At 29.8% G+C, this 217,616-nt stretch overlaps 16 protein-coding genes, 5 long non-coding RNA genes and 1 other non-coding gene across 60 annotated transcripts; 8 read left to right on the top strand and 14 right to left on the bottom strand.

The window, feature by feature from the left end:
* Positions 1-12,682: 12,682 nt before the first annotated feature.
* Positions 12,683-12,755, bottom strand: Trnav-cac (transfer RNA valine (anticodon CAC)). Its single transcript has one exon. It is a non-coding gene; the product is annotated as a tRNA-Val (tRNA).
* A 561-nt stretch (positions 12,756-13,316) lies between these two features.
* Positions 13,317-18,107, top strand: LOC107996390 (uncharacterized). The gene is made up of 8 exons (XM_017054411.3): positions 13,317-13,708; positions 14,579-14,656; positions 14,754-14,802; positions 14,882-14,972; positions 15,033-15,161; positions 15,289-15,491; positions 15,579-17,798; positions 17,891-18,107. Exons 1-8 carry the CDS (start codon positions 13,556-13,558, stop codon positions 17,935-17,937), a joined length of 2,970 nt encoding a protein of 989 aa, XP_016909900.2. The 5' UTR covers positions 13,317-13,555; the 3' UTR covers positions 17,938-18,107.
* Positions 18,108-18,976: 869 nt separating this feature from the next.
* On the top strand, positions 18,977-20,942 carry LOC133666609 (uncharacterized). 2 transcript variants are annotated; one of them, XR_009830984.1, is made up of 2 exons: positions 18,977-19,457; positions 20,290-20,942. It is a non-coding gene; the product is annotated as an uncharacterized LOC133666609 (long non-coding RNA). The 2 variants fall into 2 exon arrangements; XR_009830985.1 differs by having other exon boundaries at positions 19,581-20,942.
* A 485-nt stretch (positions 20,943-21,427) lies between these two features.
* On the top strand, positions 21,428-36,911 carry LOC107996436 (paired mesoderm homeobox protein 2A-like). The gene is made up of 3 exons (XM_062078760.1): positions 21,428-22,592; positions 24,421-24,614; positions 34,229-36,911. Exons 1-3 carry the CDS (start codon positions 22,238-22,240, stop codon positions 34,631-34,633), a joined length of 954 nt encoding a protein of 317 aa, XP_061934744.1. The 5' UTR covers positions 21,428-22,237; the 3' UTR covers positions 34,634-36,911.
* Positions 36,588-54,218, bottom strand: LOC107996434 (muscle LIM protein 1). Of its 13 annotated transcripts, XM_062078754.1 has the most exons (10): positions 53,666-53,851; positions 52,114-52,185; positions 51,732-51,857; positions 49,887-50,049; positions 45,800-45,926; positions 42,133-42,229; positions 41,029-41,113; positions 39,399-39,695; positions 38,338-38,658; positions 36,588-38,031 (listed from the first exon to the last, which is right to left on the bottom strand). In XM_062078754.1, exons 3-10 carry the CDS (start codon positions 51,844-51,846, stop codon positions 37,755-37,757), a joined length of 1,482 nt encoding a protein of 493 aa, XP_061934738.1. In that variant the 5' UTR covers positions 51,847-51,857; positions 52,114-52,185; positions 53,666-53,851; the 3' UTR covers positions 36,588-37,754. The 13 variants fall into 13 exon arrangements, with proteins under 13 accessions (XP_061934738.1, XP_061934732.1, XP_061934735.1 ...); XM_062078748.1 differs by lacking the exons at positions 41,029-41,113; positions 42,133-42,229; positions 52,114-52,185; positions 53,666-53,851 and adding exons at positions 40,839-40,926; positions 42,836-42,932; positions 53,880-54,143; XM_062078751.1 differs by lacking the exons at positions 52,114-52,185; positions 53,666-53,851 and adding an exon at positions 53,880-54,143.
* A 12,597-nt stretch (positions 54,219-66,815) lies between these two features.
* Positions 66,816-68,927, bottom strand: LOC107996505 (muscle-specific protein 20). The gene is made up of 4 exons (XM_017054581.3): positions 68,407-68,927; positions 67,800-68,011; positions 67,536-67,656; positions 66,816-67,139 (listed from the first exon to the last, which is right to left on the bottom strand). The coding sequence occupies exons 1-4, from the start codon at positions 68,434-68,436 to the stop codon at positions 66,948-66,950; spliced, it is 555 nt and encodes a 184-aa protein (XP_016910070.1). The 5' UTR covers positions 68,437-68,927; the 3' UTR covers positions 66,816-66,947.
* Positions 68,928-71,143: 2,216 nt separating this feature from the next.
* Positions 71,144-74,661, top strand: LOC107996502 (brahma-associated protein of 60 kDa). 7 transcript variants are annotated; one of them, XM_017054574.3, is made up of 8 exons: positions 71,164-71,300; positions 71,402-71,601; positions 71,913-72,044; positions 72,108-72,283; positions 72,624-72,969; positions 73,043-73,240; positions 73,513-73,771; positions 73,856-74,661. In XM_017054574.3, the coding sequence occupies exons 3-8, from the start codon at positions 71,931-71,933 to the stop codon at positions 74,260-74,262; spliced, it is 1,500 nt and encodes a 499-aa protein (XP_016910063.1). In that variant the 5' UTR covers positions 71,164-71,300; positions 71,402-71,601; positions 71,913-71,930; the 3' UTR covers positions 74,263-74,661. The 7 variants fall into 7 exon arrangements, with proteins under 7 accessions (XP_016910066.1, XP_016910061.1, XP_016910063.1 ...); XM_062078747.1 differs by having other exon boundaries at positions 71,910-72,044; positions 72,639-72,969; XM_017054573.3 differs by having other exon boundaries at positions 71,910-72,044.
* A 1,925-nt stretch (positions 74,662-76,586) lies between these two features.
* Positions 76,587-80,321, bottom strand: LOC107992957 (protein phosphatase 1 regulatory subunit 14C). Of its 3 annotated transcripts, none has more exons than XM_017049097.3 (5): positions 80,089-80,321; positions 78,675-78,892; positions 78,504-78,593; positions 78,391-78,432; positions 76,587-78,105 (listed from the first exon to the last, which is right to left on the bottom strand). In XM_017049097.3, the coding sequence occupies exons 2-5, from the start codon at positions 78,882-78,884 to the stop codon at positions 78,064-78,066; spliced, it is 384 nt and encodes a 127-aa protein (XP_016904586.1). In that variant the 5' UTR covers positions 78,885-78,892; positions 80,089-80,321; the 3' UTR covers positions 76,587-78,063. The 3 variants fall into 3 exon arrangements, with proteins under 3 accessions (XP_016904586.1, XP_016904585.1, XP_016904583.1); XM_017049096.3 differs by having other exon boundaries at positions 80,095-80,321; XM_017049094.3 differs by having other exon boundaries at positions 78,675-78,888; positions 80,089-80,320.
* Positions 80,322-80,610: 289 nt separating this feature from the next.
* LOC107992958 (large ribosomal subunit protein eL31) lies at positions 80,611-81,782 on the bottom strand. 2 transcript variants are annotated; one of them, XM_017049098.3, is made up of 3 exons: positions 81,509-81,782; positions 80,911-81,137; positions 80,611-80,797 (listed from the first exon to the last, which is right to left on the bottom strand). In XM_017049098.3, exons 1-3 carry the CDS (start codon positions 81,656-81,658, stop codon positions 80,647-80,649), a joined length of 528 nt encoding a protein of 175 aa, XP_016904587.2. In that variant the 5' UTR covers positions 81,659-81,782; the 3' UTR covers positions 80,611-80,646. The 2 variants fall into 2 exon arrangements, with proteins under 2 accessions (XP_016904587.2, XP_016904588.1); XM_017049099.3 differs by having other exon boundaries at positions 81,447-81,538.
* A 313-nt stretch (positions 81,783-82,095) lies between these two features.
* On the top strand, positions 82,096-92,489 carry LOC107996379 (THO complex subunit 2). 3 transcript variants are annotated; one of them, XR_009830982.1, is made up of 29 exons: positions 82,096-82,272; positions 82,419-82,462; positions 83,006-83,097; positions 83,240-83,353; positions 83,451-83,566; positions 83,637-83,767; positions 83,852-84,231; positions 84,311-84,489; positions 84,583-85,175; positions 85,248-85,482; positions 87,902-88,019; positions 88,087-88,249; positions 88,342-88,523; positions 88,642-88,926; positions 89,043-89,155; positions 89,236-89,431; positions 89,516-89,644; positions 89,706-89,834; positions 89,939-90,196; positions 90,285-90,436; positions 90,509-90,638; positions 90,719-90,824; positions 90,996-91,030; positions 91,127-91,237; positions 91,315-91,375; positions 91,450-91,511; positions 91,955-92,027; positions 92,106-92,170; positions 92,299-92,489. XR_009830982.1 is itself a non-coding variant. In XM_062078744.1 (28 exons), exons 1-28 carry the CDS (start codon positions 82,208-82,210, stop codon positions 92,327-92,329), a joined length of 4,275 nt encoding a protein of 1,424 aa, XP_061934728.1. In that variant the 5' UTR covers positions 82,096-82,207; the 3' UTR covers positions 92,330-92,489. The 3 variants fall into 3 exon arrangements, 2 of the variants coding, with proteins under 2 accessions (XP_061934728.1, XP_061934729.1); XM_062078744.1 differs by lacking the exon at positions 91,955-92,027; XM_062078745.1 differs by lacking the exons at positions 92,106-92,170; positions 92,299-92,489 and having other exon boundaries at positions 91,955-92,041.
* On the bottom strand, positions 91,241-94,485 carry LOC107996378 (uncharacterized). Its single transcript, XM_028666031.2, has 4 exons — positions 94,349-94,485; positions 93,497-94,160; positions 93,280-93,410; positions 91,241-93,208 (listed from the first exon to the last, which is right to left on the bottom strand). Exons 1-4 carry the CDS (start codon positions 94,483-94,485, stop codon positions 92,746-92,748), a joined length of 1,395 nt encoding a protein of 464 aa, XP_028521832.2. The 3' UTR covers positions 91,241-92,745.
* Positions 94,486-94,575: 90 nt separating this feature from the next.
* On the bottom strand, positions 94,576-99,542 carry LOC107996506 (DNA repair protein complementing XP-C cells homolog). Its single transcript, XM_017054583.3, has 6 exons — positions 99,325-99,542; positions 97,561-99,263; positions 97,268-97,473; positions 96,918-97,182; positions 96,650-96,818; positions 94,576-96,184 (listed from the first exon to the last, which is right to left on the bottom strand). The coding sequence occupies exons 2-6, from the start codon at positions 99,250-99,252 to the stop codon at positions 95,841-95,843; spliced, it is 2,676 nt and encodes an 891-aa protein (XP_016910072.1). The 5' UTR covers positions 99,253-99,263; positions 99,325-99,542; the 3' UTR covers positions 94,576-95,840.
* A 468-nt stretch (positions 99,543-100,010) lies between these two features.
* LOC107996400 (uncharacterized) lies at positions 100,011-102,435 on the top strand. 2 transcript variants are annotated; one of them, XR_001765785.3, is made up of 8 exons: positions 100,011-100,157; positions 100,459-100,536; positions 100,830-100,881; positions 101,104-101,211; positions 101,407-101,484; positions 101,681-101,721; positions 101,910-101,970; positions 102,140-102,435. It is a non-coding gene; the product is annotated as an uncharacterized LOC107996400 (long non-coding RNA). The 2 variants fall into 2 exon arrangements; XR_009830980.1 differs by having other exon boundaries at positions 100,033-100,152.
* A 713-nt stretch (positions 102,436-103,148) lies between these two features.
* LOC107996501 (carbohydrate sulfotransferase 4) lies at positions 103,149-107,500 on the bottom strand. 3 transcript variants are annotated; one of them, XM_017054569.3, is made up of 8 exons: positions 107,337-107,500; positions 106,550-106,691; positions 105,828-105,875; positions 105,303-105,433; positions 104,985-105,220; positions 104,700-104,898; positions 104,448-104,627; positions 103,149-104,304 (listed from the first exon to the last, which is right to left on the bottom strand). In XM_017054569.3, exons 1-8 carry the CDS (start codon positions 107,345-107,347, stop codon positions 103,983-103,985), a joined length of 1,269 nt encoding a protein of 422 aa, XP_016910058.1. In that variant the 5' UTR covers positions 107,348-107,500; the 3' UTR covers positions 103,149-103,982. The 3 variants fall into 3 exon arrangements, with proteins under 3 accessions (XP_016910058.1, XP_016910059.1, XP_016910060.1); XM_017054570.3 differs by having other exon boundaries at positions 106,550-106,677; positions 107,337-107,497; XM_017054571.3 differs by lacking the exon at positions 107,337-107,500 and having other exon boundaries at positions 106,484-106,677.
* Positions 107,501-109,177: 1,677 nt separating this feature from the next.
* On the top strand, positions 109,178-156,933 carry LOC107996449 (beta-1,4-glucuronyltransferase 1). Of its 2 annotated transcripts, none has more exons than XM_017054496.3 (6): positions 109,178-110,354; positions 144,637-145,199; positions 149,798-150,175; positions 153,641-153,976; positions 155,073-155,315; positions 155,837-156,933. In XM_017054496.3, exons 2-6 carry the CDS (start codon positions 144,828-144,830, stop codon positions 156,032-156,034), a joined length of 1,527 nt encoding a protein of 508 aa, XP_016909985.1. In that variant the 5' UTR covers positions 109,178-110,354; positions 144,637-144,827; the 3' UTR covers positions 156,035-156,933. The 2 variants fall into 2 exon arrangements, with proteins under 2 accessions (XP_016909985.1, XP_028521850.1); XM_028666049.2 differs by lacking the exon at positions 109,178-110,354 and adding an exon at positions 126,748-126,903.
* Positions 115,654-126,523, bottom strand: LOC133666607 (uncharacterized). Its single transcript, XR_009830979.1, has 2 exons — positions 126,365-126,523; positions 115,654-126,291 (listed from the first exon to the last, which is right to left on the bottom strand). It is a non-coding gene; the product is annotated as an uncharacterized LOC133666607 (long non-coding RNA).
* On the bottom strand, positions 155,763-169,799 carry LOC107996448 (putative uncharacterized protein DDB_G0282133). Of its 5 annotated transcripts, none has more exons than XM_017054493.3 (8): positions 168,592-168,719; positions 167,537-168,113; positions 166,820-167,170; positions 166,518-166,738; positions 166,291-166,437; positions 164,800-166,160; positions 164,303-164,681; positions 155,763-156,094 (listed from the first exon to the last, which is right to left on the bottom strand). In XM_017054493.3, exons 2-7 carry the CDS (start codon positions 167,838-167,840, stop codon positions 164,309-164,311), a joined length of 2,757 nt encoding a protein of 918 aa, XP_016909982.1. In that variant the 5' UTR covers positions 167,841-168,113; positions 168,592-168,719; the 3' UTR covers positions 155,763-156,094; positions 164,303-164,308. The 5 variants fall into 5 exon arrangements, with proteins under 5 accessions (XP_016909982.1, XP_016909983.1, XP_028521849.1 ...); XM_017054494.3 differs by lacking the exon at positions 155,763-156,094 and adding an exon at positions 160,770-161,117; XM_028666048.2 differs by lacking the exon at positions 155,763-156,094 and having other exon boundaries at positions 161,299-164,681; positions 164,800-164,839; positions 164,957-166,160.
* Positions 169,800-170,238: 439 nt separating this feature from the next.
* On the top strand, positions 170,239-200,926 carry LOC107996446 (uncharacterized). Of its 4 annotated transcripts, none has more exons than XR_009830978.1 (4): positions 170,239-170,600; positions 183,307-189,323; positions 200,421-200,547; positions 200,656-200,926. It is a non-coding gene; the product is annotated as an uncharacterized LOC107996446 (long non-coding RNA). The 4 variants fall into 4 exon arrangements; XR_009830976.1 differs by lacking the exon at positions 170,239-170,600 and having other exon boundaries at positions 185,853-188,926; positions 189,006-189,323; XR_003697357.2 differs by lacking the exons at positions 170,239-170,600; positions 183,307-189,323 and adding an exon at positions 195,885-196,064.
* LOC107996377 (protein maelstrom 2) lies at positions 172,543-179,775 on the bottom strand. 2 transcript variants are annotated; one of them, XM_062078743.1, is made up of 11 exons: positions 179,605-179,775; positions 175,296-175,539; positions 174,741-174,942; positions 174,281-174,664; positions 174,045-174,208; positions 173,710-173,961; positions 173,487-173,618; positions 173,368-173,410; positions 173,226-173,288; positions 172,898-172,957; positions 172,543-172,808 (listed from the first exon to the last, which is right to left on the bottom strand). In XM_062078743.1, the coding sequence occupies exons 2-11, from the start codon at positions 175,416-175,418 to the stop codon at positions 172,795-172,797; spliced, it is 1,437 nt and encodes a 478-aa protein (XP_061934727.1). In that variant the 5' UTR covers positions 175,419-175,539; positions 179,605-179,775; the 3' UTR covers positions 172,543-172,794. The 2 variants fall into 2 exon arrangements, with proteins under 2 accessions (XP_061934727.1, XP_028521855.2); XM_028666054.2 differs by lacking the exon at positions 179,605-179,775 and having other exon boundaries at positions 172,780-172,957; positions 175,296-175,494.
* On the bottom strand, positions 181,963-195,793 carry LOC107996445 (facilitated trehalose transporter Tret1-like). Its single transcript, XM_017054490.3, has 5 exons — positions 194,767-195,793; positions 185,633-185,853; positions 184,545-184,958; positions 183,299-183,864; positions 181,963-182,626 (listed from the first exon to the last, which is right to left on the bottom strand). Exons 1-5 carry the CDS (start codon positions 194,796-194,798, stop codon positions 182,303-182,305), a joined length of 1,557 nt encoding a protein of 518 aa, XP_016909979.1. The 5' UTR covers positions 194,799-195,793; the 3' UTR covers positions 181,963-182,302.
* Positions 197,630-206,153, bottom strand: LOC107996444 (sterol regulatory element-binding protein cleavage-activating protein). 3 transcript variants are annotated; one of them, XM_017054486.2, is made up of 13 exons: positions 205,302-206,153; positions 204,657-204,828; positions 204,322-204,555; positions 204,078-204,258; positions 203,816-203,961; positions 202,647-203,742; positions 202,274-202,547; positions 201,125-202,188; positions 200,901-201,060; positions 200,642-200,825; positions 200,425-200,564; positions 200,142-200,353; positions 197,630-200,000 (listed from the first exon to the last, which is right to left on the bottom strand). In XM_017054486.2, the coding sequence occupies exons 2-13, from the start codon at positions 204,770-204,772 to the stop codon at positions 199,821-199,823; spliced, it is 3,987 nt and encodes a 1,328-aa protein (XP_016909975.1). In that variant the 5' UTR covers positions 204,773-204,828; positions 205,302-206,153; the 3' UTR covers positions 197,630-199,820. The 3 variants fall into 3 exon arrangements, with proteins under 3 accessions (XP_016909975.1, XP_016909976.1, XP_016909977.1); XM_017054487.3 differs by having other exon boundaries at positions 205,312-206,153; XM_017054488.3 differs by lacking the exon at positions 205,302-206,153 and adding an exon at positions 205,079-205,278.
* Positions 206,154-213,520: 7,367 nt separating this feature from the next.
* Positions 213,521-217,303, bottom strand: LOC133666606 (uncharacterized). The gene is made up of 3 exons (XR_009830975.1): positions 217,234-217,303; positions 215,090-216,284; positions 213,521-213,764 (listed from the first exon to the last, which is right to left on the bottom strand). It is a non-coding gene; the product is annotated as an uncharacterized LOC133666606 (long non-coding RNA).
* Positions 217,304-217,616: the final 313 nt, after the last annotated feature.

Here is a 217,616-nt window from a genome sequence, read left to right as displayed (position 1 = left end):
ATTCAAATTCACTTTTTCGTTCAAGGGGGATAAGTTTAACGGGGAGTCGATCGAAAGCAATTTTGGAAGCACGCCCATGTACTTCCCATCCAATGCCAAGTCAAGTCAAGGGGGTGTGTTCCGGACCTTCTGTTCTCACGAAATTAGGGCCTAGGTCGGGAATGTCACAGCTGCATCGCACACGGTTTGCATTCCGTTTCACCTTCTTTTATCTTTTATCTTGCATTAATTTCCACCTTGCGAGGGGGAGAAGTAAATAAACCCTCGAGGGATACGTACGAATATTCACGAAAATACAGTAATTCAATAGCAATTATCAAAATTCGAATAACTTTCAAATCGCATATTAAAAGACAATCGTATCAATTGCCTTCCCTCCAATCGTCTCAAAAACTCCTCTTTACCCAATTACCTCTTTATCAACCTCATCAACCCTCTGATTGCATTAACACGATCGTTGGCGCTGCTTCTAAAACCCTAATTAAATCACACTCCATCCGAGGGAAGAAAAAAAGAGAGGAAAAATTGGAAAAAAGAAATGCCAAGGTCCAATTGCTGTCGTCCTCGGCGTCGCTGGCCTCCCTGTGCGGAAGGGGTTGGTGAAGTCAGTCGGTCGGTCGAGCGTGGCGTCGCGACGCGTCCAGGAACGAAAGCGCGTCCGGGTCGGCGGTAGAAAGGGAAAGAGGAGCGGCAGCGAGGTAAAAGCGGCGGCAAGGCTGGCGACACAGTGGCACCGGTGCAGCGGCCGAAATTTTGACCCGTTTCCGGGGAGGATGGCCGCGGCTCGAGCGCGGTCAACACCTATACGGCCGCCCCGTTTATTGATCGGCCCGATGCAACCAAGCTGGGCCACAGCTGGCCGGGCTTACCAACCTCGTTCGTTGCAAGTTCGAGCCGTCGCCTCTCGAGCCGTCCAGCTATATACCTATCTATATGTTTACCACCCCATCGCGAGACCTATTTTCGACCGGCGTCGCGCCAATTATCGGGATCGACGATCGAGAGAGATTCCTCCTTTCGAGAGGAAGAAGGGAGAGAGAGTGAATGACGAGGAAACGGGGACAGGTGGGGAAATATATCGGACGGATCGATTCTCTCTCTCTCTTTCTCTGCTGATTTTCTCTATTCTTGGTGAAAGTTCCCCGGATTTTCTTTCGATCGAGGAATAATTTTTTTTTTACGAAGGTTGATTGTTGGTTTTTGAGGAGTGAGAAATTTCGTTTTTCTTTTTTTGAATAGTAAACGCGAATATTTTTGACGAATCGTTTCAGAAGATAAATCAAGAGACGAAATATTCTTTAAAGAATATTTATATATATATATCGGAGAATCGAAGCTGGTGAGAAAATCTGGATGCGAAATTTTGTTTAACGAATTTCTGTTAAATTTTTGAAAGGAAAATTACGAAAAATGGAATGTTTCTTTTATTCGAAATAGTAACGTTTGTGGCACGTTCTCGCTCGGTTGTAATAGAACGGTTGGGAAAAATAGGGGGAGGGGGGGAAAAAAATTTCAATGGAAGAGTTTTCCAGTAGCGTGGCGCGTTAGCGTCTGATTGTACATCTGTTTCTACTGCATGCCAGTAGGCCCTATTGTGAAGTAGAAAATAATCGACAATGGCAGACCTGGCTCGACAAGGAGGCACAGCCGCGTCTGACTCTGACGGAATGCCTCTACTTCGCGACTAAATTTAACCTTCCACCTGCAATATTTAATTTTTCGATTCGTTATCGACCGATTATACGCCAAATTTAATTACGTACGTTTATAGAAAATGGGACGAGTCGATCGGAGAAAAAAGAGAAGAGAAAAGAAAGGGAATAAAAATTATAAGAAGGAGAGATTCCGCAAAAATCGATTTATCCCTTCGAGTATGAAAGCCAAGGTTCGTTGTTTCAGGTTCACATTCGAACGAATAATATTACAACAAATATACACAACGATACATCTCTTTAACTTTTCTAAATTAACTTCCACGTATTTTTCCATTTTACCATTTTCGTGTCCCCTTTCACCCTTCACGCCCACGTATATTCCTTCAGGCTGTCGATCTACGCTCGCCAATAGTCAAAAATAAATAAATAGAATCGTCGAAGCGTACGATTCCCTTCGAGCTCGCGTAGCGTTTCAAAAAAAAAAGAAAGTAAAAAATCGATTCGAGTGGATTTTCGAACGGAGACGCTTTAAATATTCAGAGCTTGTGCACCTTGCGGGCACGTAGACAGTCGTACACGTATCGATTCAGTCCGATCTGTATGCGTACGGAGAGGAGAAGAGGTTTGTGCGGAGGCATCGCTCGATAACCACCCCTTTTTACCGCTTTGGCCTTTGCCACCCGACTTACCGATTTCCCTCGTCCTCGTTTGTCGTCGTTAAAAAGGATCGTCCTTGTAAAAATCCCCCTCTTCCCGCCAATTACGAAATTCCATCCGTCCTCGAGTCGTTAAAACCTCGACTTTTTTTTTTTTTACAAAAATATACACGTAATTCGGGCGCAGTTTTGTGTTCCCTTGTTGCAGAGGAACGCAACTCCCCTGACGACTGAAGGGAAATATTTAACTGCTATCCAGACGTAAGTTAATGTAAGCTTTATTTTTCCTTCTCGAGAATGATATATATATATTTTTGGCTCGTTTTCTCATTAGGCAGAATCACAGGTTTGGATTTTATCGACTTTCGAACGAATCGTTTATTGGGGGCGGTGTCGAATCTTCGTTTCTGGTTTCGATGAAAGTGGAATAAATAGAGAATCGATAAATTGATTAGTCCCTCGGGAGGGAAATTGTTAGAAATTTTCGTGGAAGAAATTTTATTTTGATTGGAAATTGTTTAAATGTATCTTCGAAAACGGAACAACGAAGTTATTCGATTCGATGGAGGGAACAGTTGAACTGCGGAATCAGTTCCCGGAGCATGGATTCGTGGAAATGCAGAGGCGAAAAAACAGAGGGGAGGAACAAACGGAAAGTAAAAATTCCATTGGCGATACGCGCCCGGTTTAATCACCTGAGCCAACAATGTTTGGCACTTTAGGGATCACTGAATATGTAATCTGTTGCGTTGCACGGTAACCCCTTTGCTGCACGAATTGTAACGTACAGTAGTGAGCAAAAGTTTGGAACCATGTTAAATGTTCCAATTCGAAAATTCAAACGTTCGAGAGAAGCGTGAAAATTTGTTTCTATCGTAAAATCGACGAGACCTGGCTCAAGTTTCTTGAACAGAAATCTGAGATCTGTGTTAATCTCTTCACTGGACACCTTGTTAAAAAGGGATTCGTAATTAGATAAACGTGTCTCTCATATTTTGATGGTAACTCTAAGCAAAGTAAGTTAGGTTCACAACTTGAGAATTACTTGACCCAAATTTAACTCTTAAATGAAATCTGAAGTCTGTCTTATTTTCTTCATTGGACACCTGAATCCCTTGTTAAAAGCTCTAAAGGTTTACTTAATAATTAAATTTGATTAGATTCACAAAACTTGAGAATCAAAACTTGACCCAAATTTAACTCTTAAACTGAAATCTACAATCTGCTTTAATTTCCTCATTGGTCTCTCATATTTTTAGATAGTGGCTCTACACAAATTAAGTTTGTTTCACAGAACTTGAGAATCATTTAAATTTAAATTTTAAACTGAAATCTGACGTCTATCTTAATTTCTTCGTTAGACTTATTCTTAAACAATCAATAATTAAATAAATTAAATATATCTTTTATTTAGATAATAATTTTCACGAAACTCGAGAATCACTCGACTTAAACTTAAACTGAAATCTGACTTAATTTCTTCATCAGACTTGTTCTTAAGGAATCAATAATTAAATAAAACAAACCTATCTCTTATATTTAAACATTAACTCTAATCGAATTAAGTTAGACCAGGTTAAGCTTCCATCCTCGTACGAATCATCCCACGCAAAACCTTTGATCCCATTCCAATCTTCCGCGAATTCCGCGCCTCTACGGATGATCTCATCCGACCTTGTGACCCCGTGACTGAGCCAACCACAGTTTCGCGATCTCCCAATTCCACGATCTCAACACCCATACCCGGATAAATACCCCCCTACACACGTGACACCTAACCTTAAAAAAAAGAAACTAAACTAAAAACCCTCCCCACTCCCAATCCGAATGAAACGCGAAATAATTCAAAGCCAATCAACTTTCTCTCTCACTCGTCAGGGTGGAAAAAAACGCGCGTGTACGTCGATCGATCGCACGGGTCGATACAGTCGCTTGTCGATAACGAGACCGGTCGGTAATACAGATCGCCTTCTCCCCTCCCTCGTGCATACACGTATACGCGCGAATCTGCATAGTAGCGCGGTTAAAGAACCGGATTATTACCAGCGATTCAACCCTGACATTTCGTAGGATGACGCCGATGCCTTGCACGTACGCAGTGCCCGTGTTGTGTCGTGATGGCTTCGTGTGCGTTGCTCGGCGAGCGCCTCGGCGGAGAAGAAAGGGGCCGAGGGACGGAAATAAACGAGGGGAGGTGATATAAGGCTAGGAGGGAGGGAGGCAGGAGGTTGTGGATCGCGCGGTTGTGGACAAACACCACCGATTAAGGACGAAACCGTTCGATGGATAACAGTTTCGTCGAGATGGAGGAATTTCGGCGTGGTTCCGTTCGCGAGGAGAGAATCGATCCGATTTCTTTCGGTCTGGGTCGAAAGTAGAATAATTTCTGGATTGTTTTTTTTTCTTCTAGAGGATTTTTGCAAGAATTTTAATAATAAATATTTGTTTATCAGGAATGACGATACGAGTATGGATTTCATCGATAATCGAGATAGAAATGGAAATTAAATTTTTAAGAAATATTTATCTATCTTCTCCCCCGGTGATGGTGAAAATGACCTTTCTATATATCTGATTTCTCCGTCCTCTCGCTCGATATTCATTCTTTTCCTTTCTTTCTTTTCGACAAGACGAGCGCGCTATAAAAAGACTGTTTACACGTAACCAACGGCAGAATCGTCTGTTCGTGCAACTATAAAAAGATTGACAGTAACTCGGCCGTCACGATGCAATTTACGTCAATATAAACGTGGTGTTCAATGATTCGAACTATTGTGGAAACAGGGTTGACGCAGGCGTTACCCTTTGTAAATATAGGAAATTTTAATTTTGTTTAAAATTAGATCGGCATCCTTGCGTTCGATCACTCCGCTCCCATATTTTCGTTCCATACCATTATGAAAATAAACCCCTCTGTGTGACTGAATTATTCACCCCCTTCCTCCTCTCGCGAGAAAAAGAAGAAGAGGAAGGAATCTTTCGTCCTCCGAATAAAGCGATGCAAAAATTATCCGTCGCTTAATAAAATAAAAGCGCGCTATTTTCGCCGGTTCGTCGACCACAATGGAAATAAATAAGTTATAACGAAATGATGAAACTTGGCGTCGCTTTTAAATAGAAATTCGACAAAATTCCTTCTCCCTTTTAACTTTTGCTAAACCCTGTTTAAAATTATATTTCCTCTTTCGTTACTAAACGTTATATTTTCAGATTGACTAATTCAATTACTTTATCAAATAAAGTCTAAAATAAAATTTTTACGTACCCAAAATCTTTCAATCGGATTCTCACAAATATATATATATATATATATATATAGAAGAATGAAGAAATTGTCACGAAATATAAATATTGTTTAAAAAAATTAAATTCGTTTATCGTATCCATCCATCGAATTGGTTATTTTCCAAATTAAACGGGACGACTAAACTTTTAACTTCAACTTTAAGTAAGCCGTACGACGACGGATCGACTCGTTTCGAAGGACGTCGATATTTCGACGTCAACTTGAACTTGAATCGCGCTGCTAGACACGGGGTCTATCTGACTCATTTCTTTCTCTCCTATCGCGGGATGACCTCGATAGGGATATTACAGCCTCTGTCTTTGGCAAAACTTCCTGATAACGAGCCAACGATAGAGGAGGAAGGATCGCGATAATCCCGCGAAATCGTGACACGATCACGGTCGAGCAATAAACGGGCCGAGAAAACTTTCGCACAGAGGAAGAGGGGAAAAAAAGAATGTTTCTCTTTTGAGTCACGCTCGACATTCTCTTTGTTCAGCTTGCGCTAATGAATCTTCTGCCTGTTGTTTCAGCCACAACCTGCACCGCCAAAAACGTTCTTTTCGTCTTTGTTACAGTTACAGCGGGGTTAATGGTGTACGATTGATCGTATTCCGTTTATTTTTTTTCTTTTTTTTTCTTAATTTTTCATCTATAATAAGACGATAAGATAATCCTCCTTTCACGCCTCCTTCGATCGTTGAGAATTGTTGAATTCTTGTAAAAAAGTTTCGAAATCTATTTTTAAGCAGTCGTTCGATCTCAACTTTTTTCTAATTTTCCAAAAAGTTTTTTATCGGAAGATTAAAGGTCTTTTTTTTCCTTTTCCCCTTTAAAAACATTCGAGGAATGATCATTAACGAGTCGATCAGTCGATAAGAAAAGGGAAATTAATTTCTCGAGATAATCCGATTTTAATTGAAAAATCTTTGCGAAGAAAAGAGGGGAAATTTAACCCAGTTTTTAAGCCCCGCATTTTTTATCAATCGGAAGCATCAAATGCGATTTCGTAACAATTTTTGAAACGATATCTGGAAAATCGCGTCTCGAAAAAGAAGGTCGAAGAGATGTTCGACGAGATGTTGACGGGAGAGCGTTTTGCACGGCGAGGTTAATAAAAAAGTATCCGGTCTCGGTCGGATTATTTCTGTCCGGCTAGCTCTCTCCACGGATTCTCGGGAGAGGGCGTAAAATCGAGTGCAAGAAACCCGAGGTCTCCCGATCGTTGACTCAGAAACACGATTTTCGCACGCGAAGCATTGTTTCCTGGTATTCGATTACGCGTCCGCTTATGCAAACAACAATCCCACTTCTATTATCGCGCCTCTGTTATTCGCGCACGTGATAAAAGTTCAAGGTGCCCGGATCTCTGGCGGCTGGCGCGCGTTCACGTTCTTGCATACCTTCATTTATTTATATTACTTTCCAAAACACCAATTGTTCCCTCTTCTTCGACAAATATCGTTGGCAAATATTATCCGCAAAATAGCAATTTTATATATTTGAATTAAAAGGATTATGGATTTTTCGAGCGAAAACAACGCTCCGCTTTTCCGTAATTTCTTCCTCCGCGAAGGTTAATCGCGTTTCGATCGATCTGTAAATCTCGTTTATACATGTTTTATTTAATTATGTCTGGGACTCGCCTCTGCACCTTCCCGACGAATTTTTTTCTCATTGGCAAAACAGGAGAGAAAAAAATTCAAAGCTCACGAGAACGAGTTTTATCGGGCATCGAAACGGCCGATCGATAAGACTTCCGGTCTACGTCACCGACTGTACGAGGAGGACAGAAGAAATACTTTTATATATACATATATATATATATATACCTAATTATTGCCATCGAGCCGTCCAGACTTTCGAGGGAAAACGATGTAAATAGAGACAGAGAACGAAGACGGAGAAACGTCGGTTTGAGTCGATCGAAGAAAGATGGTTCGCGAGCGCAACGTGCTCGAGGAGAGAGAAATGGTCTGAACGAAGAGAGAGAGAGAGAGAGAGCGCGCGGCGAGAGGAACGGAGAAGCGTGTAGAGCGGAAAGTTGCAATGCCGACCGCCGCAGCAGTTCAAGGCCTCCGGTTTCTCTCCTCTCACTCTCTCCCGCTCGCTCTTTCGCTCACCCGTCCCTGTTTGTTTCCTATATTCATTCTATTTTCTGCTCTCTCTCTCTCCCTCCCCTCCCCCTTCACCACGTCCCTTTTGATCCAGAGAATTTCGCATTTGCATCTCTCCTACCTAATCGTCATCTTCCTCCACTCGATATTTTATATATACATATATTCCCGGTGTAATGTAATACTTTTATTCGTCGCCGTTTCCCAGATAACCATTATTCCATTATTTACACGATTGATCAAAAATAGACACGTTGCTAAATTTTTGAAAACGAAAAGGAAATGTTTCTTCTCCTTGAAATTTCTACTTCGTTAAAATTCCTCCCGGCCGATCGCCGTAGAAGGGACATATTGTTAAACGAAACACCGATCATAAATTTATATCGGTTATTCGTTCTCCACACGATCGTGGTTCTACACGATGATTCTACGCGTTCGACTCTCACTTCGATCTTTCCGTTCCTGCACCGTTCGCAGCGCCATCGCTACTACTCCTTCGGGGCCTTCCTCTGATCCCACGGATTCCACGCCTCTCTCTGTCTTCCTCCGCTTCCTATTCCCTCCTTCTCCATCTTATCCACCAGCCTCTCTTGATCTGCTGCCCTCTTTGTCGTTACATTCATTCCTCTAACCTTTCGCTCGCTCCACCATCCACGTTATCGTATCACGCCTTTATTTCCTACTCCTCTGTTCCTGGTTCTATTACATGTATCCGTCTCTGTCCTCTACCAGACATACCCCACCCCTCCTCCTCTCCCTTCGCCCCTTACGTCGCCAGTAGTGAATTAAATTGTGCTGATTGATACATTCTCATCGCGGATACCGTTTCCTCCTTCCTCGCCGCTTTCCTGCGTTTATGCGAGTGGCATTGCGTTAACGCGCGATTCGAGAATTTCTTGGTTCTTAATCATTTCTCTCACCGTTTTTATTACGTCGATAAAAAACCTATTGGATTTTGCAATTGATATTATCGAACAATCTGTGTTCTTAAAATCTTGCTAAATGAATTTTAAAATGTAGTTATCGTTGAAAGGATTCTCTTTACAATTTTGGGGGAATCCCCTCTGAGTAAAATGTTTATTACGTAATAAACGGGGTACCACTAACGTGATATTCGTACATTAAATTAGATTCCTTGTTTGGTTCGTGAATAATAATTCGTTTAAATTCTATCTTACGTCTCTCTCTCTCTCTCTCTTCCCCACCTTGAAAAAGAAAGTTAGGATTCTTCAGGTTGTTTCTCGAAGACCTATAACCTCTAATGCTAAGAAGGAAAGGAAGTGACCATACGAGTCAGTGACTATAAATAGCCGATCCAGCCCTCCACTCCACGAAACAGTTCTATGGATCGTGAAAATATATAAATTAGCGGAAGAATTATATAAGAGATACATTAATTTTTGTTCGACCATTTGTCATAATCGATAGTTCGTATCGAAGTTCGATACGATCGATGAATGCAGAAAAATCGCAAAAAAAAGTTTCATTTTGTTTTTTTCGTTGAACACACAACAATTGAAGGAAAAAGTGAGGTTAGGATGAAGAAGGAAAGAATGAATCGATTTCACGTGAAAAGAAGAGAAGTTTTTTTAGCTCTGGATAATCTTGAATGTACGCAATTCATGGATCTGTGAGGTCGACTGCGTATAATGCAGTAGTTGACTGCACTATCGACCGTGTGCAACCGTTGCATCGCGTCGCGGCGTTGTGACGTCACAGTTACTAATGCCCGAGTTACATAAACCCCCATTGCATGCGTTGTTTCTTTCTATCTCTCTCTCTCTCTCTCTCTCTCTCTCTCTCTCTCTCTCTCTCTTCTCGCACTGCTTCTCTTTTTCTTCCTTCGCTTATCGTATCCTTTTCTATCTTTATTGAAGAATGTAAGTTTAAAATGTGTTTAACCCTTTCGCGTTCGATATTATATACACAACGTAGTGTCGTCTTTCAATAACATTGTATTTTCTTCGCGAAATAATTTGTCATAGATAATTCATAAAAAAAAAGAACAATTGAAAAGTCTAAGAGTCTGATAGATCTAATTGTCAAATGTCAAATTCATGAAATTTTATTTCCTAAATCATATTATATTCTTTTGTTCATTTATTTCGATAAAATGATATCAAATGAACATACGATTGAGATATTATTTTCGATTAAAATGAAATTCATATTTTGCGTTGAATCGTGTACAAAGAGCATTGTATATTTTAATAGTTTTTCAATAGTTAAAACTTATTTCTAACAAATTTTCCATCGAAATGAAAAAAATGTTATTTTTCAAATATTTTCTGTTTCCTGTACATATTTTTTAACGGTAAATGTCAATTTTACATAAAAATATAATTACTAGTAATTTGCTACATAAGCGAACGAAACAAGATGCAATAAATTTTCTTGGAAAAAGTCTACAAAGGTCAATAAAGAAATGCATTTATGTATTTTCTATAAAAATAATCAAGGAAAACAATGCACTTTTAAATGAACAATGCAATATTCATATTCAAAACTCAAAGTTTAATCTTTTTCCCTTTGGAATATTAAACACTTTGCTATTCTTAATTTATATTTTTCTCTTCATTTACTTATATGTATTCTGCCATATATCACTTAAAAAGACAATTTAAAATTGAAAATATTCATATTTCTAAAAAGGAATCTGGCATCTTAATCCTTCACATCATCGTCAAATAGAAAGCACTCCAAGAGTTAACCTCAAAATACAAGTTTTCCGTTTCAATTAATATAGTACAGTTTCAGCAATAAGACGTTCTCATTCATTAGGGTGAAACCGTGTCCTTTCTCGAGAATCTCTTTCAAAACCTCTTACCTCCAGCTACGGAGGATTCTTTTACGTTTCATAGAACATAGTTACCTCTTTCTCTGCCTCTAATTAGATATATAGATATACCGGTTCTAACAAATTTCCTCGAGCAACAATACGCCATCACGTCGAAATTCTCGCGTTGAAAATCGACCTTGCAATTAGTCAACTTCACAGCGATAGCCATCAACTTCTCGCGTTATGTGCTAATCAACAACACGGTTGATATATCGTGTGATTCTTTGCGGAATTTTGTTGTGGGAAGATTCTTACAGTGTGTATATATATATATATATATATATATACATATTTTTTCGTGCTAATTTTCATGAAGCATTGTTTCATACTTTCCTGATTGTTTGTAGAAATCGTATTGATTTTGTTATGCTTTCTAATTGCTTTGTTGTTATTGAATGAATTTCTTAAAAAAAATGTATTTAAAGTTTTTATTAAACATCACTACGAATTTGAATCTTTAAATTTTTAAAAAATTAATCGAAGATTTTATATGTAGATATATCTATATGCAAAATAAAAGTATAATACTTCTGCATATTTTTACGATCTGTTTTGTAACAATCATACCATTTTTTACTCTGTAAAATATCACCTTTTTTGTTTTAACAGCTGTTATCATACGTTTCTCTTATGATGTCATAAAGTTTTAACAAACATATAAAGAGTCGACAAATATATCAATTTCATAATAAAAATAGCGAAGCAATAAAAATGTTTTAATAGTAAAAAATGTTTGAGTAATAGAATATTTAAATAGTGAAACATTTGTACAATAAATTGTTCAAATATAATGAAAGTTCTAAAGTATTAAAATACAAGTATATTGACTCACTGATAAAGAAAGAACTACGAAGATTTTTTCATTAAATCGTTGATTTTGCCAAAAATACAGGATTCTGTAACAGAAAAATAAATCAATTACTATTAAAATTTATTTACAATTTTTATAGATAGTAAAATAACTGCAAGAAACAAAAGTAGAAGATAGAAAAATAGATTATACACATATGTACATTGTACTTGAAAAAGAAGTTTTGAGTAGGAAAGGTTAAATGTTACGACCTCATCAAAGTTGGTTATTTCGCGGTATAATTTGAGTTTCGATTCAAGACTGACTTGCAGGCCTCGTAAACTTCTACCGTAATTACGCGGCCAGGCGATAAAGTGAGACTTAAAATATACGATGGACCATGATAAACAGTTGCGCAGCACGAACTAGAAATGACCGATGGAAATAGTAATTTCTGTTGAAAGTTTCTTATTGATTAATTGAAAAAAAAATTTTTAATTGACGATTGATTAAAGAAAAAAATTCAAGGATAAAATTCTTTATATGAATACATCTAAGACTATAGGAATTCATAAGTATATATCATTCTATACACGACATAGAAAATAATATTTCAAATTAATTTAATGATATAAAGTAAATAAAATTATTTATTATTTATATAATAATATTTATTATTATATTATAACCTAATATATACAGTTATATCGATGTTCGTTTACATTGTTCGTTAAACTATTGATTTATTATTTATTAACCTAACTTTATATTCTAATATCATTTTCATTTAAATAATCGTGACTATACTAGGCATTATGATATAAATTAAAGAAGTCAAATAGAATACGTATAATTTAACAAACTTTCCAACTAATGTGGTTATAAAGAATATAACCTGTGCCATCTAGTGCATGAAAGTTGAAACTTTGTATAATTTGCGCTGTAGATATAAATGAACTTATCAACATATGGTAATTACAAAATTATTATAATAATTAATTTTCTATAATAAATAAAAATAATATTGATTATATTATATATACATAAAACGATTTCTTATTATAAAATTCTCATATCATGATATAATTCTTTGATTTTGTGAATATTTTAATCTTCAATTTAAATTAGTTAATTATCTTCATAGATAATATAAAAATATTATCCTTTATCGGTAAGGTAATTTTTTATGATTATCAAAATTTTATTAAATTTTTAACTTGTACAAGTAAAATATATTTTTTTTATATAATTAAAATTAAAAATAATATTTAAGAAATAATAAAGAAAATGAAAAAAATAAATAACAAAAAATTATAAATAAAAAAAGTAAATCACCACTTGTTTCCGCCCGGGATCGAACCGGGGACCTTGTGCGTGTGAAGCACACGTGATAACCACTACACTACGGAAACGTTGTTACATGGGTTTTTTAAAATTAATAATATAGTACAATAATATCTTTGAAGAAAATTTAAAATATTATAAAAAATGTAATTTTTTTATTTCTATTAATTCTGAAAATCAAATCGAATTAAAATTATTAATATGCAACAAGGTAAGAAAAATCGATAATTTAATTAATTTTAACCTATAAAAAATTAAATTTTTATAGATTTTGTTTCATTATAAAATATAAAGATTTTTCAAATTTACGAGATCGATAATTAAAATAATCTAAACACGATAAATCGGATTATATATTTATTTTATGGATAGATAAATATTGTATAAATATGTCTCTTTCTCTTTAAAATTTATAATATAAAACTTATAGGATACAATTTACTTGAACATGTTACTTGATATACATATGATTATTTGTTTATGGGACACTCTTTGATAAATATAATCTTTATCAGAATTCAATAAAACTAAGTCATATTATACAGAAAGATTCTATATATTAAAATACTGATTTTTAATATTATTTATGACATTCCCAACCATAAAATGGTCTTGCTTCAATAACTATTATTCATTAGCTTTTCTTAATATGATACAAAAAAGAATCATAAATGATCAGCGTTTCTAGGTCGATAACATTATATATCGGTCAATTATCGTATGTAGAACGAGACAAAGCACGTCGAACATCGTCATTGCACGTGATACTTGAGCCACCGTAAGAAGCGAGGTACGAAATGTAAACAAACATTCAGACGCTTGTCGATCTCGTTCGTACAAGACAATTAGTCTTCTTTCTTATTGTAAAATGGGGAAAGTAATATGTGATGTCGTAACCAGTGATACGTCTGGCGATGAACAAAGAAAAACTGTTCGAGAAAAGCAGAAAAACCGAACAAAGAAAAAGAAACGTAAAAGGGACTTGACAGATCTGCATCAGAAAATATTCAAATCAAAGAAGGTACTGACATACAAGTCTATGCTCACTATTATCAAATTTTAATCATAAAAATTGTATATTCTTTATTAAATATTTAATTTGTTATTATTTTTAATATAATATTATATTTAATATGGAAATGTATTTGGAGTTTTGGTTATGTCAAAGTTTGTCGAGATGTGTCACATTGATTTATTAATTATTTTAATATTTCTACACTAATTTTGATAATAAATAAATAATAACTAAAGATTTCGAAAGAAATTTTAAAATTTCGAGAAAGAATAATTAATATATATGAAAATAAATATATCTACAACCACTTAATGTCATACAATGGAATGAGAAAATAGGTTTTGCGCTAAAGCTAGGTGCGCATCTTTTGAGATGTATCGATAAATTAAACAAAATGAAAAAAGAAACAAAACAGAGTACAAAGTAGTGCTCTCTTTTCTATTTCTAATGATGGAATATAACGAAGAAATGTAAATGTAGAATTTTTTAATCTTATACGTTTAAGCATACCTTCATATTTCAAATTTGTATAATAAAAGAAATATATACATATATGTATATACATAATTTAAAAAAATTTTATTATATATTTTTTCGAATTGGAAAAATATTAAATTTTATTTTTAAGAGAATTTATTTTTAGTAGAATTCTACGTACTATATAAAGTAAATATTCTTGAAAATAGAATTCCTTAAATCATGATAATCTATGCTCCATTTTTCAGCAGAACTGGGTGGAATACAAATTTTGGCAGAGTAATTTCATTAAACTTTTGCATCATTTCGCGGACATTAGAGAAGAATATGTATACATAAAAAATTAATTTATTTTCATTTCCTCCATTTTATTCATTATTTGAAAAACATTTATTTCAGGATAAAAAAACGAAGATCGATGGAAAGTTAGGCACACGAAGTTCAAAAAGAATATCGAATAGAATTCTTCCGAAAGCTGTAAATATTATAAATCAGTATAGAATGAAAACAAAGAGAAAATATAATATAATTATTATTTCATATAATAATATCAAATTATAATTTTTTATTTTAGTTATCTGGTATATACAGAAATGGCGCAACAGGAAAAGAAATACGAAGATGTGAGTGTTATGTTAATAAAATTATTTTTTATTTTAATGATAAAAACAATTTATTTAACAATTTTATTATTATTTATAGCTCAAACAAAATTACCTTTGGATAATCTAAATAATGCTCGTTTGGAAGGAAATGTGCTCAAACTTTTAGATGGCTATGATTCAAAATCAGAGTAAGTAAAAAAAGTATACAAAATTTGTTGTATTCTATAGAATATTTTTTTAATTCACAGAGACATTGTTAAAAATAATACTAACGAAATTTCAAAAAACTTATTATTTGATTCTGCTATTAAAAATATTCTTCAACCAACTCCTGTTAGTAAACAAGATACAAGTCCTGTTTTGGGAAATATAGATGGGTAAATTGAAAACTTATATTCCATTTTAATATACAAACAACAATCAAAATCGTAATTATGAAAAGAAATTAACAAAAATTGACTTGTACGATAATTCAATGATAATTACAATATATATTTTATATAGAAAGAAAAGATACGATAAAGATGATTACATAAAAGATTTCAACATTTCTAACACCGAGTTTCTTCAAAAACAATTAGAAAAGAAGAAACCAGTTGATTCAAAAAATTTAGGCGACTCTGCTTTACGAAAATATGAAGAATTATGTATAGACATCTTTCTTGAAAATTTTGAAGAACCAAATTTTCCGGATCATCTTGGAACAGGTATTTGATTTTTCAAGTTTTTAATTTTTATAATTTACTCCGATTAATTTTTATTTTTCTATTTATTTTTTTTTTTAATCTTTTTAGATCCGTTAATAAAAGTAAAAAAAAAATTAAGAAATATTTATGCAGAATCATTTCGTAGTCAATTTTTACGGGATATGATTAAGCGTGGTAACATTTTAATTCAATGTGATACACCAAGTACTTCTAACGAAAATTTTCTTTCTTGGGATACTGTACGTTGCCCTCCTTCATATACCCACAATACAGATTTTATATCCAAGACTATAGAGAATACAAAGCGCCATATTAATTATAAAAGAAACCAAGAGATCGATTGTTTACAAGAAAGCCAAGATTCGCTTTTAATACCAGAAACAAATTTTAGTTTGAATAACGAAAGGAATGAAAATGTTCCGACCAAATTATTATTTGATATATCCTCATTAAATAATACAAATATAGGGATGAAAAATTTTCGTGAACCAGAAATGAATGAAGAAAGGAATAATTTAGTTAATGATGTCTCAACAGATGCAAGCAATCCTACCTCTTTAGAAGTAAATCATTCTACGGCTTCTATATATAGAAACAATAACGCTTTAAAATATACTGAGACAAATAAAATTAAAAGAATAAAGGAGAAAAATAAGCCTGTTTTATTTGCGCCATCTGAAATAGGACTTGAAAATAATTTTATTAATGAAAATAATTTGATGAAAGGGAAAAATCAGAATATGCAAACTGTGCATATTTTGAAGAATGAATTAAAAAGACATCAAGGAAAACAAAATTTAAAGATACTAAAACAAGTTAAAATGAAGAATTTAAAGAACAAACCCGCTATATTACGAAGATGCAACAACACTATCACAAATAATAACAATCGATTAAATTTATTCCAGGAATCAATAGCTAATATTAAAAAAGCACCTCGAGAAATGCTTTTCGATGTTGCATCAAAGCAAGAAATTCCATTTCCTTCGCAATCTGTAATGACAGAATTGAATGAAGATTCAAAAAAACTGCAAAGATCAAGTACATCGAATACTTTATTCGATACTGCAAAAATGAAGAATCTGAACGTAATAGATTCACCAAGTGTATGTGACAATGAAATATATTTTATGAAAAAATCTTGTTCACAACCAACGGAATCTAAACAACAATCACAGAATCTTCATGTAAATGATATTTTCGTGAATAAGAAAAATCCTCCGGTACAAAAAACGGTGATGTTTACAAAAAAAGACTCGCGAAATATAGGACAATGTTTATACGTGAATAATTTAATTGCTCGTGAAACGGCAGATAGTTCAAATGTCTGTATTATACGAAAGAATGTTCCATTGCAACATGAAAAATCAATAAAAAATACTTGCACTATGCAAGATTGCCAAAAAGTATCCAATTGTTACAGAACATTTCATTGCTCGCAGAATTCTGAAAATTCCAATTATAGTTGCCAAGAATTTAAAGAAGCACATGCACCGCAAATACACCAAAAACCAATGGTTTATGAAAAAATATTATTAAAAAAAATTCAGCAACAACCTAAATATGAAAATAATCAAAAATGTGATAATAATCAACATGTTTACTATGTAATGGTAGATCAATGTAAAGATTCAAACAATTTGCAAAAATGTTCCCATGATAATGTATCTCAAATTGAGAAACCTAGAACATTGCATAATGGGCGATTATGTCAGGAAGATATAACTGATGTCAGTATTCTCAAAGGTGTGCATAATTTAAAGATATTGCCTGTAGAAGAACAAGAATCACAAATAAAATTTATTGATAATCAATATATACAAAATGGAATAGAATTGGAACAACAACCAATTAAGTATTTGGCATTTGAAAATGATTCAAAAACACAAAAAGTTCCTATCTACAAACATGTTACTTCTGTCGATAATGTAGAAGTGACTAATTCAAATACTAATTATCGCGTAATATCGTGTCTTCAAGAACCAACTCAAAAAATTATTTTCGTGCCAACTTGCACGAAGCAAAATAAAGTTGTATATGTTGAACAACAAAATTTGGGTCATTCAAATGTTGCTTTTGAAGAACAGTGTTCGCATCCTAAAAAGATAATCCTATATCGACCGGAAATGCAACCTATTAACGATTCTTCAAATGTATGTGAAATTCATGTTCCAAAACAAAACGTGGTAGAAATAAGAAAAACTGAATGTGAGCCAATCGTAACTACTTTACATCATACCGACAAGGCTATAAAATCAAGACGAAATGTAGTAAATTGGGAAGAACTTCATTATCGACCAAACTATGGTAACTAACTAATAATATCAATTTTTTAACAAAAGATTTTTAGTTTTTAATAATTAATTATAATTACAAATCTTGTCCACTTTTTATTTCAGAACACAATGCTTGTGTAAAGAGTCAAGCAATATTCTATCAAAAGTAAAATTTAATTTTACTACATTTATCTAAATATATGTCAGATATTTTTTCATTATTACATATATCATTACAGTGAGATACGTAAAATTATTATTTATTACGTTTCACTTTAATGTTTGCTAACATTTATGAATTTTGTATGCGAGATAATAATAAAAGAAATGTTATTAATAATTAATATTTTTTCAAATAATTATTGTAAGTAATTAAATGCGCTTTTTTAGGTTTGTATATTTATAAGAACGCAATTTATATAAATAAGCAATAATTATCTTTGGAAGTTTATTTAAAACATATTTCGTTTTGATAGAATTGTAATTATTCGAAAATATAAAAAAGAAAATTTTGTAATTTTCATATGTTACGTAAAAATTGAATTTAATGTCAATTTTCCATTATGATTACAAATTACTTAAGTATTTGATACGAACGATTGCCTTGTATAATTTTTAATATTAAAATTGAATGTTGAATTATCTCTCTATGTTTAATTTTTCTAAAAATTAATATTCTACGTTAAGTATTCATTTTTCTAAAATTAGATTTATAAGAAATACACTACTTTAATTTATATTATTTGATATTTCTATAATATTGGAATATTATTTGGTATACAAAATATTAAAAACTTACCAAATATATTTAGTTATGTTATCAGCCCAATATTCTAAAAGTTATCACCATCACGATAAATTAATTTTCACAATAAATTAATACAAATAAATCACAAAAAAAACGATTTTTCACTATTTTTTTAATCCTTGTCTGTTCCTTCTTTTTGCAGTTTTCATATGTGTGTTCCCGCCAATTAAAAAATTTCAACGAATATGATGGAGCTACTATCTGCATTTGAAATTTATAATCGCACAAAAAAATTAAATTAAAAATTTAAATTAAATTATTCATAGTATATTAATAAATTAAATTGAAAATTTATAAATTGTCAATAATAATAATATCATTAATTAATAATAAATAAATCAAAATAGAAAATATAATTATTTTAGTAATTTCTAGTTTTATAATTCGATATGCCACCTGTTGGCAATTTATTGAAAAAGTGCAAATGGAAGTGATAGATGTACATTTACCATATCAATTATAAAAATATATCATATTTAATATATCATGCAACATCGTTATTATTGTGATTATTAAAATAAAAAACTGACAGGTGTTGTTCCATTGAATAAATATTTGATAAGTTCCATTTAAACGTTCTATTTAATATATATTCGTATGCGATTGTAAATATCGTAACATAACCAATCTATTCAAAAGACAAAATGAACATCACAATAGAGAAAATAACTGGATATGTAATATACGCGATAAACAGAATTAGCTCGTAATGACGTCGTATAAAAGTGGCAAAGGAATAATTGCAACCCATTTTAATCAGGTCGCAGTAACATTTTACAATAAGCTAACATAAATTATCATGTTAATATATTTTATGCTTCATTATACCGAAAATACAAGTTCGCTTCGTAACATTTATGTTTCAGTACAAATTGAATGAAGGTATGATATTGTTTTTTTGCAAAACGTTTTTTCGAGACTAACAAATATGAACTGATTTTTTTCGTAAAAGTGATAAAGTTGGTGTAAATCACAAAAAAATAACCGATTTTTTTTGAAACGTAGAAATATTAAATTATATTCCTATGGGTCTTCGATTCTATGGGATGCAAGCGCAGCAGGAGTGAAGGGCATCTGAGATCACTAATCAATATTTAATCAACTTTCCAGGAGAATATTATTCTCCCGACAAATCAAGGACATATGTATCAGACCGCTAAGGGGGGTTGACGTTCTCTCTCTATTGATATAAAAGACGAAACGCCGTTTATACGAGTGTGCGAGTGTTTACACGCGCATTCATGTTTACTGTATTCCCATTGACGTAGATATTAAATTCTTATCGTCAATGATAATTTTTTCATCACAAATGTTTTTTTTTCAGTAAATCAATCAATTACTTATTACTTTCTATTTATCCGCATAATATTTATATAATTATATGATAATAATTAAATATTAGTCAAATGAATATAAATATATATATATAAATAATAATAATGTAAATATTTAAATACTATCATCTATATTTGTTCTTTTAATTTGTTTTTAATTTTAAGAATTTAATTATTATAATTTAATAATTATAATAATTGAAAATATAAATTTTAATAATGTAGCGATGAAATGAAATTACATTTTTATATTTTAATCGTAACAATTTTATATTATTGCTATATTTCGATATCGTAATATTTTAAATATTTTTATACAAATTTTTTGCAAAATAATTTTCATAATTTTAATTATGATATTACAATTACATATGTTCCAGTTTCTACTTCTACTATTGCAACATAATAAAGTTGACAGAGAACTCTACGCCAATGGATAAATTCGTTCCTATGTATTCTTAGTATACATACTATGGGCGATTTGGTGTTGCGCGGCATACTATGTTCATGTATGTACCCAGGAAGAGAATTCCCTCGGGATGAGACTCGGGGAAGAGGGTCGAGTACCAGGACTGCTCATCGTGGCCCTTTCGTGAGAACAAGTGCGAAACAAGTGTCGCACAGGTTCCTAGCACCTATCTAAGGTCGGTCTCGTGTCATGTTTAGTCATGTAATTTCTGTATCTGCAGATAAATCATATTTCATGCTTTCGAGTTCCTTTATTTATGTATCCTGTATCCGTTTGATGTTTGACTATCTTGTGCAATAGATAAAAAAATGTAAAAATATATTAATTCCATGGGAAAATTATGAATATTTAAATTGTAATATTTTATAACGTGATATATAGAGCACAAATGAGATTACTTATTTTAAAATGATTAAAATATATAAATTCCAAAATTTAAATAAATATTTTTATATTTATAATTTTTAAGAATTCTTGTTTAAAAAAAAATATTATTTTTCTACATCAAATATATTTTAAAATATCTACATATTTTTAAAATGAAATATATGTTCATATTAATAAATTTGTCTGGATGATTTTTAAATAAATTAACCTAGTCTTTTATCCTCTTTCATTTTATCAGCCCACAAGAAATTTTCTTCCACCAATTCTTTCATTCTTCATTGGACACAATTCACAAGAATATACAGCTTGAATCAAAAAGTATCTCATCAAATTTAACTGATTTTCGCGTCAAGCATTCCATCATCCTCGTCCAAAGACTAACCCAGCATTAGCAATAGCATCCAAAAGACTAAGCAACACTCATTGTAAAGAGAGGCGCAAAAGGAATTAGGCGTAAACATACGGAAGATGGTTGGAGAAGCGTTGCTCCTGTGTCCAGCGGAAACGGCCTGCTCCGGAATCGATCGTAAAATCGAGACCAGGAGAGAGGGTCGGCATCATCGAATGATAGCGTTCATTCGAGCTGATGGCTGTTAGGGAGAGGTCGCCCGACGAAATGGGGGTGGCACACAGACGGGGATGAACACAGAAGCTTCGAGGGGCGGTGACTGTTCTCTCATCCAGTCCGGGGGTGGCACCAGGGATCGACGAATCAGCGCTTAGAGAGCGCAAGACAGTGACCAAACCCGTTTCACCGTAACCAACTGTGGACCACACCTCCGGCATGCACCCTCTCCGCCGGTTATTGAATTAAGCTTATCATTTGATTTTGAGGAGACCCACCAGTCGGTCGTCTCGGGCTCTCTTAAGCGGGCCGAAAAACTTCTTTCTATCCGCGGCTATAATCGCAATAATTTGATATCGCTGATCCGATTACGCGTCATAAGCCGCTATCGAGCAACCAGCTACCGCCCGCGTCCCTTAGCTCTTATCTACGAGCAAAGGAGAATTACGTGACGCTGCCACTGCTGCTTATTACACCCTGCCCTACGATTATCCGAGATTTCGTGGGAAGAAACGGAAAACGTCGTTGCTGGGGCCGGAAGGAAAAGCCGCGGCCAAGGCCCGGCCGGGGCCCTTAGCTTTTCCTTTTTTCTCGTGATTTCGACCTCGTTACGAACGAATTTATATATACACATACATATATCCAGATTCTTCGAATCGACATGTTCCAGTGAATGAAGAGTCTGTTAGTTCCGTTTTCACGATCCACATTATCAGCTGGAAAGATTCGGTTTATCGAATCGAGCGAGGAGTCAAGGATGGAAACGAGATAAGAAGTTTCGATGAACTGTCCAGGTGAACCATTTTGTGTCCTTCGTTTGAAAGTGCCCTTGATCCGCCTCTACCGCCTGTGACTTGAAGATCCGCCTCTGTTTCATCCGTACTCGCGGTGAATCTTCGGGTGAATCATGGATTATTCGTACTTGAATCAGGCGGCTGCCGCCGCGGCCGCCGGTTTCGAGGCCTCTAGCTGTGCTCTGGCCGCCAGTGAGATGCAATGTGGATACGGTGACTTGAGCTCATGCTCGCAAATGAGCCAGGCCGCCTATCGGTACACAGCCGCGAGGGCTGCTGGCTATCCGGGTAACGCGGGAACTACGAGTACAGGGAGCACCACGCCGCTGGGGGCCCATCACACCACCCACTCTCATGCCCACGCGCACCACGGGGCCCACACAACCCCCTGCTCGGTAATGGCCGCCAGATCTCAAGAGGTCCACCGGCACGCCGCTTCGATCTTTCCCTCGGCCATTAATTTGCAGAGTGAGTGCACTTAATTCGGTTGTTCGCTCTCGAAGAGATGGTGGGATATTTTATGAGACTTAATTTTTCACTTTTGTTTCTTTTTTTATTTTAGATATCAGATTCAGATATTGTATTCGAGATTTTTCTAATTTTTATTTAACCTTTTGCGACGGAATTCAGAGACGATTTGCATATTTACGTCATTCCTTGAGTAAGCGAATATTAAGTGGGAATATTCATTTGCTAATTAGTCGTTGGAAAAGAAAAATTTTCGTCACGTTTAGCACGTTACGTTCATTTCTTTCTTTCATATTCTTACGCCAATCTGCGATGATTCTTTGTTTTTACTGCGCGCAGTAAATATTATTTATGGTCTTTTTTTTATATTATCTGTCCATTTATGATATTCATTAGCAAATTAAATTACTTGCATGTTTATCGTTCGTTGTTCAAAAGCAAGAGAATTGAACGTATCTTATAAAAGACATGTATGTATATATATTTAGCTCCGCGGATCGTATAATTTTTATTTTATATCGGCCATAAAAGGAACGAGAAAAGTGAACAGTTTGTTACAACGATAAATATCAATTTGGATTTTATTATCCCTCATAAATCATTATATGAGCTCCTTATTAAAAGGATAAAAAATTAACGCAATGTCTTATTCAAACATTTAAAACTTTCATCACTTTCTTTATGCATAACTATTCAACGTTATCACAATCTGATTTTCTCTTTTATTAAAAGTAGTTATCAAATATTAATTAAGACTTAATTAACCTTAGTCAGGGAACATCTAATCAGCATTTCACAAATTCCGAAAAAGTCAGAAAATGTAATTCGAAACGACTTCCATCCGGAACGACGAATCCAATCAAATCTCCATCTCGTTGATCGTTGAACCACCATTCCTCGGACAAAAATCAAACGCTGTACATCGTTGAAACGATAGGAATTTACGGAAGGGCAATCAATTAGAGGCATAAGAAGACAGCAAGCGCGGGCGGAGCGAGGAAGGGGAAGTTATTCCGCAGAAAAAAGAGGGTGGTCCTTCTTTTCTCGGGGGATAGTTGCCATGCGATGGTTCGTCTCCACGCTCGAACCTACCACCGTGATATTTCCTCTGGAAACGACGACAAGATGGCACTGAAAATCAATGGATGTGTCTCGTGCTCTCTTTCCTTCTCTTCCTTTTTCGCATTCTTGCCCCTCTTTCTCACTCTTTCCTCGTCACTCCCTCATTTACTGGCTCGTTCCTCTTGCACCTAACTCCTCTCCGTCTCATCCCACGTCTCCTTCACCCCTAGCTCACTACTACCTCTTCCTCGTCCTCTCTCCCTTCACTCACTCATTGCTATGGTTACCTTGCTCGCTATCGCAGCCATTCTCACCTATATTCTATAATCTATAAGCTCCTTCCTTCTTGCAGGCATCAAACGTTTCAGAAACGTTCTATTCTCTAGCTCTCTAGGGCTAATTCGACCACACTGATTTTCTTCGTGTTTTATCAATCTTGACAACGTGTGGCTAACTTTAGAAACTGTTTTGTCGATTCTTTGAAGTTTACGCTTTGACTTTATTGATTAAGAGAAAATTTGCATAATTGATTTAGGAGGTAATATGGATGAAACTTTTATAGTATTTTTGTTTCTGTTATTTTTTTTCTGATCCTATTGACTAAAGATTCAAACTATGAAACCATGAAATCAATCATCAATATTGTTTAATTCTTATTAATATTTATTCCTCTAATTTAATCTTCAATTTATTATTTTGATACAATTCAGTACGATAAATTTTCACTTTCTATCTAAATTTCACTTCTTCCCTTTACAATTTTCAGGTGGATTAGGATATAAAGCCTATTCAGGGCACGATGGTTTGGCGGAGAAGAGGAAACAACGTCGGATACGAACAACTTTTACATCGGCTCAGCTTAAGGAATTGGAGCGTGCCTTCCAGGAGACTCATTATCCAGATATCTACACTAGAGAAGAAATCGCTATGAAGATAGATCTAACGGAAGCTAGAGTCCAGGTAAGTGATCTCTGTACAACGGCAAGATACAAAACTCCAAAAATCTAATCACCAAGTTCGATTCAACCTTCGATTCAACCATTACAAAGATTCGCAATCGAAGAAGAAATTACGAGAAATAGCATAGAATCTTCCCTTTTGTTCTTTTCTTAAATCCTTCTTTTGGGCTTCGCCTCAAAATGGAGGACTGGAAACGAAGATGCAATGGCGACGGTGGAGCGCAAAGTGTAATTGCATTACAAGCCCCCATTTTCGTTTTCACGGTTGTACACCGTGCAAGTTGATGGATTACACCGTCTAATGCACGTGACGGATTAACTTAAACTTCTTGCGTGCCGGAGATTCAAAGGGGAGTTGTCTTACTATGACGCGTAAATCGAACGCGCAAAATTTATCACCCAATCAACGTGTTTTACATTTCCGTCGGCTCACCCTCACGAGCTTTTATAGATAACCAATTCTCTTTCAACCCGCGACGCGTCCAATTCTTATTCCCTCTTCCTCATTTGCTACTTCGATCAGAGATTTCTGATCATCACGTTTTATCATCATAGTTTCCTCCATCATAGAATATGTATATTCTCGAAATATTCTTTACAATTATTAACCATACTCATTAATCTTCTTTCTTTCATCGTTCCTCTTATTTCAATAATTCGTAGCCTTGAACATTTTCCGGATTATTAAAATTTCCATTCCTCCCCGGGAATGATTCATCCAACCGTCTATTCCTAGAGAATTCCGTTCCCCGGATTATTCATTAATCTAATCCTACTGCGAATCCAAAGTAAATTTTCTCAGTAAATTTCAATCCAATCGGAAATCCTTCCCCCAAATGATTGGATGGATAGATTGACTTTTCATCCATCTTATCCTACCCTTCTCGCCGCTTCCTGTATATCGTACTTTACGCGAAATGTTTGATTTCGAAGCGAAAACGAACCTTCAAGATCTTGTATATCATAATAATAATAATAATAATAATCATACTTGCCAATTACTCGAACTACGTCGGCGAGAAATAATGGCAGTCTAGTTTATGCTGCAAGTGCACCGAACTTTCGTGCTCGGATTAAATTCATTACATCCATCGGGCAAGTGACGGCGATTACTCGGCGAGCGACGATCAGGCCGAGGATGTGAATGAATGAATCTCTCTTGCTTTATTAAGCGACGTAGATTAAATTTTGGAATAATTCAAAAAAGGTGGAGACGATCCGGAGCTTTTTATTTTGTTTAAAATATTCCTCGACAATTATTTTTTTACACGAAGGGGAACGACGAAAAAAATTGTTGTAAAATATTTACACGAATATTTAACGAAAACATTAGATTAATTTTATCGTATTCGCGTGTATTTTTACTCTTTTTTTTTTTGTTTATTGATATAATAATTTCGAAATGTTCTTTTTTTTCGAACAAATCTCACGTTTCGATATGGAAAATTACATTCGAATACGAAACACGGGTAATAATAATCGTAAAATTTCGTATCTCCCTAATTACGAAACGCGGCTTCGTTTCACTTTCGACACTTATTACCGACCGAGTAAATTCAATTTGGCCACCAACTTTATTGCGCGTGATGCTAATCATTGATGCCAGTGTGTAACATTTTGAGAGCGAAATCGCGTTACTATGGGGAAAATCCGATCGATCGAAACGACGAAAAATAATATATTTTTATAAAATTCACACTGTGAAAAATCATTGCTATCGTTCGCAATTACAATTACACTAATTATTCGAACGAGTAGAAGCATCTTACGATGTTTCCCAATTTTTATTAACAAAATTTTCACTCCATATCTTTTCGAGATATTATTTAAAAAGAATCGAATATACGCGAGTAAATATCCTCGGTTGGAAATCATGAGCACGAATGTATTATGCACACATGATAATTAAGTACGAAGTTACTATCAATTTTCTAGTAGTTTGCGGCGTCACGGGCCGACCGCCATTTCTAAAGAGGTTCTCCGTGACGGAGGGTAGTCAGGTCGAATCTTCCCTAATTCGTGCTCTTAGGCTCACCCCTGAGATGCCTCCAACTTTGTCCACTTATTCATTTATTAGCTTCTATTTATCTCTTCCTCCTCTTATCTTTTTCTCACACATCGCGTGTTGCAATTGAATAATCGCGCTTGAAACCTTTTCTTTGCTTTTCGTCAATATTAGCATCGATAATTAATTTTTCTTCTTATCCTTGGTAAACTTCGTTTCCAAACTTCTACCATAATTCTACCAAAAAAATCAATATCCGCTTGATTGAACATGTGAATTAAAAGTTAAAGGAAATCACCACAAGAAGGGAATATTCATTTCGAAGGACGAAGAAAGGGGCCATGTGCGGCGGATGTTGAAGAAAATGTTGAAGGGAAAAAAAGAGAGGAAGATTTAAAAAAGCTACCGAATCGCGCCACCCCTTGTCCAAGGGCAAAGCCACTTCATCATTCCCCATAAATCAACATCTTGGACGGAGGAGTTGATCTGCTCAATTCGGCAGCATTATGTATGCTCGCAGGTTGCCTAGAACGTTAATGGAGTTGTAATTCATACGGAATGACATGTGAGTCAGAGCTGTGAAACGTGTCGCCACGCGACACCCTCCACACCCTATCTGCCCATGGTGTCATCAATGGGATGTGGCGGATAGAATAGCGGGTGAACGAACTGGTGTCGGTCTGCTGAACCAACAATCATTGCTCCTGCGAGGCATGGGTAAGGGTCCTCGATTCAATTGAAAGAAATGGAACGATCTGCCGATTAATTCTGGTGGTGGATACATTTCCAATTACTCCTAGTGTTCGGTGGTGGCATGCCGCTGTTGCGAGGGAGAGAGGAAAATATAAGGAAACGATCACTTTGTACTTAGAAAGTCTTCTAATCTCAACTTTGATTAAATTTTTATTCCTATGTATCTTAAATACTGTCTTTTTTTCCAATAATAACAAAAGAGAGGAAAAATTTAGAGTAATTCGGAGACAGAGGGAGCCTTTGGGGGAGGCTTCGCCCGAAAATCAACATGAATTTCTTTTGTCCCTGTGGGACACGGTCGAGTCACAGGAAGCAGAAGGTCGGTTCTAAGAGGGTGATTGAGCGATAGTCTCCGACGAAGGGTCATCGTCGAGAAAAGACAGTGTATTAAAAAAAAAATGGAGGAGGAAAGCGTAAAAATTGGGAAAAGGCGGAGAGAAAAATAATAGAAAATACAAAGATCTCTTCAAGTAGTATATACAACTTCGTCTTCCATCCTACATCTTAAACAAATATCGATACATCGTTTGAAAAAGAAGAGGAAAAGAAGCAAAGCAATAATTCTTTCTCTTCCGATTCGCATCTCACTTTATCGAGCTTACTTTTTTCATCTACAATTTTAATCATTATTAAATTATTTACTTGCCACTTGTTGTTTCATCTCAGATTCCAAAAAAAGAAACGAAAGGCAAACGGACATTAACAAACACGTTTCCTAGGAGCGGAGAGAATAAAAAGAGGAAAAGAAAGGAAAATATATTCGACGTGGATAAGATGGATAATAAACGAACGGGAAGGAAAGATCAAAAACGCAACGACGAATAACACTTCCAACGGAAGGATCTCGGTTGGAAAGGCAAGGAGGGAGGATGGCTGGCATGGCATCGAGGGATGAAATGGGGAAAACATTGGAGCTCTGGCTCGGCTCGTAGGCCGACGAGGGTGGCTGATACACAAGGGGCCCATGGCAGGAGCGTGCCCTGGTAATTGCGAGCTCTATGTAGATCCACTTACGGTGATTAAAAACTGTCCTGCTGGGTATCATCTACGGAGAACGACGTTGGGTGTTGCTTGAACACCGGTGCACCACCCGATGTATTCCAACTTCTTCGACCCTGGCCTGCACGTTATCGTGCTGATAGCTCAGATTAACCTGGGTAATTGGCATTAAAAATGGCTTTAGCCGGAGAATCGGGAAAGAATTGTGATACTCCAGAGTCGGAACGATACTTGGAATTTTTACTTGGAGAAGATATGAAGCAACGTGCAATCTTTTATTGGAATTAAAGAGTATGGGTAATATTAGAAAAGATGTAATGCATGTGATACAGTGCGGCAGAGGAAGTTTAATCGATGGCAATTAATATTAATAATGATTTTGTACATCATAGAAATTTCTTATTCTATTTGATTGATCGTGTCATAAATTTTTTCCAAGAAATGTGCAAACTATATATTATAAATATCGTATACTAATTTTCCCAAATTTGTCATCGATTTTTAATGCTAGATTGAATGTATTAGACATCTCTAGAGTGGCTCGTTTTCTGTGAGTTCAAATTCATTTTGACCCTCTGGAAACGCCAACACATGAGTCTAAGTAAGATTGAAACACGGTTTTTATTGCTTGATTTTACATTATTAAATAAAATATATTATTTGGAATAAGTACACGACACTATTCACTTTAATAGTAGAATACAACAGGGATCGGCCGTCAGTGAACTGTCACGGTTGTGGTCAGACACGAAAGTGGATACGCAGTTAATGAGATCTGTCCATACCGATTTATTCATCAAGCCGAATGGCATCGGCCCGTCCAACGCATCTCTTAATCAAGATTTTGTCTGCAGAGTCATACATTTCCGTTCCGAAACTTATTTGGTTAATTGAAGAAGGTGATTCCTGGCGACTGAGAGTGTAGCAATCACCATCAAGTGTAATTTTATTCTTGCTTTCGAATCATTGCTTTGAACATCATGAGAAATATTATTTAATTTGGCCAAATTTTTAAAATTAATTGATATACTATGATATAGCGATATAGTATAATTCTGATCTTCTAAGCTTGCTATCTTATATTTTTCAAACTGATTCCAAAATTCTATTTAGAGTCTCATAGTAAAAAATAAATTTGTATTCTTCTGAGAATAGATAAATAGACGAGATAATTATTCTTCCTTTACTTAATTATGAGGTAAAAGATTATGTTTGAAGTAAGATATTTTTAAATTTCAGTTATCTTGCGAGATTCTGAATAAAATTTTAACTATGGCTTAACAGTTAGCAAGAAGGAAATTAACAAAAAAGAGGTGATTATCTCAAGTTATGGGATATTGTAGATGAGAAAATTGAGGATTCTAATTATGATTGAATAATTTTGTCAGAGAAACATGAAAATTGTAAGACATCCCTCTGATCTTTATTGTCAAAGCTTTGAAAGTGCTTTGACGTGTAACAATAATTTCATCTGACTTCTTACCATAATATTGATAGCAGTGCTTCGGGATATATCCTTATAACTCGTTTAATGTGACGCATCGAGAGAATCTTGGACGTGCTGTGAATCTTTCACAAGCTACTAACATCCTTCGCTGCTTAAGAGCGAATCCTTAAATCTAAAAGAGGAAGAGATCGCATCTTTCACGTTTCATGATACTCGGATGGCGAGATGTTAAAAATTGTTAAGCAATAATACGGTCGATGTTGAAATTGACCAGTTGGAAGATGAAAGAGTAAAATTTTTAAAATAAATAAACGTAATTGTTTTTTTTTCTACTCGTATAATTTCTTTTTTCATGTAAACGAAAAACTTTAGAAGAAGTTCACTTTTTGATTCTTTTCCTTTCCATAACTTTCACTTTATTCTTCGCCAAAGTTTTCAAAAATTCGAAAGATTCCTTAAACTCCAAGCGTTCCCCCCGAAAGACAGAGTGACAATTTCTCATATTTTAACACTATCGATTCGATATCTCGTTCCTGACTAAATCCTGAGATCATAAATTCTTTTTTTCTTTTTAACTTCCATTTTAATTTAATTCTTCTTTCCCTCGACGTATCTAGAAAACGTTGAAACGCGTTTATCTGTGAATTTACACACGTGTACTTAAAAATTTCAGCCAATTGCGATAGAAAAATGTCAAAAATCAGAATCCTATCCTAATCGCTCTCAATTTCGGGAAGGGATATTTTTGTTTTTCGGCTAAGAATTTCACGAGTAAACACGGATCAGCCCCCCAGGGCTGTTGCGAGATCCAAAAGGAGAGGAAATCTCTACGACTCACAAACGTGAGGGTTAATCGAACGAGCAAATACACCGCAAAATTGTTCCTATCGACACGGAATCCGTAATGATCCGTCTATAAGTTTCTTTATCAAACTGTTTACGTTACATTAGGTTGTAAAAATTTTTGTCCTTTCCTTTGAATCACGAATTTCAAATATGATATTTTTTTTTTAAACGATATGTTGTTTGGAAGAAGGAGAAACTTTAAAAAAAGTACAAATCTGTTTCCATTTATAAGTTTCAAAAGATCTCGAACGTTTTGAACGTTTCCCAGTTGCCAAGTTTTTAATTTGGATTCTTTTTCTTTCTTAAATTCTCATTTGTCTAATGCAAAAATTCTATTCAATTCATTTTGATAAATATAATAGCAATATAAACTTTGTCACTTGGTTATCTCTTATTATAAATTTGGAACGTTATGTCCAAGTGGACGAAGATAAATAAAATTCCCGCTCCAAGTATTTCAAAGAATGTTAATTATCAGTATTAAGTTTCTGATTAAGAAGAGGAAAATTAGTTCCTTGGATTCTGCATTTTCTTACGTTTATTATTGAGTACAATTGATAATCTTCAACACTAATTTCTTATCTTAAATCTTATATCTTAAAGGAAAAATTCCTTTAATGTATTCTCCAAACTTTTAAAAACAATTTCAATTATTTCTTTCAATTATGGAAAAATAATTAGAATTAATTCCTTTCAGGAGACAAAAGCCAAGAGAAAAAATAGAAAAATGTGAGCTGATAAAAGTTTCGAAAAATTTATACTCTTGTAATTGAAAATTTATAGAAAAAGGAAAATAGAAATAATTCTTTTTAGAAAAAGAATGAAAAAAAATTAAAAATTCGCATCGCGCGTTAGAGAAAGTACTTTTTTACTTCAATTATAGAAAAAAAAAAAGATTAAAAATAATCTCTGCCAAGAGAAAAATATGAAAATATGGGCTAATGAAAAGTTCAAAAAATTCGAAATTCATCCTTTTGATAATCGAAAAAAATTAATATAGAAAGAAAATAGAAATAATTCTTCCTAAGAGAAGAAAAATGAAAAAAAAATTAAAAAGTCACATCACGCTTTAGAGAACGTATTTTTCTCAATTATAGAAAAAAAAAAACAGATTAAAAGTAATTCCTGCCAAAAAATAAAAGCCAAGAGAAAAAAATATTCAAAAAATTCGATAATCGAAAAAAATTAGTATAGAAAGAAAATAGAAATAACTCTTCCTAAGAGAAGAAAAATAAAAAAAAAAATTAAAAATTCGCATCACGCGTTAGAGAAAGTACTTTTCTCGATTATAAAAAAAAAACAGATTAAAAGTAATTCCAAGAAATAAAGCCAAGAGAAAAAAATATGAAAAATTCAAAAAATTCATCCTCTTGATAATCGAAAAAAATTAGTATAGAAAGAAAATAGAAATAATTGTTTTTAAAAGAAGAAAAAAGAAAAAATTAAAAATTCGCATCACGCGTTAGAGAACGTACTTTTCTCAATTATAGAAAAAAAAACAGATTAAAAGTAATTCCTGCCAAAAAATAAAAGCCAAGAGAAAAAAATATTCAAAAAATTCGAAATTCATTCTCTTGATAATCGAAAAAAATTAATATAGAAAGAAAATAGAAATAATTCTTTCTAAAAGAAAACAAATGAAAAAGAAAAAATTCGCATCACGCGTTAGAGAACGTACTTTTCTCAATTATAGAAAAAAAAACAGATTAAAAGTAATTCCAAGAAATAAAAGCCAAGAGAAAAAAATATGAAAAGTTCAAAAAATTCATCCTCTTGATAATCGAAAAAAATTAGTATAGAAAGAAAATAGAAATAATTCTTCCTAAGAGAAGAAAAATGAAAAATTCGCATCACGCGTTAGAGAACGTACTTTTCTCGATATTATAGGAAAAAAAAACAGATTAAAAGTAATTCCTGCCAAGAAATAAGAGCGAAGAGAAAAAATTAGTATAGAAAGAAAATAGAAATAATTCTTCCCAAGAGAAGAAAAATGAAAAAAAGAAAAAATTAAAAATTCGCGTCACGCGTTGGAGAAAGTAATTTTCTCGATTATAGAAAAAGGGAAAAGGAATTGGAAATAATTTCTGGCAGGAAGTGAAGGGAAGCTCGGGAAGAATTTTGAGAAAAACAAGGGTGGGCTGATTGGCAATGGCGAGGAAAGGAAGCGGACAGGCAGCGGAGCGCGTGAAGCGAGGCTTAAATATTTATCCAAAACGAGGTGGACATCTGTCGGTGCGGCTCGTTGCATTTTATTTAGGCGTACCGTATTTATTTAACATTAACGCCGGCACGTAGTCTCCCTAATTCACGCCGGCGTCGTCGTCCGTTCGGCAAACAACGGCACACATGCTGCTACGGCCTCCTCGGGGTTCTGGTCCGTGGCCAAATACGAATTATTAGTGTTGTCACTGCCACGGTAGATGACGTAATTTTATTGCCTTCGCGATCGCCGAAACACCTCAGTGCCGAGGAAAAACTTTCGAGCTTCCTCGATATTAAAAGATAATCCGATAATTTAAAATTCGAACGTTCTCTTCGAATAATTAATCTCTCGTTTGATTCAACCAACCCTCCCCTTATTAAAAATTGTTATTGAAACTTTAATCTCGAATGCCACCTTTTTCGTTATCTTGCACGCAGATATCGAAAAAAAAGATATCCCAAACGTGCCACGTATTTATCATTGGAAATATGCTAACACTTCCAGGAGAAAGAAAGAATAGAGAGAGAGAGGCGAAATGAAAGGATCAGATTGGGATCAAAGGCGTGATAAAAATCATCGATCGATTAATCGATAGAAAGGGGAAGAAGATTCACGAGTTGAATTTCTGGAACGGCGGCCGTTCAATAGCAACAGCGGTGGCACTGGCAGCAGCCAGCAGCAGCTGATAAAAATCCAATAGCAGTGTTTGCCGTCCGGAAAGGGCAATCACGTTCATCATGGTGTCCCGCGCCCCTAACTCTCCGAATCCACCCCTTTCCCCCTCCTCCCCAGGATTCTACCACTCAGGAAAGCTGAGCGAAGCCGCCCCTGGAAAATCTAGGGGTGGGATCCACGTGCACACACGTCGAGGAGGAAGCGCGTGGAGAGGGGAGGGCAGAAAAAAGGGTGGGGGAAGGGAGGGAGGGTGGCTTTGCTGGTCAGATAAACGGTAAAGCAAATAAATCCGCTACTTTAACATGCAGGTCACCGCCGCTTTCCGTTTATTTTATTCGTTAAATATTTCATTTGGCCAACTAGAGCCAATTACGAGCGCGCTGCCCGCGCCGACGTTCCGCTCTGACGAGCCGGACGCAGACACGACGCGCTTTTCCGTCACTCATCCTCTCCTCCTCTTTGTCTTCCCCCTACTCTACCTTTTTTCCTCTCTCTCTCTTCCACCTCGATTACTCTATCAGCCGACAGAATTCGCCGATTCAAGGATACATACATACATATATATATACACATATATTTATATATTCGTGGACGAGTAGGAACAATAGTGAATAATAAAAGTACGACGCGTCGAAATTCACGAAAGAAACGTTCGCATTTCGTAAAATGATGGGGAAATGATTGCAGGTGTGGTTTCAAAATCGGCGCGCGAAATTCCGGAAGCAGGAGAGGCTGGCCCAGCAGAAATCGACGTCCCAGAGCGGGATAGGCGTGGACAGCGGGGCCTCCAGCCCCGTGGGTGGCAGCGTGAAGGCGGAGGGCCGTTCCCCGAGAAGTCCAGCCACGCCGCCTTCCACCACGAACGCCGTGATGTCCGCGAACGAGGTGAAACCGATCCCTAACCCGAACCTGGTGAGCGTGAAGCACGCCGTGAGCGACGCGTCCGCGGCGGAGGGAAACTCGCCGAACACGCAGCGGGGAAGCAACGGGGGCGGCGGGGCATGGGGCTCGTGTAGCCCCAGGCCTTTCTCGGCGGCGCTGCCGCCGTATCTGTTGGACCCGTTGCCCTTGAAAACTGCGAATCTCTACTAATCGTCCCGACGAGACCACCCACTCCATCCCAGCGAAATATATGTAAATATAGGGGAAGTCGCGACAAGTATTGGAATGGAAACTGTTGCGAATGCTGTTCAGCCTCTCCTTCCATCGTCGGGTCGTTTTTATCCCCTTCCTCTCGATCGGAAATTCTTCATTTTTTCCTTCTTTCTTTTTAGATATCTAACAGATTTATGTTTCCTTCTGTCTCCTATTTTTTTTGTTACTTTTCACTGCTTTATCCGCACTGAATTTGCGCCCGAATCGGGCAAGTTTCATTTTTATTCTTTCTTCTTCTTCTTCTTCTTTTTGGAAAGTGTGTTTTTTAATAATGTAACGTTTTAATAATGTAAATAATAATAATAACGATAATACTTTTTGTGAAAAAACGACCTCGATGGAAGATACTTTTATTCGAAAAAGATTCTCGCTGGAAAAACTGATGAGTGATACCGATATCTACGTACCGTCCTATATTTCTCATTGATTAGTCGACGAACGGATAGTATTTATGCCATGTATTAAATCGCACGCGAAGGCGTTAAATAAATAAATAAATAAATAAAAAGAAGGGAAAAACTTGTCCAGAAGAGAAGTTTCTCGAGGGAGAATCGGTCGATATTTTTCAAAATAAAAGGAGAAAAAGAAAAAAATTGGGTGCAAATCTGGCTTTGGGTCTTCTCGTTGTTCGAACGAACGTCTCGAGAGCAGCGGATAAAGAGAGAAAGAACTGAACAGCGTTTTTTTCCACATACAACAACAATTTGCCAAAATTGAAATTAAACGACACTTTAACGGAGGATATCGATGTGTACAGTTGTTGCTATAAATATAGAAAAATTAGTGTTTTACACCGTAAACTCATACTTACTTATCCATCGAACGGGAACAAGGATTCTTTTTTCCTTCAAAAAAAAAAAAAAAAAAAGTGACTGCAAGACGGATGAGAGAAGAGAAAAAGAACGAAAAAAGTAAAGAAAAGAAGAAGAAGAAGAAGAAGCGTATTTAAGAAGATGAGAGAGAGAGAGAGAGAGAGAGAGAAAACGAGAGCAAAGATGTAATTCCACCGTCGTGTGTGTCATTGGCCATTCCAATACCCATTACATTTACAGAATTATACATTAGTATAATAAGATTTATTAAGGTCCATTCGTAATAAGGATAATGTGTTATAGTCCGTGTCCCCCGACGATATCGAAGAAAATCGTGAGTGCTCGTGTAAGAAAAAGAGTGAGCGAGTGAGTGAGTGAGTGGTAGAAGTGAGTGAGAAGAAAGAGAGGCAAACCGTTCCCAATAGTCGAAGGAAAACTTATCGCTCCTCCGCCTGTTCGGTTAATCGCGAAAATTAATCCTTGAATCGAAGAGAAACGACGCACGTGAACCCTTGCCCTTGGTTTAATCTTTAAGTGCTCTTAAAGGGGGCTCGATAATCAACAGCCCCCCGGTCGGTTCACGGGGATCGTGAAAGAAATTATTTATTTTAAGAAGAAACATCTCGCAACAAATGTTCGATCCGCGTAGGATCGTCGAGTTGGTGGTGTTAATCCATCCATCTATCCACTTAAAGATTAAAAAAAAAAGAAAGAAATCGTGTCTCGTTCGCATCGGGGATCATCAATTTTTTAGAGGGGGAGGGAGATTCGAGGAACGCGTCGTTACTCTGTCGACCATCCAAACTATTTTTATATAGTGAACGCTTGTGGATAATAATAATAATAATTAATATTCCGTAGAATTGTCGATATAAGGATCATAAAGCAAACCGAGGCATCGGTCGAAACGATGACTTTTCTTTCGACGAGGTCTTCTCGATTAGACGCGCACAAATTGGAATGTCGAGACGACGAATGTATCCTCGCCGCTTCTCCACTTTGTATTTCCTTTTTTTCTTTTCCACGCGAAGGTCAAAGTCCCCTCCCCGAAGGCTCCCTCTACTTTCTTTAATTCTCTGTTATCATTATTGTAGTTATTATTATTTTCTTTTCCTTTTTTTTCGAAACATATTACATTTATTGAAAATAATCATTCTTTTTTTCTTTTTTTATTTATCTTTCGCATCTTCGTCCCTTGCTCTTCTTCGCTCGCCACTTCTTCTTGTTCGTCGTTTTAACACTACAATCGTTGCTCCTGATCGCAATCCAGGCAATATATACGGATTTGTATACTTTGTACTTTTCTTGTGTCAGCCTCGTGTATATCCTTCTCCCGAGGATAAAGGGGGCGGATCCTTTGCTGGCTTGCACGCTTTTATGAGAGATAAGATCGATGGATAAATTCTAAAGTTTCCCCGAATCAGTATTGGTCCCGAATTCCAAGTCCTTGGTTCGAAAAAAAAAGAAAGAAAGAAAGAACGAAAGAAAGAAAAAAAACAGGATGCCGACGGATGGAATATATATATAAATATATATATATATAGAATATATACATATATATATATATATTCTACCCCGTTCCCAGGGAGAAGGAAGCTTCCGCGGAGCTTCTCGATCTCGGATCGCAAATTTTCGCCTTATACAAAAGTAATAAAAGCTTGCTCGTTCACAGTTCGATTAATCGATTGCGTATCGCGTGGTCGTTTCGTGCGGCGCATCATCGAGGAGACGGAATCATCGACGAATGGAAAATCGCAGTGCGCGCGCGCAGTTCTTCGGTAAGAAGATCGAATCGAATTATATATATATATATATTTAAGCGATTAAAAAAACGTCGTTGAAACGAAAGAAAGAAACGAGAATTTTTCTTTGACTTTTTTCTTTTCTCTTTGCTTGTTTTCTTCCTTTTCTTTTTCTTTTCCTTCCCTTTCTTTTCTTTTCTCTTTGGTTTTCGGAGCAGCGTGAAATTTTTTCGCGAAAAATTAGTTTTTTCGAGGAGTCAGGCGTCTATACATATACATATTTCTATACATACGAATAAACGAAGGAATCCGCAATAGAGAAGATCAACAATGAATTTTATTAAGCGTTGCGAGCGAGTATATTATCCGCGATCGTTTATTCGCACGTATATATATTGGATATAATTATATTTATGTGTATATTTATATTTATATATATATATATATATGTATATATATATATGAGACTGGTTCGAGCTGGTGTTGAATATATCTCTGAACAAGTTAGGCCATCGTCAGGGTGCCCGCGCCCATGCCGAAGCCCACCCCCTTCGGCCCGAAATTCCGGTTGTAACATCCGCGACAATAAATGTCTCCGTCTGGGCCGTCGTTCAGATTCGTCGAGTCTAACGAGCGGTGGCACTCGGCGCAGCTGAAGCAACGCTTGTGCCACACGCGATTCTTCGAGATCATCTGCTCGGCAGCGTACACGGGGTAGCCGCAACGCGCGCACCCGTGCCCGTCGCTCCGCTTCTGCCCAACCTGAGGCTTTGCATCGATGCTGAAAAAAAAACGATTCGGCCATGTGAAAGTAGAAGAGGAGAGGAAATTGAATCGTCATGATTTTGATAGTCTGCTTTTTTTTCTTTTCCTTTTTTTCTTCCTTCGATTCATTCTCTGGCAACCAAAATTTTAATCTTAAACGAAAATAATAATACTTGTGAAACGAAGATGAGAAATTTTTAATTTTACGCGGGAAAAAAAGGAACGAATCGTAATGGTAGATTTTAAGAGATTCGAGAGAGTCCAACGAAATGGAAATGTACAAGTGGAGTGTGGGAGCCAATGAGGTATAATAAAAACTTACTAGGAGGGAGCGTGATCCCCATCGGTTGAAACGAGGGTCGGGGTATGTCCGAACCCGAATCCTTTGGGTCCGAAAAGCTTGCCGTAGCACGATCGGCAGTGAATCTCCTTGTCGGGTCCATCGCAGGCCAGCATAGAGTCGAGAGGTCGATGGCACTCGGCGCAGTTGAAGCATTTCTTGTGCCACATAGTCCCCTTGGCAAGCTGTTGTTCGGCGGCGAATACCATGCCACCGCAACGAGGGCAACCTTGACCGGCTGGCGCCTTGATTGCCGTCGTATCGGGATTGTAGAATGGTCGACTAGCCGAAATCTCTTCCTCCCTGAAACGGAAATAACTTTCTCTTTCAAAAGTCGATTCGAAAGTTTTTAAACACTAGCTTTTCCAAATGATTAAGATCCATCGAATCGCTATTTCGATTCTCGAGGAGTTAGTTTTTGCAGTTTATTCAATCGATGAATATATAATTATAGAAGAAACGATTGGAAAAATATATTGGGTTGTTTGGAAAGTAATTCCGTTTTTTCACACGAGTGTCGCTAGTGCTGCATACCGTTTATCCAGCCAACTTCACTCTACCGGTGTTATTATTCGAGAGTCGACATTTTATACGGTTTATCCATAAGAAAAATTCGTTCGATGCAGTTGGGTTTTTCGTGCGTGATGATGCGAGATCGAAAAAAGTATTTTCGGCATATTTCACTTTTTTATTACCGAAAAGGTAAGAATGCTGTTCAAGCGAGAAAAAGGTTACGCGAAATCTATGGAGAAGAAAGTGTATCAACGGTCCGCCAGTGTGAAAACTACTTTTCAAAATTTCGTTCCGACAACGTTAAAGACGCGCCGCGAATACCAATCGAATCCGACGAAGACTAAACAAAGACACCGACGAATAAAACTCGAGAAATCGCCACGAGATCGAATTCGACTGTTCGTGATTACGTGAAACGTTTCGTTGTCGTGAAAAAAGTGAAATTACTTTCTATGACGCCTAAAGGAGGTATAATGGGCCGAGAAGAATGTTGCAGCTTGCACGGAGGAGAGAAGAGGAGTTCTACTCACGTTAGACCATCGGTTTGTAAGAATCCCGAACCACATGCGAATCCGTATCCGTGCGGTCCCCATTTCTTTCCGTAGCAGGTTTTACAGTAGACGTCTTTGTCGGGCCCGTCGCAGGCGATGATCGAGTCGAGCGTTTTGCTGCAGTCGTGACACTTGTAGCACTTTCTGTGCCATTCGCGGCCCTTCGCGAGCACCTGTTCGGCGGCGAACACGACGCCGCCGCAACGTGGACAACCTTTGCCGGGCGGGGCTTTGATTATGGCGGTGTCGATCACGGTTGTACGAGGAGCTGCCTCGCTACGATTCAGAAAAATTCACAATTCCCTTGATCCGAAGGAGAAATTTATTTAATCGACGCCATCGAATCGCTCGAAATGAACGAATAAATTTAAAACGTTAAAATTTTTATCGAATTTTTATTTTTCTTTATTTCTCTCATCAAGAGAGATATAGATTCGATGGAATTCAAATTTATTCCCGTTCGAGCGACTCGTGGTTCGAAGTTTCTCGGGGATCACGATAAGAAAAACAACTCCATGCAAAGTGGAACCGGTCGATATTGATCGGCGATTAAAATTCAGAATTGCCGATGTAAAGCGTCCATCGAGAATTGAATTTTATCAATATCGTCGAGCACGAGATTTACTTAAAGGAAATTTTATATACATATATATATTTTTTTTTTTTGTAGTAAAATCAACTACTGCATTACGCGAAAAGGTGCATGCTTTTAGTGCACGATACTAATTAGAGGTGGGCGAGAGAAGTTGTTATTATGGCTTTTTAAGAATTAGTGTCAGTTACAATCAGAAGCGGTTTAGTCAGATTCAAAAAATAAGATAACTAACGAAGGTGAGTAATAGCGCAAAGCGTTAAAGCGTCGATTTATATATACGCCACGAAGACGTATGATGCGAACGTTCGTTCAATCTTTTCTTTCATTCTCGCGAAGGCCTGATTTCTTCAACTTTGAGCCGATCCTGAACCCCCCTTTGGAACAGCTCTGCGTTTCGAATTTCGATAAAAAAAATAGAGAAAAAAATCATTCCATCCGATTTTAAATTTCATTTCAACGATATCAACGATTTCCACGATATAATTTCATCGAATTATATATCGGACGATCGGTTTTTATTAAAATTTTTTTTTTTCTTTTCTTAAATGCAAGAGAACTCGTTAATCCTGTCAACTTGTAAAATTTCCCCAATGACATTAATTTAACGCAACAGTGCGTTGTTATCCCTCCAACAATTATTCGATATTTTGCAACTTGTGTATATCTTTTCTATTGGAAAATTCCGTTTGAGAATTAATCGGAAGAAAGTGGGAGAGCTCCCTGAGAAAATCAATTTGGATGGACAAACAGACACAAAGACACACACACGCACACACATAGAGAGAAATAGTGGCGAATAGTAGCATAACTAAGGGGACGCGTACCCCTCGTCCTCAATATCGCACTGCAGCCCGATCCACATAACCCCAGCGTGGCCAATACCTCGCGGACCGAATTTCTTCGGATAGCAAGCTGTTAAGCAGACAAGCGCATCGTATATAGTGAGAGTGTAGAAGCCGAGAGGCGGGATATATCTCGCGTGTTCCCGTCTCAGTCTCGGCTCTGAAAACCCACCCATTAGCGTAGCAGTCGCTTTGTAGGGCGCCACCACCCTGGCCGTACCCATAACCCTTCGGTCCGAATTTCTTTCCGTAGCATACTGCGGAGAACATTGGTTAAAGGTATCTGCTCTGTTCTTCAACCTAGTTGCCTACGTTCACGTTCCCAGGGATATATCCCATACTCGGATACGTTCTCCGTACTTTTTCTCCTTTTTTCTTTCTCATCGCGATTTACAAACCGATTTCTTGATTTTTTCTTTTCTCATTTTAACGCGAGAGAATTCTGAAAGAGGCGTAGAGGTATAGACATCTATCGATTTTTTGATTTTAACACGAGACTGAATTCTGAAAGGGGCATAAAGATATAGATGTCTATCGATTTTTTGATTTTTCTTTTAACACAAGAATTTTGAAAAGGGTATAGAGGTATAGATATCTATCGATTTTTTGATTTTTCTTTTCTGATTTTAACATGAGAGATACAGATATCTATGGATTTGATTTTTTTTCTGATTTTAACACGAGAGAATTCTGAAAGAGGCGTAGAGGTATAGATATCTATCGATTTTTTGATTTTAACACGAGACTGAATTCTGAAAGGGGCATAGAGATATAGATGTCTATCGATTTTTTGATTTTTCTTTTCTGATTTTAATATGAGAAATATAATAGATATCTATCGATTTTTTTATTTTTCTTTTCTGATTTTAATATGAGAAATATAGATATCTATCGATTTTTTGATTTTTCTTTTAACACGAGAATTTTGAAAAAGGTATAGAGATATAGATATCTATCGATTTTTTTATTTTAACACGAGACAATTCTGAAAGGGACATAGAGATATAGATGTCTATCGATTTAACGATCGATTTTTTGATTTTTTTTTTTTAACATGAGAATTCTGAAAGGGATAGGAGAGGTATAGATATCTATCGATTTTTTGATTTTTCTTTTCTGATTTTAAAATGAGAGATATAGATATCGATTTGATTTTTCTTTTCTGATTTTAACACGAGACAATTCTGAAAGGGACGGATAGATATGAATTAGATAGAGAGCGTCGTAGAACGTATCCACAGTATTTCGTATCTCTGGTCTGATGTAATGTCCTCACCTTTGCAATAGATGTCCTTATCAGGACCTTCGCAGCAGTTGACCGAGTCTAATCTCTTGGAGCAGTTGGCACATTTAAAGCATTCCTTGTGCCATTGCTACGTGGGACACAAAGGGACACAGTGGTGTTAGTCACCGAGAGGAACCGCGTTCCGATTCTCACGTTCTATTACTCATAGTTATTCCCAACATTTCCATTTTTCCGCACAATTTCTTCTTTCTTTCCAACTAATTTCAACAAATTCGGCTTGTTCTGCTCGCTCATACTTTTTTTTCAATAAAACGCCTCCCGAGTGATAGGTAATAGAACTTGGTCATTTGTGAGTCGAGGACGACAGCGACGATAATAGGGAGCAAAGTCATCGTAAGGTTCTAAGATGGTATCTTTCGTCCTTCTCTCTAGACTAGAAATCTAAGTGAAAGGCTAGAATCTAGCGAAACGAAACTGGAACTTATACCGTGTGACAATTTACGGAACACTTTGCGCCAATGTGTTTACCACGGATCTCTGAACCAATTAACGTAAAGGATCGTAACTAAGAAGGACAATGCGTTACAAAAGGATGGCCAAGAGGACAAGAGGATGACAGAAATTAATTTAGAATAGACACATATGGATGATGATCGAGAGAGAGAGGAAAAGAAGAAAAAAAAAAAAAGAAAAAGAGACGAGCAATAGAGTTTTGTTGGATTGCAAAAGATACCTCGACAATATATCTCGCGATCAGGACCATCGCAATGAAGCGTCGAGTCCAGAGACCGATGACAGGTTTTGCACTTGTAGCATTGCTTATGGTAAGCCTAATCACAAGAAGTAGGAATAACCATGATGATATCCCGCAATCGGTCGTGTATATCTTCTCGCTATGATCGATATTTATTAAAAAAAGGAAAAAAAAAAGAAAAAAAGAAAAAGAAACGTTGAAACCTTGGTACCGCGACACACAGATGTCTCTCAAGTTTGAATAAAATTTAATTGGTTCGAATAAAATTGAAGAGAGAATTGGTGATTTGTTGTTAATCGAGAGATTAACTTAAAGTTGAATTTTGGTGTGTCTCCAATTTGGCCGTCGTGTATCATGTGTTATGAGCCAGACGAGGAGGAGGACGAGCTTTCTTCCTGAAATTTTATCCTCGACGACAGAAGCTTCTAATTACAAGATTAATCAAACGAGTAAAATTTCAAGATAGATGAGGATTCGTGTAAGAGAATATATTCTATCCGCGCGATTTGTATCAATTTGTGGCTACTTGTAGCTACTTACTATAATTTTTCCTTCGTACAAATTATAATTGTAGAATGCAGTGATTCAAAATACAACAAATTTGGCGTTTTAAAAATATTTAGATTAAGAATTTTTCTAAACGACACCATATTAAACGATAGAGAAAAAAAGCAAACAAAAAATTTGATAATCGCGTTTCAAAAATATTTAGGTTAAGAATCTTTCTAAATTCACACTATATTCAAAGCTATAGAAGAGAGGATCCACACATGATTTAAATGATACAAAAATAAAAAACAAAAGAAATATGGCAATTAGAAATATTTAAATTAAGAATCTTTCTAAATTCACACCACATTTAAAGCTGTAGAAGAGAGGATTGATCCAAATATGGTCTAAATGATACAAAAATAAAAAACAAAAAAAGTTTGGCAATCAGAAATATTTAGATTAAGAATCTTTCTAAATTCACACCACAAAAATAAAAAATAAATAAAATATGATAATTAGAAATATTTAGATTAAGAATCTTTCTAAATTCACACCACATTTAAAGCTGTAAAAAAGAGAATTGACCCAAATATGATCTAAATGATACAAAAATAAAAAACAAAAAAAATCAGAAATATTTGGATTAAGAATCTTTCTAAATTCACACCACAAAAATAAAAAATAAATAAAATATGATAATTAGAAATATTTAGATTAAGAATCTTTCTAAATTCACATCATATTCAAAGCTATAAAAGAGAGGATTGATGCAAATATGGTGTAAATGATACAAAAATAAAAAACAAAAGAAATATGGCAATCAGAAATATTTAGATTAAGAATCTTTTTAAATTCACACCATATTCAAAGAGAGAGGATTGATCCAAATATGGTGTAAATGATACAAAAATAAAGAACAAAAGAAATATGGCAATTAGAAATATTTAGATTAAGAATCTTTTTAAATTCACACCATATTCAAAGCTGTAGAAGAGAGGATTGACAGTGGCCTAAAAGGGGCGATTAAGTGTTCATTCGGTGTCCGTATCGCTTGCTCCAAGTTATTTTCCAACGCATCGGGGATGGCCAGTTGGTGATCTGCCAAACCTGACGAAGACAGGAAAAGCTCTTGGGCCGTCACCAACGGCAACAAGCGTTGGCCAGCGTCGACTCATCCCCTTCTTCTTCTTCTCCTCTCTCTCTCTCTCTCTCTCTCTCTCTCTCTCTCTCTCTCTCTCGCTCTCTCTTCTTATTTTTTCCCTCATTGTTATGAAATTAAGCGTTTCGTCAGACGAAGAAGAAGATTACGGAGGCACGTCACGATTCGTGAGTATTTGGCACCATGTCAACCAGTGGCGATCCAGTCAATTTTAGCATCGAATAACAGCACAGCCCACCCTTCAGCATTCGATTACTTCATTTCCTTTTTTTTTTTCTTTCTTTCTTTCTTTCTTTCTTTCCGCTTTCTCTGGACAAGATAGTTCCAACTTTGTTTCGAAGAGAATCGACGCTTCTAGAAGGGGGACGGGGTAAGATTGGCCGGCGATTAATCTTTGTCGAGATTCGACAGAATTCGAATCGGGCGATTAATAATTTGGAATTTCGAACTTGACGAAATTTCTCTGTTTACGACTCCCCTCTTGGATTTGAATCACTTGGACTGCTCGAATAGAAATAAAGCGCGCGCTAAAAATACTCGTCGCTCCTCTTCCATCGGTTCCTTCCATCGGTGATATAATATTTGTCCTCGAAGATATCGAGCAATGTCGATGAGGGAGGAAAGTAGAGTAAGATCGTAGAGAGATGGTAAAGTCGCTTTTTCGCTAATTATTAATATATTTTTAAAATGCGAAATTGTAATTTTCAAAGTGTTTTCAAAATTTTCGAGAATGAAATCAATCAAATCGATTATTAAATCATCGAACTAGTTAATTGATTCATTAAGTAAAAATTTGAACGTCAAGGAAAACTTTTTGAAGTTATGTATAAATATACTTGATTCCATTTCCCTAATTTTGCAAATGAAATTTTTAAAATTTCCGAAAATGAGATCAATCAAATGGATATCAAGCTATCGAAGTAGTTAATTGATTCATTAAATAAATTTTTTGAACTGTGTGTAAATCATTTTCATAAAATATACTTGATCCCATTTCTCTAATTTTGCAAATGAAATTTCCAAAGTGTTTTCAAAATTCATTTTGAAGTAGAATAGTTATACGACTGGTCATTGATTAAATGTCACCACTCTTACTGTATCGTCCAATTGTACAATAATTGTGCAATGATAATCGTGTCTCGGGGAAGTTTGACTAAACTGAAACGAAGTGTAACTGTAATCGTAATTTTCCAAGAGTAATTCTCTTCCATTTCTCGACGAGTCGCGGTACCAAGGAACGACAGAGGTGTCTCGTTGAGCGAAAGGGACGAGCAATTTTAAGGGAAACTCACCCTTCCTCTGGCCAGCATCTGTTCGGCAGCGTACACGTATCCTCCGCATCGAGGACAACCCTCTCCTTCTGGCGCCTTCGCGATGGCTCTTGGTTCCAGAATGGCGTTCGATCCTCTCGCGAGTTCCCTAAAAACGTGCCCCTTGTAGACATCAGATCGTCACTTCACCCGTTTATAGTGATGAAAAAAAAGCTGTGATCCCCAATTGGCGTGCCAACGCCCCACAAGAATTCCAAGAATCAAATTCTTCACATATTTGGAATTAACTTCTTTCACAGCCGATTCTGTTTTTTTCTTTCTTTCGCCCTCTTTTTCCCGTCTTCCGTGAAATCAAGATTATCAAAGCGGCGGCGTGGATTTCATTAAAATCAAGGGGCTAAAGAAATGAGAAATAGAACCCGGTTTAGAAGTACTCGATTTGCAGCTGTCGTCGAATTTTCTTTCCTTTTATCTTTTTACTGCCTCTTCTCGAACTTGGCATAAAATTGGATTGAAAAATCGCGCGTTTATTATCAAGGTAAAACATCGATAAGATGAGAACAGGATAAAACAAGAGTCGTGAAGTCGATCGAGTAGTAAATTAAGATAGAATCCGTATTGATATCTTGCAATTTCAATTAATAAAACTCTACTTTGAAGCAGCTGCAAATGAGACGGTAAACGGCTGCGAAAATGTTAATTCGCCATAATAATAAGGGAGAGATGAGAATTAACAATCTCGAATTTCCTTTTTTTCCTTCTCGTTAGGTTGCTCGATGAGAGAGAGAGAGAGAGAGAGAAAGGGGTGGGGGGATATTGATCAGGGGCGTTGGAATACCAGGAGGTGGAGAACCACCAGAAACAGAAGCAGACAGTACAAGAAAACACCACTGCAAAACAGAAGAGGGAGGGATCGATCGGTGAAACGACAGAAACTCCGTTGGAACCACGGGCGCGGAAAGTTGAGACAACTTCGTTTCATACTTCCGGCTCGAGAACCGGTTCGAGGTTCGAAAACACGTGGTGGGTTTCCGTCGTCCACGGATCGACGAGACGAAACAAAACTCTAAACGTACTAAAAAATGATTCAATTCAGATCCAGAAACCAGACGAAAGAATAACAACCCGGGCGGTTAGAGTGTTAGGCACATGTTAGTTAATCGGTTAGTATCCCGTTTCCCTTTTGCAACCACGCAAGTGGCTTCCGCCGAGCCCCGAGAGGAGAGCCAAGAAGCGGATCGTGTGTAACAAGAAATCAAATATAAATAATAAATAAATACGTTTTATTCGGAAAAATAAAAGAAAAAGAAAGAACGAGTGAGGACAGAGCAAGAAAGAAAGAAAGAAAGAAAGAAAGAAAGAAAAGAAAGAAAGAAAAGAGAGAGAGGAGGGGAAATCGTGAAAAAATGGGAAGTAGATAACAGAAGAGGGATCGATTTTAAGAGAGAATTCGAATTTGAGAAAGAAAAAAAAAAAAAACGTTCAAAGATAAATAATAATAAACAACAGGTAGGAAACCGAAAAAGCGTTTTATCTACGGTACAGCACCCCTACACGTGTGTCTGTAAGCGAGCAATGTTGTATGTATATTGTGTGTGCGTGTGTGTAAAATCGCTGTTGTCTAAAAAGAAGCACCCATTGAGTTAAACGTGTTAGCAAGGGTTACGGAGTTATTGTGTGTCTCGAGAGATAGAGAGAGAGAGAAAAAATGAGTAAAGACTACTAGAGAGAGAGAGAGAGAGAGAGAGAGGCCGTGCAGGTGTGTTGCGTATATCGATAAATTGGCCGCGAGATTTGACAAAATTTATATATATATATATATATATATATATTTGGAAAATAAAAAATAATACGAAAAATAAAATAAAGAAGAAGAAGAAGAGAAAGAGTGACTAAGAAAAAAAAAAAGAAAAAAAAGAATATATATATACAAAAAGCGGTTGGTTTCTCGTGTGAGGCGGTAGAAGAGAAAAGGCAGAGAGAGTCAAGAAGAGAAATATAGATATAGAGAGAGAGAGGCGGAATCTGACTCGGTGCTCACCATTTTTTTCTTTTGTTACTCGCTAGTTCCCTTTATCACGAGGATTTCGAGCGCAGGCTCGTGATAAAGCGACAACATATATTGTTCAATCATGGGCCTCTGGTTGGCTCGCACTCGGCGGGGCTGGCGGGGGTAGTGGGGTGTTTTTTTGCTCTTTTTCGATATTTTTTTTTTTGCTGTTTTGTTTTCTTTTGCTTGGCTTTTTCAGTTGCTCGTTTGTTCGCTTTTTTTTATTTTTTTTTTTATTTCTCGTGTTGTTGTACTTTCTTTCGTTTCTTTCTTTAGAGAAGAAGATTAAAAAAAAAAGAAGATTGGAAAGGGGGGACTCGAAAGTGGTGGTTGAGAGAAGAGTTGGCTGAGGTTTTCTGGGTCGCTAAAATGTTAGAAAAAAAAGAAAAAAAAAAGAAAGAAAGAAAAAAGAAATTAAACGGCCTGGAATTCGCATGTATTCGTCCTTGAACCGGTTCATTGTTCTCCATTGTCGTCGAGGCCAGGTGAAAATTTTGAAATCGCTTTTCCACTAAGATGTTAAATATCTATCTTACACATATATATATATACATAGCACGTATATAAGTTAAGTAAGTAAGGTGTGTATGGGCATGTACAGTGGGTCAAAAATGTCTTTTGAGATATACATATATATATATAACGTGATATATAACCGACATGTAACACAACACAATTTTTTTTCCCCCCTCTCATCTGTACCATAGTAATTTCTCGAAAGAGTTATTTAACAATCACCGATCAACAAGATCACAAGAACATTTTTGTCCGACCGTCTATGCTCTCAAGAAAATAATCGCGAAGCAGTTGTGTGTCAATGAAGAAGACCAGATTCTTCTGTTTTTTTTTTTTTTTCTTTCCCTTTTTAAAGTCTTTTAATGGCACTTATTACAGATGGTACAAATGATTCTATAAACTAGCGTAACGTAATTGTAATAATCGCATAAAAGAAACGAGAAAGTTTAATATATATATATATATATATACACACATATATATATATATACGAAAACGACCGCTCTTAACCCAGTCGTTTCACAAAAGGGCAAAAGTGAAAAGAACAAAAGAAACAACAAAACGGAAAAAACAAATAAAAGGAAAAGAAAAAAGAGAGAGAGAGAGAACGAAAAAGTAAAATAAATCTAAAAACAAAGAGAACGAAAACAAAAAAAAAGAAAGAAAGTATATATGTATAATCAATAAAAAGAAACGGGTGAGAAGATAAGAGAAAACCAGAAAAACGTGGGTAGTTAAAACGTGACAAAAGAAAGAGAGAGAGAGAAGTCGACTAGATTAAAACACAGTTAATTAATCGATGATTATAACGTCGTCGTCGTCATCGTCGTCGTCGTCATAGCATCGCAATCACCATCATCATCACCATCAACATCATCATTATCATCACCATCATCATCGTAGTCGGTGCCGTAGATGGACGACGAAAGGATCGCATAAAGGGGTTAGGGGATCATTAGGGTAAAAATTGAAAGAGGGATTAGAAAAAAAAACTGGCCGAAGAAAAGGTGAACGAAACTAAAAAAAAGGAGACGGAGAAAAAGAGAGAGAGAAGGATTTAAAATCGGAGAAATGCCGAGTGGCGATAAGAAAAAAGAAAAGGAATAAATGGAAATTTATAAATAATAGGGGAGAGAGAAAAAATAAGAGGGGATTTTAATTTTACACAGTCGTGATGCTGTAATGCACGTGTACGCAGACGCATGCTCTCCGTCCTTGGGTTTCTTAGTAGGCTGCCTTAAGTGTGTTCGTGTGTCTTCCAATTCACCCCGATTTATCGTTACCGAGGAGGAGGAGCAATTGCTGTCGAATCATTGGGCTTGGTCAATGGTTGGTTGTTGGTCGGTCGATTTCATACAGTTTTTGTGATTTTTTTTTTTTTGTTTAATTAACAGCACGTATGGTTCTTTATAAATGATGATCATATACATAAACGACTGAGGGGAGAAACATATATATATATTTTTTTTTTTTTAGATTCGGGAATGGGAGGCGGGGGTGGGGGCAGAGAAGGGGAGGGAGACGACGGGCAGGTGCACTCACTCGCTACTCTTCAAATGTTCGCCCTGATCCATGGACAGGCAACCAGCGCCTCCACCGAAGCCGTATCCCTTAGGACCGAACTTGCGTCCATGGCACACTTTGCAAAAAAGCTCACCCTCGTGCTCGGTGCAGTTTGTCGAGTCGAGTAATTTGCCGCACAGACCTGGAACACACAGGAATAGTTTGGCTATTCCGCCATCCTTCTAGCTAGGCTTCTTTGTCACTGGATTTTTTATTTTTCGTCTCTTGCCATTAAAACCGGACGATCAAAAGTTTCAAAATTTTTGATTTTGACCTCGTTCAATTTTTATTATGATTCCAGTTTTCTATCATGCGAGATCTTAGGGAGGGGGGAAAAAAAAAAGAAAGAAAGAAAATTTCTTCGGCATCGAATTCGAAACTCATGTGCATTATCATTAATTTCGTTAATTTTTTTTCTTTTTCAAAAAATTGTTAACGAGAACGAACGAGGTCAAATGAGGTGGAGTTGAGAGAGAATGTGCGCTAAATTAATTTGTGGATATAAAAATTGTTCGAGATTCGGGAAGGAAATCAATCTTCCGATCTAAGAACGAATGTTTCCTTAAGTCTGGTTTACATTTCTGTCAGCGGTAATATTCCTTATTAGATTAGAAACTTGACAGGTAGAGGCTAGTAAATGAATTAATACAATTATACGAAGAGAGAATGCTTCACCTACTTTCTCGACCGGCTGCACTTTACATATTACATAACTAATTCTAGTTGAGAGTTAAATTTATCAAAATCTTGTGAAATTCGCACAAACACGTGTTCACACAATTTGTCACGTCATTTAAAATAGAAAAATATTTGTTCGATTCTTTCTTCCTTCTAATTTATTTTAACTTACTTTGACTTATTTAAAAAAAAAAAAAAGAATTCTTCCAATTATCATTATTCTCAAACTCTGTCCCCATAAAATCATTTCGTATAATTAATAATAATAAATATTCAAAAACATATTGGTCAAAATCAAAATCCATCATCTTTCGCAACATGACATGAGATAAAATTAATTTTAATAATAATATTTTAACGATTAAAAATTTTTCAAGCTCTCAAGGATTAATGAACGACACATGCGAGGACACGAAATCGTACAAGATGAATCCATTGAAAACGTCTTATTGCTCTTTTTTAAAAGAGAGACCAAAAAAAAAAAAAATATTCGAGGAATATTCGTGAATAAAGTATAACATCCGCGTTAATTTTCGATGCAGCATATTTCCGCTCAAAACCGCGGATGAATATTCAATGGAGTTCCTATTTCAAGTAGGATCACGAAGTACGGATTTTTGCCGGCGAGTTCGCGCGGGTCGTTGCACCCTCGACTTAACGTTGGGTGGCTCTATTTGATTTCTGGCTAGCATACAAAACTAATTAAGGCCAAGACAAACCATCCGGGACTGGCATAAAACTTATTTATAGGGATGGCTAAATTTAAAAACGGCTGATGGTGTTTTTTGCGCAATGGGGAATGCCGAGATCTCTGTGACGAATCAATTAATAAGATTCATCGTATCGTTCAAATCATATTCGAGTATCGATCGTTTAATTTTCCAAAGGATAATTTTCTTACGAAAATTTTACGTACGAGCTCGATAATCTTTTAATCGTTCTATCGAAATAAAAATATTTTTTTTTTCTTTTTTTGGAAACGAGAGATATTTCGAATAATTCTACGATTTAATTAGAAAAATGTTCGATCCAAATCAAAGTAAAAGTATAGTTTGAGAATGTTCGAAGTATTGAAATTATAAGATGGATAAAAACACGAAGCACGTGTTTCCGGGATGATATTTAATATTTCGAACGGGCGCTTACCACACTTGAAGCACATCTTGTGCCATTTGAGTCCTCCAGCAACACGTTCTTCTGCAGCGTACACGGATTTGCCGCATTTGGGACACTTGGGATGTTCTACTGGTTTAAAAGGCATTTTGTCTGTTACTGAAAAAAAAAAAAAAGAAGAAAAATCCTCGATTAGTTCGTAAATCGATATAAAATTTCAAAATATTAATCGTGTTTCTGGATTTTTGTTAAATTTATGGGGGAAAAAATAAAATAAAATATTCAATTACAAGGAAGAGCGAAGATAAAATGATGGCTTTAAATTGTTCTCGAAAATGGAGCGAAATTAAAAGTTTCGATGTTTTAACGATGATTTTACGATGCGTAAACAGTGAATAACTCAACCTCCAATTACCTAATCTTACACGAGGAAACGTAAACAGTTGCAGTCTCCACCCTACTACCGATAGACGAAGTCTATTTTTAACTACGGAATAATTTGAATCTTAAAGTTTCAGTGTTCAGTGACCAAAAAGAATAAAGAAAAAAACAACATCGAAGTGCAACGATGTCATCGTAAATAAAATAAATCCCAATTCTTCTTAGAAATGAAATCAAAAATAAAAGGATAATCATAAAAATTCCCCTAGAACTTCAATTATTATTACTATTCATAGAAAATTTTTATTATTAACGGTAATAAAAAAATTTCGTAGAAAGATAATCATAAAAATTGCAATTCCCCCTAGAAACTCATTAATAATTATTCATAGGGAATTTTTATTATTAGCGGTAATAAGATGATAATAAGATGACCCCGGAATAGAAATTATCCTCATAGATATTAAGGAGGCATGAAATTTTAAGGCGTCGTTCATCATCGATGAAGGATGAAATATTAAAAGAAGTTTGAAAAGCTTAAATTTAAAATTTCCAACCACGTGGCTTAATATAATCTGGAAGTAAACAACCAGTGCTAACGTAACGTTATAAATCCCTATTAAATATCATAGGGTAATATCGGAGGCAAAGTTGAGAGACGAGGTTGGTAAGAGATCAAAGTTTGGACTTTTGGAAGCGGGTCTAGTGGCAAGTATAGTGACCACGGTATTAGTAGAAATGCTAGAGAGACTACGAGAGAGCCGAAAGAGAGATGGAGGATTCTATATCCGTGCAGACGCAAGCCGGATCGCGAGGCCGTATTAGGGAAGGTGCTAGATTCTCCACAACGCGGTAGCCATTACCCCTACCCATTCGCTTCTTTCTAACCTATACTTTATTTCACCCATCGTGCAAGTAATCTTTCTTCCCTATACGTTTCTTTCTCTATATAAAATATAAACTCGATGAAATTAATTCTTTATTATTCGATCGATTTCTAATTGGAATCTTTTCGCAGTATTTGAATTAGAAAATATGATGAACCGATTGACGAAAAAATTAACAAAAATTAGGAGAAATATTTTTTTTTTTTTTTTACGAATTTATTATTGATCTCCTGATCGATGATTAATTTTCAGAGTGTTCCAACGAGTCATAAGCGAGGACGATGGTTCGGATGCGGTTGTTACATGGTCGTTACGTCACAACAGGCCGAGAAACGCCGTTGCCACCTTCTACATCCAAACGATCTCAAATTTCATCGCGTTTCAGTGAACCCACCACGCGTGTTTTAACTTTAACCGGGAGGGGGCCGCGTAACTCTATTCCGCAACACGCCTCTGACTAAATGCGGCCCTCCACCGCGACCAAGCTTCCTCTTGCTCTCTTAAAATCCTTCTCCACCAATCTCTGAAAATTATTATTATAAAGAAAAACTAGTCCATCCGTTCCCTGCTTCACTTCAAAATCTTCGAAATAACCAAGATCGATTTACGAGACATACGTGATCGATGGAATCAACGGGAAACAATATTTATAACCTCAAGCTCACGAGTTCTTTCAAAGAAAATAGAGAGGTTCACTACCGTTTAAATTCCCAAATCGCACCAAAAGCAATCGATTCGATCGACGTGGAAATCACTTTTCTCTATCTCCCTATCTATCTCTCTATCTCTCTCTCTCTCTCTCTCTCTCCTCGACACGTGGAGAAACCATGAAAAAGCAGTGGAGGAGAGCGGCAGTTCGGTACGTAATCTCCGGTTGGCCGCGGAACACTGATGTGCTTGTGCTACTACTCACCACCGGGTATCGGTCGAAGTCACGAGTGGAAAATCGGTAAACCTCGGGAAGGAAGGCAGGCGTGAAGATGAAAAAACACCGAGAAGCACTCTCTACACCGCACTAATACTGGATTCGAATGGCTGTTCTCGCGTCGTGGCCGTCCTAGTCATAGCCAGCCGTTTGCACACGGCACGTGTGCAACGGAACGTCAGTGCTGTTGACGACAACGTAGCGGTGGCAGAGGGAGTACTAGCCGCCTTCCATCTCTCTACTAGCGGGGGTGTTACACTATACTCGAGTATACCGAACGGCCGCTCGGATGGGTCCTCCTCTTGGTGACAACTGAATGGACAATATACGGGGAATAATCGGGGAAATAATTGTGAAAGGTTTCCTTCGATATTTTCATTACACTTTCGCTCTCTCTCTCTCTTTCTCGTTTTCATCGCCGGATTTTTCTTCCTGATTTTTCGGATCGTTGGAAATATTAGCTCTGCCAATAAATTTCAATGGAATCGAGGATGGTCGATCGAAATTTTATTCGAGAAATCGCGATATTATAATCGTTATTTCGGTATCTGAATCGGGAATTAAAGATGTAAGACGATGTTTCGACGTGGATATTTTTGTTGAAAAATTTTGGAAATTATTTCTGATCGAGATGTATACCTGTCTTTCTTGATAAATTTTAAACGAGGAAATAAAAAATGAGAGAGAAACGCCTTTTGAAAATTCGGAATTTTAACGTGGCCCTTTCTATCATCGAGTTTCAAAGAGGACTAGGAATCAAGATAGTCGAATTCTTTCCTTTAAAATTATTAAATTCGTAAATTATCAAATCTTGTTCCATAAATTTTTACCAATAAGAAGATTCAAATAGAAAATGCAAACGGTCTCGCAAATAAGATTACCTAGGATCTTTTGTCTATGAACCAGGCAACAAGTGCTCTCATCACGGAGAACATCATTTGAGGAAGACTCGAAAATTCATATCGCGTAGCACATAAAAGAATAAATGAAACGAGCAAATTATTCCTTTCTACAATGATTCAACCCGTAAGAAATAATTTCGCTTCCTATAGATAGATGGCTAGATGTATGAAAGATTGTGCAAACATTGAGATAACAATCGAAATGCTCTTTGGGAACGTAATATTTACGGCGGAAGAAAGAGAAGTATCAGGCAAGGGGACGTTAAAGAAATATACAATAAGACAGGCACAGTTTTGCAACGCGATAGTAACGAGCCGATTTTTAGAAAGAAACCGGAACGCAGCAAGAATAACCGTAAACGAACCGAGAGAGAGAGAGAGAGAGAGAGAAGGGAGCGAAAGGTGAAGCATTCGAGAAATTTCGTGGAAACCTGAGAACTCGATGCGTGAATTTTATTTCGCGTAATATGCAACGATGGAGGCCTTGCAAGTTCAACGATCATTTCTCGCACAGCATTCGATCGTTCTCTAAATATTGAATGTTTGTACATGGCGCAAACCTAACCTCCAACTTAATCAAACCGATCTATTTGTCGTAATTTTGTTGGAAAGTTCGGTTTATTTCGGTTGATGATCTGCCAGATTTATTAGAAATATGTATAAATTATACTTTTATATTTTCGCTCAGCCGAAAACCTAATCTGAATCGGGTTCAAATCAAATTTTCTAGTCTAACTTTAATCCCGTTTTTTCCCGACGGATTGTTTTCTTATGGATAATTTATTTTTTCACCAGTTTTCAACGAGAATTTGTTTCGAATTAAAGTTGAACGAATTTTAGAATACACGTGGAAGGATGGTAAAAGGCTGTCGATGGTGTCATGAATCACGCATCGTTACGATACTTCGGTATTCGTTTACATTGTGCTACACACAGGAAAATGTGTTTTCTGAGCGATGAACCAGCGTGAGATACACCGAAATAAATTTATTACTCATACATTTTGGACTAATTCCCGGATCTTAATGGCATTCGCGAACAACAGCAACGCGATACCATAATTTTTAGATTAACACCAGCCGGATTGGCAATTTCTCAATTCTCGATCAACAATTTTTCTGAAAACTCTCTCGTCCAAAAATGCACACTTTCTCCTGGCTCGACAATTTTCTATTCGTTAATTTAATTTAATCGATCAAAATTTTTACAGTAGGAAAATTTATTTCGAGAGAATTGAACGTTTGTCGTAACTATTTTTTTTTTTTTTTTTGTTAAAAAGTCGTCAAAATCCTTCTTCACTATTTCTGCTTTGTACACGTTGCTTTGACCTCCTTAAAATCATCTATGCATCTAACATTTGAGAGTTAAAAAAAACAAGATAATATCGTATCATAAAAATAAGCATCTAATAAAATTTAATAATAAATAGTGTATTAAACAATATTTTTATTAAATAATTAATCCTATGTAATCTATTCTTGGAACTTAATTCGCATACAAAACAAAAAGTATTCGAAAATATGAATTTTTATCAAATCAGATTCATCTATATCTAACCTAATACTCAAGAATTAAAAGACAAAGATGATATCATATCGTAAAAATAAAGATCTAATAACATTTAATAATAAACAATGTAACAAACATTTACATTACATAATTAATCCTGTGTAAATATGCTTGAAGCTTCACGTACAAACCAAAAAGTTCATGTTCAAAAATATAAACTTTTATCGAACTTGTGATAGAAACAAATAATTTTAAAATCGTTTCACATTCATCTAACCACACTTAAAAAAAAAAAAAAAAACAAAGATAACATCATAAAAATAAAGATCCCTCCAATATTTAAAAATAAATAACGTGATAAACAACATTCGCATTACACAATCCTGTAAACATAAGCTCAGAGCTTAATTCAAAAACTCACTGTCCAAAAATAGAAACTTTTATTAATAATTCCAAGAACCCGTTGCGCATCGTCATTCATCCACAGCCGAATGCTCGAAAGGGTTGAAGTCGGAAACGATCCCTTGGACAATCCCTGAAACGTTCCCATGAACGATATTCACGGGAGGATCACGAGGTGGAAGCAGGATTGTGCCACTTTTATCCCTGGGGTGGGGTCGTGGTTCGCAAGGATCGAATTCCGTTTTTCTTTTCGAAAAGCTGCTCGTTACCCCGAGCAACGGGTAGAGCCCGTGGCGCGCACACGCACGCGATTCGTTTGTGGGAACACACTCATCCGTTATTAATAGAATCTTGCTCAAATTTCTATTTTTAGAAGGGCTTATATGCGCGCACGTGGCTTTATGTAAAAAGCTCGCGGAGTATATGATCGCCGCGGTCACGCCCACGCAGCCAAGCACTCGGGAAGCCATTGTGCCTGGACTTGTCTCTGGCTACTTCGAGTGGTCTCCAGATTTTTCAAAACATTTTCGAAACGTACAATTGTTACGATCGTTGCAATCGTTGCACGCGTATTTTACAATATTTAGAATATTTTATGGAGATATATATATATGTATACTGGCTCTACGATCGATTTGGAATAGATTCACAGCTCATCGGAATAAAACATGATTCAAACATTGCATTAATCCGAATTGGTTATCCAATTTGCCGGATTATTATTATTTTTGGAATTTATGTCCGAAAAATTCTTTTACTCGAAACGTGAATTTCTTCGTTTTTCCACGACGAAGGAAAAATTTTTGGAAGAGGATATTGAGAGGGGAAAAAAGCGTGGGGTATTATGGTTATTCCTTATGAAACGTTAAACAATACCATTTTCCGTTTGCTATTTCAACAGGAGGACGATAAAAAATGTATGGATACGCGTGTATAATTGGAACGTTAGCCGGAGACACGTGACCCATCACCGTGGAGCGTTGTCTCGTTGATTGACAACGGAATTTGATTATGTTTCTGAGAATGGATGTCCGTTCAATCGTGTTAAAAATAGCGGAAGCTAGGGTAAAGAGGAAGTGCTCAAAAATTCATCGTATCGCGAAAAACTATAGTCTCTTTATGCATGCATTTAATTAAGAAGTGCAACGATCTCGTCGCCTTACCATTATACACGATTCAAGAAAAACGGAAAATGGATCTTCGAGGGAAAAATGTTAATTGAATAATCTAATGTGAGGTATAAATAACTTCCAAGTATCGGTGATTATTTTTTCCAATTTTTAATTTCACAATTTTTTCTTTTTGGAAAAATTACGAACTCCTCTTCATAACGATCTTCCTTTAATTATTTCTTAAACGAATAAGAAATCATCCTCGTGAAACTTCTTCGAATCTGTCATCCCATTAAAATCTGTCGAAAGGCAGAATAGAACTTTAACTCTTATCGGTGCTTAAAGCGAATCTCTTCGAGGCGATGAAATTCAACCGATAACAAAACATATTCTGCACGAGACCGAAGAAAGAAAGAGAGAGAGAGAGAGAGAAAGTCCTATTAGTGGCCATTAAATTGAACCAGCGCGGCGCATAATGCAGAAATTCTTGACTCGTTCCACTTGACCGTCTCTCTCCTTCACCCCTCCTTTCACAAGCTGAAATTATTTCCGTCCTGCTGCGGGTGTTACATGATCACGGAAGAGCTCTCTTCGAGCCATCCCTCGAAAATCATCGACTCGATACCGACTCCTCCTCCTCCCCCATTTCATAATTCCCCCCATTCCTCTTCCAATCTACCTTCATTTCTTCATAAAAATATTTCTTTTCGAAATACGTTCGAAGCGTTCTCTTGTTAAAGAATTTTTAAAAAAGAATTTAAAAAAAAAATTATACCGAATAATTATCCTCAAAAATATCACAACCTTTCATTTTTATCCCTTCATTTTTCACGATTCGTGAACATCAAAATTTTAAATTTATCTTTTACAAATTTTCGCAATTTCCACAATTTTTTTCTCATTCTCTGATCAAGAGTTAACTTTTTTTCTCTAAATGCCACCAAAAATTGTAGGATCGTTCGTCTCCTGTGAGATAAACCGCGCAAAAATACCGTGTGTTTACAAACACGAGGCGATAAATATAAAAAAAACGTAAGTCGAGCCTGTGTCTCTCTCTCTCTTTCTATAGACGTCGATATCCGATAACAAGTTCATGGAAATTTCGGGATGAATGAGTCGAATGTTTTCCAGGCACTTCCTCTTCGTCGCGCGGGAATGCGAAACTCAGGAAAGTAGATATAAGCGTAGAGGATGGCCTAGTTGCCATCGCGGCCATCCGAAATATTAGAATAAGCCCACGCGCGTAATACAATCCCGTTGGTAAGGTAACCAAATTTAGCATGTGACTTAGCAGACGCCCTCGAGACACTTGCACGCACGATGACTCAGAGCGAGCAGAAAAGAAAAAGAGGTGAAAAGGGTAGAACCACCTGAGGAGGGGGGGCGGAGAGCAACTGCGGAGCAAAAAAATTAACGATCCGTGTTTTATTGCGCAAGAACGTGTTTTCGTGTTATTTCAGTTCCGTGTGTTTCGAATTGTTGTAAGTTGGTAACACTGGCAACGAGAGAAAGTGAGGTTAATTCAGTTCGTACGTGTTAATTTAGCTCGAGATTTTTCATTGGTAAATTGTTAAAATTGATTTTATATTATATTTTATACTGTATGGATATTTTAGTTTGAGTCAATTGTAAATTGATCGTAAAATTGAGAAAATGGGAAAAAGTGAGGTTAATTCTCTCGTATGATTCGAACAAAAATTTTTAATAAATTTTTGAATCAGAAGTTGGTCAGAGTTTAAGATCTCCTACGATTGATCTTGATTTTGGACGTGTCAATTTGAGAATAAGGACAAGTCGTCTCAAATTCGATTTTATTTCAATTAGAAGTCCATTGTGTTTGGACTCCAGTCTAAGTTAGCCTCGTGCCGGGTCTAAGTTAAGCCTGCGTTTAATCTAGACTATCTTTTGCAATAGTCCTTGGTACGGTCGTGGTTAGGTCAGGGTTGGAGCGGAATTAGATGTAAATAAAGTCTAGCGGTGTAAATCTCGAGTACTTAGGCGTATTTTTTTGCAATAATCCTTGGTCCAGCCTAAACTTAGCCATAGCAATATTCATATTTAAACGAAGTTCAAGTATAAGTTAAATCCAATGGTTGCTTAATACACCTAATTAAATTGATTTCATTTGAAATAAATTGAAGGTTAGAATAAAATATTTAAATTAAAAGCAAGTTAACTTTAGAAGAACACGTCAAATTGAAATATTTATATTGGTACAAAAGATATTTTTGGTTCAAACTTATGTGCTGAACATTTTTTTAATTCTTATTTTTAAGTGCTTTTTCTTTTCCTACTTTCGTTGCCTATTTTTCTTTCTCTTTTATTTTTGCGACAATAAAAAATCTTGATATATTAGTTACTCCCAAGATGACTAATACCTTGTTTTGCGTAGTTTACATCATATCTATTTTTCATTTTAATAACATTTCAACTACGACAAAAATATTCATATATTCTTTCTTCTTTGTCTTAACGATAAATCCATTTGGGATTGTTTATCTGTAGAAATATATAGGGAAGTTATATCGCATATAAGTTTAAATAAACAAAACTTAAATATGATTAATTTTAAGTGAACGACCTACTTATAAAATATTGCATTTTGGCGCAAGCACAAAGATCTATCGAATTATTCTCGATCGAAAGAAATTAATTAACAGAATTTTCAGAAGGGTGTTGAAAATTTACTCTGCGCAGCAATTTGTTAAAAATTTAAGATAAAGACATCGTTCTTATTTCTTCTAACGTTATAATCGATTTTATCTACATCGAATTAATCTTTTAACGTTCCCTCAATATTAATTTTCCTAGATTTTTAGATCGGAAAATCGAGAATTTTCATTTTAGAGAGAGATTTGAAGTGGTTTGTCTAGGTTTGATTTATTTGGAATGGTTTACTCACGTTTGACTTAGTTTGGTCTAGATTAGTCAAATTTAAATTAAATTTATATTTAAAATAAGAATTTTCATTTCGATCAAGTTTGAATGAAGATTGCGTTTGAATAAGATTTAGGATTTTAAGTGTTGGATAAAATTTGAATTAGATTTCAACTTTAAAATAAAATTCGTATTAAATTCGAGATAAATCTGAATCAGAATCATAATTTCTATATAATTCTAAGAGTCTGTGAAGGCGTTATTCCTCGGTTGTTAAAAGTAGAATCGAGACACAATGACTGCTGACGAATTTCGCGTTTCGCAATCAGCTGAGTCATTAGCTGCATCTCGGATAAAACGAGATAGTTGGCGACAGAACTCATCTTCAACAACAGTTTCACTCGGATCCTAAACTCGATCCCACTTATCCTCGTTATTATACAATACCATTTATATTACATTGTATGCATATTTGTCTTATGCCAATTACGATTGAATACGAGATATCTAACGATTCTTGGAAACAATCCCTCTTCTGTCGAATTGTTTGGAATTATTAATAATCATTCACAATAAAAAAAAGAAAAGTTAAAAAGAGGAAATTTTAATTTTTCTACATCGTTAACGTCAAAGCTTAACGGTATGTGTAAAATATACCGTAAAGTTCCAAGTTGCAGTCCAATAAGAGAAAATTAATATCGTGCAAGAAGTTTGCAAGATCATAAGAATTTTGGTGCAGTTCACCGGAGTTAATTATTGCGAGATTTACGACGCAACTTCCAGTGGCGGGTTGCCTATCAATCTCGATGAAATATGCGGCCGACTCGCCATTGAATTTTGGCTGATCGAATTTATCGTCCTGGAAAATTTATGCGCAAAATCCATCCTGTCTGGCGAACCGCTTTGACAATTTTCGATAATAGCTCGCCTCTCTCGTGATACAATTTTCGGGAGAATGAAAAAGAAAGAGAAGAAAAGGGAAGGGAAGGAAGGGAAAGGAAATACGACTTCCTCCAAATCTCACGATTGTCATCAAAGAAAGCACTATTCTTACGTTTACGCGCTTACTCGTGTGTAGTTAAATATAGAGATTCATTATTCACCAGAAACCAGTCTGCCAATAATACTTGGACAATCTTCAATTTCAATTTCCAATGGCACACTCAGCATCCTAATTTTGATGCAATTTCGTGCACTTTGTTGCCGCCGTTATCGAACACCTGGCTTAATTAGTCTAACCATTGTTGGTCGGCCTTTACGATGCAACATTCGCTGCTGCGATTCGGTGTGCTCGCAGAATTAATCGTTTGGTTTAGCGTGTTAAATTTTTAATCCCGCCTGGTGGAATCGCGTTCTATTAAGTAATCCTATTGCGTGTCAAACAGATATTTTCTTCCGTTAGATGTATTAATCTTATTTAATACATTTATATTAAGTTTGATGAAATGAAAAAGAATTAGATGATAAAAAATAATACACTTTTAATACTTTTCGATCAAACGTACCAGTATTAACCGAGCTTCCGTTTCCTTTTCTTCCATTCAATCAAATATTCCGGAAAAAAACGAATCATTCAAAATCTATCTTATTGTTATTATCTCGATTGTGAACAATCGAAAAAATTCTCCATATATGGAACATTATGGAATGAGTATTTGAGAATTGTCAGACATTAGCCTAAAAGCACGATGTAGCAGAGTTAACCTATTTCGTCGACATAACCTCCATCCGTCTGTGACAAAGTTCCCTCCTGCCTCGAACCGATCGATTCCACGATCGAATTTCCACGCGAACAAGAGCCCGTGATCCGAATCTTCTCGCTCGTTAATCGCTCATTAACGCATTCGTTAAACGTGACAAAGCGGATGAGTCGGCCCTTGTCGCACGTGCGACAATTTATTTCGCGGCCGCGGATATTTCGGTGGCCAATAAAGTTTCCTCAATAATGATGATATCTGATAGGGATCCGATAATAGAAAGGTCGGCTAGAAGTTAGGCAGCCGGCCCAGTTTTTCGTGTATCCGTAACACGCACGAGCACGCTCACAGTGACAAATATTTTTCAAGGTAACCCAGTTGAAATATTCCACCACCACTCTCCTCGAGAGCGTAGCCGATTTAATAATTCCCCAGCCCGTTGCCAATCCCGAGAGCCTGCTTGCTTGTTACATTATGCGACATAATGACTCGATCGCGAACGAATTTTCCAAATCTGATCGAAATGAGTGACGAGATGAGAAACAAATTGTTGCTGGAACAATTTTTATTAAGAGAAACATTGGATTGGATTATTTTTAGAGAATGTAAGATGCCGTGGAATTTCTTGGAAATCTTTTACATTGCGGTAATTTGGCTAATAATGATAAAATGATAAATTGACAAGTGATAAATTGTAAATCACATATTTCTGTGTGATAAATAACGAGGAATGAGACAATTAATGCGCTAAAAATTTATTAGAATTTTTAATATTCGGTAGGATTGCTAATATTTATCTTTAGGAATCTAGGGATCCCTAGATTTTTCTTTTTCCCTTTTTGCGTTATTCTGTTAAAAATAAAGTATAAATCATTTTTATATTTTATAAAATTAAGATAAATTTCGAATGTTAAAAATTAATTCGTTTTTATTAATTTTTAATTTTCTCACTAGAAATGACAAATGTTCCTAATTAATTTAATTAATTTTCTAGAAATGTTAACGATATTTCAAATTTCATATTTATTAACATCGTTATTATTCATTAGGAAGAAAAATTAGTTTCGCGAGTTGATTTTCCAAGAAAGAGTATAGTTTAAATTCGAAGAAATTTCGAAAAACAAACCACTCCAAAAATTGGCCCACCGTTTCGACTGGTAAAATATGACATACGAGAAAATCTAGTGTCGTATGCAGTTTCTAAACAGCTCGCAATTGGCAAGAATTATACGTGCGATGTAACATGAGTTCAGAAATAATATACCATAGTTGAAAAATAAATATTACAATTTAACCCTTTATCCAAACATCATAAAGACGTATTAAAAATGCTTTAAAGATACCTCGTTTGTTTGTCTTGTAAACGAGATCTTTTAAACATATTTCTTATTTTAATCAATATCTCTCGGAAAATATCTCTTAAAAATTGTACGAATATCCTGGATAATCATTTTTAAATTATTAAATTAGTAAATTAAATCGTTAAATTATTAGCTAATCAAAAAATTCGAGAAACATTTTCAATCTTTTCCAGCATTGAAAATCAGTAAAATTTTTACTTTTCTATTATCGCACAGATCAAAATTTCTGGTTAAAAATAACCAGATTGCTATCATTGTTTACATTGTTAGCTCACTACAATATTTAAATGACGGCATATACGGCGTAATGCCAATGCCAAGATTTGTAAATTAGGAAATTTGGTGAGAGACGATTTGTCGAAATCTGATACGAAATCACTCAAATTAACTCTCCGTCTTGGAGAAACCGGAGGGAAAGGATTTTAAATTAAAACCTGGTGCCGGATGCTACGACTATGGCTGGCGCCATATCAAAAGGCACACTTGCTCCTCACGCCAAGTATGTAAGAAATGAGAACGACTACCTCGATCATGTCTATTCCTGAGTTTCTACCTGATCAACTTCATTTCATTTCACTTCACATTCACCAAGAGTAAAAGTTACCGAGTATACGAAATCTCATTTCTAGGTTAGTTGGCCATTTTTCATTCAGTAGCCTCTCGTACGCTTCACGTATATTATTTCAAGTATATGGGAATTATACTTGTACGTGATTCCAAGAAAATAAGATGGATTTCAAAGATGAAAGAAATATCACGAAGATGCTGTTTTAATCTGGAAACTGGAATTGTGCCATTTCTTTCTTTTTTTCTTCTTGAATTTTTAATTTCTAAATATTTTTTTTTCTTTAATTAAAGAATTAAATTTTTTATAAAAATATATGAAATCATTTTTTTCTTATTTTTTTATCTGAAAAAAAAGTTTTAAAATTAAAAATTTCTACAAGATTAAAACTTTCTTGATATCGTTTCAAATAATTATATATTTTTATTTTTTATATGAAAAAATATCTTTTACAATTTAGATATCAATATAAATATGGTTCTCGCAGTGCCATCTTCTTGTAATAGCGCATCAACTAAATTATGAAATGATATAATAAAACGCAGATGATAGTTTTGCAGTAATGCTATCCATCTTGTGGTGCCATCTTTTTTTACCTGACTGTGAACATTTTAAAAGATCAAATGATAATAAAGATTGTAATAAGTTCAATTAAAAATATTTATTTTTTTTAAATTAATAACTTAGTTTTATATTATAATTTTTATTATTTTATCGTGTTTGTCAACATTTTACACAAAAAATAATATAATATATTCAAATACATAATATATTTTAAATGTCCATTACCATATTTATCATCATAATTATAATAATTATAATAAAATTTATTTGTACAAAATTTATTTTCAATATCAAAATTAATTTATACAGAAATTAAACAATTTTACAATTTTTTTTTATGTATTATCAATATTAATAATATATTTTAACTATATCCAAAATATATCCAAAAATTGCACGTTAATGATAAAAAGTTAAGTTTCTTCTTGTTGAAGAATCCAAGATGGCTAATTCAATAAAAGAATATATTAATAACGATGGAATACATTTCTCCATCATTTTCTAAAATTATACGGCGTAGATCCACGCATCTGGAAGGAGCTAAAATAAATTTAGATCGACCTGTTACGATGAAGGCCGTGCCAAGCTCTCGAATCTCGTGGCAAATGTGTGTACAACAACGATACACAATGCTAATTACAATATCACTATTTTCGTGCCGCTGTAAACTCGGAAGCCAACACGTCTCGATCCGATTTAATTCATTTCCATCTGTTATTTGTCGTCAAACAAGCAATTTTCGCGATTTTGTTAGTAACAGTGGGTGTTTCATGATTAATTTGAATTATTTCATCTTATAATGTATAATTCGAATAAATATACAAATAAATCGAATTAAATATTTTTCTTTTACTTTTAAGTTAAAGATCTTTGAATCATTTAAATTAAAGATGAATTGTAAAAATTTTTTAATATTAAAAAAATTAATTTTTAAATTAAGTTTAAAAGTTAGGAACTCGAGAAATATTTCATAGAAAATTTCAAATTTTAAAATTTAAAAGTTGAACAATTTTAAATTTTCTCCAAACAATTTTGACAATTAAGATCAACAAAATTTTTTTAAGTTATAAATACAAAAAAATTGTTATATATATATATACATTAGGTAAATAAAACGTCAAACAGTACAATGAATTCATTCTCAGGATCGATGCGGATACACATGAAAGTCATTCAGAAGTTAAATGGCATCAAAGTAGAATTGCATTACGTTAAAATTTATTATAAATTCAATGACTGCATTGTATAAATTCCAACAACGTAATACGAAACTTTTAATAAATTTTCGTGTCTATTTACTAGAAAATCATGCGAGGAAAATTATAACAACATGCAATCTCGTTTATTTTTTTTCTTCAAAAAATAAAAATCTAAATTCTAAATCTTTCTGTAAACCACGATAACCTTCGAAAAGTCATATATTTTTATTCCTTTCGTTCTAATTATATCCTTTACGTCGTTACGATTTGCTAAAATTTTATCGTCTTTCCCAAAATTTTTCTCCCTTAGCTTCTCTCTCTCTCTCTCTCTCTCCTTTCCCTTTTTTTCTATTCTTTTCAACAATGTGACACTTTTTTATCAAATTTAATTCTCAATTAAACGCATCAGTGACAATCTAGAGATTCTTAGAAACAAAGTTGCTATTTTGAAAATTTGGAAATAACGAAAATTTCGAAAATACCTATCAAAATAAATCATACGATAAATTAAGAAAAGTGAGATCTGTATTTAGAGATCAAAAATACTACACGTGATGCTTCTACTAAACAATGTAATAAAATTATTACTAACCATCTGTTTTATTCACCATTTTGTCTCATATTTTTATCTAATCTTCTCGAAGAAACTGAGAAGAAAATTAAAAATATCCGACTTACTGGATTATACCGATGGACCTAATGGGTCAAGGATATCGTTGATTAAACCAATTCATTCTTAAATTATAAATATATGTTATATATATATATATATATTATTTAATTACAAAATACAAAATAAGTACAATATATATATACACGTACATACAAAATATAAATTTTTCTCGGATCTAAACCAGCCAATTAGGATTTACTTTCCTAGAAGAATCTTACGGGTGGCACCAATGCTTTGACCCGATTGGGTAGCACCTTTATTGGAACCGGCTTGTAGACCAATCACGGTTTGCCCAGCACGTAGTTGCTCCTCGGTGAATTCACGTTTGCATTCATCAGCTGGTTTAGGTCCTAGATAGGGTCCTTTCCATTCTGGGTGTTTATACGTCTATGGAAAAAAAGGAGAATTTCACATGAAACGAATGAACTTAGAAAAGTTATTAGTTACAAAAATAATACTAAAGAAATATTATTAGTGATAGTTTAAATTTAATATAAGAAAAAGCTTTCAATTTGAAAAACTAAAATTTGAATTGAAATTTGAAGCAATGCTGAATTTCATTCCATTCATGAAATATATTATTAATCCATTTATGGATTACTTCATTCATGTTAAATATTCAATGCTACTTTCTTATACGTTATACGTCTATTTCATTATATGTAACGACATTAATATCATTATATATCTATTATTCATGATGCTATAACTAATATGCACTGTAATTGATATTGCTCCATTTATATTTAATAATATATATAAATCAACTCTTATTTAACTTACCGTACGACCAAGAGCAAAGAGAGTCGTCACAACCTGTGCGATGTCTTTTTTCTCCCACAAGTCGACTGTTTGGAATACATCAACGTCAGATACGCCATAATCCTTTAAAGCTTTTTGGAACCTAATTCGAAATAGAATTTAAAAATCTTTTCCCAGATAATATAATCCATGAATAAATTTATCATAGCTGCAATATTATATTTTAAATATTTTTTTTTAATTTATACCATTATATTTTTAATTTATCATAAAACAAAATCTTACGCGTTGATGTTTTCCATCATTTTGAATTGGCCACCAGAGCTGTTTATCTTCGAGATCGATCCTGGGGAAATCTTGTTCATCAGATGACACAGCACTTGTCCATCCTTAATAACATCCTCGAACAGTTCACCAGGTGGGAATTTTTTGCCCAAAATAGACTCGATCCATTCTTGGGCTTCTTTTTCCTGTTCTGGATTGCGCTTTGCAGCGATCTATGAGAAAAATTAAAATGAAATAATAATTCTCATGAATAAAGATCATTGGTATATAAAAATTTATACAATTATTATATCATATATATGATATAAATTCTTTCCCTCGTGTAAAACTCGTTTAATACTCGCGTGAAACTTGTGTCCAAAGTTTTCAAATCCAAAAATTTTAAATGTCCAGAAAAAAAAGAAAATCCTCTTTGTAAAAACTTTAATAAATACGATTTTAATTTCAAATTGTCGCCGTAATGCCGTTAATAAAAGTCACAATAATTCACAAAGTGGAATTTGGAAAGCCATTCTGAGCGAGATTAAGTTGCAACGATCCCTGCGAACTGAACGATTCGTCCACGATTACTGATCGACGATGCACAAAGATCCTCGTGTTATCATACCTTGGCGCGCACTTGACGTTCGAGAGCCATCCTTGTATCCTGCGTAGTTTCTTGAAGAGGACTGAAGTGCTTGGTCCGAGGGCTGCTCCCTCTTATAGTCGTGAAAGATGGCGGGAATACGACCCACGCTCCGGAGGAAGGTGTCCAACACGGGTGGAGACCTCGTGTGTTTCGAAAAAGACCACGCTACATCCGTGTCCGTGTACGTGCTTTCCACGCTTTTCGACGATCTAATATTAGCGGCTTATTCACTTGGATAGTAGGATTTCCAAAATCGCGGCTGCCAAACTGCACCTCTACGATAAACACGGGAATCGTTCCACATGCAATGGGAATGGATGTGATCACATAGATTTAAGAAGAAATCCGTGAACAAGAGTGCAAGGGCATATTTAAACTCTAGAGAATTATCCTCAGGGATCATCAGATGTTCACTTTCAACACGGTGTTCACTTTTGCAAAGAATAGTTGTCAAAAGTCAAAAGTTTTACTTTTCGATAATTTTATTCCAAGAAATTTTCTAAGAAAGGATTGAAGAAGTACTCATCGTTAAAAGAAGAGATGTATATATGTGAGAGATATTAATATGATTTTGGAATTGAATGAAAATGAGATGAATCAAGTATCTGTGTGTGTGTGTATATATATATATATGGAAAATGATTATTTTGTACAGTTTATTCTGTACTTTGTTTCACATTTTCAATATGCAATGTGCAATAGTTTGTTTGATCCTTTTTGGTAGAAATATTGGTAATGACTTGAAAGGCTGACTAATTCTAGGCAAATTCTACTTCCGTTTTCTTGATTATACTGATTGTTCACTGACTTATTTCTTTCTTTTACTTTGAACGATCAATCATGTTATTTATTTAAGTATTGACTATGTTGAATTATATTTATAATAATAATAAAATCTAAATTTTGTAAATAAGTTTTAAAAAATTTTTTAAATGAGTTTTTTATCATTTTATCATTTTTAGTATTTTTAAAAAAATGACTAATTTTAAATTTAATTGTAGTAAAATAATATAAATAAAATATTGTATATGATAAGTAAAAAAAAATTTTTACAAATTATTAAAGATTTAAATTTAAAAAATTCTCAATATGATTTATTAGATAATCATATTATTTCTTAGATTCTTCATATACTATAAAATGAGTAAAGTATTTAAAAAGGAAAAAGAAATTTTAATTTACGCAAGATGTTGTGTTTTCTTTAAAACGTTTTTTCTTTAAATAACTAACCGTTATATAGGTCGAGTTATTATTGCGTTGATCTACTTTTTGAATTTATGTAGAGAGCCAACAAAAACCCGCCAAAATATAGATAATTTAAAATTTTTTATCGAAGATGGCGCTTTTATATAAAAATTTTAAAAAATTTTAAATCTAAAAAAAAATTCAATTTTTTTTATGTACAAAATATATATATTCTTGTTTGTAAGTTTGATTATTTATTATAAATTAAAGTAAATAAGAAATATCCGGAATATGATAAACACTTTATAGTTATTATTCATATATTTTAAAATCATTCTTTTCCTTTTAAAATACATATACATATGAAATTTAAATTAGATAATATTGATATTTCTTAATTGTAAAAAATTATGAAGAATCGTTTTTCATAATTAAAATTGAAGATCTTGTTAAAGATGTTAAATAATTTTATCAAAAAACAAAAATGAAGAATTGTGCAATCATAACTTTTATTTCGATGATATGAAAGATTATTCACTGGCGAAATCGTTAGCTAGTGACTCAGATTTAAATATAATCACGACATCCTGCGTATTTTCATTTCCTCTTTTTGCTGTCAATATACTTTTTATCGAATTCAATAATTTTTATTATTTCGAATATTTTTAAATCAAAAACTATAAAAGCTCGTTCATTTAGTAACATTATATATCAATATTATATCTGTTATTAGAAATTTTTGATAAAATATATCTATATAATGTGTATATAATCTATATAATCTGTATAATAATGTAAATATAATGATACGTTTAATACGTTAATCTGTTAAATAGGAAATTATTTTTATCTTTTCTAACGATTCGCAAGAAAAATAGATGAAATTAATTGTCAATATTTAATCTTTATATTTAATTTTGAATTTAAATATTTATACTTTAAATGTGAATCGTACAAAATAAAATCTTTACGCAATTTAGAATTAATTATTATTATATTTTTATGAGAATTCGTATGCGCGTAATATTCAAGGTATTCTATTATTAATATCTATTAATCATTTATTCAATGTTAAAAGGAATTCAAAGTGTTATTATATTATAGTAAAGAATTTTGAAAATTTATATCAATATCTGTGAAATTTATAACATGAATTTTTCAAAAAAACTTTTTATTATTCTATTGAAAAATATAAATAAAAGTTTAATAAATAATATTTAAAATATTTAAAAAAATATATTTTATTACTTTTTTAATGTTATGTTAAAGAAAATAATGTGTTATTAAAATTTCATTATTCGATTTATTAAAACATAATATCTATGTTATGATAAATTTTTATTAAATAATTAAATTTTTTGAATAAGAAATAAAGTGATAAAAATGGTTTTTAAAAATATTAATATAATATAGTTTTATTTTAGATTTATTTTTTCATAAAAATTTATTTCATATACCATTTTCATCGATTATTAATTATACTAAATCGATTCTTTTGTTTGATTAGACTCAATAATTTAAAATTACATTACACACTTCAGTTAACAGAAAAAGAATCCCTTCAAATGCAACAACAATGATGCCCTCTTAAGGATGAAATAGAAAACTTGTTTATCCATAATCTACCGCTTTTCGGCAACTTATATTATTACTTTACGTATCAGAAAGTGGATAGAAGCTTTAAAAACGTAGGTTATTTTTTCATTATTCACAGGATTTATTTTATATTCTTTTTTTCTCTATTTCTTTTTCCATATTTCAACTCACATGAAGCCATAAAATATTGCAGTTTGAAGCGTTCCAAGTAGAACTGTGTTGTGATAGAAAAATGCACTCGATTCTGATGGATGAAATCTGTCGAAAGTTCTAACAGTGTTTAATATTTACTCTCATCTTCTTATCATTTTGTGAATTTTATCATTAATTCATAATGTTATATTACTTATAAAATAACATAAATAATTGTGATCTAAGTAAGGTTATAATTAGGTACGCTTTTAAAGGTTATGTTTTTAATTTATCAAATGATTTGACAGAAAAGTTTCAATGTTTAAAAGATATTAATTTTTATTTCTTTGTAAAAATAAACGATTTTATGTACAATAATAAGATGTAAATAAATTTACTTTTTTAATAAACTATTGTACATTTTGATAGTACTCGTATGATTTTGTTATAATAATAAAATATGAATAATTTAATTTACATTATATTTATTTTGTATAACAATTATACTTATTAATCATAAACAATTTAAGAATACTTGTATATATAAAAAGTTTATTGATTTCAATCAGTAGGATAATCACCAAAGAAACATGGCACAAAGATTTCCTGTACCAAATACAGGGAATAATGGTCCTCCTCCACAAAGATATGCAGCATCATCTGTACCACCAAATCTTCGACAGTATTCTGGTCCAAATTTTCCTGTAAGTATTTAATAAATAAATTAAATTAAATAAAGTAAATTTATAAATCAATTCATTATGCAGATGCAACAGAGATCTGGATTTACTCCTCCTCCACAAATGGCCAATGCAGGACCTGGACCAGCTAGTATAATAAGAGCAAATCAACCTTATTCAAATATGCGTCAAGGACCTATGCCTACTCCACCAGTTGGGAAAAGAAGTGCAGATCAACGTATTCCTATGTCACAACAGAAACCGTAAGTGCATTAATAATGCATGATTTTATTAAATTTTGCATTTGTATTTATATTATTTTGCTCATTAACTCATTGCATTAAATTATTAATAAATGCATTGATTAATCATTTTTATTAAAAAATAATTCTTAATATTTATTATTTCATATTTCAAAAAACAATATGTCAATTGGTTAATTTGATTTTTTAATCATTGGATTATTAATTTTTTTTTGTCATTGAAATTGCAATATTTAAAAAAACCATTCACCAAATTCACCAGGAACTTCACTGCATTTCATAAGCTTCAAAATTGGTTTATTGATTTTTGAATCTATGATTTTTACACAAACTCATATAGGTATTTTTGGAACAGTGATTTTTCACATTCCACATCCAAGAAGAAGAAAAAGTTGGCAGATAAAATATTGCCACAAAAAGTGCGCGATTTAGTACCTGAATCTCAGGCTTACATGGATTTACTCGCATTTGAAAGAAAATTAGACGCGACTATAATGAGAAAACGACTCGATATACAAGAAGCTCTAAAACGTCCAATGAAACAAAAAAGAAAATTACGGATATTTATTTCTAATACATTTTATCCGGCAAAAGAAGCTGGTGAAGGCGAAGAAGGATCAGTTGCATCTTGGGAACTTAGAGTTGAAGGACGTCTTTTAGACGATACAAAAAATGATCCTAATAAGGTGAAAATTATTGTAAAAGAAGAAATAAACGATTGTTAAAAATGCAAAATATTAATATATATTTCAATTTTAGGTGAAAAGAAAGTTTTCTTCCTTTTTTAAAAGTTTAGTTATAGAATTAGATAGAGATCTATATGGGCCTGATAATCACTTAGTTGAATGGCATCGCACATTAACAACACAAGAAACAGATGGTTTTCAAGTAAAAAGACCTGGAGATAAAAATGTTCAATGCACTATTCTTTTACTTCTTGACTACCAACCTTTACAGGTAACTTTCTTTATATTTTTCTTTATATTTTTTTATTCATTCTTTATTTACTTGATTACTACTAATAAAACTTGCATAAAAACTTGAATGTACAAAATCAAAAAATAAATATCTGACCAAATTGAAATATTAAAAAAAACTTCTCAAAATACGAATATCATAATTTTTATAATTTAAAATGAAGATAAAAATTTTTTACATATTTCTAATATAATTAAATAAAATAAAAATGTAAATATGACTAAAATTTAAGAAAAATTTTTTGGTTGCAGTTTAAATTAGATCCTAGATTAGCACGGCTTTTAGGTGTACATACCCAAACGCGACCCGTTATCATATCCGCTCTTTGGCAATATATAAAGACACATAAACTTCAAGACAGCCATGAAAGGGAATTTATAAATTGTGATAAGTATTTAGAGCAAATATTTGCTTGTTCAAGGATGAAATTTGCCGAAATACCACAACGTTTAAATCCATTACTTCATCCGCCAGATCCAATCGTAATTAATCATGTTATCAGTGTTGAAGGTATTTATCAATAATAATTAATACATGCAGATATTTCATATTTTAAGATTTTTGTAATATACTTTTTATTGGGTTTTAAAATAGGTACAGAAACGAAGCAGACTGCGTGTTATGATATAGATGTAGAAGTTGATGATACATTAAAAACGCAAATGAATAACTTTTTACTTTCCACTGCAAGTCAACAGGAAATCCAGAGTCTCGATAATAAAATTCACGAAACGGTTGAAACAATTAACCAATTAAAAACAAATCGAGAATTTTTCTTAAGCTTCGTCAAAGATCCTCAACAATTTATCAATAAATGGATAATTTCGCAAACAAGGGATTTAAAAACTATGATAGATGTTGTTGGAAATCCAGAAGAAGAACGAAGAGCAGAATTTTATTATCAACCATGGGCACAGGAAGCCGTTTGTCGATATTTCTATACAAAAGTTCAACAGAAACGCGCGGAGTTAGAACAAGCGCTCGGTATTAGAAACTCATAGGTATTAGGAATTCGTAAGTATGAGAATTTAAAATATCAAATTCGAAACATCGCTATGTAAAGTATTTATATGAATCTTTTTCTTGTTCCAATTGCGAAACTGATCGATTAATGTGTCTTACGCTTGACTTAGTGTTAGTCTATGACGTTACAGTACGAATGATACCATACAAGTGGCATATTTTTACGAATGTTCAAAATAATGAAAAAAAAATGTATAGTAATAACTAAAGAAATAACTTCACGATTGCAGATTTATTTACACGAATGTATATCGATCTCGTATATGTTTATTCAAGTAATTTTCCCAGATGTTTTTTTCTATGAGAATATGTATTACGATCCGCTATGCGCACTATAATAAATTCTGTATAATATAATGAATAAATCTTTGATATAATTCGCTGAAATTATTTTAAATTAGACCTTATGTTAATTTTAAATAAATATTTTTATTATAATAATTTAATTATTGCATTTAAAATTTAATTTTGATTTTAATTTTCTAATGATTTAATTCAAAAATTAAAAAAAAATTTATTACATTTTTTTTTAAATTTTATAAGTTTTATTTGCCATTATAATACTTACCATGAACCAAAATATATAAAATTTTTATTTATAGAATTTGATTATTGATTAAAATAAAAGAAATACATTTTTTTATTATTCAATTCTTATTTTGTTTGTGCAAGTAAATACAATCTCTTACATAATCAGTACATGTCGATGCAAAATATTGTTTCTTCGTGGAAACGGCAATATCGCCAATTTAAAACGTAAAAAACACGAATTCTAAATATTCATTCTAAATATTTCATCTTTTTCATTTTTTTTCTTTTTTTTTATTTTTTTTATTTATTTTTTTTATTTTTTTACTTTTTTATTTATTTTTTTTATCATACCACGAATGCGGAAGAATTTTTAATTGGTGTAAAAGTGCTTTTCTTTTACTTAAGAGTATTATGAATTTTATGAATTTGATTCCATATTACAACATTAACATTCCAAACATTCACACGATGGGAAATTTCAGTACCATCTTATACGTATTTATTCTTTGCCTTTTTTTCTTTTTTTTTACGAAACATTAAGTATTTTTTATATATTTTTTTTTTTTTTTTTTTTGCCAAACTATTTGCCAAGAAAATAATCCTGAAATCGCATCATTTCAATTACACACAAATTCCTACGCTTTTCTTTTTTTAGATACATGAAGCCGGAACAATACATATGTAAGTATATGTTACGAAACATTTTTCACATGCCGACGAGTATTACACGTAAAGCATTTGATCACGTTTCTATTTTATCGTATAACGTAGAACAAAAAAACAAAAAAGTCGTGATACGACATTTCTTCTGATGATAAAATTTAAAAACTTCATAATCTTTTTTTTCATTTTCCTTTTTTATGTATCGATGTATCGATGCGATGAAGATAATTCTATCGAAGGTCGCATACAATGTTAAATCACAAGTGCACCAATTGATTGTATCGTTTCTAATACAATAAACTTTGATTAAATTTTGACATGTTCGTTCAACATAAAATCCATCGATAATATAGTATATCATATAATTTCTCGACCAAAATGAACGAGCACATCATAATTGCATTGTTACATCAGATCAAGGTTTATTGTATAATTTTACTTTTCTAATCTTAATTACACATTCACATATATTTCATCGTATAAAGTTTTAAATATATATAATTGGATGACAAGATTTTGTTTTCTCCTTCTCTTAAATAGATATTCATCTAAATTGTATGAAAGTTTTAAGGATAGGTAGAGAGATATTCTAAACACATTTTTCTATGATCATGATTTATAAAGATTACACTTTGCCGAACAATGAAATGGCAAATGAATCTTTATATACTCAAATATATTTCATAAAATAATCATGATCATTAGTCCTTGTTTGGATAAAATCATTCTTGTTCATCTTCTATATTTTCTTTTTTTTCTTCTTCTTCTTTAACTGGAGCTTAATAATACTAACGAATATCGTACGCTTCTCTTCGCAATATAAGATAAATATAATCTTCAAATATTTTATTTTTTTGTTTTTTTTTTTTTGAAGATATTTGAAGATATTTGAAGATATATCGTTAATATATTATGTAGGTATTGCTTTTTTTTATCCAATGTAAACACAAAATTCTCTGTTTAATAATTTCTCATTCAACATCCGATATTATGTATTCGATCTTCGATAATATATCCATCTTATCATTCTATGTGCCATTTATAATGATTCTATATGCATCTATATGCATATATATGTAAGAGGAAGGTAAATTTAATTTATGCAGTCTTTTATCTTTCTTTTTTTTATTTTTTTTTTTTTTTGTTTTAAGTAATAATGCAAGATACATCAGTGCAAGAGATCTTTCAAGTTTTCGGAAGTTTATTAAATTTATTAAATTTACTTCCTTCCTCTTTTATAACTATGGATACGTTTTACACAATAGCTCGTATGTTAAATGACCATCAATAAACCGTATAAATGTCACCTATAATTGCACTCTATTGTGACAATGAATTTTATTTTTATAAATTTCAATTTTTTTGTACTATCTATACATAATCACGCGTTTACAAATTATTTTATCCAAACGAGGCAAAATAAAGAATTTGTATTTATATACATCATCTATTTCCTTTTTTTTTCAAGACAATTGATTAAAGATTGATTAAATATTATTTAAACGAGTATAACACCTCTATAAATATAAATTTAAAATCTTGAAATTAATAACATGATTATATAAATAATAAAGTATTTAAAAAGATTATCGATACAATATTAGAATCTAAAAATTTTAATCTTTTTTATTTAGGAATGTTTATATTTTTTTTTAACGACTTAACAAAAACTTCTATCGAATTTTAATCAACTGTTATTCAAAAGGAAAAAAGAATCATAATAAAACTTACAATAGAATAAATTTTTACTTCATAATAATTTTCAATACTGATTCGGTTCTGGAGCAACGATAGGTGTCATTTCCACGTTTTAATTATTACTATGCCAGTGATAATATCATCTGAAACATACACGCTTTTATTATATTATCAAACAGATTTTCTTTTTTTTTTTTTTTTTTAATTAATATAAGCATTCGATGCGAAATTTTGCATATCTAATCTTCTTAAAATATCTTCTAAAATAAATAAAAAGTTGTAATAATTCATTACACTACAATATAAAAAAAATTGATTATTTTAACCTAATCATATTCTCAGTTGGGATAATTCAATAAACATAGGATATGCATAGAAATTATTTGGTATAGTTACAGTTTGGAAATATTTTGTTAGTTAATCATTCTTAATAACATAAATATTACTACGAACAATGGAGTATAGAATGCATACAAAACTAGAATGTAGAAGAATGTTTTCTACTATACATCACATTGGATGGATCGTACAGCAAGGCAGTTCCGTGTACTGTGAGGTTTATTACTTGATATGCGATGCGCACATAAATAACTAACAAAGTTAGCCGTTGTACTGAGATAAGTCAGATACTAATGCTTACGATTTCAATATGAAATAATATACGCTAGAATAAAAATGTGCAAAGTCATTTGATGGATTTTTTCTTTTTTTCTTTTCCTCATTAAATTCGATCCAAGTATAATAAAGTGGCATTTGAGTCGCGAGTTGTGCGCAACTCGTTAAGGCTTGAATATGTCTTTGACTCGTTCCAAATCTGAGCAAATTTATTAATGCTTCAAAAAAGTCCTTGCAAACACGTTAAGTGTTAAGAAGAACACAGAAGTTCTTCAAAGTGTTTTAGCTTTTTCAAGTAAATCATTAATGAATTTCTGAAACATATAAATAAATATATAAACTTTTGTTAGTGACAAGTACAAGTTTATGAGTAAAATTATAATTTTAAAATCATAAAAAATACACTATGATCAAGATTATTAATTCATTAAAAATATATGATGCTATTTTTAGATAGAATTAATGAAAACTAGTCACAAAGTCAATTTTAAGAAAATAATAAAAGTGAAGTATTAGTTTTAAGAAAAATAGTATTATAACAATATTAGTAACAAAGAGATTAAGATAGTTACAAAGTTTATTAAGATAGATTTACTTACATTTATATCATGTGGTGGTTTCTTTGTATCAACTAGTAATTCCTAATAGAAAACAAAATAATAAATAAGCAATTTATATTCTGATAATAATTATTTAACATATATTTACATACTTGCAAAAATCTTCGTCTATGTTCATCACTATCCATATCAAGAAGTTCATCTATATCAATTTCAACTTCTCGATTTTTACCACTTTCATTCTGCAAATTAAAAAAATGGTCATTATAATTATTTTTTAATATTGTGATTTTCAATTACAAGATGCATGAATTTTAACTTACAACTGATTCATATAATTTTTCTAACTCATCAAACAACCACATTTCAACTGCAAGTCTTTTACGAATAAGAGACATCTGATGAGATCCATACTTAGCTGTTAAAAATTTTTCCCTGCGTTCCTTTACTTCTCCTTTTTCAGTAAAAGCTACATGCAAATTTGCACGTGCTGGACTGCGTTCTGCTGTAAGTACTCCACCTCCTTCCATCATAAAACTACCTAATAATTTAAAAAAAAATATAGAAAAAATTATACAATAAAATAAAAAATTGAAAAAATAAAAATAAAAATTTTAAATTAAGAATAAAAAATTGCATATATCTTAATGTATGTATCTTTTTAAAAATTTATTTAAAACAATCCTTAAAAGTTTAATAGCATTCATGTATTTAATAGCATTATAAATATTTAATAAGAAATGTTAGATAGATAGTTAATAAAATAATTACAATATTAGAAGGAAAGGATAAAGGAAAAAGGAAAGTATGAAAGAAATGTATTGAAGTACATAGAGAGTATCTTTATATATGTATGTCCATCTAAATATCTTTATTATTTTGTGGCATATAATGCATATTTTACAAAAAAATAATTACATAAAATAAAACTCGAATACATTTTAATTTTATGAGAACAAAAATTGTATTAAAGAACAGATAAAAAGTAAACACAAATTTTTATATATTTTTTTTTATCTTTTGATTATTTTCTTTCTTTTTCTAATACAAAAAAAATAATTACAATTCACTGTATTAATAAATCGCATAAAAAGAATAAAACTGTTACAATAAAAATTGAATAATAAATGAGTAAAAGTAAAAAAAAATGTGAGAACAAGAAACTTTTTCTTAACGCATTCATATTTGTTCCCATGGAATTAATTATGTGCATGATTTATTTGACAAAAAATAATCGCCTAATCGATTAACAAATTGAATCAAATTAATGAAAACACATAATTATTGCGCATAAATCAATCATAAATATTATTTTTTCACTTAAGGATATGAAAAATCACACACATGCTAACCGTCTTTTGCATGCTACAATAAACAATGGGCTCCTGATTTTATTATCTCAAACGTTATTGAATGTAAATGCAACCTCGATGAAATACGACGCTTTGGCTATACAAATACTTAAGAAATATCGAAATAAAATTATGAATAAATTATTAATAGTCTGATAAAATGTGATACGATAAATTAAAATAAAAAAAAAAATTGTACCGACAATTGTGTAAATAAAGCGATAAGGCTAGATAGATTCGCGTTTGATATTTTAATAAATCAGCAAACTCATGTCAGCATAATATAAACAAAAACCAAACCTATATTATTCCATTATGAATACATGAATTAATAAAAAAATAATATTATTAGCGCATGTTTGTATAATCACTTGATATTACTTACACTCACTTCTTCTATCTCAGAATGTAAACTATTCGAATCGTAATACAGTATCGTAATGTCCGAATCCATACGAATAAACTTTCTTGAAGTTAGTCATAAGTGATATTATTTCTACACTAAGAGTTACCATATATCATACCATATAAAATATCCCTATTATATGACGAATTATAATTCGAATTAACTAGGGACATTTTGACATAGGAAATTTATTATTTAGAAGAATATCATAGAAATATTCCAATCAAAAATATTCCAATATTCCAATTAAAATTGTTTTAATAATTAAATCACATTGCTTTTTCATGTATATATATATATATATATATATATACACATGTGATATACATATATAAATTTAAAATAGCTTTAATTTAACAATGAATTATATCTCATTTTAATGTAAATTTACATTTTGCTTTATTTATAATGAAATTAAGCAATTAATAAACAATGAAAAATTTCTAAAATTATATCGAAATTAAATGGAAAAAAAAAATAAAAAAAATAGTAGTATACAAATAAATTGAGATAAATTATTTATTAATCAAAAATAAATCAATCTTGACTGGCATCAACATTTTCTGTTTGCAAACCCTTAAAGGAAGCAACTGGTATATAAGTAACAAGAGTATACAATTTGTTTGCAGAATCTTCATCATCATTTCTTCTTCTGCTTAATCGTACACGAACTCTAAATGGTACATTCCTAAAATTATAAAATATTATTTAAATTAATCATATTTAACATGTATAATTTAAATATTTAGTTTTAATTTAGAATTAATTAAAATTAATTAGAATTAAATATATAAAATTTACCTAATTCCTTTAGACCAAAGTTGTTTATTAAGTCGTGTATCAATTCTCACATCTGGAGTTCCCATTTGTTTTTCAGCGAATTTGCGAATTTCCTTAATAGCTCGTGGAGCACGCTTTTTAAATCCAACACCATGGAGACGTTTGTGGAGATTCACTGTATATTCACGAGTCACAACCTCGCTCATAGCACTTTTACCTTTTTTTTCCTTAGATTTAGCCATTTTATGCTAAAAACAAATATTTTTCAAACTTAAAATGTCACGATATGACATAACCAATCTCCAATAATAAAAAAAAAAAAAAGAATTTATAAAATAGAATTAAAAAAAAATATAGAATATATATATTATAAAACTAATATATCACAAAATATTAAGTTTTATAATTATTTAAATTATATTAGTATAGGAAAAGTAATAAACAAAATAGCATTGCATTTATATATTCTAATTATAAAATATGTTATATTATTAAGAATAATATTAAACGTGTATTATTATGTAGTAATTATTTGACGTAATTATATCAAAATTTACTTATTATTAAGAATACATAGATAGATGTTTCTTGATTTTATTTTAAATGAAACTGTCAGTACCTTTTCGTTTATACGCTTGAATGTAAAAGAACTATAGATCTTAGCGTTCCTAAACTCATCAGCTTGTGATAAATATTGATAAAATTTACTGAATAAAATATCCTTATAATTAAAACAAATTTGTTTCTTTTTTCTCTCATAATTTGTCATTAATATATTAAATATATAAATATACGTAAATATATAATATAAAAATTATTCATTTAATATTTTATAATCTTTTATATTCATATTTTTTTTTTACATGAAACCACTTAAAATGCATATATTAGCTAATCATGTTACATAAAATATAAATTTAATCTTTATATACAGTAAAAATCAATATTCTATAATTATATTTATATTCTATATATATTATCATAATACATACAACATTTTTATAAATGAAAAATATACAATACTTTATTAATTTTATATAAATAATTTATAAAATTTTTTATTCACATTTATTAATATATTATTAATTAAATATTTCTGTAAATGTACTATATTTTTATTAATAATTGTATTAATAATTAATTACGTAGCAAAAATTTTTAACAATAAAGATCTTATACTAGATATGTAATATGTGGCATAAGAAAGATCGCGCCACGATAGCTTCGAGGACGCTTGCAATGGTGGAAAATGGAGTCTATTAACCTGTGGTGTTGATACAATTGTTTTTAATCATAAAAAGCTTTTCATGGAATTAAAATGGCTGGTAAAGTGTGGAATTCAGAAATATGGAAAGCATGGGATAAACATGGAAAAAACGATTTGTAAGTGGTTAACGCGTTAACGTCCGAAGTGCGTTCGATTAATATTGAATTGATACTGCATACTCTGTGCAATTGATGGTTGCAACTTATCTCTCCTGTTTCTCGCTCTTCTGAAGAGTTAATTGTCAATTAACAACTGTTTGCAGCCTCAAGTTAATCAAGCACAAATTTAAGGAAGGCAACACTGCAGGTAAGGTTCTATGTTTTTCAATCTATTCTAACAGCTTGAGCTGTTTTAAGTCAGATACAACTTTGCGCACATTAAAATTTATTATTTTTACACTTATTTTATTAATGTTTTTTTCTTTTTTATAAAGTAACACATCCATAAGAATTGCTTTAATTTATTATTTCAAAAATATTTTTAAATATTTAATGTTTTTAAAACATGCTTAAATATCAATATTTTTGAATATTTTTTTATTTATATTTTATCATAGAAAATTTATTTCATAAAATAAATATAAATAAATAAATATAATATAAATTTATTTCTATAAAATATAATTTGTAATTTGCTATTTTGAGTTTTAATCATTTGTAATAAAAAAATATAATAAAAATGTAAATTAAAAAAAATCCTTGTTTTTTTATCAATATCTTATATTATTTAGATTTTTTATATGTAAATCAAGAATTATAAAGTATTATTTAATTTCTATAATAAAATGATTATTTTGTAATTTATTACATTATTTTCTAAATTTTTATATGATATTATTTTTATTTTTAGAATGGAGAAGAGGATTGTACGAATTAATATCAAATGGAATCCATGGGAACATAAAAAGGGACAATGTTGTTCAGACATTAGGTGAACTTACGGTAAGATAATCAGAAATAATATTAATTTAAAGTAATTTATATATTTATATTTTTAATTTTTTTTATATATTATTTATGATTCTTTTTTAAATAATAATTTTTAAACAAAAATTTTTATGATTTATAATTTATTTATCTACAGAATATTGATGGAGCAATACCATCTGCAATAGTGGATATATTCACATTAATAGATGCAGAGGCACATAATGAAGAAAGGAATAATTTTTATTATCTTGTAAAAGAATCAGAAAAGGTATCATTTATAAAATAGTAAAAATGATTAAATTACTTGCTACTTATTAAAATATTTTTAATGGCATAATTAATTTATGTCATTACTTTTTATATAGTTTCTCACAGATAGAATATTGAAGGAACGTTTAGAAATTGATACATTGCAAGATGTAGGAACATTAAAAAACAAGAATTTTCAAATTAAATTTATTAAAGTGAAAACGAAATTGTAGTATGTATATTTGTTTAAATATTTAATATATGGATTTGAATGCAAAATCTATATTCAACATTATTTACAGTTATAAACAACGGAAATTTAATTTATTTCGAGAAGAAAGTGAAGGATATTCTAAACTTATAGTGGAGTTGAATCAAGAACGTCCAGAAAGTGAAGTAGCATCAATATTGGAAATTGTTAAGTCTCTTATTGGTAAATTACTATATTTTGATATTCTATTTATGAATTTTATAAATTAATTGCATTAATAGAGACGGATATATATCATTTTTCTAGGATATTTTAATCTTGACCCTAATAGGGTACTTGATATTTTATTAGAAACTTTTGAGAATCGACCTCAAGATGATGCGCTTTTTATTCCTTTAATTCGTTCATACATGAGTGATCAGCAGGTACTCTGCGAAGTTTTAGGATTTAAATATTGTTCAACTGTCAATGCTACTCCATTTTCATTGCAAAAAGTCACTGCACTTATGTTGCAACATGGTGTTATTAAATTAGATGACATATTGCCATGGTTAGTGCCAGATGATAAAACTATTATCAAAGAGCATGAACAAGCAATGAAACAGGCTAAAGAATATGTTCGCAAATTAAGTGTAATTTCTACAAAGGATAAAGAAGACATACCAGAAGAAAAAGAAAATTCACAAGTATCTAAATAAGTGTAATTTTATTTCAATTATTTTTATTATTGATAAAGATTTTACTTATATCATTATTTCTTAAAAGGATAAATATACAAGTAATCAAAAATTCGGATTATGTGAAGCACTTCTAGAAATAGGAGCATGGGAAGTAGCACAAAACTTATTTAATCGATTACCAGAACACAGTCTCACTGATCAACGTCCTATTGCATTAGCACTGTGTAGAATGATTCAATCTCTTATTGAACCTGTTTATCGCAAGTAAATGCCATTTTATGTAATGTTATAAAATTCAAATAAATATAATTTAAGCATACTATTATTAAGTTCTGATACTAATCCATCATATTTCAGATATTGTATAATATCACCAAAATTACAAGGTAGAAGAATTCCACAATTAAAGAGTTTTCTTGCTCCAAAACCTATTGAAAATCTTGAAGAACTTCATGATCAATTATTACCAATGCTTATAGTTTTGGGTCCTAATTTGCATCATGATCCTGTTTTAATGTATAAAATTATGAGATTATGTCACACAGCTATTAAACAATGTGCATTAGATTCGAATAAGCTACCAATTGATAAAAATAATAATTTATATTATGATGTATTGACTATTCTTGATGTGGCATTATTGCCTTCTCTATCTTTTATGGATTGCAACTGTTGCGTTGCGGAAGAATTATGGAACATATTAAAATATTATCCATATCAAAATCGATATTGTTTATATGCCCGATGGAAAAATGATACACCTTTACAGCATGCTGCACTTTTAAGAAAAAGAGCAGATGCACAAAAGAAAATTAAATCTATTATGAAAAGAGTAAGCAAGGAAACCATAAAACCCGTAGGAAGATCAATAGGCAAACTCACACATTCTTCACCTGGTGTATTGTTCGATTATGTTCTTATACAAATCCAGTTGTATGATAATCTTATAGGTAAATAAAAAGTACAAATAATTTTTCATATTTATAGATTTCAAGATTTATTAAATTATTTTACTGTTATAGGACCTGTTGTAGATTCTTTAAAATATTTGACTAATATTTCTTACGATGTACTTGGTTACTGTCTAGTGGAAGCTTTAGCTGGTGCTGATAGAGACAGATTTAAACATGATGGTACCAGCATATCTCTTTGGCTTCAGTCTCTCGCTTCATTTTGTGGAGCCATATTTAAAAAATATAATATCGAACTTACTGGTTTGCTACAGTATGTAGCTAATCAACTTAAAGCACAAAAAAGGTACAATGTATATAAAAAACTAAATTTTTTTTTATTATATATTATTTTATTTTATTATATATATTATAATTATTCTTCATTAATTTTATATAATTTTTAATTTATTTTTATTATATACTTTATTGAATATTATATAATTAAATATATAATGTAAAGAAGTTTAAGAATTCTTAACTTAATGTATAATTTTAAAGCAAAGAAAATAATAATTATCATTTATATGATATTTTTAATTTCTTTCTGCTCGATCTACGTAATTAATTAATTAAAAATAATTATTTATTCTTTAAAAAAAAATTTTTTTCTTTTAATATGCTAAGTAAAAAAAAATAGTATTATATAATTATATTTTTTTATAATTTTAATATAAGTCATTAATTATACAAGTTTTTTCCAATAGTAACAGGAAATTTTTCTCAATGTATATTATATTTTAAAACTTGATATATTTAATATACTTAATTTACTTAAATACATTTATATTATTGTCACTTTTATATTATTTCTTCTTAAAATTTATACATCTAAACAAATAATACATTTTCTTAGCTAGAGATCTTTCATAAATATACTATGAATGTTATTACAATATGTGTGATTAATTAGATACAGTATTTAACACGGTAAAGAAGATATTAAAAAAGAAAATAGTAAAATAAATAATGAGATCCATATTTTGATCCACTGTATTTTTGTAATTTCAAAATAATTTTTACTTATGAATACATGAAAAAAAAATTGAATTATATAACAAATGTACTATGAAGACTTTTTAATTGCAGTGAACATACATACTGCTGTAATACAAGCAATACAAATATTCTGCTGTAATAGCTAAGGAAAACATCTAATATTGAATACATAAAACTTACAAACTTTTCATTGCAAAGGAATTTTGCCAATAATAATTCAAAATGTATGGCAATTATTGATTCTTTTAAATAATATTTTTGATTATAATTATGTTATACTATATTATATTATATTATATTATGTTATGTTATATATATATAAACATTGAATATATTTTTGTTTTTATATATTGAATACTTGAAATTTGATAAAAGTTCAAAGAAGATGAATATAAATTTGGTAACATGGAACAAATTTTATGGATTTTTTTGTGTTTCTGGATTAATGAAATTATTATCATTATTTTTATGAAGTACAAATTTAATATTTTAGGATATCAAGATGTAACTTTTTTTTTTTAAATGATTTCTTATTTGATATATATTTCATTTTACATATAAAAAAAACAGTTGAAATATAAAAAAAAATATAATAAAAATACAAAGCAAAAAGAAACAAGCAGAAATATTTAAATTAATATTAAATATTATTATTTGGAAATAAAAATAAACAAATATCAAATAAAAGAAGTATTATTTGTATTTGAATTATACCCAATAATTGAATTTGAAACTAATAAAAAAGATCTGTAAAGATCTGTATTGTAAAATTATTAATAATTATAAAATACTAACCATATGGAATAGTAATATTTTAAAAAAATATTCAATAAAAAATAATCCAAATAGAAGAAAACAAGAATTAAAAATTAAAATCAGATTTTTAAAAAAATATAATTTTGTAATGGTGAGAAATATTTTCACCAGTGCAGTGAAGGCCTAGAAGGACAAGGTAAATATTGAATATCTATTGAAAAATTTATTCCATTATTTATTTAAAAAATTTTATTATTAGCAAAATATATATTGGAAATATGTTTTAATATTTCTAATTTTTATTTTTCGTTTTAGATATTAAAATGTTTGTAAAAGAAAGAGATTAAAATTTTAATTAATGGACACAAGATTTCGGAAAATAGATTTAAAAGGAAACAGAAAGAAAATAAAAGGTGATAAAGGCTAATCAAATGTATGAATCTCTGCAATAAAAAGTATGAAACAAGAATTCTTTACAATAATTTCAAATAAGGAAACAGTGGAAATGTTTATTACAAAATATAATACTAGATATTTAAAAAAAAGAATAGAAAAAAAAATTAAATTAAACTATAATATTGTATAAATATCACACATTTAAAAAAATAACATTAAATTTGTTAAAGCACAAAAACAAAATTTAGATCTTATTACAATAATTTTAAGAATTTAAAAAAAAAATTATTTAATAATTTTTAGATAAATAAGTTCATTTATTATAATATAATATATTGTATTATATGGAAAACTTATGAAATTGAAATTAGGTGATATGATTTTAATTTTTCATTTTTTATATATTTTATATTAATTTTTGTTTTTAATATTATTTAAAAAGATTATTAGCAATTATTTTCATTTGAAAAGTATTTCCATAAATTTCGTATAATATGTATAAATATTTATAAATATATAGTACAAGTAATAAATTTGAAATAAAAAATTATTTTATTACTTATTTTTATTTTCAGTTTAGATTTATTAATTCTGAAAGAAATAGTACAAAAAATGGCGGGTATAGAAGCTGCTGAAGAGATGACATCAGATCAATTAGATGCTATGGCAGGAGGAGATTTATTAAAAAATGAGGTAATTTTATCTAACATATTTATATATACACATATATAAAGAACAATTATTTTATAAAAAATTTCAGGCTGGTTATTTTAGTCAAGTACGCAATACAAAAAAATCATCGCAACGATTAAAAGAAGCTCTCGCTGAACATGATCTCGCCGTAGCATTATGCCTTTTAATGGCACAGCAAAAACATTGTGTTGTTTATAGAGAAACGGATAAATCTCATCTTAAACTTGTTGGTAAATATTTTATAGTGATTTTTAAAATGTTTTTATTTCGTTAATATTTCAAATAAAAGTTTATTAAAATTTAATTTGATATAAAATCTTAGGAAAATTATATGATCAATGTCAAGATACATTAGTTCAATTCGGTACTTTTTTGGGATCTACTATGACGGTAGACGAATATGTGGAAAGATTACCTTCCATACATTCAATGCTTCAAGACAATCATATACATTCTGATGTAGCATTTTTTCTTGCAAGACCAATGTTTGCACATGCAATTAATGTAAGCATTTCTTTTTTAAATTTTAATTTTGATGAATTCAACTATAATCAATTAACTGCAAAAACAATTGTAATTATAGAATAGATAATTTACAATTAACTTTTTTTGTTATTTTTAGATTAAATATGATATTTTACGTAAAGCTGACCCAAATTATAAAAAAATGTCGACTACTATGAAACAAGCAAAATATGCAGAAGCTGCACAAGCAGTTATGGCACCTGTTGCTCAGTCAGTTAGACCTTTGCATCCACTTAAAGTATGGGAAGATATTTCGCCACAATTCCTTGTAACATTTTGGTCCTTATCTATGTATGATTTATATGTTCCTATCGAGAGTTATCAAAGGGAAATCAATAAATTGAAACAACTTGCAGCGCAAAGTGCTGATTCCAAAGATGTGGTATATTAATATTTTTCATTAGAAAACAATAATTTTTATAAATTGTTGATCCTAATATATTTTTTTTCTTTTTTTTCTTTTTCTTTTTCTTTTTTTTTTTTTTTTTTTTTTTTAAGAATGTTAGTAAGGGAAAGAAAGAACAGGAAAGATACACAACTTTAATTGAAAAACTACAAGATGAAAGGAGAAAGCAGGAAGAACATGTAGAAAAAGTATTTGCATATTTAAGGTAAAATTTGATTAATTCAATATTCATATTTTTTTATACATTTACATAACACTATTTTGTTGTTATCACCAATATATTAGACAAGAAAAAGATACATGGTTTTTATCACGAAGCGCAAAATCAGCAAAAAATGAAACAATAACGCAATTTTTACAATTGTGTCTATTTCCTCGATGTACATTTACAACCGTGGATGCCATGTATTGCGCCAAATTTGTCCACACTATACATTCTTTAAAGACTGCGAATTTTTCAACTCTTCTTTGCTATGACAGAGTAAGTAACAAATAATAAAAAATTGTTATTAAAAATTATGTGTTAAATAATATACTATTTATTATATAATATTTAATCTTACAGCTTTTCTGTGATATAACATATTCAGTTACCTCATGTACCGAAAACGAAGCAAATCGATATGGAAGATTTTTATGCGCCATGCTCGAAACAGTAATGAGATGGCATTCTGAAAAAGCCATATTTGATAAGGTATATTATTTATAATACTGAATAAATTTAGAACATTTTTATATATTTATTTTCATTTTAGGAATGTAGTAATTATCCGGGATTCGTAACAAAATTCCGTGTTAGTAATCAATTTTCTGAAGCAAATGATATGGTAGGGTTTGAAAATTATAGGCATGTGTGTCACAAATGGCATTATAAAATTACAAAGGTAATAATTTTATATTAATTTTTTTTTAAATTTCAAATTGATTTAATATTATAAATGCAATTAATAAAATTAATATATAATTAAAATAATATACAATTTTATAGGCGATTGTGGTTTGTTTGGATTCTAAGGATTATGTACAAATAAGAAATTCTTTGATAATATTAATAAAAATATTGCCACATTTTCCTGTTCTGGCTAAATTATCTCAAATTCTTGAACGAAAAGTAGAGAAAGTGAGAGAAGAAGAACGTGGACAACGTCAGGACTTACATGTACTGGCTACATCGTATAGTGGTCAATTAAAAGCTAAAACTCCAAATATGATTCGTGAAGCAGATTTTCATCATGTGGGAGATAAGGTATATTATTTATATATATTTGTCTTAATGATTTTTTTTTTTTTTTTTTTTTTATACCTGAAAAGCAATTTTTATATTTTACTAATAGACTGGAAAAACACAAGACACTTCAAATAGTGATGCTTCGGAAAAAATTGGGGATGGAATATCGAGTAAAGAAATTACAAATGGCGATACCAGGATAGAAAAAGAAAATAAAGATCAACGAGAAAAACGGAGTGCATCGAATCAGTTGCATCAGTAAGTTGCACATATTTAATTTTTTATTTAATAAATAATCAAAAATTTCTATTAAATTATTATTAAATGTAGTGACAGTTCCGAAAAAATTAGAAAAAAAGAAGAAAGTAAGGAAAATTCAGAAGGAAAAGATAAACATTTGAAAAAAGATGAAATTAAAGAAGACGATACGATAGATAAAAAAGATCGAAAATATTACAAAGTAATTATATATTATATAAATTATTATATATTATTTAGGTATTTAATAAATAAATTGTTATATTATTAATTTAATTTCAGGAAGAACATTATTATGGCAGTGGTGTAGATAATTTAGATCGTGATCTTTCTAGTGTATCAAATAGTAGTGCTAGTTCTGGACCAACACAAGATGGATCAGATAGAGGTTTGCATTAAGAAACTAATTTTTGTGGCATTGTAATTTAATATTCTTATAGTATTTTTTAGAGAAACTAAAATCGTATCAAAGAAACGGCACAGTATTAAAAAAAGATAGAAAGTGCATATATTAAACATATTTATTTTAAATTATAAAATTAATAATCTCTAATTTCAGATGCCAAAAGAAGAAAAGTTGAAAATGTACAAAAGGTAAAAATTATTCAATTTTTAATATATATATATATATACAGAAAATTTTTTTAATATATGTATATATATATAAAATCCAATTTTTAATGTTAATAGGAAGGAAGACGTTCTGAAGGAAGTCTTGATAAGAAGGAGCGTTCCAGTAAAGGCAAAATAAGAGATGAACAAAAAGAATTGCGTAGAGAAAAAAAATTCGCACGAAAAAGGGTATATTTCGAAAATTTAATATATTTTAGCAATTCTTAATATATATGATTTATAAAATTTTTTTCATGTTAACATAGGATAGAACAGATGAATCAGCAGTTACAACAGAACAAAAAAGAAGAAAAGATGACGAAAAAGGTACGAAATTTTTCTAATAATTTAAAGTATATTTTAAATTATTTTTTTTATATAAATAATAAAATTGCTTTCAGCAAAAGGAACACATCAAAATGGTGATATTCCCGAACATAGAGAAAAACACCATTACAACAAGGTTAGTAAATTTAATTGAAATTTTTTTATACATATATTAGGGTATAAAATGTTATATCTTTATTAATATTTTACATACATTAAAATAATTTCGAATATTTTATTCGAATAACATTTAAGTAAATTTTCTAAGGTATTTGTATATTGTTAGAATGGTCGTCTTAAATACAGTCTGGTACATATATTTTAATCATCAGTTATAAAATTAATTCTCATAAATATGTCATTATTTGTCTTTCCCATAAAAAAGATATTCCCGTAAAAAGTAAAAAAAAATCGCGTAATAATCCCATTAATTAATAAATTATTCAACAACACATTTTAAAAAAAAACACACTTTTGTTTCATAAATCCCATAACATTAATTTTACATTTTGTCCCAAACATTCTACCCATAAATTAACTTTTTAATCATTTTTCTAACACTATTCCTTGACCCCTTAGTTGATAAAGACGTCCGCTTCGAGTACATTGAAAAGACGAAATGGGAGACAATAGCAAAGACCAGAAAAACTAGGTGATACTATCAAATACCCAAACGCCAATTGCAGGATAGCATGACATTCAGAAGATTCATATGAGAATATATTTTCAGGAAAAGTCACCCTACACAAAGGAACGTACTCATGAACGAGAGGGGCGCGAAAGCCGGGACAAACAATATCCTTTTATAATACAAAAATTTAAGAAAATATTACAATAATTAACATAATATAATTGTAAATTATTAATAATTTTTATTCTCGATTATTTTAAACATACTATTTATGATCCTTAATTCTGAGTACTAGAAGAAGTTCGGATCCCAAACGAAGATGATGTACAACAATAGACAAAATTTGACTTAACATTTTATATACTACGTTTGGTGTTGCATGTAATTAAGGTAGAATTCAAATAATAAAGAAAAAAAGATAGTGAATAATTTGTATATTATATTAACGTCCAATTTTATAAAATAAACTATGTAACAAAAGCACTTTGGTACATGTTCTATTCAGTCTTAAATTTGTATATATAAAATTAAAATTTTATATAATTTATAATAGGAATTATCAATGATCTCAATAAAAATTCATTAATGCATTTGTTTCATTAATTCCCGATTCATTCGTATAAATTGAGAAAGATTAATACATAATTATTTTTATGTAAAAATATGAACATAAATATTGTATTATAAATTTCAATTGTTTGTTTTATTTTATTTCTATTAGATTATCATAAAATTTATATTATGGTGAATTATTGATAAAATTATAATAATATTGATCCGCTTTTAAACTTTCTTCTTCTAGACGTTTAAGCCTCAACTTTGCATCTTGAAGAATATCTTCTGTTGAACTACTCTCACTAATAATTGTATTTATATTAACAGTTTGTGTTGGAATTTCTATATTAGTTGATCTTAATAAACGTATTCCTTCTATTTGTCGAGACAACTGAAGAGCTCGTTGTGTTATCTGCTCTATTTTTAATTGTTGATCTTGAATAAGGGCATTTAATTCTTCCTTTTCTTTAGTAAGGATCTCAATTTTATGTTCTTGTTGCATATTGTTTACAAAATCCGTTTGTACTTCCATATTTTTTAAAAAATGATTAAATGATTCAATTTGAAGTTCTGTCTGTACTCCTTTTTGTTCGTGCGTTTTTTTCACATTTTGTTCTTTTTTTTTATTATTTTGCTCTTTGTGTAATCTATATAAAAAAATATATATATAATTATTTATAGAATTATTATAAAAACTTAATATAAAATATATGTATACCTATCTGTCTTTTGCAACAATAATCTTTCTTTCAATGCTAATTTCATTTCTCTTTGTAAAATTTGTTTTTCGTTAGTTTGTTTTTTTTCTTTCAATAATTTTTCTTTTAAACTTATATTATGCATGACATTCTATGAAATTAAAAAATTTATTGATTAAAAAAATAAATATTGTTTTATTTTCATTTATTTAATTATGAAATAAAAATTAGTATTACTTGAATTTGATGCAATTTTGTATTCAATGCTTCAAATTGTTGCTCAATAAATAATGTTTGTTGTTTTAATATCATTTCTTTTTCACGTAACTTGTTATTAACCATTTGTTTGTGCACATTTATTTTTTTTTTTAATGCAATTAATTTTTCTATATATAAACTATGAGCTTGCCAAGAGAATTCAGTTTGTGTAGATGCATTACAAAGAGATATTTTTTCTTTTATTGGTATATCATTATGTATATTATAAGAAAACATAGTTATACATTTTAATATGCATAAAAGAAGAGGCATATCATTTTCTATATAATGTGATATAACATATTGCCCTTTAGAATCACAAGGATTAATACCTAATGTTTCCAAAGCATGTAATATATAATCACTTTGTAATTTTTCATTATTATCCTCTTCATTGCCATCAGGTCTTTGAACTGTCTTATTAGAAAAATTAATTAACAGTGGTGCTTCACTAGCAAATACTGATAGAGTATATGCATAATTGTGATTAAATAAATATTCTGCTATTAGTAAATCATAAACGTACTGTTTTGCAGATTTCGGACCTTCACTTTTTAAAAAAATATCTTTATTTTTTAATGCATTTATTAAATTTTGACGAAGATGCGTTCTTACATTTGATATTACACCACATTTTTCAAACCTTGAAATATAAATTTAAATAATTAAAAAATTAATACATATATATTGAATATGATAAACATAAGTTTTAATAACAAAATAATAATAAAATTTTATTTTGAATATAAATACAAATATAAAATATAATTATTTACGAAACATAACCTTTACTTTTTTTATAATTTTACGATTTTATAAAAATATATTTACCATTTATACAATGTAGAATAATATTCTTGATCCATGTTAAATATATACACAATTTGAAGTAATTTTATTAAAAAGTTTTTTTTTAAATGTTTCACCTTTATTATTTGGTAAACAATATTATATATATATATATACATATATTATATATGTTATCAGAAGTAAGCAAAAAATGGCTGTGTAAAGAATTGATGATACATAAGGAGTAATAAAAAGGAAATGTGAAATAATTTTGTTTCATCTAGTATATATTTTATTTATAATAATAAATAAACTTTAATCAACTTTAATCAACATAATTTTCACGTTTGTTTTAACTTTTAAAATTGATTCTTTAAAGATTTCCCATAGATATATTAGCATATATATGGGATATCATGTATATATATATATATATACATATACTTATGTATAGCTTAACGAGACATTATCTTCTTTCTAACTACATTACAATATATTTTTGTATATATATTTTTATATATAGTAAAATTATATAATATCTGCTTTTAAAACTAAAAGTAAAATATGTAAAAATATAATATATAAATATACATTATTAGTAGGATAAAGTATATAAAAACACAATACATGAATATATTGCATATATTATTAATATATATTATAATATATATTATTATAATTATATTATATAATTAAAAAATAATTGCTTATATTCAATAGAAATATCTTGCATAATTTTAATATTAATTGCTAAATAATATATGATCATAATACGATACATATTATAAGAATAAAAAAATAGTATTTGAATAATTCAAATAACATACATTATATATTCTAAAATTCTCTTAATTTAAAAGATTATTTATAACAATAGAAATGTAAATAAATCTTATTCTAAATAATAAGAAATAAATAATAAAATATTTTTTAATAATATTATTAAAAAATTTCTTAGATCCAATATATTAACCTAAATAATACATGATAAATAATTTACTTAATAATAGTATTTTATAAATAATAAATTGTTATTTTTTTCATTTTATTTTTTGAATTTATAAAAAATATTAAACAAAAATATAAAGAAAATCTCAATTTTTTTTTAGTAATTCATTTATAAGTATACATTGTGTGCTACTTATGTAATTTAAATTCATTCAGATTAATATCATTTGTTTAATATCATGTTTAATATTATTTTCATTGAAAAAATTTTTAACAATTCAATTACAATAATTTTCTAATTATAAAATAAAAAATAACAATAAAAATTTTATTTCTTTTATGATAGTGATTTATTGCTAAGATAATACTAAATGAGATGAATACTTATAATAATAATGCTTTATTGTTGATAAAAAATTGATAGAAATAATTAATGAAGTAGAAAATATCACAGTGAGATATTATTTTAATGTTTTTCTATATACTATTTTTAATATTCTATTTATTCTTATTATTTTATTTTTTTTTTTTATTATAGAATATATTATAGAATATTTAAATGATTTTTTTACTCTTCAAGAGAGTATTAATTTTCTTTACGCCTATTTTCTTTTTGTTTTGTCTGTTTATTAGTTATTAATTTTTTTTCTTCTGAAAATTCATATTTTGCTGCTAGTCGTTCTCTTATGAACAAACCTTGAATTAATCTTTTCCAATTTCCATAAACTCGTTTGTCTTTCTTTTCTTTGGTTCGTTTAATTGCTTCAGCTTGTTCAACTTCCCAAGCTTCTCGCAATATATCTTCGTATTCAATGCAAACGATGTAACCTTCCATTGCAGGTGTTGCACCCATAGATCCAAAATTAAAACCTACTACAGCAGGTGCACAATCGATATTAAGTTTTCGAGCGATTCGATATAAACCTGGAACTAAATTATAATATACATTATATATATTATATATATATATGTTATATAATTTTAATTTTATTTAGTTATTTTTAACCTTTACATAAGACATATTAAAAATCATAAATAAGTTATTTTATAGTTTGTAACTATTATTATTATTATATTATATTATACTATTACTATTACTATTATATTAACTATGGTATATTCTATTAGTATATTCAGATATACTATATATTATAATATATATTCTATGAAAAAAAATGATTCTACAAACAAAAAACAAATTGAAAATTGAAAAAAGAATAGAATATCTAATATTTCGTTTTCAAGAAAATAAATTCTAAAGTTTTACATAGCATAATACAATGATTTAGATTTGATTAAATGATCAATTAATCAAAATTTAAAACAATCAATATTGACTATGGCAAATTATTTATAACTTTTATTATGGTTAATAATATAATTTTAAGAACTTACGATTTATATGAACAGTGCCTTTTGGAAGCATGGATGGTTGAAATAAATCTACATTTCCATATTCATTTCGAGGAACAATACCATCCTTAGCTATTGGAGGTTCATATTCCATAGTTTGCCATTTACCAAATAATTCTAATGGTGAGTTTTTAATTTTTGTTCCTGAAAGCTATAATTAAGTAATTTTAAATGTTTTATTTTTTATAAATATTCACAAATGACAATATTAATAAATATTCATAAATGACAATATTAAAATAATTATTACTTTATCATATTTTGGACGAGCTGTAACTATTTTATAAGGTTCTTGATCTGACTTTACAATTCTGCCTTTTCTATACCAAGTTTCTCTTGAATAAAGAGTATGTACACAATGACGAGAATAAATGGCACAACCTGTAGAAGTATATCCTAAAGGTACACAATCAGGAGGATATAATGCTTCAAATTTAAGTAAATGTTTTTGAATGATATACAATGGATGCCCTTTGCATTCACTAATTGTTTTAGGCAATGGTTGTTCTAATTCTCTGTAATATAAATAAAATTTTTCAGGATGAAAATTATAAAAGAATATAATATTTCTAATAAATAAGAATATTTAATTTTGAATACTTTTGTAATAGCATTTCATCTTCAGCTTTAGAAATAGCGGTATCCTTCTCTTTCCAATAAGACAAGGTTTTAAGCCACCATTTTTCATCAACTCGTTGTTTATATGTGACTGTAAGCCAATGTGGACAATAGCGTCTAGACACATCTTTTATTAAATTTTCAGAATTCCATGCAACTACATATAATACAGGCTTTGTTGTTTTTTTCTAAAATAAAATATTATCATTATCATGATATATTTGTAAATATATATATAAGTTAATATCATGTATATATTATTATAGATTATTTACATATATTTCAGTTATGCAATGAATTTTTTCATCCATTATATTTACACAAATCCAACTTTCTTCTGAATCTAAATATATTTCAGCCCAAATATCTTGTCTATTTCTTGTATTATTTATTTCTTCATCTTCACTGTCAGAAGATACTAATTTTTTATTTTTTTTAATATTCAAAGAACTTTGTGATGCTTTTTCCTTATTAGTATTATTTAAACTTTTTCTTGTTATACGTTTTATTTTTGGTTGAAATTCTGTTTCAGAATCTGTGGAACTTTCTTTTATATAATATTTTGATTTTGTGCCATCAGTTTTTGAAATCAAATCTGTAGATTTTATTTCTTTATCTTTTTCATTATCTTTAGAATTAATATGAATTTTACGAGATCTTAATTGTCTTAAATTGGATATATTTTTTTCATTTTCAACTGATTTTAATTCATCTTCCTTTTCTGTGATTTTAGAATTTAATTTTTGAATTAATTTATTTTTAATTTTGGAATCTTGATTAATATCAAATTTAGATTTTTTATTATTTTGCAATTTTGAATGTAAAATCTCAGCTGCCCTTTTTCTAGATTCTGCATTTCTATTTTTTTTTGCTTCTGGACTATTTTGAATTACATTTGTTCTTTCAGAAGATTCCTTTTTTTCCTTTTTTTTCTTTGAATTTTCTTGCTTGATTTTATTAGATATATTTTTTGATTTAATTTCTTCATTTTTTACATCAGATTTAAATAATGGGCTATTACTAAAAATTCGATGGGGAGGACAAAGAGAAATAACTAATCTGCAATTTAAACCTAAAGCTCTTAATGTAGCAATGTATAGTAATACTAATTCTTTATAATTAGAAATTTTCTTTTCCTTCACTATTTTTAATAAAGTTTCTTTATCAATTTTTTTATTAGCATTGCTTTCAACAGATTCAAATATAAATATACGTTTGAACCATTTTGTAAATTTTTCTAAGTATGATAGATCAATTCTATTATTTGGATAATTAGATTCAGAAATTAATGATAATACACCAGTAAGTATTTCAGGTAAATTTATTTGTTGATTCAAATAAAACCCATAAGCTAACCAACAAAGTAATCCTACTTTCTCTATCAATATCTGACTTTCTTTTAATCGTTTTCTCAAAATTGCTTTCAAATCTTGCTTACCTTTCTTTCTTTTGTTTATTATTAAATTAGTACTTGGTAAAGTAATCTTTACACCATCTTTTGGGATGGTATATTCATTAGAAGATTCTGCATCTTCTTCATTTTTTGCTATGTTTTCAATAGTATTTTTACAGGGTAAACTTACATTACTCTCACCTTGAAGCAAAAGTTCATTTATTTCATTTGATGATGTGATTTTTACTTCTTTTACTTTTTGTATCTCTTCATTTTTTTTTGTGAGATAATTTAAATGTGATTGTTCTTGTTCGCTATTTTTATTGTTGAGCTCAAGTTTTTGTGAATTTTCTAAATTTTTTAAAACTTGAGTGAATAGTTCAATATTATCCAAATGAGTGATATTCTCAAGTTCCTCGTTATCAGTACTTTCATTTTCAGTATCATCTTTATTTACAATTATCCCAACATTTGATTTCTTTTTTGTGAAGAAATTGGAATTTAAATTAATTTTATTTGGATCAATCAGATACTCATTACTACTATCAGAGTCATCTTCTGATAATCCATTCATTTCGAAAATTTCTTAAAATTAAAATTATAAATTAATATATAATATATCGATACATTGATGGACAAAACTTACGTCGCAATTTCACTTTATCATGTAGATTTAAATATTATGTATACAAATATATGTATTACAAATATTCTAAAAGTTTTTAAATTATGCTTTTACGATCACACATCATATATATCATATATGATAAATTTTTCTGTTTATTTAATAAACATGTAAGATTATTTAATAAAATAAAAATAAACTTATACATTTCACATTCATAAAACAAAGAGAGAGAGAGAGAGAGAAATATTTGGTATTTTTATTTTTATTTTTAATTAATTAAAATTATATACATTATTTTCAATCATTAAAATAAAAATTTTTTAAAAATCTTTTTATAAATTTTTTATTTATAAATTTTAATAAATATAAAGAATTAATATAGAATTAATAAGAATAAATTATAATTTAAGAATTACACAAAAATATAAAAATAAAATTAATAAAATTATAAAAATATTCTAAAAATTGAAATTTGCATAATTTTTTAATTAATGAATTCCGACAGTAATAACAGTTATATATTCTATTTTTTAAAATTTATAAAAAAATATTTAATTTTGTTATGTTCCAAAGTAAAGTTTAATTAAAAAGTTAATTTTTTAATTACTAGAAAGTATATCAATATTATAATATGATTTTTATCTTATTTAATATATTTTTTAAAAAAATAGATTAGTAAAATAAAGAAATTCATTTTTTAGTTTACAGCAATTCCTATAGAGGACAGGCTCGATGTAACGAATAATGAAAAGTCATTCTTGAATATAAGTAAACCAAGACCGTCTTTTATATAAGGTACATCAAAGGGGAATTATACTTTCATTTTGGGTTTCTACAAAGATAATGGTAAGGTAAGAGTATTTTATGTTTTATGTAATCCACATTCATCATATGCATCATTGAAAATATTTAAAAAAAAAATTTTTTTTATGCAACTGACATTCATATTAGATCATTTATTATTATATTTTTTTTAATTTGCCATTATATTTTCTGAATTTTTGTTTTATGTGATGATACATAAATAGTCTCGTTCGTATGATGTATTTCTTGATTATAACTTAGAAATACAAGTCTGAATTAATGAATTTTATTGATTTTTATTATTTAATTATATCAATTATTCGGAATTTGATTTATTTTTTTTTCTAGAATTAGCTTAAATCGTTAAAGTTAAAAACGTGCTTCGGGTGGCCTCTTGCAGATCAACATTTTATTTCAATTTTTATGGTGAGTATCGTTTTTTTATCATTATTTTCATTGTTTAGTTTGTGTTTAGTTTGTGTTAGGTTTTTTAATTTTCATTCAATATATTCTGTTTAAATTTTTTTTATTTTATTTCATTTATTATTTTCAATTTTTCAAATCTAAAATTCATCCGTATTTTTCATGATGTCATGTTACTGCCCCAGTCTGAATATTATATGAATGATTCAGTTTTCTGATAAAAATTAACAATTTTCTGTATAAATATATTTTATTGATCAATGTGTAAACTATTTATTCATTTCATATTCTAATAGGAAAGAATGGAAATCATAAGGTTTATTGCAGTAAAATCATTTAATAAATCTGGTAAGTTTTTATTGTTTTATAAATTTTTAATTTAGAGTGAAATATAAATTAAATTTCTATTTTTTTTTTTATATATATATTTCTAAATATGATGAATACATTAACTTCCCCAGTCAATCAGAAATATTATGTAGAAAATGTTAATCTGAATAAATTATATTATTTAATTTATAATTTTTAATATATAAATACATAATGATATGTGTGTATATTTCTTTTCAGAAACAAGAAAAGAAAATGGTTAAATAATTTAATTTTGATATAAAAAAAAATGTAAAATATTGAATGAAAAAAAGATATATAATAAATGAAGGAAAATATTTTAAACAGGTAATTTTAAGAATTTTATTTTATAATATATAAAAATATGTTAAAATGTTTTTATGATGAATAATTTAAAAAGTTATCCCTGTCTTACATAAAAACATGGTGATATTTTTTTTCTGATATAATTTTCAATATTATGACAAATTTAATAATATAGTAATGTATTATGTAATTAATTTGAATTATATTTTTTTACAGAAAAAATTAAATATGTTTATAAATAATAACTTTAATGTGGAACCATGAAGCTTTCTTTTTTTTTAAATAAATTGAAAAGTAAATAATTTTTATTATTATTAATTTCATATTTAAATTACAATAATTATTTTATGATGATTAATTTGACAAGCATATGACTGAATAGATTTGATGTCATTTATTTTTCTGATTATATCTTTTATAATTGAAATATAAAATTTATATAATATTTATTTATTAATTTAAAGAATTAATAATATATTTATTTTGTTAGTTTTTCAAAGTCGTGAATTATAACATCATTATTATTTGATGGTAAGTAAGTGTATAAAAATCCAATTTTTTATTAATATTTTAGTAGAAATTATGATGTTACATTATAATATACGCTAATATGAACATTATTAATATGTTTACAACTTGCCCTCACTGATCTTAAATTCTTAATTCAAATTATATAATTGGCATAAATTGATGTAAATAATAAAATTTCATTCTTTTAGATGTATAGATGTTGCATATATACTTTTGGAAATATAAGAAAAACATGTTTATGAGAAACAGGTATATTAAATAAATTTATTAAAAATCAAGTTCAATTATAATTATAATGATGTCTTCAATATACGCTATGAACTTTAATGATATAAATTTTTTCACTGAATTAAAAATGTACATAAGTTTTACATTATTTATTAGTATAAAATTTAATTTATATTAATTTTTATTTCAGAACAAAATATTAGAGGTGATCCCAATAAAAGTTTTTTATTTGGAATCTATACAAATTTATTTTTAAAATTATTGTATGATATGTTCTATATGATTAATTTTAAATATATAATTTTATAACTTAAGAATTTTAATTTTATTTCTATATATTAAATAAATTTTATTATTTTATTTTATTAATAATATATATATAATTATGTATTAAGCTTTTTTTTATTATATTGTATGTTTTTATTTCTTGCAGTATGTAAAAATGATATGATAAAAAGAAATAAATAAAAAGACCTATAAAAAAAACTCAATGAATCGTTATTTTTTGTTTTAAAATGTTAAAAAAAGTTGTATTAAATAAATAAAAAAAAGTTTTTATTAAAAAAAAAATAAAAATTGTAATATATTCAATATTTATATAAATCATATTTTAAGCGAAAATTTATTTTTAAGAATTAAATTTAAATAAAAAATTGTATAATCTTATAAAATAAAACAAAAATAATTTAGACTAGATTGTTTATTATAATATAATTATTAATAAACTGAAATTACATAATGCCAGTATTGTTATAAAATTTGTTACATACTAATAAAGTCATAATAAAAAATAAAAGTGAGAAAGTAGTGAGTAATATATTCAATGATCAGTATCGTAAAATTGGAAACTGTTAGGAATTAGAAGTAAATTTAATTGCATATATAATTATCATACAAATTGATATTGAATTTTTTTTTTGTATTTAACTAATACTAACACGCAATTTTTTCATAAATTCGTAAACAAATAATTATTGTTTAAACAGAATATTATATGAAAAAAAATATAATTAAAATATATGTTTATTAAACTGTTATAGTATTTGAATAAAAAAATATATAAGTAATAAAATAATTGATATATTTTAAAAATGATCTGAATAAAAATTTTTTATTAAATGTCTGAAATTTTTTATTTTAAGGCCGGTTTTTTGGAAACTATTCTTAAAAAAAGATGTTTTTGAAATAATATATAGAAAAATGGATATACCAATATTTAATGCTAATTATTTACAAATTTGTCTTACAAATTTAAAAATTTCTATTTTACACGCATTTTAAAAAACAATAAAATTAATATATAAAAAAATAATATTAATTGTGAATTAAAAATATATTGGTACAATATTGATCATTTTTGTGTTATCTATATTGCAAGTAAAAGTACTATATATATATTTTTAAAACAATTAAAAAATTTATATAATAAAACAATATTATATATTACGTACAATTTTGTTTCAATATCTGTAAAAAATAACACTTATGTAAATGCTTAATATCTTATGGTTTTTTTCAACATTTCAATGGAAAATTCTAATGCATTACAATTATATTCATTATATTAAGACCGCGATATTAATTTAAACTTGAATTCTAAAAAAGATTATTATTTATATTTATTATTTGCATTGATATGGATGTTTCCTTGTTGCATACCAAAGTCTTAGAAACTGCTCTTAATCCTAAAACTTTGGACTATAGTTCGAGGTCGATTTTATTCATTATGCAACAAACTCGAAGAGCACTTATGCACCTCTTATAAATTTTTTAAGGAACGAATTTTAGCATTGGTCTTACGAAGTTCAATAATTTGCTATTTTTTTCTTTTTTTACCAATCCAAAATGGATCAGCAAAATGAATTGATCATAAGAATTCAAAAGCGCTTGTCTAAGCAAGCTATCAGCACCTTTTCAATGTGAATGAGGGCACTTGTGATAATCTCAATATCTGTGCAGATAAGCTAATAATTATAACCATTCTACACAGTTACATTCAGATACTATACATTTATCGTACACTATGCCACATATCACAATTGCAATTGATAATCTGTGAGTGGATCGAAATCCTTTTGGTGGCTAGAATTCGATGCCATAATGTATCCCCATAATTGCATAGCTGGTGCACACACTCTTTGTATCTCATCAACTTCTTCAAAATCAAGATCTGTCCGCCAATGAAAGGGCGCCACTTTAGAATTTCGAAAAGTGCTTGAAACACCGCCGACATCATTTTTTGTATGAGTATCTAAAAATTTTTTTACATTTATATGGAAATCTAAACCATAGAAATTATACAGTTCCTTCACATGTCTGTAGGGATCTACAGATAAGTCTTCGTAACGTACTACCCTGTTAAATAAAAAAATAAATTATTTTAAAATTATTTAAATAATCGAAATTTTTATTTTAATTTTATTTTTATTTTAAAGAAATTTGTTTTTAAAATATGTCACATATTTTTGGAATATTGATTATAAAAGAAAGGCATATACCTGAAAGTATGTGGATACTTTTCTATAAGTTGTACAGCCGTACTAAAATCTGAAACCATATCTGCACATACTAATACAGGATCTGAGCAATCAGGATTAGTAGGACACCATTCTCGATGTTTTCTAGATTGCAAAATTCCTCTCGGGTCACGAACTAATAGAACTAAACGTATTCCTAAACTAAAAAAGATAATTTTTTTTGAAAGATAATTATATTTTAATATTTAATTAAGAAAAATAAACTATTCTTACTCTTCTTGTTGTAACAATTTTTCTGCAGCACGCAATCGTAAACGAACTATTTTCATCGACTGAAAGGGAAATAATTTGCAAAATTTAGAAACGAATCGTGGATCCCAACAAATTTTTTTGTGAATTTGACATTGTTTCCATAAATGCGTGTTATGATTGAAGACCCAAGGATGTGTTTTGCCATAATCTAAATATCGATCTGGAGGAAAAAAATATTAAAAAAAAAAAAAAAAAAAATGAAAAAATCTATTTTATTTGAATTCATATGTTAGAAAATGTACCAACCAAGATTATTAAAATCACACTTTAGTAATGCTTCAAGATTACTAAGTGCTTCATCAGCGAGTGGTGGGCCCCTAATCTGTACAATTCCAAAATCAAGTAGAGGTTCATAATGATAAAAATTTGCTGGATGTGCATTAACTACATCCCCAAGAAATGTACTTCCACTTCGCCAACTTGTTAAAATTACACTTCTCATAGGTCTTCCTCCTTTTTCTAATACTAAATCTTCCAATTTACTATAAGAATTATTGTGTGATTACAAACAAATTTTATATTTATATTAATGTTTTAATTATAAAATTTAATTATGTAACATACCTGACATTAACTCCATATTTTCCATTGGGATATTTATATCCTTCCATTTCTTTTTCGATTGCTTTTCTCTGTTGATCAACAACTTCTTGTATCTCAGAAAGAGTAACATTTTCAATAGATCTAAAGTATGCCTATAAATAGCACATATAATATATATATTTAGATTATATAAGATTCAATTTTATTTGTTTATATTTGATTTAAATATATATAATAAATAAAATATATTTTTATTCTCAATATCAAAATATCAAAATATATATAAATATGTCAATATTAATTTTTGTATTGTGAATGAAAAAATTATTTTTCACAAAAAATATTCACTTACCTATATATCAAATATAATAATTATAAAAAGAAAAGAAAATATTTTAAATTTTATAGTTTCATTTATTATCTTTGAAATCTTTCATTAAATGTTTTTTTAATTTATAGAAATCAGTTTATAATATTTATTGTATTGAATTGAAAATTGAAAATTGATAAAGTATATATAACTTTCATATGCATATTTTTGCTTACCGTTGCTGGATCTTGAATTTTGATGATACGTGGTCTTATTTCCACATCCTAAATTGAAAAAAATATTGATAATTTAATGAAAATATATAATATATTGTGAACATAATAATGCTGCTGATGTAACCAGGATAATATCTTTCTCCCTCTTTCATTATGTAGGTAATAAATTAGTTTTGAAAATATATGATGGTGCAAAATGATATATATTAATATAATATATATATATTATAAAAAATAAAGTAAAATTTATAAATAAAATTTTTTTTAGTAAAGAAAATTTATAAGTAATAATTTATAAGTAATTTTAATAAGTAAAATCAAAAAGAGATATTAAATTGTGCAAAATATATAAAACAAAAATAAACCACAAGAAAAAAGAAGCATTATTAATTACTTAAAATTTGTGTGTATGTTAAATATAATTGTTTTTGCTAATTTTTTATATAAGATTAGTATCAAATTACCCCAGTGATCAATTAAGCAGGATATTTCCAATGATCTTCAATAATTGCTATATCTAATGTTGTTTGAATTAAAGAGAGGATAGGAAAAGGTGAAAACAGGGAGAAAGAAATCTGGTAAGTGTTTGTAATGGTTTGACAGTTCATTGTTAGTGTACAAGTGGAAAAAAGTTAGGTGCAAAAGTTAGACTTTACCATCGGAAAGAGCGTGTTTGGCGTGACTCAATTTAGAGCAATCCCCACCTCCGATTTTTTACTGACCGATATCACCGGCTGAAGTCGATGCTCAAGGTAGCTGCTGTAGCGTTGATTAAATGCTAAGAAGAAGATGCAAAGGGACGCCAGGCCTACTAGACCATAGAAGCTCAGTCGTTTTGACATCTTTGGTCCTATATAATTAATACTAATAATCATAATATTATACTACTTAATAATAATTATTATTTTAATGTTATAATAAACATAAATTAATAATATAATATACATAATATATATCAGTTAAAATTTTCACATTAAAATGTTAGTATTTGTGTTATTATTTAAATATTACACTTGCTTATTAAATATATATATATTTATGTATATATATATTTTTATTTGTAATTAAATAAAATAAAAGAATTAAATTTGTAAATTAAGTAAAATATTTATTAAATAAAAAAAGTAATTATTTTAGCATAAGATTAGCAACAATAACAAAAAATAATAATATTTAAAATATTTTATATTTTTAAATATTTTATCTTTAAAATTAAATATTATTAAAAATTCATTAAAAATTTAATTTATTTGTATAATAAATAGATAATTAATTATCAAAATATTAATAAAATCACAAAATACTGTAATATAATAAAATATTGATTAAAATTTTGATAACAAAGATCAATTATTAAACATTCTTATCATGATATAAACATCCAACGTGGAATATCTCAAATAACAATTCCCGAAAAGAAGCGCCAGACATATTAATGATTTACAGTACAGAAAAGTACAGTATATAAGTGTTGCAAAAATTTTATCAAAACATTGACATTTATCTTACCTTGGGATCATACAATTCGTTGCATTTGGAGTTTTCAATCGTAAATAACGTGATTATCGAAAATCTCACGTTTTTTTTGACATTTTAAAATAGCGATAGAAAACACACAACCATCGCATAGCGCACATCGTGGGCCACTGACGCAGAAAGAATCGTACTGCGGCTAACATAGGATAATCACATGACGCGAGTTCATGTGTATGAGTGAATGAGATTTATCACATACACAATTATAAAGTATGAGCGCGATATACAAGAGATTGAGATATACACTCTACAACTTAACGATTATTACGACTATATTCACATTATAATTATATAGGAGATTATTAACGATCGATCTTAACATGAGTAAATTTAATAATTAAAAATTATTAATTATAAAATTACATTCTTTAGTTGGGTCAAAATATATTAATCATAAACATATTTGCTACATATATATACAGCAAAGTTGTTCATGATTGATTAAATTTATTCTAAGTTTTCATCAAATTAATGTAGCCCTAATAATGAAAATAAATAAAAAAAAATATTTAAAAAATTGGATAGTTCATATATATCTCAATACTGTGTTACTATTAGTTGTAATAATATTCAACTAATAATACATTATATTTTCATAATTAATGTATATGTTATTTATATAAACATTGTTTTTCAATAATTGAAATTCAAAATTCAAAAATTCAAAAAATCATTATATTAATGAACATTATTATATATATAATTTTATATTAAATATTTATTATCATATTTAACTGATTTATTAGAAAATCAATTGATCGATAATATATATTTTAGTGTCATTCTCATTATTCATTTCAAACTGGATCATTAATAATGATTGGAATTTAAAAAAAATGTAAAATTATAAATAAAAAAATAGAATAATATTTTATAGAAAATTTTGCAGATATAATATATAAAATACTACGTTATATATGATTACATTTATATGATAATACTATTATATTACTATTATATTAAGTTTTTGTTTCTTTGTATTCTATATAGTTAAAATTTGGACATATTAACTGAATGTTTTAAAAATATTTTTTATGAGATTACAAATAACAAAAGAATAAATTTGACAAACAAATTTTCGAAACATCATTTTTCAATAGAATATTTTAGAATATTTCAAATTTCATATTTCAAACTCACAATCATATATCAGGATATATTATATTTTGGGATATATTATTTTTATCTAAAAATATTGTAAAGCTTAATATAATTAAAGCTATTGTAAAGCTTAGAATATATTATCTTTTTTTATATTACATATTTTTGTTTTCAAAAAGAAATCATGAAAGTTTAAATGACATTCTATATTTATTACTATTGGCGTTACATGCCAAAAGACAAAGAGAATCTAATGAGAAAAACTAAAAAATCAATTTCAAAATGAACAAAGTATAAATAAGGAAAGCAAATGATAGAAAAATAGAGATAAGAATTGGCTATCAACGCCATCTCTTTAAAAATATTCAAAAGATTTGTATTTATTGTATTTGTTGATATTGTATTTTACTCTTATCTTATGAAGAAATATCTTTGATGCTTAAAAAATGATGTTTAAAAGAATTTATTAATTTATTCTTTTCGTCTATATTTCATATTATTTCATTTGCAGTATTTTAGAAATGGCACTAATTCTTTAATTTTTATCCTATCTTATTCTGTTCTTTTTATTATTTGTTCTTTTTATCTATACTTGCTCTTTAAATTTTATGCGCTTAAAAGAACTTCGATATTTGATTGATAATCAAAAGCGAGAAAAAATGCAAATGAATAACTTTTGGGACTTTCATAGGATTAATAATAAAATTTTTCTATTTTTTATTTTTTAAATCGTCTTTATAAATATAAATCTTCTATATTTGTTTTTATTGTATAAATTCTAATATATACAATTACAATATATAAAATATATACAATATACAATATACTAACAATATGTATAAATAAATTTAATTTTTTAATTTTAAATTTTAAATTTAATTTATATTTAAATCCATTTTTATAAAAGATATAATTTTATTATAAAAAAATATACATTTTATATAAAATTTTTTTATCGACAATCTTTCCTACAATCGATAAAGAAAATCATAATAAAAAAACTAATAACTTTTAATAATAATTTGAGTAAAAAAATAATCATTTTAAAAAATAAAATTACATCATAATTTAAAAAATAAAATTAAATTATTTATAGTTTTTTTATACAATATTATTGATCAATTACACGTTAATAATAATCAATAAATAATAATTTTTACGTATTTTCTTTAATGAAAAAACTATAATTAATTTATTTTATCAATAAATAATTTTCATTAAATATTCTATAAAACATCTTAACTTTTGTCAAAAATTCAGAAAAAAAATAAGAACTATCAGCGTTGATTCGTAGAATCATACCAGGCGTCGCCCCAACTGCATAGGTTGCATGATGTTGATGGGCCCAGCAAAGCAGTCGGATGCTGTTGCTTGAACAGTGCAGTTGTTGTTGGGGGGAGTTATTTCGATCGCACGTTTCTCGTCCCTTTCTCTTTGATCTGATGTCACACTCTTAGCTTAGATATTTTTTGAGTTGGAACGTTTATACCGGCTTCGCCATCGCAACATAACACATATGATTGCCTGTAACTGTTTGTCTCTATATGTTTCTCCCTTACGAAACGACTTAAACACTCTGCAGCATTGTATGACGTATTCTCGAAGTGGAGAGACTTCGTGATTAGCGAGCCGTGTTATCGAGTAAACGTGAATTAACACAAGTTTCGGTATACGAGTATACATCGTCTCCCGGTGAAAGAGACGTGGAAGTCGAGCATCGTGTGTCACAATGCACATCGTCCTGTACTTTTTGTGACTGAACGTGATCGGGATAATTCGTGGTGTAACTGCACACTAGGTTGGACTGCGTCGACAACAGGGCCGAAAAATTGTGCGCGACATTTTTGCTAACAACTCGGCACCGGAGATGTCATACTAAAAAGATTTACGGTGAGTCCGCTCTGCCTTTACGTTCTTCTCAATCTGGAATTTCAGCGGTGCATTGGTCAATACTGGTTTGACTGCTTTTTTTTTTTTTTACTCCGAATAGATGTTTTACTGAAAATCAGTTCGCCAAAAGCTAAATCATATATTTACGATAATTATAAGAGTATCCTATACGTATAGAGTATAATATGTTTATCTGTTTTCAACCTAAATTGTCTTTGTAATTTTAGTTATCTGGAAATTTTAATTACAAAAAGGTTCTGAAAGAATTTTTAAAACCCGTGTGTAAATACAGTTGAGTAACTGTTTCGAAGATTTTATAACTCGAATTTGAATTTATTATATTAACATATAACGAATAAATTAACGGCCTGTGCGAATTGAAATTCAATTTCAAAATTAATGATAAATTGTGATGAAAATTTTGACTATATTTATATTCTATTGAAATAAGAATTATAATTTTAAATTATAATTAAAAAAAAATTATAAAAATTGTAGAAGTTTTTATATTAAAAATTTTTTATATAAAAATTTATTTCTGCAACAATATTTGCAAAATTTTAAAACTCGTTACATTTCTCAAATAAAAGAGGTATAATACAACATAAATTCATACTTCCGCTTGATAGTATGAATGTTCAATTGTTAAGATATAACGGTTACCACGTAATTATTTGAAAGATTTAACACGCGTAAGAACGATTCCAATAACAATTGGCATTCAAAATTCAATTAATATCTAATTTTTTACAACAACAATTACTATTTTCGAAAGAAAAAGAATAAATAAATACATATTTTACAGTTAGGACAATTTTAACTTTGCAATACCATTGAAGTTATTTACAATACAATGCTTTTTTATTACTAATAAAATTTCTTAAGTTTGAGAAAAATATGAAAATAAATTATGAAAAAAATCACTATTTATATATATAATTTTTTTATTGAATTTTATGACAAAGTTTTAAAAAATTAAAAGTCTTTTCATTTTTAAACGAGATCAAAATTGAAAAAAGACTAAAGTTTAAAGTTAATTCTAATTCATAAAACACAGAAATGTAAGAGAAATTAAATTTTAATTTCCTTATACTAATTTAATTTTTCTTCAGTATATGTATGAAATAAAAAATAAAATCTAACAAAACACACGAAAGTACAATACAAAATTTTCCTTTCTATTTTTCTATCTGATTCCTTGATTTTCTTGTCAGAAGATTACTCGTTCGAAATTTAATTGCGTGTCTCCATCTTTTGGCAGTAGTCCAAATGATAAAAACGAAAACTACGGGGCCAGCGAGTGAATCGAGACTCGCAATGTGACGCAGGAGATACGACGTGATAGAAAATTTAATGCCGTAAAATTTCGGAACAATTGTATCAGACAGCGAATAAAACTGAAAACAATTAATAAAGATTTGATCAATCTTGTTTAAAATAGAATTGAAATTAATTTGTTTTGCGTTAAATTATGTTTTATCTGAATTAAGATTTTTTTTTGCAATAATAGTAAACAATTATCAATGACGTTTCTAACAAATATTTAGAGTGTTTTTTTTTCTTTTATCATTAAGTTAAATAAGAATAGAATTTTATGTACATATATAAATTTTTTTTATACGTAATACGTACAAAAGTAATTTAAAAGTGATATGATAAATAAATATATGATATTTGCACTTGATGCCAACAGGCTGCTATACAAAATATTGTACATATAAAATTAAATAGTTTCAATATTAACTTTAGAATTCGTTGATATTAATTAAATTAAATTTAAATTAAATTTGATGTTATTTAGTTTGTTGTTAAAAATTGTTCTATAAATTAAACAAATATAAAATAGTACTTACAGTACGTACAATAGTATTTAATTTTATATATATTGATTTAATTTAATTTTAAGTTAGGTTAAACCGAAGTAAAATTTATTAATTTTAAAATGAATCACTATAATTATAACAAAATTAAAATTTACATGGAATTTATGCAATATTCATCTTTTCAGCGATTTTTAAAATGCTTAAACTAATATAATCTTTGTTTCTAGAAAGGAATTAAACATTGTTATTGTTATTATTGCTACTATGATTATACTAGTGTCAACTTCGGTCATTGGTTAAGCGAAATGAAATTATTATTACTAAATTATTATTACTAGTTATTAATAGCCTATTGTTATACAGACGTAATATACGATCCCAAGAAATAAATTACCAACGAAAATGTCTATATTTGTTCGTTGCGTTGAAAACAAAGTACACGCTACAGGATAAGTTACATCATACTTTTACCGTCTCCTTTGTTCCGTCGGTTTATTCGAGTTGTTTCATTTTTCACGGCGGCGAGTAAGTTTAATAACCGGAATCATAGTAACTTTTACTCGAAATACGCGAGGAATGTTCGTGATTTAGGTAAAGGTAATTGTCCTCGACAGGCAATGCGCACAAAAGTCAGCCTCGTGAGAAGCATCAGTGAATGAACTGTAGAAAAATACTCGGTTGTTAGGCTTGCGTGCCGGCTGGTCGCTTTGTTGAATAAGTTCGGGGAGGCAAATGGGAGTATTATAATCGATAGAGAGCATACTCGTCCGTAATTCATCCACGCAGCGTGTATATTTGCGAAACGACTGTTTGAAAACGAACGCACAGAACTCAAATATACTTTTTATATAAATATGTATATATTTTTATGTCATTTGTTATCAAAAAAAATCAAGTGATTTCTTTTTATTTAATATTATTCACAAAATGGAAAATAAAAAAAATTGAAAGATAAATTTTACAACGCGGGAAAATAAAATTTTCGAGGAATTGCTCGTTATCGATTATTATACGGAAATTTGAATTTATAATGGAACAGAAATGACTAGAATACGGAATATTTTTTATAGGTTCGTCGAGTTACCGTTATTTGTATTTCGTTGATTGGCTTCCCTTGGTTTTTCCCTAGCCGGTTAAAATGACTCACCGTGATACGCAATGCCACAGCTGCTGATCAGTTATTGATATTCGCATCGTTGAATATTAGACTGCAGTAGGGTGAATTTTGCGACGAATTGATTAAGTCTAAAATATTTACGAGACCAATTCGTGATATCAGAATTTTCGTTCTTCAAAAAAAAAAAAAATGCATTCATTGCTTTTAAAGTTTCACTTTTAAAAAATAGAGCAACTATCTATCTATATCTTCATCTATTTCCTCAAACCTTGCAAAATTTTAATTAAGAATATAAAAATATCGCGGATTTCTTCCATCAATGAATGTTAACACGCAAATATGGTCAAGTAAAAAACACTTTAATTAATAATCGACTATATCTACTTCTAGAATTGTATATATAATTCTTGAATTTTCGTTTTAATTTTTTTTCTATCACAAGAAAAAATAATTGAAAAGAACATAATCAAAATTTGAAATAATATTTTTAATTCAATAACTTTTTTTTATAATTATAGCTTATATCTCAATTTTATTCAGAAATATTTGTAAAAATATTCAATAATAGAATATTCGATTCATCAGTTTCATAAATGAAAAAAAGATTCGAAATTAAATTTTTCGTTGCATTTTTGTACATGATGGATAAATACCATTAAAAATATATAGAATATTATGAATTTAACGAAATATTTTAGCTTCTTCGAGGAGACAAATTACTTGCGAGAGCCGCATTGCCAAGAACTATTAACCGATCATCTCCAGAAGCAAATAAAGTGTTGTAAATGTATAACGGAGCATAGTTTACGTAAAATGGCGTCCTCGTAAGAAGATTGTTTCCCGGTTAAAAAAGAGTTAAAATATCGCCGCACGGTGGATAGCTAACACCACGTGTGCGCCATACGGTGTCTGTAATACGACGCCATCGTTGTCTATGATACGTGAAATTGGGGCTAGAGTCGATCAATTACCACAAAAATGGACCGCTTCCAAGCTACTTTTCATAATTCTTTTGAAACGAGAGGAAATTTGAAATTTTATTGGAAAATCGTAATGGAAATGATCATTATATCCATTCCTTATTTATTGGATTTTTACACATTTAAAATCGGCACCAAAAATCGAAAATGATCCAGAATGGTCAATATCGATGCATCACCAAAAATCGAAAATAGTCCACAATGGTGAATATTGATACGATATCAAAAGTGATCTGCAATGTTGAATATTAATGGCACTAAAAATCGAAAATAGTCCACAATGGCGAATATCGATGCACCAAAAATCGAAAATGGTCCACAATGGTGAATATTGATACAATAAATAATTTGCAATACTGAATATTAATGTTATCAAAAATCGAAAATGGTCCCCAGTGATGAATATTGATATGGTATCAAAAATAATGCAATGCTGAATATTAATGGCACCAAAAATCGGAAATGCTCCACAATGATGAATATCGATGCACCACCAAAAATCGAAAATGATTCATAATGATGGATATCAATGCGGAATCAAAAAATTGAAAATGGTCCTCATTACATCGATGCAGCAGCAAATTGAAAACGATTCGTAATGGATATCGTTTTTTGATAAACATTTATAAAAACAACTTGTATAACTTTTCACGTTATAAATTATTCCTTCTTTTAATACGTTCATTTTGAAAAACGTTAATTATCAAATAGCCACAAATATACGTTTAATGAAAAATTTTGCATTACTTTGGTTAGCCAAGAGAATATATTTGATTATATTTGAATATATTTGAAAACAATTCTTAAAGAAAGTGAGAGAGAGAAAATTTGATAGAATTTCCTTGGGAATTCTTCGACAACAAATTTTCAGTAATTGTGAGAGTTTACAACATAACTGCGAATAAATTACTCGAATTTTGGACTAATCCTTGAATTAAAATAACAAGAGAGATTTAACGGAAGATATACAGCTGTTGACCTAATGTGATTGTTGAACATACTTTACATACACTTCAAGAATACTTGGAAATAAAATAGCATTAAAAATAGAAATTAAGGAATTTTTATTTTAATTTTTCTACTGAATCCAATATTTCAATTCTAATTTTTTCTAATAAAAAATTATCAAATAAATAAATTTTTCTCATTTTTCTCATCACACCTTAAAATTAACATTTTTAAATTGTAGATTGTTATTAAATCGAAGATTCCATGATAAAAGAGGACTTAAGCAGTGAGAAACAGTCGACGTGGATACATTTAGGAAAATTATCAGATAAAAATTATTATATATTTATCGTCTACTATAAATTTAAGACATTAAAACGGAAAGGATCGGAAAGATGAGGAAAAATGATAAAGCATTTTATCTTAAGTCCACTTAAGACGTTCAATTTAATAACGTTATATATCAACCGATCTTCTAAATATTAAAACGCAATAAAACGTCATATATAACATGAAAAAAAAACGCATCTGTAAGAAAAGATAACCGAATATTTTTAGTATTTTACGCGTTCGAGCTTCATCACGAATACCTCACAACTACATAATGGACAAATCCTTATTAATTGTCTCTCGATCGGCGCGTGATAAATTTCTGTCGAAAAATTATTACAACTATTGTCCCCCTGATCCACTATGATTCTTCGTCCAACTTGACCGCGAAGTTATTTATTATCCGTGCACGGCGCAAACCACGAGTCACAAAGAATTTCACACATCTTTATTCTCAACGGATTATTAAATATTTACCATAGTCGGTTATATACGCCACTGGTTGGTTAGCAGCGGCATGCATATTCCATCCGGAATGACGCAGAGGTCGACTAACATCCTCGAAACGACCTTGACGTCCAACACGTCGAGGGGGGAAACTAGAAACGGGGACGATCGTAAGGTGAAAGCTCGGCCTTCTATCTTACGTCGGCGCAAAGTTGAGCGCACGATAAACGCTCATTCAGCCTCAATTGTCCGTGGACAGTGTCTGCGGATCACGGTTGAAGAGAAAACAGTATTATCCTCGTGCTCGTAATTTTAACGCATGCGCATCCCCTTCAAGGATCATTAAATCGCCAGGATTTCACTTTTAAATAATAACAACGTAATTACGTAATAAAGTTATTACAGGCGTCGACGGCCGTGTATATATACGTGCAATTAATTTATTACCGTTTCTTTTTCGAATATTTTCTTATAGCTCTTGTTACAGTATTATACTTCTCAAGTTCGTTTCACGTATTATTCGTTCAAACGTATAATTTATGTTCGATCAGAAAGTTTTTATCAAGTTATTCCACTTTTAAATAGGTTGGAAAATAATTACGCCAGAAAATTACACTAATTCTACGACTATCAAAATCTATTTTATATACAATACAGATAAGAAGAATGATTAAGGATGCGTCGTTGAATGCAAAAGGTGTATGTAATATTAAACTTGTATGAATAAATTTTTAAAAAATCACTTTCTATTGCACCTAGGTGCATAAGCATCGATGAAACGATCGATTAACTCGTTTAAAAATCGTTGAAAGGATATATTCTCGTTAACATTCGTTCACGGGTGTTTGATCAAGGACGAGCGAAATACGGTACCCGAGATTCCCTGATTTCCCAATCTTTCTCGAATCACGGATTTCCTTTCCACAAGGATCAAAGAGTTTGCAAATTTTGCTCGCGATCGTACAATATAAATTTTCCAATAGGACGTTGATAATTCCACTTTTGAAATTCAAATCGATCGTATGAAGAAGAAAGTAGAGTAGCGGATGAATTCGATTTCGTTTCACTTCCTCGTCCAATTCGTTGTGTTATATACAGCAAACGAGATATTTGGAAACATCGTCTCGGGACGATGGTTTGTTATCGGGTCACCGAACGAGCGAGGCATCGAACGAGCATGGCATAGTTTCTCTTTGAAGCGCTTTTACTTATTGCTTTACGGTGAAGTGTGTCGCGGCGGGAAAGTGTGCTCAGGAATCCCAGAGAACCGTGAAAATGGGGAAAGTCGAGGAGATCTGAGCACTTTCTTCGACTTTAATGCCGGCCGTTGCATTCTGTTCCAGTAGTCGAAAGTAAAACCGGCCTGGCCTGTGTCAGTAGGTCGCAAGACTACTTACATAATCGTTACATCAGCCGGTGCAACGTACGAACAGATGTATTATGCGTATATTATCTCCTTGGGATCGGGATCACAGACGCATTATCTCGAGCGTCGAACGAGGGGAGGGGGAAAGAAAGGGAGGGAAGAAGGGAAAAAAAAGAGAGCGAAAAAGAGAGAGGGGAAGAGCGAAGAAAAAAAAATGAGTCGTGAAAGTGATCACGCGCCGCGACTTGGGAAACTTGTTGACTCTCCGAGTTCCTTCGAGCGAAGGAAGCGATTATTAAGGTTAAAGAAAAATTAAAAGTCGAGAAGCGTTCGATTTTACGATGTTTTGATAGGTGGACGTAGGCAGTGCTCGTGCCCTTTCCACCCTGAACCGTATCGTTATTAATTATAAGAGACATGGCGCGTTTCAGAGGGCAAGAGGTAGGAGGTGAGCGACCGGTCAAAGAGCCACTCCACGGTTGGGGTACCTAGGAAAGAGCGACACGAAGAGGGAGAGTCACGGCGTATAATCAATAAAGTCGGGAAGGAAAATAAAACGATGGATATTATGAAACGGTTAGCGGTGGATATATGTGACATATCATTTCCTGTTAATATAAATCGATTTGCCAATTTACACGTCACGTTACAAAAAAAAAAAACGTTTTTTTTTACCGTCGACGTACGAATGACGCGTGTACTATCGCTTTAATTAATATTGTACCGCTATTAAACATAATTCGATTCGTCACGTATTTTTATCGATTTTTTTTTTGTTCTCCTCCTCCTTTCTATCCCCCCCCCTTCCCTCTCCTTCGACTTTTCTTTTCAATCCTCGTTTCATCTTGCCTCTCGGTCTTTCTGGGACGTTCAAGTACTCTTTGGCAACTCGAGACGTAGCCTGGATCTCCCTGGATCTCCCTGTCTCTTCTTGTCTCTCCTTGTCTCTCCCTCGTGCTCCTCGCTTGCTCCTGATTCTTTCTCGTGCTAACTTGTCCGGTCTGCCTTGGACTTTCCATCTTTTTCCAATTTTCATTCTAATAGCCTTCTTTGTAGGTCGTGACCCACAGCTTGGAAACCGTTGCCTTATATTAGTTTCTAATCGTACGAATTTTCTTTTACTTAAAAAAAAAAAAAAGAAATCCTAGTTTTTTCTAATTGCTTTTTAAACGCGGATGGCATTAACTTTATCATTAACATCGTATTAAGTGTTAATGATGATAAAAACGAACGTCGAATATGTCGTAAGTTTCCAACGAATTTAGAAAATCAGATTTAATAATCATTTACTTTCATTTACTACGTTTGATGAAATTTTAAACGTTTATGAAACGTCTATAAAAAATTATCTATTTTCCTATCATACTTTGCACTTTCCTCAGAGAATCAATTATATCCACGCTACCTGTTGCACAAGTGCGATATTATAATTTATAACGAATTTATTGTTCGAACCGATGCAGACATTTGTACTTTTATTGCCAGCTTTTACGATAACACTTGAATAGAAATTTTCACATTCTTTTATATTTACAATTTCGCTATAATTATCCATTTACCGAATACAATTAATTTTATCATCAAAAATGAAATGACGTACGATATAAATAAATTCAAATACTTAAACTCGATTCAATAGCTAACCAAGTATAATTTGAAAATTATGGAAAGCCCTATCGAATATATTCTTTTTCTTTTAGCCCCATCGATCGACTTTGCCAAGCTGAAAAAAAAAAATAGCCAAACGTGGTCATGCATGAAAGTCTTTCGGCGTATAAGGTTGCATCCTATGCTCCAGATGACCCAAAGTGCACGCATGAATGCATCACAGTTCCCTGTATCCCGTGACCAGGGCAAGTTCCATCTGGTCCGCCGATTTCCAATAGATCTCTCTCTCTCTCTCTCTCTCTCTTTAATGCACGATTGAAGCCTCTGCGGCGATTTATTAAATTATTCGAGATTATATAAATCAGGCTAATGCCTACTGGCACATCTTCCACAGCTTACATAAGAAACACGTCCAATTGAAATCTGTCAGTGTTTGATCGAGATCCCTTCGAGGTGATTCATACGTGTCTAAATGAATTCGTTCGTCAGAATTGGCAATGGTGGGTAGAAATTTTTAGGAAAGATTACTATATGAAATATAATAGAATTCAAAATAACAACAGTCAGAAGAAAAATATGAAAAATATATATATATATATATGTATGTATATTAATCAATCTTCCATTATTTCTTTGAAAGAGAATAAAAGAAGTATTCTTAACGAAGCGAAATTCTTCTTCTCTTTATCCGAACCGTATTGCAAAGACCTTCGTGACTTCGGTTTTTTAATCTTTTATTTCGTTCACACGTTTGGACGTTTTGTTGGATATGATGTTGTTGGAGTGACGTGTGTTGAAAGAAGAAGAAGGATTGCTTTTTCTTTTTCTTCTTCTTTTTTTTCTTCTTTTTTTTTTAACCCGTGTTTTATTACCTTCTGCTCGACACTTTCAATTCATTGCATAAGAAATCGAAGGAGTATGCGAATAGTAATTCTTTGGCGGGATACGAAAATGCAATATTGAAATCCAAAATGGCTGTGCATATCGATGACGAGGTTCGCTTTCATTCGAACGCTCTTGTACGAAAGGAAAGCTTTAAAATATCTTTCAAACTTTTCTCAGAAGAGTTCGATCGTACGTGTCGATCTCCGATTGAACAGGAAATTAGATTGGCACGTCACCTGCCAATTGTCAATTAATAACACCTGTCAAATTGTTGCCGACTGTTTACACAAGATTAATTCAGTAGTCAAACCTTTCGTCGATTATGATCGAGATTCGTCGATGAATTATTTAAATGGATCGATCAAATGGACGAATTAATTTATATAATTAATAATATTTTTCATTTTCCAACATAAAGAAATGTATTCAGTTGGAAGCTCCATCGAGTCTTTGATCGAGATTTCTTCTCTCGAATTAATCCGTGGATCTAAATGGATCTTTTGTCGAATTAATTCGCTTTTTTTCTTTTTTTCGTAAAATTACCTTCGAGACGGCCTTCGATCGACGATTATTCCTTATAAGTTGAAAATAATTGAAACAGTCAAGGTAACAATAATAGTATTAATTTATGGATGAGATTAAAACGATCGATGAAATAATTGCAGAAGAGAATTTCTGTTGATTTCAATGATGGAATATTACCAACCTGTTCCGCGTGAATTATGCGGTATTTAAATTTGCATTGACAAAAAAAAAAGAAAAAAAACGTCAGGATATTGACTCGTAAAGCGTTTATAACTTCCTCGTGGCATTAAAAACAACTGCAAGAAATCGGCGAGATGTCTTCGAAATCCAAAGCTTCGAGTTTTTTTTTTAAAAAAGAAAAAACAAGTATAAATACCAATGCGTTAACCTCCGCTCAACTTCTCCCCCCTCCCTCTATATAATATAAATCCTCTTCTCAAGCCCGTTCCAAATGATCTGAAATGATACTGCCATGACGAGAACTGCAATAATGACAATCGTATTATCATCCCTTTATGCATTCATCATGCAGGGGATGATGAAGAAGATATTTGAAGATTTTTGAAGATAACAGGGAGGGAAGGAATCCGATTTCGAAAAATTCCTTCTTTATTACCAACCAATTCTTCTCTTATTCAAGCTAAATATCCTGGGAGCAATAATAGAAGAATAAAATTTCGTTCTAATTTCAAGAAAAACCGTGCTAACTGAAAAATACTGTTGGAAACTGTCGCAAGCCTATCGAAGCACCGGTGCATTCAAAGGAGAGTCACAGTTTCGACTTTATCTCTATCATGGTAAAACGAACGCCCGTGAAAGTAGATCCACCGGATCCGGGTTCTAGTTCAGTTTTCGAATTGCTCGATTTTCTCTCTCCCTCCCTCGTTCGACTATAAATTATTCAAGCGGCAGATACAGGCGGATACGTTCTTGCTTTATTAATCCGGGATGGAGTTTTTTCTTTCTTTTTTCTCGCCAATAAATCTTTTTGTTTTTCCAATTTTTTCTTCTTCTTCTCGTTTTTACGTTTTCCTTCGCTTCTCTCTCTCTCTCATCGTGTGTCTTTTCTTTTCTTTTCTTTTTTTTTTTTTTTTTGCCTCGCTTAATTAACGGCCGAAGGAACGCGTATGATCGGAACCGCTGTAAACCACCGCTGCAAAACCGCCTCTCAACTTTCCCCGTCGAGAATTCGCCATAAAAGTGTTGACTTCGAATGCAAATCGAAGGTATGAACCATGAAAAGCATTCATACAGGAGTTTTCTATTTCCCCGTCCGAGTCTCAACAACACATTTAATTATAATTTCCTGCATAATAATATTTTACGACCGAATAAATTACCCGTTTATTCGAATTCCCGCTCTATTTATATCCATTTATATCCATATCTACGAATTTATCGAACGAGTTATTTCTGTTTTTTTCCTTTTTTTTTCTTCTTTTCGCTCTATTTACATCTATGGCAATTATCCATGCTTTATTTATTTTTATTTATTATATATATGTGTATGTGTGTGTCTCGTTTCCATCTCTAATCTCGTTCTTTTGAACGGTTGGCGATTAAAACTTGTCAACGAGCCATTGTCTCCGATGAATTTTGGCGATTTTTAAATAATAGGTTAGAAGGAAGAAAATTTTGAACTGACTTTTTTCTACATGTACGATTAATTGGTTGGTGTTATCAGCTTTTGATATATATATATATTTCCAAAAAATAATTTATTATTATTACGTTGAATTTCATCCTACGTGTTACGTAACACGTATATACGTGATATATTTATCTTATCATAAAAATGGTGACACTCAAAAATGTTATTTCCGTTATTACAATTTGTTTTATATATTTTATTTCCGATATATTCAAATTAAGCCTTCAATAATCGATAATAAACATGGATAAAATATCCAAGCGTAATCAGTAAGAGCAACAACATTTATTCTTTTTTTTAATTACAAAGAATCGTTGAAAAGACTTGAAAAAATTTGTTCCAATTATCCAAAATAAAAATTCAATCCACGCATGTTTACATTGAAGAAAAAAGAAAAAAGAATAGCAACAACATTTATTCTTTTTTTTAATTACAAAGAATCATTGAAAAGACTTGAAAAAACTTGCTCCAATTATCCAAAATAAAAATCCAATCCAATTCACATTGAAGAAAAAAGAACAGCAACAACATTTATTTTTTTTTTTAATTACAAAGAATAATTCCAATGAAAAGACTTGTTTCAATTATCCAAAAAACAAAAATCATAAAAATCCAATTCACACTGAAGAAAAAAGAAAAAAGAACAGCAACAACATTTATTCTTTTTTTTAATTACAAAGAATCATTGAAAAGACTTGAAAAAACTTGTTTCAATTATCCAAAATAAAAATCCAATCCAATTCACATTGAAGAAAAAAGAACAGTAACAACATTTATTCTTTTTTTTAATTACGAAGAATCGTTGAAAAGACTTGAAAGTTGAAAAAACTTGTTCCAATTATCTAAAATAAAAATTCAATCTACGCACGTTCACACTGAAGAAAAAAGAAAAAAGAACAGCAACAACAATTATTCTTTTTTTTAATTACAAATTGAAAAACCTTGTTCCAATTATCAAAAAAAAAAAAAAATCATAAAAATCCAATTCCAGAGAAAAGAAAGAAGAAATTTTTTCACTCGTTCGATATCAACCCTCGATACGAGGATATGTTCGACTGAAAAGTAAGAGATAAACGTGGAATCACATTTTTCCCTTCCAAAACGAAGGGGTTCCGGGGAAGGAACGACGACTTATTATCATCGAAGGGAGCATTGGCCGCGATAAAGTGTCGGAATCCAGCGAGGAAACAGGTATAGGCGAGTGGTAGCGAGCGGTTGGTTGCATGGTACCGCCAGATTTTTCTCGCGTCCGGTTCTTACGACCGCTCGTCAAGCTAAACATCACTTTGTCCGTGGCCACGCATTAAACTTACAACAGGAAACGGGTCTCCTCGGATTATTTATAGCCCGTTCGCATGCGGTGGTTAAGCGTGTTACCCGTTATTTCATCAACTAGCTCGCCGCGTAATGAATAATACGATTTTCAAGGGCCGCTCGATCCTCCCCCCCCTCCCCCGGTTTATCGAGAGCGCTTTATCGATGCCACACCCCGAACTCGACTCGCTCCCCTCCTCTCGTATTCTTGTCCCCGTCTTCCCTCGTAATAAATAACACGTATAGAACGCGCAACCGTGTACACGTGCTTTTTTATAAGGATAAATTGAAATTACTATCGTGGAGGAAGTTGGTGTGGCGTTTCAATAAAGGCGCGGTATTCGTTTGAACCTATCGCCGGGTTCTCTCCTTGTTGTTGTTCTCAAGTTTTGACGATTATTGCGATTACGTAGACGCAGAGGACGCAGCTCGAAACGTTTTAGTTTTTTATCGTGATTGGAATTGTTATAATAAACATTTTGTTACGATGAGAAGTTTCGTGCGAACATCATCGTTTCGATATTTGTGGAGAGTTTTGGTACGTGATTATTATTGTTGGATTGCGTTCTCCCCGTCTCTCTCTGCCTCGGTGGAATTGTTTTCATCTTCCGTCCATGAATGATGCAGAGAGCATAGGGCTACTCGTCGGATAATTGAGATTATTATTGTAATATCGTCTCCGTTGCATTATTCAAACGTTTCACAGGCTTTGGTGTTGTTATTTTGATGAGTAAATATTAATTTTTTAATTTTAATGTCGCTCAGAAGGTGAATCCATTCGGAATTGTTCCTCGTTTCTCGCCTTGTTATATTCAATGTTTATCGTTTAATCAAAATATGATTTTCAAGTTTTTGATGGTTTTTGTATCACGCTTTTGTATCATTTTTTTTAAACATATTGAAAAGTATTTAAAAATATCGTTTGATAATCTTAGCACAGTTTAAAATACCTTGGTTGGAATAATAAATCTTTAAATTGTTATTTATTTTTATTTACGTAGGTTTATTAATTTTAATCGTGTGTATATGTGCGATGTTATTTCAGGGCTTTTTATCCCAAAATAAAACGTTTATTCTAAGATTGCGAGGATCCATTCCCAATTTCCAACCATTCCAAAACGAGATATTCAAAAATAAAACGACGATTAATCCATTCTAAGATCTCGAGGATCCATCCCAAAGTGAAGCATTTAATCTATCCCTAAATTTCATCAATGTTTTCTATTCCAAAAAATGAAATATTTCTTACAAATATTCGAAAATAAAACAATTATTAATTCTCCGTTCTAAGATCCATCCCTAATGAAAATAAAAATAAAACGTTTCGTTTCAAGATGGCGATTGATCCCCAATACTGGGATGGCTTTCCATCCATCAAATATTCGAAAACAAAATAATTATTAATCCTCCATTCTAAGGTCCCTAATGAAAATAAAATATTTCTGGTACATAAATGTTCGAAAAATAAAACGTTTCATTCCAAGATGGCGAGGACCCATCCCCAATACCGGAATGCTTTCCATCCATCAAATATTCGAAAATAAAACGACTATCCTCCACTCTAAGATCCATCCCTGACAAAAATAAAATATTTCTCGTACACAAATATTTAAAAATAAAACATGTCGTGAATCCATCCCCAATTTTCTCTTACACAAATATTTGAAAATAAAACGACTATTAATCCTCCATTCTAAGACCCATCTCTAACAAAAATAAAATATTTCCCGTACACAAATATGTAAAAATAAAACATGTCGTGAATCCATCCTCAATTTTCTCTTTTCTACACAAATATTTGAAAAATAAAACTATTAATCCTCCATTCTAAGACTCATCCCTAACAAAAATAAAATATTTCTCGTACACAAATATCTAAAAGTAAAACAAGTCGTGGACCCATCCCCAATACCGGCATAGCTTTCCATCCGTCAAATATTCGAAAATAAAACAATTATTGATCCTCCATTCTAAGATCCCTAACAAAAATAAAATATAACGTAAAAATAAACCGTTTCGTTCCAAGGGTCCATCCCCACTACCCTCTTTCCTCGCCATCCGTCAAATATTCGAGGACGATTATGAGAATCCCCTTCCTTCTCCCCCTCCCTTTCCGGACTTTTCAAAAAATTTCTCGAAACGATCGGTCGGGGGGTGCAGAAGTTGCACGTGATCGAGAAGTGGCCCCGTGTGGACGGTGGTAACGGGCTCAGGAACCGTGAACTTGCCCATTAGAATTTGTAAAGCTTCCCCACCGCGGTGAAAACGTGGTCTGGCTCGGCTCTCTCGCTTTGCGCGAGACTTCTCTTCAAGGTTGTCGCGGGAGTTTAACCGGTTCTGAAACTGCACTCTCGCGCCTATTCCTTTGCGTCGTTCCACGTATTACAACGGGAATCATTAATGTCTGTCTGCTTGGGGATCTACTCCCTCTTACTTCCTATATAGAGAGCCCACGAGTCGAGAGAGATTTCCATGGAGGAAGAAGGGGAGGAGTGGAATGAAAATTCGAGAAAGCGGAGGAAAAATTAATCGTTAATTAATGAAAATCGAATCGAAGGATTTGGGCGACCTCGAAAAGTTTACTATCGTCTTTTCCAGTCTTTGATTATTATTGCGTTTTCAATTTTGACCAAGGAGGTACAATTAAAAAATCCTCTCCTTTGAGTCAGATCCAATGAAGCCAGACTATTCCAGGATTAGGTAACAGATTCGGCGTGCTTTTTTCCCTTCTTCTTCCTTTTTCTCCGTCATTGATTTATATTATTGATTTCTATTATTCGTATATTTAAAATAAAATTTCTAAATTTCCTCGCATGTCGTTGATAACGAATCGACACAGCTATTTGTATCGAGCTATGCGTCAATAAATGTGTTACGTTACAGATTTTATACAAGTACAAAAATAATCTTTTCTTCTCATCTCTCTGAATTTCGTTTCAAATTCTATCGTTCAAGCAACAAAATGTTCTTTTTTATTTCGATTCGATATATACATATGAATAATAAATAAACTCACCCGATTATCGAAGCACGGAATAATAATACGCGCACAGCGTGTATCACGCTCGAAAACAATTATCTCGAAAACGATCACAGCGTGCTGCTGCTGCTACGTTCTCCTCGCCTAGCAACGTGCGGTTAACAAATGTGGAATACAAACGGCGGGCGCGCGGCTTTGAAAACTCGGAGAGAATCGTATCGATACGAATATGTCTAATCTGGCGAGAGATTTTTTGTAGAAAAAGAGAATTTTCTGACAGTTTTTCAAGAAAAATTGAAAAAATAAAAGAAGAAGACTTTTTCCTTCTGTCTTATCTTATCTTGTTTATTTCCCGAGTTCAGATGCTTTTACAACTCGTGTCGTTTTCTTCCTCGATAGGATCATACATAATCTCTTTTTCTCGAATTTAGTCGTACGTAAGTTTGATAAATAGCTAAACGAATTCTTTCAACGCGATAAATTGGCCTCGCAGTTTGCCTCTCGCAATTTTGCTTTCCAAGTGGTTTCTAAGTTTGTACAAATCGAGTAACGCAATATCGAGTCTTGGATCTGCGGTGAGTTCAATAATTTGATTTCAAGTATGGATTTATGCTGTTGTGCGAGGATGTAATGACTTGGATTTTCTTTTTTCTTTTCTTTCGTTTCAAAGCGCTAAATTATATTTGGATCGTTGTTATTATGAAAATATGACTTGCACGGAGGATGTATTTTCTCCGTGATAAATTTAATAAAAATGTGCAAAAAGAGGTGTAGATTTATTGCAAAGCAGCATCGTTTCGCGTACGAATTCGAATCGATTTCGGATGAAAACGATATTCGGATTAAAAGGGTCAATAATTTTAACAAAGCCTCAAGTAATCGAATGAAAGATGAAGACGAGTTATTCTCGTTGATCTAATCAACTTTTGACCTCTTATGAAGTATCGATACACACTGGAGAAAAGTTTTAATTGCGTTAGAGTCGAGCACAGAGTCAGTTTCAAAGATTAGAAATTTGGATCATCCTTCTTCTCTGTCTTTTACGAATCCCTTCTTCTTTAGATAGAATTCCGAGAACCCTTGAAAGGATTGGACGATTTCAATCTCTTATTTGTCTTTTTTTAAAAGAACAATTATTTCTCAACAGTGTTTTTCTGTTATAATTACCCGTTATACAACACAAGTGGTATCTGACGATTCCTAAAGCAAGAGACGATCCTCTCGAGCTCGATTTAAAGATAATTAACCGCTGATCATTTTGTAACAGTATCAATAAAATCGTGATAATTTATTTTCCTTCTACTTTATCCGTTTAACTCGCTTTTCTCGATTTTTCTTTGATACGTTTTATTAAAAATTCGCCACCCATTTTCCCTTTTCAACACCATGCTTTTATTTATATATAAATATATATGCTGTTCAGGAAATTGAACAACACGCTGGCTTACATTCCCGATAAGTAGAGATAAAAATTTTCTTCTCGATATCAGTGCCAGTTTCCGCCTCGTTATTTATTTCGTGTCGCATTCGTTCATTCCCCCCCTCTCCTTCTTCATTTTAAACTTTGCCAGCGATTTGTGCCTCGTCGATAATTAATACGAATCTTCTTTTCCAGATGTCTCCACCTCTCGAGCCAAATTAATCGAAAGTGACGGGAGAATATTTGATCAAAACCGTTGAAATAAAAAGCGCGTTTAAATCGTCGTTCGATCGAAGCGTTTTATAAGAAATAACGAAACGAAAGAAGAGAAAAGAAGAAATGTGTTAATTTTGAGGAATAGTTTGCATTGGTGTTATTAATCGTATCCTCCAATTGGAAAGTCAAATACTAGCCAGGGTCTAATTGGAAACTCAAACATTTTCGTTTAATAATTGGATTGGAAAGTCGATCCAATGCGCGCTGCTACATTCTGCAAACAATAGAGCGCATAATATTATCGTCTTGAACGAACTTTCAATCGCAATATGGTTTCGGAAGAAGGAATACGTAACGAACGATCCTAAAATAAAATCCGATTGTTGTTCAAATTTATATTCGATCGAGTAATTTTCATCCTCTTTTATCACACGATATATTTTTCATTTTCGAATATTATCGACTGCTTTTATCATTTTCTTTTAATATGTAAAACTATTATACAGGAGGATTCATTATTTAAACTCAAAATTATTTTGTCTCGAAGCTCAAAACTTTATATTAAAATTCCAACTTGACTTAAGAATTGTTGTAATTATTTTATCTCACTCGATTAATTGAATTATCGATAATTTCGAGAACGATGTTAAGGAGAATAGATGGTAAGAAAAAAAACAAGAAAAGACAAAAATGATTCATATTTTCCTCTCCTTACCTTGTCTCTTTACCTAACAATTGAGTTTCACACGTTGCTCACGTATCAACATTTACGTTTATCTCTTCGAGTCGATCTTGCGAACTCGCGAACAGATTTGCATCGTGCGGGATATGTTTATCGTATATACGTCATTGTACATATTTTTTTTTTTGTCATGTCGTTAAACCCATGTACGAGAAACACTCGTTTCGATAATTATCTCCGTTCTTCCCCCTCCAAATATAAATTGACGTTCTGGAAATTGAATTTTCTCCGCGCAAAGATAATCTCTTCTCGAGATCATCGATTCGAATAGGAATTAAAAAACAGGAAATTTTAATACATCGACAAACCTCTATCGATCGAACGTTTAGGAAATGTATACGTGTAAATTGAAAATTTACTTTAATTCGAGTTAAATGTATCGGTTTTCAACGTTCTCGATCATCGTTCGATTGAAATTAATCATTTCTCCCCGCCACGGCGATAGTTGACCCATAGATTTTTCTAATAAAATCCGACGGGCAGGAGTTGTTGATCGACATTTTTTCCATCGATACGTGGCGTTTTTTTCTGGCGCGCATCTGGAAAATGATGTTACACGCGCTTTATTGCTCTTCCAGGAATTCGATATCGGCGTTGTGAAGTACAATGATCGATGGCAACGTTGTCTCTCCACTCGTGCGCTCATTGTCTTTGTTCACCCGCACGGATTACAAACAAATTAATACATCGTCGAAAATTATAAAACCTGGTTTGAAATTTTAAATCGTAGAAAGGAAAAAAGAAGCAATATTGCAATTAATTGTACACTATGTGTATATATATATATATTTTTTTAATTTTAAGCTTAAGATTTTAAGTTTTAAGTAAATTAAATTAATCCATATAAATATATATATACATGTTCAATAATTTGATTTTGAGTTAAATAATGCGATTTTTTAAAGTTGGAGTTCACGCTGTTACTTTTTTCTTTTTTACAAAAGATTTACAAGATACAATGGATAGAGTAGGTTTTTCTAATTCGGTTGAAAGCGTGTTCGAGGGAAATCAATTTATCGGAGTGACAAGAAGAAGAAGAAGTTTTAAGGCGAGGCCAAAGTGATTATCGAAAGATTTACGTTTCGCGGTATCGAGACAAGTAAATTTTCATTACAAAATTAAATAATTGCAGGTAAAGATCATTTTCCCCTCCTTTCTTTCAGAATTCTCACTCACAGCTATTCGTAAACAAAAGCTATTCGTAAATTTTGGATAATGAAATTTTGGAAATGACTTCACCACTCGACGGTCGAGGAAAGAGAGAATGAAAGAAAAGAGTGAGTGGGAGAGCAAGAGAAAGAAAGAGAGAGAGAGAGGAAAGATACGAGCGGCCGAATTGATCGAAAGTCGAGAAACGTTAACACGTTAATACGTGGCATATCAAGCGGACGAATCGATGAATGGAAATGATAAATTCGACAAAGTGTGGCCCGAAACGCGATTTATATTCGCGCGGAGACACTTTTGAGGAACCGACTTAATGATATTTCCCGAAAAGTAGCCCTTTCGGAAGATGTACCTGGCTCTCTCACTCATGATAGGTAGCCGACGAATTGGTTAGATTCTGTTTAAATTGCCACATGACCGCTGAACTACGTGCGTAACTCGTGTTGTTTGCCCATTAATGTCGATCATTTCAAGTATGCGCATCTATGTCACGTATGCCCGGTAGATCCATCCCACCTTTCAATCGTGCCACTTGCTGCTCTGCTCCACGTCCATGAACTCGATTCGCGAATAGTGTACTGCTCCGTGTCCCCCGAGATCTCGTTTGAACGCAACGTAACGTAACTATTTCTACCTACGACTATTTCTCACCTCGAATTATGCATGGTGGTTTCCATGGTGGAAGAAGCTCGTGTGTCGAACGGTAACTGTAGACGATAATTAAACAAGATTTAGATTAAGTCGTTAATCGAGTGCCAGCTGATATGAAATATGTGTAAAGGGATCGGAGAATATGTCCTTTTTGTTAGTATATATATATAGATTTTGGTAGATTTCGTTGGACAGGTGGCTCTAAGATATATATAAAGCATTATTCCTTGAAACAAATATAGATTTCATTGGCTCTAAAATATATATATAAAGCATTATTCATTGAAAGAAATATATATTTCGGTAGATTTCATTGGGCAAGTAGCTCTAAAATGTATATAAAATATTATTTCTCGAAATGAATATATATATAGATTTCGATAGATTTCATTGGACAAGTGGCTCTAAAATGTATATAAAATATAATTTTCAAAATATAGATTTCGATAGATTTCATTGGACAAGTGGCTCTAAAATATATTTTTCGGAACGAATATATATATATAAATTTCGATAGATTTCATTGGGCAAGTAGCTCTAAAATGTATATAAAATATTATTTCTCGAAATGAATATATATATAGATTTCGATAGATTTCATTGGACAAGTGGCTCTAAAATATATATAAAACATTACCTGTCAAAATATAGATTTCGATAGATTTCATTGGACAAATTGCTCTAAAATACATATAAAGTATTATCAAGAAGCTCTAACATGTATATAAAATATTATTTCTCGAAATGAATATATATAAATTTCGAATATATATAAATTTCATTGGATAAGTAGCTCTAAAATATATATAAAACATTACCTGTCAAAATATAGATTTCGATAGATTTCATTGGACAAGTGGCTCTAAAATATATTTCTTGAAAAGAATATATATAGATTTCGATAGATTTTATTGGACTCTAAAATATATATAAAGTATTATTCCTTGAAACAAATATATATTTCGATAGATTTCATTGAACAAATAACTCTAAAATACATATAAAATTTTCTCGATATATATTATAAATACATATAAACATTTCTCGAAACAAATATATATAGGTTTCGGATAGATTGGACAAATGACTCTAAAATATTTATAAAACATTATTACATCAAAATATAGATTTCGATAGATTTCATTGGACAAGTGACTGTAAAATATTTATAAAACATTATTTCTCAAAATATAGATTTCGATAGATTTTATTGGACAAATGACTCTAAAATATTTATAAAACATTATTGCATCAAAATATAGATTTCGATAGATTTCATTGGACAAGTGGCTCTAAAATATATATAAAGCATTATTCCTTGAAACAAATATAGATTTCATTGGACAAGTGGCTCTAAAATATATATGAAGCATTATTCCTCGAAGCGAATATATATATATATATATATATACGTATGTAGATTTCGGTTTCGGATTTTATTGGACAATTGAGCATTGCGGCATCGTCCGGGGTCTTAATTTTCAAAAGAATGGTTTACTATTGAAGGATCATTTTAAAAAAAATTCGAAAGGAGCGGAATGCCTAACAATCTTGTAATCAAGCAATAAAATAGCTTCTGCTACGAGGGACGTTCTGACGTAACCCTTTGCACAATGCTTCCAGTCATCGATGTTCCGAAACACGTATAACCCGACCGATCTTTTTTCTCTTTTCTTCTCTTTTTTATTTCCTCGAGCTTTTCTCAGTTTCGCAATATAATACACGATAATGAAAAATGTATCCTTGGCAAACGATCCATCGACGATGATAACAAGTCCTTCCTTCTTTTTTTTTTTTATATACATTTTACGAAACGACTAGAAACAACGAAATAATTTAACGATCGTTATCCTCGATCGAACGTGCAATTTTTTTCCTCCGTTTATTCCTCCCTTAATGAACTAATTTGCCCGATATATAGCTTGCTGATTGACAGAGATTTATGACCGGATCACGAAAATTGTACGCCATGCCTCCAATTTATCGTCGATGAGAGAGGCATTTGATAAGCGTGGGACTTGTTGCTTATTGGGTTAGATTCGGGTTAGGACTTGTTGCTTTTCCCTTTGTTTACACTTGATGACGTATGAAACGAGATCCATATAGGCGAGAATCGTTGTCTCTCGCCACGATCCTTGCGTATTTTCCAAATTTTCCAAATTTTTCGATTCTATCATATCGCTGTATAATATTAATTTGATCTTTTTTTTTTTTTTATATATATACTTCTTATAATTTTTTCTTCTTATATCTCTTTTTTCTTTTTTCCTTCGTGTTATTGGAAGCACTTATTCATCCATCAAGTTGATTACATCATTTTATGAATATTGTACGAGCGTTACGCAGTATGTTTGTCGCACGATCACTAATGATTATCAAAAATATCGTTGTTCATTCTATATGTGAAGTGAATAATTAAGATATGCACCTCTTAAAATAAACGACAAATTAAACAATTACGCGATAAAGTACGCGAGGTATTTCCTTTTTTTTTTTTTTTTACGAATATTTTTCTTAATGAAAAGAAAACAACGACGACAAGAGAGAAAATTATTCGTATCAATTTTCTATTTTCTTTGCATTCGAATTTAAAATTGCCCATATTTAGATCACCGCTACGTTTAAAGGAAAATTAAAAAAAAAAAAAAAAAGAAGAAGAAGAACAAACAAGACCCATATTGCGATTGCACAACGGTAATTAAAAGAAAATTAAAAAAAAAAAAAAAAAAAACGAAAAACAGTTTCGTTCGAGCAGTTCTCATCCATGTTTATCCGTGATATAATTAATCGGAATTTCCTGCGTAGCCAAAAGCAATTATAAATAATATAAACGGTCTATTTATTATGCTTATAATTAACAAGCCAATTATATCTCTTGGAAAGTAAACTTCGTTATATAAATTATGCCTCGTGTATCGTCTCTCAATTTTGTTCATTTTTCAACTTTGAAAGATTTATACAAAAATTATTTTGTATGATCAAAGCGTTCAGAAATTGTCATCGCGAATTGACGTATCTCGTACAATTATAGTACAAATGCTTGGCCATCGTCCATTTTTCAAGGCGAGCGTCTTTCTTTACTTTTGGAACAATGGAAAAAGAAAAAAAAAAGGAGAGATCATCGAGGAGAAGTAAAGGTAAACGAGGAAAATGTTTTAACGCAGTTTTTTCTTTTCTTTTTTTCTTTTTTTTTTTTAGCAGGTAAAAAGCTCGCTCGAAAGAAAGGCACTCTTCGATGGCATCAAAGAGTAACGCGACGACAGCTTTGAAGGCCATTTCGTAAAATTTCTAAAATTGCACGTGAAGTAAAATTGTATTGTGTGCTGCGACACGACTGCAACTTTATAACTCCTCTCAGAAAGTGTATAATATTAAAAGTTAACATTCACATAAATTATATATTGTACGTGATTAATTAATATTTATATTTTCAAGTTTTTACACGTGTATTTGCACGTTGCCTTAATCGATTTGAAATAAAAACAAAATACGAACGATCGATCCGTTTTCGAGAAAAATTTGAAAAAATGACCGAAGGTAGGAATTTTTGAACAAGCTATTCGTTGCTTCATCATCCCGGATTGAAATTAATATCAATTTCTTGATTGTACGTTGAAAAGGTTTAGTTTCTTGATTTCTCAAGGAAAAGAAACGAATAATAATGCAAACTCAGGATGCAAACAGCATGTACTGTAATTTCTTGGCCGTTGCCTCGATAATGAGTCGGTGAGTCAGTTATTTAACACTAGCTTCATCCTCGGCTTGTTTGTTCGATCTATCTTTAGAGGACGAATTATCCTTGCACAAGTGCATGTTGGAATAATCGAGTAGATGAATTCTTTTTATTATCTCTTGGTTATTAAAATTTTTTTTTTCTTCCGCGAAACTTCAACCATTTGTCACGATTCTTAATTATAACCGAACAAATTCATTTAAATCTATTTCGTGCTAATTTCGTTCTTCCTCTATTGACGAAGTTTAGAGCAGTGGCTCTCAATCTCTCAAGTAACTGTCCAGAAAGAAGCGAAAAGAATCGATCGTAAGACGACGTTGAATATTATTTATTGGCAAAGAGAAAAGAAATTTTTATACAATTTTCTATTCGTAGAAAGAATTTTATATATCTTGATTTTCTACGTTACTTTATTTATTATTAATCGATATTATTAATAATATAATATATTTATAAATCAGTTATTCGATTCGATCTTTCTATAAATTTCAAGCATGCATGATATTTGGATAAAATGGACGATTTTGCTTCATTTTAATTAATCATAAATTCAAAATATCTTCGAATTTTGAATATTTCTTATCTTCCACCTACTAAACAAAAATAAATTTCTCCTCTTCATCCAAGAATAAATTAATACGATTTATTTATTATTCTCCGATTACTTTTTAAAATAATTATTTATTTATTTATCGTCTATACTGATTCATAGCAATCAATTTTATCGATTCGACAAGATCAATGAATTTTTCATAGTTTTTTCACTTGCAGAGCGAAGAATAAATTGCTGTTTTTTTTGAAAATTTTGAATAACAAATAAATTTCAAAAAATTTCAACCAACCTTCGAATTTCGTTCAACACTTTTCTCTCCTCGCTCTCAAAATTTTGTTAAGATTCGAGTCACGGTAAATAATAATCGATCGTTTAACCATCGACTCGTCTAAAACACGTGGCATTACACGAAGACAATGCCGTTTGCGAAATTGCTGGTCACCGTATTCCTGCTCCATAATTCATTTCACCATCATGCAAATGGCATATACATATGTTTTTTCTCTTTTTTTTTCGCGATACATGCACAAAACAAATTGCGCATCGATTCGACGACGATCGAACGAAAACAACTTTAAAAAGGAAACAATCCTCGACAAGTTCGAAACTATTCCATATAAAGCTTTCCATTGTTTTATGAAACGAAATATAAAAGGTTTTGCGATACTTGCACTTTTAAAATAAATATGAATAACTTTCTAAGATCGATCGAAATTTCTTTTAGACGTATATTTTTTTAAATTATTTCCTGAAAATTAATTCGATACTCAAAAATTTTCATGAATTTATTCACAAGATTGTGATACTTGAAACATCTTTTAAAACATCTGAAACACATTTCAAGATCGAAATTTCTTCGGAATTTTAGACGTGTATTTTTTTAAATTAGAAATTATTTTTTCAAAATTAATTCGATACTCAGAAATTTTCATGAATTCATCGACAACACTTGAAATATCTTTTAAAACATCTGAAACACATTTCAAGATCGAAATTTCTTCGGAATTTTAGACGTGTATTTTTTTAAATTAGAAATTATTTTTTCAAAATTAATTCGATACTCAAAGAAGACTATCATCAAAATATAATTTTCATGAATTTGTTGATTTTTATTCACATTGGAACTTTAAACTTCGAGTAGAGTAAACTTTTTAAAATTATTTTCTCAAAATTAACGATAGAAAGACTGCCAAATCAAAATATAATTTTCACGAGTTTACTTGTGGCAATAAAACAAGTTTGCACATCTTAAAATTATTACGACTTTTCGTGATCTTTCTTTAAAATACTCTGCAAAGTTGTGTATCCACCTTTAACCTGGATTTTTCGCGTATATTTAGTTACGATAATAAATGGATGACAGCCTCGACGTCATCCCCCTTTTTCCGTTTTATCGATAAAACTTCCCTAATTCTAGACCGGCTTAGACTATTATTAAAGCCGAGCGGTGGAACTGCGAACAGATCACAGAGTTTTGTGTACGCAAGCCCCTCTGCTTAAAACCAATTCCAAAGACGGATGGAATGGATGACCCGTATTCATTTGCCCCTATCAACTAACCTTGCCTTACGTCGTGCGCGTTGACCATCGCAATTTCCTTAATATCAGTCGAGAAAACGCGCCTCCTTTATCTCGACAACGAGTCCCCTCTCCCCAAGCGTTAAGGAAATCCGTATACGACGATGACACGCCTCTATCGGCCTGCTTTATTAATGTTAACCACATGTTCGAACGATAAGAATGATTTATAATTGTGGGACGATCGAAGAATCTATTTAAAATTGGGAGAGGAAGGAAAAAAGGAAGGTAACTTTAACGATATAATAAATAATATTATCAAGAGATTAAATTTAATATCAATATTGTGTGGGTAAATTGATACGTACACGTTTAATGCTTAGATTATTTGAATAGGCGACCGAAGAATTTGTTTAAAATTGGAAAGGGGAGGAAAGTTAATTTTAACGATATAAATTGGATAAATTTGTACACGTTTAACGCTTAGATTATTCGAACTGTGAATTTGTGGGACGATCGAGGAATTTATTTAAAATTGGAAAGGGAAGAAAAGTTAATTCTAACGATATAATAAATATTATTTCAAGCGATTAAATTTAATATTGTGTATATAGGTGTATAATGCTTAGATTATTCGAATTACGAGTCTAAATGCAGGCAAGGTGTATAATAATGATAGGTCAATAATAATCAATGGAGCATCTTTGAAAGAACGATTATGAAAGGCTGGGAGCGGGGCAGAGATATATATTATCCATTCTGTCTATGAATGGGCTTATCTATAATACGAACTTCAATATTTGCTTTACAAATCAAATCGAGTGAGAACAAATATATTTTTTCTATACTTACTTTTGTATCTGTTTTGACTTCGCGTCGAGTATCGTGCATGATTCAAGTAGTCTAAGCATTGCATATAACCAACCTTTTCAATGAATTAACGCTTCTACCTTTTCTATCGATTCAAAAATGTTTCACGAATATATCAATTCTGTATACGAGACCTATATATATATATACACTCTTATTTCTAGTATAATTTAATTCAATGCTCTAATTCTGATTCATGCGAACCTGATAATGCACGTTATCGGGTATATTCCACGATACGCGTGAAATGCATCGTGTTTAAAAAAAGAAGACATCCAATCCAACATGAACAAATCCTATATGCTTGCACGTTATAATATAACCTGAAACAGTTCTTCCAATTTACACTGGACACACTGATAAATCGCTATAGAAGAAATATATTAATTATAATTATAAATATAAATATTGGAATATTTATCGTTATTAGATTTCTGGTATACCTATGAATCAATTGCTTAGGCCAACGTAGTATACGTCATCGTGTCCTCTAGGAGGTAGGTACACGTCTTTGAGTTCGAATTTAGGTCATCAACCTCTCGGCCCTCGGTCTATCGGCATCCAGTGAATTGGACCATCTGTGATTGCTATTAGCGATCACGGTTAGACAGGCTCTATTCGAACCAGTGTTTCTCTAATTAACGAGACATTCGTATCAATGGATCGTTATGACGAAATCTTGTTCGTGAAGAGAAGAATATATCGTTTCCGTGGACATCTGGCATAGCCAAGACACTCTAAAAAGATAAATTGCAAAGATATGTTGAATTAAATCGAATTAAATTTTATATTTCGTATGAGAATTGAAATTTCTTACTGTTATATATATTGTGTGACAAGAAATGAATGACTCGATCTAAAATCTAACCTGCAATACGTGTAAATGGAACAAACCTAATACTGTATATATATATATATATATCACAGACAAAAATAAATTCAACTCGAAATTTCGTATGGAGATACGAGAATTGAAATTTCTTACTGTTATATATATATATTTTTTAACTGTAATGAATCTAATTCCGTGTGATAAGAAATGAACGACTCGATCTAAACCTAACCTACAATACGAGTAAATGGAACAAACCTAATACTGTATATATATATATATCACAGACAAAAATAAATTCAACTCGAAATTTCGTATGGAGATACGAGAATTGAAATTTCTTACTGTTATATATATATTTTTTTAACTATAAGCGAATGAATCTAATTCCGTGTGACAAGAAATGAACTAATACTGTATATATACATATATCACAGATATAACCTAATACTATATATATATATATCACAGACAAAAATAAATTCAACACGAAATTTCGTATGGAGAGAATTGAAATTTCTTACTATTATATATATATATTTTTTAACTGTAATGAATCTAATTCCGTGTGACAAGAAATGAATTCGACTGACTATCTAAACCTAACCTGCAAAACGAGTAAATGTAAAACGGAACAAATTTAATATATAATATATATATATATCACAGATAAAAATAAATTTGTCAATTCGAAATCTAAATCTCTTTATTCCATTCCATAAAGATGACCAGAAATTCGATTCTGCTTCGAGTGATAAACTCGATAATTATTGATTGACTGATCATCATAATTGATCAACAATCTCGAAAAGTTGCTTTATATTATTTCTCGTGATATAATTCTAATATAATTAGCAGGGAGGAAAGCGGTCTCGTTCGTTTCCTCGAACAAAGTTTCATTGAATTTTCCGTGAAATTCCGTATTTCTCCACCGTCCGCCTGTCTCCGTATTTCGCAACGCGGACAGTATTACTACGGGTGTCTGGTAATAGAGTTATTATCAGGTTGAAAGCTGTCTTGTGCATCGGCCGAGAATTACAAACGTCGTACCTGAATGGGTTTCTTTTCTACGAAAATTGAGAGCTCCCGAATTAAATTTTCATTTCTGATTTATCTCCCCATTTTCATCATCATTTGAAGAGAAATCTTGAACTGAACTCTTATCCGAGGATTAGCTCCGTTGAGCTATTGTTACGTGGTTATTTTTAATCGAGAAAGATTCTCGATTCTCTTTAACAGAGTTTCCAGCCAAATATATAATATAATATATAAATATAAATATTCTTTGATTTTTTAAAATTTCAAAAAAAAATATATTGGACGACGTTTATCGATTAAAAAGAGAAAGGACAAAATAATTGGATGGAAAACTTTCGAAATCCAATTCAATTTAGATAAAAATCTTGTGGATTCCGAAAGATGTAATTATACAAGGCGAGATCCCATTAGAGGAATGGCTCTCTTCGTTCTAATTTTCCTAATGAATTCCCGCTTTCAACGGATCGATCTTGATCGCGATTCGAAACGCCCACGACGTCCGGCCATCCATCCGGTCGTTTCCGGAAGTAGGCGTAGGTGACCGAAATTGATACGAAGGAAATACACCGAATCCACAAGATCTCGCTTACCTCGCTCGTTCGACGCAAAAGGGAGGGGAGGGCGCCACCCGTTTCGAACGCGCCACCAAACAATGTTATCGTTTTTAGTTCGATAGCGATTCCGTCGACTCCTACACGCGTGTCCTCCGACAAGACACGAAATGCGAGCAAGAGAGAGAGAGAGAGAGAAAGGAGAAAATTTTATTTAACGCCCGGGAGAGGAAAAATTCGTTGTCGATTCGAAGGCTCGAAACAATCGCCCAGAACGAGTTTGCTCGTGACGACACATAACGTTGCACGCCTACGTAGGAAATCGTTAGGAGCGATTACGCGAAGTATTACTGGAAACGGAATATTATTGAATTTGAGTAAGAAGAAGAGCCCTTTTCTCTCGTATATTTTCTCGAAACGTGTAAAATATGTTTTACGTGTGAAATATGTACAGCGGTGCTTAGAGAGATTTATTATGATTGATTAAGGAGGATCGAGTTGTTCGGATAATGAAGTAATTATATAGCTAATACATAGAAATTACGATTATTTATCAAATATCGTTGAAATATATAATTACGCGAAATATAATGTAATTTGTACGTCAAGCGACGTATGACGTATCATTATGTGATTCCAAAAAATTATAAAGTTGAGAATAAAATTATTTTTCGATACGAGTAAACTTTTTTTATTGGAAATGGAATATTATTAAATTTGAGCGGTAATTTTGTATAATTAAGATCGTAGAAATATAAATACGAAAAATATACAATTTGTATATCAAGCAACTCCTGTATCGTTATATTGTCGATTCGAAAAAATTATAAGAAGAGTAAAGTTATTTCTATAAATTTATTATTCGAAGCATCGAATAAGCTACGATTAATTGTAGAATGGCTAAGATTACATGATTATTATTTAAATTACTGACATTATTCGATATATTAATCGATCAATTTTTCACCTCAACCGAACCGGTATCAATAATTGACTTTTTCTACCAATACTTTATTAGAGATAAGATAATTCTAAACAGAAGTTAACGAAGCCAATGTTTACAGTAAATAAATAAAGTAGTAGATAAGTAAATTGGATTTGAACTCGAATTTACAATTTCTACTTCGATTTATTTTTTCATTTTTCTTTTTTCCTTTTTGATATTTCAATTACACATACATAGCGATTACCAATTGATCGATGATCGCCGCTGTTCGTTTGTCGCCCCATCGAAATTTTCCAAATGGCCGGTGAATTCACATACAAATTGAAAACGGCGATCTCGTTTCGGTTCCCCACGGTTAATTTGGAAGCCAGACAGTGTCTTCTCTCCCCGATTCTTATCAAACAGAAACGCGCACCCGGTACACTTCGTGTACTTATGGTAATGTATCCTCTGCGGAAGTGCATATTAATGTTGTGCATCAACGTTGCCAACGCGCGACAAGTGAAATTGTTTTTAAACAACGCGTGACTTTATCGCCGGAACGAATCATAATGGGTAACGTGAAACAATTTACGCTTTGCGGAACATTTAGAAACACGTTTTACAAACACATTTACAACGCCTCAGATCGATATTTCAATTCTTCGATAAAAAGTTCACAGTTACTCATTATACTCGTACAAGAATAGCCTTGATACATTTATATATACGAGTTTTTCGTAAATATAAATCCTGGTGTGGTTAGATATTTTTTTGTCGCTTCTTAAAAAATACGCAATTAAAAATTGGATTACATTTCGTTAAATTATGCGTTAAATTAATTTGAAGGGAAAAAAAAGGAGAGATACGTTAATGCATAACGTAAAAATACAGCTACAGATTTCAAATATAATATTCGATATAATGTGATTAATTGATTACTTTTTCTCTTTTTCTTGCATCTCTTGATTTACCAAATCGAAATCCACGAAAATTTATAACAAGATCAGATTTGTTTTTGTTAACTTTTTTTTTTCGATCGAAACGAAATTTTATTTTATTCAGACCCGTATCCATTTTTTCCTTTTTTCCACGAGGCGAAGGGAGATAAAGGCTATTGCCGTGGCGACGATTTCGTTTCGACGTTGCCATCTACGCGAACGATAAACACGTAAAGATCTCTAGCGCGCTACGTTTTGCTACGGTAATCGAGTCTCGATGAATCACTCGTATTAAACAGTTGCATCGATTTTCTTCCCCCCTACCTTGGCGCCACGACAACTTTGCAACACGACAAAGGTTCGTCGACCGTTCATCCCGTATCTTCTCCTCAGGTTTAGAGCGATTAATTATATAGTCTGGCGCAATCGTCTGGCAAGGATCGCGAAACGGTGTCCCATTATTGGGACACTTTCGAAACACTTGAGCAACTATGCAACATTAGATCGTCGAGAGAATAAAAAATAAGTTTATAATGACACGAGCGTAATGTTAAACTTAACCTAAATTTAATCAGAATTCAATTCTTATTATACATCGGATCGTAGCTCGGGTCTAAAAATCCGATTTATATATGATATTCGTGAATGAAATAAACGTAACCAAAAAAGTGGTTCGTATCCAATCTAAATCAAGATGTCTGCTCCCGCCATAATTTAAACGTAACAGGTCAACCGTGGTCGAAATTCAATCAGAATTTAACTTTGCAACGAGCGTAATTTCGTTTCCGTATATATCCAAATAATTCAAATTTGGATGAACATCAAATGATTAAAAAAAATTATTTATACGATAAAAATTTTTAATACGAAAACTTTTGACAAGAATTATCTTCGAGTTATTTCTTGAATATTCGCAAAGGTTGGAAAGTTGTTCAGAAAAAAAAAAAGAAATAACGAAACTAGGGCTGTCTCATTACCATTTGATTCATTACTTCTATATGAAGTGCGTGCCAAGCTGGAAAATGGAGCTCGAGAATATCTTCGACTGGTTAATTTTTTTTTATCGTACGTAAAAACGTTTCGAATAATTAACGTGTAATTAATATTACTCCGATTTTCCATTTTAAATTTTCTAATTAAAATTCGACGGAACGTTGTTGATAATTACGCTCAACCCTTTCTTACGCCTTCTCGCAACTTCCATTAGGATTTCGATCAATCCGTCCTTCGGTTTCGTCCCTATTCGACATAATCGAGTTTCCCCGTTATTACACGCGCATTATTTCGAATAACGCTATATACGTCACGCTCGAGTACGCAACAGTAGAATTTCAGTACTAATAAACTGAAATGTCGAGTGTAAAGGATTACTTGCTTTTTTCTTATTTTTCAATCGACGACTGCTTAAATAATCAATTTAAAATAATTCTTATTTATCTATCCTATAATAATCGAGATATCAATAAAACTCGTTATTTAAAACTTCCGTTTCGAATGTGAATTGTGCGATGCACGGCGGGTTGCTCGACGCCAGGAGCAACCAACTCCGCATCTTCAATTTCTATTTGACGAAAAGAATAAAGTAAACCTATTAACCTAATGTACGTCTCGACAATCTTTTTTTACTTCTTATTAAATTTTCTCTGTTTACGAATTAATCGTTTAAAATATATATTTACGTACAATTTAATTTAAAACGATCGAAAAGCGTTCGATAATTTTGAAAGCGGTCAGACTATGCATCATAATGACGATAAGAATATCTAGTAGGAAGTTTACATCGTTTCCAAGTTTGCATGTATAAAGTAAATCCGTGACGTTCTATTCGTCCTCGGGTAATAATCATCGGAAGCTAATATCGAGTTTCGCGTTATATGCCCTCCCGGCATAATGTTGCCCAACTTCTCCCCCGTTGACGTGCAATCCAACTTCCAGAAACTCCAATTGCCGTCTCTACGTATATCGTATTAAGTCGCGATACAAAGTGCCGTGCCAATTTCGAACGGTTGTTCTCGCCGCTGCTCCCGTTCCTGCTAATAACCGAGCGCCCAAGAATTGTTCGACCAGTGAAACAGGCCTTTGTACGGTCCTCTGGAAATGATATGTATATACATACGTGTATATGTGTGTGTGTATATACGTATAGAAAGCCTCAAAGAGCAGCTTGAGATAATACCAGTTGAGGGAGGGGGGAGAAGAAGTTGGCTCAGATCCAGACTCGGTGTTTTACTTGCGAGTTGCAGTTGTAAACTCTTGGCTTGCGAGCGTGACATTCGATTGTCCACCGTTTCCATCGTGGAATATAATAATTAAACGCAAAGTTTACAAAGATATCTATAATTCCTGTCTAGTTAATATCGATTTTCAAAGTTTCGGATTAATCGTTGAGCAAGTAATTTGAATTTATAATACATGTACGTGAAGGATAAAGTAAAGTACCAGTTGAGTGGGAATAGACATGTATGTAAATATGTATAATGATTTGACTCGATAATTAGATTCTCGGATCTTAAATATTATTCGCGATTTTTATATAATCGTCAATTTCATATTCGTTTAAATTCTTCACATTTACCGGGATAATTTCTATTCACGGTGAATGATATCGGCCCGATCTTTCCGCATTCGCGGGCTAAAATTAACCCGTCCTTATTGATTTTCCGTGGCCAAAGTAGTCCGCCGATTAAGGAATGACCGGCCTGTAACAGATTCAACGATCTCCAATCGAGCCCCCTCGATTTCACCGTACTCTTGCGCAAACGTAATCGCGATCCTCGTTTCGAGACTCGTTGAAAGGATTGTCAGCTAACTTATCCTAGTTACTCTCGATCCCTCGGTGTGATAACGATATATTGATTAGAGTTTCCTTTTTTTCTCTTTTTGCCTCGTTGCATGGATCGAATTAAGAATCGATTAATTAAATCGATAATATCTTTCCTTCTTCTCGTATGCTTATATACGTATTATATTCGTAAAACGTCTTGGCAAATTTTTATCAATACAAAAGTGCAATTTAAATTTGCACCGAGTATTATACAAATATGTACCGAAATATTCCGTTTCGATATTCAATTTCTTTAGAGTCTTTAAAAAAAATCGAAAAGAAAAATCGAAGCATCCAATCCAATCCAATTGATGCATTAATTTTCAGAGGTTGATCGAGAGGGAGGGGTCGAAACTGGGCGGAATGATGCCCAGATCCTGATCGCGGAGCATCACGGGCCCCGTAGGGGTGGGGAGGTGGACGGAAGAAGAAGACGGTAGAAGAACGGCCGGCAGCCGCCGTCGGCCACGACCTCGACGAGACCTGCCCCGTGGTCCTGGAGGGGGTGGTGGTGGAGAATGAGCATGTTGAGCATATTGCGTAGAAATTGGGCACTACGGGTGTCGGTGGTGCTCAATATCTGCGTGTTGCTCTACGTATGCGCCCATTACGGCTCCTCCGGGCCCTGGATCGAGGAGCCGCCGACCAACTGGGCGGCGCCGCTGCAATCGGAGACGTTCGGCGGCGTTGAGCCGGTGAACGGCACCCAGAAGGGCGCCGCCACCTCGTCAGCTGTGCCCACGACCAAGGAGGGCGCGGGCAAGGGCGCCCGTAACGGCAACAAGACCGGCCAGATAAGGGCGAGGCATCTCGTTACGAGGCCGACGACCAACGACGAGGCCAGGCCTGACCCCGTCCACGGAGCTGAATCGCGCAGGCGTAATCAGACGGTGAGTCCATTTCTTTTCTTCGGCGCCTTTTTGAGAGAGAAAAAAAAACCTTTGCGCTCGAGGCCTCTCCCGGACCAACAGCTACACACGATTTCAATCGCACCCGGTCGACGTGTATAAAACTCTTTTTTAATATTTTGTGCGTCTTTATGCGCGAGGAAAGAAAATTTGGATATTAAAGCGTATATTTCGTGCGATTAAATGTCGTTTAACGTCTTTCATCTTTCTTATTTCGTTGAGAGTGCTGTCTATTATTTTTCCATCTTCTTACGTTATATCTCTATCTTCATCGCTATTTTCCCTTTCTCTATCGTCAATTTCTTAATGAATAGAAATAACACTTTCGTCACTACGGGCCATTATAGTCGCTCTACATAAAATTAACCATTGATATGTTATGGACTGTATAAAATGCGAGTTATTGTATATCGAGTTTTGTTTTTATTATTTGTTTCTCGCGAGATTCCTCAATAATAAAAGTCACCAAAAAAAAAATGCCGTAAACGCTGACGATTTTCTCGAGTATTGTGCACATTTTTGGCAGCGGAGAAATTGCTCGTAGCGAAAGGGTTTTGTGCATCTTTATGAAGGAAGAAAATTTGTCGAATATTAAAGTATACGTTGTCGTGCGATATTTTAATAATAAAGTAATTGCTCTCATATTGTCCATTATCTTTCATCTTCTACCACATTTTCCTTGTTTCTGTCGTCAATTTTTTAACGAGTAGAAATAATTATTTAATAACGGAAAATCAAACTCATCCTCGCTCCGACTAATTTCATTTCACTTTATTCCATGCTTACAAAACTCAAAAATATTTTTGAAAATAATGTTACTGTTGTCAAACTCGAACTAACGTAATTCGATTAATTTGAGATTAAAAAATCTAACCATTCGATAGTATATTATTCTATTCGTGAAGCGATATTTTAGAAAAATCCAACATAAATAAATATTCTCGACGTTCAAACCGAGTGGTGCCTGAGAGTCACCATTGCTGAGAGCAGAGTTAAAATGTTCGAATGATTTTTTTTTTCGTAACTATTTTATTATAGTTACGATTATATTTGCGATTTATTGTTACGATTAACAAGTTATCGTAGTAATTTTACACGTAAAATTAAATTTCGATCGATATAATTGTTTGAAATCTGTGATGAAAGATGATACTACGATGTTCTAGATATTGATTGATGTTTATATAAAAAAAAATGGAAGGTCGAGAATGTTTTATGCAAAAAGAGGAAATTATTCAAGCAGCGCGATTTGTTCTTTCTATCGACATTTTCAATTCAATAGACTATTTAAATAGTTAATATTAAAGTAATTGGAAATTATTTCACGATCCATTTAGGCGACATTCTATTGTATGGAGATACGGTTGGACGATCGGGAGATCTAGGTTAGGTTTCTCGCTATATCTGGACGGAGAGAACAAGTTACTATAGTAACTGTATTCAATATTTTTTTGATCATTAATTTTTGTTAATTTTCAATCGATGGAAAATCAAGTTTATATACATCAGATTGGATAAGCGCGCGTGCAATTCAACAAAATTGCAATTGGCAAAATCCGTGTAAAAGAAGGAAACGGCATCGTTAAACTTCAGCCAGAAACAAAAGAAAAAGATACAAGTTGGACGAGTGACGGTAATCGTGGAACGATTAGTCTATCCGAGCGGATCGTTCGATGGAAAAATTCGATGAGACGAGATTTCTCCAATTTTGGATCGAACACGATTTATGCACGCTTTATACCGATTCGATTTATATAGGTGTTGATCGATCGATCCGTGAAATTGATCCGCGATAATTCGAGCTAAATAAATCTGGAATTATCTGTGAATAATTCATATGATCGACGATCAAACAAATCGAATTAATTTTAATTTCAATTTGAACCGATTATTATTCCCCAATTTTTAAATCGAATCGTTCTCCTTTGATCCAATTTTCAAAATGGATATTCCATTTAATGATGTTATTACTGGATGGATTAATTATTTTTCCTTTTCGTTCTCACCCATTTCATTCGTTCAACTATGAAATTTTTACCAACGAATAAAATATATCTTGATGATCTCGCTCTTTTCTCCTCTCTTTTTTTTTTTAACCGCATATTTCAACTGTTTACACTCCGATGACTCTGACCTTATATATCAAATATCTTCCACGTCAACGATCGCGTTCGATGCACACACATTTCTTCGGAACAACTGCACAGATATATATATGTATATTATGCTTCGTACTATTCAAACTTTTCACTGTATTTATTTTATTATTATTCACTGTATTTTAATAGGAATACCACGAACTTTTGTTTAGACAAACACTCTCATCCGTAATATTACAAAAATATTACAAAACGATATAGATCAGTACAGATATATTTGTCGATCTAATTATCGAGTTGAGGTTATGCGTTATTTCTTATACGTCCTTCCTAACCCCGTCGATAAAGTAGGAAAATACTAAAAGGATATAATTTTTCAAAAGCGTGTTCGTCAAACTTCGTTCGTTCGACTTAGAGTTACAAATAATTTGAGGGAAAATCTGTAACGGAAGCAAGTAAAGGAGGTTCTTGGATTACAATGTCCATCGTGTACAATTCTATCTTATCTCGTCAGATTTTATCATGGAAATACGTATTCATCGACGAAACGATCGGCTCTCGTCTGAAATTCACTTGTTCGCCATTGGTTGAAAAGTGGCTCGACCTCGTTTAAAATCCTAATCTTTGAATAAGATCAGTCGGGTCTCGAGAGATCACGTCGGATTCAGAAGTGCTTTTGCATTGTCGTGCATAACGATAACTGTGTTCGTGAATTGTGTTCTGTGATGAATATTAACGATGTTTAACTATTATTTTGCTAATCCATAACCACCTTGACAACAATTGAACGATACATAATAGATCTGGAATAATTAAGTTATCGATTAATTTCTGCGATCGTTTATATTGAAAATTCACATGTCATATTTTTCACGGTAGATAAATTCTTTTTTTTTTTTTTTGTAAATTTATTCGTCTCTTCAGAAAAAAGTGTTCCTTTTTATAGCATCATACCTGTATTGCTTTTAGTCTTTTCTGAAATATTCATTCGACACTTAACTGGATCCACTCTACGTTATTTTCAGTATGCGCACGAACAATGTGCATTATCCGTACACGTCTTCCGTTATCATAAATGCGAAACAGAAAACGTTATTAGCCGGAATAGAATAGTTCAAAACATCGAAACGGTACACGTAACGCAATTTTTCCTACATCTTTTCCTACACCTCTTCTTAAAACTCCTTTCAAATTGGGGCAAAATTTTGGCAAACGAAAAATCGTAATTCGCGTATTAGATTTGATGACACGTGTTAAATTCGAGCCTCGAAGTTCAAAAATCTGAATAATACGTCAGCTGAACGAGAGAGATTAAATTTCTCCTTTTCTTTCTTTTTTTTTTTTTGCAAATCGAGCAATTCGTAGCCAGAGAGAAGTACGGAGAGATTAATTCGCGCCAAATCGAGCTCGAAGGCCGGTTCTAATCGCTGTGCAGTTCGATATTTTAAAGAGGGGAACTTCAAACGTCTCTCTCTCTCTCTCTCTCTCTCGCTCTCTTCTTTCCCATTTCTCCTCGTGTAAAATTGAAAAAAAAGCTTTTACCCGGGCGAACGTATCCAACAATAATAGCAACAGGAAACATTGATGATATCGTAAAATTCAGTATGCCATAAAATATACACGTCAAAATTTATATTTATTCCAATAAATATATATATATATATATATAATCAGACAAATTATTCTCTCTCTCTCTGAGGACTCGTATAACTTTAAGAAAAATTTTTTCCCTTTTCAATTTTCAATCAAACTTTATTTTGTATTTTGTATTTCTGATTTTACGGTGCTTATGGATTTATATGAATGAATCGAATCAAAGAATATAATTAATCGACCGATAAGTGGAATTCCACTTTAATCCTATCCTCATCGATATCTGACCTTCCGGATTTAATCTCATTATTTTCAACCCTCTCCGTAGCATCCCACGATATAAGTTCAGATCAAAATTTCCCTTCGATTCAATCCATACCAACGATTTATGATATTTATCTTCGGCCCAGATATCAATATTGTATCTCGAATTTTGTGTAATTTTCATCTCCACGATGGAAGTTAAATAAACCAATAATTAAACGAAAGAATTGTAAAAAAAAAAGAACTTTTTTCAATAAAAATTGTATCGTATCTCTAATTTCGTGTAATTTTCATTTCCACCAAGTGGAAGTTAAATAAACCAAAAGATAATTGGACGAAAGAATCGTAAAAAAGAATAATTTTCTTGACTTAAAATTACAAGTTCTCATTCTACTACGATTATTAATTTTACCATCAAATTTTTGTATTCTCTTAAACATGTAATCTAAATCTTGTTTCTTTATCTCTCTCTCTTCCTCTATTTATACTATAAAATCATCATACGAGAAGAAAACTTGACCTAAATTGAATCTCTTCCTGCCTCTCCATCTCCAATGTAAATTTCCGTGGAAGAATTTTTCTTCGATCTACTAAATTAAATTAAACGTTCGTTTCCTCGTTAAGGTGAAGAGCGACGCGCCTGTGATTCAGCCAACGATGAGCCTAAAGGAAGCTGTGCCGTGCAACGAAAAGTCGATGGAACCAAGAAGGGCGCAACGGGGTGATTACTGGGTCCTGTACAATTATGTGCCTATGAGCATGGCGGTGAGATGCTGGGAGAGTGTGACGTACACCACGCACGCAGATTACACGTTTCTGGATAATCTGGAACCGTTGCTGGAGCGATGGAGGGCCCCGATATCGATTGCGATGCACGCCCCTGGAACAGACTTTGCGGCGACTCTCGACGCCATCAAGTACTCGAGAAACTGTGGCAGCCCACTGGTCTCCCAGCTGGTCACCTTCCATGTATTCTTCAGTAGCAAACACGTGCCAAAAGTGGTGGGTAAAAGGATATTATTTTTTTTCTTTCTCTCTCTCTCTCTCTCCTTGAAACACTTGTCATTTTTTCCCTTTTCTCTTATGTGTATACTATATGTAAATAGAATTAATAAAGAGACAGGATGGTCTGTTAATTTAGACAGACATTTATGAGGCTGAAGATTTTTCTCTCGATATTTTGATATTTGATATTCTATGATAATTCTGTTTGAAGGTATCAGTTGTGAAAGAAATTATAGTTAAGAGAAGAAGGGATTTTGGAATGTTAAAATTGTTTATTGGTTTCATAATTAAAAACACATGTTTCGTTGTTACATACTTCGTAACGGTACATCATTAATTCATTATTGTTTTAATTACATCGATTTCGCGTGTCATATTTTCAAAATGTTGCTTCTGAGAGAGTTTAAAAGTGGTGCTAGAAGAATCATCCTCAAATAAATATGAAGCTTGAATCGAAGTATTAAATTAAATAAATATTGCTCGATAATTTTGATCTACATTTGTTGGTGACTAGGTCTATCACATGTTATACCGTACTCTCTATATATGAAACAGAGCGTGTTCCTTAATTTCCATCACTTTTGAAGGATGTTCAACCAACAATTTAGACTTCACGGTAGAGATAATGTTCGATTTCCCATACTTCAAGAAAGGATGCTTCAAGTAGGCAGCCATCGTTTCGGGTTCTGAGAGGACGACACTGGAATATTGAGGATTGACAACTTGTTCTGCGAAAACCGGCGTCACGATCTCCTTTTCCACCTCTGAAACGACCACTCTTTCTGGAACATTCTCCACGATTCTCTCCGTACGAGTGACCTTCTCGACTGCTGGTTCTTTAAAAAAAGGTTGGACGATGTTCACGTTGGTTTGAGAGCCAGGATGGGTCTGCTGGAACACTTGCACGATCTTGGACGAACGAGGACCAAACGCGATCACATTGGCGTTGGCCTGATCGCGTGGAATCACATTCAAGATCGGTTGGGATTCTGGCTGAATATTGACAGTTTGAACATTTGAGGGCTGTGGAGCTTTGACGCTCAAAATTTGGACTCTTTGCAAACTTGGCTGGATGCTGAAAGTTTGAACAACCGGTGGAGTTTGAACGCTGAGAGTTTGAACGGATCGTGGACTTTGGACGCTCAAAGTTTGAACTGTCTGAGAAGCTGGCTGGATGTTGACAGTTTGAACGGATTGTGGCCTTTGAATGTTGAGCGTTTGAACCGCTGGTTGGATGTTGATTTGAGCGGACTGCCGTTCTTGGATGTTAACAGTTTGAACAGGTTGCGGAAGTTGAATATTGGTAGACTTTATATCCGGCTGTATGTTGAGGGTTTGAACGTTATTCGAAACTCTCTGAACGTGTTGCACCCCTGTTATCTTGTGAGGAAATATCGACTTCTTAGACCTGTCCACGTCTTCGCCAGTCTGCTCGATCTTCGGCTCCTCCTCTTTCAATCCTTCTTCCGCGGATTCTTCTCTCTTCTCAGTTGGAACCTGAGCTATTGCCAGACCCAGCAACAGAAACGTGAAACAAGCGCTCAGATACATTTCTTTTTTCATTTTCGCGATCCTTCTCTGTGAAAACTGTGAACATCTCAATGGCGAGGCTGGTTTTTAAAGGTATCCACCAGATTCACCCGGCACGTTTGATGTGTAAATCACTCACGTATCGAAAACACAAGACGTTGCTGACCGCGCACAATTTCGATACTATCGTGTCACTTGTTGACGCTGCCAGTACATGGGATGCGCCGTGTTTTAGTCTCGTTCGTGTTTCCATTGCGTGACATTAGTTATTCTTCCGCACTTTTTATTTATTTATTGCATTATATTATTTATTGTATCTACATGTATACAATACTCGTGAAAGGATTGGTCCAGGAAATGAAAAATCTTCTCAGTCAGAAATGAAAATGAGGTTGAAATTAAATTTTACGCAGAGATAATCGCAGAGAGTTCAATTTTCGTTAAAAAGTTATCGGATTTATTCGTGGAAATTTTCGATTCGAAAGAAAAATTTCCTTTCTCGTAAATCTTTTGAATAATTTAAAAAAATTTTTTTTTCTTAATTTGTTCAAAACTTCTTTAAATCGTTCTTCTTTTATTTCCCATTCTCTTTTCTAATTTTCTAAGTTTTTTTTAATCCATTTGTATTTACATTTTTCTATCTTGAATTTAATATTATTTTATATTTTAGATTCCTATTGTGCACATATCATGGCAATAAAAATCTCTCTGAAATTTAAAAAAAAAACGAACAGAAAGAATTTAATTAAACGTTTTTTTCATAATTCTTCGATAAAAAAGAAAATTTCTAATTAGAAAATTTATTTAGAAAGTTGGCTTAATCCTCCTTTCTATCTTTTCTCTCGAACGTCATTTCAGAGCGAAGAAATCTTTCAAGAAAGATGAGATCGATATTAGATTCTCAGTTAGGAAAGACGATTCTTCTGATATATTTATATAAAAAAAGAATAAAAAGCGGGTCGAGATGGAAGATCGAGAAAGTGGTTAAATTAAACGATAGAATCAATCGGCAAAACGGATGGGAAGGAATGACTGGTTATTTCTTTCCGCTCTGCATATATAATCTGACAGATATTATATAGCCTGAAAGTAGGACCTTCGCACAGTGTAATCGTTATGTGCATTCTGAAACGAGTCGCAATCATAGTCTTCTGTTCTAATTAATTTCGTGCATGTGTATCGACGTTACATTGTGACGCAGAAGAAATTAATAACAGAGTTTCGCCACACAGAAAAGAACGGAGGAGCGCAGGAAGTATTTCTCCTAGAAATTTGTTTCTCATGCTGCGTGTCTACAAGTTTCGTTTCACTTTTGTTAAATACCACATTCACTACCACTTGCTTAATTCGTTCCTTTTTATATCTATTCCATCCGATTACCGATAATTTAATATCTTATTCTAAGCGATGAAATGTCATTGATGAAATATATTAGGATTTTGCAGAGAAGCATTTGATCGTGGGGAAAAAATTATCTTTTTTTTCTTTTCGGAATACTATTATATCTATTATCATTATTATTATTATATTTCTAGTATCGATTAAAATAACACTGAAATTAGAAATAAGATTATGATATTATGTAAGTCTAAGTCAGTTAAGACTGGAAATATTGTGGGTAGAAATAATTTAATAGGGAAAGACAAGTTGAATTGATTAATACGTTAAAAAAGTACAAAAAAAGCTCTGTATAAAAAAAAAAATTATTTCAATGTTCATTATTGTCTCTACATTAACCTATAAAAAAGAGAATCGATTATGTGAAATTATGATCCTTTTATGATGTTATTAATTTTCATTCAAAACAATTTTAATCGATATAATGAATCATTTTGAATTATAATTGATTTTCCAGACTTAGATGGCTTATTCTGTAAAGTATCCAGTTTCCAAAGTATTATTATTACATGCTACAATCTGGTTCTAAAATAGGTACCCCCAACCGAGAAAGTTATATCCGACACGTATAACTGCACGCTTGGACCACCATGGATAAACGTTACGCTTTCGAAGATGTATAAAAACGAGAAGAAATTGCTATACCCTGTGAACGTAGGCCGTAATATAGCGCGTGAATCGGCGCCGACGTTCTATGTGTTCGCCAGCGATATCGAGCTTTATCCGAATCCAGATTTGCCGGCAAAGTTCCTCGAGATGATCAGAAGGAGAGACCAGCCCGCCCTCTATAAGCCTAATCCCAAAGTTTTTGTACTATCCATCTTTGAGGTGGACGAGAAGAGTCAACCGCCTAACAATAAAACACATTTGGTAAGTTGAGATATCAATTGTTTGCTAATGCACTTAATAATAATAATTTCTCGATATAAATTTCTAAGTTGTTCCAAATAAGTAAATCTAATAAGTATAATAAGCTAATTTCATATCATAATTGTAATCCAACCTTACTTATTTGTGCATCTCTAATTTATTATTTTATGAAATAAAAACAATTTTCAATAATCAAATGATAATTCAATTATTAGTTAATGTTAGTAATATCATTTGAAAAAAATATTAGAAAGAAAATTAATAGATGTTTGTTCTGTTTAATCTTCGTATGGAATCGTACTCTTTTCTCTACTATCCATTTTTATTTTGTGTTAACCTTTACGCCGTGATATTCATAGTTTGAACACCGCTGCATACAATGAGGAATTCGATTTCAATCCATGTACTGTAATACTCGACAATGAATAAAGAAAAATTAAACAAAGAAAAATATCGATTAAAGATTTTTTCCTTTTGAAACAGGCATATGAAGAAATTATATAACGAAACATTTTTTTAATTATCAATGAAACAATCTTCGTATTATTTAGATTAGAAATCACAAATTGCATTCCCATTTGACATTTAAGTTGAAAACTGAACTTGAAGGTAATTAAACACATACGAAAGAGCGCAATGACGGCTGCATAATATCCGACAATGCGTTAAATGGTATGAATGCGAGGGTCGTTTAATCAGTGGCGCTTCCTTTGACCGTGGACCTTGATACGTATAATTAGTGGCATCACTGTGAAATGCAGCTGGCCGCTAGCCGCACTTCTATAAAATATTCAATTCAGTTCCGCCATTTCTATGAACTGTTCAATTTCATTTCATTTTTCGAAAACTAACCTTATTTTATTATCATGGCATACTCACGTATATATATGCTCTTGTATATATATATATATACTTTTTTCTCATATCACACAGAGTACTGTATTTCAATTCCAATAGTGGAATGTTGAAAAATTTTTTTTTAATCAATTATGCGAAGATCAAATTCATTTTTAAAATTCTTGAAATCGTTTATATGCTGATTTTCGTATAGATATTTCATATATTTTATCAAGATTAATAATTGATAATTTTACAGGTTCAGATGTTGAAGGCTGGTACGGCTATCCCTTTCCATAAAAAATTGTGTTCTGGTTGTCACAACGTTCCTCGAAGTAAAGAGTGGCAAGAAGCACCGGAAACCGAGGATCTTCACGTGTTTCATGTCGGCAAAAGGACTGGCAGTTTCGTTCACTGGGAGCCGATTTTCATCGGGACCAATAATGATCCTCTGTACGATGAGAGGCTTAGCTGGGAGGGGAAAAGCGACAAAATGACACAGGTGCAGATGATTTCCGGCTTTGAAATAATCGCAACCTAGTTTCATTTTGTCACAAATTTTCAATGTTCGAATTGAAATGTTTGATCGAAAATTTTCAAAATCGATAATGTGATGCAAAAAATAATATAAAACGCTTAAATCCAACATATATGAATTAATCTTGAAAATTACAAAAATTAATAGCAAAAAAAAAATGATAATAATAATATAATAGTCATTGTCATCCATAATTTTTAAATAATTATTATTAATAGTGATTATTAATAATGATAATAATTAATGAGAGTAAAGATTAATGTGAAAATTCATGATTTAAAAAATGAAAAAATAATAAACATTTAAAAATAAAAATAAAATAAAAGTATAATCTTTTTAAACAAGTGATTTTTGTGACTTGTTTTATATAAAATGAAAAAAAGAAAAAGAACCAAAAAAAAGTTCATGCAATATTCATAAAACATTCTCTTTAATACGATTTCTCTGAAGAAAGCATCATTAACCCAGTTTAACTTTCGTTTCAGGGTTACGCGTTGTGCGTTCTCGATTATGATTTTCTCATCTTGGACAATGCATTCCTGGTCCATCGGCCGGGCATTAAAATCTTCAAGAAGGACCCTCACCGTGAAATGTTGACAGTTAAGACAAACGCATTGATAAGAAAGATCATCGTTCCAGAATTGAAGATCCTTTATGGGATACGAAAAGGTTGTGCCGTGTAGCCCGTAGTGAAACGAGCACAACGTGTGCTCCACAGGTGTATTCCGATCAAGTGGCAGCACCTGAAATCATTTTTGACACCTGAAATATCTGAAGCTCGGCGTAAGATCAATGGCGCTCGCAATGCCCAAAAATTTGGTTTAATCGCACATGGAGATCATGTTCATCCGCCATTTCTGAGCATTTTCGGTGTCGAGACTAACCTAAAGAACGTTCATTGCGATTAAAAAATGTCGACGGTTAAAAATGATGCCAATTGAATGGTGCCGAAAATAATAGTTTGTTGGTTAGGTTCTAAAGGATAACCTTGCAAAAGTTTCAGCAAACTTCTCCTATGATCGTTAGTTCCTGTAATTCCTCTTCATTTCTCATCAAGCTGACTTCTTCATCTTCTTTGCAGTACAAAAGTGTGATGGCAGCATAAAAAGAAAAGAAAGGGAATACTGACATAAAATGGGAATCAATTTATTGAGAGATTCAAAATCGGTAGTATAGAAAATGCTTTTCGTGATAATCATACGTAGTTGTTTTCATTCTAAAAGAATCATGTTGCGTATATTTTTCACCTGAGAATGTTAGGATGAACAATTGTACATATTAGCGTTTTAAAACGGTGCCTCGTATATACTTGTACATTTACAAGAATGCTGAATGGTTTGTCGATGAACACGTGCATTTTTGTCTCATTCTACAACTTCCCCGAAGAGGAAACAATAATGTATCTAACGCGAACGACTGTGGTCATAGAAATATGCCAAAAAGGTACACTGCTCAAGTTAATTAAGGGAATATAGTGTTTGGAAAATAAAAAAAAAAGTTCTTCATTTTTTTTATTATTATTTAAAGCAGTGCACATATATTAATAAATCAAAACTCTGTAACTCACAAATTTGGATTAAAACTAGTCTCGAACATTTTTTGGTTCCTATAACTATCCAAAAAATTTATAATAAAAAAAATGTATTTATGAAAATTATTTATTGCCTCAACAGAGTTTTGTAGAATTTATTGCAAACCAAACGACTGAAGTCGATGTTTTTCGACTTTTAAGTTTTAATGTAATGCATTTATGTGCATATATATATGAGCATAATTAAGGCATAATTTCATGCTTTGAGGTTAAATGTCTTATTAAAAGAAAAAAGATACAAAACCATTTGGAAAAGATACAAAAAATTTGGAAAAGAAAAAGAATAATGAATTATATACTTGAGCAACATATAAAATGCCCGAGTAATAAATAATTTAACAATTTAATTTCGTTCTCGAACGAATGCCGTGGTAAAAGAATCAAACAGGACTACTCGCGAATCAAGGAACATTTTACTCTCCCAAGACTGAAAAACATTTGATAACAGTTTACTAGGCAATTTTTGTCATAAAGATCTTCGAATGTCAAGTCATTAGTTATTTAATGATTCTTTTATTATAGTGTAACCAATTAAGGTAAATATATTAATCTTTCTTTGTATATCTTTCTTCTATTGAAAAATGAATTGGTGCTTCCAATATCAAATATTAATTACAGCAATCATAACGAAACATTACATTCTTGTTTGTCACTAAAATAAAAACACAATGTATTATGTACTATATAGATAGGATGTTTTACAATAAGCATTAAAAATCATATAATTATACATGTAAAAACGAATCGAAAATATAGAATACAATTTTTTTTATATCAATTTCTATTTTTCTTAAAAAAATTGAATTTATAAATATAGAATATTATCGTGCAAATTTTCATTTTATTTTCAACATATTCTTTCATTATATTTTTAATTGCAGAAAATGATAAAAATAAAAATGTACAGATAATAGTAATTAATAATAATTAATCATTTTTAATATGAGTAAAAAAAATACAAATAATAAAATATTGCTCAATTCAAGAATTTTTAATTTCACTTAAATGAGCATTGCTATTCTTTATTTTTTATTCGATTTCGCATGTAAAATCAGCTTATCTAGGATTTATTATTAGACATTCTTTATATCATGGCTAAAAATGAAAAAGGTAAAAATAAGTTTCGTATTAGATTTCATTTATACAGGTAATAATTTCATGTTATTTTCCACGAAATCGTGCAAAATCTATTTCATAATTATACATTATGTGCTAATACTTTTACTGGATAATTACTGGAGAGAATTATGCATGTGGAATATGTTAAAAAAGAAAGGCAAAGTATGCGAGAATTCTTATGCAATTGCTATTTCATGTGTCATTATTCGAGATCAATTTAAAACCTCTTCTTTATAAATGTCTTAAATTGTGTATAAAAGGAAAATGTAAATATCTATATATGTTTAAGTGTAAGTACATAAGTATAATGTAACTCATACTACTTTTACACCATTAAAATTAGTCATTAAATGGGAATTTAAAATTCTAAAATAAGAGGCGTATGAGATGTTTGACGCGTCCAAATTTATGTATATTTTTAATATTTTATTTTTCAAACTTTATAGACAATGATAATAAATTATAATATTTTGTGAATTACATAAAAATATATCTATATTTAATTCTACTATTTTCGATAATCAAAAAATTTGAGAAAATACTTTAATTACTTATTTATATTAAACAAAGTAGTATTTCAATTTTCTATTTTATTTAAGCATCATGCAAAGCCAGCAAAGAAAAATGCCATTGCTTAATATAATATTTCTATTTAGCCATTTAAATGTTATGTATAACATAAAAAGAATATTTTCTTTAAATGAATAATAAAAAAATAATTAGGAATGCAAATTTTAATCAGATTGTGCAATGAATTTTTGTTGTAATTATGTCAAAAACAATTGACAGACTATGATAGTGAATGAGTGAGATATTAATATTCAACGTCGTTAAGAGTATTTTCATTAATTAATAAATTAAGTCTTTTTAAATAAGTGTAAATAAAATTTACAGATTTTCCATCATAATAACTTGTTCTTTAAAAAAATAAATAATTTTTTAATGTGAATACGCTTAATGGCGTGTGACACATACACAATGCACACACATATTATACTGTTACCAGGTATATATATTGCAATACTTTTTTTATTATCGCCCCGAATAATCTGAAAAAGGCTAAATGTATATATATATATATATATATATTGTTTTTCATATAATAATAAAATTCAAAAAATAAATGAATGTAATAACAAATATTTCAAATAGATTTGAGATGAATTATTAGGAAAAATGAGAGACTGGTATTTTTTTATGATAATCTTAGAATATAAATTAAATTACTATTTTTAATAATTATGTTTCAATAATTGAAATAACTATATTTAAATCTTTCACACTAGAAAATTAATCAATTTTATTTATTAATTTAATTTTCATGCCTTTTTTTTATTTATCGGGGCTATGCAATCACATATAATGATTGTTCACATATAATAATAATATGTATTCTGTGCCTTATCGTATTTGTCTTTTAATATGTATGCGTGTGCGTGTGTTTGAACTGAAGCACGCTAAAATACCGATTCAATTATTGTAAATAATCGTAATATATACGAATTTCACAGTATAATAAATCTTTGAAAAATTTATTGCTATAAGAAAGAAAGAAATGAATTACACTCTTCATAAATATTTTTTCTAGATACTACGAATATTATAATAATGTATTAAAATATTATAATGTTAAATATATCAAACATATTTATAATTATATCTTATGGTAATTAATATTTTAATATTTTTTAATTATTAATTTGTAAAGAATCGAAAAAGAGAAATTAAAATACACTTTTATATTTTTTAAAATTTTAAGTGTAATTCATTTCCTTTTTTCTTTAGTAAAATATTTTTAAATGATTTATAATGCTTTGAAATTTATTTTATTATTATGAGTAACAGATTAATGAATCCATTAAATAAATCAAATTTATAATATGCTTTTTAAAAAAGAATTTTAAAAAAAAAAAACATTAAGGTAAATATTTTTTCTTTTTTTGAATGTTTTGCTTGTTATTTCAATTTTTGAAAAGTTGATTATTATACATTAAATTGATATTTTTCAAATAAATACTTTAATACAAAAGAATGACTGGCTGCAAAAATGTTATAATGATAAAAAAATAAAATTGCACATATTACAAATATTAAGATAAAAGATAAAAATTTTCTGTGTTATTACAGTGTTATACATAAAATGATGTATTATTCTGAATTAAAATTTCATTTAATTTGATAAAAAATTTCATTAATCATGTCAATTTTTATTAAGTGTTTAAAAAATTTTAAATTGAAATAACTATTAAATAAAATAAACAATGTTTTTATTATTATTAAAAATTTGTTTTCACATTTTGGTATTACTACAATTCAAAATTATTATTTGTAATTAAATAATTATTATCGTAAAAAAAATTAAAATAATCGAAATTTGATATTGAAAAAAAAATAATATGTAATAATATAAATTTTAGATTTACAATTTTCAGTATTATCTCGTATAATTACAGATATAAATTTTATAAATTTTGAATATTTTATTCTATCTATGAGTTTAATAACAAAAAAAAAAAAAAAAGAAAAACAAAAAAAAAGAAAAATAAGATAAAAATGCGTAACTTAATAAAACATTTTGTGTTAAAAATTAAACTACACAAGCATGTATGATAATTCTTCTAACAAATTATATTCTGTCAGATATTCTATTCTATTTACATTGTCTATCACTTTATTCGAAATTTATCTAATATTTGTAAAAGTGATGGTTTAAAAGAAAAAGAAAGTATTTATTATTGGTATATAAGTTAAATTAATATTTAGCATGTACATTATTATGTATGATATATACATTAGTATTATATCTTTAAAAGTACGTATATGTGAGCTAATTATATTTGTGCAAATGCCTATAAATTATACATATGAAATGAGATAAAAAAGAAAAATTCAACTTAACTGTCGCTGTATATATGTAAAATTGTATTTTTTCAAATAACAGCATAGAAATATATAATCGTTTAAATGATTTTTGTGATATATCCGATTTGCATCTCAGTTCCAGTTTTTAAATTTTATTTTATTCAATAATGCTCATTATTTGAAAGTCAAAATATCTATAACAAAATAAAAATAGTGAATTAATTTAATTTTTAATATGATAGAATTGCATATTTTTAAAATATTTCCTTAGATAATACATTTTTTTCATACAATTTGATAATTATTGCGATTAAGTTTTTAGGCACTGCACAATAAGAGCTTATGCTGGTATTCGTAAAGAAAACATTTGCTAAAAACATTTGTATATTTCAGTTTATTTAATTAAAATATACAGATTTGAAACGTGATCACACATTTGTTCGAGTTCGCCTCCTTCAACCTATACTTAACCTGAGATAAACCAGCTATAAATTTTCGTTCACTATACATTTCCATTACCCTATTGAATCTTATTTCTGTTTCCATTTATTTGAACTCTCAGAAAATACTTAGATTTTTTTTTTTTTAATTTATGTTCTATATAACGAATGTTAAATCTACAAGCGCAACCAGACGGACTTCTTTTCCAAGTCCTTTTCTTTATTTTGTATTTTTTGTATATTATAATTCTTTATGTATATAAATAAACACTAGCAAAAATGTTTTTTTTCTTTTCTATGAGCACAATCATCTATATCTTTTTTATTTTTAATTATATCTACACGTACGTAGATGACTTTCAAATATACGTGTTTTTATTTTACATATGTATGTATATATATGCGTCTTTATATATATTTACATACATAGTTATATATATTTATATGTATACACAGTGCTACTTGTATTGCATGTACCAAGAAGAGATAATTCAAGATCAATTTATATATATACATATACATATATATATTTACATATATATACATATATATATATATATACCTTTTATTTGGTACTTGTATTTCCAATAAATCAATGAAAAATTATTTTCTTCTTGATCCATGATATATATGAATACACTTTATACATATATATATACATTTAAATGGTAACTATTGTAGGCACGTGTCATTATTTTCTTTTCTTTATCATATTCTTCTCTTTGATATAATTATGTTTCTCTGCACTGTCTATAATGAAACATAAAAATATAAAAATATTGATAAATTTATATAAACATAAACTTTTCCAACATATAATCAGGCTTTTCTTTTTCCTCTATTTTTATCTTGCTAAATAATTTTTACATAGATAATTTGGACACAGTAAATTCTCTTATTACAATATTATTTATATAGGGAAAAAAATCCAACTATAAAAGTTGATTAAAAATTATCCTAAAAATAACTTGATTATAATTTTAAATATTTCTTAACAAAAAATCGTCAACAATTATCGTATTTAAATACATGAAATAAGATTGTAATACATAGACGAGAATTTACTTGTCTCGTTCTAATCATTTATAATTATTTTTTATATTCACATACTCAACTAAACTTTCAAACTAAATTTCTAAAGTACGCTTCGTTGACTATCCACAAATTTCAAATTACCTTAAAATAGTACCACAAAATTCAAAATTACATTCTCAACAAATACACAAAAACAAAACTTTTAATAGAATATGTTCCTATTTAAGAATTTATGCACAAAATTATATGGAACATTTGTATTAAGTTTACTGCTTCAATGATTTACATTATTGAACATCTATAAACAAATGAAATTTACTTCATTCGCTCATTAAATCACTTCTTTTCTTAAATTACTCTAAATATAATCTAAATTTTGTATCGCATAATAGACAGTCATTTTCAATATCACTTCATGCCAAAATGGTTGCTATTCAAAATTCTATCGTGTTTGAACACTTACAATAGTGAATAAAATTGCATTGAAATATTTGTGAATCTTTTATGTATCAAAAGACTTTCTTACGACTTTGTGCTATCATTGTATAAAGTTAAATATCAAAATTTAACGACTACGTTCATTCTTTTTTAATATCGAACGAATTTTGAACAGCTACTCACTCGGCCAAAGTAGATGATTACGTACCTACGTACTAGATATTTTAATTTTTCAATTCTAACAAGTCATATTTTCTCTTTAATGACTTGTTAATCCGTTTAAAAATCATTCCTTCTTAGAAGACTGTAATATTTACAACTCGTTCAAATGATGCAGTTTTTTAAACTGATTTAGTGACACTACTAAATCGATTAAAAAATCGCATCACCTGAACAAGTTGAGGAATTGTTCGAAATAATTTCTATAAATCACATACACACTCTGTCGGTACAGTCATTCTCTGTTTTTTTTTTACGCTTTTCATGCTCACATATTTTATACATATGTTCACGTACTTTTTTTAAATTTTAAACTTCTTCTCTTATAATTAACGCTTCAATAAGCTAGTCAGATATTAGAAAGCATAAAAAATAAAAGAAGTCTTTCAATATTACTTATACATATAGTCAAACTGACTTTTAAGAAAGTGAAAAGTGATAAAAATGTATTTAGTTTTCTGATGACAAAATTCAAATGAAACAACGATAAAATTAATATTGTGATCTGTTATTTGAGAAAAAGAAATCATACTTGAAAAACGAAATAAATAATATTAATTTTTCGAAATCAAAAAATATACGTTATACGATAATAAAAGGATACTGTTACATTCGGGAAATTATACACATGAATAACAATAAAAATCATCACGATTTTCAATTATATCTACAGTCGGAAAATAAGCATGCAATTTTATTTGTTATATTTCTTTCTCTTCGGAAACGAAACACGAAAAAACACGTTATTATATTATTTAATGAATATTGAATATCTACATTATTGATATTTTTCAATGCGTGAAAATATGCAAATATGAAAAATATGATCGACTTTTCACCCGTAGTGTGCCGTGGAAGTTAAAGATACTACTTTATTGATAACAAACTATTGCTTTATTTACAATAGTATCTTCGTATAGTACGTGATTATTTATTACTTACTAGCAAGAAAATTGTAAGAAGAAGTTAGAACTAAAATAGGAAACAACGGAAATTGATAATTTTTTGTTACGTAAATTGATTGGTCCATAAAATGCAAATCTAATCCCGACAAGATGTTTGGAAAATTGAGTCAAGAGCTTATCTACATTATCTTTAAGCTTCAAGATAAAATGCAATAGTATGAGAATAGCTTTTCTTTCAACTAGTATCTTTTCATGAATATGAAAAGCAAAGTAAATAAAAATTTGATCAGGGTAAAAAATACCCTGTTTAATGTAACAAGTAATATAATTAATATACATTACCCTATCTCATTTTCCAAGGCGTTTAATGCGAGATCGCGTACTTAATGATCTAGCACTCGGGTTATATGGTGACTTAACTCTTTTAGCCATTCCGGAACTAGAGTTACATCCCGTGTTGGTAGGATTAATCGTAGAGCAAGCTCCATTCCCATTATTACTGTTAGTTTGTTTTATACTAGATGTTAAAGAAGAAGACCTTACTCTACTCGATTGTAGAAATCCATTATTATTGGACTGTTTCAATTTACTCGGCAAAGAAAGTCGACTTTGCTTTACTATGCCATACTGATGTACTAATTGTGCAGATATCGTGTGACCAGTTATATCTACATTACGTGAGCGTAGTGTTTTTACAGGTGTCGCCGCAATAGTATCCGACCTGAAAATAAAAAAGAAGAAAACATAATCAATTAATCAAATAAGAAGTTGCGAAAATACCACGTGTAAATATGAACTTGTTACATGTGATAAAAAAATTAAACGATAAGAAAACCAACCTGAGCCAACGTTGCGGTACGGTGGTACTATCCGAAGAACCTATAATAGACATAGTTCGATTTATCCTCCGCTCGTTACAATTATTTGATCGATTACTTCTCCCCTGATCCCATTCTCTTGCACTGAGACTAGCAGCCCACAACTGTTTTAACAGACCTTTAATAGATGGTCTTCTAATAGTCTTCACCGGTGTAGCTTTCTTTCCCAAATTTCTTTGGAAGTTATTTAGCGAAGACAGTCTTTCCTGTACAGGTACAGTGGTAGCACCAGCTGTAGAACGAGTAATATTGGATTCTGTGGTAGTCCAACTTAAATTACCACTCGCATCTTTCGTGGCTTGATTTGCTGGATCATTCTCATCGACCGGATTTGGACGATCCTCTGAACGCGTTCTCCTTTTAACGCATGGTTCTTGTAATATACATGATTCTTCGACCGTGTTAATTACACTCTGAGATATTGCACTATGTCTTCGTTTACCAATAGCACTACTGCTCGTTTTATTTGTCGAGTTTTTCACACCTTCCTCTACCATGTTATTTGTCACAGACACTTTTGTACTACGCGATTTAAGTCTAGAATTTACATATGTTTTTGTTTCTAGAGAACCCGTATCCATGAGAGTGTTACGCGAATGTGTATTTAAGCTGTGCCTTCTTCTTCTGTTTCGGACTTCTTTTCTTGACGTAGAAAACACTGTTGACTGTTTATGACGTGATCCATTTAATATGTTAGTTTTTATTTCATTTTCTCTACAAGCAGTATTTTCCGAAATAGTTTCATTATTTTCTGTGTTAATAACTGCAGAAGAATGTGTACCATTACAATCATTAGAAAATGCACTTTGGTGAATCACATTTGAAACGTTAGGATCGTTTTTATTTTCTATTTCAGACGAATTTTGTGAAATTAATAGATCATGAATTGGCATATGTTCCTGCTTTGTTGTTTTTGCTTGTTCTTCGATATTTTCAATTTTTTCTACTGGAATTGTTTCAGATTCAAGATTATTTACTTCTATACTTCTTTCTAATACTTTATTGGATGATGTTTCTATAGCTTGAATATTTTCATCAACAAAATTTTCCTGAATAGACATGTGCGTTTCATCTACTTGATTTTGATTTTCTTCTACTTTTTCTACAAGTAAAATATTTTCTACATTCGATTCCTTTGTATTTTCTTGAATTTGATTTGAGAAATCTGATTCTTTAAGATCATTGTGATTTATTATAGGAGGTCTTGGTATACTTAAAAAGACTGGATTATAATTCAATCTTTCTGGAGTTTCAACAGGTACAGGTGTAGGTGTATGAATCGTATGATGCATCACAAGACATTCTTTCTGACTTAATAGAACCTTCAAAAAAAACGGAAGATTTAAATTTCTTTGATTAATATTATGACAAAAGCAATTTTCTTGCAATTTTTTTTTATAACGATTTATATGAAAAATGGAAATATTTTTAATTATTAAAAACAATACATACCTCACTACGAGATGGACCTGGTGGATCCAACATCAATGTAACTACACTTGTATTATCTGCACGTAATCTTTTTGATGACCATTTTTCTAATGCTCTATCTACTAAACTTTTTGAAGGATTTATCCATAGTTGAACATTATCAGCTTGCTGTTATAAAATAGTAATTACGAATATATATATTTTTTACATTTATATGCAATATTTAATATAAATTAATTTAAACATACCCCATTACACGTTTGTTGAGAAGCTATTAGGTGTTTTTCATTATGTCTATCTGCAGCTTGAACTATAGCTACTGCAGTTTGAGGTGTTAACATATTCCATAAACCATCTGTTCCAAAAATAAGGCAACGATGTGATTCAACATCAATTGCAACTACTTTAACATCTGGTTCTGGAGATACAACAAATGTGTTTAATTCAGAATTATAACTCCAAAGATCACCTAAAGAATATAAGATCGATAATTATATAATACTTTGCATATTAATATGAATTTTTTCTTAATATTTCAATAAAAATATACCTAATGATCTAGCAACAGCAAGAAAAGGAATTTCATCTATATGAGTTGATCTTCGAACTGGTCCTTTGTGTCCTATACGAGGCCTATTCCATACAACTCTTGGAACTCCAGATTTACTAACAACTTTACCACCAGATTCACGTATTCTCATCATTTCTGGTCCACTTTCTGGCTTATGATCCTTGGTTAAAGCTTCTGCTCGCCATTGAGGATCACCATCTACTTGGTATCCTAATATTATGGCAGAATCTCCTACATGACCTAAATAAATCTTCCCTTTACGAATAAAAGCTATGCTAGCCGTAGTCCCAGCCGTAGATGGTAGTCCGGATGCGGTTCTTGGCCATTTATCTGTCACAAAAATATAAATTAACATTAACATATATATTCAAAAATTTTGTAATAAATCACATTTTACAATTCGTTGTTTCATAATAAACAAATTAATAATAGAAATACCAAATGAATTGAATATTTTCTTTCAACTACTTTTTCTTCGAGTTCAAATTTTCAGGTTAGCTCAGATTACATAACCTAAATTCTAACCTAATCAGGCACAGGTGGTGGGGGAAATACGCGGGACAATGAGAGAAGTTATTAAAAAAATACTAAATATACTGAGTTTTTGGATGAATACATTCAGAATGTATCTAAATTTTATTAGAAACAAATAAAATAATAAAAATAATGAAATAGACAAGAAAATAAGATTTTTACCAAGCTCCCGCCACATCGCATAGTGCGTGTTCACATATCCGTCTTTGATGGCTCGAAGTACATCCTCATCACGATCACTCCAAAAATTCTTCTGTTTTACAATAACATTCATTAGATGTTCTTTGGCAAAAGTAGCTGCTTCGCCGCCACCATGGCCATCGAATATTCCGAAGAAGGCATATTCTAAATCTTTGTCATCCGGTGTCGATTGAAAAGCCACGCTGAACATGTCCTCCATGTACTTACGACCGCCCTGATTACAGTGTCCGGTCACTCTTAAGTTAACCCCAATACTCAACGGCATGATGGACACGCCGGTGATCCAGGATGCCGATGAGACAAGACTTTTCTTCCTTTACTACGCACTCTTTCGACACGCACAGAGAACGGAAACCTCGTATTTACTGGGCAGGTCTGCGCGTAGCTCGAGGGACGCACACACACTCCAACAATCATGGCCCCACACAGCACAATGACGTTGCGCACAGCGGAGTAGGGCAAGAGGGGTCGTCCCCTCTACGATTTCACCGTCACCAATACGCCGCACTATGTCCGACGTTTCTCAAGAATCTTTAAACTAAAAATTTTCAAACAATACAATTCATGTATATGTATATCTTTTTTTAACCGTTAAAGATATTTTTTTAATCTATTATTAGATTATATAAAAATTAACTATTCGATCAAATTATTGTTATATTATATAATAATTATATTGTATAATAAATATTTGAACATTTTATATTGTGAAATTCAAAATGGAATTTAAATTGATTCGCGCGCAGAATGTCCACGTGAAAGCATTGACGATGTTATTATCTACAAGTTCGATAATTTACAAAATGTTTCATATGTGTATATGTATTTCCAACATAGTTGTTCTCATTAGTTCGATTTTCATGAAGCATATGTTAGTCAATGTATAGCTAACGTGTAATAGTTCGATTATTATGATTGGACAATTTGATTTGCCGCGCTTCAAATTTAACCGGGAAACTAGATGTGCTTATGAAATTTCCAAAAACTCTCCGTAAACAGCAACTGGGTAACATTACCTCGGTTATATTACTCTCACCGACGACTACCACATGCAGAATGTATCGCATCCCCCTTCCGTTTCATCGTTTCCTGTCTATCCCTACCATCGTGGAAACTTTTACCCTATTCCTTTCCCCTCCAGCCGTCGACAACGGGTCGGCCCATCAACGTCGGTGCTATTCATGCCGCGCATCTCGGCTCACGCAGTTGCTACGTTGCCACATCTTCTCCATCGAACCTGAACTTTCTTGTCCAGCTGGAGATTTGGGCATGGCTTTGAAAAATTCTTTTCAAAATAAGAAATTATAATTTTATATAAATTATATTTGTAATATAAATGTTTTTTAAATTATCTTATTATTAGAATTTTTATATAAATAAACTAAATTGGAGTGAAATTAAGTATATATAAGAAACTTATTGGAGCATGTAATATTTTGTTCTCAGATTTAAGTTTCCCTCTTCGTTTGAATATTCGTATGTTTTAATGTTTGAATAGTGTGACATGTGTTTGTAAAATATAATCGAAAGTATATGAAGTTGATTGTTAAATAGTGACAAATTTCCATTTCAAATTTGTATTTTTTTATTAAGATAAGCGAAAAACTTTACATTGAATGAAGTGAAAAGCAAACATTCTGTTTTGTCAGGTAACGCAGTTATCTCTTTCCAAGAGCAAAACACGGGGCACGTGTTTGAACTTACTTGCCTCGCGATTTGGCAACACTGTATTTCGTTCAAAATAGCACTCCCAGCTGGCGGCTTTCGCTTAACATCCGATAGGCTATAGTCCGATGGGAACTGTTTCGACAGTTTTGACTTATTGTAAAAGTAGAACTGATTTTGATGACATTTCATCTTGCAATTTGATTTTTTTCTAAAAATAGCGGTAAATAATTTTATGATTTAAAAAATGATTAGTAATATGCTTGATGTGTCATTGATTGCATCATCTTTTCAAAAAAATGGCTGTTCTTAGAAACAGTTATATGGAAATACATCAATTAGCAATTGAACTATTTCATTCTAATATATTATTAATATTATAAATTTATTTAATTGTTAAAATTTTAAGGAAAAATTATTGAATTAGCTTCATTTTAGCAATCTTGATTATTCATTTAACAATAAAATTAATAAAAATAAGATTTTTAAAAGTAAATATTGTTTGGAACTGTCAAATGCAATTGCGCTACCATCTATCGACGATTAGTAGAATTACTAAAAGATACGAATAATAAAAAAAATATAAAAATAAATCTATAATAAAATAATTAAATTTTATTGCAATTTTGCAATTTATAATTGAAATATTATTAATTTAAAATTTTAAATGTAATGTATATTATAATTATAATTTTAAAGAAAATTTTATAAATATCTAATTATTATATAAAAATATTGTAAAATTTTACAATGCAATATTTACATATTGTAATTAGTAATAATACACATAATTATAACAATAATTATAACTATAAATATTTATATAAAAATAATTTAATATAATTTAATTTTATTTTATTTTGTATTATATTTATACATAATAATTTATTTATATTTGTTATTTATTTAATTTTATTTACATTATGAAAGATAATATTATTTATTATAATATCATAATTTAAATATATGAGAATTCTATTGAAAAGTATTTATAAAATTCATATTTTAAAAATTGAAAATTATTAATATTTTATACGATAAATTAATAATAAATAATATTGTTTATTGATATTTTGAAATTTCGCAGTTTGTTTTTCGCGGAAAAAATATAAGAGTATTAAATCTGTTTCCAATGCGTCTGGTCGAATGATTCAGAATTCTGCTCCGAAACAAGTCGGTGCAGGTTCAGTCTTGTCGAACCGGACATACCTGGCGCATCTTCAAAGTATCTACTGACGTGTTGCTAAGTCGAATGTATCGTTTGTGTTACAGAAGATTGTCTGATGACGTTAGTTTCGTGATATACATATAGCGGTCTTTAATTTCAAATGTATCATTCAATTTGCTGCTGTGCCTTGATGTATGTATTGTATGTATATATGTACATATGGATGATGTGTTTTGATTTCGAAATTTATTTCTCATAAGTATTAATTCTAACCTCCTTATTTTTATATCAATATAAAATAGATATTCTATTTTATCTTTTACTTTTTTTGTTTTACTTTTTTTACAAAAGAAAAAGTATTTATTTATTTGTAAAAAAACATCAATAATATTAAAAATTAAAAAAAAAATGATCTTAAAAAATATTCTGTATAACATATTGGTCTCTGATATTCAAATTATGTAATATATTCTTTATATCTTGCATAAAATATTTTTCATATCAGAAATGGAAGAATGTATTTGTTTAAACGGATTATTCTATATTATGCACACATTTAAGTTTCATAAATATCTTCTTTTGGCAAAATTAATTAGGAAGATATTTTAATACGAATTTAATTGAATAAATCGATCCATTATTAATTCCATCCTTTTATAGATGTCACTACTATGTCTGTGACTTCATTATTAGCATACTGTTCAAATTATAATTTCTATTTTTATTGCTATTTTATTTTTTAAGTAATTTTAATTAATTTTAATTATAATGAGAAATATTATAGCTAATATAATAATAGTTTTGAAACTTATTAGCTATATTATAAGCTGTAATAATCAGTATCTATTATTTATCATATAATAAGTATTGGAAATGAAGTGGTTCCACTGTATATTATTATAAAAATCTAAAAATTATAAAAATTTTTTAATGACTGCTTAATGAATTCTCATGAATTTTTGTCATTTTTGTATTTTTTTAATGTTTAATTTTTTATTTTTAATGATTATTTTATTAATATTCATAAGAAAATATAATATACATATATATATCAAATATTAGAATAATATAATACTTTTTCTTCTATGATTTTTTTAATTATATATACATATAATTTTCTTGAATGTTTTCTATATGCACGTAATTATTGTGTATATTTTTATATTTTGAATATAATTATATTTTATCAAACATATGTTCGTATTTTTTATGTTAGCGACCTTATATAATTAACGCATGTATATAAGATTAATATAATGTATAGATCAAATCTTTCTTTTTAATATTTATTTTTTCTTTATTTCTTAATGTAAATGTTTTTATTAAAAATTTAATTAATATAAAAAATTTTAAATTAAAAAAAAATAGATATAAAATTAATTACTAAAATAATAAATGTTATAATTCTTATTCGTAAGAATATATATACATATATGTATATATATGTAAATTAAATATCATATTTGATTTTAAGATACGTTATTATTAATTTAAAACATACGAATCAGCGTTATGTGCAAGGAATGTACGAATCAGCGTCACATATTAAAATAATATTACGAACTATATATAAAATTTTATATATATATTAGCAGTATATTATAAAAATTTTTAAATCGTAAATAAAATCTATACTTTAAAATATATATATTGTAATTTAAACAGTTTTTTTTTATTTCTTTTACCAGTATTGACTTTTATTCGTTATTCATCGAAAAATTACAGTTTAAGTTTCAAATTTTTTAACTATCAAAACATAACAATATACACAAAAAGAAGACAAAAAAGTTCAAATCAGAAGCAAGATTATGATAATTTTTAACTTACAATATAGTCTTCTTTAAATGTATCCATGATGATCTATTGCTCGTATATTACATATTTTGTACTAAAAATGTATTTATCAAAAAATAAAAAGAAGTAATTATCTCTTATTTTTTAATTTTTCAAAAATGAGAATTAATATATAAAATTAAATGAATATATCAATTAACTCGATATATTTATTAAATTTCACTTGTATTTTAGACAAAATAATTGATGATAAAAAATGATTTATACATCAAGTGTTTTGAATTTTTCAATATCAAAAATTATTTAATTGAGGATTATCAAAAAATAATTGAAATTCAAGTTTGTAGGCAGATAATAAAATAAATTTTATTATTTATACAAACTTATTTTATTTATACGTACATATAATGTACTTTTTTATTATGTTATACTTTTCTTTTTCTTGCCAGTCTAGTAAAAAAAAATATTGTAGTTTCTTATTAAAATTGTTATACATAAATTATGTAAGTCTTATCCATAAGAACATCCTAAAGTCTGCATAAAAGTCCGTTTTATTAAAAAAATCCAAGTATATCAAAATTGTCAATGTTTGTCATTTTCCACGTCCTGTACAAGAAAATAGATAATTATTTGATTTATATTTTTAATAAAACTTAAATATATTCAAATAATAAAAATAATTGATGAATTTTTACCTTTTCCCAAAGGTGATTTAATATCTGTAGTTCTTCTTTTATAGTTTATGCCTCTTCCTCCTATAATAAAAAATAAAAAATAATAAAAAAAAGATTAAAAATCTAATCACTTTATAAATTCTTTACAATCTCCACAATCAAAAATATAAAAAAAAATTGAAAATGTAATTATTGTATAAATAATGTCATGAAATTTTTAAAATAAAAAATATTAAACAATATTTATTTAAAATGTCAATAAAATTCAACTAAAATTATTTTTTTATTTAATTATTCTTTTTTAATACTTTAAAATATATTTAAAAATTAATTTTTAGAAATGACTCACTAATTGGCGGGAAATCATTAGGATTTAATGCATCGCTTTCTTGTGATCCAAGAAGAGCATGAGCTGAAATATTACAAAATATTTATTTATATTAATTATATAATTTATTGAATTATTTTATATAAATATACGTAATACTTACGCATCGTTCTTGGTGTACGTAATGGACGTGTTGGAATATTTAGCTAAAAGTTTATTTTTATATTATTTTGAGATTAATTTAAATAATTATAGTAATATTATAATAATATAAATACTTACTGCTGAATTATCAAAACTAGATGTACTGGCTTTACTATGATCAATTATGTCCAATGGTTTACACTCATTACGTCGTCGTTGTTCAATACCATAACTTCGTTCAGATACAATACTCCTGTGATCACCAGATACCTAAAATTGTAATTAAAAAATATTTAACAAAACGTGAATATTTGTTAAATAATTTTATATAAATAATAAAAATTAATAATTTATAGCTTACTCCATTCATTTCAAGAACTTTCAGCCTGTCACTAATACTCATTTTTTTGATACGTTTATCAATACCACTAGCTTCTTTTCCACTTTTTTTGTCTTGATCACTAGATTGCAGAAATGGGGTTTCTTTTGGACGATGCACACCTTCAATCAATTTTATATTTAAATATTCACAACAATAGTCACATATTGTGAAACCCCATCTTTTTACTATAGATTTGCTACAGTATTGAGACATATCTATAATTTTATGAAACTATAAACAAACATAAAAAAAATTATTATTACTAAACAAATAGATAAATAAATATAATTTATAAAAATATTTGTTATTCTTACATCACATTCGAAACCACGTGTATTGCATAAAAAGTCTTTCGAAAATTCATTTTCTGCAACAATAAGAGGAATACTACGATCATCTACCTTTAGCACAGCAGCATTTCGCAATGCTCCAAATAGAGCTTCTATCGAATAAATTATAAAATCATCAATCGATCCATCTGAAATATAATTGTATTAGAAATATTATTTTTTATAACATTTAATAGTATAATATTGATTTTTGTTCTTACTGCTGGCATCAATCATTTTTATTAGCAGTGATTCCACAACAGGAGTCAAATCTTTTGCAGTGAATAATGGAGGAAATTTATTTCCAGTCTTGTTTGATTCTAAAAATTTGGTCAACTCATTAAACATATATGAAAAGTCACTTTGTCCATCTTCTAATTCTATGGGGATTTGGTGCGTTTGTTGACTAGTTTCAATTGCATCTCTTTTCCATCCTAATGGTATTTTCATCTTCAGCACTTCATGATATATATTCTCAACACCATTTTCAAGGCTAAATTGAGCAACTGCAAATTCTGCTGGACAAAACTCACATTTATTAATTCCTATTTCCCTTTTGTAGAACCAGTTTACATGTATAAATATAAATTTTAATTTTTGTAAATCTGTAACAAATGTTATTAAGTAATTAATGAATATTTAAAAAAAAAAGATTTAAAAAATTTAATATGGAATACATACTGTTATGTAATAAACCCATAGAAACAACAGAATCTATGTATTGTAGCATTTTTTGTTGGAACTCTTGTTCTTTTTTTGCATTTAATTCTACTTCACTCAAATCTTCTCCAATTGTAGTCTTCTTACTCATACTTCCTTGAGCTTTAATTTTGCTATCTTTTGCTTTGGCAATATAAATTCCTTTTTCTTGTGGTGAAATATTCTATATATGAGATTATAAAAACAATTATAATTTAATTAAATTGTTATTAAAAATTATAAATTCATCATAATTTTTTAATGTTATTTTAAATTTTATATTTAATAAAACAAAATCTTATTTTATTATCTTATTACAGTTAAAATGACCTTATTGTATGTTTACATTCAAAATGAATATTTCCTTGTGAAATGAAAATATTGATATGTTGACATAGTATTCAAAACGAACGAAATATTTTAATAATGAAATGTACGTAATCTTTTAGAATAATTCATTATTTTAAATAAGTAATCGAGTTCAATTTTTAAAAATTGTCTAAAATTATATTATAAAAAAATTATATAAATTCTTACCTTCCATTCTTCACTGCATCTTGGATCCGCTGCAACATCTTTTAAACTGTTAAAAGTTTCACCACGTCGTTGTTGTCGTCTTTGCCAATCAAGCATAAAGAAATAAAATGCGTTTTTTGACATATTGTACAAATTGTTGCAGACAGGTGTTGACCATGTGACTCGACAAGACTGTTCGTTTGTTTGAACTTACAATCGAATTTTATAGTATCCATAATCAGTTGACATTTGTTAGTAGTGCCACCTTCAATTCAAAAGAACTAATATTTTCGAATTCGAATTTTAAATTATTATCGTTTAATTTTTTAACTTTGAAATATACAAATAACAAGATTAGACTTTTATATGTATTATTATGAATGAAATAAACAGTTTTGCATAATTTTCAAGTATAAATTAAAAAAATAAAATATAAGAATGATTTTAATATATAATATTATGTAAAATTAAAAAAATTGAAATATAATTAGATAGCCATAGAAAAGAAATGTGTGAAAAGAATGTATTCTTTTCTTGTTCTATAGATATATAATGTAACGTCTTATTTGAAAATGAAACTTAATGAAATTTATCAAATCCGCATTTCTTTGTTAATCAATTTTTGCATTATGAATGATTTAAAGAAATGAAATAATCAATAAAAAAAAATTACATATTTTATTTTTTTTAGGTATACTTTTAATTTAATTAATTAGATTAAAACAAAAAAAAATAATTTTCTATAATTTTTATGAATTTTATTATATTATATATATATATATATATATATAAAATATTGATTCACGTACAATTTTTATATGAAGTATATTTACAAAAAATATTTTTTTTTTTTAAATTGATCACAAATGATTTTTATGAATAATGTTACTTTGAATTATTGTAATGCTTTAAATCATTTCACTAAATAATTTTTATAATTTATATTTTTCAATATATATTTTTTTGCATTTTTTTTCTATTCTACTTTTGATAACTTTTTTTAATTAATATTATAATAATTTTCTAAAAATATTTTCTCTATTAAAAATAATTTTTTAAGTAATATTATAATTTTATGTGTCATGATATTTTAGATAATATAGGATATTGAATAGTATAAATTAATTATTTAATAAATTAACAAATTTTAATTATTAACAAATCTATAAGGAAATATGAATAAGAAAATTATAATTGGAGAAAATTTGACTAAAATGGAAATTCAAAAAGAGAGCAAAAGTAGCAACAAAAAATACTATTTAGTATATAGATTCTATTATATCTATGTTTATTACATAATATTATTATATTATATTATATATTATATTATATATTTTATATTAAATTATTTTGTTGAAAAGAATTGATTAATTAATAGCATTTTTCTATTTATTACAACTATTTATTATAAATATATAAAAATTAAAATTAATACATGTGTGTAAATTCGTTATAAAAAAAGATTGCAAAAAAAAAATAAGAATTAACAAATATAAATTTTGCCTTGCAAAATTTGCAATTTAAAATTCAATTTAATCTTGTAAATGATATTGAGACTATAAGATATTCAAAAATATATTATGAAATGTATTATTAGGATGAAACTACTTAACAAATGCAATTAAATTTCCATATAATTAATAAAAGGGATAAATTGATTTTATATATTTTTTATATATTTAATAATTTGAGAAATTTTTAGAATTAAATCAATTCTTAAAATTAAAAATATTGCAAATAGTAAATATATAAATATACAATTTCACAAGATCTTTGAAAATTATTAATAAGTTATGGCATAATCATAATTTTAGATAATAAAGAGAGTTTTAATATCCTTGTTGTTTATTTCATTGATCAATATTTAAAAAATTTATTTAAAAAAAATATATAAGTATATATTTACATTACAAAATTTTTTTTATATACTAAAAAAAAAAATTTTTACAGAAAAAATTTTTTCGTCTGAAAGAAGACAATTTTTATATATATAATTTTTAATATCAAATTAATAAATAAATAATAATGTAAATTATTAGGGAAAATTATATATAAAATTAATAAATGAATAAATAAATTAGGAAAGTTTTGGTATTCATTTATCCAACGTTGCAAATTCCTGCAATTATTTTGTACAATAATTATAGTAAAATAAAAAATTTAATAATTAATTATAAATTAAAATTTCATCAAATTACGTGAAAATTTTGGATCTTTATAATTTCTATAAATATCTTCTAGAAATATGCTTATGGATACGTTAAATATATAAATGAATTAAATTTAATGTAAAAGTTAAATTATTCTTTATACGTAAGTGTTATAGTAAATTTTTTAGTTTTGATGATTCATTTTTTTAATAATAATAGATGAACAAATATATTTCTTTTAACTTCTCAATGATGGTAACTGTATCCCAATATTTTGTCACGAACAGCGGCAGCGGCCTTCTATATTTTTTCTTTTCTATATTTTCTACAAAAACAAAAATTACGTTTCATTAATCTGTTCATACAAATAGTGGTGTGTGTATTTTTCATATAGACATTCTTCAGAGAATGCCCATAGCAATTTTACATAAATTTCTTGAGGTACTTACGGATCTAAGGTATAGCTTACTAATTAATTATAATCTGACTGTAATTTGATCACAGATTTAAATAGATCTACCTGATAATGCAATTCTATTTGAATGTGTTGTTTAACAACTCGTTGCAGTATTATTGAAATTAGTCTAGAAATACGTTCGTTAAAGAAATGCCAATCAAAAAATGAGCGGGAATAATGTTTTGAAAGATTTGAAATGAAATTGGATGATAGAAAAATAAATAGACAGAAATTTAATATTTTCAATTTTGATCGTAAATTGAACTATTAATTATTCGTGAACAATTTTTTTTTCACTCAATGAAATGTATTTAAATGATTTAATGATTGTTTTCCATTATTCTTTGCCTGATGAGAAAATGTTCTCGAGATTTACTTTTCGAATGCAATTTTTAAATCAAATCAGTTGAATCGATAAATTAATTTAATATATTAGCATGCTGCTTTTGTGCATCTGTTTTTATCTATATTTCGGATTCATCATAAATGTTTTTAATATGCATAATTTCTTATTTAGTGAAAAATATTATGGAATTGATAAAAAATTTTACGATATTAAAATAGAGTATATTACTTTCTCGAATAGTGAAAAACAATTCTACATAATTCTATTGGCGCAAGGTTAATGACCTTTAACGCACTATAAGATTTCGTACATGATAATTTAATTTTTATACAAATATTCTTAGTCCATTGAAGAATAGAGAATAGTCAATGAAAACAGCACAAAATCGATCAACATCTACCTTTACCGATGGAATTATAGATCTGTGAGTTTAATATTTATCGATGAAATTCAAGTTTGAATAAGTATTTTCCACGACATTGACATATATGGAAATGATGGGTGATGTTGATATTTTTTACAAAACATTTATGACCTATATTTGTTTATGCGATGTCTTTATGTAAAAGCAATTGTTTTAAAGTTGGAGTCGATGTTGACGGAATTGCTTGTGATATGAGATGACATGTAATTTTTCAACCTGTTGTGCAAAAATAAATCTTTAATCTTCAATATCTTCGTATTCGACAAGATATTCCTATGATTTTCTCATATTAATTCACATTTTCGAAATAAAGATATTCATTAGAAAATCGTTGACGATATCATCTAATGATCGAATTTGTAATTGTTTATAATTTGTTATTGACTCCGTCAAATTGTCCTGTATCGCTGAATATAAAAAAGAGATAAAAAAGTGGCATAGCGTAGTATGACCGTGCATTTATTATATTTTTTTTAAATGGTTCATATAGCTTCATAATTATCTTCCTGATGAATATCCTGATTTTGATTTTTCTAAATAATGGTATAATAATATAATTTTTAATTTGGCAATAATATAGAATTTTTAAATTGGCAAATTGTTATTCATAGATAAAAACTATGTATTTGCTTTTAATTGTTTAATTAATTATTGATGTCATCGTAGAATTCTGGTTGTCTTCATTTCCTCATAATTTTATAATTTGTAAATTAATGTAATCTTTTAATGTAATCCTGCAATTTAATGCATTTTTTCAATCTATATAAATTCTTATCAAATTTTCGTTTAAATTTTAAATCATAAATATGCACGAATTTGCAATTATGCTTATGTTTATTTTTTCTTTTTTTTATTTTTCAACCTTTTTATCAACACAAATTAAAATAAAAAGAAAAAAAAAGAGAAAGTTTCTTTGTAAAGATTGATTAGTACTTCGTAAATAATAAATTTACCTTTGATTGAATTTCACCGTTATCGATAATTACCATCTGTTGTCCTTAGAGATGACTGTTGACTTGTGTATTCTGGATTTTGTGATTTTATCTGGCATTCGATTACTTTGGTTATACAAAAATGAAATCTTGTACACATAGAACTATAGTTCATTCACGCACTACACTCCATAGACAATGTTAATGGAGAAAGTAAAATCTTATTTTTATTTAGCATAAATTGTATCTTTCGTTTTTATATAGATACGCATATAGTAATAATATTGTAACACTGATAGTAACAAATGAAATTCAACTTGAAAACAATCTTTTTAAAAAAAAGTATCTTGATTTTAATCAAATTCATCAACAATATAGAAAAATTTTAAAAACAAATTAATAAATCAATTAATTTTTGGCAGAATAAAAATGAAATAATAATGAACGAATAAAAATATTTTTATGGATATAATTCTGTTCACGATTTGTTAATAAAAAAAAAATTAAATCATCTCTACTATTTTAATACTAAACAAAAATTTAACTTATCTTAAGTAGATAACATCATTTATCGATAATATCATAGTTTTCTTCTGTCCATCGTAACAATGAAATGTAGATACCGACATTTTTGCGAATGAAACGCGCGAAATTGTCATACTTTGAATAAACATATGTGCTTAGAATATTTGCAAATAATATGTATACATTTAAAACATTGATAATAAAACATATGTATTTCAAATAACATATTCGTGCATAAATACAATCAAACACATATCTAACTTCGACGCATTTATATTATTCAATATATCAATTAAACTGATAACCAGTACGATTGACAAAGTTATATTGTCAATTGATGAACAATCGACAATGGCATAGGTAAAGTAAATATTATGATGTTGTTTATGATGTCATTTTTGAGATAAATATATTTTTTGTTCTTTTAATAAATCACGAAAAATATTAGAAATATTTTTTATGATGATTTTATATTTTATATATTTTATATATATATATATATATATATATATACACATCATATATTATATATATATTTATTATTTTATCAACAAATATAATAAAATATATTCACAAATACAATGTTAATTTAAATTATTCGAAATTCACTTTTAAATTCACTTTAAATTCACCAATATAATTTTTTCACTCTTTTCACGCTGGAATTTTTTTTTACGATGCATTTTAGTTATTTCTCAAATGGTTTCTTTCTGATAGGATTTTTTGTACGATTGTTATGAAAAAATATTACACGCATAGTATCTAATTTTATATTGAGTATAATGAAGAAACAAAATTGAAAACTATTGAATTTATATATCATATATTTATATTTTCTTTAGTTCTCTACTAGTAAATTCCAATATGAAATGGCAATACGTAGAGAGGGAATCATTGAGATTGGTGGGGAGTGCATTATTTGACATGATGCGATACCGATGCTGCCATCTATTGATATTTCATGATACTACACAGTATGAATAACCTCGATGATGACGCGTACCACGGAAAATTTTCTGACAACTCTGATTTCTTTATTTTTTTGTCAATTGATTGTTTCGAGTTATTTTAAATTATTGTTTTAAATATTCTTGAGAAATTGACGGCATAGCAACCGAAATTTTGTTTGTTATGAAATATAATTCAGTTTGCATTTTACATTAATTTATTCATACAAATTTCAAAATATATTATGTTATATTAAATATATAATGAATGTTGCTTCTGTTGCAAAATTGACGATTTAAATATGTCTCAAAATCCTCGTAATTCAAGTGCTAATTATATAAAAGAAAAAGTTATATTAGAGCCCGAAGTAAGCTGCGAGAAAGACGTAGTGAAACGATCGCAAGCCGGACAACAAATCGAGGAAGCGAAGCTTAAGCAAATCTCGACGTAAAATTCATTTCCATTATTTAATGACAAATTTTTAAATTATATTTCCTTAAAAATATCCCACTTCAGCTTGAGAAAATATCAAAACATAAATGGTACTTCGAGAATATTAAAAAACAAGGATATACATAGACTAAAAACGCAAAATCTAAAAGTGCCAAAAATCCCAAAGAAAATCGTCAATATCGTCAACATTTTGCAGCACAAAAATTTTCTGGATATGGTTGATCGATTTTTTAAACCAAGTATTAATAAATATCTGCGAAAGAAAAATTTTCGATTGAAAAAATCCAATATGAGCAAAAATCATGAGGTTAAGATTCTTTTCTCGAATTTTGGCAATTAAATTTTTTAATTTATCGAGCGAATAAAAGATCATTGTTGTTTAATTTTTTGCTTCATGTTTTCTTTTCTATATAAATATTTATCTCATAATAAATGATAAGTCTTACTTGAAAATATTCTTAAAATAAATTGTATTTTATTATATGTGTCCGTTTAAAGTTAATTATGTGAACACATTCTTGTCAAATGATTTATATCGCAATATCAAAAATATTTACGAACATTTCACAATTCACTGTCTTTTATGCGGTTAAAATGTGCGCATTTAACGTATCTTCTCTTACAAGCTATTTTTATAGATCTCATAGAGTTCATAAAAATTAAAACTAAATTTATTTATACTAAACAAGGAACTTCCGATAAAAACGTTACACATATCTATCAATGGTGGGAATAAAACTTTTGAATTCGTTTAAAGATAGAGATTTTACAATCTCTATTCTTCTTTTAAAATTTAAAGTTTGCTTTCAATATCGTCATATATTACAGCTGGGTTTGCAGCAGCCCATTTTTCCTTGAATGCCAATTTTTCTTTCTTGGGCTTAGTCTTCAAACTTTGGATACCGGCATAATGCTCTTCGATCTCTTTCAGAGATCTTCCTTCCGTTTCTGGCAATATGAAGTAGAGTAGAATACCACCGACGAAATTGATCAAAGCGTAAAAGAAAAACGTTCCAGGTAAGGACATTCCATTGACCATGTAGAGAAATATTTTATTTGAGACAGAATTGAAGATGTAGCCTATAGAACCGGAAATTCCTGTCGCGCTACTTCGTACCTGGAATAAAATAAAAAATTAGTTTCAAAAAATACAACCGTATTGTTTCAATTGCGATCTTTATATCAAAATCGTTACTTTAATTAAATAAATATTTTTGAAATTGATAATTGAAATTCAGCCTGGATATATATTTGCAAAGAATTTATACATTGCAATTTATAATCATTTAATCAGCTGATCATTTCTTTTCTTCTTTCAACAATAGAATTGTCGGAAATACAACAAGAAAAAGGAAAATTAGGAACTTTCGTGAAAAAACATTGACTTTGTGTGAAGTATTTCGATATTTTGCTATCTTATTTCTGTGCATGTTTACTTACATTTTTATAAATTTTTTTAAAGGGTATATGTGATAAAAACAAAATATTTAAATTATGAAATATTCAAAATTTGATTTTGCATAAATATTCGCAATCTAATTATATATTTTTGCTTTTGGATTAAATTTAATTCTTATGTCAATATCATTTTATTTAATATAAAACTAAAACTTTATTTTCCCTTCAACAGAGAATTGAGACTTTGAAATCCACCTAAATTGTTTTCACTTTTCATTTAATTAAGCTTGGATTTGATTATTAAAAAATTACTAAAATTAGAAATTTAACAGTCTACAATTTTGATTATTGGGATAACAATTAAATTTGGATTTGAATTTAACAAACTCACGTTCACAGGAAAAACCTCTCCTGCCAGAACCCAAGGGAGTAACCTGATCCCTCCATGAGATAAGAAAGCAGCACCGATCAACAGTGTAGTGGGAAACCATGTGAGATTTTCAGAGTTAATGATGCGACTATCATCCAAGTATCCATAAATTGCCGCTAAACAAAAACAAAGGCCCGTTCCACCAACGGACAGAAAAGATAATAATCGTTTACCAGCAAAATGAATAACAAACACGCAAATCATCGTGCCTATTAATTCAGCTAGACCGAGGAATACAGCAGCCGTATATTTTTCGATTGGCGTGTGCAGTTTCATGAAAATCATCACAGCGTAAGTTTGAAGGGTGTTGGTGCCACCGAAATTGCCTATGAAGAAGGCACTGGTCACCAAAAGAAAGGGTGTGTAGAAGGTTTTCTTGCTGTAGGATTTCCATATTTTCTCCTGAGATGCTGCAGGTTTGTTCACGTCCTCACAAATAATTTGCAACTCTGATTTCACCTGAGCTGGACTGACCCAACCTCGAAGCCAGCAGAGAGCTTGTTCTGCCTCTTTCTGTCTTCCTTTTGCTAAAAAGATGTTTTTTTTTAATATCTCAATTGCAATTTATCTGATACTTGAGTATCAGATATTTTGGGTATAGACTTCTTTTTTTTAATGTAAATATTTGAAGATTATATTAAGAGCGACAATAGATTAGAATTGAGAAAATTGTGAAAACTTTTTTAAATAGAAGGTTTATAATTGCTATTTACTTCTATTTATTCTGATCCATTTCTTGGATATATAATAATCTGATCTTTAGTTATCGCATAATAAATTTCATTTTTGATAACGTACTTAAGAAAATATTTATATATAGAAAGATTTTTCGATTAAAACGAATCTAAACACGATCTGTTTATTTTATTCATTTTCAAAAATATCAATATATAATTATATATTAATAATATTTTCATAAATGTATAATGAAAGATAAAAAAAAATTTGTTTTCATTGATTATCTTTACGCTTGCTTGTATCAAAGATCTTAAAAAAAAAATAGTTACATAATGAATCATTATTTAACATCATTTATAAATTTAATTATTTGTTAAATTGTGTGCATCATTAACAACACTTTAAAATTGCACGAACATAATACATATATATATATATATATAATAATAACAGACGTCTCTTAATTAACAATAACTTAATAAGGATGGTGTAATGAGGCGTTGAAAGAACATTAAATAAGAAAATTTACCAGCAAGCCAATAAGGACTTTCGGGCACGGCACAGAGAGCAAGAAAGCATATTAGCGGATAGATCAAATTGACAAGTGTCACAGTCCTCCAGTTACCCAATTTGCCACCTAACATCTGAGTGAAAATGCCTAAAATAATGGACATGGTGGAGGTGGCGGATAACATGCCACGTAAGTGGGGCTGCGTAACTTCCGCCACGTAGGTCATCACAGGTGCCTCAAGGAGGCCTCCTGTTAGGCCCGTCATGGCCAATGCTACGAATAACATTCCAGCTGTTGTAGCGTAATAATAAATAACCCAGGCTGCCACGAATGGAAGTGTGGTAAGCATCATGCTCCTTTTTCGTCCTATGAATTGCGACACTGGCCCGCTGGCAAAGCAACCGATCGGGACCAGGAACAAGTTCAGACTACCTATATTGGTAAAAAGAAAATTCATTGTTTAAACGATTTAGGTTCCCTTTTGAACTTTTTTTTTATTTATATAGGAAAATTGTGGAACAAAATGAACTTCGAGATAATTTTTGCAATGATTGAAATTAATATTCACAATCTTTTTGATAGAAGGTTTATTAGAACATAAAATTTCATTAAAACTGCACATTTCATTTTGAAAATTAAGCCTATTTTTTTCCTTTAATTTATTATATTCCGTATTAAAATTGCTTGAAAAGAAAAATCCGCCTTAAGTTTTGAGCTCTTATATCCTCATTTATATCTTTACTACCGTGTACTATTATAAAAATTGCAATTATTACTAAAAGGAAAATTCCTGTGAAAAGAATCAAGTTAGCTTTATTATTTTGCTACATTCTCGCTTATAATATTATTATCTACACATGATTTAAATATAATAATCGCAAAACAGAATAATATCGACGACTCTTAAATTATTTTGTCTTTATCACACATGGGATAAAAATTATATAATATGTGTAATATAAGTAGTTCTGTTAAAAAAAAATTGTTTACAATTTGAATACGAAATTCTATTGTTTGAATGAAATATCGTTCGGGGAAACAAGGTAGTATTCACGTTCGGCAATTTTGTTTTGTTTCGTAAGAAGCAAGGTAAACGAGATGCTCACTGATCCACGTCAATTCCTCTATGGAAACTGGAATCTCGGCGTTGTCCTTCTGCAACTCGGGGATAAGGATGGTGGAAAATCCCAAAGTGGATCCAAATGTGATCATCAACAGATTTTTCGCACTGACTGCGCAGAATTGTGGAAATGCTTGGCGAAGTTTCGATATTGGATGATTCTCAGAGGTGCCATTTAAATCAGCTTGTGACATCTTTTCATCGTTCCTGAAACGTGAACCAAAATGATTACAAAAATACGTTACAAAAATAAGCGTCGAGTTTATGTGATTTCAGAGAGATCAAATTAATTCAACTTTCTATCGAGATCGCTGATCGAAGAATATCTGACCTTTTAAGAATCGTATTTTCTGAAAAAAAAAAAATTAAAAATTTCCAATTGTGGAATATTTGATAGAATACAAAAGAAGTTATTGCTGCTTGCACTCTTTCCTAGTGGGATCTTATAAGTGAAGTTATAATTTGACATTCGTTAAAATTATCGTTTCTTTTAAAATTACAATTTTTTACTCGTATCATTTTCATTAGCATATTCTACAGAAATATCAGATCTTTTTGCAGTTCTCAACACATTCAATGCGAATGATACGAACGTATAATACATAATTTTTTATTCTATCGGCGGATGACGCGAACATATCCGTCACGAAGATTTTCTATCCAGCGGATGACGCTGGATACGATGGCGTCATAAGTTTTCTTCCAAAGAGTTTTCCAATATCTGTATTGATGTGCTGAAGCAGACAATAAAAATTGGGAAAAATCCAAGGAAAAATTCTAATATCCAACATTATATCCTATTCGTACATCCTATAAAGACTTTAAAAAAATATCAAAATGTATAAAAAAGATCATCGATTTTTAGATGTTGTTAGATTGAATGTGTTAACTCGAAGTAATATTGTTATTTATTTATTTATATCGGCTCTTAGATCTTTTTAAAATTTTATTTACATTCTCGATCGAATTTATCGACCAAAACATAATCATTCGTGCAATGTAACTGAGAGTTAACGATTAAATAAATTTAATCTGTATTTTATTCATTTGATCGAGATAGTAAAATTCCAAAATTTTTTTCAATTTAGAATTGAGTTAATAGCACTCAGGTTGATGATTATTTAATTATGCTTTATCGTGCTGTAATTTAAAACGTGTCCTCCATCCAATTCTAATCCGTTCTCTATGCGCTTATGCTTAACAGATTATCAAGGTTGCAAATCGAAGCGAATCTTCTGCGATCTGTCGATTAAAATTTGTTTTATTAACGAATAATTAATAAAGACTTTATTTCCTTTTTCATCGAGTTTTCTCCAAATTTTTTTTTTTAAATTTAGACATTTTTTTTTCTTTGTCTATCTAAATCGTTTTTATTCATCTTTCGACGCGGAAAAGTATTACAATTTTTTAAAGGAAAAGAAGAAAGAGAAAAAGATTCCTCGCTTTCTTTCAATTCCAACAATTTCTTTTACATGTTGTTAGACTTGGCGTCATTGACATAGATTTTCTTCAGCGTGAAAGGTTCAGAGTTACATAAGATTTGTTGCACGTTTTTTGCACGTTTTGCGTAATTTTAAAGGGAAATTGGCTTTGGAATTCGATTTGCGATCCGATCCGAAACGATTTGTATAACTTATATCTCGTTTTACATCTGCGTTCGTTCCATTCGTCAATTTTGTGGGAAAAAAAGTTTTCCATACGAAAAAATTTCCAAAGAAAGATTGTGTTATTTAGATAAAATCGAAAAATTTATCGATGAATTGCAAATAAGCGAGAAGAACAAAGTTCGAAGATAACATCATTTTTAATTTTGAAAAATGATCGTCTTTCGCTATATCTATTTTAAAATATTTATATTTATTATCATTGTTTAATAATTTGTTAATTGATGTATATAGAGTGTTAATGTATTTGCATAACGTCTTTGGAAAATCCGAGTTGAAGTAACGTTCTCTGTCACATCGTCATCTCTATTTTCATGTTGGTTTATTTAATGCAAACTTCGATTGTTTGTAACTTGATAAATAATATTTTTTGTACACTTTTGCTTTTGTTTTCGTCCCTAGAATAGATTCTTTAAATACATATATATATATGCTTTAGCATCTGTAAATATAGAGTATTTGTGAATGATCATCGATAGATAGATTGATATTAAACAAACAAATATAAAATTTGATACGAAAAATTTCGTTTGATATATTCTTCATTAAGTTATAAACAGTTTAATTTAAATTAAAACGAAAGTTGAAACAAAATGTGAATTTAAAATCTAATATTCAATTTTATTCAATTCAAAATTAAATTATTTTTATATTTGTTTAAAATTGATTTTTCAAAGATCGATCGTGATTTATTTATTACACGAAAATATATAAAAATAAATAAAAAGAAAAAAAAATTATGTTTAAAATTTGTCACGCTATAATAATCGTAATGATTATTGCAATTTTCGAGAATAAATAAAATTTGATAATATAATATCAATACAATTAGCATAAGTGCTATCATCGTTCTCTCTCTCCAATTGTCTATTCTCGACTACTGAGTCGTTGCCCTTGCCAATGTACATACGCGATCGATGGCGCTCGTATAAATATAGCGCGCGTATATATGCGACGAATTTATTTAAATTCTGAATTTCATCAATTAAGATCGATCGATATATTTTGACACATTTTTCAAATACATCTTCACATATTTTTCTAAAGAAACAAACTTTTTCCTGATCTCATATCGATTGAACATTCTTGTAACAAGAAAATTGTGATACATGCGTGGAATCGAGCGATGGATCCAACCATGCAAAACTAAAAGCGATATAACATGTTCCAGTGTATAGTTGCCGGACGACCATAGCATATCATCCTTTCTACCACTAAAAGTAGCTCAATTGCGACGAATTTCCACAGGAGGATAATACGTGACATTATCCCCACTGCCATTGCTAGATACAAGTCACGTGATCAGACATCCGCCAAAACCAAGCAACGTGTCACATGACATGCCTCTGCCTAATGTACCAATGACAATGAGGATAATGTGACGTCATGTGATCAGATACCCGTCCAAACCAAGCACCGTGTCGTACGATTTGCCTCCGTCAACGTATCAATGATAGTGAGGATAATTTGACGTCACGTATTTTTTTTTAATGAAAATTAAGCAGATACACGTACGTCAAAACCAAGCAATGTGTCATATGACGTGCCTCTGCTTAATGTATCAATGACAGTAAGGATAATGTGACGTCAGGTGATCAAATACCCCTTCAAATCAAGTAACGTATCGTATATCGTGCCTCTGTCTAATGTATCAATGACAGTGAGAATAATGTAATATCACGTATTATTTTCTAGTGGAAATTAAAGCAAATCTAGTGGAATCTAAAGCAAATACACATATGTGATCAAACACTTGTCCAAATAAGTGTCGTACAACGTGCCAATTATAGTAAGGTTATGTAATCTTTTTTTATAAATTAAATAAAAGCATCACATAATTATGCATCCATCAAAAGCAAGTAACGTGTCTCACGACATGCCTAAGGTATCAATGAGAATAATGTGATATCACTTAATTTTTTCTAAAGGACATAAGGCAGAGAAGAGATGATGTGATGCTTGATTTTGATCATGTGACGTATTTCTTACGTGACTGGCTAACGTGTAATGACAGTAAGTATAATACGACATTACATATTCTTATTCTTGGTGGAAATTTGCCGTATTTGAGCCATTTTTAGAGAGAGCAATTATGTTTCATATGTTTCGTGATGATAAAATGTCATGAAATTTAAAGTTCTTATTTTTTTTTTTTCTTCACTAACTTTCATTCCCTTTTTTCATGTTCTTATCGCTTTCCAAAAAATTTTTTCCAATATGATAAATCGACGGTGATAAATTGAACGATTTTATCGATCAAATTGAATCACAACTCATCGAACAAAATTTAAAACACGTATACTTACTGACAAAAATTAAGAAACAAATTAATCATTTCTTTATTTTTTTTCTATGTTTTTTTTATGTCTACTTTAGTCTTTATATAAGCATAATATATAGATAAAAAAAAATTTGAAAAAAATTCATTGCTCGTAGATGTATGGATTTTTATCTTTTCCCAGATTATTTTTAGTTATTTCAAATCATATCATTCATCTCGGACGATGAGAAATAATAAATGTATCTTATATGTAGATTAGTTTGTTTCTTACCTTACTTAAACAATTCAACAAATCAAGTTTCAAATCACATTCCCATCTTGAAAATCATCCACGACATTGATTTATCGAGATGGAAAAATTCGACTAATCGTATTTAACAAAAACAAAATTGCGATCAAAAAAAAAGCAATTCGTGTAGTAATTAATCAATTAATCATTTTATATTTTACATATCATTTTATATTTTATATTTTATATTTTTTACATCCCAATATTAATAAGTAATATTAGAATATGGCGATATGTTCTTTCTTTTTTTTGTAAAGAAGGAAATGTAATGTTCCATAAAGATAATAATATTTGAATAAATAATACCAGGCAAATATAATAATACGATAAATCATAATAAAGATACCGATTGAAGAATATTTTAATACTGAGAATAAGAGATAACAATAAAAGAAGCATTATCCGTTTGTTTATTTTCTTCATCCGTTATATCCGTGTTGCAATTTCATTTTTAAAAGTTGTAGTTTATTTGTACAGATGAAAGTATTTTATAAAAAAAAAAAAAAAAATGAAATTGAAAACGTGTTTCATATATTTTTCTATATTCTATCTTCTTTAATCTTTCCAATATTTTTGTATTTTTATATTTTTTTCAATTTTTTTTTATCTATTGGAAAGAATCTAAGTATCTAATCTAGGAAGTATTAAGGGATTAATAATTATCTTCGAAAAATATTAAAAATTAATGTGATTTCTGTCACTTTCTTTTCCTTCTTTTGATTTTTAAATGATCAATTATCATCAAGAATCATCGACAAATAATCGAGCATTATTAAGAATAGTCTTAAATCTATGATTTTATCAAAATATAATTTTCGATTATCTCTTTTGATCTTTTGAAACTATAATCAGTATAATTCTTAAATGACATCATGTAACAACCTTCATGGTGGCTAGTTTCAATTATAAATGCGTCATCATCAAGAAAAATCTTTAATGATCCGAATTTCATGAAAGATTCATGGTTTTGAATAAATTAATGGGAAGAATTAAAGAAACAATTATGAAAAAAGAAGAAAGAAAAAAATGAAAAATTTAATAAAAATAAAAAGAAGTTAAAAATTATTTATATCCAAGTACAAAATATTTTGTTATAAATATAAAGAAATTGAAAAGAAAGAAAACGACACGTGAAAATAATTCATACACTCTATTTTTATAAACTAATCTCTTAAAAAATAAAAAGGAAAAAAAAAAGAAATATTTGAATTAGAATTATACTTTTTCTTTTAAATCTAACTTTCCTTTAGATAGATAATTGTTGAAAAGAAAATAAATATTGTTGAAACGAATGATCGTTGTCTCTTATCATTCATATTTATGATTCAACTGTGACAATTTATGACAGATTTATTTATTTATTGACAAGCTTATAATAATCCTTCATAGAAAGATATTCTATTCAATTTATATAATAATTACGCAAAATTTTGTTCTTAATTTTTTGTCCACGTGCCTCAAGATTTCTTCAAATTATTGCGCGATCGAATATTGAAAATTTGAGAAAGTGGAATTTTTTTTTCTTTCTCTTTGGCTATTCATATCTACCCAAAGTAGGACTGTTATTTTTAACCATGTTGATTAAGTCGTGTCTAGAATTTATAATTTCATTCTTATCCATATGTCTTATCCTTAATAACGTTAAGGAAATAATCACATAATTACGCGACCAAGGACGAACTAGCATATTTTTGTTTCGTTTTTTATGAAACGATATTTCACGCAGTAATTTATTGCTGAAATAATCGATTTGAAATTTAATTCGATGCACTTTTGAATTCTACGAATTCCTCGTTTTTTTATGACATGTTTTTTTCATGCTAAATTTATCCTTTCAAGTCTGGATTTTTTTCTTGGCCTGTAAAAATATCTTCTCAGAGTTAAGTATGTAAAAAGAAAAAAGAAAAAAAAAAAAGTAGGTCGAAACTTTTAAATTCGAATTCAAAACTTTTGAAACGTACGAAATCCAAGAAAATTTAGTTATAATTTGTAAAATTTTTTGAATTTGAATTTGCAAGAAATCATTGATGTATAAATTGAATTTAAAATAGATGAACTATGTTCTATCGAGGTAATAATTAATAATATAATCATATTATGTTGTTGACAGTGTAATAAAAAAAAAAATATAATGATCTTCTGAGAAAATTTTTTCTGCTTCTTTGTTAATTATTTAAATTGAAATATTAAATAATTGGTTTTTCCAGTTGACATTGAAATATATAACGAGCATTGCGAATAAAGAAATTTGAAATTTATTAGTCATTCACATGATAAAAATAAACTTAACAAAGAATACAATACTTTTTATATGTAATATAATTAATTATTTAATTATTACAATTCTTGAATAATCTGATATAATTTTTCATTTTTCACATTAAATTTCCATATCAAGATTTTATATTATTCACACTTGATTAACGATTTGGATGTAGCTTTCAAATATTTTTTTCTAAAATAAAAAATACTATCGAATATTATTAAATAATAATAATCTATAAATAAAGAAAGTAAAGTGTGCTTCTAAGAAAAAATTTTTTTTTCTATAAAATACTATCGAATATTATTAAATAATAATATTCTATAAATAAAAGAAATAAGTGTGCTTCTAAGAAAATTTGTAGATATTATATATTATATATAAAAAATAAATAACAATACTTTTTATAATAAAAAAGATTTCATTTAAGTTTTAAATTTCAACTTAAATTTTTCTATAAAATACTATCGAATATTATTAAATAATAATATTCTATAAATAAAAGAAATAAGTGTGCTTCTAAGAAAATTTGTAGATATTATATATTATTACATATAAAAAATAAATAACAACACTTTTTATAATAAAAAAGATTTCATTTAAGTTTTAAACTTTAACTTTCTTGTTCAAATCAAATGATGTACAAATAATGTATGAGAGACTATAATGACTAGGATCAATTAACATAGATATAACTATTTCTTTGTAAAAATTTTACTTTTAGGTGTAAAAAATAAATTGAAACAAATTTGTTAATTGAACGTTCCTCGATACATGTCCATTGACTATTCATCGAGCACCTTGATTAAATATAATTGGGCAGAGGAATGAATAACAAAAGAACTATAAGAAACATCGTTATTGAATTTGCTACAACCATAAGCTAATATGTCACATGATGACATGAAAAGAATTGCGCAAAGCCCAACAGCATGACATTCACTGAAAGAAATCGATATCGCATTATTATACATCGATCTCTGTGTATTTTTGTGAAAGTGTGATTTGTTATTAACAATTCGAATTATTCTCAGAATTTCATCTTTATGAATCGTTCAAATTTATTTTCGAAAATTAGATTCATTTAAAGATTTAAAATTTTCAAGTATTTTTTACTTCTGAGAATCTGAATTTTTTTCATGCCATATATATTTTGATTTTCTGAAATTTTTAATGTTAATTTAAATTTATTATTTGCAATTCCAAGATCTTGAATATTTATTTAAATTTTTGGAATTATTAAATGAAATGAATATTTAAATGTATGACGAAATTTTCAGTATTTCAATTTTTAAAATATTGAATATTAAAATATTTATATCAACATTTCATTCTTGTTCAACAATTTAATTTTACTTTTATCGATACGGAATAATTTCCAGATAATTAATAGTAAGAATAAAAAACCGTGGCTATAAATATGAAACAATATCGCATTACATAACATGCAACAAACTATTGTTGGTGGTCTGAGAAACAAAAAATATAAAGTAGTAAAGGTAAGTAGACTTTTTTCTACGATGAAAATTTTATCATTCTAATTATTATAATTCGTTTCGCTAAAGCAATCAATCCAAAGAAGAAAAAAATAAGAAACGAAGTTATAATCTCGATCGAAAAAGAATTAATAAATCATTTGTCATACATTTTACAATTTACAATTAAAAAAAAATTTTATGTTCAATTTAATATTTTATCTACTATTTTCATTTCGAATAGCATTAGTACACCATTTGCAGTAAAAAGATGAATAATTACAATAGTTTAAGATAAGAATGATATTAATTATCAGGCAGTATTTAGCGATTAAAAACTAAAAATTTTATTTACACAAATTTTGCTAATTCTTTGAAAGCCAAAAACGAAAAATTCATTGTTTAATCTTTTCGAGACATATTTTTTTTTAAAAATAAATATATAAAACTATAATAAAATAAAGATAAAAAATTTCAATAAGATTCGTGTTAGAAATATTTTTAATCCCTGTAAAGTTACTTAAGATCTTAATAATCTCGAAAAAATTAAATTAACATTAAGTAATGAAAAATTAATTATAAATTAAAATTTTTATTATTGTAAAATTTTGATAATTTTAAAATATTATAAAAAAGAAAATTATAAAATATTTTAAAAATATTCAGTACTTCAGTAATATTTAATAAGAATTTTATTTAATTATATAACAAAAAAATTTGTTTTATTATATATTTAAAATTAGAATATTTATGTAATTATATGTTCTTAAATTCTAACATGGGAACTTTCCTCTATATTTTTTCTCAATAATAAACACATTTAAAAAATTATTATATACTATATTATATCCAATTATATATTAAATAAAATAATTGTATACTTGTCCACTTATTTTTTTTTTATTTAAATATTGCAATTGATAATAATTAAGTTAAATAAAATATCAATAATTTAGTAAAAATTAATAATTCTTTAATTATTAATCTAATAAAAAATTATTAGATTAATAATTATTAGAAAAAAAAGAAAAAAAAGAAAAAATATACAAATAAAATAATTATTCGTTTGTAATGATTTTTTTATATAATAATTATTTTATATTTTTTTTATATTATAAAGAAATAAAAAATTTTAAGTAATTACATACCTGGTGCTATCGTTGTTTTTTGACTCTGTCATTTTTGATCGATATATTGTTGGTTACACGCAGTTTTCGATTTGCTATGGAAATTATTTTCGCATTCCTTATTTGACACGTTTTCTACAAATATTTATATTTTTCCGTATAAAATTTTTTATACGCCTGTCTAACAAAAAAACTCAAAACTGGAATAATAACATCAATGAATATGTTTTTAACGTTTTCACAAAAAGTTAATTAATATTCTTCTTCTTCTTAAAATAAAAAAAAAGATGATATTGAAATTAAATGTAAAAATGATCTCAAGTGACTAGTTTTTTAACAAAAGTACTAAATAATTATATTATTTTTTTTCTTTTCTTTAAATCTTTCACATTTTTCCGTAATTTTTTCTTCAAATTTTCTTTTCCAAATGTTTTTATCCATTAAACCTTTCACTTTATTTTCATCACAGCCATAGGTGTATAAAGCAGTATCAATTCTCTTTACTTTCTCTTATCTAGTTCACCTTCACGAATCCAGTTTTTTTACCTCCAAAGTCCATTAATTTATCACGAAGAATTCAAATTAATCAAAAATTTAGCCACTATTTATGCATTTGATGACTTCAAGATTTAATAAGTGGTTCACAGATCACTCACCCACCGATTTTCATCCATAATTTTTATATTGAAAAAACTGCAGTTGTAAACATCATTCGTGATACTTTTCTCTTCTCCAATCAATTCCAATTAGAAAACTGTTCAAAAATGTCGATTATGTCGAACAATATAGAAATATCAATAATATGAAAACACCAGATTTAACTATCCTATCTTGTACTTCATTTTATTAATTTCTTGCGCTGGAACTGATCATCTGATCTTTGACTAAGTTCAAATAAATAAGGAAAGACTAGGTGAACCAAACACGATGACTTCCGTTCGGAAGTCAAGATGACAACAGCCTAATCCTCCGCTAGACTGTTGTCAGTCACACTAAATGACCAACGAAAGTGAGCAACTCATGTGTATATATGATTCCTCCTCCACTAAATGCGCGTTTACACAATAGCTTTCATAAACGAATACACGTGGTTTGCCCCTCTCTACGAATATTCCTTACATCTAACTTTACTATTAGTCTTTGTTTAGTTATAGACGGGGCAAGAACCGATGTTAATCTTCTTTGCAAATTGATCACCATGATCTGGTAACTGAATAACGATGATGAAAAAAAGTGTTAATGGTAGTGATGCGGAAATGAACATACTTGAATGGAAAATTGGATAGAATTGATGATTCTGTTGCAATAACAGGTAACAGGTAGTTATTACTATCAGGTTGCTTAAATTGGATATATAGTATGCAGGATATTATAAATTTATTTTTGAAAGTTTATTAAAGGAAGAATTCTTTCTAATTTTTAGAATTTAATTGAATCAAATAATGTTTCGTAATAACATTGAATATTTGTTTATTATAAATATTTCAAAATTTTGTAAAATGTTAGAAATTATTTAAAAAATAATAATTTTTTATGGCCTTGAAGTTCAAAGTTATTATACATTAATACATGTTATATACATTATTTATTATATACATGTTATTTTACATTAAATATTTATCAAATATCATTATATCAAGTAATTATTTCAAAAATTAAAAATTATACTTCATTGAATTATTAATTAACATAAAATATGAATGATCTGTTTATTATTTAATAGTCAGATTTAATTGAATACTCTGCAATTACAATTAGATTGCATTAAATGGATAATAACTAATTAATTAAAAAAAAAATCAATTCATTAACTTATTATTACCAATATTATTTGTTCTAGCAACAATATGATGTTCTTAACATTTGTTGTTTATTCTCATTCCATCAAAATATGGAAATACTTTGATGGAACTTAATTTTATTTTTACCTATCTAAATTAATTTTACAAAACTAAATAATTTATATATAAAAATAATATAAAAATAAAAGTTTGATTAAAAAATTCAATTATATTCATATCTATAAAATCGAGTTTTCTTATCATTTTTTTAAAAGCTACTTATATATACTTGTCTGTCTTGAGATGATCAATTACTTTTGAGTGATGGTGTTTATCAATTGCAATTAATTTTATGTGCATGACCTCAATATATTAAAACTATTGTAAAATTAAAAATGAAATGAAATTATAAGATAATAAAGATATAATTCTAAAAAAAATTATATCTTTGATAATTAATGTTTGGTAGGAATACACATTATTTTCTTTTGAATATGTATGAAAATATCTTGATACATTCTAATACCAATAAAACCAGTTTATTATTTATAATTTAATTTTATTTTAATCTTATACTTATATGTTCTAATTTCAAAAATATTAATTAGAAAATATGGCACTATGTATAATATTAAATATATACATATCAGAAGATTATATGTTACTGAACATTTATATGATATTATTCAGTACAAAAAATGATTAATATGCATCTGATATTATGCATGGAATTAATCACTTATTACTTATATGTCAGATCAATACAATCCTTATCTCTTATAAAGGAAAGTTCCACCATATGCAGATTACTATTAACACTATAATTCCCCATTATATTATTATATTTATTGAGTATAACTTTTTTAAAATAAACTTATTAATATAATATCATTATTTTTTAAATATATTTTATAATATATATATACATACATACATATATATATATTTTTAGGAAAAATACTTTTACTTTTATCTTTTAGAAAAATATGTTTTAATAAGCTGTATTAATTTTATTTATTTTGTGGATAAAAAGATTTATCAATCATACATTAAATTCATTCTGAAATATTATAACAACAGTGAAAGATGAAAATAGATCGAGATCTAATAAATGTGAAAATTTATTAAGAACAATATATCTTTTGTAAGACATATCTGCATATATTAAATTAAATAAATATAAAAATTACGTAAAGTTCTAAATATTAGCCAACTTTTGCGCTGTTAGAAGCATTTTTTTTCTTTTTTAATCATTTTGTCTTATTTATTCAATATCTTTCAATTAATAAATCGAATATGAACATGTCATGATCTGATATGATTTAGAACTTTGGTTGAGAAAAATATATTTCTATTTTATAGATCAATGATTAAACTAATTATCTTAAATATATCAGAAAATAAAAGAGACTTTTATATGTCAATATTAATCATTATACAATTCAGTCTAAAGATATATAGATTACTATTTTTAACATTCATTTCATAACACACATGCCAAACTTCAAAATCAAGTAAAGAATTTCATGACAATCAACTGGATATACATATTTATGCAAAAATTTCAAAGTTGTTTATCTATGACAAGTATTATTTTTATTTTTTAAAATCTTATATTTTTTATTATTAAGAATAATCGCTATATAAATAGAAGCTAGAAACATAATCATTAGCATATAAGAAGATATTTTCAAGCTTAATATTATATAATCAAATTTGTGAAATTTTTTTAAATGTACACCAGCTAATTGTTAAGAACTCTTTCTGCAACATTAAACACTTTCTTCAACAATAATTTTATATTATATAGCTTCACACTATTCAAATGGAACGCTTTTGTACACAATTTTCTTTTAGATGAATATTTATTATTCATCCAAAAGAAAAATACGACGTTGGCTCGATATGCACATTTTGTATCATACATAAGTGCATCCTAAATATGTCACAAATGTACATATATTTTTTTTTTTAATTATAATTAATCATGAAGTAGAAAGATAGTTTAAACTTTTGTCAAATTTTTTATAGTTACATTATATTACATTATATATTTATGTGTAAAGTAGGACCCATTTAGTTCGTTTGAGAATAATTAATTCTCTTTACAAAAATAGATAAATTAAACAGGATTATATATTTTGATACATAGGATATTAAATTTTCCTAAAAGTTTCATTTGAAAAGTTCAACTCAATAGTTATAAGGAACTTTTAGCTAATAAAATTAAATTATTATTTTATCAGTGTTTTAAATGAATTAATATTTAATAATATATATTTACATTTTTATATAATTGTAAGTTTGAAAATTTTTCTTGATGTTATAAAGAGGCTTTATTCATAATTATTTTATTTGTGATTTCCATAGTCCTTTACTACAATATTTTTTTATTTAGTTGGACTAAATATAAAAAGGAATAAAGGCACTCTTAGACCGTGGTGCGTGTAATAAAATTGCATAGAAACAAAAATAGATCTCTCTATATATTAAATACTTAATACTTGATATAAATTCTTTGTTTAATATTAATAAAAATTTAAAATCTTTACTTTGATGAATCAATATACATATTATTTATGTGATGATCTCACAATTAATTAACATTTCTATTATGTATTTGTTTTTCTAACACAGAAGTGATATCTAGCTCATATCTGTGATGGAACTTAACAATTCCAGTTTAACAAATGCAACTTCTTCATACATCGAATCTGTTTTAAAAAACCATAAATAGAAAAAAAGATAACAATCATCGTCTATTTGAAAATGCTTCTAAATCACGCTGTGAAACAGAACGGATACTTCGAAATATAGCACAGCCATTTTTTTTTTTTGACAATTAACAGAGATATCAAAAGCTTTTCTAGTTTAATTATTTAAAAATATGATTTACTTTAACTTTTTTTTCATTTTTGTATCATTGCTTTTAACTATACATTCTTCGCATTTTATACTACTTCCGATTTAAATGTATACATGTATACATAAATGATTCCGAAAATTGATTAAAATTTTCTATAATACTTCATCTACATATACTAGTGACAAGAGATAAATATATTGTGTATATCTCTTAAACTGTCACGATAGAGTAGAATACTTATTATATAAGATTATGATGTCAGTAATATAAAAAAATTCATATTAAAAGTGCGTGTATGATAGTTTTTAAATATAAAATGTACATCATGTAAAAATCTATATCCCCATAAATGGTAGGATTTTTTTCAAATATTAAAATTAAATACGAAACGAAATAGCTATATACAATGGTGCATATACAGATAGATCTTAATCTAATTTATCGGAAACCAACGGGAACCTGACTATTCGCAATTGTCGACCAAAATCACATACTACACTATCCCTTAACACTAACATTTGCTTTACAAAAATACAACTATCTTTATGACCCAATCTTACTTCACGCACTGGCTCCCCAGTTCGGACGTCCCAAACTACTAGTGATCCCTGAAATCGTTAAAGTTAGAAGCATTTTTTTTTTGTATTTTTAAAAGAGTTGAATGGTATCTAGAACAAAAGTTACTACTAAAAGTTATTACTACTAAGTATCAGGAAAAACAGAAAAAACAAAAAAACATAAATACATACCTGATTGCTGGTTATGAGTAGATGATGTGTCAACATGACTAACTGCAAACTATAAGCAAATCTATGTGCTGGAAGAGTATGTAGCAAATGTCCCTGAAATCTTTCCCATACACACAATCTCTCATCAGTACCAATGCTTATTACATATGATACAGAACATGCCATAGCTGCCACAGCACCATCATGAGCTTGTATACTGTACATACATGTTCCTACAAATAAAAATAAAAAATATAAATTTTTTGTAAAAAATTATATTTTATTTAAAATATAAAATAGATACCAGTTAGAAGATCCCAGACACATAAAAGACCATCTTGAGATCCACTACCAGAAGTCATAGGGCTCATTCTATCGATAAATAAACAAGATATAGGACCACAATGACCATGGAGAGTATATAATGGTAATTGATCCTCCAATCTGAAATTTAATTTAATATAAAAGAAAGGTATCTAGTGAAATTTTTATAAAAAATGAAATTTTTATAAAATTTATACCTATATACTTTTAGAGTATGATCTTGACTACCAGTTAAAACCCGACCACCCTCACTATCGAGTACAGTTATTGCCTGCTGATGTGCTTTATGAGAACCAATTTTCATACAACGAAGATCTTCTTCAGATTGCATAATGTTATTTATATCCATGGGTGAACCAGCACTTCCTGTTCTAACATGCGCTAAAGAAAAAGAAGATAACATAAAAATTTATATCTAAATAATTGTATATGCGAAATTGTTGAAAATAAATTTACTTCTTCTATAGGAAGTGAAGCCCCAATGAATTTGTTGACCTTCGCTATATCTTTCCAGTTGTAGGAAGTCAATACAGCCATTTAATTTAGCTGCTACTACTCTACTACCTATGAATTTCACAGCAGATATTCCAAGTCCTGATCCATCATCAAATAAACACTGAAATATTAAAATTTTTTTAAAATATTAATATTTATATTGATATTAATTTTTTTATATTTACCTTAAATTTACCCGTAGTACCTTCCCAAAATTCTAAACTTCCATTTGCACATCCTACAACTATAAGATTCTCTTGATAGTCCATGCACCAAATAGGAGATACTATATGTGCAATTTGCATATTTTTATCTGTATTCAACATAGATATATTATCTACTAAGCCAGATGAATTTAATTTTCCATTAGCATTACATAAATGTTCTAAACTTTCTGAATTTCGCAGTTCATCCATAGACTTATTGTGTTCTTCAAAGAGATGTTTATATTGATCACCAAAATCGAATCCTTGTTCACAATTTTGTTGTACTGGAGATTGTTTCATGGATGAAAATTTAATATTTATTGCTGATTTTAAATCTGGAAGATCATAGACATTATCTAAATTTTTACGTGCGCTTTTCTTTCTTTCCAAGTTAAATTCATTAATTTGATAATCATAGTCTAGTGTGTTTCCCATTGAGTTTCTTTTGCTAATATAATTCTGCCCTTTATGCATATTATATAATCCAGGAGAAGATTTTCTATAATGAATAGTCGACGCTGCCGAATACAATCCAAATGAATTAGTATTTTCCATTTCCCCTCTTGAGGGTGGTGAACCACTTTCGTAATCTGACATTAACTCATCTACATCTGGCGTTTTATGACTTAAACTTTTATAGGGATTACTAAAGAACTGTTTTCTGTCTACGTGCACTAACTGTTCGCCTGACGTTGCATCCCATACTCTAATATGACCAGCTAAACATGTGCTGGCTATAGTATTGCCATCTGTAGCAATACATTCCACTTCTTGAATATGACCTTCAAGAACTATAGGCAATGCTTCTAGAACTAATTGCGTTGTTGAATCAGGAGCTTTCTCTGGTTGATACCAACTAGCTCGCCATTCAGCATAGTTTCTTGAACAAACACATCTATAAAGAACAACCATTGTATAAGCAACAACAATGATACTAATGAGACACAACACTGTTGCTAAGAATATTTCCATTGGACTAGAGGGAATAAAAGGAGTATCCGCATTAAAACCTCGACTTTCAGATCTAGTTGGTAATTCCACATCTGAAATAAATTTGTAAGTGGCTGATTAAATGATTAATTTTAATTAATAATTATGTTATAATATAACTATGTTATAATTACATACCTAAAAAATCTAATGGATCAAGAGCAGCAGTTGCAAAACTTTGCCATTGAAAATGTTGTACATCATTTGGATTACTGATTTGTTTCACTAATTGTGTACTGATTGCATGAGATAATTTTACAGCAGGCAATATAATTATACGTCCTCCAGCGGCAGAGATATTATACATTGAAAGAATTGAAGACCAATGATAAAGAGATAAACGATTCCAAGGTGGAAATTCCATTGGTTTTAATTTATTTAATTCATCAGTAATATTATTTGTTAGGTCATCCTAATATATAACAAAATGTAGTAAATTAAAATTTATGTTCTGAAAATTCCACACAATTAGGACTTAAATAACATAATAAATAAATGATTTTTAAATTACCTGTTTATTTAAATGATCTGAAGTAATTATTGTTGAAGGTATTGATACTGGTTTTATACTATTTAATTCAATATAGTTATTTAAGGACTGAGATCTTTCTACTGTGTATCCTTCAATATCTGATTCTGATTTTAATGTTTCGCTTAAGTGTATAAGATGTTCAACAATACCAGAATTGTAAACAATCATGCTAATCCAAACAACCATCCATACCATAAATGCACGCTGAAATATTCGAGTTCTTGCCCAGAAATGTACTAGGCGTAATCGCTTTGGAATTTTAGCTAATGTATGAGTGTTCTGTGTATTTGGAGCTATGACAGTTGTCGGACCATTAGACAAACCATTTAATCTTGGATGAGATTTTGATCGAAAAATATTCGGTTTTCTATTTGTTATTGTTGTTGTAAATTGCTGTTTACGTGTGGTTGGTATATTTGGAAAATGAAATTTAGATGTTTCACTAGAAAGCTCAGTTCGTTTGATATCAATAGCAAGAATTGTGGAAAAAAAAACCATTTGAAGAAAAAAATCATTGACCAGTCCCACAATAGCAAATATACAAAACTCTTGTATGGCTGGCACAAAAGTGAACAATCCTATTGTTAAGATTGTTACTTCTGTAAGTAGATTTTTGGTGATGGACCAACCTTCTTTGGACAAAGCTTGAGCAACACGTATTTTTACATCCAAATGTGCTGGAGTACTCACTACACTTTTGGTTAACACCAATACATTTTCTAATCCTACGATAATCACTAAATAGGGAAACACTTCTTTTCCACTCAGACTTAAAGTTAAGCCAAAAAAAAAGCATACACCCACAGTCATAGACAGTGAACCTATCACTGTTACAGTTGCACCAAATGCTATTCCAACTTTGGATTTCACTAATTCTATTTTTCGCACAGAGAAATAAATATAAAAAAACAAAGCAAAAAATGTCATCATCAATGGAAAAAAATCACTGTAATTAAATTCACCAGGATAAAAGATATGTAATGTTTCATCTGTTGAAATATTGGTAGTATTTTCATTTTCTACTTGATGAAGATGATAATAATTTTTTAATCTATATTGTAATCCTTTTATAAATCTAAAAATTAAATTAATTATATAATCAATAAATATAATAAATAAATAATTTTTATTATCAATTAAGTACTTACTCAGGATCATAGTTTTTTAAATAAATAGTTACTGCATATTGTAAAATTCTTTGTCTAATTCGCATTGGATATCTTTTTATTCCTGTTTCTTTAAGATTCATACCAAACATTATCTCTGCTAAACTAATTTTACCTTTTTGTAGATTCTATAATATATAATTGTAATAGATTATTTTTTGAACAATTTATTATTTTTAGATTATATTTAAAATTATATATATAAAATTTCTCTAAATTATTTTAAAAAAAATCTTGTTCATACCTGATAGGAATATATAGTATTTATAAGATTTGTATCTTGTGCATAAAGTTCAATACTTCGTTGCCATAAATTTGCAGGAGAAAGAACAAGACAGTTATATTCTGGCAAAACTTCTGACTTTTTTCCATTTCTTTTTTTAACTGCTTCAATATGTAAACATACTTGATCAAGTGTTTTTAATCTAAAAATATAATAATAAGGATAAATATTTAAATCAAGATTCTATGAAACACAAATAACTTACGTTTTTGGATGTTGATAATTCTGTATAATCTCTAAAAGATTAAAAACTTCATAAAGTGGACCTCTAAAAGCATCCATCAATGTTAACTCCTCTGTCCATGGTACAACTCCAACTCTTAATATCACTTGTTGTACATAAAACACAGAATTTTCTGTATTGTTTTCAGGTACAATGGTATGATTGATTATAGTTCGTGGTGTATTGCCAGGCATTGGTAAATTAACCAAAGGATAGCTACAAAAAAAATAGTAATCAAAATAACATTACTTGTTTTTAATTGCTATTTACCCACTGAGTTATGAATGAATATAAAATTTAAAAAAGGAAATACTAACCAGCATAGCAATATAATTGAAACTGCCAATGAAATGACTGCAATAGGATGAGATGAGCAAAACAGGCCATGGGCATAATATAGCCCTGCCACTCTATCTGGTAAACTACGAAACATTTCGAGACTGTTTCACTAACATGTCTTAAATCATATATATTTTGGTAACATTTAACCTGAAAAAATTGAAGAAAAGATGCACAATAAATAACAGATGAATATAATGCATTATAAAGTATTGAAGCACAATTACAAATAACTTCTATAATTATCATTATTAAAATAAATATTTATATATAATTTAATAAATATATGTAATTAAATTAATATCTATATAATTTATAATATTTTGTATAATATCTAATAGATATTTATATATACGAATATTTATAGCTAAGATTTCGGAAAAAAAATATTTACGCGTACATATTTTTACGCATTATCAATAACATTACGCAATTGTTAGATCGTTTAATTAATATTTTCACAAGAACATGAAAGAATCAATGATGCGCAAAGATTATGATAAATAAATGCATTTTCTTTCGAATAAATTCATGACGCAATAACGAGCAAATAAAACGATTATACACGATGATTGGATACGATGAGAATACACGTCGACGCATCACAGACTTATATTACTTACGTATGCCTACCATACTAATTATATCATTTCTTTCAGATCTATTTTCTTCTCACTTTGCATTCTGGGATTAATGAACAACATAGCAACAAGTGAACCAATTCTTTTTGTCACAATCACTGTTAAATAAACATTGTCAAGATTTTTTTAAAATTATTAACATCGTCATAAATGAGGTTTCAAAAAATGCACTCAAAAATAATTTACATACAATAAAAAACACATTGATACTGTATAATCTAAGATATATTTCAGCACGTTAATTTTGAATAAAATAAAAAGAATTATACACCCCTAAGTATAATCCTAAGTGAAGAAATAAATGAGTCCGTTCGACTTTGAGGTTAAGTTCGATCTATCGTCTGCACGTTTATGCGTAGATAATACAGCAATTGATTTTGTAATACAGCATAAAATACACGAATCGGTCACACGTGCTTCGAATCGCGCGTCATTCCTTGAATAAACGAGCACGGATATGAGCACAAGCGTTAGTGGTCAAGAAACGACTTCAAACGACACGAGTATGTAACCCGAACGACCGGCGTAAATTTCTCGAGTGCACTGGCCGGTTTCAATTTAACCCGCACGATACTGCACTGAGTGCTAATTTATTTTTAAATGATTTAGTCGAGCCTCCAACTTGCGACCAATCGCAGGTGTATTAATATTATGCAGCCAGTCGTCGCTCTCCTGTCTTTGCTACGCACGTGCTAAAAAATTTGATAAATCCATTAAAATTAAATCAATTAGATTCGCCAATTTAATGAATGATTCAAATATGTATGACATATTGAATATATATGTATATATTGAATTGTATATAATAAAATTATTAAATATATATTTTTTATTTTATTACATTCTTTATTTATTATTATAATCGAATTTTTGTTTGTTAACAAACAACATAAATTCATTATATAAATATTAAAATATATGTACTAAAAAATTCCTTTTAATATTTCGATTTTATGTTTTTTTTTTACATCAAAAAATTCATCTTAGTTCCGTGAAAACAAATTGTTTTGCGCGAATTTAAATTGGTTTGCGAATAAATGTAATTTATTGTTTTTTATTGTTTTTTTAAATGTTTTTTTTATTGTTTTTTTTTAAACCTGAAAAATTTAAATAATATATTTTATTTTAAATAATTTGATATTCATTCTTGTTTTTTGAAATAATTTTTTTTCAAATAACAAAAAAATAATAATTTATTGAATTTATAATTTTGAATTTTTGTTTTATTATATTATATTAATTTTTTATTGCATTTTATTACATTAATTTATTATATTAATTTTATTATATTAATTTTATATAAAAAGATGAAATAAAATAGTATAAATGTTTTGAAAATTTATATTTAAATTTTATTTTAGAAGCAGAAAGCAGAGGGCGTTATTATTAGTATTTCAGATTTACATCAATCATATATTGTTGTGATCAGTTTCAATTCACATTTTAATTGCAAATATTACGTGGAAAAGTGATTTTTATTATCATGAATATTTTTCAATTCAAAATTTAAATATATATTATTTCATAAAATGTTTTAGTTTCATAGATGTTTAAATAATTTTTTTATTTTAAAAAATTCTTGTTTTGTATTGAAAGAATATTTTTGTGTCAATTATTAGGATAATGTAATATATTAATAAATCTAAATGGCCTGATATGAGAAAGAAATAAAAAAAGTAAAGGAAAAGAAAATCATTTTTGTGGAATCTACATTCTTGGTAAGTTTAAATTAAATTATATAAATGTATAGAAATGCATATATATAATAGATTACTGTATTATTATTAAATTAATATAGAAAAATACAAACATATTTTTGTATCATTCAATGTACTTTTTCAATATTTGACATGAAATTTTTTTTAAAAATTGTTATTAACCTTTAATTAAAAATGTTATTAACCTTAAGGAATGATAACCTTTCCTACAAATTGCGTTAAATTTTTTTTATAGTATTTTTAAACAATAAATAAAATTAAAAAATAAAGACTGTAGAAATAATTTATACAGTCGTGTAAATTAACAGAAAATCTCTCATTATATATGCATTTATTTATTATTCTATTGCTTTTATTTATTATTATGTTAAAAAAATAATATAAAAATACGTGAGAAAAATGTTGTATTAAATTTTCAAGGAACAATCTGCGAAATCTTAAGAATATTTATTTATAAAAAAACTGCTTATTTATCTTCTTATTAAATTTTTTTGCATGTTTAACTATTGTTAATCATGCTGTATTGTTTATGAATTCATTATATAAAGCGCGCGTTATTTGAATTGCTGATTCGAACATGAATGTAAATTAAATCATTTATCAAAGTTTCGTAAAAAAATTCGCATATATGGATTATATGTGGATTTTTTAATCTGAATTTAGATTTATATTAAAGAATTTAGATTTATATTAAAACTGAAATTTGAATATGAATATAGATATAAATTTTAATATTAAATTTAAATATCAATTTATATTAATCTAAAAATGTCGATACAATAATAGATGCAATATATTTGATTTTATTTATGAACTTAAATTATTTTGATAAATAAATTAATTTCATAAAAAAATTTTTAATTAATTCCATTGAATTAATTCTTTTTGGTTATATTAATGATATTAGTAATTTATTTCAAATTTTAAGTTTAAAATAAATTTCAGGAATACAACATATGAAATGCGAATCTTTTAATAATGACATTTAATCCAAGATAAAATAATTGATCTATACATAAAATTCTCTGATAGTAAATTTTATTATATTTGTGAAAATCTAAACGTTTTGTTAGTTTTATTTTTTTTTTTTTAAATAAAGTAACAAAATGAAGAAAACGCTTAAAAGAGATATTTATTATGAATAGTTCTTTTATGGTTATTGATTTTGAATAAAATCTAAAACTATTATTTCAACTATTGATAAAACTATTGTTTTTTTTCTTAATAAATATATAAAATTTTTAATTGTTTAATTGAATTTTTTATATATTCGAGAGAAAATCGAATTAAAAATTTCAAGATATGATTCTCAAATAATGTCGAAATCGAAATTATTTTTAAATTTAATTCTAGAAAACATAAAAATAATAATATTTCTTGGGATCTTTATTTTTTTTATTTTTTATCAATCGAATCAGCGGTTAAACAAGAAGTCGTGACAAAACAGGTATAGAAATCGTATATACAAATTTTTTTCTTCCTGTTGTATGCTATTTGTGAATGTGATGTTTTTTATATTGATTCGACCCTGAATGATATTACTGTAATCGAATCAAATCGATTCCGAGCCAAACACCTTGTTCTAAGCAGCTCTGAAATTTTTAGACGGCCTTTCGTCTAATTTCGTCTAATCATTTTAGTTATTTTTAAAAGCACTCCCACTCAATATATATACTATCTTAAAACAGAAATGCAACAAGTTACACATTCTTTTATTCTGTCAGAATTTTACGGAAGAAAGATTGATACTTATAGATAATCCTTTATTTTTTTTTAATTATTTAAATTTTCTATAATTTCAAGATAATAAGATGAAAATAATTATCACCAATTAAATATTTAACATTAATTTATGAGTTTAATAAGATGATCTCTTAATGTTAGTAAAATCTCGAATTTTATATTTTTTATAATTAATGGAAAATTTTTGATTACGAGAAGATTTCATGGAAACCGGGTTTAAACGACCAATTTTCAAATGTGGAGGTTATCTTTTATTTTGTATGGCAATAGATATGAATTTCATATGTCACGCGTGTACTTCATGACCCGTAACCATACACAGTTATTTTGTATTAGTGGGCACAGATTTTTCTGTCACTGATTCTCTAATTTCTGGAACAAAACTCTGTTCCTAGTTGGATTATTGGAATATTCCATCTTAGGAAATTTTATGTGCTATAATAATAATGAAAATAAAGAAGCCATTGAGTACTAAGAATAGTTCTTCTTTATCACAATAGTTATAATACTCTCTGAAACAATAATTGTATCGATTGTAAAATAATTATAAATTTTTACGTTATATATTTTTATTATTGTATTCATGTATATAATTTTATTTTAATTTTGAAAATAATGAATTGTTTACATTTTGATTTATTCTTCATGTTTATATATTGCATAATACTAATAATATTTGCATACAAAATTAACATATTCTATTTTATTTTTTTTTTTAGAATATGAATTTTTAGTTTAGATTGGATATGTTTAAATCCAATTTATTGATTTAATTCTATCCAATTGATATATTGAATTAAATTGAATTAGAATTTCATTTATATTTATTTGTCAAACTTATTTGCTAATTTATATAATGTTATCTGTGACATTTCAAAAATAAAATGGATCAATATTATAATTCAATCTTCATTATAGAATAATGTTCGAGTTAAAAAAGATACATAAATTAAAATACAGAATATAGAAAGTTAAATACATTGTGTACAAACAAAGTTAAATGCATTTTATACAAACAGATATAAATAGATGTAATTCTATTTTATTAATTCTTTCAAAATATTAACAATATCTTAGTTTTATCTAATATCTTTTTAATATAGAATAAAAAATTGAGTTTTCGTAAGAGTTATCCTTGAGAACATACGTAAACACGTCTATACTATTTGAACTCGAGTCTATTTCTCAGAGTTCCACGAGTGGTATTTTCTGGTTTTCAACGTTTACATTGACGTACATCTATGCAGCATAAGTCATGAATATTTATTATAAACGATTGATTATGCAAAGTGGTGGATTTTCCTTTTCACTTGCTCTCTACTTTTCATGAATTATAATCGACTGTTAAATTATTTTATCATATTGTATTTTAATGTCTGATTTTATATATGAAACTCTCGTTTTTTAATTCTGCTAGTTTTTCTTTTTGTTAGATTTGAATATTTTTAATTTTTAATGAATATTTGCACTGCTAAGAAACGAGTTTGTTGAAAAATTGTTAAAGTAAAAAAATATTTCGACAAAAAATTATATATTAAATTTTATGAGTTTTTTATCAGATTTTTTTTTACTAATATTTTACGTCTTATTTCGAAAATTACTTTATTTTATTTAAAATTTTTCATCGTAAAATTGATGACATATTATGATTGGTTATTCTTATTATGTAATTTTGGAAATAGATTTTTTTTAAGTTAGTTAAGTAAGTTTTCGATTTCTAAATATTTTAAAAATATCTTTTCTTTTAATATCGAGTTTATTATACTTTTTTAATAGATTCATATTATATTTAACAATTTTTAAAATGCATTCTATAGGCTATTTATAATAATAAAAATTCAAATTTCGTGAATCTAAAATACAGTATTATCAATATATATGATTTTATAATTATATTGTATAAGATGTGACGAAATTGTCAATCTTGAATTTTAATATCGCCGAGGTCAGGCTTGTTAATTATTATTTATGTAATACCTTCTTGTCGCTCTGGGCAAATGCTTGGAACCAAAGCGAAAATATGATAAAGTAACGTTTCATTTATATATGAATTATCATTGATACGATTATCGAATAATAATTTTGTATAGATTAGAAATATGCTATTAATGATCTCTTTCTTATAATCGCGTTTTTATTCATCTTTTATTCATAGAAGATTTTAGTATTTATATATATGTAAATATATTTAAATAATTTTTATAAATATCAAAAATTTCAATTCGTTTTTCTTAATGATGATCAATATTTTAATCAACAAATGAGAATTTAAATTTCGAAAAGAGAGATAAATGTCTTTCTTATCTTTGAATGATAAGCGACAATAAAGCTTGGAAAAGTCATAGAGTCATTTAATTTCGTACAATACGAAATTTTTGAATATCAAAAAAAAAAAAAAAAAAAAGAAAAAAAAGAACGAGATAGGAAAATTCAAAATCTGTCTTTGAATCGCTTCGAAAACGCAAGAATCGTTTGGAATAATTACAGAATCATTTAATCTTGCATAATACAAAATTTTCGGACACCTGGTATAACCGAGTCTATTCAACGAAAAGATGAGGAGCATGTTTTCATCCGTACCGGGCGTTTGAAGTCGTATTAACTCAGCATTGTTAGCTGGTGTCCACCTCTACTATCCCATTATCCCGCTGATTGACGTACATAATTGTATCAATTGCGCAACAAATGGAAATTAGGCTCCTGTGAAATGGTCAATGCCGTGGCTAGAGTCAATCGTCTGCGCAAATACACACGGCGCGGAAATGCGCTTCAAAAACACTTTCTTCAGTCATTTTCGGAAGGGTTTATATTACCGATTCGGTTACTCTGTCGATCAACTTGGTAAATTACGACAAATAACATAACCTAATACAGTGGCGTTGACCCTTGACTAAGCTGGACGAATTATGAAGGATCATAAGAGAAAAATAATCGAAAATGAAATCGAAGATCGAGCATTTCTGATAGAAATTAAACGTTAATTAATCGATATGTGGTGTATAAAATGGTTAATATTAATATTAATAATAAAAAATTTGATATTTAAATAAAAATGATATTTAAAAAAATTAAAATTTTGGAACAGATAATTCGGATTTAAAAAATTTCTTATGATAATTTATTAACCTATTAAAGAGGAATATTATTAATAAAATGTAAATCGTTTAATTTATTGTTAAACATCACATATAATATATAATATATTAAATATATTTGAATAATCGATATATTGCACAACTTTGTTTTTTACATAAATCATCAATATACGAAAAAAAAAGTCTTGTACAAATCTTAAAACTTTATTTTACAAATATTAACCCGATGAGTTAGTTTAATAATTTGACAATTATTATATAATTTAAAGGAATTTTTTTTATTTGTAACAATTTGAAATTTTTTTTTTTATGTTTTAATTATTGAAATAATGATTTCATTATTCTTTTGATAACAATTAATTATTAAATTTATAATAATTGGATGTTTCTCTTGTTTAATTGGAATTCGAGAATAAATATAATCCAAATTCGATTATTCAATTTCGATTGATGATGTAATAGTTTGTATATATTTAGTTTTCAAAAAACGCATATCAAGAATCGAACAGTCATCATCTACGTCAAATGAATTGTTGATTTTAATTTTTATAAAAGTGAATTGTCGATTCGATTCTAATTAAATCGATTATTATTAAGTCGTTATTTGATTCGATAAAAATAAAATCAAAATTAAAGTTATACATAGTTATGAGATTTTTTCGATTTTTTTTTTTTTGATGAAACAATAACAAGCATCAAATGTACAATAACAATTTAAAAATTAATCTATTGTATATAATTTTCGAGGAATGTTATCTTTCTTTTATTTATTTACACATATGGGATTGGCAAATCGAAATTTCGATAATTTGTGAATTATTGTTTGATTATCGATTTTTCACTCATTAATGTTCAAAGTTTAACAGTCGTGCGTCATATTTCAATATCCTAGAGATATAAATCGTTGTGTAAACAATTTTCGCAAATAACTCCTCTGAGTTTTGCCTCGAGGAGGAGTGGTAACTAGAAATATTAAATACCGAAATATTAAAAGAGATTAAAATACAATTTTTTTCCGTTTTCATTTCATAATTGATAGCCTTTTCATCTAGCCTAATCGTTATAATTTATTGACGTACATGGATTTTTTTCTTATTTTTTATTTATTTCCTATGATTAATGATTTTCAAATATCAGTTGATAATGCAGTAATCGTATTTGCTATCAATAAACCTAGGTTTCATCAAGAGATGTTAGTTATCAACATTCGATTATACCAAAAATATTACTTACAATTTTATAATTTCCGTCAAGAGAAAAAAAATGAGAATTATATACGTAGAATAAATCTTTAAAAAAATGGATCGTTCTTACTTTTGATTTTGTACGAATTATAGAGTATTTACTTATATTTCATTGAATTCGGAAAGAATTTTTAGGCTATAAGTTTTTAATAATATATTATAATATAGAATATTTTATTATAAATAATCAAAAATTTTAAAAATTAGTTATTTATACTTTTTTAAACCAAAGTAAGCTAAGAATAAAAAAATATATTTTATTTTATTTTTTAATAACAATAAATTTATAATTTAGTTTACAATAAAATTTATTATTTATAAAAATTTTTCATTAATCTTAAAGTATAATGTTAAAATACTACGGTTGATATTAAATTCAACAAATTAAAAAAACAAATATCTCAATAGCAAGCGTTTTTTTATTAAATTTCATGCTTCAATTTTAAAAACAAAAATTACAAGTATATCACAAATTTTAAATTTAATCATCGTTAATAAAAATTTTTACATCTTAAATACTCGTATTTCTTGATCTTTATGTCCATTATGTTGAGTCGGTAAATTCGATTCGTCGATATGAGAAGATTCATGAAGATAACAGATGGCGGTCTAAGGCCTTTTACGATTTACGATGACGCATTAGTTCTGAAATGTTATTATTATATAATTTCTAAAATTAAATACCAATTAAACAATAATTTAACTTAATTACTACTTAAATTTATATGATAAGACTGACTTGTAGAAAATATTATATTCGAATATGATAGATTAAACTCATTTATATTATAGCAATTATTAATTCATTATATTTGATTGACACTACGATAATTAATTTAAACACGAAATTAAGCACGATTCACAAATTGGTAAAACGAAATACTCCTGTCACGTTTATTAATATTTATAAAGAGCTTAGATGTCGGTCTGATGCAAATTCTACCATATAAATGATTAACATATTTCCTGAAATCGTTGAAACGTTTTCGATAAATGGCACAGAAAACATTAAATATTAAATCGAATGGATAACACACGAGACACAAGTCGGATTACATGCTAAATCGACTGATGACACACGTAACATCACATGCTAAGTCAATGGACGATACATTGGACATCGCATGTTAGATTAACGATGGCACAAACAACATCACGTATTAAGTTGACAATAGGACATAGGGCATCACATGCTAACTTGATAATGGCACATGGAACATCACATGTCAAAGTTGATGGCTGAACATCACATACAAAATTGATAATAAGACATAAAACATCATATGCAAATTGACAATGGCACATGGAACATCACATGTCAAAGTTGATGGCTGGACATCACATACAAAATTGACAATAGGACATAAAACATCATATGCAAATTGACAATGGCACATGTTAAGATTAATGGATGGCACACTGAACATTACATACTAAGTTGACAATAAAACAGAGATTCACATGCTAACTTGATAATGGCACAACGAATGTCACAAATTAAGTTGACAATTGCACATGGAGGAACATCATTTAACATCACATGTTAAAGTTGATGGATGGCACACTGAACACTATATGCTAAGTTAACAATAAAACATAGGGAATCATATGCTAACTTGATAATGGCACAATGGACGTCACAAATTAAGTTGACAATGCCACATGGAACATCACATGTTAAAGTTGATGGATGACACACTGAACATTACATACTAAATTGACAATAAAACATAGGGAACCACAATGCTAACTTGATAATGACACAAGGGACGTCACAAATTAAGTTGACAATGGCACATTACATGCTAAGTTAACAATGGAACACATGCTAAATTAATGGATGACATACAAAATATCACATATCGATGATGTTTCGATAAATTGTGTTAAAATCCCCATCATAATATGCTTTTCAGTTAGATATTTTAGTTTCTTGCAAATATGCAACTTTGAAAATGATTGCAACTCACTAATGGTACTGTCTCACGACATAAATTATCTTTTGGGCTTCTTATATATCCAAATTTGCATGGTACTTGTATTATGCTCATAGGAATAGAAATTGAACTTGAAATATTTTCGTTTTTCGGTGGTAATTTCACTTGTGGACTTCGAATGTTTATCGATGATACATAGATTGGTATCGCCATTAAAGATAGCAGTAATAACAAGTGTTTGAAAAAATTCTTCATTATTTATAACGAAATATGCAATATGATTTGAATTGAAATAATTTATTTAAATTACTGTTATTACTGTAGATCGTACACATAGATTATACTTGTTAAATTTTTTTTTAAAAATACCGGCCACGAATGCGGCCAGATGCGTTGGATTATTTATGTAATGGCAGATACCTCAAGCTTCTTTTATATCGATCTTGAAGGACGCCATCTTCTATGAATCACGCCCACACAACGATTTATGCAACGATAAAATCTAATTGCGATCAATCAAGAAAAATTCTTCCAAGAAAAAAGATTATTGTAATTTTTATTATGATTTTTCATTTTGATTATATAAATACGAAATAATCGGTATAAATATATTTCTAAGATTACACAATGCTGCGATATAATGTTAAAATAACATTATCAGGAGATGATCAAGAAATGAAGATTATAATTATAAAAGATACTTGCAAACATGAACTGAATGTAAAGATAAACTTTGCATTTTAAAATGATTGAAAAGATTGAAAAATGATTGAATATAATATATTTATTTTAAAACGAAGCTCACGATAAAAAAATGAGATGAATAAAATATACCTGAAGATTATTATGAGAAATGATTCTCTAAATGAAATTTATTAAAGTAAAAAAGTAAACAAAATATTACATATTTTAAAATAATCGGGCTCCTTAGATATATATCTCATATCATATATAATCCAATTCCTTTCCCATTATTGTACCAACCATGTGCATATACATATATATACATACTTAAGTTTTCAAAATGGGGCTTATGATAATGATTATGTGTGGGTCAGAAAATAGGTTACGTTCCCACCAATTTTATATACGATCTCGTTGTATCGTAATCGTAGCTGTTATCTTACGATAATGTCTGTTCGGCAGTCTTTTAAAGAAACGCTCGATCACTATCGCCATCAGGGAACACGAGCAGCAACAAGTGTCTGAAGAAGCCCCTCCTCGTTGCCTGCAGGGAGAACGGCTCGGTCAGATCACATTAGAATTACTTCAATCGGCCTATCGTCTCGCTGTGTAAATTGATTTTATCGATCGAGTTTCTTCTCGAATTAATCTTGCCGAAAGCAGATTTTTCGCTCGATAAATGATGGAGCGCTTATCTCTGCCGACATCTTGGGTATATTATTTTATCAATCTTTCTCAGTGTCGGGCGAAATATCTCTAGTTTTATTCGTTGTTTCACATTATTTCCTTTTTAATTTTTTTTTTAATACCGTTACTGATAATATCATTGATAAGTTAATTATTACAAGATACAAAATAAGACACAGGATTTTAATACAACGAATATAATTTTAGATTTTACGTTACGAAACATTGGAAGACGATTAAAGATAGTTAACAGATTCTAAACAGTTTCTTAGGAATAATAAATTATGTATTCAAATTGTCGTCAATTCGCTCGTATCCTCGTCATTTTTTTCAATCAGTTGATGAAAATTGTATGATTCTTGCTACCTCAAAACCACATAAACGTAAAGATCAAAGATACACGAGGTACCGATAAAATCTTAGTTTTTCTTAATTGTTTTTTAAAATCTTTTCTCTCCTCCTTGTTTATTCCTTGTTCTTTCCATAATACATTCCCTGGCAATAAATATTTTATTCTGTCCGAATAAATAGATAGATGAGCAATTTATTTCTTGATTGTGCATAATAGCTTAATTAACATAATGCAATAATAAAATACTTCATTAAGTAACGTCAACATTTGGAATGTTGTTAGTTTTAAACGAAAGAAAATGTAAATTTCTAGAAAAACTTAAGTATCTTTTTCTCACATTCGTTCACGAGTGAGATATTCAATACGAGCATTATTAATAAATAAGAGATCAATAAAGAATTTGTTTTCCAATTTTTAGAATTTTTTTACAATATAAAATAAAAATTACACTCACTCTCGAGAGAATTTTACTCTCAAATGTTGTCATCTTCGTACCTTTGCACTTACTATCTTGGAAAATTTTCTTTTTATATTCTTAGCAATAAGAATACATCTCACACGATACTCGCAGGTGTGAATTTTTACAATTTCTACGTCAGTTTTCGCGATACTTGACGCTTTACAAATAGAAGTCAATTAACTCGTGTACAAACATCGATCTACCATTTTCAACCTGCATTTGAATTTTACAGATCATTTTAACGATTGAAGTTTGCGTTAGAAATGAAAGGATTAAGAGATAGTTTCAACATTGTTTGTTAAAAACAGTTCGACTATTCTATCTCTATCTATCTCTCTCTCTCTCTTTTTTTCAAATTTTCACGTACAAATTCGAAA

Source organism: Apis cerana, linkage group LG8 (genome assembly GCF_029169275.1).
Source record: "Apis cerana isolate GH-2021 linkage group LG8, AcerK_1.0, whole genome shotgun sequence".
Lineage (NCBI taxonomy): Eukaryota > Metazoa > Arthropoda > Insecta > Hymenoptera > Apidae > Apis > Apis cerana.
Note: the sequence above shows the minus strand (reverse complement) of the source record. Positions and strands in the feature narration are given on the sequence as shown.

Bases quoted from the DNA above. Each gene is read 5' to 3' on its own strand.
- LOC107996390 (XM_017054411.3), top strand. From the start codon at position 13,556: ATGGGGAAAGTAATATGTGATGTCGTAACCAGTGATACGTCTGGCGAT. The intron at 14,657-14,753 runs GTAAATATTATA...TTTTTATTTTAG, and splicing joins ATAGAATTCTTCCGAAAGCT to TTATCTGGTATATACAGAAA. The intron at 14,803-14,881 runs GTGAGTGTTATG...TATTATTTATAG, and splicing joins AGGAAAAGAAATACGAAGAT to CTCAAACAAAATTACCTTTG.
- LOC107996436 (XM_062078760.1), top strand. From the start codon at position 22,238: ATGGATTATTCGTACTTGAATCAGGCGGCTGCCGCCGCGGCCGCCGGT. The intron at 22,593-24,420 runs GTGAGTGCACTT...TACAATTTTCAG, and splicing joins CTCGGCCATTAATTTGCAGA to GTGGATTAGGATATAAAGCC. The intron at 24,615-34,228 runs GTAAGTGATCTC...AAATGATTGCAG, and splicing joins TAACGGAAGCTAGAGTCCAG to GTGTGGTTTCAAAATCGGCG.
- LOC107996434 (XM_062078748.1), bottom strand. From the start codon at position 51,846: ATGCCTTTTAAACCAGTAGAACATCCCAAGTGTCCCAAATGCGGCAAA. The intron at 45,927-49,886 runs GTGAGTGCACCT...GCACGTTTTTAG, and splicing joins GAACATTTGAAGAGTAGCGA to GGAACTCGCGAGAGGATCGA. The intron at 42,933-45,799 runs GTGAGTTTCCCT...TCTTGTGATTAG, and splicing joins AGATGCTGGCCAGAGGAAGG to GCTTACCATAAGCAATGCTA.
- LOC107996505 (XM_017054581.3), bottom strand. From the start codon at position 68,436: ATGGCTCTCGAACGTCAAGTGCGCGCCAAG. The intron at 67,657-67,799 runs GTAAGATTTTGT...ATTTCGAATTAG, and splicing joins ATGATGGAAAACATCAACGC to GTTCCAAAAAGCTTTAAAGG. The intron at 67,140-67,535 runs GTAAGTTAAATA...TTTTTTCCATAG, and splicing joins TCTTTGCTCTTGGTCGTACG to ACGTATAAACACCCAGAATG.
- LOC107996502 (XM_017054572.3), top strand. From the start codon at position 71,931: ATGGCACAAAGATTTCCTGTACCAAATACAGGGAATAATGGTCCTCCT. The intron at 72,970-73,042 runs GTGAAAATTATT...TTTCAATTTTAG, and splicing joins CAAAAAATGATCCTAATAAG to GTGAAAAGAAAGTTTTCTTC. The intron at 73,772-73,855 runs GTATTTATCAAT...GTTTTAAAATAG, and splicing joins TCATGTTATCAGTGTTGAAG to GTACAGAAACGAAGCAGACT.
- LOC107992957 (XM_017049097.3), bottom strand. From the start codon at position 78,884: ATGATGGAAGGAGGTGGAGTACTTACAGCAGAACGCAGTCCAGCACGT. The intron at 78,594-78,674 runs GTAAGTTAAAAT...TTTAATTTGCAG, and splicing joins AAAAATTATATGAATCAGTT to AATGAAAGTGGTAAAAATCG. The intron at 78,106-78,390 runs GTAAGTAAATCT...TATATGTTTCAG, and splicing joins AACCACCACATGATATAAAT to AAATTCATTAATGATTTACT.
- LOC107992958 (XM_017049098.3), bottom strand. From the start codon at position 81,658: ATGACAAATTATGAGAGAAAAAAGAAACAAATTTGTTTTAATTATAAG. The intron at 81,138-81,508 runs GTACTGACAGTT...ATTTGTTTTTAG, and splicing joins TCAAGCGTATAAACGAAAAG to CATAAAATGGCTAAATCTAA. The intron at 80,798-80,910 runs GTAAATTTTATA...TTATAATTTTAG, and splicing joins CTTTGGTCTAAAGGAATTAG to GAATGTACCATTTAGAGTTC.
- LOC107996379 (XM_062078744.1), top strand. From the start codon at position 82,208: ATGGCTGGTAAAGTGTGGAATTCAGAAATATGGAAAGCATGGGATAAA. The intron at 83,567-83,636 runs GTATGTATATTT...CATTATTTACAG, and splicing joins AAAGTGAAAACGAAATTGTA to TTATAAACAACGGAAATTTA. The intron at 84,490-84,582 runs GTAAATGCCATT...ATCATATTTCAG, and splicing joins ATTGAACCTGTTTATCGCAA to ATATTGTATAATATCACCAA.
- LOC107996378 (XM_028666031.2), bottom strand. From the start codon at position 94,485: ATGTATATATATATATATAATATTGTTTACCAAATAATAAAGGTGAAA. The intron at 94,161-94,348 runs GTAAATATATTT...TTATATTTCAAG, and splicing joins TATTCTACATTGTATAAATG to GTTTGAAAAATGTGGTGTAA. The intron at 93,411-93,496 runs GTAATACTAATT...TTAATTTCATAG, and splicing joins CAAAATTGCATCAAATTCAA to AATGTCATGCATAATATAAG.
- LOC107996506 (XM_017054583.3), bottom strand. From the start codon at position 99,252: ATGAATGGATTATCAGAAGATGACTCTGATAGTAGTAATGAGTATCTG. The intron at 97,474-97,560 runs GTAAATAATCTA...ATTTTATTTTAG, and splicing joins ATTGCATAACTGAAATATAT to AAAAAAACAACAAAGCCTGT. The intron at 96,185-96,649 runs GTAAGTTCTTAA...ATTATAATTTAG, and splicing joins AGGCACTGTTCATATAAATC to TTCCAGGTTTATATCGAATC.
- LOC107996501 (XM_017054569.3), bottom strand. The intron at 105,876-106,549 runs GTCAGTAAAAAA...TTTTCAATTTAG, and splicing joins GACTTCAGCCGGTGATATCG to GATGTGGAAATAAGACCACG. The intron at 104,628-104,699 runs GTAAGAATAGTT...TATCTTTTTTAG, and splicing joins AAATTGTTACAACAAGAAGA to TTTAGGAATACGTTTAGTTC.
- LOC107996449 (XM_017054496.3), top strand. From the start codon at position 144,828: ATGAGCATGTTGAGCATATTGCGTAGAAATTGGGCACTACGGGTGTCG. The intron at 145,200-149,797 runs GTGAGTCCATTT...TTCCTCGTTAAG, and splicing joins CGCGCAGGCGTAATCAGACG to GTGAAGAGCGACGCGCCTGT. The intron at 155,316-155,836 runs GTGCAGATGATT...CTTTCGTTTCAG, and splicing joins AAAGCGACAAAATGACACAG to GGTTACGCGTTGTGCGTTCT.
- LOC107996448 (XM_017054492.3), bottom strand. From the start codon at position 167,840: ATGCCGTTGAGTATTGGGGTTAACTTAAGAGTGACCGGACACTGTAAT. The intron at 166,739-166,819 runs GTATATTTTTAT...TATATTCTTTAG, and splicing joins TGCTGTTGCTAGATCATTAG to GTGATCTTTGGAGTTATAAT. The intron at 166,438-166,517 runs GTATGTTTAAAT...ATTTTATAACAG, and splicing joins CTCAACAAACGTGTAATGGG to CAAGCTGATAATGTTCAACT.
- LOC107996377 (XM_028666054.2), bottom strand. From the start codon at position 175,418: ATGTCAAAAAACGCATTTTATTTCTTTATGCTTGATTGGCAAAGACGA. The intron at 174,665-174,740 runs GTATGTATTCCA...CATTTGTTACAG, and splicing joins TATGGGTTTATTACATAACA to ATTTACAAAAATTAAAATTT. The intron at 173,619-173,709 runs GTAAGCTATAAA...TTACAATTTTAG, and splicing joins AAGTTCTTGAAATGAATGGA to GTATCTGGTGATCACAGGAG.
- LOC107996445 (XM_017054490.3), bottom strand. From the start codon at position 194,798: ATGACAGAGTCAAAAAACAACGATAGCACCAG. The intron at 185,854-194,766 runs GTATGTAATTAC...TTCACGTTTCAG, and splicing joins AAAAACAACGATAGCACCAG to GAACGATGAAAAGATGTCAC. The intron at 184,959-185,632 runs GTGAGCATCTCG...TTACCAATATAG, and splicing joins AGAGGAATTGACGTGGATCA to GTAGTCTGAACTTGTTCCTG.
- LOC107996444 (XM_017054486.2), bottom strand. From the start codon at position 204,772: ATGTTTCGTAGTTTACCAGATAGAGTGGCAGGGCTATATTATGCCCAT. The intron at 202,548-202,646 runs GTAATTTAAAAA...GTTATATATTAG, and splicing joins CAGATCATTTAAATAAACAG to GATGACCTAACAAATAATAT. The intron at 200,354-200,424 runs GTATCTATTTTA...TTTTATTTGTAG, and splicing joins TGTCTGGGATCTTCTAACTG to GAACATGTATGTACAGTATA.